Source organism: Apteryx mantelli, chromosome 2, assembly GCF_036417845.1.
Source record: "Apteryx mantelli isolate bAptMan1 chromosome 2, bAptMan1.hap1, whole genome shotgun sequence".
Taxonomy (NCBI): Eukaryota; Metazoa; Chordata; class Aves; order Apterygiformes; family Apterygidae; genus Apteryx; species Apteryx mantelli.
Window position 1 is genome coordinate 40,466,678 of NC_089979.1, and position 220,139 is coordinate 40,686,816.

Sequence of the window (220,139 nt, forward strand, 5' to 3'; positions counted from 1 at the left end):
TATCTGTACCTACTCTAGAATACACTGTTTGAACCTGCTTAGCACATACACATACTCAGCTATGTGTTCAGAAGAATATCAAAACATGTATTTGTAATGCGTGGATGCACATCAGTATATTTGTAATATCTTATGGGAGCATGTGGAAGTAGTAGTTGAAATATCTCTTTGGCTGATTATTAAAACAAAATAAAAACACTGCTGATTCCCAGGCTAGCCGGCATGCTGAAACATTTTTATAATTCTTGTGCTCTGTTGTTGGAGATCTCCAATTAGCCTCAAACTAGAGCTCACAGCTTGTGTGTGAAACAGGCAGCTGCTGGCACGCAATCTTCCCTGAAGTTGTTTCCTTTCCTTTTTCCTGAGATTTAGCGAAGGGGGGAAGGGGTTGGAGTCACATGGATACAAGGCTTTTGATTAATGTCCAAGTCTGTGCTGCTGCGGAGGCTTTCCAACCTCTCAGCTAACAGAGCGAGCTGGGAAACAGTGACCGCTCGTTTCCTCCAGGCTGTGTCCCCTTCCTGACAGGAAAGGAGCTCGCACTAGGGTGGCTCTTTGCCTCCAGACCTCAGGCTGCTGCTGGAGCAGGGTGAGAAGGGGCTGAGGCTGCTGTGTGGCTTGGGACCAGCCAGAGCCCAGCCCTGCTATGTAACTTAGTGGGGTCTTTTGTTGTCCTTTTCTGCAGCCAAGTGCCGGGGTGCTCAGACAGCGCTGCCTGCTGCCAGGAGAGGAGCCGGGCAAGGCACTGGGCTGGGAACACCGCTTCTGCTCGTTGCACCATGACAGAGGAAAGCAAAGGGGATGGCAAGGGGGAAAGCGGGAAGGACTTGGAAAAGCAGCTTCGCCTGCGTGTGTGTGTCCTCAATGAGCTGCTTAAGACCGAAAGGGACTATGTGGGCACGCTGGAGTTCCTGGTGTCGGTGAGTGGAATCGAGGTGCCCCTTGTCCTCTGGGGTGCAGCCACTCCTGGACAGCCACAGGGAGCTGTGCTTGCCCCTGTGCTGCTCTTTGGGGAAGGGAGCACCCACTGGAGGGGCTGGGGCAGCCCCATGTGAGACAGGCTGCTTCTTGGGAAGGGGGGGGTGAGGGGGATGGCCGGACACGGGGTGCCACTTAGCCAGGAAAGTGTATTCCACCACGGAGCTGTGCTGGGTGCTTGTTTTTGCTTAAAAGGGAGGGAGTCTAGCAGGCTTTGAAATGGCTGGGTAGGGGTGCCCCCCTGCTCCCCCCCCACCTTGCCCTCCTTGGAGAGCCTGCGCAGATGATCTCACTTCTGCACAGATGATTTCACTTCTCCAGGCATGGAGGCTGAAGGGGGAAAGTGTTTGGGTTCAGGTCTGTCTCGAATGCTGGGGCTTGTGCTCATTACAGGTTGCTGCAATTCCATTATTTACAATGGTCCTTGAAACACAGTAGTGCAGGGGGTAAGGGAGGGAACCAAGAGGGTGTTGGTTTGCAGCAGCTGCTTGGCATTAAAGCCACATGTGGCACTCAGTCCTGCCTTGTGATACAGGGCTCAGCTGGGAAGAAAGCCTGTTTTGGTGAGTGCTGTGTTGTAGCAGTTTTAGCTTCCTTCTGTGTCCTGCTGTCACTGTTGATAAGTTTATTTATGCCAGGTAATAGCTTAATCAGAAAGGCAGGATTTTTTGCTATCTGCTGAAAGAGTCAAAGCAGCATAATAATTTACATAAGATTTGTGCAATGTTTCTTTCCCATTTGTGCATGGTGTCAGTAGCATCGCTTTAGGGCCTTGTTGAGATAAGCATATCTGAATCGTCTGCTTAATTTTGCAGACGATTTTTCACAATAGCCCCCACGTTCTTTTCTCCCCTCCCCTGTCTCGTCAAAGAAGGAAATCCTTCAAACTGCAAACTTCCTGCTTTGCTGCTTTGAGATCTGTGAACTTTCTGCTTATTATCATGGAAGAGGAAATCCTCTACTTGGCTGTGACAGGGAGAATAAAAGGACAGACACTGGAGTGAAATAAGATCTACTGAGTGGCTTATTTTCTCCATATGTTTATCCTCAGAACCATGAAAAATGGTAAATGTTCCAATGTGTTTTCTGTTCTTTTACTTTTTAACAAGTATATTTGAGAAAGTGGCTGTAAGATTCCATTTTACTTTCATTTAACAATCAGATTTTATTTACTGTAAAAAATAGAAAATATCTTAAGGGAATGATCTACAATATTTGATCTTAAGCCCCAAATTTGACATGTGTCAGTTTTCAGTCACTTTAGTAAATTTAAAGAATTTGTGATGTCTTTAATTTTGGATCTGACAGTTTGAGACATAAGATAAATATTAGTATTCAGGTGGTAAGTGCTCAGTTCCTTCTAAAAAGCAGACTCTGTATACATTTCTAGTTGCATCCCAAATAATGAATTCATGTCTCAGAATCTGGATCAAGATGATCCAAATAAATCATATGAAGAAAAGGAGGAGGGCAGGAGTTAATTACCTGGTTCTGTGTCACCTTTTTCGTACTTGTTAATGTTAGTGAACAGGGTTCAAATGATAATTCGGAGGATTTAAAGCCTTCAGAGGGAAGTGTCATGCATTCTAACTGTACTTCAGTGTTGATTTGAGGAAACAGCTTCTGAGCTTTTCCTTGGCCTATCTGCTAAGACTGCTGTTGAGAGCAGCTGTCGTGGTTGATTTCGTGAGGGGGACAATCCTGGGCTAGAGCCAATATGGAAACTCTTGTGTTTATTTCATGTACGCCATCAGAACCATCACTGTGCTTTTTCCTATGGTTACTTCTTGATCTGGAGCCTAGATCCTTTCACTTAAGGTTTATGATTCCCTTTTCTTAAAACTATTGTGGGTTCTAGGATGAGCTTTTCTGAGGTATAAAGACTTGCAGTTTTCTCTGTTCTTTTGATAACTGAAGGCTTATTCCTATGTGTTCAACCTGGGCAGGTGTTGTGTAAAAACTATACAAGCACCTAGAAGACATTGGATGAATCTATATTAGCATTTTAGTTCAGACCAGGAGTGTGCTTTTGAAGCAGATCTTCCAGTCATCCCTTCTTTCTTTGTTTCACATCGTGAGGTGGTCTTGGGGCACACAGACTGGGTTCCTTTTGGATGGAACTAAAGTGGAAGACTTTCTCTAGAAACACATCTGGCTACTAATAAGTGTGCAAACTAGAGCTGGTCTGAAGTAACTCCCCCCTGCAACAGGTGTAATATGGGCCTGGGATCTCAGCACCAACTGTTTCTCTGTCCAAACCCCATCCTGTTTTGCAGCACTTCTTGTTAAAGTTTATGCAGCTGTAGAGACTGAAGTTCCAATAAAAGTTGGGAGTTAGGCTTCCAAGTCTCTTGGGCACTGCCAGTGGTAGAAATAGTTATTGTGAACTTGCTGTGGTGGAAATTGGGTTTCCTTTATGACTGAAAAGCTGAAGACCGTGTATAGTTTTTTCTAATAGGTTACATAAAGGACATGCAGTTTCCACTGAAGTTAGTAGGAGCAGAGTGTTTGCTTAGATAAATGAGAAATAAGCCCTAATCCTGAGACCATAGTTCTTTTTGTGGTGTTACAGAATGTAATGTTCTATGATGCGTATAGTTCATATGGAGAAGTACATCACCATTTGTGTGGTAATGGGGGACAGGAGAGGTAACTTTTCATCCATTTGCACTGAAAGTCACATTTTGTGTGCATCCTCTGTTAAGAACGCAGTTCTGCAGTTAAATTAAGGGACAGAACAATTCTCTACCAACTACTATAAGCCATATTTTCTTTAATAAATTGTTTGTGTAAGAAAGGGACATCAGGTAAGTGGGATTTGTGTGGAAATGTAATGCACATCATACCATACTTAACTCATTTTTCTGATTGCTTTGTGATACCTTGTGAAGTGAATTAATACCATATACTACTGCAGTTATTGCAGTCTTAGGCTCTGACAAAATTATGCTGTTGTCATGGGCAATATGTAATATAAACAGGTGTGGAAGTGAAGTCTAAGCCTGATTTGACCTAATGGTGGGAGGAAGAAACTCATACTGTTGATGTAATTATGTTGGTGAAACAGTGCTTTAACTGGTACCACTTGTAGTTGGCTGGAGGATGAAGAGATGGTAAGAAGGAAATAACTGCTAGAATGTGCCTATATGGGAAATGTTTTGCTGATTTCCCTATACTGGAAAAATTTCTGTTGGAATTATTTAGGTTCTTCAGTTTATATTGGAATTAAAAAGGGTCTCCTTTAGGACAAACTTCTGATTGGCTATTTAAAGTAGTTTTTGTGTCAGTACTCCTCTGTCATTCTTCATTTTCTATTTATCATCATCAGTGTAGTGAGAAGCAGCTTGGTTTATGTAATTTGTCAAAAGTTTACGAGGCTATTAAGTGCAAAGCAGAAAAGTTATTATGTTCATTATTGAGTTGCATAGATGTGGCCAATTAATGCCCATGTTCACCTCTTCTTTTTGGCTTTATGCTGTGTAAATGCAGTATTCTGTTTTTAATCTGTACTCATCACAGATCAAATCTGAGTGGGAAGGCCTGGGTGTATTCACTTTGGATCTCCAGAATCTTTTGTGTAATAAACTATAGTAGCATACTATGTTGAGACATCAGTAATACTGAGCAATGACAGTTTTGGGCACATTTGAGTGAGATATGTAAACATGTGGATAAATTTAAGTCCACACATAGTCACTGCAATGTCAGCAGGACCAGGCATGCACAGGAGATTATAAAAGTGTAAGGGATGAAATAGTCTTCAATATTCAATATTCTAATATTTCATTTTAACATTGGGAGTGTCATTTGGATACCAGAGTTTATTTGTTCTTGCTAGCATTTAGCATTTCCTACAAGAAATAAATCTAGTGATAGAAAAACTTACCTAAGGCACTAAAACATTTTCAAAGAGGGAAGTGTATCTAGAGATGGACTATGTTATGAGCTACAATATGAGATTTTGGTTGCACACTATTGATACTTCACCAGCTAATTAGCAATTGTTTTTTTTCTACTGCTCTCTGGTGATATATCTTCCAAGGAAGGAATCTTTGCTTTCTGATGACAGAAAAGCTGTACTTGCAAGGATCTAGGAGAATCATATTTCACCAACATGCTCATTCTGGAGAGGAGAGGAAGCAATAATTGGTGATTATTTACTCTGTGTAAGCTAATTACACATTTTTTCAATCAGTGGTGTCACTGAATAAATATAACCTTGAGTGTTCATGATAAAGATGCTCAAATTTTTTTACTTTCGTGTATTCATCAATATCACATACATTATTTATTTAAAAATTGAAATATATACCCTTTTCATTTGTTTTATTTAAGGTGCAATTTGTAAACATAATGAAAATTTACTTTTTTTGTCCATAAGTAGCACAATTAGCTCTCTAAAGTGAAACTGAATAAACCTTTTAAAGATTCTAGCTGGTCAAGTATCTTATGCTGTGAGAAGTTTACTTGACTTTTTAAGAAATATTTTACAAAATAAGTTTCTTTTTAATTATCTTAATGTTTTCATGCAAGATTTTATTTACTGTGTAAAGCAGAGCACTGGTCTGAACCCTCAGCTTAGCAGTAATACAAAGAACAGTAAAACTGGGGTAGAAGTTGCTGAGAAAGTAAAAAGTATTTAATAGTAAATAATTGTCAAATAGCGGCTGGCTTAATTGTAACTTTGTAACTTGGTATGAGGCTTAGTTGTTGTGTTTATGCTTTATGCTGAAGTTTGGTCAGTAAAATCAAATAAAGCCATGAAGAACTTTAGCATGTAGGTACACTGCAGGGAAATATGGTAGATACAAAAGTAGGTAAAAAAGATACACTTAAAGGAAGAAAATTTATTTTGAAGTAGAAATTGGAAATGCAATAGAGTTGCTATATTTGGTACTTTGGGGATAGCCATGGAAGTGGAGAGTTTATATGACAGGAGTCTCTTTTTCTGGTGTGTTTTCATGTTCTGACAGATTTGACACTGAGGGGAATAGAAGCAGATGTTAGTACTCTGTGTTAGGCTTCCAAAACCCCACAGCCTAAGCTGGGGTGACTGGACAGTTAGATCCTGAAGCAGCTGGAAAAAAAATAGCTAATTTATTATGCAGCGCATACTCTGATTTAGCATATCTCTTCTGTGCAGATATGCACATTTCTGCCAGTTAACTCACAATATTTTTCCTCATAGTTTAATTCTGTTAGGTCCTACTGTACCTTCTTCTCTCTTCTCTTCCACTTGCACTAGAGTGAACATAGGGTTATCTATAAATGTGTGCCCTGTTACGGGAAGCAGAATTTTTACTTTTCAAAGGACATAAAGAGATTTTGTTTGTAAGTTTTATTATCTAGTCTTCTGTGTGGCTGTGTGACTTCTCAGGACCTGCATTTCCCTGCCATGCTGAATCTTTCCTTTTTTCCTTGGCTCAATAGGTATTCCTCTGAATGATGAGCAGACTAATGAGTTAGACGGATTAAAATTTACATAGTGTCTCCGTTACTATTAGTTAACTTCAGCATTACTAGCCTTGGCCAGCAATAGAGGATTTGTGTGCTGGATTGAAACTCCCCAAACGGTTATGCTAGATGATGCCATTAGGTTGCTGGGCCTTTCACAAAAGAACCACTTCTAAATGATCTTTTACGGTTATAGTTTGATACAAGAATAACATTTATACCTATATCTATATAATATCTCAAAATCAATTACAGTAATAATTAGTGACTTCATAATGGTTTGCATAACTGCATTTATATTTTATAAAAGGGATTTAAATGAATGGAAGGGAAGGGTTTTAGCTGGCTGCATTTTTTGATAAGGTTATGGGATTTCCTTTTTCTTCAGGAAGAGAAAAACAACATTCTATGGCTACTTCATCATAAAAAGTCAAAAGGAAGTGCAAACACAATTACCATAGAAAGTCAATATCTTTTCCATTCACTTCCAGTTTCTGCTGTTTTTTAACTTGCTTAAGCATTAGAAAAAAAAAAAAGTGATGTTCTATTTGTATTTGACTTTGCTTGCCTATATCAATAGCACCATCTGTGGTCTCTATCAGAGTAAGGGTAACTGCTTAAAAGCTGTTTATTTCTGTGTAACACCCCTTCTCTAACATCTGATTCTTGCTTTATAGAGTTGATTAGCAAGAGAGATTATTCCTATCTCCACTAGCTGAACACAGAGTTCATTCAAGGCAAAAAGCAGAGGTTTTTAGGCAAGTATCTCATCTTGTTTGGAAGTGTAGTGAATTATACTGAACTCTAATCAAGACAGATGTTTCATACTTTTCACTGGATTTCCTCTAATTGCTCTCAAATGCCCTTAGACTATATTTTGCAAAGCTGCTCTTTAAGGAAAAAGGTGCTTTGTTTAGCTGCTCAAAGAAAAATCTAAAATATTGAAAGGAAATTTTTGTTTCATAGCATTTAAGAAAGTTTTATGTTAAGACTGTTTTAGACTAAGACTAAGAAGAGAACGATATGCTTAGTACTGTTGTACAACAACTTATCTTCTTAAATGATCTGTATTTATAAGTCTAGTTGTATTTGTAGTGTTCCAGTAACTCCTTTGCTCAGTTTTGGCCCCCAATCCTGCATGTATTTCATAAGTTTATACGGTGAACTGCTAATTTAGAAGAGACTATTTTTGAGGAGACCATCAATCAATCAATACGTCTAGGCTAAGTTACTCTATGAGGCCGAACACTGTTAAACAGTATGCTGTTTGCAGGGATTTCAAATATTTATGGAGACATTTTTCAAACCTCTTCAGCAGCAATTTTTGTCACCATTTTTAAACACCAAATGCTTGAAACTATGCATTCCAAAGATAGTATTTTTTGGTAAGCTTAGCATGAAGACTTGAGAACAATTTTGTCAAAGCAGAGGAATTCAAAGTTAGTTAACAGTATTACACTATAGGAGGCACTGAGAAGTTCTTCATATTGGAAACCAAAAGGAACTATATTTTGGCCAAAATAAATCCAAACTGGCTGTAGTAGACCTGAGATATTGCTGGGGGCAACTTGCCAGTCTGTAGAAGGATATAAGCATATGTCTATATGTTAAGTTTATGTGTCTGTTTGGAAAGGAATTGGACTAACTCTGAATGAAGTATAGAATGGAATAAGATGATAATTTAGATGATAATTTTAGAATAATTTAGGCTCTGTTTTTTAAATAGGTGTCTTCAATAATCTTGCACACATGTACTCATCTACACTCTTATGCAGGAATTTTGTTTAACCATTTTTCTGTTTTTGCTTTAAATTTACAGTACATGCATATTTGGTTTTCTGCTTCAGACTGAGCAGGGTTGACACTGTTTTTGGTGAATAGACTGAGTGCAGTGGTGTGGGGCTCAAGAAAGCTCTCTGGGACAGGCTACTCGGGAGGGGTATTGAGTCATGCAAGGTTTCCCCAAGCCTACTAGTAGAAGTGGAAGACAGTTACAAAGTACTTAAGGCAACTGGATATACACAAGTCTGAGACCCGATGGGATGCATGTGAGGGAGCTGGCTGGTGTCATTGTGAGACCTCTTTATCATCTGTGAAAGGTCATGGTGATCGGGAGAAGTTCCTGATGACTGGGAAAAGGCAAAGGTTGCACCCAGTTTCAGGAAGGGCCAAAAGGAGGATCCAGGAAACTGCAAGCTGGTCAGCCTCATCTCAGTCCCTGAGAAGGGTTATGCAGCAAATCTTCTTCAAAACCGTTTTCATGCACATGAAGGAAGAAAAGGTGGTTGGGAACAGCCCCCATGGATTTACGAAGGGTGAATCATGCCAGACTAACCTGATTACCTTCTGTAAGGAGATAACTGGTTCAGGGAACATGTGGAGAGCTGTGGATATTGTTTGCCTTGATTTAACCAGATTTAACAGGTTGCCCAGAGGCTATGGAATCTCTGTATTTTGGAGATGTTCAAAGCTCAAGTGGGCAAGGCTCTGAGCAACTGGCTCTAGTTGACCCCATTTTGAGCAAGAGGTTGGGCTATATGATCTCTGGAGGTCCATTCCAATTTACATGATTCATTGATTTTTGCAATTTATTGATATGATGAGGAAAAAGGCAAATTGGGTCATGAAGTTTCAACTCCTCAGCGGAGCAAATTTTTCAGGGTTGTATCTCTACTGTGTTTTCTCTGTCCTCTGAAGTTGCAGTGGAAATGGCTGGACTACACTGTTCAACAAACGAAAATATTCAAAATCCAAGAGGAAACTCAAATACATGGATAACCTTTTGCACTGTGATATATTTGCTCAGCAAACAAACAACCTTGCACTTCTGTAATATTTTCTATTCGAAGAGCTCTCAGTGCGTTACTGTCATTAATAAATCAAATCTAAGCAATCCTACCAATGGGAAACTTAGAGACATCTTGATTTCCAGTCTCACAGGAGTTTGTGGCAGAGCCAGAAATACAGTTTGATGTCTCGATTTCCAGTTCGGTGCTCTGACTGCAAAGAAGTCCTTTCTGTTTATATATAATTGATGCTGAAAGGATGGATGTCTACTTAAAACATTCGAGAAACTGCAAGAATAATTTTTCAAAGCCAGCTTCATTTTGTGCAAGCTCCATTACTCCTCTAATTCTCTCATAGGTTGTTCTCAGCTCAGTTTATCCTGTTCTAGGGACAGAGCTGAGATATTAGGGGTTTGTGCATACTTTGTCAATAAATAACTTTAGGTCCCATGAGACTTCCTTATTTTCCTTTGTGCTTTTGCAGCCTGACTTCCAAGTCATCTGGTATACCTCAAGGGCTTTCTGTGTTCTTACCATTTCTTTTGAGGGTGCTTCTATTTCTGGATATTTTTTTCAGATGTATGTGTAAAGCCTGTGATCTGTCTATAAATCATAAACAGTATAAGAATTCTAACTGTTCAAGGCTGAAGTACAAGGGTAAGAGAAGCAGTTAGAAATGAAGAGTAGTAGCGAGAACAGTTATAAGAGGTAGTAGGGTGGCTTTCAGTACTTCATTTTTAGTTTAGTGTGATGCAAGAAGCCCTGTGATAAATTGATAATATCTTTTGAACACAGTGGAGTAAATCATCCATTCCTTGGTGTGTTAAGGAAAGTTACATCTTTATTTTCTCTTCAAAATGAAATTCAGCTGTAGTTGGTAATACTTACATCTGAGGTTTACATTCATTATAGGTATTCATATGTTTGCTTTCTAAATACAACTTTGCCTATTATAACAGCTAAGGAAAATGACCAGTGTCAGTTGACAAGCAAATTTACATGAAATACAGATTTGTATTTTGTTCCTATGAAATATACTGGTAGTGTCCCAGGCTGTTTAAATGGAATCATTCCCAGAGAAAGGCATGGAAGTGTTCCTAGATAGTGAATCAACAATCCCAGCCTCCTCATGCCTTAATCAAATGTGGTATGACAGAGGAGTATCAGCGAAGACTGAGAGTACTCTTTTGGACAAGTCTTGGAAAACCAACTTGTTACTATACCAGGTATCATTTTATTCACAGGTTACAAGTGATGTCAAAAGGAATCTGATAATATATTGGAGGCCAGAGTTTCCTGAAGTCCACTTATAATGTCTTTTATAATACTTAAATAGGAGGTATTAAGAAATCCATCAGGGATATTAATCAGTTTGACTAGTGTGGATTAGGCAGGAGCAATCAGCTGGCAGGTTGAATAGAAAGGAAGAAGAAATAGACTGAAAAAATGGAGAACACATAGGTCAGGAAGAATTACCGATAAGATTTATGCAGTTGATGCTGACTGTAAGTGGTTAGGTATGAACTGAGCCATAGGAAATTCTGTAATGCACTTGGGACTTAAGGCTCTTGATAAAGATATTAAGGATATTTCTATTTGCATTGCAAAAAATCAAGAAAATGTAATTGGGTGATGGCTGCTCAGAGCTTAAAGGCTGGCCAAGTCTGGCAAGCTGAGGCACAACAACTAATGTTGTACACTCTGCAGTCTGAGTGTAACAAACCTGAAGGTGAGACTTGGAGTATATGTGTCTGCAACCTCTGAGTCCCCAGCTGGAATGGCTGGGATGTATTTTAGGAACTGTAAGTCAGAAAGGCTAAACTACAAGAGAGCTTTCTCACTTAGGCTAGGAGTTTATAGCTGTTGTACTTACTTGTAAACCTCCAGTTTACTGAAAAGCCTAGTTCTGTGGCTTATTAACCTAAAATGAGAGGAATTGGAAAGAACCTGTGAACTGCTGTGATGGATTTAATGGTAGGTCTATCACAGTAATTTTTTATAAGTAGTTAGTAGCAGATGTTAGGAAGGGTGTACCCCTCCCAACTTGGGGCAGCAGTGGTTTAGGGGCTCTCTGGGTTTACGGGTATTGGTGACTGTGGCTGGATGGATTTTGATTTGTGTGAAAAGTTGTTAGCAAGTTCCACTTACTCTTTTTCAAGGTGCAGTTAGCACCTTACTTAGGCCCTGCTCTCCTTTCTGCCTTTGAATATTAAAAGTTGAATATTGAAAATATTGTAAATTGAGATTGTGGAAGGTGATTGAAGTATGAAGTATAAATGTTATTGATCCTTCTCACCATTCTCTTTTGCAAATGTCAAACAGTGTATGGGGAGAAGGTACTGAAAGAGGGCTTAGTGAAGGACAAAAGTAGTCAGCAACAGTACTAAATATGAAGAATGAGGGGTGTGGGATTACCAGGAGAAACCATATACAGTGGAAATAGGAGGGAGAGAGTACTGGAAATGAAGGAAAAAAATACTGGAAATGAAAGAAGAATTCATTACATCAACAAGGTTGAAAGGAAAAAGGGAGTGGTTCCTGATTCTTCTAAAAATGAAAAAAAACACACGAAAAAACTTTGAAACCATCAGGTATGTGATGAGTTTTCCTGATCATGTAGTATTTGTGTTAATGTGACAGGCATAGCTGGCTCTTTCAGCAGTGAATTATGTGCCGTCGCTGATCCCATGAGTAACATGCTGCTGGAAGGCTGAAGTGAGTGTGGCTAATGTTAAGGTAGAAATGCAGTTTCTTAGATACCTTCAAATTCATTCAGCCTGAGGTGTAGAAATACAAATGAATCTTCACATTTGGTTCTTGTGTGCTTTTTTCATTTATTTTACATTAAAATGTGAAGTTTCCATAATTATCAAGAGATAATTGAGAATGGTGTCTTTAGAAAGCTGTTGCAAGTTTGCTCGTATAAGAAGCCCCCACATTTTCAAGAGGTTGTGTCTGACTTAACATTTTTAAAGTGAAAAGTCATGAATTCCTTTATAATGTTGCAAATACTTTTGTTAGAGTTGAGATCCCTTTACAGGTTATAATTACAGAGGAGATCTCTTAAATTGTCAGAAGAATTGCATGTTTGCTGTTTCCTCTAAGTAGAAAGATGCATTTTCTAGTAAGATTTTATTTTTTTTTTGGTTCAGTGACACAATATAACCTGTAACTAACATAAGTAATAATATTGGAATTCATGGAATTTTCACAGTTAATTGAATGTGGTTACCACATTTAATGTATTATAGTCTGTCTGGAAGCATTTTTTATGTGGGCAGGGGTAGGATAATGAAATACTGATAGCTTTTATTTTCTTCTACCTTAAGGTACCTCCTCATTCATTTATCTTTCTTTGACACTGCGTGAGATCCTGTTTATTAAGAATAATGCCTGGAAGTTGGCAGTTATATTCTGTATGAGTGCGTTAATTTCTTCCAATATGCTGTGAGATTGTCCTCACAGGAAATAAAGGGACTTTTTCCCATGTTTAGTATACTGAACTATTACAATAGTCAGACCGGACAGAAACAATGGGAAGGAAAGTTTCCTGTTTTGTGGTTGTGTGCAGATTTTGAAGAGTTCTTCGATCTCAAGGAAGGTAAAGTTTTCTTCAGTCAGTGCAGAGAATTGTTTTTCGTTAGTGTGTGATGTTGCTGTGATCTCTATTGAAAAGCATATCTCAGTGGTTCACTCTCTTAAATGTTTCCCAGGCGATTCACTATCCATTGTACTTGATTACATTTCAGTATTTGCATTTAAAAGTAGTGAAATTCAGGAGAGAAAGCTTAAACTTCTATCTTTATAAACACTCAAATATATTGTGCTATGGTTAGGAATGCTTTTGGTTAGGTGAAATAAAATTATATTAAGTAAACTTCATGTTTGCATCACAGTCAACAGTCTTCATGTTTGAGCATGATTCTAACCTCCTCAAAAGGGAATGGAGCAGAATATGAATATAGCAGATTCAGAAGCTTTTCAGAATAATAAAAAAAGAATTTGAACTGCAGAAAAGAATTGTTGCTCTAGTTTTGTGCTTTTGAGCTGCTATTCCAGGAGGAAATTGGAGAAAGACAGTGGATCAGTGACTCAACAAATACAGTGATGAAAGTTTCATACAAAGCTGAGGGTAAATTACATTGATACTGCGACAGTAGAAGCAGTGGGTTTCTGCAAATAGGGGAAGACATCTGACTCCTGAAGAAAAACACTGCAGAAGCCTATTAAGTCAAGATTTGGTCTGATGCATGTCTTTCGGTTCCATATATGTATATTCAAGACACTCCTATGAGTTGGTTGAGTTGATTTTTTTTTTTTAACCACTATTAAAGGTTATTCTAATTGGAATACTTGAAAACAAAAGTTTAACAGGAGCCATAATGATGGTACAAATAATTCATCATTTCATTTGATAGATCAAGTGAAGAAACATTCCTTATTTTTTGCTAAATGAAAAGCTTTTACTAAAAGTAAAATTCTGTTTTGTTGTTATAGTGGTTTAAACTTGTAATCTGCTACAATATCAATTTTTAAGTCAAAAATAAGTTCACTAGTTAGTGTTCAGTCTCTAAGTTCTTAACTCAGATTTTATAATGCAGTTGTCAAATTAGGATATTTGCAATCTAGTAAAACATACATTTTTCCAAATTCTTCTGCAGGGAAGTTCTTCACTGAAAAATGATTTTTTTAAATGGAATCCTTTCAGACATTTTCTGCGGTTGGATTCCTATTTTTCATGTAGATCAATAAAAAGGAATTGCCTTATTTTCTGAAGTTCCTGCTATTTTTCTGTCAGTCCTATTTTGCATACAAATGCCACTTTACAACAGTTATCAGTGGCAGTGTTACATAAAATATTTGATTCCCCTGCCCCTTACATTTAGACTAATATTATATAGGTTACTATATTGGGTATGTGTGTCCAAGTGTTGCTTTCTACTGGTAACTGCTGTGCCATGAAAAATGAAGTTAATTTGAGCATCATGAGAAAAATGTGTGCTGGTAAAACTGGATTAATTGGTTTTATTGTATTACAGCAGCTTTCAGCACAGAAAATACCAATGAGTTTTTGCACTTGTAACTTTTACTAGTAAAGAAATTCAATAGCTAGATTTCACAGAATCACAGAATCACAGAATCACAGAGGTTGGAAGGGACCTCTGGAGATCATCTAGTCCAACCCCCCTGCTCAAGCACGGTCACCTAGAGCACGTTGCACAGGATTGTGTCCAGGCAGGTTTTGAATATCTCCAGAGAAGGAGACTCCACAACCTCTCTGGGCAACCTGTTCCAGTGCTCTGTCACCCTCACAGTGAAAAAGTTTTTCCTCATGTTCAGATGGAACTGCGTGTTTCAGTTTGTGCCTGTTGCCTCTTGTCCTGTCACTGGGCACCTCTGAGAAGAGTCTGGCCCCATCCTCTCTGCACCCTCCCTTCAGATACTTGTACACATTGATAAGATCCCCCTCAGTCTTCTCTTCTCCAGGCTGAAGAGTTCCAGCTCTCTCAGCCTTTCCTCATATGGGAGATGCTCCAGTCTCTTAATCATCTTAGTAGCCCTCTGCTGGACTCACTCCAGTAGCTTCATGTCTCTCTTGTACTGGGGAGCCCAGAACTGGACACAGTGCTCCAGATGTGGCCTCACCAGGGCTGAGTAGAGGGGGAGCATCACCTCCCTCGGCCTGCTGGCAACACTCTTCCTGATGCACCCCAGGATACCATTGGCCTTCTTGGCCACAAGGGCACATTGCTGCCTCATGGTTAACTTGTTGTCCACCAGCACTCCCAGGTCTTTCTCCACAGAGCTGCTTTCCAGCAGGTCAACCCCCAACCTGTACTGGTGCATGGGGTTATTCCTCCCCAGGTGCAGGACCCTGCACTTGCCTTTGTTGAACTTCATGAGGTTCCTCTCCACCCACCTCTCCAGCCTGTCCAGGTCTCTCTGAATGGCAGCACAGCCCTCTGGTGTATCAGCCACTCCTCCCAGTTTTGTATCATCAGCAAACTTGCTGAGGGTGCACTCTGTCCCTTCATCCAGGTCATTGATGAAGAAGTTGAACAAGACTGGACCCACTACTGACCCCTGGGGGACACCGCTAGCTACAGGCTGCCAACTAGACTCTGCACCACTGATCACAACCCTCTGAGCTCTGCCATTCAGCCAGTTCTCAATCCACCTCACTGTCCACTCATCTAACCCACACTTCCTGAGCTTGCCTATGAGGATGTTATGGGAGACAGTGTCAAAAGCCTTGCTGAAGTCAAGGTAGACATCATCCACTGCTCTCGCCTCATCTACCCAGCCAGTCATTCCATCATAGAAGGCTATCAGATTGGTTAAGCATGATTTCCCCTTGGTGAAGCCATGCTGACTACTCCTGATCGCCTTCTTTTCCTCCACATGCTTGGAGATGGCCTCCAGGATGAGCTGCTCCATCACCTTTCCCGGGATGGAGGTGAGGCTGACTGGCCTGTAGTTCCCTGGGTCCTCCTTCTTGCCCTTTTTGAAGACTGGGGTGACATTGGCTTTCTTCCAGTCTTCAGGCACCTCTCCTGTCCTCCATGACCTTTCAAAGATGGTGGAGAGTGACCTAGCAATAACATCCGCCAGCTCCCTCAGTACTCGTGGGTGCATCCCATCAGGGTCCATGGATTTGTGGGTGTCAGGTTTGCCTAAATGATCTCTAACCCATACTCCTCCACCAAGGGAAAGTCTTCCTTCCTCCAGACTTTCTCTCTTGCCTCCAGGATCTGGGGTTCCTGAGGGCTGGCCTTAGCAGTAAAGACTGAAGCAAAGAAGGTATTCAGTAACTCTGCCTTCTCTGCATCCTTTGTCACCAGGGCACCCACCCCATTCAGCAAAGGGCCCACATTTTCCCTAGTCTTCCTCTTGCTGCTGATGTATTTGAAGAAGCGCTTCTTGTTGTCCTTGACATCTCTAGCCAGATTTAATTCCAAACGGGCCTTAGCCTTCCTCGTCGCATCCCTGCATACTCTGACAGCATTCCTATATTCATCCCAAGTGGCCTGTCCCCCTTTCCACTTTCTGTAGACTTCCTTCTTCTGGTTGAGTTTTGCCAGGAGCTCCTTGCTCATCCATGCAGGTCTCCTACCTCCTTTGCTTGACTTCCTACTCATAGGGATGCACCACTCTTGAGCCTGGAGGAAGTGATGTTTGAATATTAACCAGCTCTCTTGAACGCCCCTTCCTTCTAGGGCCTTAACCCATGGGATTCCTCCAAGTAGGTCCCTGAAGAGGCCAAAGTTTGCTCTCCTGAAGTCCAGGGTTGCAATCCTGCTTAGTGCCCTGCCTCCTCCTCACAGGATCCTGAACTCCACCATCTCATGGTCACTGCAGCCAAGGCTGCCCCCGACCTTCACATCTTCCACCAGCCCTTCTTTGTTTGTTAGTACGAGGTCCAGCAGCACACCTCTCCTCGTTGGCTCCTCCACCACCTGTGTCAAGAAGTTGTCACCAATGCTCTGCAGGAACCGCCAGGACTGTTTGTGCCTAGCTGTGTTGTCTTTCCAGCAGATATCGGGGTGGTTGAAGTCCCCCATGAGAACCAGGGCCTGGGATCATGAGGCTACTTCCAGCTGTCTGTAGAAGGCCTCATCGACTTCCTCATCCTGATCAGGTGGCCTGTAGTAAACACCCACAACAGTGTCACCCATGCTAGCCTGCCCTTTGATCCTTACCCATAAGCTCTCGACTCGCTCTTCATCCACCCCTAGGCACAGCTCAATACATTCCAGTTGCTCTCTCACATAAAGAGCAACTCCACCACCTCGCTTTCCTGGCCTGTCTTTCCTAAAAAGCACATAGCCATCCATGACAGCACTCCAGTCATGCGAGCTATCCCACCATGTCTCTGTAATGGCAATGAGATCATGGCCCTGCGACCGCACACATATCTCTAGTTCTTCCTGTTTGTTCCCCATGCTGCATGCATTGGTGTACAGGCATTTCAGGGAGGTGATCGAGCATGCAGGTTTCCCAGGAGGGGTGCAAGAGGATCCTCCATAGCCACATCCCATGCGTACTTCCCTGGCTGCATTCACCTGTTGGAGGCATCCTGACTTGAGCAGTCTTTTGCCAACTACCCTGGCACTAGAACTCTCCCCTTCCCCCGTCTTTCCTAGTTTAAAGCCCTCCTTACCAGGTTGGCCAACCTGTTGGCAAAGACCCACATGCCCCGCTTCGTGAGGTGGATCCCATCTCTCGCCATCAGTTGTCGATCTTCAAACAGGGTCCCATGGTCGTAGAAACCAAAACCCTGTTGCCAACACCAGCGGTGCAGCCAGTCGTTAACTTGGAAAGTCCGTCTCCTCCTCCTCTCATCCATCCCCCTCACTGGCAGGAGGGAGGAGAAGATGACCTGGGCTCCCAGACCCTTGACCACCATCCCCAAAGCTCTGAAATCCTGCTTGATGGTCTCCAGTTTGCCCTTGGTGTCATTAGCACCCACATGGAAGAGCAGCAGTGGGTAATAGTCTGAAGCGTGGACAAGCCTTGGCAGTCTTTGCATGACGTCTCGTACACGAGCCCTGGCAGGCCACAAACCTCTCTAGACATGAGGTCAGGTCAGCAGATAGATGCCTCCGTCCCCTGCAGCAGGGAGTCCCCCACAACAATCACCTGCCTCTTCTTCCGGGCGTTCCGGCAGGGCACAGGGTCTGTTGTCCCAGGTACTTCCCTTGCAGCCATGCCCATCTCCTCCTCATCCTGGAGGGCACTAAACCTGTTCTTCAGCTTCAGGTCTTCAGGAGGAGTAGGAGCCTTTCTCCTCCCACGAGCAGTGACCAGTTTCCAGCCTTCTTCTACGATGTTATGATGTACCGTTTCACACGGCACAGAGCCCTCTGGCAACTCCACTGCTGTGAGGGGTTGGGACTCCTGAAGCTGCACAGTCTCCAAGAATACCCTATCTCTTGCTCCGCTTCTCGGATGCTGCACAGCCTACTGACCTCCTCCTGTAACTCCCTTACCTGACGACACAACTCGCCAACAGCAGCACAGCTCCTGCAGGAGAGCTGACTGCCAGCCCAGGCCTCCCGGAGAGGCCCCAAGCACTCCCTGCAGCCTGAGACCTGTAGGGCTGCATCTGCTGTCAGAGGGTCGGTCTGGGTCGCAGCCTCTGACACAGCAACTCCAACAGCCACTGGGGAATGGGCTCTGTGGCGTGTCACAACCATACTTGAGGAAACCTACACCACAGGGAACAGAAACGAAGGTTCCTTTGTGCACCCTTCTGTACAAACTGCTGCATCTGTTCACTGCCTCTGGGAGCTGCACTCTGGGCCTGGCTCTTATATAGGCCTCTCCCTAGCACTGGCTAAGAGGGTGCTTGACCACCCTAATCAAGGGCCACTGGGATCAAAGGCCCCAACTCCCTCTGGTCAGGGGCAACCCAGAAAGCTCGTTAGCAGCAGCCACTCCTAGCTATAGCTTTTCCCACGAGCTTTTCCCAGGAGAAGTCAAGGCCTCCTGCAGTTGTCCTTGCCTAGCTTCCCCTTTCCTGTTCACAGCAATCACCTTCTAGTTCCTTGGGGGTCCTCAGGAAGCCCACAACTTCCAACAAGATCCTCAAGTTCTAGTCAGAGCCCAAACACTGCTGTGCAAACTGCTGCCTCTGTTCGCTGCCTCTGTTAGCTGTGCTCCAAATAACACCATTTGCACCAAATGGTATTACAATATGAAAAATTAAAATATGATAATCTTTTTAATATTATGCATTTGATCTTTTTACTGAAAAATCCCCAACTTTTAGTATATTTTTAGAATCTATATCTGGTGTTTCCTAATAAGGCATATTTATATAAATTTGAAAACTGTGTAGAAGAGTGAACTCGAATTGCCAGAGGGTTCCCTCTCCCCCCAAAACACGGTAAGCCTTTTAAAAATTAACATGACATCTCGAATTCAAATCATATGTTTTGGAAATTAGTGGTTTGGTTATGTGACTGCAAGGTTGGAAGAATTCTTTCATATAAAAAGATTAAAGAACCCTTTCAACAATAAAATAAGATTAAAATGTAAATGGAATAATACCATCTATTTTTCATCACTGTTCTTTTAGTTGTTGCCACTTTTTGTTAGTGCTCCTCTTTTACACAAAGTAGTTAAACTTTGCTTGCTGTCTCTTCCCAGACCCTCACCTAAAGTGTTCAAAGAATGCAGCTTTTCATTCAGTACTCTCTGACAGAGCAGACTGCTCTTTCAGTCCTCCCTTTTCTGTGTCTGGGGATAGAAGGGTGCTTATCTTACAGATTTCACGATAACAGTGGTAATGGGTGTTCGATAACTGTAGAGGGGTTGATGAACATCCAGCAGAGCATAATATGCTGCACTTCATGATGATTGACACTTTCACCATTTCATTAATATTATTTATAGTATCAACTGAAAGGTACCTCTGTGCTGCCTACCATCAAGATGCTTTCACTCAAGTAGGCATTTTGAATTAACTCATCAGAAGAACTTCCATACTGGGTTAGACCAAAGATTTATCTAGCTGGTTTTCAACAGTGATCATTGCAGAAATGCGAAGAAGAGTATAAAAACAGGTCAGGAACGTTTCATGCTTTTTAATGCTCTCCCAGAATCTAATCACTTGTGGTCCCTTGTGGATGCTTTTAATGGGAAATTAGAGGTATTCATCTGCAAGATTGCAGCGTGCTTTTTAGGTATAGCTTGGCTAGTGTTTGGCTATAGTACTTTGTTTATAAATATCGGCATGTGGCTGCAGACACACGTGATCTGTCTTTTTTCTATTGCTATTAGGTGGATTGATCTGCCTGTATCATGATTACTCTTGACTGACACACAAGAAAGTGCTGGGCTGTCACAACAGTAAAGTTTTTAGCTGCAGTGTAAGAAAACCCAAATGTTTATGAGGACTGTGGAACAAGCCTATAGGGATCTGCATGATAAAAAATAGTCCTTTCCAGTGAAAATGTGCAGCAGGACTTAGAGAGGTTTCAGAAAAGCACCGGTGAAGTTCAGTGTCTATGCAGAATTTCACAGGCCCAGCTGCCTTGAATTCCATTGAAAATTGGTGACTCCGCATTTTGTTCACTGTAATGCATCTGCATTTTTGATGTCAAATGTGCATCTTCCCCTCTTTTTTCTCCCTCCATAACCAGGCTGGTTTTGTCACTACAATCTGTTCTAAGCTAATAGTGAGGTCTGTAAGTTGATACAAAAGGGACATACAGGTGCAGACTTTGTTCTGTGAAGTGGATGAAGAAAAAGCTCCTACTCAATCTCTGCAAGTTTCATTTGTTCCATAGCAGTTGTCTTTTGTTAGTTAATTTGTTGCTCTTTTTTCTTCTAGAAGCTCTCAAGGTTTTGATTCTTTACCTGAAGTTGTTTGCTTATTTTCAGCATTTATTGTTCATCTTAGTTGCATTACAAGTTTGAGAGATCACCGGTCTCTGCTTTCTAGTCTTAGGTCATCTACGTAGTCTTGAGCAAGTTACTTTGTTTGTGTTAAACGAAGATGTCTGATAGCTGAATCAAACAACTTTTGCTTAGTGCTCATATTTGAGATTTTATTTCACTTCCACCCACGTAGCATTGCATAATGAGAAGATGCTGTCAGCCCTTTGTCTGCGAGAGAGAATACATTGCCAGTGAAATGGAAGTAGTTGGTGGCTCGTAAAACAAAGTTTTACCTATCTGCCAAGTATAATTTGGCTCATGACTGCAAGAACTGCTAGATATAAACAGGATTTTGGTAAAATGATATTTTGTATCTAAACTGTTTGTTCTTTGTATACAGTTGTCTTTGTTATGTACCATGGCAATAAAGGCTGTAATGGCTATTCCATTCCATTTCCTGTTCCTTAGCAGCCACCCAGCAGCTCTGGACTAAAACAGTGCATCAGTCTCTGACCATTTGCCTCTAAATGTTTTAATGTTACAGAGTAAACCTCTCTAGGTAGGTTGGCTAGTAGCAACAGAATTAAGCATTTGCTATAGTTACCCCAGGGACTTCCAAAAGGATGTTAACCCTTTATTCTCCAATATATTGAAATTTTATTTACTTATTTTTCCCTTGCGGGAGACACTATTGTTCTTGATTAAGAACTGGAGTTAAGAGCTAAGTGCGTCATTCAGTGACAGTAGGGCAGCTATAGCTTTACTCTGCACTATGGATGGGGAACAAATACTGAATATTGAGTATTACTGTTGCAGTATGAAGTCTTGTATAATGAAAGATTTGGGATTTTTTGGGGGCTGATGAAAAATGTAAATTGCAAATTTGCTACATGTAACTGAATCTTAAACTCAGTGAAGTGGGATCAATTCACTTCTAAGGCTTGGAGTGAAAATGAAACATTAGTGCAATCTTGAGGTAATATTTTTGGCCTCTAAAAAGCTTCTTTTAATACAATAAACGCTGAGATTTTTAGGGGACTACTATCTTGCCTGAATTTTCAGAGGAGTATCTGGAATGACATTGCCAAACTTCAAGTACAAGCTCCTAAGCATCGACTTTCTCAAATTTCTGTTTAGCTGAGATGTTTTCATGGAATTTTTAATTTAGACAAAGGCCTTCCCTAGTGTGGAAGACGTCTAGATTTTATCTACCTGGGAAAAAATGGAAGTTAGTAACAAATTGTTTTTATAAGGAGAAGCAATAGGCAAACATAAATGCAGATGATGGGACAGTGCCACAAATATATCTCTTCATGTAATGGAATCTTGTATTTTTAAGGGACCTGCGCGTTTGGCTCAGGAGCAGCTCTGGCCTTGTTAGCACCTCTGTTGCTGTGTCTGGAGGAGAGGTCAAAAGTCCCTGTCATTGTACTCAGCACATTTGAGTCTTCCTGTGCATCTTGTGCTGCTTCCCCAAAGATTAGAATATTTCAGTTTCTTTCCAAAACATGTTGATCCTATTTTCACAGAATCACAGAATGGTTGAGGTTGGAAGGGACCTCTGGAGACCATCTAGTCCAACCCCCCTGCTCAAGCAGGGTCACCTAGAGCACGTTGCACAGGATTGTGTCCAGGCAGGTTTTGAATATCTCCAGAGAAGGAGACTCCACAACCTCTCTGGGCAACCTGTTCCAGTGCTTTGTCACCCTCACAGTGAAGAAGTTTTTCCTCATGTTCAGATGGAACTGCCTGTGTTTCAGTTTGTGCCTGTTGCCTCTTGTGCTGTCGTTGGGCACCACTGAAAAGAGTCTGGCCCCCTTTTCCCCTTAGAGTATTGCAGATCTAAGTATAATAATAATAAATTATTAATTCTTTGCCTTCCAGGAAAGCCCATGCTCTCAGGATGAGACAGCAGTGTCTGGCGGCAGTACTTGCTGGCCTCTACTTGGTTGTCTCCTTCTTCCCATGATATTTTTGTTACTGACTCTATTCTCTAGTTAGGGAAAGTGGTTACCACTGGTACTATCACATCTAGGCCTTGGGTGTGAAGGCATTTCATACCATTTTACCAATAGGATTCTACTTCAATGGACAGTCATATGCAAATAAATGTTGCCCACTGTTTCTGGTATAATGTCTTTAATTCTAATTTATACATATCCCAAAATATTATGTGGATTGTAAAGCCATGATGACTCATGACCAAAACTCATGTATGAGTATAGTTGTTTATCACATTTTGTTACAGAAACATACCACTAAACCAAATTTTAAACCTTTAATTTTTCTCCTTTATTTGGAGTGTTGTATATTTTAAGTGAATTTTCTGCCCCCCTCCTTTTTTTTTGAAAGCTTGCACTCTAAAATTTGTTAATATCTTACTGATATTTGAATTTAGGTTCCATATTTTATATCAGTAGAAAAAGAGTATTTTGTAGATGCTACTTGTCTCTTTGTTTAAAAGTGAACAATAAACTTGCTCAGAAAGCACTATAGACCAATGGTAATTGATGTTTTTGAGCTTGAGAGCTAAAGATACTTCTTCAAAAGATTTAAGGGCTAAAGTCAGTCCTTGCAGAATATTCTGTGATAAATGGTGCAAATAGATTTGAAAATCATTGTGAAATCTGTAACTTTTAGTTCCCTGTAATTGGCAGAGTCCATAGTAGGCATAAACCTGTCATTCCTGATTCATATGTGACAATATGCCTCTGACTTTCTGTAACTGTCTCTTGTGCCTGTCAGTATTCGCACAGGCTGCCTCCAGGGTACAGGGAAGGAAAAGTTAGCGGTCCATGTGGGTCTGTTATTTCTAGCTGATAATTAATCTCCTGAAAAACAGGGATAATTTTCATAACTTAGGTCATTCCATAGCCTGATGCTGTGCCAGGGCGAGGACAAAGACCTGAGGAACCATACTGCTGGTTAATTCTGAGATTCTCTTCTTTTATTCCCATTCCCTTTGGATCACTGTGTATGAGTGAACTGAACCTTCCTTTGGTCTTGTAAAAAACTGTTTTGCTCTGCCTAAGTCTCCCCTCAGCCTATTATGAAAGCATGTTTTGCTATAACTAAGACAGTCTCACCTTCCTCCACTCTCATGCAGTAGGTAAGTGGAGGAACAGCAACATGAGGGGACACTGAATTTCCCAGGATATTCCTAGTTCACATTACTGCTGCTTCTGGTGTCAAATTAAAGCAGTTTAAGTGACAGCACTCTCATTTCTCCCAGACATTCACGGAGGGATAGGACTTAGGCAGACCATCTCATCTGAAACTGTGTGTACTTACACTTGTTAGACTGCTGTTTAGAATTTGGCCATCTGGCCTTGAGGATTTTAATATTGCTGATCTAGACCCACAGAGGCTCAGATTTTTTGATTAAAAAAAGAAGTCTATGTCCAGTTTCCCTTCAATGGGAAATAATAGCTTCAGTGATCAGTTCTTTGAGATTCTGCAAGAATGAAAATAAGAATTTAGACTGCCTCTAATTTTCTCAAAAACAAGCTTTTGTGCAATAAACTTCTAAATTTGTACACTCATATTTATGAAAATTCTGTTAATTGGAAATGACAGAAAAACTCAAACTTTATCTTAGATTTTGGATTGCGGTAGGGAACAGGCCATTGATCCTAACGTAGATCAGTTTTATTTCCAGTTTATTTTCTTTTTAGATAGAGGGAGACAAATCACTGTTAAATTAGTACAATAAAAGCAGAATTATGGTTGTGTATATGTGTATATACACATGTAGGTCTGTCCTAACTTGAGGCATCCACTATAGGTGCCTATTTTGGATAGTCAATGCAGGGAGAGAACTTTCCTCAAAGACGAATTCAGAGCATCTTGGTTAGGTCTTTCTGGAGTCTTTCTTTCTTTTGCTCAGTTATCATATACATTTAAAGTTAAATGGTGTAAATGCCATTTTTAATGCTGACAGTTTTTTCCTTTGTATGATCCATTTTTCTTTTGTGAGGCCACTTCTTCAGGAGCCAAGATTTCCCTCAAATTTGTCTATAATTTTTCATCCTTATATTTCTCTGTAAAATTGTTCTTATACTGAAGAAAAACCCCTTTATTCTATATATTCCATTTTTACTTCCAGTATTTTTTGTCTGTCCGTAGTATAGCTAAGATGACTATCTAATCATCTCTCTTTGGTAACAATGCAAAATTGAATTCATTAAGTGAAGATGAATAGAATATTTAACAGTTTGCAGAAGAAAAGAGTACTTAATGTCTGTTGTTCTAAAAGCTCACATGAGCTACTGTATGTACTTCTGGCTCAAGAAAAGCACTAAGAATTTAACATTATCCTGGAACTCTAGTGATGGAAGCACTTTGTCTTTGTTTAAATAAATATTTACTTTCAAAGTCCAAATTTACATTAGCTAAAAAGAATGTTAATGTGTATTGTAGATTATGTATTCTGATTTTGTATCTGCTGGATAACACATAAGGGATCAGTGTTCTCAAAATGCCACAGTTTTTCTGAGGTCTGCATGTTATTTATGGTACATTCAGGCTTCAATTATTTGGAACAGCTAGAATTCAAACCATGCTGTTCCTATCAATGGTGTCACTTTTTGGCTATGGGTAAGTATTCTGATGACTGTCATCAATAATAGAATTGTTGTTATATGAAATGCAAGGAGAACAGAAGCTGACTGATGAATACTATGGCAACTGCTACTGCTGCCAATAACAAATTACAGAATAGTCTTGGGTGTGTGGAATTTTCTCTTTTTAGCTCAAGCATTTAAATAATTACAGATAACTTTAAATTTGAAAGTGTGCCTACGGACTCTGGAAGGTATCTACAGTTTCCTGAATTTGGTTAGAGAAGTATCATGAAGGATGATTTAGCCGTTTCCTGCTGATGTGTCTGAAATGCTGAATCTCTAGCTACTTCTGTCTAAGATGGATTGGCCTGGCATAGTGGAAAAAAACACTATATGAAAGCTGAACTAGTATGAGAGAGTCTAGCTTTGGATACTGCTGGGGGAAAGAGAAGTAGGCTTGAGTTGCCTTGGTTGAGATACTATGTGGGAAATGGATAAAGTAGAGGCTCCTTGACTTGAAGGTACTTTAGGTAAAACATAGCAACAGGGTAAGAGAGAACACAGTGCTTAAGGCCTTAAAATAGTTTAATTGCAGACTCGTGCCATTGAGTAACATGGATAATATATGCTTTGAGTAACATGTATACTATATGTTCTATGTCAGCGAAAGGTAGTTAGATAGTGCTTTATTCATTTTAAACTAAAAATACTCATTTCACCTCATGACATAGTATTTAATTACAATGTCTGTGTGTTTTAATAATTTTTTTTATTGAGAAAGTATGATGGTGCTGACTCTTGTGTAGCACACTATGTTGTAACTTTGTTCTATATGTATTTAAGCAGTCAGCACAAATGAAGAGTTTATTGCTTTATGGTGAAGCCAATAAAGCACACTATGTTTTCTTGTAATAAATGGGTAAGATGCAAGGATAGAGTTCTGTATGTGTTTGGTTGGGAAACTGGCACCTTCATATTTTGTAGAAGTGAATTAAACGGGAGGTAGAAGAAAGCAAGGTGCAGGATGTGGTGGGGATATTGTCTTTTGCCTTTTCTGTTCTGTGCGAATCCAGTCAGTCTGACCAAATGAAAAGCTCGGAAACGCTCAGACTCGGTAGAGGCTAATTAGAAGCCTCCACCATTGCTGCCCATCGATTCTGTTTGCACTCCGTGTTCTTGGCACCCAGCACTCTGTGTACTGGTTTCACTGTTCATCTGCCATTTCTGCGTAGCAGCTGAGCATATCCCATTCCAGAGCCACTGGCCTGAGCTGGATTTTCCCAGCAGCTACATCTCTGACAGCCTGGACCTCTCTGATAACAAGCCTGAAAGTTGGGCTGGAAAAGACTTTGTCCTGTACTTTCAGTGCCTCTTCTCCTACTCACCAGAAAGTGGGATCGAGGAAAAAGACTTAAGCTGGATTCATCTGCTACTCAGATGAAGCAATGTAATAAGTAAGGAGAAGTAAACAGTATAATGCAGGTGATTTGAAACAGAGTGGTTGGAGTGTGTGTGGATAAATGCAGGATCAATAAGAAGGGGTATTAAGGCAGAAATCAACAGAATTGTGAACAAGGGATGAGTGACAGAGTGGAAAAGAAATAGCAAGGGCAGAAAGACAGATCGGAAAACCCAGTAAATTTAGGCAGAAATCAATACATAGGAACACTTGAGTGCACTCTGCTTAAAAACTTGGACTCAAAGTCTTGGTTCCTAGGTCATCTTGTTTGTTCCTTGGCACTGTGAAACAGTGAGAAAGTGTGCCTTCTTGATCTGGTGAACTCTGAAGATTAATCTGTTATTACTACCAGTTTGTCTATTGAAATAGAGATTTCTGCTCTGAATGTGAAGGCTAATGACTTATGCAGAGCTGAGTATCAATTTACATGGCAGAATGTATTATTTTTTCAGTTTAAAAAAGATATTAAAACAATTACTAGAGGTTAGCATACTTTGCTGGTGTCAAGTAAGCAGGGAGGGATAGGACAAGATCAGTCTTCATTGCAGTGTTGGTGGCTGGTTTCCACTGAGGTGCTGCTAACTTTGTCATTCCTCCTCTTAGTTGTTTTCACTTTCATCTTCAGAACAACTTTTCTTCCTTATAGGGTCTACTTGGTATTGTAGATGAAGACAAAACCTGTGCAACAGTGTTGTGAAATTGGGGTCACATAGGGCAGTCCCTGTTCTCTCCTTTCAGTTAGCTGAAATACTAATCCTGAGTCTGCTTCTTGCCATGGTCATATCTTTGCAAAATCTGGGCGTAGTCAAGCAACAAGCAGGGAATATCTATTACACTGAGGTTCTGTCATGCGACATGGTTTGACACGTCCCAGACACCACTCTATTGTCACGTCACACATGGAATGGGAGAGATTGCAGTTAAAGTCCATTGCTCTTACACCATAACTTCTGATATGACATGTTCCTCTAAAGACAGTTTTGAGTCTTGTATCTCAACTTTTGACAAAGCACCTTACATATCACATATGGTTTTGCTGCCTGATGCATCTCAAACAATGGAATAAAGAGATCCCACATGTTGGATGGACAGAGAGGAAATCGGGGAAGCTACCTCTGAAGTCATAGTGGTCCTGTGCTTGCGGAAGGTTTCTCCCATGTTGTGGAGATCAGTAACGTTCCTCACACTAGAAGCTAGAAAGTTCCTTGACATTTTGGAATTGATCTGTTGTGGTCTTCAAATGTTACTATTAAGTTAGTGCAGGTTATTTGAGATGTACTAGAGTAAACTTTCTTAGGAAATGGGGATGCTTTTTTTTCTGGATAGTTAAGCAAAGTAGAAGTGTTATTCTTTAATGAAAAAAGGCAATAATAAAAAGAAAGCCCAAGGGGCTAGTAGTATTTACTACTGAAATGAAAATACATCTGCATAGTTACTTTGGGTGGATCTATAAAAAGAACTTTCCTCCTGAAACAGGAAAACTTGCATATTATATTAAGTAGTTTCGGAGAACTAATGTGATAAACTGGAATTTTATGCTAAAAAGTTTATTAAATTCACATTTTAAATGAAAGAAGACCATTACTATAATACTCTGTTAAAAATGGTAATAATTTTCAGTTTTACTGTTTTAAGTATGTGTAGGCAACATTTAGAGAGGTGTATTATCGAAGCTGTTTTAAGTAGGAGTGTCTAAACATACTTAAAATACAGACTGTAGAACAGAGCTGAACAAATATGTATCTGAAACAGACATCATGTTCTGTGAAATTTTTAATGGTCTGTTCTCTATGTCTGACTCTGCTCTTAATTAAAAAAAATTTACTTGACAGCAGTGGGAGCTCGTTCTTTATCCAAATTCATCAATACCTTTATATTTAAAATTTAACTTTTGGGAACTTCTTTGATTACGTAGGACATCTATCACTAATTTTGAAACAAATATAAAATTCCATTAGCCTAAGTAGATTTTGTATTATTTTATATCTCCTGCAAGCTCATTGGCTAATATTACTTTAATCAGAAACATATGGTAGTTCTTACGAGTGAACAGAAAAGTAGTGACCTCGCTGTTAGAGTAATTGTGGGGTAATAAAGTTTTTTGGTTTGTTTGTTTTTTTCTTCTGGATCCAGTATGTCCTTATACAAAAACAAAGTAAAATCTGCATGCACAGCAGGGTACAGAAACCACCTCTCTCTTGAGAAATCCAAACATCTCCGGGCTCAGCAGTGCCTTACGGAAAGTATGCAGAGAGGTCAAAGATCAGTTTAGGGGCCTCCTTACCGAGCGAATTCCTCACACAGGCTGCCTCGCCATTGGCTCCCCAGTTGATTTAGAAAGCAGGAGGGAAAGCAGCAGGATGGAAAGCGCAGCTGAGATCTCTCAAGCGAGCGCATTGGGGGGACTGAATGCCTTTCTGGGTCATGTTCATTTCACAAGCAGGCAGTTGATTCCCCGGGCTCCCTAGCAAAGGAAATGGTGACGGCCCCAGCTGGGGGGAGGAGGAGGAGACAGCGAGGAGGAGGAGGGAATGTGGCTCACGCCATTTCATTCACAAGCACAAGGATGGCAGAGGGCCCAGACTCTTCATAGAAGCCCTGCACAGCAGCTTGCAGTCTAAATTCATGCCACTGATTAGATGCAAAAGTTTCTTTTCACTCACAGCAGCCAATTTGTTCCAGTGAACAGAGAAACATAACATAAAATATAGAAAACACATCGAGTGGTTGCCAGTTTCTGGGCAGATTAAAACCTTTTTTTTCTGTACTTGAAGTATGCTTCCCATGTAGATTTCCCTAATCATGATTTGTTTTCAAAGTTAAACACAATAGCATAGTGAACTCTAGTATGCGCTTGGTATGCTTTGAAACTTTGTTGCCTAGCTAATTAATGTGCTTTCAGTCTGGAGGAGGGGTGGTGGTGGTGCTGGTGGTGGTGGTGCTGTAAAGAGAAAAGCTCCATGGAGAATTTAGAATAAAGCTGTAATAATCAGTGTGATTGACTGTATTCAGCTTTTGTCATTTTTAACCTTGAAAACTGTGCACACATGTTTTTACACATAATGTTTTTGTGTATGTTTCTTAATTAGAATTGTATAATTTTTAATTTGTGTGTTTTCAAGTTATGTTAATGAATGAAAACTGTCTCAATGGAACACAAAACTGTTTCCTGTAAGGACAAAGAATTTTGTAGGCAGTTAAAAAAATTTACAGAAAAAAAAAAGAATTTATTGGCTAATAGTGCTCTAAAGATAAAACTAGTCTGTATGGCTTCCAGAATGAATTTGCTTACCAGCTCTTGAAATATGTAGAGTAAATCATCTTCCACTCTATTACAATAGCTTTGCTGAATTAGAATAGATCTGCAGAGATAGAAATGTAAGCAGAATTTGTCGTGTTATTACTCAAATGCCTGAGTCTTTCTCTAGTTTTGTGGCTGTTCTCCATGATGACTGTCATGTATACAGTCAGATTTGGGTTAGTTTAGGTCTCAGTCATTTTATGAAATGAAATAAAACCAGAATAGATTCTTTTTTTGTGCACTGGAAGGAGTCTGGACTACAGTTTCAAGAGTATTTCTGTCATATTGGGTGGTAGGTAAAGGGTCCTAAGAGTTCTTCCAAACAGCATAGCCAAAAAGATTCAAGTAGTGATACAGTTATGTCTTTGGTGTATGAAAAAAAGTAACTATTTTAAGAAATTAAAGATGATGGTGGATCAGAATAAAAGATCTTAGTGATCTAAATTCATAGGATGAGCTAAGTACTGTGGGGCCCATTCTTCACTAGGTCTGAACAGAATAAAAGGGTGTTTGTTTATTACTACCATCCAAGAACATTTTTCTTCCCCTCTATTGCACTAAGCCATCTGCAGTTTCTTAAAATGCTCAAAAAGGAAATAAATGTCTTCATAACTGAAGTATTTGTGTAGCTATGTTTTGGGTAATCCTTAAACATATGCCACTGTGTTAAAGTACAGTTGAGAGGCAGTATTTAGATTATTTGCACCCAACAGAAAAGATACTCAGGAAAAAGGTACCCCCTAAGTGTGTATGAAAACAAAACAATGCTTATGACAGTGTTCTGGTTGATGATGATTAGACTAATATTTCTGCCTTATTTTTCCAGTGGTAAGAAGTGCTGTAATTGTTAGTGGGGCCCCAATTAAAAATAATTAAGCTTCAGCGTTTTCCTTTCTGAGATATAATTTGGGCTGCAATGATTCTGCAATGAAGTGCAGGGTATTAATTGGATAGGAGTTTTTGCTTTTTAGATATGCTGCATTAAAGAGGTCTCCAACATGTTAATGCTTTTAAATGCAACGTATGATACCTCAGATTCCACAAATCATGAATTGCAGGTTGGAGATTCAACGATATGCATTGAATTGATGAAGCTTGGTGTGTTGATGAAACTATTTAAATTATTTATCCCTCTGAAATTCAACAGGCACGTGCAGAATTTCACCATCCTTTGTACCATCAAAAATACAGGGTCCATAAAACTAGTTGTTTGAGGACTTTTTCCACTGCTTCATTACACTTGGTGTATTACTTCCTTTGTTTTATTTACACATTATACATGTATAAATTTACAGTAAAGAAGACAGATTCTAATCCTACATTATTTTTTCTAGTGATGCTCTGAAAAGTTAAAACTCTCTCTTACAGCTCTGCACAGATTACCTGGCTTCTTATCTACAGAAAGAGAAACAAAAACATGTCTGTCTTCAACATTTGTAAATGTTTTCACCCTCTCAGACGTTTATTCAATGGAGCACCCAAAAATTTGAGCAGAGTATGTTGTTTATTCTTGATAGCGATGATGTATTTTTTACTTACTTTATGAAAGGAACACTGTAATTCACTAAATTTAGTTTCATTGCTTCTGAATGAAGCCTAGGGTTTTTCAAAGACAAAGAGACTTGGAAGACCATATCCTGTTGAAATTCAATATGAATTAGAGATGAGATCCAATTAGGTGTCAGATATTCCTAATAGTAAGACTTCCAAATATTTGCACACTATCTAAAGAAAATTGTTAACAAATGACTCCAGTGCAGAGTTCCCATGCTCTTGCAGTTGATGTAATCAGGAGTGAAGTCTGCTCCTGATCTCCATGCTCTTTGCCAGCACCAAATGTCAGTGGTCTGAGATACAGGGTTGATTGTAACGGTATTTCCAGACAAAAAAAAAAGTCCTGAAACCCCACCAGTTATTTTTCTATCATCCTTCTCCACAGCACTATAAACAACTATGAAAATGGAGGAAAACACTATAATATTTAAAAGCAAAATAAAATTTCAGGGGATTACAATGATTTTTAAACCAGGCATCACTTGGTATCATCATGTTATGTTTAGGTTATACTTACAAGTAGTTCAACTGTAGAAGACTGTGAAAAGATGTAGTTGTGACATCCAGACATTAAGTTTATTCTGTACTATTTCAGTGTAATGACAGTATGGCTATGATTAAAGTATTGTGCTTTTTTTTTTTTTTTTTGCTTTGAGTTGGTTTAAAGCAATAACGTTTGCTACTTGTCATAACGCTGGTACAAAGCAAAGTTTTGTAGTTGTTGGAGTGCCTTCTTTGGACTTAGGAAGTTTTTCTACATCGCTTTTTTTGTGTTAGGTGACACTTTAATCAGAGAGGTGAAAACTGGGAGAAATCTTGAATCTTCCAATTTTGAGGGTTTAAAACAATGCATATAGGTAAAATTATTTCCTTAAGGTAATATTCTAATTGATTCAGTTCCTTGAAAAGAAACTCAAAGAAAGAGATTTGTATTTTTATTTCAAAGATCAATTTATGCTATGGTAAGTGAAAGAAAATCTGAATTTATGGTTAAACTTAATCAGCTTTGGAATTTGGTCCGTAGGCAGAATATTAACATTCTTAAGTTTTTATTTCCTGTCCTAATCTTTCTGTAGCTTCCCTTACAGTGTTGGTTTTTTATTGTTTATTTTTAACTAATAATGCTTTTTAATATATGACCCAGTGGGCAATTTCTGCTGTACAGTGCCTTAAATTGAGCAATTTGTTTACTGTTGCAGCCTGTTCCAGGTTAGTGAAATGTGTCCATACTGGTAAAAATTTTTAACTCTGAAATTTCTGGGTTATATATATGCTTACAAATATAGTCTGATATTCCTAAACAGATAACTGTGTAGATACTGCAAATGTTGGTGATTTGAGGAAACTCTACAGAGTGGTCTGTCTGTAGGACTGTGATCTTCGGTAAAGTGTTCAGGAAGGGCCCACCATTCTGCTATGCACAGCTCCTGGCATCCAATGGAAGCAGTTAACCGTTAGTGTTAGTCTGAGATTCATTACTGTGTGACATGTTTTTTGTAAACTGTGGATTTTTCTTGTAGCTTCTTAGTAATTAAAAAAATGGAAGACAAAGCTCTCTCCAAGCTATGACATAAATTGTCATAGCTAAAAACCACACTTAAAAATCTCTTCATTTCAAAATCAAAAAACTTTACATAAAAATCCATTTAAAAAACAAAAAGTTTCTGGCCCTACGTAAATTCTTATATTTTGCACAATATGATGAATGTCTTCCATTTATGTACTAATTGCTGTGACTAATATTTGTCACATGGTCTTTGCCCTTTCATCTTTTCTGCAGGAAGAAATGAATGTGCAATTGAGTGTTTTGTTTTAGGAGGGTTGTTATGTCTTTTTGTTTAAATACTCTTGTTGCTATGTTCTTGTTAAGGGAATACAAAATCAAAGGAATGCGTTCCGCACTTCAAGCAGAAGGTGACTAAGACAGCGACGTTCCTTATTTCCTGAAGATGTCTCGTGCAAATGTTGACCAGTCTCCAAGATTCTTCTTTTCATATGAATTTACTAGACTCTTACTTGCAGAAAGCTGTATAGTGCCCAGAGAGTGGAAATGTCCATCATAACCATTAGACTAAAGTTTGGCAATCTAGTCAAGGCCCAATCCATGTGTTCTCTTGAAACCATATTAAAATATTATCGAAGGCTAATATAGACAAGGTGAATAGGTGTGATGTTTCTGGTTTATTTTGCTAAAGAGTTGTGTCTGTGTTCTGCACTAGTTGGTGGTATTAGGCACTGAAGACTTCCTATCTGGATATATTACAGTACCATAGATCTGTTGTGGGAATAAGACCTTAATACGCATTCCAGTTGAACATAAGTGGATTTAATAAATTATGCGGCTTTACTCCCCTCAATTTTAATTACTCTTTGTGGAAATAGATCCTTTATAATTACATCTTTTCAGAACTCACTTTTCTTTGCAAAGAATGCCAGCTGGTTTTATATATGTGTAAGTTGTGCTTTGTCACAAATTTGTGGTACTATCCCTATTTTCCCTTTCTCTAGTTTCTGCAACTATGGTGTAGGGAAGAAGCTACATAATGTTGCAAGAGTGTTGTGGAAGCTCAGTGTACAGTTTGTGAAGTATTTCCATACAACTGGATGAAAGTGCTACAGACACGCAATCACTGTTCTCCAAATACTGAGAAACCGATGTTTTCTGCATTTCTTGTCATTGCCAATAATGTAAAAAAAAAAAAAGAAAAAAAAAAAAGAAGAAGCATGCAGTAAACACTGAGTATAGTGTGTGGCTAGATATGTAGCACTGAACTTCCTGGGACCATTCAGAATGTAAACACAGAGCTTTTTTCTGTCTTTGATGGACACCTTAGAAGACCTCCTCAAGACAGTTGTGCCTCATTCACACTGCCTGGACAACAGTGCTTGAGAAGGTTGGTGTGACAGAACACCACAGAATACGAAAGGATCATACACCAAACAAGGCTCCCGTTCTGTTCTCTGGGGCTATCAGCATTCTTTTGAAAACACTGCCTGTAATCTTAAAGTGATTTAAGGACTGCTTTTTTACAGGAGCTGGTATTTTCCTTTAAGATTTCATTTGGATATTTTCTAAGATTTAGTCCAGAACTCCACATTTATGAGTTGGTCTGCTTACTGGAAGCATAACTGACAAATGTGTGAAAGGAGATACAATTGTGTGTTCCCTGATGTTGTGTCACTGGCACTGAGTATGCTCTAGTGTGGCATAGGTGAGAGCATCCTCGACTTCATCTCAGCCAGTAGTTTGTTACCAGCCTCTTACCTTTGAGTTCTCTGATGTAATGCCTCTTTGGAGAGAGGAGTTCCTTTAAAATGGAAGAGGAGTTTGAGTTCCTGCTTGCAACAGCATATTATTCTGGCTGCTTTCTCATGCTTTTCTCTGGGAATGAATCTGAGTGAGATACTCTTCAGGCTTTTGTTTTCACAGAGCTTAAAGTGTTGGACCTTGAAAGTTCCTACAACCTGACTATGTTGTGGGGAAAAAAAGACAGGAACATGCTGCCACTTTTTTCCACTGAGACTGGAAGAGCATATGAAGTACAGTAGTTGCAGGTTAAATTAATACATTTTATCAAGAAATACTCATCTCCAAAATCCTACATTAAATTCTGTGAAAAATAGTTCTTATTGCATCACAATTATCTAATCACACATTTACAAGCTTTTCAGATCCAAATCTGCTATGTTCAGCATGCAGGCCTATGAGATAGATGGTGAGATAAACTCACTAAATGTCAGAGCCATAAATCTGTCACAGTTCAAGATATGAAGCCTTAGAGACTTCAATGCAAAATTAAAAAGATACATCATTGGCTTAGGCCCAGATTTAGTTTTACTGTTGTTTTTCACTGATATGTCTTCCAGAGTTTCTTTTGGGGTATTCTTGATCTGCACCTACCCAACAGAAATGAGAAATTTACTGTTAAAATCTCATAACAGGTGATATAAAATGCATATGCATATATGCATATAATCATTAATATTAGTGGCTTATTTTGGCTGCTGGATGAACTGTCTGTTACTGATGATAGCTTAGATACAACCTTTTCCAACAGAGTAAATTTCAACATTTGACTTATCATACTTTGGCTTGTATAGGCTTAGACTGAGAGTTCATGTCCAAAGAATAAGACTTGCTAAGAGTGTCCGTCCAATTGAAAAATGAATGGCAGTATAGACAGTTTGAAAAATAGATCCTGCATTTCTAACGCAGTATAGCCAAGCCAAGTACTTGGAATGATGAAAAAAGACTTTAAAACAGGTTATAGTGAAATTACTGTAGCCATCTAAATCAAGTTCTAAAAAAGCATTACCATTCAGACTGCATGTGATGAAATGCTACAAGGAATAATAACCTGACAAAATTCAGTACTGACGTTTTATTTTATTTTTTGCTTAGAATAGCCTTATTTAACATCATATAGATAGCATACCTAAAATTGATAATGTGACATATTTAGGGAAAATACATGTCTGAATTCAGTTATTTTTCTGTGAAGCTCTCATGGCATGAGTCCTACAGGAGCAGGACTAGACCATTCAGGTAGAATATGTCATTCATTAGGAAAGCCAAACAAGGGAGCTAATCTGGTATCCGCAATGTCAACAACACCACAAAATCAGAAAATCAGAACTCAGAACAGAATTTTCCCTCAATTGCACTTTCATTTTAATCATATCCTGACTGGTTGCAACTGTAAGGCCTGCTCATTTGAGAGGGTGCATTTAATCTGTATAATGTGATAATCTAGCCTCCATGTAAGGTGGTTTGGCCAGCAAAAGGTTATTCAACTTTGTAACAAATTTGGGTATTTGAGAGTACATAGCAGAAGTTTTTACATTAAGATCCTAAGGTCCCATATATCAGCTTTGACTTCTTCTCTCCCCCCCCCCCCCCCCATTTACTTCTTTGGAAAGCTCATTCAGACTGATTAGGAAGTGTTTACATGTTACATAGAGTTAGGAGAATTCTAAAGAATTGCTGAATGGGAGCATGTTATGAGGTCTTTCCAAATCAGTGTCCCAATTTGGAAGAGCAAATAAAAGTACGGAGTATTATAGAGTAAAGTTGAGTGTTTACAGAATGAGTACTAGTCCTGTTTTCTTGAAAATAAGTAGTCACAAAGGTAAACACTTTTTTGTAAAGCAATACTAGTCACTGTCACCTGTCCACATACCCCCACTGTATGACAGCGTATGTGCCATCTCTGGGCTTCTCACTCAAAGCTAACTGCTAAAATTCTCCATTCCTCTTCCTACTTTAGTCCCTGAAAAAAGGCTTATGTCTTAGCCCCCTTTCTGGCTGAAAACATGCAGTGCAACCTGCTTGCTAATATCACATGGCCAGGAAAATGACATTGCTCATTAAATCCTCTGTGTATTTGCCTCACAGTGTGAGTTTCTGAAGGGAGCTCAGCCAAGAGCAGCTCTGTCTTTACTGTGGATTCAGATTCAGTTTCATCTCCCTCTTTCTGCACGTGGAGCCTTCTTTTTTTCACTTGTCCATTAAGGCTGTTTCTTTAATAGTGATCTGCTGTGCTCTAAGTCAGCAAATTATAAGTCTCGCCTATTTCTGAACGCTTACTCCAGGTCCAGGACGCCGCTGCGTTGGGGCCTCCACCCTCCTTTGTTCCTTAGGTGAACTCTGATTTTTCAGAGTATGCAGGAAATTCAGCTCTTTTCCTTTGGTCCATTTCTTTGGATGACAACGAAAAAGAAGTGTACTTGCCGACTAAAAGGATGGTTGAAAAACAATATCTGGATGTCACCCATCCCTTCAGAAAATGAGACAAGCCCTGTGACGCTTCCAGGAGGAATTCTCTGTCTGTGAACTCATTTCAACTCTCAGGAAGGCATTATAATAGATCTGGAAATTTCCACTGTCTCATATGACAGCTCTGTGTACTATAGCCCTGCAAGATTGGGAAGCATCTCTATAAGGGATTTCTGTTATAAGGGATGTTAAATTTCTCGTCACTTTTCTATTAAGTATGACCAATATGCCTATCTGCCCAGGATTCTGGGAGGAAAGTCTGCGGATATTTGCCATGTAATTGAGCTGGCTTGAAATCTTATTTCTGCTCAGTTGTCTTAGTCCTGGATGCCAGGCTTCTTTAGAGTGTAAAATGTGATGTGTGCTTATTGTGCTTTGCAGAAAATGACAGAGAATATGAGAGAGAAGGAAGTGGTCCCTAATATGAAATGACTTTGTGAGCTCTCTCATTATAGTGTGGGAACTCATGTTCAGCTGATTATCCTGTTATAAGGGAGTTCAGTCTTCTGTGATGACTGTTACATTTTAAAAGTTGTTGCTTTAGGGTTGATCATTGAGAGAAGGCTTACAGAATCTGTGATAGGGATTTAAATTTTTCCCTGCCCCTTGTGTGGTAGAGTTAATCACATTTTCCTAGACTTAGAACAGAATAGCAGAAAAACTTTTAAAAGATAGGAGAATATCTGTTAGTTAGTGAGCAGCATCCTATGTTGATCATCAAAGAGATGTCCTTGCTCTCGTGGCAGAATGAGTTAAAATGATAGTGGCAGTACTAGGGCTGAGTCCGTATTCTGGATTTGTGATTTTCTTCTGCACATGATTTGTTTATCTGTTGATGGTGTAATTTTGGAGAAGTACTGTATTAATGGAAAGGAAATTCCATAAAAAATGTTAAAAGTAGGATTAAAACATAATGTAATATCCATCAAATAGAGGCCTAATTCTAAACTTTGAATCTCTTTATTTGTTGAACCTGCGGTGGTTTTCTCTTTAAATATCAAAGGAACAGATGAACACTTTGTTACCTAGATATCTGCACTGTATGTGGTCAGTGAATGTCCAGTGTATTTAGGATATTTTCCATATAGGTGCTTTTTTCCCTTGCCCTTCTCTAGGCAAACGAATCACAGTTTTGCTTTTTAACTCAGACTTGAGAGAGGATGTGGACCTGTTTCTGCCCTAAAAAATGTCCTGTGCAACTTCTTTGGTATGAGAAAGTATACAGGCTGTATAAGTCTATTCAATGTACAGGAACTTGAATGCTTGCCCTGTTTGGAGGATATGAGCAGAAAGAACAGGAACATGAAATCAAAACACAACAAGTGAAATTATAGTCAGCAAACAGGATGATAACTTTCCAGAACCTTGTCGTATTCTGCTCAAGTTATGTGTTCATGTACGTTCATGCATTCTGGAGCTCTGCTTTTTAACAAGAACAATAAATTCAGCAGTAAATACTACTGAATTACCATTTAGTTAGCTGCTGGAATTTTTTTTTTTGACAGATATAATTGTTTGTGTTTTAGTTGTGTATTCTTCTAGCTAGTTTAAGTCCCTAGCAAACTTGACTAGCCCTTAATGCCATAATTCAGCTATAAATATTTTAAGGATGTGGGCTGTTGTTGCTAGGTAATTGGCCGTACTATTTTCAGATGAAAGGTGAAGGTCAAATCTCTTGGGAATGATGTTTTTGTTTGTCTATAGAGATAGCATCCATTCTATAAATCATTGCACTGCAGTCTTCACAGCAGAAGAGGCTAGAAAAATATTTTAAAGTGAAACTCCAGCTCTTTAAAAAAAAAAAAAAAGCCGGTGGAAAGTTTCTGAGTCTGTGGATTTGGTAACCTTACGTCAATACTTACCCCAGTTTCTGTCACATGCAACTGCAAAAATTAAAGTTTAGCAATTAGTTACTTTTTAACAGGCAGTTTTGGGAAAATAAGATTACACCTGAAAGATGAAGCAAACTGCTTTTCTTTTAGCTTCCTCCTGACAGGATTTCTGCCTTTGTAACATAGTGCCTGCTTCACTTGTGTGCGAGGTATTAATTCTTCCTCTGTTTCTGCTTAAAGTGAACCTGTCTCCCCAGAAGTTTTGTCTCTTTTTGCCCCTTCTCTTCTGGTAGAATTGCGAATACTGCACATCTCGAATGGCATCAGCAGCGAATACCTTGCCTCCCTGGTGCTGGTCCTTTCTGTGAACAGGTTCCAGGGGACAAAGAAAGGTGAAGAGGTTTCTAAGAGGATCATGCGCAGACCTGAAATCTGTCAGACTTGGTCTTGGTTTCAGCTCTCCTCTTAAAGCTATTCCCTAGCTATGATATTGCTACTAAAGCTATTCTGCCTGTATTCTGAAGATAACTCTACCAGTATGTTCATGCAGTGCCATGTCACATATAGATTGAGAGAACTGTATTCTGTTCCTTAAAAGGGGAAGATTGGGCTTTGTCATGTAGGAGCAGTACCTTGCACTAATCAAGAAATGACGAGTGATGCATCACAAATCTGTGTATGGTCACAGTGGCTTTTCTTGCTCAGTTGATAGGCTTGGACATGGCTGACTGGCTGTAAGGTCATGCCTTTAGACCCACGTAAAGCAATCCGCAGTGGTCTGTTATGGACATGAGGAAAACTTGCAGTGGCGTCATTTCCTCAGCTAGGGTAAGGAATGCGGTATTCCAAACTATTGAAAATGCTAGGAAACAATATTTATTTCTGGCTTCTTGATTTCCTGATCCCACTAACACCATTGTTGCCTTGTGTTGTTCCTAGAAGTCTGCTGTCTAGCTGTCTTGGGTTTGGAATGATTTAGACAAACATTTTTATTTCTTCAGAGAATAGGAACCAAAAGTACCTTCCATCTCAGTCATTGGTTCACAACCATTTCATGAAGCAAATAAATCCCCCCAAAGCGTCCCATATCCTTGTGTGACCTTACGTGGGAAGACTCTGTAAGGCTTCAGTTTATTTGTGTAATGAATGAAGTGTCTTGGTAAGCAACAGTATGTTGTGGTAAGTGCTTGGTATTCAGCACTGTCAAACTCCAGTCGAGTATTTACAGATGGCAGTTGCCACCAGTATGCTCTGCTTGTACTTGTCTGCAGTTATGGTAGAGGTTGTTTGGGGAGAGGGGTGATTTACTTGACATTGGGAAAGTTGAATATCTTTTCTTTTTCCCTTTTCCTTTTCTTTTTCCTTTCCTTTTTTCTTTTTCTTTTCTTTTCTTTTCTTTTCTTTTCTTTTCTTTTCTTTTCTTTTCTTTTCTTTTTTATTTTCTTTTCTTTTAAGTAGCACTTTTATGAGCTGTCCCTTTGGACTGTTTGGGGGTGGTAGCTGTTCAGGTACTATTTTTTACATATGTAAAATAAATTTAAGAAATCCCGCAATCCTTTCTGCTTCAAGTGGAGGATGTTTTAAAGCTTTCAATTATATCCTAAAGAATGATGCTACACTTTAGGAAAAGGGCCTTTTTCCCTAAAAGGGAATTATGACCTCCATGTGCATAACATCCTAACTTTCAAACAAAAAATCTCACCAAGGCAGCAACTAAAATTGAACTGTGATTAGATTTTTGTCTTCTGTTCCCTTATAAAAATTAATGAAAAGAACAAAACAAGTCATGCAATTTTCATGTGTTCCTGAAAAACACATGCTTCACAGAAGCTTCAGTGAAACTGTGCAATTATTCTGGGAACTCTTCAAAGCTCAAGACAGATCATAAATCTGTATAAGACCTACAAACAAGAGGGGCTGTGCCTGAATAGGGAAAGGAGAAAAGAAAGGACTAGTGAGAAAAGGAAGTCTGTGATTGGGAAGGACGTTACTCCAGAATGCAGAATGCATCTAGAAGGCAGGATCCAGAACCCAGAATGCATCTAGAATCCAGGCCCATATTTCTTGTAATTCTTAGTTTATTTGACAGTAAGGCAATTCAGCTAATGTAGACAGATTGAAACAGTGTGGCTTTATTCCTGCTGCTGTATTCTGGATGTAAATAGCCTCCTTTTATAGATCACGTCCTTCGTGATCATTGTACCCTTCAAGAAAGGAAATCTTTGTGATGGATGTAAACTGAGTTTAGCATGTAAATATCCTGTGATATAATTAATGTTCAGCAGATGTTTAGATGCCAGCATAAAGAAAAAAGTCAGGGAGCTAAAAAAAAAAGTTGTAATATTAGAAGTTATCATTTTGGATAGTTATCAAGTCAGTAAAGAAATAAAAGATGGAATATCCTCTGCATTTGCACAGTTGACTCATCTTATGAATCAAATATAAGCCAGAAGAAACCAACAATTAATGACACAATATCCATGGAAATTGGTTCATAACCATGTAAGCAGCTGAAAATTCACAAGGCCAGTTCATGACAGGCAGTAGGGACATGTAAAAACCTTTGTTTGTACAAAGCTGTGTGTCAATAAAAGTAACTTAAACCTTGGTATGGTTGTATTCTTTTTGGAATGGAGTTAAAACAACTAACATTGGCATCTAATCTTCAGAAGCCAATGCTTTTCTCATTTACTGATTTCCTCTATATTTTAGTCCTGGTACGAAGTCAAAAATTTGTTTTTCAAGCCAGTCTGCATGACTTGCATTGCTATAATTAATCATGCTTTGTTCCATGGATGATAAAAGGAACAGTTTTTTAAATATTTAAATATTTATTCAGAAATGGGAGTCTGAAGTCCCAAAACATATAAGTATACATGAATCAAAAGTGTACCACCACAGTGTTTCTCAAATACCTATTTTTTCAATAAATAAATGAATTTTAGAAAAATACTTCTAATTTTTAAGCTCAGTTTTAAGCCCATTTCTTGTCATTAGAATATCTTAGATGGGGAATCAAGACTGGTTGTAGTTTAATTCTTTAGTGCTGCAGTAAGATCCAGTTGAATGGATTCCTGTGCTTTCATTGAATGTCAGATTCCTGTGGGATCCTGAATTAGTAGTTTTGGGGATCTGCCCCTGCAACTCTGAGAGCTAATACTGTGACAGTATTAGCAATCTGAACCTCAGTTTACTGCTGCAGCCAGTGTACATCTAAAGCAGACTAACTGTTCAGTTTAGTTGGTTCAACCTATCTAGTTTTGATCATTTCCCAAGAAAAAGGTGAAATTTATGCAACATATGCCAAGAAGAGAAGCAGACTTTTAATAACAAATGTATGTGGTTCAACCTTGAAACTATTTTTTTCAAACCTTCCTGCCTTAAGTAATTACCTAAGGAAATACACTTTTAAGCAGCTTTGATTACCACATATGGGTGAATTCATTCTCTTGTGATGCCCTGGGAGGAGTTCATTTACTAGTTGACAAGAAGATTCCATTTTTGTTCAAATTCCTTTCATTTGGTTTCATTGCCATCCTCTGACAAAAATGGTGTAAGATGCAAGTGCTATATAGGGTGCTTTTCATACTGTTAATGTAGCTTGGGTTTTGTAGACTAGATATTTCCTGGGTGTTTTTTTTTTGGTGCTTGCATTTGTATCATAGTGTTACATTACATTTAACATTCTAAGTGTTTAAGAGTAGTAGTAGGAGTTTTAAGTTTAAACAAATATTAAAGATTTGAAGTTGTTTTTTACAGGTATGCAGCAGGACTGTACTTCTCTATCTGACCATGAGGTTTTCTATGGCCTGATTATACAGCAAGACTCAGTATTATTCTATCGATAAATTGTTTGTTTGCATAACAACATGTCTGTTTATATGATTTTTTTAATACCCACCACTGTCACAGGTATTACAACTAAATTTATTGGTGGTTAAAAAAATACATTATAGATGAAGTTCCTTACTGTCCTATTTATAAACAGATCCAACTGCCTGTGTTTGATTCTCTTGTCATGAAGATTCAGTTTTACACTGAAGTTTTAAAAACTTCACAATCTTACCAAAAGGAAGAAGAAAAAGTATTAAAAGTGCAAAACCCCATAATTTCAGCAGGGCGGGCATGTAGGATATCTGCTTTATTTTTCTGCCAGAATTCAGACATGCCCTCAGGAACACTTGTGTCAAAAACAACTGTTCTGCAAGTCTGTACAGAAGGAAAATTGGTCTTAAGAAAATTCTGCTGTCAGAATGTACCAAGTGTGGGGTATATAATTCCTGATTTTACAATAATTAAAGGTAGATAGGAGAGGGCTTTTCCGAGCTTCAGAAATTCTCAGCTTCTCAGTTTCGTATACTTAGAGGAGAGGTGAGAGTATATATACCTGAGACACCATTATCAGGAAGTTTTTCAAAAGTAGTCTTACTAAGACTTTGAAATATGGCACATAATTATTGCATGGAATGATGCATTGCTGCATATGATCCTGTTAACTTTGTACCATATGACCATGACAGCACATGTCTAAAGAACAAGTAATAGGAACTAGAGGTAGGTATTCCAAACATAGGTGGGTTTCTTTACGCAGTGGAAAGTGTGCCGATTTGGAGCTGATTAGAAAAGGCAATGGTTAGGCTGGTTAGAAAAGGGTAGAAGAGCTTAAATGGGATGTCCCTGCTTTTCATTTGTGGTCAGGAAGGCACTCTTTATACATACTAAACAGTTTCCTTGTAGGTTTTGTGGGGAATTGGAATTAGAATAGAAAACTGCTGTTTCATACTTCTCTCTGCCTCACATTTTTCTTGGCATAAGTGCATACACAAATGGCAGCCAGAATTGGCACTGAATATTGTTTGAGAAGTATACTTTATTTATACAACTTTTGCAATAAAAATTGTAAAATTCCCTCACACTCTAATTCCTAATTAGCATCTACCCACATTAAATGTAAAATAAACTAAAAATTAAAGCCTGTGCAATCTAATATTAGGAAAAAATGTGTTATGGTAGAGTTATGTTTTGAAAACTGAGCATATAAAAAGGGTACAGTGGCTTCCATTTTGATCGCCTGTCAGTGATTTCAGGCTTTCTCATTTTACAGGTAAAGAGTTGTTTGCTTTCTATTAGCTGTTTGCCTTAAGCACAAAGAACTTGCTGGTTCCTTTTCATTGGTGCTGAATCAGCTTTTCTTGCTGATTCAGATGATGTCAGGATTAAGCTTTAAAAATTCAGTTCTAAAAGGGAAGATGTGTTATTTCAGATTTCCTTCTGCTAAATGGTGATAGAGATTATGACTGTCTTAATTCTGATGGTTATTTTTGATTCAGAAAAGACTCAAACTTGTTTTCAGACATCCCTATGAACTTTGGAAAAGTAAAGAAGTGAGAAAATTACCAGAAAATGGCTTTTTTCTAGCATTTTCAAAATTTCTATTACATCTCAAATTGGATCAGAAAGCAAATGAAAATATTCTTGCAAAGGGGACATTTGAGACAAATGGATTTTTCTCATCTTGACCGTTTTACACTTTTTGAAACTCATGAGTTGCTTTAAGCTGAAAAAAATTTTATGCATAGAATTTAAAACATGTATCCAAGATGTTTCTGAAATGATGAATTCTTTCTAAAGAAATTTTTTAGAAGAGTCATTGTTTTGGGAGCAAAAATTAGGTAAAAATTCCAAATCTATAAAAACTAAGTTTGTGGTTTCTTTTTGAATTGTGGTTGCAATTTAATAGGAATATGTTGTTATTTTGAGACCTAAAATTTCTTTGAGGTGTCCAAGCTTTTTGTTTTGATTTGCTGGTAAGGAATACAGCTGAATTCACTGAGATAAATTTACCAGTAAGGACCTAGAGTTCTGTAAATTCAGGAAACTGCTAACTTTTATGAGAGGTAAACTTTATAGATATTTCTTTTCTATTCCCACTTGAGTAATACAAGATCAGTTGTATGATTAAAAGAATATTATTCTGTTGGTAAGATATACCAACAGGACCATAAGATATGTTATCAGAGGGAATTTCATATACATGTGAATATTTTTTTCAGTCCAAAATAACTTTTTCTTACTTGGGAAAACTTCAAAATACAATAAAGATTAATCTTATTCATACTTCTTCAGAAACATATGCTGAAAATGTGTTTTTTTTTTTAATCTATTTTTTAATAGAGATCAAACTCGGTATTACTGTGTCCTCTTAGTACTGCTTCATAAGGTTCCATTTGAATTACAGGACCAAATTGTGAAGTCTTTATTCATACAGTTGTTTGTTTGGTGTGTTTATCTGTTGCAATGTATTCCGAATTTCATGTGGCCCAGGTAAATCCATCTTTTCCCCTTACCCTTCCAAAAAATTTCCTTTGATGATGTTGAGACTGGAATTTAACTTGTTTGCATTTTTCATGGAATTAAAAAAGGCCTAACTACCATCATTCACCCATGTTGCATAAATACTGAAAATATTTGCTGAAAATGTTAAACAAACTGCCTGCTGCTCATCACAGAATCACAGAATGGTTGAAGTTGGAAGGGACCTCTGGAGATCATCTAGTCCAACCCACCTGCTCAAGCAGGGTCACCTAGAGCACGTTGCACAGGATTGCATCCAGGTGCATTTTGAATATCTCCAGAGAAGGAGACTCCACCACCTCTCTGGGCAACCTGTTCCAGTGCTCTGTCACCCTCACAGTGAAAAAGTTTTTCCTCATGTTTAGATGGAAGTGTCTGTGTTTCAGTTTGTGCCTGTTGCCTCTTGTCCTGTCGCTGGGCACCACTGGGAAGAGTCTGGCTCCATCCTCTTGACACCCTCCCTTCAGATACTTGTACACATTGATAAGATCCCCCTCAGTCTTCTCTTCTCCAGGCTAAACAGGCCCAGCTCTCTCAGCCTTTCCTTGTACGAGAGATGCTCCAGTCCCTGGCTGTTACAGATAAGTGTTCATCCCTTAGGCCAATATATGGTTTCTTCTCTAAAAGTTCTACTTAAGCTATATTTTAGTCAAGAAAAATTTTAGATTATCTTCTAGCAGCTTTTTGCACATGGCTTCAGCTTATTTCAGCATGTGTGAGTCAGCCTGACAGCCAGCCTCTGATTTGGCAGTTCACTTAGGCATTTTTTTAACTTTAAGCATGTAAATATTTCCATCATTATTTGCCAACAAAACTTGTATTTAACACTAAGAAAATACCTACACCTCAGAAAACCATTTTCCAAAAATTAAGATATTAGATATGAGTGAGACAGTATTTTCTGACATCTGAAAAGAAAAGGGAACAGATGTTTTCTGATTTGGGTGAGGAAAAGGTGGTACTAAATCTTTTATACAATGGTTTCAGTACAAGGAAGAAGGTGGAGACCATCTCTCTGACTTCCAGCATGGCTGAGGGGAACTTGACATGGACTCTCAGTCTCTTGCCTTCATCTACTGTAGAGCTGAAAGGAAGGAGAGGAATCAAAATTGAGAACACAGTCATAGCTTAGAGAGAAGGTTTTGAATGTGGGGGAGAATAATTTAGAGAACCTGGATTTCAAAGGAGACTGTGAATTAGGAATCTCGGTGGGCATGAAAAGATGAAAAAGATGTGCACTAGAAAGAAGTTGAAAAGTGCTGTCAGTGACCAGGGAAATGCAGAAGAGTTGAGTGAGATACAGGACAGGATGAGAAAAAGGTTTTATTATTCTTGGAAAAAAGTTTCTGAAATGACAGAGGACTTTAGCAGAAAATCAAAAATTATAAAGGAAAGAGAGATCATGATGATTGCCACAAAATCTGGCAGCATCTTCATCATGTGTGAACTGGTTTGAAAGTCCACGTTTCTTTAATGTGACCACCTTTCATGTGTGTGTTTCCCTCCACTTCTAAGAGTTCATGTTTACTTTAAGAAAACAAGTCAGGGCGACTCTTTCAGACACACAGATCCCCTGTTGGGATATTTGAATGGAGAAGGGAATCGTTTGGTCAGTTGTGGGTGGAAAGGAAACTAGCACTGGAATAAGGAGTATTTCAAATGTGGTACATCTATTCCCCTGTCTTTTATAGAGAGCAGTTTCTGAAGCCAGCTTTGAAAGTGGCTCTAGCTACACCAGGGAGGAACAATATATCTGACTGTGGCTGATATGCTGTGTGCTGCTTGCAATTCATCAGTACTGCAGGCAAGTTAGGAGAAACAGGTGGTGATTCAGCTGGTGAATTGCTGGAGAAAGAAGAAGAGTCTTTTTGTTTGGTGTCAGAAGCCAGCCTGATTAGCTACTGCTGCTGCTCCTGGCACAGGTTAATGGGAAGAGGAGGGGAAACACACACAGTGCCTTCCCGCAGCTGCTATTGCTGTTGGAGTCTTCTCTATTGTAATTGTTTTTTGTGGCAAAATCAAGTGAAAGTGCTTCAACAAAAACAGCACAGTGTTCTTCTGGGACCTGGAATCTGAGATGCATTAATTATGCTGTGCAGAAATTCAGATTTATGGGCAAAATACTAGCTTGATGTTTGTGAACTGAATTGGCCATAGTAAGAAAATGTGTTTGGCTAGTCTGCTATTATCTTGAGCAGTTCTTTTCCCAAGTGTTTCCCCATGCTGTCGCTAGTATCATTTTGAATATTGTGGAAAGTGCAAACTGTTTTCCACCACATGGCATGTCTATAGATGCATTAAAAGTGTAAATAGAAAACACAAAAACATAAGTATTTTAACTCTGTATTTCTTGTGATGAGAAGCCTGTTAGCATAGACATAATTATATAAATTGTAACTTACGAACATTTTTCTTGTGTTGTGGGTTTTTTGGGGGCTTCATCTTTGACAGTGTGGAAAATTAGATTTTGTTCAAGTTTTAACATTTGAAATATCTTTTTAGCTTTATTCAACAGGCTTCAGTGTAGTAGATTGGGTACTTCAGCTGAACTGGATTTTCACAAAGTGAAAATACACAGGAAATGACCCTACTAAAGATATATATATATTTTTGTAGTCTGTCTTGTTTTTTATGACATCATAAATGTTAGAGTTGTTACAATGTTAAAAGAGATTAAGAGAAAAATTAAGTGACTTTTTCTTTAATTCTTTATGAGGAAGTGTATATTTGTTTGTTGGTTCATGAAGGAAGATTGCTTTTAGCAAAATAGTTATCTATTTTATGATCCAGGTGCTCTGACATAATTTCAGAGCTTTATTTCTTATCTTTCAAAAAGGTGAAAACTCTTCATGACCTGAGAATCTTCTTAGGCAGACTTTCTTTGTCTTTCCTGATTTCATTCCGGATGTCAGAAAAGTCATTTGTGCTGTCGGCAGCTTCTTGTACTAACTGTAGTGGTGTTTTTCTTTTTTTCAACAATGCACAGAGCAACTATGACAAAAAAGATCTAATTTGATTTTGATAAGACCAGAACTAAAATCCCCATAACAGGAACTCAATGCATGTTCTCTGTGTAACACACACAGTCTCACAAAACAGCAGCAGGTCGACAGGCAGGCAAACACAGTAGTGTTTAGTCAGTATGATGAACAGACTTGAGTTTGGGTTGGGTTTTTTTTTTTTTGATTCTTTAAATTAGTATTTTCAATAACAAATCTGCTCCTCTTTCTCTTTCCTCTTGGTCTGATCTTTTATATTTAGAATTATCCTCCTGGTACTCAGCAAAGTTGTTCCTCTGGGATGTTTTGTGGAGATACCTTTTTCAACTCTGAATTCAGGAAATCAGAGAGATGGCAGAGAGAGCAATTGGGGTAGTAGATCTCCATTTGCAGTGCTGCAAGGATGAATCCGTATACTATAGCAATTTGACCAGAATGCTAATAGTACAAAATGAAAACTTAGAAAATGATTTTTATGTTTAAAATATTCTGCTCTACTGTTCCTTGAGAAAACTAGGGATTGAAGGCAATTCAAGAGAAACTCTGGAATCATCTTGAAAATTATTAGGGAGGCTAAGGGTCACTGTCTAGATGACTTTTTCAGAAATCCTGGAATACACAAAGATAGGCATTACTCTCCATGTGCTTGATGCTGTGCTAAGAGCTGTGCTAATGCTGATGAATTTTGAGAAGTAATCTCAGCAAGACTTGTATTCTCCAGGCAACAAAGATCAGTCATGATTTACTGACATGTGTGCATGATAAATGAAATTTCAGTAAGTTTGGGTTGATTTTTTTTTTAAAAATAAGCATGAGAATCATGTATGCAAACTGTTTGTTACAGTTGGTTGCTCAGTCCAGGAGCTATTTAGCTGTGTCATTGCAACTGGTAATGCTTTGCTCCTTCATGCAATCTGGTGCTCCATAATGAGTCTGAACTTTGAGTGGCAGGCTTTGATTTGTGGTAGAACCTGTAGAAACCACTTAGTGCAATTTCACAGAAGTTTCTGACTTCTTTTGTGTCCAGTTCTATAGTGATTCATAAATTCTCTGAGATCCATAGTTTTTTTTTTACAGTTTTTTTCTATAATTATTAATGCTCTACATAGTGTATCTTGAAAAGCTTCTATAAACTCTTTTTTTCCTGTTAGCTCTGCAGCTGTAAACTCCTTAATAATTTCTGGGCATCCTTGTTCCTTTTCATGTCTAGAGTGACATTCCTCCTTTAAGGTGTTTCTAAAAAAGGCCTGCATCGTCTTTGCTCACTGATTTTGAAGAACAGTTCATAGCTGTCTTCAGTTGATATTCTACAGTCTTTTGAATAGTTATCCATCCCTCAGACCTACAGTATGTTCATACAAGTTCAGAGACATTTATTTTCCATAGTCACAGTGCTGGATTAAGGTTATCTAACACTGTAACAAAAGCAATTACTGACTCAGCTGTCTCTTGTTTAGGAACTGAATTTGTTTCTGATCTAGAATTACATTTCAACACGGCATGAAATACTTGCTGAGTTCTTCATTAACTTCATTGAGCAGTTTCAACCCTGTGGTTGTAAGGCTTTCGGAAAGGCCAGTAAACTCTCTTGCATTGGACAGGGCAAGGTATTAACTTGTTCTCCTCTGATTGCTGATCTAAACCAGAAGCCTGACAACGCACCTGGCATCTGATCGGCCAGAATGGCTGTCTTTCAGGGGTTCTTCCTTCACAACAGCTATGCTTCAGAGCCCTGCAAATCATATTCTGGTGGAGACAGCACTAGGGAAAATGCTGTGTTAAACAAGGCCTCTTCTGGTGTTTCATCGGTAGCAAGGAGTCATATGTTAACACCATGCTGCCAGTACCAGATGATAGCAAAGCTATTAGTGATAGTCATGGTGTGCACCCCTGCTACACATGTACCCCTTCTCCACCCTCCTGTCTGATGACAGCCATGCATTCTTCCTCGCAAAGGCCCAGAGCAGAGCTGTCGCGTGAGGAGTCAGCGGTGTCTCTGGCTTCCAGGAAAGGAGTTGATAAGGGAGTTGTGCTGCAGTAGGGCTTTAGGCCTCTGTCATAAAAAATGGCTTCATGGCTGCCCCTGCGGTATGACCACAGCAACATAACGTATGAGCTGGCGCTAAGTTGCTGGAAGGGGCTAAAGTCATCTTAAGCCTCCCTACCTTAACTAGGGACCTGTGCCTGGGTTTTGTGGGAGGCTGGATTTTACTGGATTCAGTTTCCGATAACCTCTGCAGATGAGAGATCTGGGGTGGTGCTGCTTGGACAAATGGGAATCTGTTTATTGTGGTTGATACATACTTTTTGACCATATGACTCTTGGCTAGTAATCAGTCAAGAATAACTAATGCCCCAGCTCCCAGATAATTTTCTCAGTTTTGCATTCAGCCAGCTGAATACTCACCTTCCTTCAGCGTTACAGGAAATGATGATGTTCTGGGAAAACATAAACGCTGATGAGCAGTATGTTTGTTCTGCGGGGAAATAACATGAACAGAGAGAGATTATAGATAGGAGAAATAGACATGATTTTAGAGGTAATTCTCATGTGTTTTTTTTTTTCCAGCTTTCAGTTCTAAAGTATATTTAATGCTGTCAGGTGATTTAGTGAAAACAGTGTCTCAAAAAGAATTGAGAGCCATACAGTTAAATAGGCGCTCACTATACATGGGGTTGGCTGTGCAGTGTATAGCTGATCCACACACAATATACATTTGCTCAGTGTGGATCTTCATAGTGGGTAAGGGAATAAAGGGCCAAAGTCCACCTTCAATTAACTGTTATAAATGAATTAATGGATTTTTTTAACATCAATAAAACATTAGGAAGAAAGCATGAGTAGTCAGGAAAAAGGAGGTTTTTAAGGACTGTAGAAAATTATGCGAAACATTTAAACATGCTGGCAATATTCCAAACCTCATTCTGTTTATGTCTTGTGTAACTAGATTTGTCTCTTCAATCACACACACACACACATACACACACGCACGCACGCACACACAAAATGTTCCTAGTTACGTAGGCCTTTTCAGCAGTGAAAGGAATACTGCTTGGGAATGAAAATGTTTAAGTTCCAGCAGAGAGAAAAAAGGGATACTGTGAGTGCTATCCTTCCAAACAGGGGTTATTTATTGCCTCTTTTATGGAATTTGCACCACACCAGAATTTAGATGAGTTCGTATACTGTATACAATACACAGTGACTTGAAGCTGAATGATTATGAAAGAAATGACATTTGTGCAACTGTGGTGCCGGTTTTTGAAGACTAAAGAATATGCATGTCCATGTTAAGAATTAGCAATGTAAGATTTTAGTCTTCAGTATGTAGATATTTTCAGAATGTACCTTAGTCATTTGTAAAGGACTGAATCTGTAAATATTAATGATAACCTCATTATTTGAAATGTGATTATTTCATTTGGAAATGACTCTTACTGTACATGTCTTCTTGCTTTTGTTATTTCCAATTCTTGAAAGTGAAATATAATAAAATATACTGTTTTGGTATTTCATTAATGGTATTACTAACTTCTGATTTGATCCCCAAAGATGAGATTGTTGGGGATAGAGACTGAATGTTTTCATAAGCAAAACCAGGTGCAGCTGAACAGTTGTTTAAGCCAATTTACTTTACAATAGGTTTGATTATTAATACATCATAAATCTTGCTTGTGGTTACACTTCTTAATAGCATCTCAAGACTAGTTTTGATTTAGAAATTAGAGGCTCATTTCTGCTTTTCTTGTAGTAAATTTGAAACATGCTAGAGCTAGATTTTGAAAAAGACTCATTTTGCTCTTGCCTGATTGTAATATGAATGCAGGGTTGAAATTGTCCTTCAGAGAATGTTCAGTTTTTCAGTTTCATTAATATCGCACTGTTTAGCTCTTTTCACACACTGTGTAGATAGGATTTTATATCATGTTAGGATAACAGAGTTACTAGATGCTTTATAAATAAAATATTTGTTTGAGATTCAGAATAATATTCTAACACGCTTCTATAACCAACATGTAAGAAAGTTGGGAAGCAAATTACAAGCATAAAATGCCAAAAGTTCTTCTAATCTTCCGGAAATAATGGTTTCCTTGTTTTTCTTGTCTCGTGCAGGCTTTCCTTCACCGAATGATCCAGTATGCAGCAGCCAAAGTGGATAAAAATGTCACAGAGGAGACAGTTAAGGTTAGTTTTCTAATAGCATATTTCTTTTCTTTTATATCTATTGTTTTATTTATGTATACTTTATTCTTTTACAGATGTTGTTTTCAAATATCGAAGATATCCTTTCAGTTCACAAAAATTTCCTGTCTCTGGTGGAGGAGTGCTTGCAACCAGAACCTAATGCACAGCATGAAGTGGGAACTTGCTTTCTTCATTATGTATGCTCTCTTTTATTACAGCCTTATATTTCACTTGTTTTTCCTTTCTGATTGTTTTTATTAATTACTGACATGGTGGTGAGTGTACAAAGTCACGAGGACAAATTATGACTTGATTGCATAATTTGGAGTACTTTAAGGTCATTTCTTGTTTACTGTCATTGCCAAAAAAAAAAAAAAAAAAAAAAGCGGGGGCAGGTGGGGGAATGCTGAGTCCTATAGCAGTGTAACTCTGGCCTTGGGATGGGCAGAGGCTATGGCACCTGCTGGGGCCAAGGGTTGTGTCTTGCACCAGAGCTCATTTTGGTGTACGTCCCTGCTGGGTAACACGCTTTAGAAGTGGATGTCAGCCAAGGCTGACACACACAGTCCTGAAGAATGGGGGAGGCTTTCTGGTGCCAATATATGAGCTGGTGGAACTAGGAAAGGACGAATATGAGACAGGGACAATAGTAATACCCCTTGATTCTACACAAAAATGTGAATATTTAGCAATGAATTGTGTTGGTTGGGTAAAATGTCTCTGTGGTTCTTGACTGTAAAGATATTTTAATTCTTACACCTCCAGTATGTTTGTATGTCCTGTAGCAGTTATCTTCTAGCAGCATTATTTTTTCTGTTTGAGCACCAGGATATCATTGTTACAAACCTCTGCAAAATGAGGACCAGTTAGTTTGTTTTCCATCATGGGCCTAAGAAAAAGTCTAGGTTTCATTGTTCTCTGTGCTTAGAGTGGCATTTGTTTGCTAAGTCTATGTTTATTCATTGTGGAGGAGAAAATTGTTAATGGTTAGTGGAAAAGATTTACAGAAGTGGAGTGACCAGTTTTTGACTATACAGAAGCATGGATCACATTTGCAAACAAGTGTGCATGCATAACAGGTAACGATGTCTGCAAATATGGAATTAGTTGTGCATTTTCTTCATATTTTTTCATCCTGTGTTTTTGTGATAGCCCAGCCTCTGAAAATTTTCAGCAAATGCTCAAGTGATATTTCCAGACTGTTCAACTTTACAATTCTAATTAAAAGCAGAAATAAAAAGTACAGAAAAGGCTGGACTTAAAATAATAAACGTAGGAAGAGGAGCTGACCTTCCAAAGTGAAGACTCTATTAACTATTCAGCCTTCAAAAGTGTGCATTCCATGTGTTGTTTATTAAAAAAAAATCAAAATGACAAGAACAAGGTATTTCTTTGTTTCTGCAGAAAGAGAAATTCCGTATCTATGATGAATACTGCAGTAACCATGAGAAGGCACAGAAAGTTCTGCTTGACCTTAACAAAATAAGAACAGTGCGGACTTTTCTTTTGGTAAATATATTTTGAATTGGTATTCTAACTTAGTATTATTTGACTGGGCAGTGAAATGTTAGCATTGTTTACTCTACCATGTAACAACTACAAGCACCCCTGCAAGTGATTAGAGGGCAGTTTCACTTGGGTATAATATTGCTAGAGGAAGGGGCTGAGTACATTGCATTTTCACTGCTACATCTGGATCTGTGCATAAAATAGCATGAGGCAGTGTGCCTTGAGCTTTCCGGCCAAGAAACAAGGGTGTAAATCCAGCAGTGGCTGTAGAAAGAAAAAAAGAATAGGATTAGATACTTGAGGAGGGGTAGAGAAGGGGTGGGGGTGGGAAAGACTCCTTTTTTCTGGTCAGAACTTCTGAAAAGGCTGTCCACATTCTGATACTGTAACTATGGCTGTGCCAAATGGAAAAAATGTTTTGCTAGAGGCATCCTGAGCTTAGACACTGGCTTAATCTGAGGTCAAAGAAACAGCTACACAGTTGGTCTTTCATTTTACAAGCCCATTAAGGAGGTTTTAAAATGTTAAGTATGACAGTCCTCGTGATTTTCCCGCAACAAAACCAGTTTCTCAGTATGGAGTTTCTCAGTAGTTAACTTTATTTGTTAAAAGAAAAATTCAGTATAGACTGGTTTTTTATTTTCCTTTGTGGCATCCTGTGATAACAAAGTTAGTTTTGAAATGTATGGCATATTGTACTGGAACTTAAATGTCTGAGAAGGTGCCCTCCGATATGATATGAGAATGATCAAATCTGATTGAAGTATTTTGGAACTAAGAGTGGACTTAAGCAAAAGACACTATCAGCAAAGCACCAGCAGCATGGCCAGATTCAAGAAGAAGGGGTGAATGCTGTATAGGGAAACAAAAAGCCAAATATTCCTGAGAAAGACTGAAAAGAGCTTATTTTGTGAGAAAGGTGTGCAGTTACAGCAGTTCATGATGTATCAGTGTCGTGTACTCCTGGGGATGTGTGGAGTGGTTCCACATCTGACTTGGGTTCCTTACAGATTCAGGACATGTCTGTAGGATAAGCTGCAGCAGTCTAACCTAGAGAACAGGAGGTTAGACTGTGCAACTTGAAAGTAGAATTGAAGCTTTCTAGCCAGACAGAACAGTTTAGGTCATTACAGAGTTGTGATTATCTATAAATAATAGGGAGTTGAAACCAGGCCTTATAACCCCTAAGTATAATGACAAACATTATATAAACCTATAGTCTACATTGCTATTATCTTGTTGGTCAGTCCTTTTCAGTAAACCTTTTTGTGTTTGGCTGTTAAAGTGAGATCCTTTAGGATAAAGGACCTAATGCCAGGAGCTGATTAATCAGGAATATGAAGCACAGATTTAAGGGTGGGCATAGAGGTCCCTGTAGTAGCACTGGTTATTGGGTATGTGTATTGTGAGTTATGTGTTAAGGGGAACAGCCACCCAGTTGTGTTGCCCCTGTTCCATCAAAAATGTGTCTGTGTCCTGAATTGTGGCCTGTGTCAACATCCTGTCTGGCTGTGTTAATCTGCTTTTGTCCAGTGCTTTCAGTTTTGACTTCTTGCTCTTTGAAGCTTTAGGTCATCTCATACCATTGCATCACAATTCCTTCTGATCTCTCTGTAAAATAATTTCCATCTTTACTGTAGGTCTGTATGTACTTACACTTTAATTCCAGCATTTTCAAATATTTGCTGTGATGCCTCTTGCATACTTGATTATGTCAAGTAGCTCATACTTGTTTCTCTCTCTCTCAGCTGTTTTTTTTTGTGGATGCTTCCACCGGATATTGCATACATTCTCGGCTTCCATGGGTGGATGTATTGTCAAAACTCATATACTCTTTAGCCCATGACTAAAGATATTTTATTCAGTGCACGTCACTTTTTAATATGGAAGTATATGGACAAAAGACTTTTTGTGTGTTAGGATGGTCATGTTCAAACATGTCAAACCATCTTTGGTGCTACTTACTGTCTCTAGCGCACCTTTGGAACCAACAGCACCTGTGATGATCACCCTGAGTTCTTTTTATTTTTGTTTATTGAAGTGTGAAAGTATATTTTCAGCATTTTCTTTATTGTCTTTTATGGTCAGCATAAAAAGAAAAGGCTAGTCTCTTAATCAGCCTGGATGAATAGGGTAGCCTTGGGGAAAAAATGCCTGCATATCTGCATTGCAGCTTCCCTTTGTGTGTGATAGTATACTTGCCTGTGTGTGTGTGTTCAAGCCTATACTTGTGACAGTTTTGCAAACCTATCTCATGATATATTTAATAGATGCATATGTAATTTATGTATAGGTTAGTCAATATTTCTGTATGCATATGCCCTTGCCTTTATTTCTGATAATTTTTATTGGCAATTGCTTATATTTTAGAAATTTGCTGTCTACTAGAGATTAACGAAAAGTAATGCACTCCTCTCTTAACTCATACAGAACTCATGGTTTGAGAAAGTGTAATTTTCTCAGAATTTTTTAGTAATTTTTGAAATTTTTTGCACTCCAGAATTGCATGCTGCTTGGGGGACGTAAGAACACAGATGTGCCATTGGAGGGGTATCTAGTAACGCCAATACAGAGAATATGCAAGTATCCCCTTCTTTTGAAGGTACTATGAGTTTGTTATCTAAGACTTTATACTCGCTATATAAAACTGGTTGCTAAGCATATTTCAGAACTGCAGGAACAATCTCTTTATGCAGTGAATAATCTCTTTATTAGATATTGGACCCATTCTTGCTCTCATTAAAGCCAATGGCAAGTCTCCTGACCTCAATTTTAAAAAGACTGAGGAGTATGGCTGGATGAAAATTATCAGCTCCTTTCTAAATCTAATAGTAAGGTTTCCTCTTCATTGTTGAAAGGAAGCCAGCCGTTTAAGTGAGTTTAATGAGACTGATTTAAGTTGGATTTGGCTTAAATGCTTTGGATAGCAGAGTTGTTACCAACATGCTTTGCTTTGCTGATTCTAAGTTAACATTAGCAAACTGTAAGTGGAAAATATTTACAAAAATGATACGTAAGAAACATTCTGGAGTAACCCTAACACGCTGTAGGTGGTTCTATGCATGTTTGTATTTGTATGTTTATGCCTTTCTTGTCTTATTATGGCTTAAAACTTAGTACTGTTAAATATGCTGATAAACATTAGATATTCAAGCCTCTGAGTTATTAAAATTTTCTTAAGTTAGGAAATCATCGAATCATCAGAAAAGTATATATTTAAAACAAACTTATACTTAACAGATATGAATTTAATATTGTTTATTGTTTAAAGGGTTGAGGAAAAAGCAAGAAGAGATTCTGCTTTAAAAGTTACTTGAAACCTGATTATTGGACAGTTATTTTTTATAATACATATGTGAGTTCAGATGTGAAACATTGCCAGCTATGAGGCATCTGCATTTCATTGCACTGACATACAAAATTAAAATAAACATGTTAAAGTAAAGATTTTTTTAAAACAAGAATATAGTAATTGCAATGAGGTTTGAGTCATCCCACAACTCTGCTTTTACAGTTCCCTTGGCCTATTTAAAAATTATTTTTATATTCTATTTGTTGAATGAAAAATCTACAAACAAAACAGAGGAAACTGACTAATGAATTACAGTAGAGATACATTGAAATGAATTGTAGCTAAAATAAATTTAAATACAAGGTGGGGTGGCAGCAGAGTTAAGCCTTTTAGCTATGGCTCCAGAGAGAATGTATCCAAGCTGCAGTCAGGATATACACTGAAGGTTGTCCTTAATCTGTCCAGCTATAAATGGGGAGTTGGCAGTTTGAGATGGGAAACTGAAGGTGGCTTTATATGAATACTGGCAACTCCCACCCCCCGCCTTTTTTTTTATTGTGGCTGCCATTACCAGTGACGCTAAATCAATGAGTCACCTAAACTATTGTTCACTGTTCTGGTATACTATGCTAGATTGAACAGTAGTGTGGAATTAAAGAAATATGTTTTTTGTCCTAAGTTGCAGGAAAGGCAGGTGTTAATTTTGACATCAGTAAATAAATATTTTTAAGTGGAATGGTCTTTGTTGAACAGTTCCATCCCGTGGAATATAAAAACAGTCAGAGCTCAACATCAAGAAACATCTTTTTGGGGGGAGAAAACTAGCTGAAATACAAATTTTTTTCTAAGTAGTGTTTATTTTTATTATTACTTATTTCTTCAAGTTTTAATGTCTTACCAGGATGCAATGTTGTACTACTTTTCCACCTAATAGGAGAGAAGTCTGTTTACTCTTTGGTTTTGTACCCCAGTCAATTTAAGCCTCCTGTAAGGTACATTTAGAGATCAAAGACAGATTTCTTTCCTTTTTTTTTTTTAATGTCTAAACAGGAGTTACTGAAGCGGACTCCAAGGAAACACACTGACTATGCAGCGTTAATGGAAGCCCTCCAAGCCATGAAAGCTGTCTGCTCCAATATAAATGAGGCCAAGAGACAAATGGAAAAATTAGAGTTTTTGGAAGAATGGCAGTCTCATGTTGAAGGATGGGAGGTAATACAAGATGTGTTGCTTTGTATGTTGTGGAGGGAGTAATATAATTTTACAAGTATGAAATTTTCAGCAGGTGTCTATTACACTACTTTTGTGATTCTGAGGTGCTGGGACCTCCCTAATCCTTCTGTGAAATCACAGCTTTTATTTAAGATCTACTCTACAAACTGCTATATAAATGGTGTTGTCTATTACCGAGCACTGCTAGATAGAATAGTGGACTTCCAGGAAAGACAGCAAATATTTAGTGTTTGACTTGTGTGTTGATGCAAATAGTCAGTATTCTGTGTGCACACACATGCACAGAAACATGCATATAAATCACAATCTGACTGCTGCTCTCAGATTTTACTTCCTTAAGTACTTTCTTAAGAACATTTTTCAGTTTGCAAAAATATTTGATTATTCTGTAACAGATAGTAGACTTTCAGTTGATCACCTACGCTGGCTACCTACCAAGTATTAACAACTTGACTGTTAGCTACAAGATTTGTGATCAGCTTGTAGACTGACAAACTTGATAATAAGAGGATCGTGTGTTTCTCATTCTAAAGCAATGGCTAATACAATCTCCAAAGCTCTGCCCCCAAATCCCATCCTAATCTTGGATGTGGGGAGGTAGGGACAGCTGATGTGGATAGACAATGATTTTTTTGCTTTGTGGAAGGTGTGCTGGCTGGAAAAGGCACCAAGAAAAATGTATTGGTTGCACATAGTCTGCTAAGCTTGAGACCTAATCTTTCAGCTATTTAGAGGGAGATTGCCTTCATACAGTGGGAAGTGAAGAAAATGCTAGGGAGTTTGGTAGGACCTGGAATCAGACAGAGCTTTGAGATGGACCTGCCTGAACTTCATCTGACAGAGTTCCCCCAAAAGACTGAAGACCAAAAATTAGAATATTGACTAGAATAATCAACTAGATATGCATAATCAATTAGCTATGCATAGTAATAGGTTAAAATGACAGAAATCAAAAATAGTTTAATACACGGACCTTTTCTCTCCCCCCTGTTTCTGAGGTGGTGGGTCTCTGATGCTAGGCAGTGCTTTCTCAGTGGCAGCAAATTTTGTACAGTACCTTCTGGTCCCCCCGGAATTTTCCCCTTCTATTTCCCTGTACTCTATCCTTCTGCTGTAGATTCCCAATTTTATGTTGTGTTCCTCCTGCTTACCACACTTGCTGTTTCTTGAACCCGCTCTGCCTAAGCACAGCCTGTACCTTCCAGCAGAGGATTGTCTCCCCCTACCTTCCAGAGGGGCTCAGCTAGAAGAAGCCACTGTCTTGAAGGAGTGTAAAAATTATTCTGAACAAAGAACCCCCCAAAATATCATCCATGACACTGTGGAATTATTTCCTCTTTTGCTCCAGATGAAGTCTCCCCGTCTGTAGACCTCTGCAAACTTTTGGTTTATTGTTAATTGAGCAGTATTGGAAGATTTGATTCATTTTAAACATCGATAAAGCAACAAGTCTTACTTTAGTCAAAATGCCTCAGTTTTTGAGTACGCTGTGGGATTTGAAATGTATTATTTAGGGTATTTTTCCTTTGCAGTGCAGCGGCACTTTAAAAAACTAACTCTTCCATTTCTCTAATTGGGATAGGTATAATTTAGAGCAGGAGAAATCCTCTTATGCCAGAGTTCAGGGCACAGTTTTCAGATTCAGTAGTTTTCAGATTTCTTTGCTACAGTACTGATACAGCACACTCCACAAAAATTCACAGTGGCTCGAAAGAAGGAACCTTAGCACATACAGAAGTTTTATAGCTGCTGGTCTGTATTCAGACAAATCTTTCTGCATTTAGGTGTAATCTTCAGTCTTAAAAAAAAAAAAAAAAAAGGAAAAGCAGATAAAGACAAATGGTAAATGACGTAGAGTGTGTATTTGTGCTATGATATTGTTTGCAGGATTTTGGAAAAGGAAAGACTACTTAGATAAAGTAAAGCTCTACATGTTACAATTGAGAGGTCTAGTTGACCTTACACTTTCCAGAAGAAGAAAATATCTTAAGGCTGGCCTGTTTAGACTAGGTAAAAACACAATTTTTTTCTGTAATTAGCTTGAGCTTGCTGTCGTCAGCTATTACAGATTAGTACACATAAACAAAAAAATGCATTAGGCATGCTTGTGCAACAACTTCATGGTAGAAGCACTAGCAAGTTAAATGCTTATGTTACAAACATTTCATGGCAAGAGAAACTTACTAAATCCTTATTACCTATTGCTGACTTGATTCTTTCTATTATTTTTATCTTTTCAATGAACTCGTCTACTTCTATATTGATTGAAATTCTTATACGTGCTTTCAGCATCTTGAGTTTTAGTGATGTTTCCCAAATGCATCTTAATGAACACAGTCAAGTAAAAGTGTTTTGGCATCCCTTCTACTTCGTGCGTAATAGAAAGAATGCAGTAATTTGATATAAGTTTTTTGTAATTTTGTGAATACTGTACACTTGCAGCCCTTTGCATAGTTTGTTTATTGAAACATCACCATAAATAAAAAAAAATTAAGTTGGTTTATGATTGGACAGAGGCCAAAAGCTTAAATGAAAAATTTTGGAACTCTTACTGTAATCTTTTAATATTTATTTGCATATAGTAGCATAGCTGTTAATTTGAAAATTGAGCAACACAGAAACCTAATTTAAGAACAACTTGTTTAATGCAGTGTATCAATTACAATCAATGTTCTGTCTTGAACGCTAGTCTTGTGCTATAGTTAGTGTAGCGCCACCGCTAGTGTAGCAGAGTCACATCTAACGTTAATAAGGAAAAGTTGTGTAAGGATTGACTGTTCTCCAACCTCTGTTCCCGAAAAGGGAATCCATTTTCCTGTGTTAAGTTTCTTCTGACTCCTTAATAAGACATAGAGTAGTATATATTTCGCTGTTGAAAATATGTTAACAAGCAAAGATAGCAATGATGTGGACAGAAACATGTAAGTTATATAGACCTTTCTGTGCTCAGAAGGTATTCTGTGAACCTCAAAACACTAATTTCCTTCCAACATTGATTTTTTTTCCAGAAATAATTTTGGGATTCTACTGCGCTTGAACTCTGAAATTGTCTTTAAAAAAATGTTTTCAGTATGATTTCAGTAGGGTTATGTGGTGTTTATTGTAGTTTAGCCGATCAGATTTGATATCATCATATGGCAACTATAGGATGCCCAATCTGGCAAAATTGCCCTGATCTTAATATGATCATCCTTTTCAAACGTAAAATGGGTTTAGTCCTTGAAATGGTATGAATTCCAGAGCATTCATAAGAGCTAACAATATTTTAGAGGGTTCCCAACAACAACAACAAATCTTCTGAATGCAATGTATGAGAGTGGATTTAATTAAATAAACATCTGGTTTTCTGCATAGCCTAAAAATAAAGAGGCAAAATTGTTGGAGATTTCCTACCAGAAGGAAATGCTTAGCACATTGCTTGGCCCCAGCTAGAAGGAAATAAAAAAAAAAGGCTATTTTTAGAATCTGATCAAAGCATGACTTGAATTCCTATACATAAGTGTCATGAAATGAAGCTTGTGTTTATTATGATGAAAATACAGATTTATGGAAAAATAGAACATCTGTTTCAAGAAAGAAAATTTTGAGTATAATGACTTTCTCACTTAATTTCCTAAGTGGTTAAATTTATTGGACTGCGTTCAGAACTTGCGTAGGTGGCTGTCTCAGCTGGTAGAATGGTTCAGCAACTGAAAGAGTCTGTCAGTAGAATCTGCGTGGATGTTTCCGTGAAAGAAGAAAAATATGACTGTTGCATTTATTGTAAGCTGAAAACGGAACAACCCAGTTTGAGTCACAGGCCAGCTAAGTAACAATAGCATGGGGTATTCTGTTGCTTACAGGGTTTCCGTTCTACCATATCGTCAAGTAGTGTTTGAATAGAGATTTCTATTTTAAACTTCAGAATTTTTAGCCCTTTTCCCTGCTTTATTTCTACTTTCTATGCACATGTGCAAGGAATAAAGAATAACTTTATATCCTAATTGGCAATTTCTTTGCTTTATCACTGTTAAAGTGATATCCTCTGAATCAGTGGAGTCAAACCTCCATATATAAAGTCTGAAATTTGCCCAGAATATATCTGTAAGTAGCTTTTTTAACAGATAAAATATTAAATACAACAAATGCTGCTTTTGAACTCATGGTAATGAAGGAAATTTTTTAATACTGAAGATGAATATTTAATGAGTTCAGAATGAGAGAGAGTGTTTTAAATTTCAAAGAGTTTCTCTCCTCCCAGTACATTTTAAAAGTATTTATTTTGTGATATGGTAGCCCACACTTCAAGCTTTTGGCTGAGCTATGGCTTTAGTGGACTGACACACAACTGACAGCCAAGGGCTGTTAGGAGCCAGTTTTACCTAGTATGTCACACAAAAGCCCGGAAGCTCTGAGAGTCCTATGGGCTTTTAATTTCCATACCATGTATCCTGAAAAATCTTAGAGTCCTCAGCCCCAGTTTGACCCACTGGACAGGACTGCTCTACAATTAGACGTTTAGAGTCTTTGATGGCTTAATAGGAGAGATGGAGGAAAACTAGTCTAGATTCACAGTATAAGCCTGCTTTTCAGGTCATTTTTTTCTGACTGAATCCTTCATATATTTTGCTGGAAGATAATTAAAACAGGTTTGCTTCTATAATACATACCATTTTCAAATTTGCATTTCACTGATAATTCCCCACCAGCTGTAATTGTAGGTACTTTTAATATATAGAAACATGAATTGTAGCATAGTAGTAGTAATTTTATATTTAGGATGAACAACTATGATCTTCTCCTGCAAGCCCTGACTAAAAATATACATTTTCATGAAAAATTGCATTGAAAATACCTTTTCAGATTCAAATTGCTCATATATGAAATTTCACTGATAGTTTCAATTCAAACATGTAATGAGAATGTGTTTGTGTTAGAATGTTTTAGTAATATTTTTTATACTTACCTGAAGGGTTTTTCATATGTGATTTTTTTTGTGCCAATCATATTTTCACCTTAAAACTTCAAATTCCTCTTATCTTTTGTCTTAATAGAGATTATTATTTTAGCTTTGTAGGGAAATTCTTAATTTGAAAATTATGAATATTCATACACAATGTTTTGAACTTGCATGTTGCCTGTGGGCTTTTTAATATCATTTCAGGAACAAACATAAATCTGTTCAGAGTGTGTGGCACTGGAATTTGAAAAATTGCATTTCAGTGTAATTATTTCAATTAATTTGCTGACTTGGTTGATTATATCTGATTCATTTCTATAATTAATATTATTTTATTATTTTTCCTGATAAATATTAATTAACTAAGGATCACTAAGGTTTCACAAAAGGTATTTTTTTGATTGATTAGTTCTCTTTCCAATATGGGGTTTCCCAGTATGGGATAAACTTTTCTGCAGTAAGAAACCATAACTGCTTTTTATGTGGTAAAAATGTTTTGACTGTCTTTTAATTAGGAAACAAGCACAAAAAACCCTAGAAATACTTGTGATATCATAGTTTCTGAGATCAAAATATTGTAGCTTACCAGTGGCCACATTTTAAGACTGTACTGGGGGATCATATTTTTCTGAAAATAATACATTGAATCTATTTGAAATTTCTACACTGAATCTCTATTTGAAAACTGTGTGGAGCATTGAGAATGTTTTATTTTGCTTAGATTTTCATTCGTATCTAGAAGGGTTAGAGGCCTAAGTCCCACTGGTTACTTGAAAGAACCCCACCCATACAAATCTATGAGACCAGGTGAACTGCATCTGAGGGCATGGCAAGAGCTGGCCCATGTCATGAACAAGCTATCTACTATCATCTTAGAAAGGTACTGGACATCAGGGAAGGTCCCTGATGGCCAGGGAGAGGCAAATGTTTCACCTATCTTCAAAGAAGGCTGAAAGGACAATCAGGGAAAATACAGACCTGTCAGCTGCATTTGGTCCCTGGGAAAACTGTGAGTGAGTTCTTGGAACACATTTCTGGACAGATGAAATAGAAGGTGATTGGGAACTGTCAGCATGGATTTACCAAGGGCAAATCATGCCTAACCAACCTGATTGCCTTCTGTGATGAAATGACTGGATTTGTGGACAAGGGGAGTCTTTAGCAAGGCTTTCAACACAGTCTCATGAAATATTCTTGCATCCAAGTTGGGATATTGCAGTCTAGGTGGATGATCAGACTCAGAGGGTAGTGGTAAATGGGTCATGATGAATGGGCAACTATATCTAGTTGCCTCTGGCAAGTATAGTACCTTGGGGGTCTCTTCTGGGACTTGTACTGTTTAGCATCTTAATCAATGATCTGGAGGAGGCAATGGAGTTACCTTGAGTCACTGTTGTCAAGTTTACAGATGGCAGATTTGTTGGGGAGGGAGAGGAGAAGTGTAGGCTGGGGTTGGACTGGCTTGGGAGCAGCTTTGCTGAGAGGGACCTGGGGGTCTTCATGCCTCTACAGTGTGCCCTAGCAGCTAAGAGGACTGTAAAGCCAGCATAGCCAGTGGATTGAGGGAAATGATTATTCCCCTTTGCTCAGCACTCGTTAGACAGCATCTAGAATACCGCGTCCAATTTTGGGGCCCCAATACACAAAAGATGATCAAGTGGAATAAGTTCTGCAGCTACCGCCAAGATGGTTGGGGGCTGGAGCACATGCCCTGTGAGGAGGGGCTGAGGGACCTGGGCTTGTTCAGCCTGGAGAAGAGAGAGCTTTGGGAGTGACCTAACAGCAGCCTGCTAGAACAGACAAGGAGGCCATCAAGAAGATGGAGCTGGGCTCTTCACAGTGGTGCGTGGTAGGAGGACAAGAGACAACAGCAATAAATTGAAATGAGAAATTCCAACTGGATATGAGGAAAATCTTTTTCACCATGAGAATAGTCAAGCAGTGGAACAGGTAGTTGTAGTTGTGCAGTTCTCTGTCCTTGAGGGTTTTTGAGCCCCAGCTGGATAAAACCCTGAGCAGCATGGTCTGATCTCATAGCTGACTTTATCTGAGCAAGGAGGTTGACCTCGAGACCACTTGAGGTCCCTTCCAGTTGGAATGCTTCCATGATCTGGAGTCTCTAGAGTCCCTCTAAGTTTCTCACTCTTTGCTCTGGCGCATCACTTGGCATGATATCCTTCAGCTGTGCACGAACAGCTAATCTGATTTGTTCCAAAAACCTTGCCTGTATGCATGTGTAGTTCAGTTTTACCTGTGCAGTATGTGCACTCATGCTTCTGGAATAAGGGTGATCTCTTATTTGTTATCAAAGCCTGGAACTTTCCTCCCTCAGAGGGACAGCTCAGAGCTAGACAAATGAATTACTTTAGTAGGTTGGATATATAAACTGTAGCTTGGGCATGCCTGCTGTAAACCCATGTGCAGGCTCAAGGTGTAGATACCTCCTTCATGAAGAAGTTATTACAATTGTTGTTCCTCCTTTGAATTCTACGGTGAGTATGTGTATGCTCTCTTTGCTTTATCCTTCTTTGGGCTGTTTTTTGTCTTTAAGGCATGTGGTGGAGAGGACAGCTAACCCCAGGTGTAGAGACAGCAGTACTTTCACATCATTTGTTCTTTCTCTCTTATCCTTTCCAATTCCATGCCCACACAAATTCTAGAAACAGGCTGGCCCTATAACAGTGTTAAAGAATTTAAAAAAAACAAAAAAACCTTCACTGGCTGGGTTATGTAGGACAGGCAGTGCTGACTTCTGGTCCTGTTGTGTTATTCCCTTGGGCATATATGCAGCAGCCATAACAAAAATCACTGACCTGCAGCCAAACCACCGTAGATTGTGATCTTGTCAAAGGGTATATGACAAGTGCAGTTAACACTGTTCAGTATTTGGTTGGGAGAACTCCATGGGAAAAAAAGTATCTGTAGAACATTTTTATCTAGCAGCTTATGTTAGAAAAGAAGGAAAATAAAAAGAAAAGTAATAGCAAAGGGTAATGTGATACAGGCAATACTCACTGTCATATTACAGCATTGGACTTCAATCATGAATGAGTCAAATCTTGAGAATTCAGGTAACCTATCCATTTAACATATTTATAAAATGTGGTATTTATTTTATGATATGATTCTCACACAGTGCCAAACCTTGCTAGAACTGTTGGAAGAAAGGTTATATTTCTCTTCATTGTAAATGAAGCTTTTCAATAAAAATGAAAAAAATGTTTTCATGAAACCCTTTTGATGAAAAAATACATCCTTTTGTAGAAAACTGAAACTTTCATACATAGTTTTGAAGCTTTAAGCTGAAATTTTTTGCTTCCTTACAAAAGTTCTAATTTTCCAGCAAAGATAAAGTTGTCTGGGGGAAAAAAAAAAACATTTAAAAAATCTAACCTTTTAAAATGCAAATAATTAGTCAGTACCTTTCCAACAACTTTCAAAAGCAGCCTAGCGAATTGGTTACTCTTATTAATACACAGATGCAATGAAATAGAATGGAAGGAAATGACTTGCTGTTCTGTAATTATGCTCAGCCAGTATTAAATAGAATCGTAACTGTATGTGTAATTTATATTACTGGCTGTGCTTTTAAGCTGTTTCCATGCTTGTCTTCAAATAAAACTGTAAAATTAGTATGCCAACTTCTGGCACTTATTCTTTCTTAGGAAGGGAGGGTATGGTCAAGTGGCTATAGATGACATTCATTTTTGGCTCATTTGATCCTACATGGAAAGAGAGTGATTAGTTGACAGTAATACCTAAGTGGCTTTATTTAGAAGCCTGAATTTTGTTCCACTGTTATAGCTGTGCAACCTCGGTTATCATATCTGTAAACAAAATGCTTCCTCCTTAAAAGAGACTGTGAGTTATTGCTCAGTAATCAGGGCTGTGACTTACAAAGGACAAACAGCAAAAGGAAGAGCTGAAAGCAGAACCCATGATTACTTCCTGGCTCTTAACTGAGTGCATTTTTCTTTGGGCCACTGTGGTTAGGTCAAGAAGAAGAGGTAACTACAGCTATTGCAAGCATAAGTCATTCAGAACATATGTGGATGAAAGGAAAGTCATGCCCAGGCTTTTTCAGGTTTTCCACCAACTTGAATGTTCCTGATGTTATGAAACTCTTTGAACCATGGATGTATGTTCAATACAGCTAGCGTGCATAAGTATGGATAAGTATGATCACATGTCTTGATGCATATAGCAAGTGGGCAGGAGCTCTGTCCCATGGGAGCATGTGGAGATTTCCATGAAATTCAAGGCAAAGGGGCATGGATTTTCAGAACAGTAAAATACACCTCTGAATTCAAGGCAGGCTTCCTTGAGAGGTTAATTTCTCTTTATAAGGCTGGGACTTTGTCACAAATATTTGGAGAAAAATGTTATCCTTTGTTAATGTTGATTCTTTTTCATGGACTCTTTTGAAAATGCCTGCCTTGTTTTCACATAAAAGAGTGATCTACCTGAAGCAAAATGGAAGCATGGGAAATTTCACCCCAAACAGCTAAAGCTTGGCAAAATTCTGATGGTTTCAGAATATATTAAGAGGAAATGTGCTCGGAAGTCTTAGCTGTATGCATCAGCATTAACTTTGCCTGAATTTTAAATCTTGCTGTTTTTTGTTTTGATTTTGTGTTTAGTTTTATTTAGTGTAGAAGTGTATCCTTAACGATTTTGAAGTTCCAGGTTACTTCAGCTTCCAAGTTCTTCTTGGCATAAATACTTTTAAAACCCCCTTTTCATACATTTCTGACTAAATAGTAATGCTACTGAGGATAAGAGTTATATTTTATAAAGCTGGCCTGGTCCGTTAGGAGAAGTCTTGTACACAGGTGTGTATGTTGTATTTGGAAACTTCCATGATTAAACCCAATTCACTCAAAAAGCCCTCCTCCCAACTCATGATAATGCTAGATGAATACAAAGCTGGTGTTAAGCATTGTTAAGTAAACATTACAAATTATTATTTAATCACAGTGTAAATTACCATGGTTTTCCTTCTTGATGTTTTCAGAGAATTGTTACAGTTCTAAGTTTATATAAGAAACTGTATCCGTAATAACTGCGGAATCCTTCAGTTCACACGGAATAAAAAGATCATCTCTTTCCAATTGATTTTAGGGGTCCAACATCACAGATACATGCACAGAAATGCTGAGAAGTGGACTTCTTCTGAAAATTTCAGCAGGAAATATCCAAGAGCGGATATTTTTTCTTTTTGATAACCTTTTGGTGTACTGCAAAAAAAAGCACAGGTAAATGATTAATTTATACTTTGAAAAAAGATTTACGTTTTTCTCACAGTAGAGCTAGTGTTTTGTATGCTTTTTATAAGAATATTGAAATACCACCAATGTGTTTATTGTGGTTAAATGCAATACAAACCTCAGTATTTTTTTAGACTTCTGCACAGAGAGAGGTGTATTTAATTCAAACTTTGTAAAATTTTGGTAGGAACACAGAAATCGAATGATGAATTAGAGGGAGAGGGAGTCTGTTTCATCAGTTTTCCACAGCAGGTTACATGTGATGGCCCTACTCCCTTCTAGGAAGTATAAATGGACTGAGTTTTTAGTTCAGTCAAATTAGTTTTATAGCTTATACTATAAAATTGGCCTCTACAGAGTCAAGAGTTTCAAGCCTTTTTATTTCTAATCAAGAGAAACAGCCAGAATGTTTCTTCTTTCTGTATTGCAATGAAGGAATGATTCCTCTGTTTGGCAGCAAGCTTCTGCAGTTAATGTTCATTCATCATTCTTAGGTTTCTGAGAAACAAGGGTTCTCCTACATACAGAGACCCTTCTTGAAACTGCTTGAATTTGTCTCTTTGATCCTTAAACTGCTTTTGAGCAGCATCTGAACACACATTACTAGATAGATCCTTGATAGATTCCTAGATACATGACAGATCTTGGATATGTGCTCTTAATACTACTGCCAAATAAAATGATCTTTGCATCTGCCTCTGCACAGTTAAGGATGGTGTCAGACGAAACTCCACCATCCACCTCAGTGTCTTCAGCTGCTGAAAGTTTTGCTTCAGAAATCCAGGTTCTACTCACCACAGCCATGTGTCTCTGTTTGGTGAGGGTGATATAAAGTTTTCAAGGGTCGTTCTAGATTGATAGCCAACTTTCAGCCCGTTTTTCCAAATGTCTTTTATAAATGTCCTAGATTGGCTGTAGCCTCCAGGTGAGAGGTGTGTTTGTTTGCATGTGCAACAGCCATTTGTTTCCATCAGTGCTCTGGCTTGGCAACTGTCATGACCCTTAAAGGATGAATCCTGGCCCAGCTGCTTTTGAAGGCCTTGCATGACAGGGTGCCCAAGCATAAAGAAGGGCAATGTTAAGAACAAACACTTACTACATCTGGGTGAAGGTAGTTGTAGAAAGTTGCAGAAAGACAGGCTGATGTGACAGCCCAATGCCATATTGATTTTTATCCCTCCCATTGCTTTGGTTGTGTCCAGGAAAAAGTGAGTGCTTATTGTCCTCTCCTTGCTTCCTGTTCGGGGTGAGGGGAAGGAGGTGTGTGGGTTGGATAACAAAGAGATATGAACTCCTATGCATGTGTACCACAGTACATGTGTTGTGTAGTCTAGTTGTGACCTCATATTGCTTCAAAAATCAATAAGATGTGTATATCTAAATATAACCAGTTAAGTCAACAGAAATCTGTGCATAAAATGTATTAATCTAAGAGACTAATTTGTAATTGATGTTTTAAAGTTTTATTAACAAGTCTTATCATCTGTTGTGGAGTATAGTTTAAATATGGAATTTTTCACATGAGTTTTGCATAGGACTATTTTCAAAATATTTTTAAAATATTTTTTACAAATAAGTTTAGACTCATATTCATGATGCCATACATAAGAGCAGGTTGTTAGGGAATGATAGAAAAAATTATACTGAGCCTTTGTTTGCTGTTATTTTTAAAAAATATATTATATTATTTAGTGTTCTAAATAAGAAGCTTGTACCATAGTAGAGAGTTACTCTTTATACAGTAAGGAGTGAGAGGTAGGTCATTTTCTGAAGATTAATATCTCTCTGGAGTGAGTGAAGGCCTGAATTCAAATGATCATTAATTATCAGGAATAGATCTTTGTTTCAAATTCATTGAAATACAGTGTTAGTTATTATTATAGGGTGAAATAGAAAGAAAATAAACCCTGGCTTATTTTATGTGGGAAAAACTGCGTAGGACTGGGAATCTCAAAAGGTCTTGACTTCACAGGGAACAGAGTTATACCAATGCAAGGTGCTTTTGAAAATGTCACTCTAAGTTGAATAAAACATATGTTTTACTTTCACAAAATTTCAGCAATTCTTAATTATTGTTCTTTTGATAGCATTTAGTTAGCCATTAGGTGTTATAGGGGGAAGAAAAAATGCCTTTGTTCTTCCATGTGTTCAAGACGTAAACCCATGTATGAAGCTTACATGTGCATAGGACAAGATTTATGTCTAAAGGTTTTTTTATTTCATTTTTTTAGTCATACTGCCCTTGTCTTGAATTTTTTGACTAGCATAAGGAGGTTAAACCAGTTAAGAGGAAAGATCCTCCTAGTGCAGTATTCTGTCTTTGATGGCAACCAGTGGCCTGTGGATACAAAAGAGCATTGGAACAAGGCATTTGCAAAGTGAGACTTTCCTGATTAAACTTTGCTATCAGCCAGCAAATTGCAGCTTAGTCTTGCCACAGGTAGCATTTTTGCTTTAGCGTAAGCAGTGTCCAGCAGCAATGGTTTCCACAATTCAATTGCACATATATTGTGAGAGTTTGGCTTTATTTTTTCCCCTCCCTTCATTCCTTTATTGGAAGAGCTAACAAGGGCCCCTGATTCACCTTCTATATTCTGCTGTGGCTTTAACTGACTAGTTGATATGCTTATTTCATGTATAAGCTTTGATTCAGGAAGATGCACTGTATTTAAGATGGTTTAATATTAAAATATGTGCTTTAACCCACAGATGACGCCTATGAAATGTACTCTTTGTAGTTAATGAAGCAAGTGTTGAGTCTATTACTGTGTCTGGATGATGGGGCAGATTTGAAGTGTATCTTGCAGTTCTCTGGTTTTGCAGTTGCCTGGAACTCTCAGGAGCCCGATTGTGGGGAAAAGAGTGTAGGAAAGGATGGTGCCTGTCCCAGCCACATTTTAAAAAGTATCTGGGACATGACAAGTGTGCAAACTGGCACCTAGGAAGTGTTGTGGGCCCCACATAATGGACATAGCTTGAGATTAAATGACTTGTTTAAATGTAGTTGACCAAAATCAAAGAATTATTGTTGAAGTCAGTGGAAGTCTTGCCTGGAACTTGCGTAAGGTCAGCATTTCAAGAAACAGCATTGAATTAGCCTGGCTGAGGGAGATAACTGAGCTGTTCGAAGAAAGAAGGGTGAATTTTTTCTTCCTTGAGAGACAATGTCTGTATGTATTTGTGTAGTGAGTGACATATTGGCTTAGCCCATTTTATCAGGCTGGCTTCTATCTTTTTTCTAGTCCCATTGCTTCCTGAAAGGTATTACAAGTCTGTGTTAGCAAAATTATAGTTAATTTGTGATAAATATTGTGACCTAGTTTTACCACGGTTTGTATGGCAGCAATGTAAGTGGCTTGTGGTTCTTATAGTGGTCTTTGAATGCTATGTAAACAGGTAGCATTGAAGAAACATAGCACAAGGTGGTGACATACTCATCCGCTCTTTCTTTTCTCAGGCGATTGAAGAACAGCAAAGCATCTACAGATGGCCATCGTTACCTTTTTCGGGGCAGAATAAACACAGAAGTGATGGAAGTAGAGAATGTGGATGATGGAACAGGTAAGTATATTTGTGCTGCTCATTTACAGAGCATTCTTCCAAGGTGCTGAAACCAAATGCAAACATGAACTTGCACATGCAAGTTCAAACATGAACATGAACATGCAAACTTTTCTCATGGGTCATGTTTTCTAAATCTTTTACTACTTTTGTATCCTCTGGCCCTTTTTTCAGTTTGTTTGCATCTTTTGTCCAAAGCTGAGACCTGGCTAGTGCCAAGTAGAACAGAATAATTACCATCGTTGTGCTACATGTGAGATGTCTATTACTAATCCGAGAATTATTTGACTTTTTCAAGAGAGTTATTTTTCAATTTCTATTTAGTTTGTGATCCAGAGTACCACACCAGATCCTTTTGTGCAGTACCAGTTATATCCTATACTATTTTAATTCCCTGTGGGTGTTTTTTTATTTTTTCTTACTAGTAATTACTTTTTTTCTGTACTGAATTTCATTTTACTGAAGACCAATCATTTCCAGAATTTATTAAGAATTCAGAATTCTTATCTTGTCCCCCAAAGCCCTTGCAACCCATCTCATAAACTATGCACTTACTGCATCATTTAAGTTCTTGATAAAACTTTTGGAAAGTGCTAACTCTGAGACCCCCTTGATACATTCTTTATTTAACAGACTTTTTTTGTAACAGCTTTTTGATGTCTTTTCAGAGCTGTTTGTCCTTCACCAGGCCCATTGATTTAGGTAGTGATTTAGAGATTTCTGTAGGTACTCTACAGTGAATTTCATCAGGCCTCATTAACTTGAATATAATTTATCCAACTGTTCTATATCCTATTACTTCCCTTTTCTGGCTTGTATTCCTACCTACTTGTTAGTTTTATGTGTGCCAAATACGAAGGCTCAGTTAGCATTTTGTGTATGAGCAAAGAAAACAGTTGAGTATTTCAGTCTTCTGTGCCATCTGTTATTTGACCACTGTCCCCCTTTTATTTTTGTACATCTTCCTTATACATGTCTTAGAAATAAAAGATATTTTTCCTGTTACCATTTATATCACTGACTCGATGGAATATATTTTGTGCCTTAGCTTTTCTGATTTTGTCCCTACAGGTGTATTGTCTTCTCTTAGACTTGGCAGTATGTTTATGCTTCCACTTTTTGTATGATTCATATTTGATTTCCGGTTATCTTTTCCAGTCTGTTTTGCACTATTCTGTGACTTTGAAAATTCTCTTTCAGGGGACACCAAGCAGCCTTCATAATATGGCATTTCTTTATTCAGAATTCTTGACATTACTGTGGTCACAGAGGCTTGTAAGCCACCATCTTCTTCCTGATGAATATTCCAAGACTTTTGTAACTTTTTCTTTAACTGGCTCCAATTCCATGTATTGCCACCCTTTAAGTGTTGGCTTTAGTGAATATTCCTTCCTTCCTCCTTCCATCTCTCTCCTGTATTTCTCAAATCTGTCATACCTTTCTTCATTTGTTATCTAACTCCCAGGAGACATCATGAGCTCTCATTCTGCCTAGATGATGATTTCTTTTTCTAACTGTCCAGTCCTTATCCCTTTCACACTGTCCGTTTTCCTTCCTGCCCTTTAATTTTCTTCTTTAATGATTCTTCAAGTGTAATTTGGCTAAGCATAAACCATTCTCCTCTCCACTCCAGACATCAGTAGTCTCATTTCCTCCAGCCTCAGGGAATTTTGTTACCTTCCCCATTTTCTTTAGACTTGCACACAATACTGGAGGTTATCTTCCTTCCTTCCCGTTTCCTCTCTTGAGTCATATCAAATCTTGTGACTTTTATATATGCAACATTTCTAAAATACATTCTCCTTTCCACACATCTGAGACAATAACCAATGCTTTGGTTACTTTGTTTTATAGATTATTCTTACCTTCTGTTCTCATGTATTGCCAGATTTCCTGCCTTCTCCCTTTCAGTTTGTCCAATATCCTAAAATAACGTTTTCTTGTGATTATTGCTATTTTATGCCTCCTTTCTCTGGTTCTCTTTCAGATACAGAAATATTTGTGTCATTTCCCTAGCCTGTGGTACCTTTCTTTCTGCTGTTTCTTTTTCTTTTGCTTTCTTGCTTTTTCTTGCTCACTTTCACTTGCTCAGTTTCTCACTCACCTTCTCTCTCTTTCACTCGCCTTTTCTCCCCTCACTTGCTCACTTTTTCTTGCTTTTCCTACCAGTTTCCTTTCTTGTGGTCACACAGCATTGATAGATGTAGAAATGTTGTGCTACAGTCTTTGTTAGTGAGTAGTAGCATAGACTTATGAAAACAGAGATTGCTGGTGCGGTTTATGATTATGCTCATGACATACCTACAGAAATTAACAAAGCTTTTTCTAAAAAAGCAATTTTTCTGTGATGAAATTAGACATTGGCTGAGCAGTACAATTGGTGGAAGCTTTCTTTTTTGTTTCAACCTCCTGAAGTACTCTGGCTTTTTTGATTGTACTGATTAAAGTAGAATGCATATTACTTACCAGGGCAGACTATTTGTGTTCTTAAACCAGAGTGGCTACACCACCACTTAAAAGTCTTTGAAAGGTGTCTATATAGCAGTGCTCTTGTCCTGTTGTTTTTTCAAATTTTAAAATTCAATTTTGAGAGAAATGTATCTTTCTAATGGCATTCACCAGCCATTAAATGAATATTATTTAGTCTGTGAAGACAAGTACTTGAGACTTAGGAAATACCAAACATATAGTTGCTTATACAGTCTTAATCCTCTGTCCCCTTGTTGTCTTGAAATGAGGCAAGCATGAAACAGAAAAAACACTGTGTGATAATAGTAACTGGAGACTGCATCAAAAAGTGTATGGAAGAGGAAGGGAATTGAGATTATGCAGCAACTATTTATTTGCTGTTTCTGAACACTGGTGCACCTAAGAACCTGTGGTCTAAGAAACTTAGAAATACTCTCATATAGAATTTCTTTTCTTTTTTTTTAAAGGGTAGAAACAAATTTTACTATATACGGCTGCAACGGATTGCTTGTCATGCATCTCTCAAAAGCGTTTGAATCCTGAATTTTGAACAATATATCACACTTCAAATTGCAGGCTTTAATGTATTAGCAAGTATCATTAGAAGATGATGTCATCTTTCTTCACTTTTCTTGGGAAGCTGGAGGCTTAATGATTTGTTAAGCTTATTGCATGGAGCAACTTGAGCTCTCTCTCAGTTCTTTCTATTCTGACCATTATGTCAGGCTTGCAAATCATCCATTTAGCCTGACTAGCAGCTGTGACTGCCTAGCCACGAAGAGTGGTCTTGCTTCCTGTGCAGCTGGCCAGTCCAAACATGCATGCCTCCTGGTTGGCTACACAGCCAGACAGCATGCACGTAGTTCTTGATCAGATTTTGTCCTGTTGACAATCCAAAAATGGTATATGGTATATGGGATGCTAGTGGACTGCAGAAAATGCTGCTCAGAGGAAGATGGGGATGGATGTATTTTGGAGGACATATAGCTCATGAGAACCTCGGAGGATTGTAGTTATGGGGAACATGAGGAGCAAAAGAGAAATCAGGAGTGTTGCTGTGCAAGACAGGGGTTTAAGCTAAGCTGGGTGCCAGTGTAGTGGGTTATTACTGCAAAATGTAGAGATAGTTACCAGTTGTCTTCCTCCTGAACTCACAGCTATGTGTATACCTTAGGTAGTCTGAGCACCCAACTAGTTGGTTCAGCTCTCCATAGAATTCAGTTCAGTGAGTTCGTAATGGCATGAGATAAATGCAGTCAAACTGCCAGCACTTTTGACTGTGCAGTTACATAACTTTAGATGCCAAGGCAGTTAGATTTTCAAACTGTCACCTCTGCATTGAGATACCCAAGAGGCTGGATGAGCCAGTTTTTATTAATTGAACTATCAAGTTGAAATCAAAATTCTGCTTAAAGTGAAATGTAGATATCTAAATCTCTTTGTTTATCTGAGCCATAATTTTTGAATACTTTTCCACAATTTCAACCACTGCAGTTCTCTGTATTGGAGATCATAGTATTTCCCTACGAAACAGGTGTGTTGTGATGTTAGATGTAATTATTTCTGAGAAGTGTTCCATGGCTATGGTAAAAAAGACCACAGCAAAAATATCACCCCATAGTTTTATGCATATAACCTGTAACTTAAAATGAAAAGGCACTACTAGTGCCATATTGCAAGGTTTGTAAGTATCTGCTTAAATAACACAAAGGGAACTTAGCCCTCCTTCCTCCAGCAGCCCTCCTGCCTCTGATCTCCAAAAGGCTGTAAGCTGATAGCTTCTACTTGTGACTTTTTCTTTTGCTTGACTTTTGACTTTGATTTTCTGAAGGTGCATGTTACATGATGAGGAGTTCTTAAGAAACAGTGGTTTTAAAGGGGTGAATGATGTCATGCATAGGTTGAAGGATGTTATGCATAGTTTATATGCATAAAAATATGTTAAGTAGATAAGTGGTATAAACGTGAAGTTGCAAAAATAAATTACTCTGAATTTTTCCATTATGTACTTGTTTGTGCTTTCTTAAACATTTTTGAGTACTAGTATGTTGTGCTTGTTCAGACATTAGGCGTCAATCTTATGATTTTCTAGAGTGCCTGACATTTTCCAGACTGTGTATACAAAAATTGGCTGCTTTCCATCTAATTAAAATGCAGAGTTATTGAAAAGATACTAGTGTTTCTGCTGAGATTTATGATAAATCTTAGCAAGCATTTCAGCAAAGGTTTCGGTTTTGGAAAATCCCATCTCATTATACAAAACTGGGCTGAATTATGAAAAAGGATTTGCAAAGTGTAAAGTTCTGCAGTTACTAGAGTAGTTCAGGGCTGGCCCTGCGTTTTTCTTGCCTCTTAATGAAAGTTAGTAATGAGAGAATGTTAACCTCTGATTTTCTTAGTGTTTTGTACAATAGTAGCTAGTTTTAGTTTTAATCTATATTTTATACAAAAATCATATTTGTTATCATGGGGTATTTGGAGCCTTGCAAATTTTCCCCAAGGAAATGCATGTAATCGTACTGAAGAATATTCATGATTTACAAGGGTGTTAGTTTCAGAATGAAAGCCTGTTTAGCTGATTTCCAGCAAGATTCACGGGCTAGTATGTTAAAATCAAAATTTTCAAGAAATGTAAGTTAAGAGAAAGCAGTAAGTTATAAAATGACTACTCTTTATAGCATAGAAGTTTATATATTAAGAGTCAGAAGTTCACTATATCTAAGAACATCAGCAATTATTAACTCTCTTCCATAATATGTATGCTGAACATAGGGTTGTTAGGAATGTATTTCAAAAACTATGCATTTGGTTAATGTATTTTTTTAAACATAGTAAATTTTTAATTATATTTCAGTTAGTTTAAACAAATAATTGTATATCTATTTCTTTATTCAGATAACAAGTAAGATACATCAAACGCATCTGATATGCTTACTCTTCAAAATGAAATTTTATTTTTCCTACTGGGTATTTATTCCTTTTTTAAACTTGATAGTAAATTGCTCAGATCAGGAAAGCAGATTGCAGTAATTTAAGGGGCAAAACCACAGTGCTGATTTTTAAGGAATTATTTAATAAACTGTAATGCAAACAAAAGTACTCTCATAAATACTGTAATCTTTTTTTTTTTTTTTTTTTAAGTAGGATATTGCCTGTTTTAGCAGCAAGTTCATACTTACTTCCATATGCTAGGAAATTCCTGGTCTGTTACATTTTAAAAAATGCACTAAATTCACTAAAAGTAAAAAGAATACTGCTCATTAAGTTACTACATAGTTCATAAGTGGCCTGTGTAGTAACTGCACAGATAACGGTTCAGTACTTTAAGTTCCTTTTTATTTTTCTTGTTGTTATAGGTAATGCTCAGGAAATATGCAGTTTATAATTATAACAGCTTTATTTTTATTTTTAGAGTTTTTGTTCTTCAAGCCATTTTATTTTGATTTTATCTTTTCCCAGCTGACTATCATAGCAGTGGCCATACTGTTGTTAATGGCTGGAAGATCCACAACACAGCAAAGAACAAATGGTTTGTATGTATGGCAAAAACCCCTGAAGAGAAGCAAGAATGGCTGGAAGCTATTCTGAATGAACGAGAAAGAAGAAAAGGTATGTTAATAAACTTTTTTGTCTTGCTGTGCCAGAAGTCCATATTCTATTTTTATGTTGAGATGTAAAGTGGAACCAGCTGCCATGCAAATGTATGGTGTCAGGGTCAACTGAAAGTTTATGAATACCAGCTTGGACGAAATAAGCCAAACTTGTACTGGGAAAGACATAAGGACTTGAATCATGTATGCTAGTAGTCAATGTTATTTTGGAAACTGGGAGATGATGTGGTCTATATTTTTTACAGCTTGTCCTCAGCCGTATAAACAGTCATAACTTTACTGAAGCATGTGAACTATTACAGTTTGTGGTATCTGAGGATCTACTCTAAATCTCTGTTGGGATCTGTATGTAATGATGTCATTTTGTGACTAGACACTTCCATCACTGAAATGAGCAGGTTTTCTATGTTGGATCTTCATGTAGATGATCTACCACAAGGTAGTACAGAATAAACCCGCAACCCCATCTTTGATCCATTCTCCTTCATCTAAGAAAGTAAAAAATCACCACTGGAAAGAAAACCTATCCATCTAAACAACTGAATTTAGTGAGAGAATACTAGGATGAAATATAATCCTGATCTCCAGTGTGACCACAAATAACCTCATGTTTTCAAGGTGAACCCAGCACAAAATAGAGCCAGGGGAAGGTGACACATCATCATCTTCTGAAGCTAATTTCACAATATCCTAATCAATAATGATGTATGGAGCCTTGGTATGGAAGGAAAATATGACCTTGTGGTTAGATCTGGGATTCTGTTCCTGGCCTGTATAGGTTTCCTGTGGCCTGTTACATTAGCCATCACCTTGTGCCTCAGCTGTAAACTAAAAGCTACAATACTTCCTTTCTTTCATCTTTGAAGTTTGAGTAATGGATGTTTGTATAACATCTGTCCTAGGGCCAGAGTTTCAAGTAGGATATCTGAGCACTACCTAATCAACAGATGCATAGAGAATAAATAGTAGAAGAAAAGTTAAAAAGATGCCCTAGACCTCTAAGAACTCAAAATTTTGAAATAACAAATGAAAAACAGCTTGGCAGAGATGGTGTCATACACAACAAAAAACAAGTTTTTCTGCTTCTGTTCAGGGACTTGTATGAAGCTGGTTATAAAGATTTTTATCAAATCCCATTTCACCATTGTTAAGTTTCATGGTTTCCTTAGCCTCTTGACACCTTTAGGTAAGAAGTAAAAACACTAAGTATTTCATGTTGATGTAATATTATTTCATACTGTACTGTTGAGAAGCTGGTAGTGAGGTGAGTTTGGCCTAAACCTTACAAAGTTCGTGGCTCTGAGGTAGCCTTTTCAAGGTCGAGCCATGTCCTAGGATTTTACCATCCAATAATTTGGGGAATTTTTCAACTCTTGGTGGTAGCAGTGGGTTTGCCACTGAGGAGACAACCAAGAGAGAAATAGGAAGAGAATAGAGTATGAGAGGATTTGTCATTCACTCAAACTGAGTTCCAACACAGAATCTTTAAAAATATTTCTTGAATATCTCTGTTACTCTAGCAATATATAAATTTGTCTTTCTCCTCCAGCAGTGATTTTTCAAAACATCTGTATATACACCTCCTATGAAGCAGGATGCATCAACTTAATTGCAGGCAGGTTGCCAAATGACTCAGGAACCAAACTGCTAACTTCTTAGAATTCAAATACTGTGTCTAACTATAAACACTTTCCCATTGACTGTGAGCATAAAGATGCTTTAACTGTATGATTACTTAGTAAGATGTGAAGTTCATGTATATGTATGCAATTACACCGAAGTCTAAGTGACTGCACATGTGAGAGCTGTATCTTTTCTCCCTTTGTAAGTCTGAGACTAACTAAATCCAATGTACAGGCCTGTCAAATCCCTTGGGCAGGGAGGGAGGCTCAGGTAGGGCATTCCCGCCACACAGTGCTCTGTGGCAGGGCCTGTCTATGGATTTGTTCATAGCAATGCTGCAGACGCCGCATTTCACAGAGGGGCAGGTTGCAATAATCCCCAGACTAGATAAATACAGCATGTGCAGGTGGAGTGAGGCACAGAAATAGAATTCGAGTGTGCCATGTAACTGGGGCTTGATGACCTGAGCATGCTGGGAAACTCGGAGATTCAATGCACTTAGGGAAACTCAACTTACGTTGTTATCTGGAACCCATACAGCAATAGCTGAGCAAAAGGGAGAGAATGCCCCAAGTAAAACACTTTACCACAGATTTCAGTAGTTGTATTTGAACTGTCAACTACGACCACTATATAGATCATATTTTCTTGCAAGGGGACTGAAGCTGAATTGGAAACTTTCTGCTGGAAAGTATTTCTGTTAGGTTCAGGGCTTTCATGTAGCCACCTGAGGCATTCAGTGAGTTGTAAGTTTATTTAAAAGGAGATGATCTTCAAGTCTGATGATGCAGTGCATTTATACTTGGTTCAAAGAGTCAATACAAATAAAAACATGTCAATACAAATAAAAACGTGTTTCCTAGAAGCTCCAAAAGCACTATATCGATTTTCTTTTCCTGGGAACAAATGATGTTTGATCTGTTTGTGTGGCATCAGCACTATCAGCTTCATGCATCATGAGAAGCACTTCCGTATCTGTGTCAGATACCGTTGCTTATCATTTTTTGGGGCCATGACACTTACTTGGCTATTTTTGCAGAATTAAAAAAAATGACGGACTATTACTCATATTAAAGGTGTGCAGTTATAGTTTTACAAATGTGCAAGTCTGAAGAAAGAGAGAAACTGTGAACATATAAGGCATGCATAAGATTTCAGAAATGTATGTTTTTGTCCAGAATTAATAACTGTTTTTATAGAGAAAGCATGTGGGCTGCAAAGGTCTTGGGTACTCCTTGGGAGCACAAGCTTCTGTGAGTGGCCAATATGACATGTAATTCAAGAAAAACTGTTTTGATCATCAAGACTGTTCTTTGTTACTGAGTTGTAATGAGTTTCTCAAAAAGAGTAACTGGAAAAAAAATAGTAACAAATATCAAACTAAAAACCTTGATAGTTTTTTGTTGAGAAAATTCTGAAGCAAATAGAAATCAAGATGTGTATATGCATTTGTAGAAAAGGGGTAAAGTAATCTTATGTAAAACATAAAAAGTGCATAACAGATAACTAGTTACTGTTCATTGGAATGAGGAAAATATTTCATGACTGTCTGAATATTTTTATTGTCACATGGTAAAAGTAAAAACAAGGCCTTTTTCTTTTAAACTTGAGAAGGGACGACTCCTCCCTTGTAAGTGTTCACATAATGAAGTCAGTGAAAATCACAGAATTAGTATTTTTACTATGAAGTCAATGGTGATGTCGGTATAGTTGCACATTTTCAGGAACAATTTAACATCACTATAAGGGATTTTTTTATTATGTTTGTATGAAGATCAATTGTTTAGCTGAATCTTGATGCTGAGCAAAATAATGGAAAGTAATTCCTTTTATGTTTGCTTTTTTATGTATAAGAGCATTGGGTTTACTTCTTAGTTTTGTGGAATATTTTGAAATATAATGGCAATTCACTTCATAAAATCTGAATGTATCTTGGCAGGTTTAAAACTGGGCATGGAACAAGACACTTGGGTGATGATATCTGAACAAGGAGAAAGACTGTACAAAATGATGTGCAAACAAGGGAATCTCATCAAAGACAGGAAGAGGAAACTAACCACTTTCCCCAAATGCTTTTTTGGAAGGTAGAATATGCATTTGATAGTGTAAATTTCAACCAGCTGAAAACACACTTTAAATCTTCTTTGGCATTTTAAGGAAACCATTGTTTATTTTCAATGTCTGTTAGGGCTATTTGTCTCCCATTCCAGAGTTTTGCCAAAATGTAAATTAGGAACATGTAAATGTTTCCCGTTATGGACAGAGTATTGGCCCTGCCTGTAATAAATAAAACTGGAAAGTGAGCTTATGGCAGAAATAATTCTGTTACACAAAATATTTTGTAGACTACTTACAGACTTAGGTACTTATGTATCAAACATAAAGAGGTACTGGAAGGAAAAGGTAGTAGATGTGGTGGTATGACATTTAAAGTTTGTTTTTTTTGTATCTGTTTTTAATTCAGTGAATTTGTGTCCTGGTTATTGGAAATTGGAGAGATACACAAATCTGAAGAAGGTGTTCATCTTGGCCAAGCTTTATTAGAAAATGGCATTATCCATCACGGTAAATATAATTAGTTTTAACTTATTTATTTTCAAGGTAATTGTTATAATTAAAATGAACTTTATTTTTGATGAAAAGATGATCTTGTTAATGCAAGATAGTTTGCTGAATCTGCAGTATCCTTGCAGGGACCTTGTGGGGCAATCGCCAATGCCTAGTAGATTTACTGAGAGTGGTTCTGTTGGTTTAATTGGGTTAGACCTATGCTGCCGGGATCACAACACTGCAGACAAGGACCTAGAGTTGCTATCCTGTTATAAGCAGAAAACGCTTCTGTGAGAACATAAAGAAGGGTAGATGGCTTTTAAGGATATAAGCCTTCTTTTAGGCAAGGCTTTTTAGGGGTCCATGATCAACTAAGAATTGTAGAAGGGAGTGAGCAACGAATGTCGCAGTTCCCTGTTGGTAAATGTGCCTGATTATCTTTTAGGAATAACAAGTGAAGCTGACAGAATCCAGCCTACATCTCAACAGTTTAATATTTTGAATTTTAAGCCCCTATTTTCAGTAGATTAAAATGTTATTAAAATTCAAATTTTCATGCTGAAATTCTCCCTTTTAACTATCTGTCTTGAACTCATTCTGGAGAGAAGTATCACTGAAATGATAGAGTTTTTGAGCCAATAAGAAGTATTGATTTCTTGAGGTAATTTGCACTGGCAACATTTTTCTTATCAAACTCTCAAGATCAGCTCCCCCTCTCCTTCCCTTTTACAACGTATGGTTCAGCAGGACCATACAAGTGAACTGGAGAAACTTCTGTTTTTGAAGATGTGTGGATTGCAATAGGTACAGTCACTTAAAAACAATTAGTGAAACAACTGTGAAGTTAGCTACTGTTCCAGCATGGATCCAGGGTGTAATTTGCGGTAGAATCATTGATAATTTACATTGCAATGTTTATATACTTAGTCCAGTAATAAATTCAATACTTGCTTTGTAAAACTGATATAAAAATCTTTTAATGCTTCAGAAGCTGCTCAGATTCCTGCACTGATTTGGGCTTGGTTTTGGAATACAAAAAAAAGTTTTGAGGCTATTTTACAAAACTCAAAGAAATATAATCAGTTTGAGAAGCAGATGGTGCTTCTTTGCTACCATGTTTTCGGTGTCCTTGGCTGGAAAGAAAGTGGGAGGAACAGAGTGCTGCTTAGCTTTATGCATTTTAAACATACATAGAGTAGGAGTAAACATATTAAGGGTATTCATCAGTAGTCATGTAGTCTTTAATATTTTAATGCCAGTCTGTGTGATTTTCCTCCACCATCATTCAAATGTCAGATGCTATTAGGTTTGCTACGCACATAGAGTTGTTGTCAGTGGAATGATTCTGTTGCCAAAGATTCTTCTTCTGATCTCATTAATTATATCCCAAATACACTAATAGACTTTCTCAATACAGAGTTAAATGAATATTGTGTAATTTCATGAGATAAAAGGGTAATTATATTGGAGCGTAGAAATATGAGCCAGACATGCTACTTTGAATAGTAGATCCAGCTGTGGTTTGGTGAAAATAGAATTCTTAAAATAAGTTGAATGAACCATCTGTTTTCACAGAGGGAGCAAGGGAGAAAAAGTTTGGCTGATATTCACATTGCAAATGTTGTAGAGGGCTTTGTTAGACTTTGCCTATTCACTGTGCCTGCCATTATTTTCACTGTGTTGGGCTTCATTCTAGCAAGGCCTGGACCCATATTGTGGTGGGCATTGTTTTACTTGCTGGTGTGTGAACTCTTGCAAGTGGAAAAGTTATGTTTTTTACCTTGTTTCTTTTTCCAGTTTTGCAAAAGGAAAAATCTGTTTGTATGGTGCTCATCTAAATCCACCTGCTGACATTTTCTCTGATATCTGAAAAGACTTGCATCAGTCAATGGGCTGAACTGCTTTGTCAAGTCACTTGCTCTTGCTAATTAGAGTTAGAAGTGTAAGAAGCTTTGTAGTTACTAAAATAATCTGTATATCAGATAGTTTTATAAATGCATATTTGGTTGTAGTTTTATGAATGTATAAGCTGGTACAGCTGCTAAAGTAAACAGTCCTGGTCCATTTTATGCTAGCACAAGTGTTTGTGCGGCTGTGCCATTTCATGGACTGGAGTACTGATGGGAGTTAAAATTACCCTGGCAGAAAAGTAAAAGTAAAGACTAGCTTAAACCTGAGTCAGTTCCCTTTTCTTGTTGTGTGCCGTATAAATACCTATCCCAACACAAGGAAGTACTGGCACATGGGTGGGAGTGACACAGAAAATTACATAGGGTTGCTTATTTTAGTGGTGATAATGGGTTATACCAGCTTTAAGTGTTTGCGAAACTATGGCCTTAGGAATGTACAGCTGATTCTAGTTAAAATAAAACCAGGACTTACAGTGGCTAAATGTTTTTTTTAAATCTTCTTCAGTAGCTGATGATCATCCATTCATCCTCTTGAGCAAAACAAGCCATAGAAAGCAAGAAAGCAAACAAAACACTACAGGTGGTTTTACAGCTTCACTCAGAGCATTGCCTGAATATTTTGCGCAGCATACTTGAGTAGGAAGCTTCCTTGTCTGGTTTTCTTGTTTTCCAGAGCTCAGGATGTGCCAACTCTGTGAACCTATTCCTTTAGTTTTTGGTGGACTATATGTGAGTAGGGGGCTGCAAAGAAAGAACAGTGCTTGCGTTCTTCAGGGTTGTATTCTGTTTTTTACAGGCATGCAAGGGTGGAAAGGTGCTTTGTAGTCATGATTCCCTCCCTGTACGTCTCTATAACAGTCAGTAACAATTTGGCCTTAAGCAATAGAATTATGATGGTGATTTTTCTATTTCTGGTAGTTGCTGGTTTTAAAAAATCTTAAAGTTTATTGATCTAGTGGAATATATTTTGTTCTCCAACAGTAGGAAAGTATTTTTAATTACAAAACTAAAACTAATCTTTATTGCTCAGTTAAATGGTCACAATCCATTAAAATGCATTTGGATACTTATAGTAGGCAATATATGTGGAAATTTTGTAGGCTGTACCTGATGTGTTAGAAGGAAATGACGTGTAAAAGAGCTTCGTGGTTATTGTGGATTATCACCTCAGCGTGTACTGCCAGTTCAAGGCAGTGGCAAAAAGTCAGAATAACATCTTTGACTTTACTATTAGTAGTAGATATATCAAATGCAAATACGGAAGTTATTTTGTTCTTGCACATGACACTGATGTAACCACTCTCTATATAATGTCAGTTTATATGTCCACGCATTAGGAGCTGTGTGGAGATACTGAAGAGCTTGAAGGAGTGTGAAAAATGATGCAGTGGTTACAGAAGGCACCTTACTGTGCAAAGCATATGGTGTTCAACTTTGTTGAAGAGAATAATGGGTGATGGTTTAATCACTTGGTATAGGAAGGCACACTGGAAGAATTATGTGACACTATGGGCCTTGTTACTCTGTTCAGCAAAGACATAATGATAGCCTATTATGGGAAGTAGATGCCACATAAATGTAGTTTTGAATTAAAATTGGTGTTTTCAAGCAAAAGAATAATTAACACAAGACAGGTATCTTAGGACAGTGCTAATGCTTAGTGCTGTCCTCAGTCTTCAGATGAAATCAGCTGGCTTTCAGAAGGACTTGCTTGAGTCCCATTTCCGGGAGTTTTCCATCATATGATGTGTCTGTTTTGACCAAACAGTTGTGTGAGGTTCCATTCTTGAAATCTGTGAGCCTCTCTAAACTGGAAATTCACATGTTAAGATACTTTCTTCATGGATCTTTGGGGAAGTGGATTATCAGCATTGGCTTCAACATCTGCATAATGACTTCAAGTCCCTCATACTTAAGACCCTCAGCTGGCAATGTATGGAGGAAGAAGTTCCCTCTCCCTTTTGTCCTCCAGTGCATAACTGATCAGATGTGTTGTGGAGTGTTTGCATTTTTATTGAATCATCTGAGATGGGCCTCAGTAAGAGTTGGAACACAGAATAATGTGGAACAATAGTGTGAATAGCGGCAAAAACCACTAGCTAGTGGTTTTAGCTAGTTTGTTGACATGCTTTGCAAAAGTGCTCAAGGTTAGACCAGATTTGGAATGGGAGTGAGTGAACCCAATGTCATATTTATTTGATACATTTTCTTGTTCCTTTGTGAAGGCTAGGATCATTGGATATGTCTTGCCTAATTTTCCAGGCTGTTCCTTGCCTGGTTATCTGTCCTGTTCTGTGCCTGTGACTTAAAATTGTTTGCTTTCCTGTAGACTACTTAAATATTGCAAGAAATAAAGTCACCTGTGACATAAAGGAACTTAGGCCAAATGATCTACCAGTGTTTCCTGCCCTCACTGTCTGAAATCTATTACTGTGTATTGGGTTGTTTTTACAAGGAATTACTTGGGCCTTCTTCTTTCTTTTTGATTTCCTCGGAAAGTCACCTAACAATACACAATTATTTTTTCTTTAGTCACAGATAAGCACCAATTCAAACCTGAACACATGCTGTACAGATTCCGATATGATGATGGAACATATTATCCGAGAAATGAAATGCAGGATGTGATTTCTAAGGTACAGAGCAGTTGCTATTATTATTATTAAGAATGTATAAAAAAATCTGCTTGAAAAATAATGTAAAATATTATGCTAGGATAAATAGCATCTCCTCACACTTGCCTAGCTCTGTTTTGGCAGATTTTGGGCAGATTTTGGCTTGTTGCTACATATTTTAAATACAAAATTAAGAAGTGTATTTTAATTATTTAATGGTTTCATATGCAGGATGTGTTGTCCATGTTTCTTGACAATTATGAAGCCAACAATTCATTTATTCTTCAATCCATTTTAATAGATACAAAGCTATACATAGAAGGTTTTTTCCCTTTTCCTGTAAATTAGAGTGGCTTTTATTAGTGCCTTAATAAAGCAGTAAATCAGGAATTGAATAGATATTTTAATGTAGATATTTAGGTAGTACGGTCCATCTCTACACTATGAGCATAACAAAATGATTGAACAGAATTGCCTTTAAACTCATTGATAGTCAAACTTTTCATGATTTTGAGACAGGAAAATATGGCAGCACTTGGATATTACACTACAATGTCACTGATTTATCTCTTGGCATGTGTTAATGTATATCTATATATAATGTTAAGGTATATCTAAGAGAACATTCAATACTGAACTAGCAGGCAAAGCAATGTATGATGGAATCTATTTTGACACAATTTTCTATTGTTATCCATGTTTTGTCATGCATGTTATAATTCTTTTTTAGCAATCTATTAGGAAATACTAATTTTTAAAATACCATTTTTGATGGTGGTATCTTGAACTCCTCCAAATTTTTTTTTCATTTTTGCTTGTTTTTAATTAAAAAGCTCCACATCTTTAAATCATTTTGCTTTTTTTTTTCTTTTTTTAGTTTACTGGCTGGTTGTAATTTATATTTGTAAATAAGGTGCCTATGGATATAACTGAATGTCTCTGGATTTTTTTTTAACTTTAGTTATTCATTTTGTTTGTAGAATAACAAGCAGTGATTGGGAAAACCTTAATGCATAGAAACATTGCTTAATCTTTCAGATTTTGTGTACATTTCTTTTAGATTACTATGCCTTTAAAATAATCTTTTAATGCTACCTTAGAGCTAATGTTTTTTTTTGCATGTGTCTTAGTTAAGCTTGGTTAGAAATGTTTTGTCTCATCACTTATTCATGAATATTTTTGTTATCTCAAAATTTTAAGTTTTGGCACATGAAAAGATACAGACATAGCAGATTATTTTAATAGCTAAATGAAATGCATTTAGAACAGTAAGGCTTCCTTACTGTGTCCATCCCTTTCATGTTCTCTTTGGTGTAAATGTGTGATTAACTTCATCTTTCTCTTTAACAGGGTGTACGGCTGTACTGTCGCCTTCACAGTCTTTTTACCCCAGTAATTAGGTGAGTCCGACTGGGAAATCCTCAGTGACTCATTCAAAAGAGATACGTATTCTATAGATACTGTGTTTGAACATAGGAACCTAACCTATGCTTTCAAGATTAGTCTCTTGGGAAGAATCAAACAAGATTGAAGGGCTGTCAAGAGAAAAAGCATAACTGCATCATAAAATGAATGCAAACTCAGTTCAATATGACCTTCTTTTCAAACTTTTAGAACCTTCTAGGTTCTCATGGATGTGCTTGGATGCCTGCTGTATGTATTAACATACTCACTTCTATACTAACACTCCATTATCTCCTTTGGAGAGTCTCAGCTGTAACAAGACAACTACCTTTATGCTCCAGTGGCATTATTGCCCAAGTAAGATATGGGCACCCTCCTCTTTCCTATCTATACCGTAAGGTTTGATTTACAAAAAGCTTAATTCGTGCTTGTACCAACTTGTATATAAAATACAAGTTTTTCTTTTGTACTCTTTTGAGGGTTTTTTTTTGGTTTTGTTTTGAACAGGGATAAGGATTATCATCTGAGAACCTACAAATCTGTAGTCATGGCTAACAAACTCACAGACTGGTTGATTGCACAGGCAAGTGTACACCTTTGGATTTATGTATTTATGTACTTTTTGAATATTATGTTTAAATTCTAGTATGGAAGATAGTGTTGTATTAAGTGGAGTAACATGCAAATATTTTGTCTAGGAGTTCTAATTATTAGAACTGTGTTTGTGTGTAAATGAATTCCTCTTAAAAGAGGAAGTAACAGAAATCAGCCATCAGCAGCCATTCTGTTCATCCCTTTTATGCTTATCTTCCTTATTTGCTGTTGAACTTCAAATGTTTTAATGAGACTTAGCTTTGTGATTCAGCATGTAACACTGTTCACAGTTTTAGTTCAAATGGATAGGATCTGAGAACTCAAAATTACTGACTACTTGGATAAAAGTAGTATCAATTTGCTGTCATCAGTTCTGTTTTATTTTAGGCAAGCTAGGAATGAGGATGGGTATAGTCTGGTCACTAAGTCAAGATATACCAATTTTAACTTTGATACCTTTTTAGATTCTATTATGTTCAGTTTTTATAGAGAATACAATGTTACTAAAATGTTTCCATATTCTATTTGTAACTATAAAGAGGTATACTGCTATATATACAAATATATGTACACTGTATTATATATACACTATAAATGTGTATATAAAGGTGGCAATGGTAAGTATAATCTACCAGCGTTGCCTGCCCTGTGAGGTTACACCAGTGTGTATAGAATACATTTTACTCATCTGTTAAAATATAAAAAGACCATGCTGTGGTTTAACAGGGGGATTGCCGGACCAGGGAGGAAGCTATGATCTTTGGCGTAGCTCTTTGTGACAATGGATTTATGCACCATGGTAAGTAAGTACATTCTGTACAAGCTAATGCTTGCCTTTTGTTTAATACCATCTGCTTAGCAGGAAGGAAATGCAGGGGCTGTTAAAGATATTACAGAAGGGATAGGAAGTAAGTAGTTTTATTGCATTTCTGAAGAGACCTATGCTTTTCTGAAGAACCTATGCTATTTCAAGAAAACAAAACTTTGTATATTTGAAAATTATTTTAAGTCAATTTTATAGTATGTACTGAGGGTTTCATTCTGTGAATGATTTAGGGGGGAGTTTTTATTAGCCACTTTATGAAAGAAAATTCTTAAGCAGGTATACCTGTTCACACAGATGACAGTGAAGACAAAAATTGAGGGAGTATGTAGGAACAAATGATAATGGCAGAAAAATAGGAGGAGATGTTAAAAGTGATTTCTTAAGAGGAAAAAAAAGAGGCATTTTTGGAAGAATGAATGAAAGTATGGAGGAACATGACTTGAAAATGTGAAGCTGTGATAGTAGGAGAAAGTGGACTGTAGAAAAGTGAGAAAATCATGAGGTCAGCAGAGAACAAAGAAAAATGGGAGAGAGCAGAGATATGTGCAGAACTGAAAATGAGGAGAACAAGGCTGAATTTAATGCCATCAGAAGCAAGATTTCAATGAAAGGATTGAAGTGGCAGGTCATTTACTGAAATAAAAGGAGGAAGAAATGATTTCCTCATCAGCTTGTTTAGAGAAGGAGGGAGAATAACTTCCCCTCAGACACTGTTCATTCTTTTTCCTTTGGATTTTTAAACATATAAACTACATCCATCTGCTGTTCTAGTTGCTTCCACATCCCCAGTAAACCCATTTCAAATAATGAAGCTAGCATGCTTCACCACCTGAAGAGTGCCAGAGCTTGGTGGTGAGCACTGATCTCCAACAGCTGTCCAGCAGAACTTTCCAAAATCATGTTTGTAAATCCCTTTTAGGAGAAAACCTCTGTGCCTGACATTTTCAGTAAAACCTTTTCAGGCTAATGTGTCCTCCTCACTATGGTGAAACCACATGTTGTACTTGAAAATGAACTTAGTGATAGCTATCTATAATGGATCCAAACAAAAACTGTTATTTATGTTAGAAATTAAAATTTGCCTAGATTCACGCACAAAATAGCTTGCTAGCATTTAATAACTGTGCACATGTCCATGTTTTGTCCAAACACCATGTTTTATGGTTCATGAAAGATATGATATTCAAGAATTCCAAAAAAAAAGAAATGATGTCTGTGTTTCTGTATCATACAGTGTTAGAAAAAAGCGAATTTAAAGATGAACCACTGCTGTTCCGTTTTTTTGCGGATGAAGAAATGGAAGGGTCAAATATGAAACACAGGCTCATGAAACATGATTTAAAAGTAGTGGAAAATGTAATAGCCAAGTCATTGTTGGTGAGTTAATAAAATGAATGATCATATGTTTTGATGATTAATAAATTGGATATAGTGACAAAAATGGAGTTATAGTTTAACTCTTTTTAACCATTTTTGAACCATATTTTAAACAATTTTATTTTTCAGATTAAATCTAATGAAGGTACCTATGGTTTTGGTTTAGAAGATAAAAATAAAGTGCCTATTATCAAAGTGGTGGAGAAAGGATCAAATGCTGAGGTATCAAATATTATATTTTCCATATTTTATTGAATTGTTCACAGCTGTACATTTTGTGCATCATTTAGGAAAAATTATAATCATACATGATAGCACAATAATTTGACAACTTTCCAAGAAAACTGTAGTTATGAACTTCTAAAATTATTTTGTTTAAAACAAAACTGTGACCATTATTAATACTCATTTTATTTTCAGGTAATTTGTTGTATTGAGAGTAGTAATATAAGTTAAATTTTATTTATTTTTATGCATTTCATAATATTCCAGTGACATCATTATTAATGAGTAGCATGCACGCTTATTGGTAAAATATGAAATGAATATAAAACAAGTATGTTACTCTTTAAATGTGTACTTGATTTATTTCACAGTAAAGGGTGTGCTAAAGTTTAATGATTTTTATTTGCACTTGTATAAAGTCTAGAATTTCAGAATCTGAATGAAGAAAGTACAGACTTTCTGTTTGTTAGTATTGCTTTAGATGTTCTGTGAAGTAAATTCATACTGCTGCCACAGAAATGTATGAGTGTCTATACATATAAAGATAAAAAAAGGATGATAATCTCTTGTAAAAGAGAAAGATATTAGACCTGGATTTAAAGTCCTTGCACATCTCCTGATGGGACAGGAATTATGATAAAAATAGACACAACGAAGCCATAATGTAATACAGCTACAGAGCTGTATCTGAGATGAGTTGGCTCCGTGAGCTTTGTGTAATTCCCTATTATCTTTTCTACAGTGAGATCTGTCATGGTCCCAAATGCACTAAGCTCATGCACGTACTTAGTGTGTGCCTTGAGCAGCACTGTGTACTCCTGGCATCCTAGCTGGATATGGTTTCTTTCTTGTTAAACCAGAGTTTAAAGATTGTCTGTGATCTGACATGCTGTACTTTTGGCTCACAGGCATAGCCACAAAACTTTTAAGAATCTTGTTCAGTTTTGGAACTTAATAAATATTCATTTAGTAAAATATTCATCAAGTCCATCTGTTTGAAATAAGTCTTTAGTTCCTTTGGAGAATGAAAGGTGGGCAAATTTGGTAACACCATAAAAAAACAAAACCAAAAAACCTAGCTCAGTGAAAGCTGTTGTGTTAATTATTACAAGTATTAACTGATACTGTAGTAGTCATAAAACCTTGATTAAGATTAGGACTCATTTAGGTGTTTTCATAATTAGAGTTTACAGTATGCTCTATGTCAATATAACTAGATCTAGAACTATTTTGTGTTGTTAGTCTTCTCTGCGCACTATGTGAAGAAGGCATAAAGAATGTAAAGAAAATATATGTATCGTTATTCCTATTGGGGCTGCATTCAAGCAGAAGAAAATATAATCTTGGTGGTTATAAAAGGCAAACATATAAACAACTGTTATTTATTTTCTAGATGGCAGGCTTGGAAGCTGGGAAAAAAATCTTCGCCATTAATGGTGACCTGGTTTTTCTGCGACCCTTTAGTGAAGTGGATTGCTTCCTGAAAGCATGTTTAAACAGCAGAAAGCCCCTCCGGGTTCTTGTGAGCACTAAACCGCGGGAGTAAGTTGTCATACCATTGGGGGAATTTTAAAAACTACAACTGAAGTGAATTTTAAAAGACAAGTGAAATTTTAAACAGCACTACTGTAAGGTTATTTTAAATGCTGGGGATGAAATGCCTATTGCTGGATGTTATTTAGTTCTTTTAAAAGTCTCTTACAAAGCTATCTGATTAAGTAAAATAATAACATGAAGAAATAAAATGATGGATATAATATCAAAGCACCAAGTCTTGTATCTAATCTTACTTTGTTAAAGCCAAGCAAATTGATCTGCTTGGGTTTTATTTTATTGCATTTGTCAGTCAGGAAAAGTGAAACAGCACTGCTTTAGATCTTCAGTTCTGCCACTTTAAGTAGAAACTGCAGAAGTATAAATGAATATGTGGGCAGTTTTGATCACTTATCTGATACTCTGTTTATAACACAAGTTCCTCTGTCTGAGGTTTAGTTCCTGGTTTGGCAGAAGTTAGACTCTGTGATCTAATGGGCCTCTTCTGTAACTGCACTGGTCATATAAACAAGAGTAACAAGTAAACAACTCCAGATCTTTACATAAGAGAGGCATTTCTTACAAAGGTTTGACCCTTGCTACCTCAATGAAATTCTTGTTATGGAAAAGAAATAAGAAGTGAGGCCTAATGTCTGAATTCAGTAGATGTGTAAATGAGCGCAAGTCTATTAAAGTTAATGCAGTTGTTACTGGTTTACATACGCACCAAAGAAAGAGGAGAATAAGCAACAGCAGTCAGGAGAAATTTTGGTCAAATTTCACAGAGTAAGGAGGATCCCATCCCCTGTTACTAGGTAGCACACGCAGACTGCCTTTAGGATGGCTTTGGTTAAGCAGTAGAATAGAGACGTATTTCTCCTTTTAATAAGCAAAGGCATTTTAGGAAAGATGTATCTTGAGAAATACAGCCACACCCAGAATAAGGAAAAGAGCGAAGAAGGAAATATGGCCTAAAGTTGATCATCTGGATTGAAACTACCAAAAAAAAAAGTGCATGCACACATGCATGCATGCGCAAACAGAAGGTGATAGTGCTGGAGCAAGCATACAAAGCATAACTTGGCTTTTCTTTTATGTAGATTTTGGTTTCATTTCTGACACAACTCACCACTGAAAATGTGGATGAATCTCAAGGTTGAGAGAGAAGATCTAGTGAATGTTGCCAGAGAAATTTAAGAATTTATTCCTCCATACCATCTGCTTTTCTACTAGAAGCTGCTACTAGCACAACTGTGTGGGCAGAAGAGACAATGTTCTCATTGTGAATTCTTAGCTTAAACTGCCAGTGATGGTCTTGCATGGTTAACTCATTAGCATGTTCATAAAGAATTTTCAGAATGAAACTATATAGATTGTATTAACTTTAGTTAATATACAATACATATATTTAAATATACCGTATTTGTGAAAAATATATCAAATGGGAATTTATTAATTTAAAGAACATTGAAATATTTTTTAAAGATTTATAGGCTCCAATGGGATTTGGGTCCCATCTTGTCTTATAATTGCCTCCAAATGCTAAACATTGTGTATACCAGGAAAAACTGGAAGTACAAGAAATAATGCAGTGATATTACTTAAAACTGTAAATCAAACCTACTACAGAATTCTTCAGATGTATTTTTAAATCACTTTTCTGCATCAATTTGAATTTGTCTGCTTTTGCAGTGGCAAATGGAGCCCAGTGCAAAGATTCCATAAATAAGAACCCCAGAGCTGGTGCTGGCAGTAAAGCCTGCACAGTTAAATCAGTGCAGTGCATGCATGACCTGACTAGCTCTGATAAGGACTAATGCAACTGTGCTGCTTTCTTTGGAGCCTGGGCTGGTATGATGTCAATATGCTTACTGTACTTTGGGCTAGCTCAGAGCTTCAGTATGAAGAATAGATGTGAATTCTGATTCTCATAACTGTGTTTTTGTTAATGTTATGTTTGTCAATGGGTTTATTACTATCGCACTTAAACAAAGCGAGAGTGTAATATAATGTGTCTACATGCTATATAAACAGTATTAGGTAATCCTTTCTTTGCAAAACTCAGGGCTTTGTATAGCTGCTCAGAAAAACTCCAACAAAATATGTTTTCAGTAAAGGCTGCCAAGCAGAAATTTAGATGTTAACAAAATTCTAATAGAAATCTAGTCTCCATAACCTTCAGCAGCTCATGTGACAAGGCTTTCCATGATCTCTGTTTCCAAGGCTCTGTGCCCTTGGCTGATTGACTGCCTGTCTTCTCTGAGCTTTCAGTGTCGTTATTCTGTGGCGTCTTAACCACAGTTGCAGTCCCTTTGGGAGAACTTTTATAACTGTGGTGCTCTCGCCTTAATAAGCATATTGAAATTCTACGTTAACTCGTATTGCCTTTCTCTGATTGCTTTCAACATCATACCTTGCTCATGTTTCTGATTAAAGTGGTGCAAAATATCTGCAACGTGAATGGTGCTGAATCCAAGATTGTGAATTGACTGAAAGCATAAGAGGTTTATACCCCTGTAATGTACTCATTACAGTCCATTTTTATGATAAATAACAAAATACCACCTTTTGCTGCATTCGCACATTCTTTGCTTTTTTCAGGACAGTGAAGATTCCTGACTCTGCTGATGGACTTGGATTCCAAATCCGGGGCTTTGGCCCATCAGTTGTCCATGCTGTTGGGAGAGGTAAGGCATAAGAGCTGACAAAACTAATGGTAAACATGTGTTTAATATCTTAATGGCCTGGCCATTAGGTAAATCAAACTTAGAACCAGTGTTTCAGCTTAGATGGTCTTTTCCAGTTTCACAAACAACATGAGATAAAACCAAATAAGATTATTTCATGTTATTATATTTTTTAATCTTTGGATAGTTTCTTCAGAAATTCTTTGGATGTTTATTTCAGTATGTATTTATATGAATGTAGGTAAGTTAAGTTAAGGTCACGCAGTTACAGATTGAGAAACAGCTGATAGATGCAAAATTAACTTCTCCAGTGAATGGGTGTTGGGATCCGCTTCCTGACAGTTAATTTGTTGTCACCAGGTGGTTCTGCAATCCTCTGAAAATGTTTTACAGAAAACATACTTTTGGCAAATCTTTTCAAGGATGCTGGTGACTTACCCTGTCTTAGTAATTGCAGATGTTTGCTCTAAACACTGTGTGGTCCGTTTTGTGTTGCTACTGTCAAACACTTGCCTTCTCTAACGCAGTATGTTCTGGACTACTGTATCAGCAATAAAAGAATTTGAAGCATCCTTTGCTGCTGTTGTATGTTGTTGATGGTAGCATCACCTAAAGCTGTATTCTCAGCTACTGTGGGGCAGTTCTTCCCCCACCCCCTTTGTAATTGAGGAACTTAAACTGAGTTGATCTGCAGAGTAGCCAGATTTGGACAGAGCTAGGTGATTTTCTTCCAGGCTGTGGTGCTAGAATTTAAATTTTCAAGAGGAGAAAGTCTAATAAGCTACAGACTATTGAGCCAATGCGATAATTATTTCCACACCTGGGTCTCAATTTAGCTGCCTGTCCTTATTCATTAAGCACATATTTTATTCCCATTAATCTCAATAGCATATAAGTGCCTGCTTGTGTGGTTTGCTAAACCTGAAAGGTTTAAGCATATGCTTAAAACGCGTATACTTGTACGTGTATGCTTACAAACCATATACTTAACTGAATTGGGACCTTGGTTTTTTGAATTCTAAATATTTCTGCTGTCTTGAGAGATATTTAACAAGGCCTATTTTAATATATATTTTTAAGTCAACTTTTTATGGGGGGAGGGAGAGGGGGATTTATAATAACTGGTAATGGTGTCATTTCCAAAGACTTTCTTTGATATTTGATTAAAAAGGTAGCTATCGTCTGTTGTTGCTCCAGGTTTTATTTTTTTCAAACAAAAGCAAAACCTGATAATAACTAAAATGAGGGAGCCCAGATTTATTCTTTCATTTTTTTCCTTGTCAAATTTGGTAACCTAACAAATCGTAACATGACTTTTCTATTTGTCAGCCCTGCAAATTCAGTTTAGCCTTTTCTTTTGTAGTAGCAAGCTTCTGCACCTTGCCTTGCAGGAAGGAAGACTAAATATTTTCTAACACTGGCTGGAGTTAGATTTAGATGTCACTGGCACCTTTGTGGCAATACTAACAAAGACATAAGGATCTGAGTGTTCAGAAAGATGGAAGTAAGGTCATACTCTAACAGGCTGTCTTTCCAGAGGACTCTTGAATCATGTTGGAAAGACGTGGAAACAGCTGCTTATAGTACTCTTTCTGTGGATAGAGGATTTTCCCAAAGTGGTTATTTGATTGTGAAAATAAATTACTGAACCATATATTTTATGTTGTTCAAAGAGTATTTTTATTTCTTTGTTCAAAATGATTAAAGTTAATGAAATCTCCTACTCAATTATCTGTGATTGTTTTATTTAAATTAGGCAGATTCTGTTATAAGTGGATTGGTAAAGAGATTAAAATAAGGACCGACTACATGGAAATATCCTTGGATTTGGGTTTTTCACTTATTGTTTAACAAGAATTTCTAGTATGCTCTGATACTTCTTTGAATTATAGGCCAATCACCAGAAAGCTTCTGTTTTATATGCCTGAAGCAGCCAAAGAGCCCATAGACTTAGGGTATATAACAGAATTTAGAAAAAAAAGTGATCTAGGTTATGATTATTTGGTTTCAAGCTAGAGCATTTTAATTTCTCTTAATCCTTTTCTTTTAGACAAATTTTCCACATTTTCATATTGGCCATCAACTTTTGCTTCATAAAATAGTCTTTAGAATAATTATCCCATCTCTTTGCATGGAATCATTTGCTACAGAACTTGGTATCTTTGCAGAGTCCAGCTGACTTCAGAAGCTCTATCTAGGAGCCACAGGCAGTGGAACAACATGAATCACAACAACACAACAACAATCAGTGAGAGCAGATGCTGATACAAAACGAGGCTCTTGGACTATAAGCTTTAAGGGAGATGTTTAGAAAAAGAAATCTGTCAGCTTTTACTTTTTTTTATAGGAACAGTGGCAGCTGCAGCAGGTCTCCACCCTGGCCAATGCATAATCAAAGTCAATGGAATTAATGTCAGCAAAGAGACTCATGCAAGTGTTATTGCTCACGTCACAGCGTGCAGGAAATACAGGCGCCCAATGCAGGTACATTTCACTTGGTTTACTTGCAGTTTTTCTGACTTAATATTTTTTCTCAAGTGTTCTCTACAACTAAAGTAAACAGTGTGGTGTACATCTCTTATCTGTGTATCTCTTGTGTTTGAGGGTCACAAGGGAAGAGGAATGGTGAATGAAAGTGGAGGGAAGCCAGTTGAACTGCAAAGGCTGAGAATTACTCAATATATTGCTGATGTTCAAGGTTGTTTAACTTCAACATTAAAAAATCTAAGCTTATAACTAAATATTTTTTTCATATTGTATTTTTAAAAGGTTATTTCAAGTGTTTCTACAGTTCTGTGCAGAAAGCACTATGAGGTATCTTCTTATCTTGATGGAGGGGATTTACACAGCTCACTGCCTCTCATCATCATGAGAATGTAATGCAAAAATCTGATCATCTTCTAGAATTTTGTAACACTTCAGCACATTGAGAGTAGAGTGCATATACTGCATCTATAAAAGTCTCTTTGTGTTCCTGTTACATTCCAGTCTTAGGAAATAAACAGTTCAAGGACTCAGAATTTTCCTTTTTTAATATAAGTATGCAAGTTTTGTTTTGATTTTTTCACTTTCAGTTTACAATAAAATCCCGTGGCTTCCAAGACACAGAAACTATAAGAAAGAAAACCAAAATCAGCAGGATTCCATAATGTAATTTTTCCAAGTTCCTGCAAATTTTTCATAAACTGTGAACCAGTATCATTAATTAACTTCACAAAGTCTTCCAGTGCATGTTATTTGAGAAGAAAAATCCAATTAAAATCAAGTGTGAAATCCTTCTCCCATACCTACTGCACTGATATGAGATAAGCATTGTAAATAAGAGTTAGTTTGAACTGTATCTTGCAAAAGGGATTCATGAAAATGTCTGTCTGGATTTTTTTTTTTTTTAACTCTAACACAGAACTGAAGTTGTTATTTAACAGATCAAGACAGAGCTCACCTATTCTTTAAAGAAAGGTGTGCTGTGGTAAAGAGGGTGCTTTGTCTAGGGATATGAAAACTGGCTAGAACACCAGATGTGTTTTAACTGTTGTGCAAGTGTGGAGTAGCTACAGACGTTAGTGACATCCAAAAAGCAGTGGTTGGCTAGCATGCATGCCTTGACATGTGAAACTGCCCTGTATGATTTTTCTTCCATTTGTGTAATATGTTGGAATATTTACACTATTTTTTCTATGCTGAGTATTTCTTTCAATATAAAAAAGGAGCTGATTAGGTTCAGCTAACTACAAATAACTAAAATCCTCAAATTGAGAAGAATTTATAAGAAAACTTTCATTTAAAATGTAATGCTATCAAATGCTATGGGAGAATTCCTGTCTAGACTGAAATAAATAAATGGCAGTATTCCCACTGGAGTCAAGATATCTAGAATTTCATTTCCTATTCAGAAATCTTGGATTTTAATTATTTGGAAGATGACTATGGATTTCTCTTATTTTGTAAGCATGATGCATTAGTCCATCATTTCATTAATAGGAATATTGCAGTCTCTCCTGTGGTCTGCTGTTGCATAGTTGAAAGGGAATCCTGTTCTGTTTTCTGTGTGGTTCACTTTACAGTGTGTGGAATTTCCCTGCGTGCCTGGAGTATGAAGCTTCATTTCAGATTCATGTTGTTAGTGTGTGAATATACTATATTGTTACTGTGTAACTTCTCTTGGAAAGTGTTTATATTCTTTCTGTCTTGTCTGGAGGAAGAAAGTTTAAAGCAGGTTTTGCTCCATGAAATTACGCACAGTTTCTTTGCAGTGGTACTAATCATGCTGTAACAGATTTATGCTTAGTTTATGTTTTGTATAATGCTTTTGGAGAACATTGCTGCAGATTATATTGCATTATATCTTGTAATAACTTTTGAAACAGTGACTTCCAGTTTAACTTGAAGCTAGTCCTTGTTTTAGGCCATGTTAAATATGAATCAAGAAGCAAAGGAAACCCTTCTATGTTTGTTGATCCAAGTAAGGGGTCCTTTGACACAATCCAGATCTGTTAGGTAGTAATGCTTAATGCTGCCCACATATATAACAAACCTGTATAAGACTCCATAAATAAGCAGCAGCTTTCAGATGTATTTACAAAGAGGGGTGGGATTCAAAATCATTTCTGTTGACTGGCTCGTGCACAGGTACGTTCCAACAATCAACAGAAAGCTCTGAAAGTTCAGCTCCCTTTTTAAAACATTTCAATGCCTTTGAGTGAAAAAATAAGGCACAGCTGAATCGAGGAAACCTAGAGAGAATTTGCATCTCAAATCAAGCAAAAATTTACAGTTATCTGTGATTCATGGGTTAAAGATAATGGGTTAATATTGTACATTAGCAAAGCATAATATGATGTACTTGGCATTTTGCGTGAAAATCATAACATTCAGCTTATACTTTTGTCATTCTTGCTTAACTTTGAATTCTGTTTCACAAACTTATTTCTAAAGGCTGTGGTTCCAGAATAGTCAAAAGTGTCATTTATTCTGCTGTAGTTATTGGAGAGGGATTGATTAGCTGACTATCAGACATTTTGTGAGGTATAAGAGGAAGAGTATTCTGTAGATGACATATTTGATAGGCCCTATACAGTGCTAGGATATATATATATACACACACATATGCATCTACATGTAAGTATATATAATATATGTAATATATAAGCATCTGATTGTCCCCCTTCCATAATGATAAAGATGAAATTTTGTGAAAAAAGCAGATCTCTATCTTAGATGGTCTCATCTGGAGCCAGACACTTCTGTCAAACAGCTCTACAACCCTTGCTATACTGCTTGTGTTCGAGCAGCAGTGGCTCATGTGCAGTTGGTGAACTAGATGTAGGCAGGCAGAACACTTCATGCAGCCCGCTTCCCTGAGGGCTGCTCAGACATGAGCATATGCCTCCAGTAAGCTGGGAGAGTGTCTTGATGTGGACCTTGTGATGGTGAGAGTGTATCTGCTCCTGTGGTGAAAGCAAATGAATGTGTCAGGTTACCTTAAGGGGATTAAATGCCCATCTGGTTATTTGATGGGGATGCTAGGGATGCCTCTTGGATGGTGTATGTGTGATGGGCATATGTGTGAATAAGGGCGGGGGGAGAGAGAATATGATGTAAGGTTGCCACATGATGTCTTTGTAGGCCGTGTGACCAAGCCACCATTCCTGTGCTCATGACTGACTCAGTTGCATAAGATGCTGGGCTTTGCGGCCTGAGAAAAGCATTCTGTCCTTTTTTGTTTTTCGCTAAGCTGGGGGAAAAAATAAAGCAGATATAATAAAATAACTGTTATAAAGGCAAATACAAGTAGTGAGGGTTGCAGTGTATATTCTTGTTGCTAGGGACAAGTGGGTGATAGCCAAAAGTATATTAGGTCTACTTAACCTGGTTATTCCATAATCTATGCTAGTCCTGTGGATGCGTGGCAAATTTAGTGAAGTAAAAATTTTCTTTCTTATTTTTTCATTATTTTCTGTCTTTTTTTTCAATATATAATTTGGTTTAGAAATGTCTTAAGTTATTTTTGGCTGGGACATAAAACTGATGAAAGCAATGCTGTCAGGGATTTCATACTGTTTCAGGACAGTGTATGCTGAAATAAAAAAGTAAATTGATTAAATGCTTCAGATGGCTTTAGATAAAGCCAAACTTTTCTGTTATTTTCAAAATATTATTATTTTTAACTTGGAGCTCTGAAAGCAGTAAAGCTGATAATGCTTAGGGAATTACAGTAACTATTTCATGTTTAAAAGCAGCAAAAAAATTGCTCTAGGTTGCACTTGCAAAGTTTTTCCTATGTCTTTCTTTTTTTCTGTTCTTTAGCAAGATTCTATACAGTGGGTTTACAACAGCATTGAAAGTGCACAGGAAGATCTTCAGAAAACAAATACTAAGCCCTCTGGAGATGATGGAGGAGATGCCTTTGACTGCAAAGTGGAAGGTATGTGATGCTTTATTTTATTTTGTCACTGGTCAGAATGTTGGTGTAGTAGCAAGCAAAATACAGGCAGTGTTTTTGTTTTCAGGGAGGAAACTACAAGCAGACTATAAGATTTGTTTCACATAGGGATTTGCAATTCTTTTATGTATTCTGAAGATGTAAATTTAACCTTCTGTCCTCTGAAAATTGTTGGACTCCCAATTTCAAGAAAAAGCTTCTATGATACTTTAGGAAAAATCTGGTTATTTTTCATTCGTAGAGTGCACAATCCTAGGAATTATCTGATTTATTTTCACTGGTAGTAATTATTTAATGCTAAATTAGATGAGTTAGTGACTGTACTGAATGAAAAATAACAAATCAGATTATTTGCAAGCAATTCACATTTAGAAAAAGCTGGATTCATCTGCATCTATAAAGATGATAATTAAAGAGATGGTTACGGGTAGCTTGTATTTTTGTTCTCTGGGTAAATGCTGACATTGTTGTTGCATTTCTGAAGGTAAATTCGTTCATGGTCATTTTCTTCTGGTTTATTTACAGCTTCTCAGCTTTCCAGTTCTTTTGTTGCTTTTTTACTTCTCTACATTATAAGTAAAATTGAATTATTTTCCTTCAACAGTAACTGTTTATAAAGGGAGACTTTTGTAACTTGTTTGTTCTTGCTTCTTAAACTTCATGAAATTGTCTGTTCATGCTTATGCTCATCAGTCTCGTATTTTAGCAGCCATAAACCTCCTGGCTTTCTGATTGTAAATCATTCAGCTGGTAGTTGGTGTCCGTTTTTAAATAGAACAGTGAGCGCATCCCCATTTCTAGAAATGTTGCCTGTGTCCTTTTTCTTTTGTTTAATGGCCAACACTCCTCTCAATTGATTGTGTTATTTTCTTTATTTTAGAGGTAATTGACAAGTTTAACACTATGGCAATAATTGATGGGAAGAAAGATCATGTGAGTCTGACTGTTGACAATGTTCATCTGGAGTATGGAGTGGTTTATGAGTATGACAGCACAGCTGGAATAAAATGCCATGTGTTAGAGAAAATGGTTGAACCAAAGGGTTTTTTCAGCTTGACTGCAAAGGTATGAAGCAATTTTTGTATGTATTAATTTTTATTCTGCTTAATAACAATGAAGTAACATCTGATTCTTTGGATTATATGTATTTCACTTAATATCATAATTGTGGGTCACCTTTGTCCCTCTGACATTTTGAAGAATGATTGTGTACTCAGGAAGCAAAATAAGTTATGGTGTGGTTATAAATTGAGCTTCTAAACTGAACAAATAAGAAAGAACTGAAAAGTGTTCCCTCCTTCCTCTCCCTCCCCCCTTTTTTTTAATTATCAAATAAAACTTCAAAGAAGGTCAAAAACTCATTGTAATGTCAGATCTTTTTGAAGGTAGGCTGTAGTTTCCAAATATTCCTTAATCTCATCAGAATTGCGTGTGCCACTTTAATTTGTTTCAGGGAGAGTAACAGAAGTACCAGGACATCTGTCTTTTTTGTGTCTTAAAGTAAAAGCAAGCTCTGTATACGCAGGAACACACATTTGCAAAATCACAGATGCAGAAAGACAGCTCAACTTTTATAACTTTTCATAACCATCCATGATGAACTGTGTGTTTTTTCTGACCTGATTCAAATGAGGAACAGACAGCAACTAAGTAAAACTGGTGGGCCTGCCCTAGAAAGTACAGACCAGTTGCGCGGTGCGTGGCAGGGAGTCAGCATCAGGGTCCAGACCAGATCAAGGCCAAAATCATAAGTTTGGGTTTTAAGCACTCAGAAATCTTTAATGCAGTGCTTTCTTAATGTAAGTAGTGTCTTGTACTCTCTTTGTACTCTGTAAGCTGGCATGTGGAGTAGATTGTGCTCTGATTCTTAACTATTTGGAGTATACTACAGATGAGGATATTAAATCCTAATATATTTCTGGTATATATATACACCGGGCATACAAAAAGATAGCACTCAATATTCTTGTATGCTTTTTTCAATGGGTTAGTATTTCATATATTGCCAGATCAGTTTTGCTACAAGTATTGCAGTTGTTTCATCACCTTTTCATAATATATAATATTCAGGTAAGTACAGCAGAAGATGTATTTCAGGTGAGCCATTCGGTTACATCAGTAGGCAGTTATTAGTAAATCCATTCTCAGATAAGGTCGCAAGAAGCCAAGTGAAAATACTTGTTATTGATGTAACTTTTCCCAGAGATAAATTTAAATAAATCTTTGCTTCCCAAGTTTCATTCATTTTTGTTATGCAGCATTATCTGTAATTTTAAAAGGCCACTGATTGTCAGCCTTTCCAGCTTTAATTATAAGGGATGATAAGTAAGGAGTTATCTTAGTAATCTTATTTCACAATTTACTGCTTTTGTTTTTATTATTGTAGATTCTCGAAGCACTGGCAAAAAGCGATGAGCATTTTGTGCAGAATTGCAACAGCCTGAATTCCTTAAATGAAGTAATCCCCACTGAGCTTCAGAGTAAATTCAGTGTCATTTGCAGTGAGAAAATTGAGCATATCTACCGAAGGATCTCTAGTTATAAAAAGGTATGACCACCACATCTGTAGTTTGCTGATATTTGTCTTTTAGGGGAAAAACAGGCAAAAGTAGTACAGTTTGAAATACTCTTCAAAATGTCTACTGCAGTGATAGAAATGTGGCTGAAAGTTTAGCTATTATGAGGCATGAATGACTAAACTGTATAACTGCATAAATTATGTTTTTAAACTGTGCTCTATTATCCCTTTTTAGACACCGGCTAGATCATAACCTTTCTTGTTTGTGGTGTTTAGTTGTGGATACAGTCAACTGCATATTTCCCACAAAAGGCCTAACATTCTTGTAAATGCTTTAAACCAATACTCAGTGAATTTGCAGATGTTACCCAAAAATGAAACAATAGCAGCGGAATTAATTTTTTCTTCTAATGAATCTTAATTTTAAATATCAAATTATTAGCCTTTTATTCATCTTTTATTCATGCCCTTCAAATTGGTATGATTTTTTTCTAGCATGATTATTAAAAGTAATGGCTCTGTACATTGTTAGATTAACTTGGCTTAATAAAGCATTATAATACAGAAATAAGTGGAAGGTGCTGACTTTCATACATCCAAGATCTAGATTAGTGAGATATGAGTGAATAAATACCTGGAGTATGACCTTTAGCTACTGTCAGTATATCTCTCTATGATTGTCTAGCTAAGCAGGGCATAAATTAATTGGCTGTTTGTCAATTTGTTAATGCAGACTTAGTCTCTCATCCTAGCCGCTGCTTCCTCTGCCATACAACCTAATTATTAGGAATTTGGAGCTAGTTTGAACTAGTCCTGAAACTGCCACTTAGGACTGGCTCTGCCCTGTGTCATCTCAGTTCATGATTTGAGTTGCGGCATCTACAAATTGATCTGTTCTGAGAACCACTATGCAAAAATTAAAAAGAAAAAAAGAAAAAGAAAAAAAAGAAAAGAAGAGGTTTACTGTAGAAACTTCACACAGTTCTAAAAGGTGGGGGGAAAGGAACACAGAATGTTTCCTTGTTTTCCAAGGGAAAAGGAGAGAAGCCTGTAGGGATACTTCAGTAAGGGACCAAGGCCAAGGAGCTGCTTTCCAAAGACTTTTCAGAGTGCTCTTGTGCTCCCTAACAAGAACTGGAATAAACAAAGGAATTTGGTGGCAGAGGGAGACATCAAAAGGATTCTGATATGGCAGATAAACATTGCTAAACATCCAGGCTCTCAGATGTTTGCCTAAGTTATAAACCTCTGTGGTTTGTCAAAATCAGGTCAAAATCAAAATACTTTTTTTTAAAAGCATATTCATTAGTTTTAACATTCAGAAAAGTATATTTAGAGTAACATGTAGGTGTGTTTATACCTTTCCTAACACCAAAAATTTTGAGCTTGATGTACAGTCTCTTTACAAGAGTCCAAGACAATACATGAAATTTTATTGTGCTACGCTGGATGTGAAATGAACAGCCGTGAGGAAGTTTCCATAGTGCTAACACTGTCTAGCAACAGATACTACTGATATAAACTGCGCTTTTAAAAGTCTCAAGCTCATTTTCTCAAAAATTAATAGTTTTACAGTTAGTATCTTAATGACCATTAATAATGCAATAAATTTCAGGAATATATATGTCCCTTTCTTGGCAAGGTAAAGGTAACCATAGTAACAGAAGTCTTTCCGAATGCCTGAGCGTAGCTTGGCTGTTGGTTTCACTGTGAAAGTCAGAATTCTATAAATAGAAACCCAGTAGCTTTCTGCAGTTCCTGTTCTTATTATCAGAACATTTTGCTCATGGTTGAGTCCAGTGCCAGGAGTCCCAGATGTTTCTCAACACGTAAATGAGAAGAATTTGGGGCCTGACTTATGACCTGATTAAATCGTAGCCAGGCATTTGGTCTCTGTGGAACAGGGTGTGTGGGAGATTCAAATGTGAAATATGTACTGCTTGCAAGAACATTTTCATCGTTAAGTGTCCTTAGTGCCCTTTTTAACTACTTGTACATTCTTCAGCCTTGAAACAATTCCATAATTGGATTTCCTGTAATCTTCCAGATCTTGTTCTAATATAAATGTTTAAATGCAATTTATCAGTCAGTTGTACAGAAGTGTTCATCGGGGTAAAGTTATGTGTCATTAAAATGAACGCAAATTTAAAACCCAGCCCCAAAGCCTGTTATTACTTAGAGGCAATACACCTTTATTCAACTGAAGTGTTAGCTGAAACCTGATTGAATTTATACTGACATTTAGTAGAGAAGAAACTTTCTCAAGTTAACTTTGAAAATGTTCTTATGCGTGAGCTATGCTCCACAACTGAGGTAGTAACATAGGTCTGTGCAGGATTTTGACTGGAGAGATACTGTGATTAAAATACCATTGACTTGTAGCTGATTATGGCTTTTTCCAAGAAATTCTTCCCTAATATCAAATTGCATTGGAAGGAACACACATTTTTGCAGAAATTCTCCCTGTGACTGACAAAACTCTGTCATTTATTCTATTCACGGTAGATTCATGATCAGAGTTGCCAAAGATACAGTTCTGTGAAGTAACACTTCTTAGGACAGGGAGAAAATGATGCTTCTGGGAGTGGACAAAGGACAGAACTTCAGTTGATTAGGAGGAAAGTTGTAGAAGCAAAATAACTGTTCTTTGTCCATTCAGAAACTTCTGGTGCACAGGGTGACAAACTCATTTTCCAGTAAGAAAGCCTTATCTAATGAGTTTCATGATTCTAAAGTTGGCATATTTTCTTACTGCCCTAATCTATCACAGGTCAGTCTTTGCCATTTTGGATTGACATCATCTCATTAAAAACTAAATAATTCTAAGTCTGTTCAGGAGTGTGCACAAAAATTCAGGTGCTATAAGGAAGACCATAAAAGTGAAAAGAAATAAAAATGCCTTCATCATTGCTGAGAAGATATATGGGTGAGAGAAGAGGTGGCGGACTGTTGCAGTCTGCAAAATATGGTGTTTGCAATTTTTATGCTGTAATCTCTTATCTTTGTCCTCTCAGTGTATGAAATTCAAAATTCATAGCTTCCAATTCTGTCTTTATTATAGCCTCAGGCAAAGGTTTCAGAAATTTTTGTTAGACATTCACTTGAAAATATCTATGTACAGCACTGGATCGTAGAGAATTTCTAGACTTCCTCCTCAGGAAAAGTGTAATATTTTATTAGGTTCAAAGGAAAATTAATTCACTCCCCTTATTAGAGGGCTATTTACATTTGCAAAATGGATCATTCATTTCAAAAACCCAAATCCAAAAAATCTAAAATGGGAAATATTTTTTCTTTACTTTATAGAGAAAGATGGAAATTATGAAGTCTAATCTAGCCTGGGGCTCCTCTAGGTCTAGGATGCCTGAAGTATTTCAAATGTTTGTTTTCTAGTCAGGTGCCCAAGTTTTGTCAAGTAAGTGTGGACATGTCAAAAACTGTTAATCAAAAATTTGTTTTCCTTCTCGCTTCTAGTTTTCAAGAGTATTAAAAAACAGAGCTTGGCCTACCTTCAAACAAGCTAAGTCAAAGATTTCACCACTTCACAGCAGTGATTTCTGTCCAACCAATTGCCATATCAATGTGATGGAGGTCTCTTACCCTAAAACCTCAACTTCGCTTGGTAGTGCCTTTGGTGTTCAGTTAGACAGCAGAAAACATTCTTCACATGAAAAAGAAAATAAAAACACTGATCAAGGTAAGTGAGGTGAGCTTGAGAAACACTTCCACTGCTTCTGATATGCAGTCTTAAAATGTAACTGGCTGAGGTGGATGTCCCAAATACTAAAACTAAGAATGATGCATTTTCAATATTTAAGTTTACATTAAAACTTAATAAAAAATAGTCGTAACTTCACATTCTTTCCTAGAATAACTTGGCTTTGATAAGCAAAATAATATGCAAAATTACATAATTACGTAATGTTTTAAGCAGGAAAGTATTTCAACTTCTATTAGTTATTTTACTCACTTCAAAATTTATGTTGAAAAAAGATACTGATGTAACCTTGTTTGGGTTATTCCCAGGTAAACTGAATCCCATGATTTATGTTCAGCATACTATTACCACCATGGCTGCCCCCTCAGGACAGTCTCTTGGCCAGCAAGAGGGCCATGGTCTGAGGTACCTTTTAAAAGAAGAAGATTTAGAAACACAGGATGTCTATCAGAAATTGTTACTCAAATTGCAAGCGGCACTGAAAGAGGTGGAAACATGTGTCTGTCAGATAGATGAGTAAGTAAATGTTACCATTTGCACTTTTTAGTTTTTCCACTGAAGATACTGATAAATGTGGATATCCTTTCTGTGCAGGTAGTGTGGGATCAATGTTGACTTCAGACAGAACTGCAATAAGGCAAAAAATTTAAGTGTAGATAATATTAAACTTTTTTCTTTTCTTTTTCCAGTGCCCCTGATTTTTTTCCACTTAAGTTTTGTAGCATTTCTCTAGAATGTGGAAATTCTAATAATTTTGAGGTGAGAGGAGTATGAGACCCACATGTCATCTAAGATTTCACTAGGAAAGGAAACAAAGGGCAGAGGTACAAAAAATAGCTTTTATTTAACTTATCTAGTATTGCTGACTAGTCCTGGAGGTGAATCTGTAGGTAGTCCTGGAGGTGAATCTGCAGGCAAGGCCTTTTTTCCTTAGGAAGATTATTAATTTATTAGACATTTTTTTGAAAACAGATTGACTTTAATGAAGGACACTAGGCCTAGGGAGAGATACTCTTGAGTGATCAGGCCTGAATGCGGGAGATCCAGAGTCACATCACAGTTCCACTTAATTTAGGACAGGGGTTTAAAAGTTAATTTTCCAGTTGTGAGGTAAGTGTGCTGATCGCTAGGCTATTAGCTCTCTTGGAACGAAGATGAAGAAGGATGATAGGTCTTTCAGTTTTGAAGAATCCCATATGTCATGCAAATGTCAGAAGTGATTCTTTTTAAAAATATCAATAACAGAAATGTTAAAGTTTAAAAGTCAATCTTTCATGAACTCCAGTTTTGGAAAGTGAGGTGTATCACTGCTTCTCCATTTGTTCTGAAGTCTGTACAATGATTTGGCCATTTATAATTATTTCTGAATAGTGAATTTTTTTCTGGTATTGTAATAGCAATATAAGTAATGTATTGCAAAACTGTAATAGTATTACTATAATACTTTAAGGCCTGAAATTTTTAAAAGAAAGCATTGCTTTCTGTGCCTTTTTTTTAAGTACTTCTGCTAATTAATCATGCTAAAGATGAAGACAATTGATCAAATTTAATATATTTTCAGTGCTTGGTTATGCTAAAGAAATGATTTTCTATGAAGTCTATATTGTCAATTCTCTTGAAGCCAGTAAGTTATATGGAAATTCAGGCAATATTTCAGGAATTTTCAGTTATCAGTCTGTCACTCCTTTTGGTTTTACTCCCTTGAGTTAGCGATGTAAAAGCACAGGAACTTCTGAGCCTTTCTTTCATACACATGCAAATATGCTATCCCTACAAATATGTTCATTTTGTGAGTCACACAGTTGTGAAAGTAAACAGAAGGGAGGCTGGGTTAACTTTTTATTCCTTCATAAAGTTCTTAGACACTGACCTGGTAGCAGAGCTTGCACAAAGTGCACAGATTTATTTAGCAAAATTCACCTTTTACAATTCTAAGACTCAGACTTTTCCTGCTTCATTCCTCACAGACTTTGAGTGGAGTACCTGTGTATAATGATTGTGGAGGGAAGCAGTTCTATACAGGAACAGCGTACCCAAGGGACCTACTTAAAAGAGTTGAACAGGAAAGAGGGAAGCTGGGACTATCTGGGTGTGAGCAGTTAAGCAGTACATGGTGTACTATATTAGGACACAGTTACAGCTATTAATTAAATCTTGAGAGAAGTGTTAGGACTACAAAGGGAAAAAAAGACAATACAAGAATAATCAAATAACTGTGCTTTATTCAGAAATATTTATATGAAGTCAGTGCTGGTCTGTCTCTCAACCCCCAAAATCTAGCGGCAGTGCTATCTACCCAACCTCTCCTATCTATTATTGGGGGAAAGAGAACTGAAGAACAAGTGTGTTTTACCGAAAAAACAGATCTGTAGGGGCTTGTGGATTGTGGGATGGAAATGAGTAAGAGAGGGTTGTGTAATCTTAGCATTATCTTCATAAGAAGTTTCATCATGACTCCTTGGTGAGATTGGTTTGAAAAAGAAGTACTGATGAAGAGAGATAGATGCAAAAATCCCCTTCCTACAGCCTCTCAAAGCGCCACTGACTCCTTGTTCGTGAATTTTTAACAGCATCACAGTACTTCCTTAGTATCATTATTGAGAAAGATGTCAACCACTGATGCTAGGTGTTACACAGAAATAAGTGCTTCTTCAAGTTGTTTTCTATATGGTGACTTTTTGTTGTATCCTTGGTTGACGTGCAGCCAAAATGTGTTCTCAGGATCCTAGGTGCTTTTTGGAAAGATGCCTGCTGGGGGCATACAAGAGGCTTGAACATCTTCTGAGTTTGCATGGAGTAAGCAAAAGGCAGGGCAGCTCACTTATTGCATGTTTTTTTGTTACTGCCTGCGGCTATCCATTATTAATGTCTTGAAGGACTATAGTGGGTTTTGTTTGCTTCTGATACATTTTTAAAACTGTGTTGATTAGGATTACATACGTATTAGTTCTACATGGGAATTTTTTTTTTTTTTTGCTTAAGCTTTAAATTTGTCATTTTAATGGAAAGAGAGATGGACATAAAATAAAATTTGCTTTGGGGTGGACCCATCTCTAAGAAAATATGATGTGCAAATGCTTTGTTAAAAAACAATTTTTTAAAAATTAAAGTAAGCATGATTACTGTGGTATTTTGAGACCACCTTTGTGTTCATGTGCTTTAGAGTCCCTGAATCAGGTTTCTAAGGCACTTTACTGACCTCAGGAATAAGCAGCTCCAGAACTGTTATCCAAAGTTCCAGCTTTGGTTCATAATAGTTCAGAAAAAAAGATCTTCCTTGGAAAAAGAGCCTGCCTGCAGGGAGAAAGTGAAAAGCTCCTTTATGAAAGGATCCAGCTACCTTCATCAGTCTTCCACTGAGATCTTGGCAGCACTGACTAAACAGTCACTTAAAAGAACAGGATATAATAGTCTGTTTGTATCTTGATGAATAATTAGTCAGGGGAAGGTGATTTCAGCAGCTGAAATTGAAATTCATTACTTTGTTATCTGTTTCTTACACTTGATTATTGCTTACAACAACAAAATGCATGAGAAATACCAGAATGGATCAGACCAAAGTCCACTTTTCTTTCACAAAACAGGATGATAACAGGAATACAAGAAAAAGGAAAAGTATAGATTAATCCTTGTCCTTATCTCCTCTTATCTTCCAGCAAGCAGCACTGTAAGGATATCCTGAAGTGGACAGTTGTTTTTAAGAGCATTGTTAGAATGATCTGCTGTGAATTTTTACTGATCTCCTTGAGAGCCCCATTCTGTATATTAATGATCAAAAAATTCTATTGGCAATCAGTTTAACAAGTCTAAGATCTACATTTCATAGCACATTTGTTTTAGGATGTGTTCAAGAACATGTCTGATTGAGCAGGTGGATCAAACCTGAACACTGCAGTAAACTGTGTGACCCATCTTCCTTTCCATACTTATCCTACTAACAGGCATCTTATGTGATGGAGAAGAACCGAGTTGTGATTTCACACTGGTATGAAACTTAAAAACCTTTAAGGCATAATGTGGCCCAAAAGGTGGCTGTCTGTCTAGCGATGGGTGGGTTGAAAGTCCAGAAAAATTATACTTTTTTATAGATAATATCTTATTATCTGTCTTAAGATATCTATCATAAGATTATCTATTTTAAGATATCGGATAAGTACCTTTTCCTATATGCAGTATAAAAATTTGCATCTGTCTTTTTCCTATTAGCTCTTATCTGGAAAGCTATGCAGAACTGATCAAATGGTTTGTTAAAAAGCTTTGATTATTATCCTTATTTCCCTAAAGTTAATGTCAGAGCCTATGTTAACATCTATCAGGACATGATTTCAATGAGAGAGAGCCTGATATACTGTCTGAATTATGTGTTCATTGCTATATAATATGAAATCCAACCCTATTGTGTTTCCAAAGTGTATGATTTCTTAATTTTTTACTTAAATCTCTGTCCGTTACTGAGATTCAGGAAATTGTTTATACTCAAAAATGTTATAGTTGAACATTGTAGAAAACACCTTTGTTTTGTAGACAAAATGCCACTGTTCTGAGTCCGGAAACTGCAACTTTCAAGAACAGGTTAGAATCATGTTGCTTTCCTGTAAAATATCTATGTCAGAGTAGTAGAGAAAGTCATAGCTTGGTACTGAGGTAACTGTGGCTGAACAAAATTATTAAGTAAATTGTCACTTTGTTAGGATTAGGAACTAGTTAGTTCAACAGGCAGAGCCCCACAAAATTAGGATAGAACTCTAAAACGCTTAAAATCAGAAGTCCCCGCCATGGATAATATAACATCACTAGTATGTATGGTGAGAAAAAAGAGTAAAGGAAGGAATTCTGAATGCTATCGTTTCATAAAATTAAGGGCAGCATTTCTATTTACAAAAATTACGCATCTCCAGAAATTCCTCTTCACGATTTAACATCTATTTGAGCTCTGCTATGTATTTGGTCTGAAGTAAAGTATTTGCAAACCCTGACCATTCTGACAGCTCCTATGTTAGAAAAACCCTATTACTGTGTCTAGGTACTTAAAGAGTTAAATTCAGTGTCTCCTGATTTCAGTGAAAAATGACAATTTAGAAAGCACTTTTTGAATGAAAAATCTACCTTTCAAATTCAAATACTAGTTTGAAAACCTCATTGTACTGGAGAGTTTGAGTAATAGGGATTAAAGTAAAATTGTCCATATTAGCTATTCTGATCTTAAAAGCAAATTAGAATATCTCATTCTCAGTATGAGTTAATTGCTCTAGAATATGGTTCTTTTGCATCAGAAAGCTTCACAGAAGCTTGTAGATTAATTATCGGTTTTACTAGTGAGAGCGGCTAGACCTTTTGAATATTTGGAAATACACAGGTGCAGTTATAATGTTTCTTAAAATGCCTTAGTAAGCTTGTGGTGCAGGCAGGTATATTTCACACAGTAGCAATTAAGAAAATGCAAGTTTTTCACAGAAAAATAGTTTCTTTGGTTTATTTTCTTGATTTGTACAGAAAGGTACAAGGTTCATGCTTAACCATATTTACGTTGATGTAAAAATGTGACCCCAAGTGTTCAAACGTGCTACATTTCTCCGCTAAGAAGAATCGTTGCATTAATACCAGATTGAGTATTTAGTAATGCTAATGAGTTTCACTGATTAAAGCATGATTCAATAATTTGTTATGCTTTTTAATAGCAGAACGTGTCCTTTTTCCCTTTGTTTCCAATAGATATGGACTGAATTAAGATGTTCTCTTCACATATTGCAGAATAATAATAACAAAGAAACATTACATTATTTTGTTGGAGGATGTTGATTAAAAATGTTATCCTGTTGGCAGTTCACTTTTGAAAAATATGTATTTTTTTACTCCCCCCCCCCTTTTTTATCTCACAGCCTTCTTTCTTCAATAACATATTCTCCCAAATCAGAACGTAAAACACCTGAGCCTTTAATACCGGCAGACAGTGATAATGAAAAGGGAGAAAGGAATGGAAAGAAGGTCTGTTTCAGCGTGACAGGTGATGAACAGGAAGATTCTGGTCATGACACCATCAGCAACAGGGATTCTTACAGGTAACTGTACTAATAATATTTGCATTTGTCTGTCAAATGAATCAAACCTGTGGAGTTTTAGACCTTCAAGTGGTCATGAGGCATATCAAAATATGATGATTCTAACGTCTCTAGCAGAGGAATAACTAGCATCAAGATGTGTTACAAGATGTATAAAATAAACTTTCTCTTTTACTTATGATTACAGACTACTTATTAGATCTCAGTTTCCTTAACTTTTACAGGCTATCGCAGCCAGAGCTGTAAAGCTTTCTGTTAGGTTATCCTTGAGTCTTATATAAAACAGAGAAATGGTTTATTTTAGGATATTCCCCCAAAAGAACCCAAATATCTGCCATGAAAAGCCAGATGCCAAAGCTACCACTCTTGCTGGTTTAAGAAAAAAATAATCTGATCTTCAATATATATTCCCTGTCTTCTTCCAACTGTAGCATCATTGCATCTATAGAATTTATAATGCATTACATTTACTTTGAATTAAAATACAAACAATTTTTAAAAGAAAGAAGTAATTAAACATAAAGATCATTTTTCTGTTGCTTAGAAAGAAGAATTGATTAAGTACACTTGAAATAAAATCTAAATTAAAATTTTAGCTGCAAGTAAAATAAGGGTTCATTATTTGTTCATTATTATGGTGCATTATTATGCTCAGGAAGTAAATCCCAATAGGGTCGAAGCTTTTCTACAGAACCCTATGTTGCTGAGATTTCTTTCATGAGATAATATTTGAGTACGGCAGCAAGACAAATATGAACTCTTTGTCAGAGGTGGGAACAGAAATATGTGTATAAATTTGAACAGAAATAAATCTAGGGATGATTTCCACACATTAATTCCATCTCATTCCAAGCAAGGTGAACACAAGCAAAGTGCAGTTCCAGCTGAAGTGCATTTAGGAGTTTCTGCATGTCCAGGATGTGTCAAACCAACTGTGCAGGAACTGGCCTGGGCTTGCAAAATTTGGGAATTTGTGAAATTCCCAGTTGGTACAAGATTTGTATCTGGAGAAAGAAGATGCAATTCTAGCATGTGATTGACCTTTTGTTTAAAACATCCCTTTGTTTTGATTCCACTTTGTAGTCCGTGTCCTTTGTAGTCCACTCTGCCTGTTTAGGAATAATAAAATTTAGGATTTGTGTGCAGAAAATTGATAAAATCTGTGAGTTTAGAATGCCTGCTAGAGTGAGATTGAATTTTGTTTTCTTAATTTTGTTTAAATAATTACTTCAGGCAATACTTAAAATCGACAGATCCCAATATGCTGTTAGGGATATTATCGGAACTAGTAGGTTAATTTTAATTGTTAGAATGCTTTCATCTGGTGTTGTAGTCTCATTCTAAACCTTACAATACAACACCATAAAACCAGAGAATGATATAGCTAAGTAGTTATGTCTGATCTGTTTCTTATTTTCCTGTGTTTTATTTTCTCATGCTTTGCACAATCCAGTTTTGAGTGACCTTCATCTTCCCTTTAGAGACTTTCCTAAGCAAATAGATTTAGAAAACATTTCTTAATGTTTCTTAATATCCAGCCAGAAATTCTTAATACTCCTTGGGACTGTTCACCCTTTGTTAGGAACATGCAGTTACTGATGTCTTTTCACCCATTTAATAGATATGATCATAATTATATCATCTTGCTACTGTTAAAACGTTTTCCCCATTCACTTATATAGTTGGCTGCAGGTCCAAAATGTATACCTTATCCACAAAGTGTAACTCAGTATGCCAAAAAAATCACTTCTATTTTTACAGAAAGAGACAACTAGGAGACCTCTTGGGTACATATATACCTGCAGCACTATATGTTAAATATAAAGATGTGTACCTTGGTGTATAGATATATATGCTATGTTACGTATGGTTCATAAAAACAGAACCAGACCACTTCATATAGTTGTGCTTTAGGTATATTTTTAGACATTATCTTGGGTTTTTAAGACTCCCTCTGCTGGTTAATTGCCTTAATGTGCAAAGTTCCTTGTGCTGAAACCAAACGATCTTCATGAAGTGGCTAAATCACTCACTGTTGAAGACTTTGAATTTAAATTTATCTTGATAGGATTTTTAGTACAAAAGGATATGTTTTACTCTGTTTATGCTGTAGAAGTAGTTATGTTGTCCATCTATTTTCTGTACAGAATAATCTATTTTTGAGAGAAAAGATGAGGTGAATGAGTGTAATATCTACAGCAGCAAAAATAGAAATATTCATACCCTAAGATTAGCTCCTCCTCACCTGTTCTTTTCTCCATACGCATTTTAACCCTCAAATCTCCTTACTAAACCAATGTGGGCGAAATTTTGTATGTGTGAAAATTTGCAGTGAAGTCACAGATGTGAATATCTATACATCTCTTACACAGCGAACAGTCGGAAGAGATGGGACCATAAGCTATATTTTGGCTGCCAGGGCAAAATAGTTTGGGGGGCTGTTTTTTTGCTACTGAAGTGGATCAAGTCTCTTCTAAAGTTGTTATGAACTCTAGTTAGCAAGTCATAAACCAGAAGACTGTGATTTGTATTAGGAGTATGTGTATTAGGAAGACTAGGACTGCAGAATTTAAATGTGGTGTTATTAAAACATTTGAGGCCATAACTTCAAAAACTGTTATGTGTGTAAGAAAAGTTGGTTGTTTTGCACTGAAAATGTATATTTTCAGTCTGCGAGTACCTGTTCACATACAAAGTGAAGGGAAACAATTGAATCATCTATTTTGGGAGTCTGATCCTCTGAGTCAAACCAGGACTGCAAATTATATGATAGCCTAAATTTAATTGCTGATAAAGAATTATAAGGACCATCTCATCATTAAAATAAAAAGGCAGAATAGAAAAGAATTTCCAAAGCTTTGATACAGAACCTGTGTTAAAGAACATGACTTTATGTCTCTCTCTTTTTTTTTTTTTTTTTTCCCAAGTGACTGCAATAGCAACAGGAACTCCATTGCCTCATTCACCAGCATTTGTAGCAGTCAGTGCAGTTCATACTTTCACAGTGATGAAATGGATTCAGGTATGTTTAGAAAAGTCAGCTATAATCTGTCATCAGTTCCTTTTATTCTGTTTTATTCTTTTCAGTTGCCCAGCAGTTTCACTGTTTTTGTTTTAAAAGTGCCTTGTCCCTGGTAATAGAAGTGTATCATTTTGTTTCTGCTTAGCTAGTGCTGCATTTAAGAGTCCCTCTATGAAAGAGAGCCAACATTCCAGAACGTCTGTAAATAGGCTGAATTAGTTAGAGCTCTTGGAGAAGGTCTGGTTTTAACCACTTTCATGCCTTGACCTTGAGAATGCATTATATGGCACAGAGTAAGGAGCTTTTTAGGTAAGTATGGAATGCTCTCCCAGACAGCACCAGGATGCAGGATACATTTGTGTATATTTGTAGGAAGGAATGTGAGACCGTATGGAAGCACATTCTTGTTTATGCCATGACAAATTGAATTTAAATAAATGCAGCTGCTAATAGAAATGAGATGGGATTTAACTGTGTGCAGTACAAGGTCATGTACTTGGGGACTATTAATAATAAAAATATTTGTTCTAAGCTGAGAGTTTATCATTTGGGAATGACTTACGAAAAGAAAGAACTGGGCATATTTGTTGAATATGAGCCACCACTGAGACAGCCTTAGAGAAGGAAAATTTTACCCCTGGTTGTATCAGGAGAGGTATTTCGACTGAGATAGTAAAATATTAATGACACTATATAAGACAGCTGAGAAACCATGTGAATTATGCAGTTCTAGTCAGTCTAGTCTCGAAAATTCTATTTTCAAGAAATGATGCATGTAGAATGGAGCAGATACACAGGAAAATGGTGAAGATGAAGAACCATTAATAGATGAGGAGATTTAAAGCCTTTATCTTCAACATGGGATACAAATGAGATGGTATGTCCTTGTGCAGCATCATGCTGAGGTACCAGCTGAGGTGTCTAGAACAATATATCTGTGCTAGCCGAGCCCAGCTACAGTGTTTAAGTTAATAAATACTGCCACTCAGTTAAACTCCCACTCTCTTAATGACTTAATTTTCTTCTAGTTCCAAAGCTGACCTGATTAACTCCAGATCAGGACTCTTCTGCACTGTGCTCCCCATCTGTTAAAATAAAAAGCCTGAGAAGGGTTATAACTACTGGCTGTAAGGACATCTGAGGGAGCTAAAAAAACACGGAGAGAAAAGCGCTATTTAAGTGTCTCACTGACATAAGAAAAATGAGTCCAGACTGACCCCAAATACATTTGGATTAAAAATTATCAAGTGGCTGCTTGTTACCTATCACTGCAACAGCAAAGTGGAAGAAAAGTTTTAAGCTCAAATTTGGTCAGCTTGTAAAAGAGTTCAGGTGATGTGGTTGTCTGAGAGAGCAAGTGAATGAAGTCAGTGACATAAGAGAGCTCCTCTCCTTTGTGCTGTCTTATGAAATGGTTCTCTATATGCTACTTACAGCTTCATATCAGATACAGCATTTGGATGCTGTATTTTTGTTAAAGTACTGAAACGTCAGTCCCTGTTAAAAAGTTATGGTGAATGTTTACAGATTTAGACTACTTAGCTATTTAGTCTGGTGGTTAGGTTGCTATCCAGCACAAAAGAATCCTGTACTGTTTCTCTACAAATTGTTTCTGTATTTTATCCAGTGACTCTTCAATGCAAAATACATAGGGAGAACAGTTGCATGCCATAGGATTCTGGATAATATTTTACCAGGCCTTTGTTTCTGTGCCTACAGCCGTAGTGGATATATTCCATGAAAGCCTATGTGTCAGTGTTTGTGCACAGCAGATTATCCAAGCTGTAAAGATTCTGGAAAATACACTGAAACTTCTAAACAATTTTTAATTTTAAAATATTTTTCAGGTGATGAGCTTCCCATAAGTGTTCGAATCTCTCACGATAAACAGGACAAGCTCCATAGCTGTTTGGAGCATCTTTTTGGTCAAGTATGAGATTATTTTTCTTAGATTTAATACTAATGTCCATGTATGAGCTAATATATCTATAGCAAATACTTCTTTTTCTTTTTACTTTTGCTGTCCACTGTTTCCTTGGATGGTATGTACTTATTCCTTGTCCTTCTGTTCTCTGTAAATGGTTCAAAACTACTGAATTAAACAAGATTTAGATTTAGTCTAACATTCTCTAGTCTTGAGTTTTAACTACAGCCACTAGGTAAGAAGGAATCCAAAGCTGCTTTTTCACTAGTCCCTATTTCTTAAAGAAAGAATTTCTAATCATTGCTGTAAAGAGAACATTGTGCTCACAGAGCTTTGATCCCCACAGGTAGATTCAATTGTCAATCTTCTGAAAGGACCAGCTGTGGTGAGGGCCTTTGAACAGACAAAATACTTTACACCAGGTCGAGGCCTGCAAGGTAACATTTAAACCTATCTATCACAGGCAAAAGGTGGCTCACAGGGAGAAAGGGCATATGGATATGGCTGTATACTCTTTAAGCTGGGTGTTAAAGAACTGATTTTGATTATTGTCACATTCTGCCATAATTGCTCTTTGAAATTTTTGTTAAGTAGATCTTAGTAGTTTTAGCTGAAAACTTTTTTCTTACACATTCATTGCACGATGTATATAAATATTTCAGGTTTCTTGGAAAGTCAGCTTTAAATCATAGACTGAACTGACCATAGAATTGCTGAGGTTTTGAAGCAAGAAGCAGGTTTTATGTATTGCAGGAGTTTTTACTTCATTTTTGTCTCAACTATTGAAGTAATTTCTAATTTATTTAATTACTGCCATATTTGTAGTATTTTTGCAGATATTTTATTTGTGAAGCTGTTTCATAAATCATTTGCAAATGTAAGTTTATATTCATAGTAATATTGATACCAATTAAAAACTTATAAGTATTATTGACTGTTATAAAAAAAAATCCTACATGTAATTTCAGATATTCTGCTAACAGTTATCTAGTTGCTTAAGTAAGAATATCTATCACCAGGGACTTATTTATACATAAGATTATGATGAAAAGTGACAGGGACTTCTTTTAGTGAACTGAGTTAAAAAAATAAAAATTCAGTGGGAGAATAAATGTTGTATGGTTAATATGTATAATTGTACAGTGGGTTTAGTGGACCCTGCATATGCCTTTTGGCAAAGAAAACTAATGAAGGTCTGCCTTCTGGCCATCTATAAGCTTTTGTAAATAGGCAAAATACTATTGAAGCAAATAGTGCATAATTATTGTACACCAATTATCTTGCCTTACAAAATCTCATGTACTTCCCCCTCAAGGAGTTTGCGTGGAAGCCAGCATAGCCTCCTCTTCCCCCCCCCCCCCCCTTTTCCTGTTTTGGGACCAAGATAATGGGAATGAATATAGAGCATGAGTGTTTCTCATTGTTTCAGATTGAATACCTGGCAGTCTCCTACAACAAAATGTATCCTTGTAGTGAATGTTCAGTTAGGCACAAGATATGGACAAGCCTTTATTCACAGTCTTAACTGTCTTCATGTACAAGGAACACTTTCAATGATTTGAGGGATAGACTAAGTTGAAAAGCAGTAAGCAATTTTGTATTAAGATTATTTTTCTGAGTTTTTTGTTGAAGCTTATTCTCTACTGCAAGTTGGACTTGCACATTAATTGAACTGTCCCTGTCTAAACTGTTTTTTCTTTAAATAATTCTATAGTGAATTAAATTATATAAAAAGCTTATAGGTAGCAACGATCAAGATACAATTTCAAAAGATCATCAATACCTTTAGGATTGGATTAATTTTTCCTACATTTGCCTCTAACAGGTCTAGCTTCCCTCTCACTAACTGGAGACAGGCACCTTCTATCTTATGTTCTAATTCAGAGAGAATCGTGTTTGGGAACGCTACTGTCTCTCTCCTTTGACTAAGTAGGGAGCTTAGATGACTACATTAGACCTGTCACCCTCATTTTAAGACAAATAGAGTCAGAAAAGATGACACCTCCTTGATGTGTGAAAACATTTAGGAAGAAATAATATCTTACTTTGGCTTTCTCACAGGGCTTAAACAGAGAGTTTTTTTTTTTTTTTTGTCTTTGCTTAGAGTTTCAGCAGGAAATGGAACCAAAGCTTAGCTGTCCAAAGAGGCTACGACTGCACATTAAGCAAGACCCTTGGAACCTTCCCAGCAGTGTCCGAAGTCTTGCCCAGAATATCAGAAAATTTGTGGAAGGTTAGTAGGGAGAACATGACCATAAGTAAACACTTAGTTTATGATAGAGAGCTGGGGGAAGCGAAAGTGAAGGATACAACAGCTTTGTGTTGCTGCTAGGCAAGGTTTGCAAAACACCATGCAGTCTATGGGAAACACCTGAATTTGAGGACATCTTTGTGGTCTTAGTAACAAGTTTACTGGAGCATATCTCAGTTGTCTGGTGTTCACCTTATTGACTTCAAATGCAGAAGAGAAAATTGTCTCTTCTGACAAGTGAAAACAGATGAGTAGCTAGAACCATACACTCTGCTGGATTATTTCAGTTGCTGCTGAAGTCCAGGGAGCTTGACTGATCTGTCACAAAACTTCATGAGATTGGTGCATCAAAATGGGGCTTTCTTTGAAATTAGACTCCCTTTCTTCCTACCATCTTATATTGAAAGAGGAAGACTGCAGCACTTTTTGCTTTCATCTGTCATTGATTTGGGATAATTCCCTGTCTCCGTCTTCTGCAATGAAGCCAACCCACTTCCATTGTTTTTCACTCGCTTACTCCATCACAGCTGATCTCATGATTCCTTCATCTACTCTGCCTCCTTCCCACCACCACCTAAGAGTGACCCAGTACTCTCTTCCTCTTCACTGCTGGGTGACAATGTGAGCTGATGTTTTCTACCCTGTTCCCTGGCTTTATAAGAAAGTAAACAGGATTTCCTCTCCAGAAAATCTTACCTGTAGCTTCCGCCTTGTTTCTTATGCTGTTTGACAGAGAAACAGAAATAATGAGCAAAATGATTTTTATAAAACTGCTCAGTACTGCAGTATGAGTCTTTGCGTGGGAACAAAAAGTTGTGTCAATTGTAGTTTTAAGTGATTTGTGTGTATGTTTACCTTCTTTCATTTTGTTGGCTAATTTCCATGATGCTCCATAAAGAAACTGCTAAATTTCAGATCAGTGGAAAAGAACTTTGTGATAAGTTTTATTAAGATAAAACTCCAAGAACTCACCAGCCAAAACAAACAAACTCCTCCCTCTGTGACTTTCGGTATTTCTTGTTTCAGATACAATCATATTTTCAGACCCTGGGTTAGAAAATTATAATAACAAACACAAAAATCTCTCTTATTTTTGGAGTTGATCACAGTGGGTAGACTCTCCAGATCTAAGAATACCTATTTTAGTTTAGTGATGGTTGTCACTGAGTGAAAACCAAAAATTTTTGAATCCTTTTTTCTAAAAGTCCAACTCTGACCTAAACCTATATATTATAGGTTTCAAGTATATTCAAGTATTAATCATTTCTTTCACAGTTAGGAAAGAATGAAAATGTGTCTCTTTAGTGGTCCTTTATACCCCTTTAATAGCCCTCTGAAGCTTAACAGGCCATTTTTGCATACCTTGTGTGCCATAAATAGCATTAATAGACTTACCCCATTTGAACATTGGTTTTATACTCTCATATTGAGCTCAAGTCATTCAAATAAATTTTGTTTTAAATCCACCACAAAATATCATAGGAGAGTTCAGCAAGTTCCAAATGATCTGCTGCCTCTCTGTAATACAAAACTTCTCTTGTTACAGTACTGCTATAATGTAGTGGTGATATTTATTGGAAGGGATCCTGACGTTTACTGAACAATAAAACTGCTGACATTTTCTAATGTTTTGGAAATTAAGATAATGAAAAGTTTTTCTCTTGTTAATAAATTATATTAACTGAGTCTATTGCAACTGTCATGCTTGCAAAAGATGTCACGGTTTAGAGATCTGAATATTAAAATGTGTTAATCTTGTGCTGTTCAAGAACAGCAACACAATCTCCTTTGCCCTCCTTCATCACTGGGTCTCCAGCTTTATCTGGAGCAACAGTTCTGCCAAATTTAAATATTCTTGGCACTCTCTATCCATCCATGGCGTCTGACCATTTGTCAGAGATTTCCAACCACTGCTTTCTGTGCTATCTACTTAATCAAATATGCAGCTTTAGATGTAAAATTCTCATCTGAGGCTACTTCTTCCCCATTGTCAGTCTTTATAGCTTTTTTTTCTATTGTAGTTTTTACTTCAATTTGATTTCCCTTCCAGTACTCTGGAGGATCATGATCCAAATCATCATTGCAATTTTGATCTGTCTGTGTGATGAAGGAGTTGGCGTGATGTAAAGGATACTTGAAAGCCAAGGTTTTTGTGGATTCCCAGGCCCAAATAATGTGAAACAGAACCAGGAGAAGGGAATTGAAGAACTGCTTCTCAAGCCTTAGTTTACAAGGCATGTCTGGAACAGGTATATCTAATTCAGTACTGAAAAGATTCAAGGCAGAAATGGCCCCCTCAGGCAACTTTGGGAGATGGCTGTGACAGGCTTAGGCCTAAATTAAACTTGAGACACAACCAGCAGCTGGATCTAACTGAAATCAGATGAGCACAAAGCAAGCGGGGCTAAAAATGCTTTAGTGCTTGAACTTTCCCTTCAGAGCTGCATTTCTTGTGTTCTCCTTTCTACTTTTGCCCTATATATTGTCTCCACAAATGGTCAGGGTACCTAGAAGAAGACCTAGTACTGTTCTGAGCTCTTTCTGGCTGACAGCCTGACACAAGGTACAGCAGTTGACATCCCTCTTTTCCCTGTCTAATTTACCAGATTCAGAAGAAACAGTCAAATTAGTGGCCATTTTCTGCTTATTTGGGCTGATGACTCTTAGAGCATGTTGTACAAAGTCTTGGGATTTTCAAAGCCTTTTGAAGTAAACATGAAGATTCTTCTAAGTAAAAAGTCAGTATTTTCATATTTGAGGAAAGGAGTTATTTTTGTCTCTTATATTAGGAAGAAGAAGCAGGCAAAGGAGACCACAGATACAACTTTGGTCACCACGTAAAAAAGTTTTTTGTTGTAAATAAAACCTCCAGTAGTTCTAAACATGCTTAACCATTATTGATGAATGCTTAAGTCAATTCAGTAAATGTATCTCCTTAGTGAAAACTGACTCATTTTTATTTTCATAGAAATCTCACCGGCTATTGTAATTTCTTATTGTTCTGTTGCCTAGTAGTATATATGGTAAAAAATTAGACTGATTACTGATTTAAAGCAGACGGAGACCTGGGAGCCCCACAGAAATAACACATTTAATTCCTAGATCTTAAGTGTTTTTAAATGTACTTTGTTTAATAAGTATGAAGAAATGGGAAAGCTCAAAATGCCTTGTGAATGATCATTTTGGTTTGACAGGGTTTTTTTTAATTATTATTGGAATTGGGAGAACAATAAAACATGTCATGAAGGTTCAAACAGAATTTTAAAAAAAGGAACCCTCTTTAGACAGTAAACTAAAACATATGTGGAGGTTGCTTTGTCTCATTTACATTTACCGTTCCATGTCATTAGAGAAGGAAAAGTCCACTATGATTACAGTAAAAGTCAGCCCTAAAAGGCTAATCAAGTTGATAGAGGTGTCTCTGATGAAATAATATACAAATCCTGGGAAGATTTATCTGGAGCTAAATAGTTAAACAAAAGATGAAAGTTATTTTTTGGAGTGACGGGGCCTACTAAATTGTTAAATCAAGAGAGAAAAAAACAAGTTGTTGGCAGAGACAGATCTTTGAAGATGGACTGCTTGATTTTGTTGCAGGAGAGAGCAGGAATTCAGAAGTCACCAAATAGAAAAAGAATAATGTAGCTACCAGATTTTGGATGTACATGAGAATATGTAACATGAAAATTGGAAAGCATGGGGAGAAAAGTTGAGGGATGACTAGAGTAGGAACCAGAATAATCAGCAATAAGGATGGAAAAAAGGGACCCTTCAGAAGAAAAACAAAAACATGATGATGGCCATCATACTGACAAGTTGTATGCAACTGGGAGTGGAGGATGAAGTAGACTATAATGCTACATCCGAGTTCTGAAATGACAGTGGTATGTTCTAGAGGTAAAAAGGAGAGAGGTGTGAGGAGAGCAAAGAAGAAAACAAATTTCTATAGTTTTTTTCCAAAGGGGGAAAAAAATGGTAAGATGTTTGGTCAAAAAAAGAGGAGTTTTAGAGCAAGTCAAATTTCTGGACAGCTTTTGGATATTGATGACTTTATGTGACTGCATGAGGAAGTACAGTTGTTTTGCTAGCACAATTATGTTAAGTTTAAAGAGGTAATATTATATAATTGATAAAATCAACATGTGTTTTAATTTAGGTTAGTGGTAAAGAGTGAAGGAGCCTTTCAGTCAGTAAGGCCATAAAAATATATTTCAACATAATAAAAATGCACCTCAAGTCTTATTATTATTAAAAAAAAAAAAAGAAAAGAAAAAAGGAGTAAATGAGAAAAATGTTTAAGATGAAAAAAACTTGAAGTCATTTTGCATTATAGATCATATCTGATCTAAAGAGAAATTGCTAGTGGGTTATTCTATTCTGTACAACATGTAGCAAGAAGGGGTGAAAATTTCCATAGCATTTGGAATTTGTTGAAAAATGAATGACTGACAGAAACCATGTAAGGTTCTTTTCTAACCCCAGATAAATCACTACTGATACAAATAACTTAAAATACTCTCTTGCCTAGGGATGTGTTTTGAAATGGAGAAGACTGTTGTAGCAAGGATAAAGGAGAGCTGCGTTCTCCTGTAATTTTCCAATAACCAGGAGATCATTATTTATAGATACTTCAAATACTTTTGAAATTAGAAATCCAACAAATTTCATTTAAAATGAGCTGCAAGTAATAGCCTCAATGTTTCTGAATTCTTCAGGTAAAAGAACCCCAAAATTCCCATATTGTATCTTCAGTTACTAAGCCAAATGTTCAGACTCCAAGAACCCAAGGTACTAATTTCTAGGTATCTATTAATCTAAGTTTTCTTTTAAATGACAGAAAGCTAAGGCAAAGACTTATCATCAGACAATTTTCATGAGTAATCTCTAATTTTGTGTGTTTTGTTCTTCACAGTATTTGAGATACTGTGGATCTGAGTTTCAGAGTATAGAGCACTGCCAGTTCCTTTTGCAGTGTGTATATGGCATGGTTGAAGATCAGGACTGAAGGTTTTATTCTTTTTTAAGCTTAGTCACCAAATGTTAGTGACCACCTTGGGGGAAGATTCTGGCTTTTTATAAGTATGTTCAAGTATATGCAAAATCCAAACTGTACTGTTGATACAGTCAACTCTAATGTCACTTCCATCATCTGAGATGTAGATATTGTTTCATAGTTCAAACCTATTATATTAGGTTTAGCAGAAGGCAACATATTACCAAATTGTCCTATTGTCCATATAACCCAAACTGGTTCTGCTGGTCTGTTGAATGGGGCTTGGAACAGGAGAGCAGAGAATATTGGGTGTATGAAGGAAAGAGCGGAAAGATGTGAAATTATGTGAAGTAGTGGTGTCTTCTTATAGCTGTTACTGTAGAATAAGTGATGTGCTGGAAGTTTGCCACTCTTTAAGATTATAGTGGCTTTTTAATCTGCCTGTCCTTAGAGTTTAGGTTTTAAAGTACCTGGTTAGTGACTAGCTGCCACCAAAATGAACAGCTGTGTCTCCTTCTAACCTGACCCCAGATGCGTGTGTTCCTTTCCTTTCTTTTGTGCTGGCACTAACCTTGTCTAAATCTATGGTAAGCCAGTTCAGAGAACTGAGCTGGTTAAAAGTGCAAAACATGTCACTTCTTGTGGAGTTAGTTTACTTTGCAGTAGTCAGTCTTGACCTATAGACAAGCTTATTGAGAGCTGCATAGGACTCTGAAGAAGGAGCATCCTGAAAGCTCCCCAAAATTTAAACATAGACTTATTTAAACAAGAGGTGCCAAGATAGGAACAAAGAGACAAGGCAAAGGACACCATTGCTAATGGGTATGATTATTCAGACATCTAAATTAGCTGGTGGTGGACGGTGTGCTCAACAGGCTTACTGTTTCATTTGTGTAAGGGTTTTTGCTGAGTAGACCATAACCATAGAGGGATGGAGAGTCAAAGGAATATATCTTACTATTCTAGCTGTAAGATAGTCTAGTCTTGAATTTGACTTGACAATTCTAAGGACTTCTGTATTTCGGTAAGCTAATAAATATATTTGTAATTTTTGGAACAGCTGCCTGGTTCTTGTGATTATTTTAGGCTGCATTATATATTCATTAAGATAAGTCTTGTTCTAAAGTCAGCGTGGCTTTGCTGATAGTCACAGAATCAGTGAGTCCTGTGTAGGTTGGAAGGAGCCTCCAGAAGTCATCTAGTCCAACCTCTTGCTCAAAGCAGGTATGGTTAGAATAGGTTGCTCAGGCCTTGCCCAGTTGAGTTTTGAGTAACTCCAAAATACAGCAGTTCCACAGCCTTTCTGGGCAATTTGTTCCAGTGTTTTACCACCCATGTTAAAAATTATTTTCCTTATATCTGGTTGAAATTTTCTGTGTTCCAGCCTGTCTGTTGCAGCACCTTCTTCTACTGTACATCTCTAAGAAGAGTCTGGCTCTGTTTTTCCACCATCCTTCCATGAGGGAGTCGTGGACAGCAGTAAGATCTTCCCTGAGCCTTCTCTTTTTAAGGCTGAACAAGCACAACTCTCTTGGTCTTCCCTCATAGGGCATGTGCTTCAGTCCCCTGGCCATCTTCAAAGGGCTCTACTGGTCTCATTCCAGTATGTCACTCTTTCTTACACTGGGGAGTCCAAAGCTGGGCACAGTACTCCAGAGTACTCTGATACCAAACAGAGGGGAAGAATTACTTCCCTCAACCTGCTGGCTAATGCAGCCAGGATGCAGACACCTTCAAGTTGCAAGGGTGCACTGCTGGCTCCAACTTGACCACCAGGAGCCCCAAGACTTTTCTACAAGGCTGCTTTCTATCCAGCCAGTGCCCACCCTCTACTGTTGCAAGGAGTTATTTCATCCAAGATAGAAGACTTTGCACTTGCCTGTGTTGAACTTCTTCAGGTTCCTGTCCTGTCTTATCAAAATCCCTGTTAATAGTAGGTCCTCTCCAGCCTATTGACTACTTCCCCTACCCCCAGTTTGGTGTTGTTCCTGGTAAAAGAGACAAACAGAAAGGTACAGTAAAACAAAGAACCAATCTTTGAGTCAAAGAAAGCTTGAGGTATTTTTAAAAGCTACCCTGAATTACATGGAAAAGTTATTCACAGGAACTGTATAAAGGCTTGGTGTCCTGATTTAAAAAAAAAAAAAAAAAAAGTGTCATTCTGTCCATACAAGCAGTGTAGTAGTAAGCAAGGGTTTTGTTTTGCATGCTGCTTTGGAAATTGTTTTTACTACTCGGGTGAATGAAATAACTATTACATGAAAAGGTCCTTTCCTGTAAACTTCAAGAAGAAAAAAACAAAGAGAAAATATGGGGGTTATTTTGCATGTGTCATACTGCTTTTATTAAAGCACTTTAAAGAGCTACAAAACCAAGCTTTTGTCAGTCTAAATTAAGATGTTTGCTAACTCTGTACTACTTTAGTTCATCAATTGTTAAGTGAAACCAAATGTTTGTTCAAGAAAATAAAATTCCGAAGACCGAGAATAAAGTGAAAATGCAGTTGTATTTTTCCTAGATGTTGTGATATACGTTAACATGAGGATAATTTGGTTTAAGTATGAAGCAGAAAAAAAAAGAATTGGAGTGGTCGTGGGGAAATCAGTGAAAATAGGCCTTGTTTTTCAAAGTTTTAAGACTAGGATTCTTCATATGTGAGTTAGCACTGGCCACCTGGTACAGAGGTGCTCTGAGATAGCAGCTGCTTCTTCGTAGTTCTTTTCTCAGGGTTGGTGCTTTTGATTATTACCAATTTTATCCAGTTACATGTAAAATTATGTGAAATGGAGACTCATTACTGTTTTGTAAGTATAAATCAGGAGAGACTACCCAAGAAGTTGGAGTTAAGCTGATGCAAAATGAGAAACTGAAAATGAGTTATGATGACACTGAAATGTGTTATGTTGGTGATATCCTTTTTACTATGTTCTCAATATGTCTTCTCTTTTCTTTAAGAGGTGAAGGCACGGATACTCTTGGCACTTCTTGAGTATACAGGTAATTTTGATTACAGGCAGCCTTCAACTTGTTTATTTTGGGAGAGGGGAAGTGAACTTTTGGGGGGGTTTAGCTATGTTTAGCTGACGAATAACTGAACTTGTGCATAACATTTCTGCTGTCTTTTTGGTTTTGAGCCCTTCCCTATTTATTATCTTTTTTTTCTCTTTATTCCCATATATTTCCAGACTTGCATTATTCTTCTAACCAATATCTTTCCTTCAATCCTTTTCATTTTATCTAAGACAATATAATGTAATCCAGAATATTTTTTAAAAGTCACTGCTTTCTGGAAGGGGCCCGGGTATCCTGTGTATTACTCCATCACCTCATGCAGCATATGGCTTTAACTATACAAAATGTGCTGTGCATTTGCAAAGTAAGTAGCAGTAAATATTCAGTATTTAGAAAATAATGCTTATGGCAGAAGATTCTCTACAGCTTTTGCAGATGCATAAGTGCCCAAGTAAGCGGTCACGTTTGACTCTAAAAGCTGATTAATGTAACCATTGACCACCATATGAATGTACATGACTTTGTTAGGACACATCACAACATTGTATAAAGGAAAGCATAACGTTTCTTTCTTGTCAGGTTTATTCTAGTTATTCTAAGAGTTATTAGTAATTCTTCGGAGGTTTTAAAATAAGAGATGACCCAACAAAATACCCCAGGCATGGTTGTTTTTTTTTTTTTTTTTTTAAGGCTGACTTTCCTATTTATATGGCTAGCCTAGGTTCATAAATTCTGTAATTTATTTTGTATAAAATCTTTTTGTAAAAAGATCACAAATTGCTCTTGTATTCAGGATCTCATGTTCAAGTAGTATTAGATGAGATCTGGAAATGAGGTGTTAGGGATGCTAGAGAGCTGCTTCAGAAGCAGGCAAGACAGAGGAGCGTACCATGAGCCAGATGCTGTTAGAAAAATAGAGGTAAAATTGAGCAAAGCGAGGTGAGAGAATGTGTCAGGCTCAAATCCCTGAGCACTGCTATGATGTTGGAAAGATTTTTTTGACCATGGAGAACCCAGTGCGATTTTTGAAGATGGCAGCATTTTTAAAGGTAAAAAATCTGTAAATACTGGATTCTACAGAATTTGAGATTGGAGAAAGAAGTTAATTTCAATGATCAAAATAAAAAACAATGAGTCGCAGTGTAGAAGTAGTGGTGATTACACCATCTGTGGAAAATATTCTCAAGATCCTGAAGAGTATGCTTAGAGAGGTTGGCAGATGGGATCAAAGTGATGACAAAAATGTGGTCAGAATTACTAATAGTTGAAGAAAAACTGAAAGTAGAGTTCAGAAGGAAAAAAGACGGAGTGGAGTTGCTTTAAAAAGTACTTGCAGTCCAAGAGAAGGATATATTTTAAAGTCAGTATTAATTTTGTGAGTACAGAATTATTTCTATTGACTTATCCAGTTATCTAAAGTCTTGTCAGCTCCATACAAAAGATAGAAAGGGAGCTAAGCCTCTTGCAGGCAAAGGAATCTAAAAGAAAAGACAAAAATTTTAGGTTTTGGAAAGATCTTGATATCCTCTAATCTTCCCCTCTGCTCTGAAAAAGATTAAATCTACCTCTACCATCTGTGATTTACATTTGCCTAACAGCTCATAATGACGAAAATACTTGAAGACCTTCAGCAATGGGGAGAAGGAGGAAGTGTTGAATATTAAACATCATAGTTCTGTGCTTTACTGAGAATAGAAAAGGACCTTTGTTTCATCCTAATGAAACCAGTTTTCCTTTGCCCTTTGCTCTCACTGGTACTAGTGAGAAATACCTGCAACTTCAATGTATCAGAAAAAAATCTGTTAACAGCCTTTTTGACATATATATTTCTACCTAAGAGAGCACAAAATGGTAAAAATTCATGCTTTTTATTTTTTGAGAATTAAAAGGGTCAGAGCAATAAAATTAGGAGCTGGATTTTGAACTCATTTTAATGCGAGGACATTAGTGTTGTGGTGGTTTACTTTTGGTTGTTTCAAGTGCGCATCCTCTTATTCTGTGGGAAACAAATGCCTGCAGATGTACCCAGTTCCTTTATCAGCCTTCAGAGCCCTCATGTTATGAAAAGACATGCTTGTAGCTAATTAACTAATTACTCATTAAGCATTGATGCACTAGATTCTGTGTGCTAATGAAAGAGCAAACAATCAAGGAGTCTTGGTGACACCCCCTTAAGGATGAGTTTTGAAGGAAGATCTACTACTAGCCAGATTCTGGTTCTCAGCCTGCTTAGCAGGCTGTTTCTCCAAGGAACTGAATGTCCCAGGACCTTCAGTTACCTGTTCGCTGTTTTCTTCTGTTTCCCTTTTCTAACTCTGTTGACTTTTAGCTAATCATATGCCTGTGCCCTTCAGAATAAATGGATAGGTTACCTAGTCCTTGGTCAATCTATTTTCAATCAGCTGCTAATGGTTCCATTGTCTTCTACCTCTGGACCCGTCTTGGACTTTCCTGACTCCATAAACCTCTGCTGCTCCCTGTATATGTGGTGCTGCTCTGTGCTTATTTTATATATTTCATATTATATTTATATTTAGATAGATTGTGTTTGGTTAGCAACACTCCCATGTTCCTTGTCTGCAGTTTACACCAAGCAGTCCTCACCAGCTCTGCCCACCTGGCAGGGTGGTATAGAGCTGACCAGGTGACCTAGTCATATTAAAAGCTTCTGACTATTCTTGCTTTCCTGTGGAAGGTAAATGTTTTTGTGCCTAGCTGGTTCTTGCAGTACAGCAAAGAGATCTAACTCACATCCATCACCTTTTAACATCAAAAGTACACAGAATTGATGGCAAGTATATTAAAATTAACAGTATAAACATGCATGTTTATGAAGAAGTACTTTAAATTTCAGATTTTAAATGCATTTCTATATATTTTTAAAATTTATATGATAGCATTTTAATGTGGAAAATTCCACAGTTTTGTTTGTGGAGTGCTACTTACTGGGAATAACATTAGGCTGTAAATGTGTAATTTACTTTGTCTAGAAAACAAGTCATTTAAATGTAAAGAAAAAAAGAATCCATTCCAGTTACTTGGCTGTTAATTAATCTTCTGCTCCATCTCTGCTTTGCTTTTCATCTTTTGTTTTACCCATTGCAGATAGCGAGATACAACTGAGGCGAGACATGGTCTTCTGTCAGAGTCTCGTGGCCACAGTCTGTGCTTTTTCAGAGCAGCTAATGGTGGCCTTAAGTCAGATGTTTGACAACAACAAAGAATATGAAATGGAGACTCTGGAGGCCAGCAGAAGGTGGTTGGAACAGATTGCTAATGCAGGTGTTCTCCTTCATTTCCAGTCACTGCTGTCACCCAACCTGGTAAGAATCCTAATGTGGCAATTACATAGCCCATATTTGTTCCCTAAATAGGGGTAGTGTTAAACAGTTTGTTATGAATAGATATGAACTTTCTGTATCCTTTGTGTTTACCCTGTTACTTAATTAGCTGCTATTTGGGAAGTTTGTAATTCAGATAATTACAGATATGGGAAACGGATACATTATCAACAAACACAGTATTATATTCATTTTGAGTTAGCAGATACTGAGTTTAGTCTAGATTTGCCACAGCTGTCATAATTGTTCCCTAAGAATGAGTGTCATATTACATGATCGCTAGAGTTTGTTTGCAATAAGCAGCACTATAAGATAAATAAAATACCTGTTTTTTATTCTTTTATCAAAAAAATCTATGTGTCTCTAGTAACTAGATATGCTAGTCTGTTTTGCTTCTTTCAGAGCAAATCCTTGTAGTCTGACAGGGTAATTGGAGATCTGCTGTTTCCTCACAAGATTTGACAAAGTCTTGGCTTAAAAAAACAATAAAAAAAGGGATATGATTTTATACTCCTCTAATCCCCCGCTATCCAAAGAGCTTCTTCAGCTATTTAAGCTGCTTCTTGTACCAAATTGGTTCCTGCTAACCTGAAAAACTGCAAAGCAGTCTGCACAGTCTGCTCTGTGGCAGTCTTCTCTACCTCTTGAGTTATTCGGTGAAAATAACTGATTTTGTGCATTTGGCACATGGTTTTCTCATACTAGTGTTTCTTCCTACCATTAAGCTTTTAAGTCATTTAATACCGTGGCTGTCTACATATTGTTTAATTGACTAAGCTTTGACATGGGAAACATCACAAACTAATGACTGAATCATACATCTTATTGTATGAATGTTCAAACAAAAGACAGACAATATTCCTAGTATCAGCAGCCTTCTTTCCCTGCCTCTTCTGTCTCAGCAGCCAATTGCTGACAAGTCTTCCTGATAAACTTTTAAGGCAGAAGAGATCAATAAAACTAAAAATATTTCTAAATTAAGTATCATATAAAATATTATTCTGTGGTATTATTGCAGAGCATTGACTGAGCTCATGTGAGCAGCTGACTCACAGGCTGCTGAGGTAGCTACCTAGGCTTGTGTGGGACAGGATGTTACAGGACAAGATGGTGTGCAGCTTAAAAACAGCTGAAGTCAGTGCCTGTGAGAAACAGGAGGGCTGTTCATCTGCATGAGAAGTATGTGAAAAAGACACAGTCAGGGAAGCTACTGCTCATGTCTTGAGATTTGGATGCTTTTTATAATCATGAACATGAGCATGTCCTGGTGTTGGTGCTCTTGGAGTTCAAGAGTAGATTTGACTGGTGCCTCTCTTTGTTTTGCCATGTATTAGTTGTAATGTTATCACAAAGTAACTGTTGTCTGGAGAATATTGCATACTTCTGCTTTTTTCTTTCAAGTTTTTAGAGACTTCCTTTGTAATGAAAATCCATGTCACTTAGCTATTTTCATTTAATATGAGACCATCAGTATGCATTGTTGAATTTAAAGTACAATTAACTTTGAGTTCTGTAGATATATTTGCACAGGAGTTCTGAATTACTTCAGTGATAACCCTTCTCAACTAAGGGAAAAGTATTTAAAGGCAACTTTTTCAATACCTCCTCAGCACCATTTTGGTTACAAATGATCCATGTTATTTTAAACAAGGGCATTTGAAGGAAATTGAACTCATTATGGCCAGAGTTTAATAAAGAATGAGCAGTTCTGCAAAGATTTCCCATGTTACTGAATAGTTTTCAGACTATTCTGCTGATAAAACACTGCCCTATCCCTAGAGACTTGATAAATTGAACCAGGAGACAAAATATTTCAAGCAGAGTTGCTTTTTCAGAAATACGAGGGAGAATACTATTTCACTGTACAGATTGGGGAAAATCACATTTTTTTCCCCTTCTGTAATTCAGCAAGCTGTAGTTTATTCTCATTTTATAGGCAGCTAGTTTATTATTCTTTGCCTTCCTACTGTTTCAGTTCTTAAATGGGGAAAAATACATGCTTCAGACTTGCATTTGGCTCTTCCTAGCTTAATGTATTAGGGGAGGGTTGTATGGAATACAGTTACTTTAAGTGATTATTGATTTCTGCTACAATTGTTCTGCATATTTAACTCAAGATAACTATATTTGTAGATGAGTATTCCTTTTTTTTTTTTTTTTTTTTTTTAAGATTCAGTAAAGTGTCCTGAGAAGTTAATAGTTTACTTCCTGAAGTTTTTATGATAAATTAGGCTGGATTGCCCATCTCTTTGGTTTTACACAAAGGGAACCATATGGGCAAATCAGAACATTGGCATTTCTGCTGCTTGGTTTGTGTCTACAGTTTTGTAGATGTAGATGCAAATCACTCTGATCTGCACTACTTTTGAGCTACTGGTTCAATTATTGATGCTTGGAATGGACATGATGAACTCCAGTCTGTTTATGAATGAAATGCTGAAGCACTGGCATTTCTAAAAAATTTGCTAAAAGGATGAATTTTTGTTTTTCAAATTTCCCCTGTGTTAGTTCACAAGCTAGACTTGGTATCAAAGACAAGCTGCTTAAGTCTAGTATCTTACATTAAGAAAAATTACACTATTATTTGATTAAAAGCCCCAAGAAGTCATGGTAACTATAAATTACTTATTAAATTACTATGTGAAATGATAACATTCACTTTAATAATCTTGGACTAGTAGTAAAAGGACAAGTGGAAAACCAATAGAAACAAAAGTATTTTGGTTATGTAGGAGTTAAGTTATACACTGCATCAGTGAAATATTGTGCAACATTCCGTAGTTTTTTTTTATATCCTGCTCTCTCGTGATTTGTTGCCTTTTTTTAGGCTGATGAGCAAGCCATGCTAGAAGATACATTGGTTGCACTGTTTGACTTGGAAAAAGTTACTTTTTACTTCAGACAATCAGAGCCAGAACCACTAGTTGCAAGTGAGTAATTAAAATTAATATCTTAATTTTACTCCTCAGAAACATGCTATAGATTTTTAATGTTTTCTTCTCATAACATTACCTCCCACAGGTTATATCCTAGTCTGGAAATGATACATAATTTGGGGTTATGGAATATTAGTAGATCTTTAGCTCTCCTAATATCCCTAGATTTCCTAATATACAGCTAACGCAGAATCATTATCTGGCAACTTTGTAGCCTCAGAGGGAAAAAGTGTTTTAATGAAGTTTCAACTGGGAGTATGTGACTGCATCAGGGAAGTCCCTGGAATATCTAGCTGTTATTGAAGAGTCATGTGTAAAACAACTTGAAGGCCTTATTAGAGAAATGGTGCTGAGATGAGATGGAGAAGCATTAAAACTATATGCATTTTAATGTCACTCTTCCTTTCTGAAACATAAAGAAGTTCTTGGAATAGTTTAGAAAGAGGCAAATGCTATTAGGATAGCTTTAAATTGTGCAAGCTGCTTCCTCTGAGACCTGGTAGTGGAGACAATCAGAGACATGTTAAACCTTTCATCCCAGTGCTTAGCCTAATCTCAGAAAGGGACTGTCTTCACAGTCTGGTGTTCATACCCTTTATTCATTTTCAGCCACTGCTTTTTTATGAGTTTTTGGCCAGTGGAGATTTTCCTGCAGTGAGTTTTGTATAGTGAGCAAGAATCCCCACGTTTTTTCCTAAGTCTCATAGCTCCCCTGGGAATGGAGCAAAGTATGTCTGATTAACATCAAACTTTTTTAGAACAATTCCCTTGCTGGACTGAGACCACACATGAGAGAACTTCTGCAATAAGTAAAACTGGAAGAAAAAAAGCTCCTCCAACTACCAGTGAGAGGTTGCCTATGCTCCTAAGAATTCAGCAGCATGCCCTACCCTTAAGGTGCCGGCAGGGTTGTCACTGCAGGGCTGGTAGTGAGGTAGGAACTGGCCTATATAAGGCCATTTTTACTTGTGTATAGGTCAAGTAAGGCCTCTCTTCATTTTAAATGTTTTTGTTTTAGAAAGAAGCCCTGCCAAACCAGGTAACAATACAGAACTGGAGTTTCAGGAAGATTTCCTAATGGGGAGCTAATTATATGCCTAATTATATACCTCCCATCTGATGTGTCTGTGTTAAAATAGAGATAAATGGAAATCCCATGTGCTCTAGAATTGCAATAAACTCTGCTTTTCCTTTAGTTTAAGAGCTGCCACCACAATCATCCAGATTGCGTGGTTCCAGAAGACAAGCAGCTTTCACTGGCAAATTTGTTTTTTCCATTTATGGTTCTGTATGATCAATATAAGCAAAAATATGTGAAAAGTACTCCTTTGACATCTTTTCTTTTTATATACAAAATAATTCATGCACACATTGTAAAAACTATATCATAATATTATTAATACAAATCACTGGATTTTATTGTTACTACTTTTGACTCTGAGACTCATTTATGTAAAAGATGCTTAAACAGGAAATACACACAAAGCTTAAATTGAATTAGACTGGCTTCTCTTCCTCTGAGAGATTTAGCTAAACAGAACATTTTCATCAACTTTTGCTAATTGTCATTACATGTTAATCACCTTGCATAATACACAAAATGTATGCTGGAAAATCATTGTAATTGCAAAATGATACTGCTAGTTGCACTGGACTCTAAGCCAACTGATGTATTATGGTATTCAGCCTGTCAAGTGTGATGAACTGTGCTCTTATAATTTTATATATATTCTATAACAATACATTTGTTTCCTGAGCTGAGTCCCAATTTTAATAATAAATGCTGCCAGCTACTGTATATTTATTTTTGCCCTATGCCAGACAAATGTGGGGAGATATTTACTCTGTGGAGAGGACAGTAGTATATATCACACTGGCCTTATACATCATGCACATGACAAGGGCATATGAAGCTACCCTCCCAGTGGTTTGAAACCATGCACTATACATAGATGTTTCTTCAGTTTTATTGGGAAATAAAATTAGGACATTGCCAGAATACACTACCTGTTTAGTATTTTTGCAGCAGTTGGTGCTTTATGCTGTTTTTCTACTCCCTGAAAATGAGTAAGCCAGAAGTGATCACAGCAACACTGAGTGTAACGTAAAATAGTCCATATATTAGTTTTATGCCTGCAGTGTTTGCATGGTATCTGTGTTAATCTGACTATGTGAATTTTAGGTGTAACAGTTTCTGGAAAAGGAAATAGCATTGCTTTTAATGAAATTTTAACATCTACTGTATTCTTAGATGTTCCAATCACATACCAAGCAGAAGGAAGCCGGCAAACCCTGAAGGTTTACTTCTACCTTGATACTTACCATTTTGAACAGCTTCCTCAAAGGTTAAAGAATGGAGGAGGATTTAAAATTCACCCAGTACTTTTTTCACAAGGTAATCTGATTTGTTTCCCATTCTTTCAAATAACACTTAAATCTCAGTAGAAACCTTATTACTCACTCTGTTTAATTTCTTCTTAACTTTAAGGGCATAGTGCTCATATTTAAATATGCTGTTTAACTTGGATTTCTAATGCCAATTTTGAATTAACATGGGAATTTAAGAAATACAGAATTTTTTAAATGAAATATAGAGGTATGGGTATATATTTCTAAGTTTATACCTGTTATATGATCCTGACACCAAAGAATAAATGCTCTTCATTATTGTTTTGTTCTGTGTGCATGTTAGTGGACAGATGTCAGTCCTTGAAACTCACTTTTAAAGGTATTTTGCGTTCCAAATAATGTAGTATTAACTCCTTCTCTACCCCTTTTCTAGTTACTTCAAATATAAGGACTGGGAATTCTGTCTCTTTAAAATGTTATGAAGATTTAAATAACTTTTTCAGGCTCTTGTAGTTATGAAACTGCAAACATTACCAAAGTGATGACTGGCACTGATGCTCAGACTGTTCATAAATTGCAGGCAGCCTGCATTAGCTGCAGTGTCATTATAGTCATCAGGAACATGGAGTTTGATTCACTGAAATGGTGAATGCCTCCTGCAAGGTGCAGATTGCCTTGAGCCGCCTTTGATTTCGGAGGGAGCTGACAGTACTCAGTATCTTGCAGTGAGTTTCCAGTGTCTGCATGGAATAGGCAGAAGTCAGACATACAAATGAAGATTTTGAGGAGGATTTGATCTATGCTGCGTAAGTAGGATGTAAAAGGAAATAGTGAAAAATAAGAAGAAGAAATAGCATAACTTGAAGCACATGATTTTTTAAAATAAAATGGCCAAAGTCTGAATTTAAATATACTATTAAAGACAGACTTCAATGGATTTTTCTTTTGAAAAGATTGAGTTCAGCCATAGGGGAAAATGAGAGCACTGAGCAGCAGACATATTTCAGTAGAGAAGACAACAATAAAAGCACATGAAAGAGAACAGAAAATACCTTGGTTCAAATGAAATCTTGAAACACTCGTTGTTTAGATCCTCTTGGGGAGGAGTGGAGCATTCAGTGTGCTGCAGAATTTATTCTGCAGAATTTGTTTTTTCTTTCTGTTTCCAGAGGCCCCAAATATTTGACTCTTGGGATGAGCATCTCTGTAGTGAGCTAAAGGAAAGGGCAAAGATTAAAGTTGCTTCTTTTTAATAATTTTCAACAATTTAAAAGTTCTTTATCTTCTTGCTTTATCATATCAAATTTCTTTACTTTCAAGGATCCCTCTTAAAAATAATCCATTAGACCCCAAGAATAAGAAGTCCTGGATAAGAAGTTAAAATCCTAGTATTTAATTTCCTTCTTTTCTTTTTTTCCTCATTAATGAGTGAATATTATACTTATACTTCATTCCTCCAAGATTATACTTCATTCCTCCAAGATTTGGATGAGCTGCCATCAAACTAACTCAGTAGATCCCCTTCTTTAACTGAAGTTTATTAGTTCCGAAGAGAGAAAACTTCTGTAAGTGCTGCCATTCCTCTCTGAGCTGACTCCTTGCTTTCCAATTTAACAGAGCTAAGCTGTTTCCTGCCTAAAAATACAATGGTTTATGATGTTTTTAAATAGAAGACTTAGAAGTTCATGTTTTTGGAGTAGTTTGTCAAAGTCACAAGTCAGTGCAGGTCTACTGCTACTACTTATATTTCTGTGTTACTCTATTCTGTGTAGTGTGTTGTCCTTTACAGGTGTTCCTACAGTATACTCATGCTGTCATGTTCTGAATAGCTCCATGCTTAAAATTAAACACGTCTATATATTTGCAGGATTGGAATTGTACACATTTTTTACAGTTTTGAAATCTTTACCTAGTCTATCTTATGTATCCTTCCACTTGTAAAAACAGATTTGTACAACCATTTGCTTAAAGGTATGTGTTCAAAAGGACACTCATTTGCAGGATCAGGGCCTTAGAATGACAGGATGTTGCTATTGGCATTCAGACTTCTGCTTTTCTTACATTAGAATTGAGATCTCGGCAATAAATAAATTTAATTAAAAAGTCCTTTATTTAAAATTCAGTGTATTTAATATTACTATTTAGCTTCTTAATGAATCCATACATGTTTTTTATTTTTTTCATAGAATCATAGAATAATTTGGATTGGAAGGGACCTCAGGAGGTCTGTAGTCCAACCTCCTGCTCAAAGCAGGGTCATCTGTGAGATCAGACCATGTTACTCAGGGCTTTATCCAGTAGGGTCTTGAAACCCCCCAAGGGTGGAGACTGCATAACCTCTGGGGCTTCATGGTGAAAAAGCTTTTTCCTTATATCTGGTTGGAGACCCTCTTGATCCAATTTATGTCCATTGTCTCTTGCCCTGTTACCGTTTACCATTACCAGCCCGGCTCTGTCGTCTTCTTGATCTCCTGGTAGTTACTGGCAAGTGTCTATTAGGTTCCTCCAAAGCCATCTCTTCTGCAGGCTGAACAAGCCCAAGTTCCTCAGCCTTTCCTCATAGGGCATGTGATCCAGTCCCTGACCATCTTCACGGCTCTCTAATAAACTTGCTTCAGACGATCAATGTCTTTCTTCTACTGTGGGGCCCCAAACTGGACACAGTATTCTAGATGCTGTTTAACATGTGCTGAGCAAAGGGGAATAATCACTTCCCTCAATCTACTGGCTATGCTGCTGCTGATCCAGCCCAGGATGCTGTTGGCCTTCTTGGCTGTCAGGGCACACTGCAGGCTCATGTTCAGCTCAGTGTATAACATGACCCCCAGGTCCTTCTCAGCAAAGCTGCTCCGCAGCCATTCCATCCCCAGCCTGTACTGGTGCCAGGGGTTCTTCCTTCCCAGGTAACGGACTTGGCATTTGTCCTTCTTGAGTTTCATAATGCTCCTGTCAATCCATTCCTCCAGCTTGTCTAGGTCCCTCTGAATGGTAGCCCTGCTCTTGTGTGTATCCGCTGCTTCCCCAAATTTGGTGTGAGCTGCAAACTAGACAAGAGTGCACTCTGTTACCTCCTCCAGGTCATTGATAAAGATATTGAACAGTACAGGACCCGGTATAGTTCCCTGTGGTGTTTTACTTGTAACAAGTCTCTAGGTAGAGCATGTCTCATGAACTAGCATTGTCTGAGCCTGCCCATCCTTCCAGTTTTTTCCCATCCAGTTGTCCACATGTCTAGACTATAACATCCTAACTTGGATTCAAAAATAATGTGGAAGACATGTTTCAGTTTGAATGGAAGTTTTCCTTATGAAAGAATTTTTCAATATATAGGGCAGAAATACATTATGCCCTTCAAAAAAGGGGAGAGCCAAATCACGTTCTGGGATTCTGTGCTAGGGCCGACAAGCAAGAGCCCTGTGGCCCCATAGTGCCTGTGGAGGCAGAATGGCATGCTCCAGTCTGTCCCCACAGATGACTGAGTTGGGCGTGATCTCATTGGATAACCCTGGATTTAAGCCAGCAAAATAAGCAGTACAGATAATCAACTGTGTGTTTGTGCTAACCTGGTATTATAAATGGAGTCCAGTGGATTTCTTTGTGGGCTCTCTGGTGTGACCTAGCACCAAGGAAGTTAGGAAGCAAGTCTGATCATTGAAACTTCATGTTTTTTATACAGAAGCAGAATTACAAACTTTGAAAGCACAGAAGGGAAGTGCAATTTGCATGTTCTTTCACAACCAATGAATTATTTATTAACTGGTCATATTAAGCAGTACAAGCAGAATTAATATTCTATGTGCAGCTGAAGGTTTAAGACTGCAGCATGTTTCCATCAGAACTCTGCTTATTGCTTGTATTTTCTGATACAGTGATAAATTCTTAGACTGTGCATGTATTATAAAAAATGGCTATATTCCTAATTTTAAAATCTTTTTGCTCCTTTTTGAAAAAACTATTTCACCAACATCCTGTTTCCAACTTATAATAAGGTTAATCTCGTAACAACCTCTGATTATGTGAAGATCTTGATTTTTAAGGTCCAAATTTTCATGAGATCTTTCAAAGACTAGGTGTGGCTTGGGTAAAGAAAAGGTTTAGCATCCTTCAGTATTTAAATTAAATTTAAGTTTAATTATTTTAATTATTAATAATTTTTTTTTTTTGAAATCTGTTGCAGGGAAGAGCATGCTAAAATGGAAGGGTTGTGTATTCATTTTCTCCTTCTTTTAATTTCTGTGAAGGTGATTTTATGAGAAGAACAATGATCTTTAATGGGAGTCTTTGTTTAGTTCCTGACTTCCTGTAGTAATATTTATCCTTCCTTTGGTAAAATAAATGCAACAAAGGCAGACAAGGTTGAGTATTTGACTCTAGCAACGTGTCTGATCCCTGGAAAGGAACTTATAGGGCATTTAAAAGTATTATGCTAGTTTTTCATTTTGCTTTACTTGTTCCAGAGAAGTATTAAGCCATTCAGATTATCAGTGGAAATAAATAGAGGTTCAAGTACTCCACATCTCCCCAAATCAGGCTTCATTAGAAGTTGTCACGTCTCTGTCTGTGAAAATAGCTGGTATATTAATCCTTTCTTTTCTCTACCCTAGTTCATTTACTGAATTTTTCCAGGGTTATATCAAAACCAAAAACCACATTTACATTCACAGGGCAGAAGTACTTTAATTAGAGCAACAGAACTGACACTAGCTCTTGCCTTTATATTTTCCACAGGGCAAGAAATACGATTTTTATTATAAATGCAATCTTAAAGAAAGATCTGTATGAATTTGATGACATACAGAAACAGCTCAGCAATCCACAGTGAGGTCGCAGCCTGAAGGTTAAAAAGTAATTCACTAGGCTGTGAACAAAGCTAAAAAGAAAGTGAATACTAAATATTTAATACTGATTTTTCTCTTCTCTTTCTTTTCATAGCACTGGAGAGCATGGAAGGATATTATTACAGAGACAATGTCTCCGTAGAGGAATTTCAAGCTCAGATTAATGCAGCCTCACTAGAAAAAGTCAAGCAGTATAACCAGAAACTGAGGTGGGTAATAAACCAACATTCCTGGGTTTACCTTACTGAGTTCTGCTTTTCGACCCAGTTTCTATGACATGTATCTTTAAATGGAAGTGCATTGGACAGTGGTTGTTCTTTAGTGCGTGGCTGAATAAGATCCAAGACTCATGGTTCTGACTTTTCTCATTTCTGGACTGTTAAATTATATTGTAAAGAAAGTAAAATAATATTCTTTTTTAAATTGTTTTCCCATGAAAACTATAGCTTAACTGCCTCAGGGTTGTTTTACTAATGCATACAGAAAAGGAAATGTCTACTTGATCACAAGCAGAATGTCAGAATTGCTAAACATCTGATCTGATTGTGCAGGTCATATTTATTTAATTTCTATAGAATAGGATATTAAAAATGTTGCCCTTTTCTTAGAGGCTGAGCATCTTTTTTCAATAATAATAATAGCAGTAAAAAATATCTGGGTACTTGCATCAGTTTCAGATATGGATTACACAGTGTATACTTCTCAGTATATGTGAAGATTATGCAGCTGTGTATTTTAGTAAATGTGTCATTAAGGAGTTGCGCATAAAGACAGAATTTCTGGTATACAAAATAATCTACTAGATACAAAGTAAAATAATGAAGATGTGATCATACACTGAGATGCAAGAGTGATCTATCTGTGGAAAGCACCTTTTTGAGTACATTTCTTGCACACAAGTTGAAGAAATGCGCAAAGGACTGCGATAAAATTATTACATCTGTTCACTTTTTTTAACCTTGAATCTGATGAAAACATCCATGACAGATTTCACTAGAAGTTTTGGGCAGATTTTAAAAACAGAACAGAGAACAGATGAAAAAAAGAGATGAAAAACAGTGGAGACGGGGAAAGAGGAGAAAGAAGGATATTCAGTCATCTCATCCAAGCACATCTTAGTGGGTTCAAGTGGATAAGTGGAAAGTTTCAGTATCCTTTTCCCAGTTCCTTCACTTGTTTGCCAGTCACGGCCCACTTCTGTCTTCACGAGTTTTCTTCATAGGTCTTGTGAAAGTATATTTCCCTAGTGTTTTATCAAAACAGCGGACTACTTAAATTCTGTTTTATTCTAAGCAGTATTATAACAAAAGCAATTTTAAAGCCAGTTATATTCAGTGAATACTGTATATTTTGTTTCTTTCTGTTACATTTGTGTCAGTGCACTTCTATCCTAATCACAAATGTAATATTTATTTACTCCGTCTGCCTACACTTTTTTTATTATTACTTTCTATTTGGAAAAAACTTCCCTGTGAGTATTTATTTGAGAAGACTTGTGTGATGAATCAGTTGCACAGAAAGCTTTGGTCATGGCAGTATTGGGCCTAGATGAGCTCAGCTACTTTTGGAAAGAGATTTCTATCAGTTGGACAAGACAAGACTTTGTTGTACTGTTTTTTCAGTGAGTAGGCCTGATTTTAAAATCCCAAAACTTTTCTTAACTTTATGTTCTAATGTTCACTGACCTTGCTTAGCATGTGTGCAGTCTGGTTACGGTCTTCATTCATGCTGTGGCTGTAATGAGATACAGCACTTTTACAGCATTGTGACTTAGAGCTCTGATCAGTTAATAATCTCCAAGACCTAGTTTTGCAAGAAGTCATTAAGAAAAAGTTTACATTCACCAAAATTTACCATGTGTAGATACTGGTCATTGTAGCTCTGTCCAGTCGCAACAGTAGGAAAATTAGGGATTCCTCCAGCCTTCTAAGGTCTGATGAGAACATGTAGTAATTGATTTTTGTCCTTGTTTTCTGGCAAACTCTACCAATTTCATAAAGGAAGCACAAACAGCTTCAGGAGTCACTACTTATCTGACATAATGTGAAGAGGAAAAACAGAAAAGCAGATGCTTCATTGTTGTTCTGCCAGTTGCTAGACTGCGTAGGTGCTTGGCCTGGAGAATCTAATAAAGTAACTACTGCAGCAAAAGCTATTAACATTTGGATAACATTTCCAAAGAAAAATGTAAAAGTGAAATCAATTATTCCCTGGAAACATACTCAGATCAGCTCAAGTGCAGTAATCCTATCTTTGACTCTTCACATGGAAGAAATTCTGTATGTTGAACCGTCTAATTAGTAACAAAAGAAGTCAGTCAACATACAGTCCATAAACCATCCTTTCTGTGTAGACAAAGAATACATTGCATGCTCTTGATACGACCGTCTGATGACCATCTTACAACTGCTCCATCGCTACAGTAGTAGAAGAAAGCATTGAAGGGAGCAAATGTAGAGAAGAAGTAGGCCCAGTGGGAGAAGAGGATAGGGACAAGTGGGAATAAAACCACTGGTTGGCTGTGACGCTGCAGCTGAGTCATCCATTGATGAGAACTCTTGATGCAAGTCCAGCTTCTCTTATATTACGGACACATTTAAATAATAAAACTCTAATATGTAAAACAAATAAGACCATTTTGGTTCTGTCCCACTTAAAAAACAGAGGTGTTGGCCTGACTTGTGATGTGGACAGTCAGGACAATAAAATTAAAAAATCACTAGTGTCTTTGCTTAGCTACCCCTTAATTTCTTGTGGTAAAGTCTTGCTAGAAACTGTTGAGCATATAGAAAATTTTTGAGGAGTGTGATTTCTTTTGGGTGATGACAAAGTCTGATTCTGATGTATGCCTTTAAGAATTCATTTACAGATTATTTATTTGGGTGAATTATGAGATATATTTGTAAATTTTTAGTGGATTTCAGGACAGAATCTTTATCCATCAGCTTGTAAATTCAAGAAGCTGAATTCTTGCTTTTATTGCAAAATTCAGTCATAATAACTATGGAACTCCGACCAGCTTTTCCATAATATCAGAAGTGATATAATAATACTTCCAGGTGCAAAATTATTCTCCTTGACACTGATTTCGGCAGTCATAAAACTTGTATTTTTTATGGTTCTTGTTTTGGGGCTTTTGCAAATAGTACCTTAACAATGAAATATAAATGATAAGATTATCATTTTTATGAGGAAGCCTGAAAAGCAGTCTGAAAGCAGTTACAGAATGTGATGCTATGTGGAATGTAGAGAACCTCTCTTCATCTTCTGTATTTGACTTAACACTAGCTATTTGAATCTAGTCAATGGCATGAGGAACCTCTCATTCTCAGGCTAGCTAAGGATTTGAGTTTTTTACAATTTCTGAGGAACATTTCCCGTCCCCCCACCAGGAACATACAGGAAATCCTTTATCTGGATAAAGATGTTACTTTAAAAATAAACTAGATTATGAAGTTCGTAAAACTACTAAAAAATCTTCAGCATCTGGCCCACAGTTATTCTTAATGGTACTGGATTTCTTTTTCACAATCAGGCAGATTGCACTTTTTACTTTTTAACTTTTTATAGTTAATCAGGCTTCACCACTTCTGTCTCTCTGACACTCACAAGGAAAAAAGATTTTACACTCAAATTCTGTTTGCAAGTTGGTGGTAGTAGTGGTGGTTGTTGTTGCCAGCAATGTAAATTTAGCCTGATCAAATTATTTGCTAGTGAGAAACATGCAGCACAACCAAGGGAAAGTAATTAAGTCAGCAAAGATTTTAAACATCTTTATTACTGTGTGTTTGATAGCTCAGCAGTTGTCTTCTAATTTAGAAGAGAAACACAGAGAACCTGTGTGTCTGACTAGCACAGAGGTTAATGTTAAATGACTCCATTCCTGCCTCTCACTTTTCTTCATCTTTCTCCTTTCTCACAATTCAAACAAGCTTCTTTCACCTTGAATAAGACCTCTTGCTTTTCCAGATATCATCCTGACTCTCCTTTCTCTTTCATCTCTGAAATCCTGAACTCCACTCTTTATACTTATTTTATGGGGTTCCTTGTAGTGGCATCCATTCTGACAAGTCTTCTGCCTGCATTCTGTGCAAGACAAAATGTTAACCAATTTCCTCTGGCGAAAGAGCTCTGTCCTTCTCTTCCTTGGCCTGTCTGGAGTCTGTGGTAAAAGTGACCACGCTTTTGGTTTGTTTTGGTTTTCAATCTTGTTTCCCCATGATTTCTGTGACAATGTCTTGTCTTACTCACTTTTTCTTCTGTTTTCCTCACTCCTTAACATGTCCTTTGGAGGAGCTTATATAGCCTCCAGGTCCTGTGGAAGTCTCCTTTCTTGCTGTGTCTTTTGCTAATGTCATCTGAAAACACATCAGCACAGATGAATGGAAAAGCAATTTATGTATCATTCATATACTGGCATTTCATGGATCTGTCTCTTTATTCCTGATCTTTCTTTTTCTGTCCAGTCTCTAAGTGTTCTCTCTCTCTCCCGCCACCCCCACCCCCCGCAAGTCCTAATCCATAAGTAGCCATCAGTGTAAAGCTCAACATGTATGAAAAAGAGCTCTCCAGTTTCCTGCCTGTAACTATTTCCCTTATTCTCAAGACAAAGCCAGGCCTATAATCTGCTGCTTTGGCCACTCTTTTGTGTTTTTTTGATCACAATTCTTCTTAAAATCTTTCAGTTGATTTCTGTATAATATTTCTGTATGGTGGTCTAGCAGCTGAACCTGATGTCATTGTACAAGTTTCTTCTGGGCATGACAACTGTAGTCTTATCCCTTGTGTACCCATTCGCAATGCTGTTGCGGAGATTCTAGCCCATCGCTTTGACCATGTCACCCCTCTCTTTCCATAGTGCCCCCCCCATTCTTGACTACATCAAACTTCAGCTACTTGTCTTCAGACTCTTAGTATTCTACTTACTATTTCTCATTTATTATTAAGGTGTATATGCTGATCTTCCTTGCTGAGACAAATCTCCATTGTTCAATGGTTAGATTATCAAACAAGCAGTCTCAAGCCAGAAAAACACTCTTGTGCATATCTACAAAGCTATGTCATTGTCTTCCTTCAAGCCTCCATTACTTCATGGGGTTACCTTCAAAAATCTGGACAACAGTTTTGGCTGTAATTGCACCAAGACTGTTGCCTATTGCAATAATCCAGATTCCCATTTCTCATCTAGCTGCCTGTATTGACATTTTGCCTTATTTATGTAGTTATGTTATCTTTTGGAGACAAAGACTGTTTTTCTTCAACAGTACAGAGCACAGTGGTGTTTGAATCCTTAACAACTACAAATTCTGATAGGAGTAATGATGATAACTCATGAATGCAGTATAATTACTTGACTGCTTGATAACTGCTTGATTATGTTAAATCTTCTCTTGCAAATCTGCATTGTAAAATCACATGGGTAAACTTTAATTATTTATCATTTTTGAAGTATTACTGCTTTTAAGAATTATTTAGTTAAAAATATATTCTGTCCTTTGAATATGATTTTTACATTTGGTAAAGATCTCTTTTCTCTTGTTCTCCTGTGGGGTGTGATTCAGTATGGTTAACTAAGTTGCATGGAAATAAATATTATGGTTGCTACTGAGACCAAAAGATGTTAGTTACAGTGCAGATCTATTACAAGCTGGGACAGACCTTGACAGACAGGTTAGCTGAATGACCGTAACTCAGGCAATCCAAGGACTAAATGGTGACTTTAAGATAAAAGTTTAAGTTGGATACAAGAAGACACTTTTTACCATCAGAAGAATCGAGTTCTGAATTAGATTCCCAGAAAGAGTAAACTAGTTTTTAAAATGGACTTTGAGCATAGGAATGAAAATTTATGTATATTTGTCCAAGATATCAGAGGTTTGGACTTGATGGCTTAGGATAGGCCTTCCAATTTACAGCAGTAAGGACATTTACTCTTCCAGTCTTCCCTTCTCCATGAATATCTGACACTTGATATCAGGCAGATCATCTTAGTCTTTTTTTGTCTGTAAATTCTCTTTCTGAGGAAAAAGTTGGGTCTCTCCTATGATATTCTAAAACTATTAAAATGCGCTTTTCCACAAGTGGTCTTGGTTGGCTTCTTAACAAAGGATGTTTGGGGCAGAAGGGATGTTTGGGGCATGGGTCGTTCAGTGGGGTGCAGTGCTGCGGTTATACCAAGTATGCTTTGGGGTTTCTGCAATGTGCTCCACTGCACACTGACACCAAGAGCAAACTTGCTTGTGCCTAAAACTGCACGTTGTACTATTTGGATTCCGAAGTTTTTGGCCAATGAGAAATTAGTGAAATCACTGGCCTTTAGATGACTAGACATTTTAAATGCCTCTTAAGCACCTACAATTGTGTTTAGATATCTAAGCATCTTTAAAACTTGGTTCCCAAGTGATAGGATGATTTGGATTGGGAAGATTCAGGGGGAAGTAAGCAAAGTAATAGATGAAGGTAAGCTTAGGAGAGCTCTACTTCCCTGTAATATTTTTTCTCCCCAGCAGAGCACTTTCTTGTGACGTCCCTGACTATACTATGACCCAGTTTTTCACTCAAATGATAGGATCATGCTGTGTGAAAGGCATCTGAAGATTGCTACCCATCCCCTTCACTGGTGTGGGTGATAATTAACACTGTATAGTAATTAACTTGTCTGTGCATCAATAAACAAGGTTTGTAAAGAAGTGTTTCTCCCTTCTAGCCTACTATTTTCTGTGATTTAGAACTGTTCTTTGAAGTCAGCTGTGTCCAGGATTATTGGCAGGTACTTTTGTGGCCTGCCGTATAGCAGTTACAAAAGAAAAATTAGAGCAAGTAGTAAAGGGAAAAGGCCAGAGGTTTTTCTTTCTGTTCCTGTTGTTGCTTTCTTTGATATCTTTTTAGGAGGTAAATGAAAGTCTGTTACTCTAAGGAAGCAATTATAATCAGTGAATTTAATGACAAATGATTTAGCTAACTACCCTCATTACATTAAACATCTGATTACACTGAATGTAATACTTGTCATTTAAAAGTGTTTCATTTACAATGTAACTTCAAACAATTCTTATATCTAAAGATTCCAATGTCTATTTTGTGGCATAAGTAGCCTTTCACAGAACCATGGCAAACTTGATTTAATCGTTTAGTTGGGGTATCGTGTTATAACTCCATGAGGTTTTAATATTGTTATTCTTTGATTTCTTTTAATTTTTCTAAACATGAGAAAAGGAAAATATTTCTGCCGCTGGAGTTTATGCAAGCAAGTAACAAAATCCATCTGATGAATATAACCTGCTTTTATTTATTCACGCTCTTGTTACACACACAGCAGCTTCTCAAGCTGTAGGCTTCTTGGCAAGCTAATGTTTTCCCTATCCTGTATAATTTAGTCAAGGCAGAAAATAGATGTGATGGCACTCTTGGCTTCAGTCTGAACTAGAATTCTCTAATAGTTACTTTCATGTAAATGACATATGATGACATAAAAGACATATCCAACTACAGCTAATTAATTACTATGAAAGAAAGATGTTGTCTGTCTCCGGAACAAACTTAGACATGTTCAAGTCCATGTCTTCATTATCACAAGGGCCAGATCGTATATCAATGCCTGTAATAAATGATTAAAACCCACCTTAAATCTGACAGATGTCTTCCCTCAGAGTTTGTAGTGGAAAGCTTTTCCAAACCGAATAACTCATGTGGTTAAGAAGCTTATGCCATTTGTTCATGTGCCACTATGGTCCTGTGATTTCAGTCTTACTCTCCCCTCCCTCCCTCCCTTCCTCATGTCTATCCACTTCAGTTTGCTTATTAACATTTTTTGCCATTGCCATCAAATTGAGAAAACAGTAATCTGTGGAATGTTGTAGTTTTCAGAGAGTGAGTTTTTGTCTGTGAATTATTTTCTTTTCAGCACAGTGGAATATTTATAAAGTAGGTGCAAAACTATTGCCTTTTTTAAGACCACATATTTGATACATTGCTTTGTGTTAAAAAATGCAACAGTTACACTGGACTGCAATGCTACAAACACAAATTTACTATATACTTTATATGACTATATAAATAGGAGGAAATCTAATGCTTTTTAGATTTTTATGCTGTGGTTCCAGATGAAGTAGATACTTACAGCTGAGCTCTCTCTAAATGCAAGATCTTGATGAAGGAAAGAGATTCAAAATTAAGCATTCACTCTGAGGGACATAACAGGGAAATAACAGCTAAATTTGCCTCCTGAAAAACATAATGAGAAGCATTTTAGGCAGAAAAGAAATTGAGATTCATTGCATCTAAGTGAAGCAAGACCAGAGAGAAAACAGAGAGATGCTGGACAAAATAAATTAAATTTGTCTAGCTGGTGTAAAAGATAACTCCAGCTGGCTTGAATTTAGCTTTGGACTTTTTTCTTCCAGTGGTATACTCTTTCTGTGACTGTAAATTCATTGTTCTTCAGATTTTTGAGAAAATATGATCAGTGTTTGTTATAGACAATGTTCTGAAACTAAAAATTTTGCAGCTTGACAGGATATACCAAAAAATTCAGAATGACCTATATTCTAAGTCTTTGCTCACTGAGATGAACATCTAGTTCATTCTGCTTTCTTTTACCTTTCCAAATGCAGAGAACATGTATCCAAAACGATGAGAGCTGAAGGCCTTCATTTTTGGTCACTGATATGAATCCAGTCCAAGCCTGTAGCAACTAGAAATGCTGACCACCCAATGACTATTTGGCATGTTGTCTTTTTAACAATGTATTCTGTATCTGGAATAACAGGAGCCAAAAAGGGGAAATCTACTCCTTGGAAGGCAAATGTGGAAGTAATTATTTATTACTAGTGGTTTCAGGGTGGGTATTGCTGCTCTGATTAACGATGGGAGAAGCAGGAAGGCAGCTGTACGTGGCCTAGGACCCAAGTACTTCCCTTTCACTTATTACAATAGGAGGGTTTCAGGTGATCTTGGAAGTAGATAGAGATGCTGGAGACTTGGCTTACTGGGAGCAGAGCTTCCTTCTAGATTCCTGGAAAAATAGGGATTAAAATGGAGCACATGAAAAGTGGGTATTGTTGTACAGAGCTAAAGGAATCATTTTTCCATTTTTTAATCATCTTTGACTTTCTGTTCTGTTCTCACATTTCTGTGACCCCCTGCTTGTGTAAACAGTATATAGGATACAGTATAAAAGTATATAGTATAAAGGTGAGACTCCGCATAAGTTTGGCAGTAAGGTCGTGATGTGTGGGCTGAGGACTAAAGAACTGAGTTACTTTGCAGGTATCATCCTTAGTTTGTACTCAGATACCTGCAGTCACCCCAGCACCGATTTATTCGTGTGCTGTCTTCAGAGACTGAAGAGAGTTTGAACTGATGGGAAACCAGCAGTTTAGTCAGGTGCTGCAGGCTTCCAAGAGAATGAGGAGCAGCATGAGGAACCAGCCCCTCTGGTAGAAATAAATTCCTTAGGAATTCAGGTTTTCGGAGTCACAAGTCCGTGTCCCAGCTAGGCTCCCAGTGCATTCCACTAAAGGGGGCAGTTGCCAAGAAAGTCCTTGCATTTCATTTTCTGAAATTTTCTTACCTTTTCCCTCTTCTTGTGGGTTTTTCTAGACACAACTAAATCTAATTATTTTCCTTTTTTCTGTGTGTGTGTGTGTGTTTTGCTTGTGACTTTTTCCATATGGTCTCACCTTACAGTCACATCCTTCTCCTCATAGATTGTACTGTCTTCCACAGTTCTGTTTGCTATACTTAAAATATAGACTGCCAAAAGATGGCTTGCCACCTTATGTGCCTGGAGTAAGCCAGAAAGGGCTTACTGCATTGCTTACACATGAAATACGAATTATGCATGGTAGATTCAGAGCCATATGGTGTTAAAATCTCCTGTTCAGCATGTCAGATTGCACAAGTAAGAATAGTTGTGAAAGGTCAGAATATTGCTGTGTATGCTGTTTGAGAGGTTAAAATTGTGATACTGTTATGAAGGTTTTTTATTGTTAGAATTAAACCTTTCTCTAACTGCTAATAATATTGTACGTAGGATTGTATCACTGACATAAAGATGTTAGGGCTAGAATCCCCTTGACTTTCATAACCTTATTTTATGATGAGGCCACAGCCTCCTTACATGGCCCTTTTTGCTGAAGTACATATTTTCCCTGGCACATATAACATGAAAGGTGGGAAGTGCTTGTGTGCTATGTCATCCGATTGTTCATATGTGTAAACTTCTGTGGAGTACATAATATCCTGAGAGTAGGATATTACTGACGGAATTATCTTAATTTATTATGTCAATAGGAAGACTATTCCTGTCTTGTGCATGTAAATAGGGAAGTAATATTTAAGTTCTTTTTCTTCTGGACTTGTGTCATGAATAGAGAAATAGAAATACTGCAAATAGTTGTGGAAGCACCAGTAAAATAAACGGGAATAATGCTGTGTTGCAGTAAATATCGATTTAAAGAGTGTCTGCTGTTAGAAAGTGTCAACTGTTGTAGGTTTTAAACATACGATTTCAAGTAATTGACTTAAAATCCCTTAACATGGTCTTAGAAGGTAATTATACATGGCAATTTATCATTTATTTAGACTTACTGTTTACTGGAAAGAACATGTAACTCAGACTTTTCCATTTGTTTGCTCTGACAGCAAGTAGTTTTCTGCAATGGATACTTTGCACTAGAGAAATAATTGAATTTGGAAGCTTTTATACATATATCTATATTCTATATGTATGTATATAGATATGCTGCACACGCATACACACACACACATACACACGCACACACACACACAGAGTTAATGACCAGATGGCAGAACATAGAATTCTTATTAAAGATTTAGAAAATTATGTGTGTGTGTGTGTATATATATATATGTATACACACAGAGATACTAATTACATCATAAATATATGCTTTATAGTTAGAGTTGAAGAATTAGAGAGGTCCTGCCAGCTCTTCCTGAGTCTGAGCCTCGGTACTGACGGATCCTTTGTCATGCTGACCATGCTGATCTACGTGATCTTGAATAACGTGACCAAGTGATTGAAAATCAAGTAGCATTCAAATATATTCTCATCCTTTTCTTGAAGATAGTACGAATTTCTTCAGTATGCCACAGTGATAAAGAAAAGAAGACTTAATTCTTCTCTGCTATAAAAGCAGCAAAGCAAAAACCTTTCTAGAGCAGAAACCATTTTATAAGTCCCAACTTGCCCTTATTTTATTCCATAATCCAATTATCTGCCCTTCTCTGCCTCCCCTCCTTCTTTTACTGACCTCATGTTTCCAAGAAAGGATCATCAACATCTAGGATAAACCTGTGGGCTTCCTGGAACAGCAGAGAGTAAGCCTAGAAACTTGGCTTTGTTTGGATTACATGTGTGTATAAAGTTACAAATATGTCTCTGCAGGTTTGGAGCCTTGATAGTTCCTACTGTTTCTATTTTGCAGGCTTTTACATGTCCAAATCAATTTTGTAGGGTACCCTGTAACATGCTTCACTAAGATCAAAATATCACCACTTTTGCATCTCCTTTGCACAAAAGTTGTGGGAAAACTTCTTCAAAAAGCATTCATTTTGTGATAGATTTTTCTTTTTGAACCCTAAGGTGTTTGTTACCTTATTCCCCTGTAAGTTTTCTCTCACATATTTGTTCCATTGTTGGACACTATCACATAGGGAACGTATTACAAAAGTGGCATGTAACAATCCCTTTTACTTTTGATGCCTATTATTTTTTCCACTTAAAAAAAAAAAAAAAAAGCTGTTCTGCCACAATTGAGAGAAACTGTACGGCTTTTAGCAGCAAAAACAGCATCACATTTTCAGACAAAGAACTATGATTTCATTCTTTTTCATTTCAAATGGATTAGAAAATGTTGTCCAAATTGGGCACCATGCCAGGATTGCCATTAACTTTTCCTATAAAATTTGATTAAGGACCTTAACAGGCATTTAGTAATTAAGTGAAGTGCTTTGGAAATTTATATGCTGTCCATAGTTTGTCATGTTCTGTGAAATACTGAAGACAGTTTTTTATGAAAAGCAATAAAAATAAAGCACTTGAGAAACATCTGAGAGTGTTATCTGATCATGTGGAGGAATAGTTTCATTTGTAACAGGATATTTTGATATTTAAAATTAATGTTGTGTATAGTTGATTTTTGTTTGTTCTTTAAGTTAATGAATAATTGACTTAGTTAATGTAATAATTTCCATAATTGTGTATTCCCTTCTAGTGTCCATGTTGCTTCATTTTGTACCCTGGGTAGATTGTTTTCCATGTATTCCATTAGTTGTGTACTGTTCTATATTTGGGTTCTGGTTTCATTTAATGCAGCTGAATTTGCTGAAATAATAGTCCAAAGAGTGCTGAACAGACTCTGAATGAAGCAGATTTCCCTGTGGCATAGCAGGAGAAAGCTGTATAGGCTTTTAGTCTGATAATGTTCGGTGGATGGGAGGATTACGCTTTAGATTCTAGCTTTGCTAACAAAGGAAAAGGTTGGTGTGTTGCTGCTGAGGTAGCTTTTATGTGCTGTGGCCATTCATAGTGATTTACAAGTAATTTTCTCTGTGAATCTCTCTTCCTTCCAATAGTTTCCAGCTTTCTTTGACACAGAGTGCATTTTGGATGGTACAACAGGCCTAATAGAATAATGGAACTAGATTAGCTTTGCTGTGCTTTTAAATGGAATTAATTCAAACCTTAAATTTGGGGGAAGATGCCTTTCAAAACTGCAAAAATACAGGCAACAAAATCTGCTAGAATTGGAGGCTTTTTTTTTTACTAGTACAGTTATTCTAGGTTCTTAAAGAATGACAGGCTATTCAAATTTGCCATCTGTGCCCCTGCCCCACAAGTATGTAACCATGTGAGTAACTTTACTCGTGTAGATAAAGCCATGATAAAAAGATAGACCTTCTTATCCTTGTATGTGTGTTACATGAATCAGTGTTTTTGTGACCGAGGTTCCAGATAATCCTGTCATTTCTGAGTTAGGATGCAAGGGTGCATTCTTTCCTTTTTTTCATATTTCAGTGCAGCTGAAATTTGGTTACCACACTCCATAGGACAGCTGGGATCCTGCTCCAGGCTGGATCCAGTCTGAGAGCTGTGACCTTTAGTCAGATCCTACTCCTTGTGCACAGGCATTAGGGCTGGATCGAGGTGATACCTAGAAGTCTCCGCTGGAGAACCCAGTTTCTTCCTGCAGACTCCATACATAGTTTTCTTACCTTGGCCAGAATTGCCAGAGTGGTAGCTGTTGCCTGGTTCTCACTGGATGCCTCATCCAGGCAGGGCACCTTACAAGTTTTTGTTATTTCCAGCTGCCCCAGCAGGTTTTAGGAACTTTTCAACCACCAGAATGAATCTTGTGATCTTATCACACAAGTATGTGAGGTATTTCCTCTGCCTATCAAATGTTTAATAATAACACATCTGTGGTGAGCAATTATTTTGCTTATAAGGTAAAAAGAAAAAAAAATCCTCTAGAATTTATGAGTTGAAGGAAACAGGAGAAGAGCTCCATGCTTCCTACATGCCCTTTGCTAGCATTTCAACGCTGGTGGTCAGAGAAGCTCTTTCTTTCTGGTGTTAGGAGAACTTTTCCTGCTTTAGGAGAGAAGGGTACCACGAAAGTCCTCTGTACCAAATCTCGGCCCCCTTTGTGCCATGTAGAAACCAGCCAACTTTTGTCTTTTAACAGGGTGCACGCCACATTTTTCTGTTCCGTAGAAACTCTTTATGGTAGTATTCATTGCTAAGTGAAATGTTAGAGAAGGAGGTGTGTGAATATGGGCTGATGAGTTTTAGCACACAATAGATAGGTAAGCCTGATACAATACCTGTGCTTTCTCTCTCACATTTGCATTCTGTAGATAAACCACATTTTTCTTCAGCTTCTCCTTTGATGCACTAAATCATTTTCAAAAAAGTGGGTGGTAATTGTACAGAAAGACAGTTTGCTTTTATTTATGCATGCATACATGAGTGCACACATTACCAATGCCATTTTGACTGTATGATGTATATCTGCCACCTGTAGGGTATGATGTATATCTGCCACCTGTAGGGTTTTTGCTCTTTTGTTTCTTTTTATACTGTGGGCTTTTTCCTATATGGTGGTACTGTCTTCCATATTTGGGATGCTGTTCTGATATTATTACAGTTATGCTAATATAAAAAGCTTGTAGCGCATGAGGTTCAGACACTGTTTACCTGCCAACTTTCCCAAAGTCACTGTTAAAATCAAGACAGCTGCCACAGCCCTTTCATGGATAGTTTTGGTGAGTCACTTTCTGATCCATTTTTTCTACTAACTAGAGAGTAAAATATTGCACTCTACTGTGAAATGGCAAAGGGACAATTTGTCTTCAGAATGAGAAAAAATGTTCCACATTTCTTTAAAAGAAAGAGTGTTAGTGCCTATTCATCCTTGTATTATTCTTTGATAGTCTCTTGTCATGAAATTAAAAAAAAAAAAAAAGAGTCCAATTTTAGGATGATGTCTAAGAATAATCACCTATATAAATTTTGCACAAGAGTTTAAAAAATTAATTTTTTTTGCCTTATTTTGTTTTTTCTGTCAGGGCATTCTACTTGGACAAGTCAAACCTGCCTCCAAATTCAACATCTAAAGCAGCTTATATAGATAAGGTAAATAAAAATGTTAAGTGATTAATTAAGCTTTGCATTTTGCACACTGTGTTATTGTAATCCTTTCTTGTGACTTTCTTTATTCCACTGAAAATTGGAATTATTCAAAGCTGTGGGGGAAAAGGGAAAGGGGGAGCTCTCTTATGGCATTTTGTCTCATCTCTGTTTTAGGGGTATGTGGTGCCATGTGCTTCTGTATCAGCATGTGAGGCTAGAGGGCATCACTGTATCTGAGAAGCTTTCCCTTTTCACTGTGCTGTCAGAGCAATGCAATTGCACCAGCAGCATGCAGGTGCAGGCAGAAATTTTTTGTTCTGAAAACTGGAAACACTATTCAAAAAGAAATACTCTAGCATCCTGTTCAGAGGATTGCCTTCTGAACCTTCTCATTTAGGCTTCCTCTGTCTTTAAACCTCTGTGACTGAGAGATCACAAAGACTATGAATCTTCATTTAGCTCTACATCCTCCTGTTGGAGAGTTCATGTCCATGTTGCGGCCCAATGAGAAGAAAAGATGTTCCTAGGGCCTTGCCTATACTGACTCATGAGCAAAAGTGATTGAACTACTGTGGCTTGACAAATACAGTGATCAGCAGCTGAGCTCTGTGGCAGACTAAAATTTTACATTGGTGTAATCCAACATAAGCGTTAACAGACTGATAGTTCCTGTTTCTTGGATCGGTGCTGGACTGCATGGTCCAGCCGTAGTGAGTCAGCAACTTAATTTTCTCAGCGTTCGCAAGTGTAGCAGGAGAAATTTAGCTATATGTGGAGTGCTCATTTTCCCCAAACCTGATCCCTATGTATTTTAGTGAAAAGGTCAGGGACAAGATAAAAGCATCTGATAAAATGGATCTGACCAGGGAATGCTAATGACCAATGCCAGTTTAATCTAATGCATTTTCTTTGTAACTGGAGTAAGCTAAGAGTGAGTGCATGATCACAGTTTGTGCCTTGGACTTTTGCTCTTTTCCCCAGACCTCTGCAGGAGTAAATGGCACCAGTTTAAATCAATTTAAATGTATGCAAGCTAAATCAATAGGAGCTAAACCAACTTAAATCTATTTGTGCCCAAGTTTAAATGATTGTTATAATTGATTTACTTGACCTGCACACTTTCTGATGAAGGCAAACATAAGAGCAAGTGAGGCTGCTATTTCTCTAATTAGTTAAAACTGTCTTTAGGGAATGCTTCTCTGTCTTTCAAACGATTCATTCTTTGAGTAATGGGGGGGTTGTTGCAATCTTTAAGTGTCTCTAGAATAAAGAGAAAGGGATTTTGGAATTACGAGGTCTGCTAAACTTTGTTGTGAACCTTTCTTTTGCACAAACCACTATGAGATGCTGCTTTTCATTGCTAAATTGTTCTTGAAGGTTGCTCTTCTGAGAGCAGCCTTCCACCTGAAGCTGCTTTCTTACTGAAACTAGGTGGGTCATTTCATTCTCTGTACAGTTATGCGAAGGTTGTTTTAAGTTCTCCTACAGAAATAACTGTTCTTGTTTTGTAGTATGTTTTTGTCACTCCTGCTTGTTTTTCTTTTTTCATGTAGTTAGTCAGGATTAGAAACTGGCCATCTGCATAAAGAGAGACACTATTGTCCTATTTATAAATTGATTTTCTCAGGGAGCCATTTAACCAGTCCTGGCATCCCTCCTGCATATACATACAGTTGCGGGTTGTCTCTTTGTGGCTTCCTTTCTTTGGAAATAGCCTTAATGGAAACTTACTGATGGGCCTGTTCTGTTTACTGAAGTGAAAAGCGCCTCTGTAGAGAATGAAACAGTCAATGATGGTAACAATTTAAAAGTTAGGAGAAGTTTTCTTAGGTCACGTCACAGAAGACTGTATGCTTTGTCTTTACATTATGGAATCTGGCTTGGGCTTTCTCAGCCGGTCTCACTGTTCTAATGTGCATCTGTAATGACCACAGATCACGACACTCCTAGCATTTACTTGTCGCTACCCTAAAAGAGCATTTCACATGCTCTTGGTAGGAAATATTTAAATCTCTCTCTCTTTTCTCTCTTGCAGTTTATGAGACCTCTCAATTGCTTGGATGAACTTTACCGACTCATAGGGTCCTTTATCCGATCCAAACGCACTGCTGCCTGTGCATACACTGCTTGCAGTGCTTCTGGAGTTGGGTTGCTGTCAGTGTCCTCAGAACTCTGTAACAGGCTTGGAGCGTGTCACATCGTTATGTGCAACAGCGGAGTTCACCGGTATGACAGTTTATTTCCTTCCTTTTGTTTCAGTCAGTCATTCAGTCATTGCAATCCAGTTTGGAGACAGTTTTTTACTTACAGAAAAGCACACACTGTATTTCTGTGTATGTGAGTAAATGTCTAATACGCTTAAAAGATTTGTGGTGAAATTCTAGAATCGTATGTGCTTTGATAGACAAAAATGAGCAGCATGGTTTTGTTTTGTATGGTTGTAATGGGTAGTTTCTCATTCAAGTCGGTAGAAGGCAGAAATTTTAATTGCTAAAGCGGAAAAAGGAAGGTTTCCTAGGTGAATAGCACATGCTATATTAAGCTCGTGATATAGATAAAAAATGTTGAAATTTGTATTTGCTATATGCTAGGGGGAATCTTAATAGAGCTTATTTCAAGGAAAAAGCAAAACAGAAGAGCTTTGCATTTTTGCAGGGGTAGTATACAATAACTGGAAGTTCTGTCTGTAGAACAGTCTTGATGTGATTAATATAATAGCAGAAAATGAACTGAGCTATAATCAACTGAGCTTTATTGTTGTAAACACTAAGTGGTTTTAATAGAGAGAGAGAGACACACACATACACAAACATATATATGAGTGACATTAGCATAGTTAGAGAGCTCTCTAGTATTTAATGACTTTCATCAAAAATAGCAATATATTTATGTTCCAGTTGGGCAGGATACAATTTTGTGTACATTTTACCAAACAGGCAAAGAGTACCATTGGAAAAAAAAACCATAACCAAGAATCTGATGCTAAAACACTGCTATTTCTGTAAGAATTCCAAACTGTAGATTACAGGTAGCAGTGTGTTAAAACTTTGCTCCTTAGTTTCTGACCTTATGCAAATTTGTATTTTAGCAGACTTGGTTACTGGTATGTTATGCTAAAATGAACCTTGCCTTCTCTTAAGTTTAAGTAATATCCTTTCTTTAAAAGAGCTTTGCACCGTAGATTCAGTGCAGATTATAGGGCATGAAAAATGGGGAGAGCTCTGTATATAGTCAACACAATTACATTATATAATAATGGTGCTTGTCATTTCTGTTAGTGAAGATAGCAGCAGACTACTTGTATTACTCTCCATCATTGATACAAGTGTATATAACATGCTGTATATGGTATTCTGTTTTAGGCAATAATACAAAGAGAGTGTATTTTTAACACTAGTCACTGTGTTAGATGAAGATGGAAATACTATATAGCATGGATCAGCATGAAGTTGTCATTTTCAGAAAGTCATGAACTATACAGCTTTTCTCTGGCTCTTTATTTAGGTTTAGAACAGTTTCATAAGAAGTTTTTATGATATAGATAACCTTCCTCCCAAGTTGGAACTCTTGCTAAACTCCTGGTCAACAAAAACAATTATAGGCAGTATTTTTTCCTCTGCTGCTCACATGAGAAACAGTAGCTTTGGTTTCCCAAGCTCTGATTTCTGTTTACAAAAGTTGTTTTGAAAAGGAGTGAACAAGATTTAGGGGGAAAAAAATCAGCATTATGTGATTCCAACAAAACAAGGAATTCTTAAGAATTGAAAAGATCATTAATACTCACTACTCAGTGACCTACTGTCAGGAATATTAATTACCATTTCCTCAAAGACCTGTGCTTTAAGAAGGAATTCCTTATTCATGAGTACCCTTCTGAAGACTTTACTGTGTTGAAGTTAGTGAAGTTTGTATTTCTTATGTGATGAGAAAAGACTTTGGGCTTGATTCTTTAGAAAGCTGAAAAGGACTCCTTTTGTGTTTCCTAATGATTTCAAAGAGTAAATTCTGAATTTACCAATATATTTGTGCCAGAAATCCTTATTTTTTAAGAAAAGAGTCAGAGCAACTTTAATATTCCCAATAAACTATCACCCACAATGCAGAGGTCACAAATTATTCAGAATCATCTGGTGACCGAAGAAGAGGCAGCATGCTTCATAAAAACATGAGCTGTTCTTAGAATAGAATAAATTATTCTTGAGATTTTTTTGCTCATTTATAGGGCTAATTCAAAGGTATAAACTATTAAATGTCTAAATAAGCATATTTAAACACCACAAAATGTTAGAAAGCCAGCACACATTGGATTTCAAGATTATTTTATGAGTGATGGGAAATGGATGGGTCACATATGGGTTTCTATCTGGATGTTAAAGGATTCAAGACTGCCTACTTATATAAAGTGAATGCGCAAAGCATTTTTCTGTAAAAGCATGATTGTAGTCCTGCAGTCTTTGAATGGAGTCCATTTGAGCTTTTGCATAAGATACCATTATTTCACTCGTCCATTAATACTGCCTTTGTGGCTATCGTCTGTTCAAAGAAACATCAACTCTTAGCACTATCAGAGACATTTTAACATAGTTCCTCCAGGAAAGAGAAATGCATTACATGAAATTTTATGTGTACCCAAGAAGTTTTTGCCCTGAATTTCTGAAAGTTAAGAAAAAAACTCGCAGTATTTAGAGGTCAACAGGGATTCTTGTGCTATTATTTGAAGTGATTTTCAAGAAACAGTGAACAGTTCCCTGAAGTTACTGTAGTACATACAAACTTGATGGATGAAAAAATCTTTTCTTGGACTTCTATGTCATATAATCTTGCTTCACATGTTGTTTTCTCTTTCTGGCCTCTCCCAGGCCACATCTCTACACTCCAACACTAAACAGGCTCTGCTTTTTGGCATTCTGAAATTGCCTTTGCCAAGATAGAAAGCTTATTTTGTCTCCAAATAATAGGCTCACTGGGCAGATTTTGTTACTGACTGAGCTCCTAGACTAAATTCTGCTGTGTTTTTTGTGAACCTATTCCCCTTGCTACTCCATAGTGAGAAACTGTCTTGCAGCATCATGATCCTGTGAGGAAGATGGAAAGAAGAAGGAAGAGAAAGATGTTGGATATGAAAAAATCCTGTAGACAAAAATGATTTTCCCTGTTGCCTGCAATCCTGAAGACCTAATTCTTCTGCTTGTCTGATGGACTATTATTTAATCAGAGCAGAGAATGATGCAGAAGAATGGTCTTAAAGCTGATAAGTTAGTTCTTCAGAGTTCAAGCTACTGATTTGCAGTGAGGGGGGATATTTAGCTGTGGTTGTATTCAACAATGCTTCCTCTGTGCCTTCTGTGTTCTTGGAAACTAAACGCTCCTAGAGCTGTCACGTACTTGACTGAGATCAGTTGTGGAAATCCAGGTTTTGTAAGCCCAGACCAAGGACTTGTGGCTGACTGTTTTTAACACCAGGCTACAGAAATTGAATGAGTTGAAAACTTTTATTCTCTCCTGGTGCTACCAGAAAAGCACATGGGGGAAAGAGATGTGAAATGTGCTTGCAGGTTAACTTTGAAAGTATGTTCTTCATTTATGAATCTTCCTGCCAGCTTAAAAATTAAAAATAATGGACTTAGAGCAAGGTTTGTGCATACTTTAACTAATATTAGCCTAATTTCTACAACTGATCTCTAATGGAAGAGAATTTCTGAGAGTCTGTGGAAGAGTTCAGGGTGCTTTGCTGATCAGTATCTTTGTTTTTGGGGAGTGGGAACTGAGCAAACCATTAATCTGTCAGAATTTAAATATATATTTTTTATTTCATTTAAAGTATATTAACTCTAAAACTTCCCTCACTTGATTAACTTATCTGTCTGTCATTGAACTGAATGTACAGCCCTTTTTGTGTTTTCCCAACTTGGGTATCATGGATTGAGAATGGGAGTTTCTGCCACCCTTCCTCTCTTTCTAACTGGAAGCAAATCACAGATAGCTTGGGAGAGAGATTCTGGGTGGCAGTCCCAATGCAAAAGAGGCAGAGAATTATGAAACAGCAGCTTTGTCTGCTTTGACAGGGGTTGCTGATCTCAGGATCAGCAATGTTTTGATTTCTGACTTCTCTGTGATCCATATTAAATTGCTTTTTACACTGCACTAGGCTAAAACAGCTTGACAGAGTTCATATTTTTGTCCTTATATACAAGATAATACTGTGGATTTTGAATTGCTGGTGATTATTTTGCTTTGATTTTTATGAGGACAGTATGTTTACCAATTTGCATTAGAGCCTGAAATCCTGTGTCTATTTCAGACAGTAGTTCTTTTCAAATATATTTGAATCACCAGAAGAACAAGCATGGAGAAAAATAAGTTCCTTTAACCTTCACTGTCCTAAGTGACATGTGAATATTACAAACTCCCCTTGGATTACCATAAGTGAACATGGTTTGTTGATCAACATCAGGAATAGAACTCAGAATTAGTCTGAAATCAATAGTTTGCATTTCTGTGTTGCCTTTTTTATCATCTGTAATTATATTTCTACCTGCCAATCAACTGTCACCTATAAACAATACTGTTTTTTCTGCTGCCTGTTTCCTTGCCTAATTTTATTCTGTTTGAAGGTGTAATCAGTCTGTACAAATCTAGGTGATGAAAGGCACTTTTAAATTTTATTGAATCATGATGCTAGCTTCTGCTTGAGAGAAAAGAGAGAGACTGCATTGCACAAACAGGCCTTAGCCTATTTCCATGCCAAAATGAAATTAGGTGCAGCAGCTGCAGAAGTCTGTTCAGGGACCATAAGCCTTACAGGCTCAAAGGAATCATACAAAGCATCCAAATAAAACAAATCCCAAATTTATTTAAAATTTTGCATTTCCTGGAGGACTGAGAAAAGAGAGGTCCTTTGTAATCTTAATGAACCCCAGAAAAATCACTGTCTTATTTTCTTTTCTGAATTTTAATTTCACCTCCTGAAAGTCTCTCCTGCCTGTTACCATCCTTCAAGCAGTGGGGTTCTGGCTGGCAGACACGCAGCTGAATGATGAGGCAGATTTTGCAAAGGGTTGATTATGCTGTCTCCTGCAGCTGGCACAGCTCCTGAAACCCGATTAAACCTGTTGCCATTTTCCAAATAGCAATGCAGAGTAATGCTATAAGCTGTCAGTCATGCCCAGCTCCCTTTATGTGACTCAAATTAAACAAGGTATTTATGAAAAATTGGAACTCCAATGACCTTATATTTTAGACATTCTAATGTAAGAACTCTTCTTTCTTTTGAACTGTTTTAGAAATTTTTCTGTAGAAATTTCATTTTGAGCTCAGTGAAACTGCTACAAGAAAATCTACCTGAAGTTTTGCAACTGTGGTTCATGCTGGATACTCAGTAATTAGTCTTTGTGGGATTAATGGGACCACTTACAGGTCAGCATGTGCTGAAGAATTAATCCTGGATCCTCTCTGGCCTTCTGATCTAACCTTTGCTTTTTGGTTCTGCTACTGTCCCATTTAGTCAAGATTCCCCCTTTTTTTTTTTAATTAAGTCTTGTTACGTCCGTCTCCGATTAGTGTATTTTCATAATACCTTACCTGCTGAGGCATAAAAACCCCTTCCATTTTCATAAAATAATGTAAGATAGTAGATTATTTCATTTGTGTTGGTTACTATTTGAAAACAGTCATACAATTGTTAAATATGTGAGAATTTGTATTCTTAAGACAATATAACCAACACATTTGCCACAAATAGGTTGCCTCTATAGTGATGATAGTTTTATTTTGATTTAGATTTTCCTTTCTTAGGTAACCTGGTACATTTTGGTTTTGTTCATCTCTAACATGCATGTGAAAGCTTATAATCTTTGACCTCTCTTGCACGTTCTAAATTCTGAGACATTCTTTTGTTTAGAATACAATCTAAACATGCAGAGAAGCACATAAAATGCACTGATTCAGATCTAATGGGACTAACTTATTACTAATAGGGGTTTCAAGGTGTTTTTTCTACTTGGCCCACTTCAAAATTATGGACCAGTGTAGACTTTTAATGGTAGGGTTGATACACAGCTTGATCACCTTGCTCTGTTGAATCATCCTCTCACTCTTCAATTCCTGCAATATTGTCTTATCTGCACTCCAGATCTTTGGGAGAATCTGACTCTTCCTTACAGAAAATGCTGGATTATTTAAAAAAAAAATTATTGAGGAAAAAAAATTCTTTAAATTCTGAGGTGCAAGAGTGTTAACTGAATAACCTGAAATCTTGTGAGACAGGAAATAAACTGCAAACTTCCAGCAGATGGATTTGCTTGCCTGTTTGCATGGGACATAGAATAGAACCCTTTCATGTGAAGGATACTCTGTATAGAAAGAGAGATAATGGTCAACTTTGAGTTTTCATTTGATGTAAGATATTGTTGTTTGTGTTTGCAAGTATGACTAAGAATGAGCAAACAAAAGGCATGGTATACTTTGAGTTTTTTGGAAATGCTGTTCTTTCAACAAAGAAAGAATACTTAATGTTATGAGTGCTCCTTGCAACATTTCCAACCAATTAAAGGTGTCAAGATCTTACAGGAAGAATGTTTCTGAAAAGATGTTCTGTGCAGTTTTTTAAAACTGACAGATGATTTATGGTCAAAAGAAGTAATTTTTTTCATTGCTCTTCAAAAAGCTCTCTATCGTAATAAAGGTAGAACACTCACATTTTTTATTTTTTGAAATAATTTAGATTGGTTGATGATAATATTCCAATAAAATACAGAAAAAGTCGGTATGACTTTCTGCATGTTTCATTCTTCAGGATTAAAAATGACTAATGTTGAATTTAATAGACCTGAGCGAAACTACATTTGTGGAGGTAACTTCCAAACTATGAACGAAGACATCAACCAAATTTAGATCTGAAATATGGCTATCTATACTTATCTTCCAAGATTGATTCCCTAGCTTGATAAATAACTGCCAATTTCTTCAGCAAATTGGTAGCTTGTGGTTGAGAATACCTGGTAGAATCAATTTTCATTATCCTGTGATGTGATGGTGCAGGCATGCCCAACAAAAATGTATGTGTGGGAAGGGGGTTGGGATGTATTTGGTCTGTGGTTTGTACAACTGCATAATCACAGTGGTGCCTGTCACGAAGGAACCTTGTACAGGCTGATATTTAATGGATGAGAGGTAGAAGTTTCCTTAGCCTTGGACTGTCCATGCCTCTGTGGTTTAGTAATATTTTCCATGGACAGTCACTTTCTGAAGCATTGTTTATGATTACTGAACCATCATGATGGAATCAAATATATTTCATGTGCAGAATAATGGCTTGCTATACATTAGCAAAATAACTGAACAACTGAAGTTATGGACTAAACTTCAATGGATCTGTTCAAATCCAAGGTTGATTTTGAGGTAGTGATTTTCCACACTGGAAACATCTCAGCTTGATTACAAGGTTCATAAAGGGACTGAGCATAAATCCTGAACTCCAGCAGAGTTGTACTGTAATTGTAAATTGTAAATTACAATACTCTAAGTAACTGTAAAGAACTTCGTGCTCATTTCATCCCTAATATCTCCAGGCTGGTCCAAATTCATCCTCCCCATGAGAAAAATAAAAATTCTGTTCAGCAAATTTTCAGCATATGGGCATAGAAGATGAAGGGTATGGTTATGTTCTAGGAAAATGTGCTTTTTAGCTCTATGAATGCAAATTTCAATTTTATTTGCATGGAGCTGTATTCTCACAATGAGAACAGCTTAGGAATTGTGGCAAACAGCCTTCGGTTAGGCCTGTCTACACTTTTTATGCTTATTACCTTTAGTTCTGAAGAATATTTTCCCTCCTTTTTAGGTCTATCATGGCTTATTTTCTTTTTCAGGTTACTCTTCAGAATTGATATGTGTTACCCAGCCATTATTAGTAATTATAAAGAATTACCTAAAAAAATCTTTATCTTAGAGTCATGTACCTTTGTGTTGTGTACACTGATGTAAGTAATAGCTGCTCCATAAGCATTAATTTAAATGATAGCAGGGACAAGTGAATACTTAAGTGTCAGCGGTTTAAAAAGCGATCACATGTAGGTATGATTAGCTTATGATCTATGGAAAGAAAATGATTTAAAATAACAATGACACTAAATTACATGTTGAGCAGAAGCTTTAGATTTTAATTAGATTAACCAAATGTGCATCTTTTTCAAAACTTCATCTAGTCACACAGCCAGAACACAGGTCATTTCAACATTTCTGACAGCAGTAACTGATATGGTAACTACTAATTTGTTTCACCTCGTCTTTTCTATTCAGGGTATTTTTCTGAGAAATGTTTTAACACATCTTTGGACATAAGATGGTTAGAATTCTAACCGCAACCAGGGAATGAATTTAATGATTTAGGTTCTTTTAGCTCTGTTAACACAGATACACAGCTCACTGAGTGGCAGCTTAGCAGGTACTGTATATGAACTCAAATTATTTTTCCTCTCAGGTGACAAATGACATTAAATAAGCTGTCATGAAATAATCCATTTCTCAGCAATCTTCAATCTGTTTTCCTCTTTTACAACTCAGTTGACTATATATCTCAGTGTATGTCTATCCAGCAGATTTGCTGCCCTTTAGTAAAAATCACATCTGGCCAAAAATAAATGAATTCTTCAGCTGGGGACTGCTTGTGATTAGAAAATATAATTCAACCTCTTCTGTTCAGGATGGTCTGATCTGGAAGATACTTGAAAGTTTGTATCTCATCTTCACATAGATACTGTCATGACTGATGGGAGACGGAGTACAGGAGGCAGGGGCTGGGAGCAGCTGCAGCCCCTTCTGTTTCTTGGAAACCAAACAGAGAGAAGGAGATATTCTCAGCCCAGTTGTGGTTGGAAAGCCAAACGTCTGTGCTGTTTGCTGTTGTAATCTGTCAAGGCAGGGAATTTGTGATTCTAACTGACATAAATTCTAAGATGATGAATCTGAGTCTTTTGTTTTTCTGACATAAAAGAAGGGATGGGAGGAAATGAGAAGGAGTGAAAACAGATTTTGATTTGCTTCTACTGCACAATATATGGGTTTAGGACTTTTGCTTCCCATAAGAGAATATTTTGTGAGATCATTTCAAGGAGTTTTTTTCCCCTAATATTTTCCTTGTTTGGTTTGTCTGGACTGTTTGCATCCAAATGACCAGGTACTTTCAGTGGTCAGAACTGCTTCCAGATTGCTTTGTAACCTTTACTAGCATTTGCTTATTAGCTTTCAAAAAGGAGGAGGGGGTCAATTATTGCATCTTGCATGTACTTGCTGTCAATCCATGGTATTAAACTTTGCCCAGACCACCAGGATATGGTCCTCATATGAGGAATTCCCTGCTTTTATATTTTTTCATAAAATTCTACAAGTTGTATTGGTTTAAATTTGCTTTTGGTTAATCTCTGTGTTTGGCAGCCCTATTACTGAGGTACTTCCAGTTATGACTTTTCCATGTTATTCTCTAATTTTTGTGTGTGTGGATTTGTTTCTTTTACAGCTGGTTTCAAGGGCAGTTTGATTTGTGATAAAGAATATGTAGGAATTCAAAAACTGTATTTAAAAAGCTGGAAGAAAGCACCGGCATAAAATACAGCCCTATCAGTCGGTCAGTTCAGCATGGCACCATGGAAAGTTTACATGATTAGTTTTATAGATGTAGGCCATCTCACTGACTAGGTATTCAACAAAAATGAAACCATTTCAGTGTTGTTTGTTATAGTCAGAAAGTAGTAACCTTATTTCAGAATTATGTGACAAAAGCTATAGGCAATCATTTCTATTTTAATTCTGTTTTTAGGATTGCTGTTCATCAGACCTTTTACATGCCTCAAGGGAAACACAAGATCTAGCACTATTAAACTGTCTCTCTAATGAAATGTATTTAAATGAAATCATGCCAATGATCCTATTTTAATGTTTTTAAGATACTTCAACAAATAAGAATGTTTTTAAATGAAACAGTGTATGTATCTAACTAGCAATACTGTAGAACTTAACCTTGAATATATAATATTGCATTTAAAGAGGTGTGTTAATAGTTAACATCGTCATTGACATCATTTTGAGTATCTTCTCTACTAATTCCCTAGGATGTGATAAGAATATAACCCTTAGAATTATTTTTTGGTCTTCTTTTTTTGCCTTGAGATCAGTTGTTCAGTTTGAGTATGTTTGCATGTTTCAGGTTTGTGCTCTAGTTGTTGCCTATCTCTGTAAAAGGCTGTTAAAGTAATCTTCATTATGCTATTTTACTTTGTCCCTGTTTTTCCCACTTTGGTTACATCTTTAACTACACACTTAGCAACCTTATTTCTGAATCATGGCTTGTACTGTCAAAAAGTAGATGGCTCATAATGTCAGTGATAACCATCCATTTTATCAGTTTTTGGATAGGGAGCAGTTTTGCAGTCTTTTCCGATCACATTCTTCAACCTGACTTTCATTTAGGAGGTTCTTTTGTTAATTTGGTTTAGATTCACTATGCAGAATATGCTTTTTCTGTCCTTTCATTCTTTTGAGTTCCACGAAGATAGGACTTATGGAGAAGTTGTTTCAGTAACTGGTTGGTTGGAAGCCAGACTTTGAGCCCAATAACTTCCATCATGTCTGCAGGGAGATTTTTTACCCTTTTTCTCTGGCTTATATTACATTTGTCAAATTACATCTCGGGTACTTTCATTTTTTCCAGTTGTGAATGGGGCAAAGCTTCCTTTGCGGTCTCTTCTTCAAGGTTAGATGTTTAGATTTTGGTGCTGGTAAATATTCTGAGCACATACCTTTTTATTTTTGCAATACTTCATCTTTCAAAGACAAGATAACACAGTGTTTAGAAGTTCTAGTCTAATATTTAACTATTATGCACTTTAATCAAACATATAACACAAAAGATCAGTACACTTTTGTTCCAAGTTAACTCTGAGGTCAGTATATACAAGATACTGGGGAATAAAACTGATTTAATTGCCAAGAAAGATCACTTAACTTTATAAATTTTTAACAATAGGCCATTAATAAAGATACAGATTGAATTCAATGTCTTCCGCACTTACTACCATGAAACTTTTTACAGTCCATAAATTTACTTAGAGGTATTTAAACATGCCAAGTTTTTTTTCAGTAAGAAAAAAAGTGAAGTGCAGACACATTTTTCCTCCTACAGATCTTCTGCTCAGCAAGATGAGTGTCTGATTGAAACATATTGTCTGTTCTGTGTGCATAATATAAGCTATACAGAATCTTTTGGTCAGTGTTTTGCCAAAAGGTGACTCAAAAGTCTGCTTCAACCATGGGTCTTAATTTTATTATTTTAACTCGAAAAATGTAGCTTTTGTCAAGTTCCACTGATGTAGGCTTATTTTATATACACCTCCTATTTCTGGCTGAAGATATTTGATTATTGCAGTGCTTTGTCTGGCTCTGAACAGCAAAATCATCAAGCAGCTTACCGATGCAGAGTACAACCATTCACCTTTTGGATGATAGCAGCCCTCAGACATGTTGTGCTTCTTAAAAAGCACCTGACTGTTTCTACTCAGTTTTGATGCCTTTCATCTGTAAAGCCTTCTATGGCTTTGGTCTTGACTGTATGAGAAACCATCTATCCATCCTTGTCCTCACCATGACAACTGGAGTCAGTTGGCATGTCCAAAATGACTTTCCTTAGCACTTACTGTCTGGTGTGATGACGGGGTGATCTAGGGCAAGATCTTCAGCTCTGAAACTTCCCCAGTTGCTCTGACAAAGCCATTATAGCCTTTACTTTAGGATGTAGTACCAGCGTCAGTTTTTCTTCTCGAATGTTTGCCTGAAAAAGATAGGTGAAGTAGGAGAAAACAGTTTTTCTGAAGGTATGGCCCAGTTATTTATTTTTGCTTTTGAAAGGGGCAAATGCCTCTCTGTTTGGACTGCATTGCACATACGTGCCAACCTAAGTTCACTGCAGGAGATCAGAATCCTGGTACCAAAGCTGGGGTCTCCATTAGTAGTTGAGTGTGAGATGAAATTTGTTCAGAACCCACCTGGAAAGGGATTTATACAATTATGAAATATTCCCCTTTTTGGGTTGTCACTCTTTGCACTTGCTAAGTAAGCCACAGTTAGTGTTGTGTTTAAAAAAAAAAAAAAAAAAAAGGCATTTAGTTGTAATTCAGCGACAACATTTGTTATATTCATGATCTTCTTTATGGCAAGAGAGGAAGCACACCTTCTTTAAAACCGAGAATTTTTTAGTGTCATTGAAGTCTTAACAGTCCAATTCAAGAATCATTGTTAGCCTAGTTCTAATTATTGTAGAAAAAGAATGTATAATAATGCAGTAAAAACTGTTATACATTCTTAGTTTCTACCCCTTTTTCTGAGTGTTATGATCACCCTGCCACTGCTCCTCTGGGTCCTAAGGTCAGTGATTTCATTCTGGTTGGGGGGGAGGCAGTGTTAACAGCGAGTTGTCAACATCTGGAGTCTGTCGCCAGGAGGAATACCGTGTTCATCTTCATGTTGGTGCTTTTTTCTTCCTCATTCTAGGATCTGCTTGGGCTCATTTTATATGTTTCCTAACATGCTTTTGCACCTTTGCTCCCTCTTTATTAGTCTGCAGCTCCATGTTACATCTGGATGTACTATATTTGGTGCCTTTTATGTATGTTAGATACTATGCCTTTGTTCTCTTCGTTACCCCTACAACCAGTTTTTCTCCAGCTGCATATCTTTAATTGACCATGGGTGAGTTGTTTATAGCCATGGGGTCTCCAGTGACAAGCCTGTGCCTCATCTCTTATCACCCCATGCCTGTACTCCTCTACTTCGCTTCCTACCTAACTTTGTTTTTCAAGGCCTCTGCTATTGCACCAGACCTGTATTTCTCTGCACTACATCATGTTGGAGTGGGAAATATCTCAGTCTACATAGAATAAGTGCTTGTTGCTGCTATCTACCTAAAACTAGGGTTGTACCACACAAAGATAAACAAAAGTAAAACAAATTAGCCATAGACCCCTGGTCAATTAGAGAAATTGCTGTCACAGCCAAACCAAGTAAAACGAAACTGCAGGCAGGTCAAGAAAAGTACAGACAAGAGCAAGCCTGGCAAACCTCAGTCCTGAGGCCTTGCAAATTCTGTGCAAAGCTTATTGCCTGTTATTGAGAATGGCAATACTATATTACGGGCTACATCATTGCACATTGACGCTTCCATAAAAAAAGATCGTCATGAAATCTCTATCACCAAAAAAGTCAGAGCCTTGGTTTTCTGTCTGGAGTGAAAGATTTCTCACATTGCAGTAGAGTACTCTACGTAGTGATATATGATTGGGGGAAAACCAGACTGCTAGTAATTACAGAGTTTTCCTCCTTTGTTCTTCCAGCAGTTCTTTTACATTTATTTTTATATTTGTTACTTTTTTTAAGACATCAAGAATTTGCTATGCAATAAAAGGGTAGGTGAAGAGAATTACAATTTTCCAACTTCAGGGAGCAGTTGACAGTCAAGTAACTCTTTGTGCAAATCTGTTGCTATGTAAATAGCAATAGATACCTTGGGTATCATGTAAGTGATGGGAATGGGAAGAGAGTGGTGGTAGTTTCCAGCACAACTAGCTGTCTGAAGAAAATTAAAAGAAGAGCTACACCACTGAGCCATGCTGTGTGATTAAAGATGGCCCACTCAGTACAACCTGATGTAGAAAAGCAAAAATGAAATTAACAGTAACGAGGAGCAAACAACCAGCTCTATCCACTGTGTGGCTGCATAAAAAATGTAATAAATGAAGGGATCTTGCTAAATAAGGTAGCAAAAGGTTTCTGCTTGTCATGGATTGTTGTTGGGGGATTTTTTTGTCATTGTCATGAGCCTTTTGCCAGAAAAATACCAGGTAATGTGAATCTAACGAAATGAACATTAATCAGGAACTAAAGATTATAGAAGTTATATGCTCCCAGTAAGATATTCCCTGGTCTCAATTCCCCATTTATTCTAGTTTTTCACCTTTGCGACTGCTGATCAGAGTCAATAAGCAAGTGTTAATTTTAAATTATGATACTGCATGGTATCCTTCAGTATTTTTAGGGATATTTTCTAGGTAGCCAGCAATAATGAAGAAGTTTATCTTCTAAAGTTGACATCACTGCCACAATGAATTTAAAATTTGGATTAAGTCTCTGGAACGTGTCTCCTTCAGTTGCCAGTTTAGATTGAAGACCTAGTCTTCTAAATTGCATCGAAAAAAGAACAGTGGAGTTATACAGGTTAACATCAAAGCATTTCATAAATATAGTTGGGGACAAGTATGTTAATAGCTATTAATAGAAGTTGTAAACTAGTCAGTGTTTGCTCTTGTTCATCTCTGAAAATGTACCCTACTTCTTGATTGACAGTTTGTGTGCCTAGATTAGTGGTGTTACTTGCCTCACAATTCTCTTTCAGTATCGTTGTTGCACATCTACCTTGCTTTCCATTTAAGTAACATTTCCGGGCTAATACCTACCTGATTTTGGGAGGGGAGGGAAGCTAGGTCCACTATGTAATTTTTTTTTTTGTAGCTTTTAAAAAAAGAAAATTAATCTAAGGGCATTTTTACTATATAGCAGTCATTTTAAGAAACCTTTGCTAGCAGATGCCTGAGCTCAGTTTTCCATTGCAGCTGCACTCTGAGTGTTACCCTGGAGCAAGCGATCATTCTGGCTCGGAGCCATGGGCTACCTCCTCGCTATATCAGGCAAGCTACAGATGTCATGCGCAAACAGGTAAGATGCTCTTTATGGCAAGGATGTTGCTGTTTCCTAGCAGGACTTGATGTCATCAAACAAGAATGACTTGGCCAAACATTTTGGAATCCCCATCTTAATTTTGTGTAATGCCAGTGTGAGAGTTGTCTTAGTTGGGCCGGGAGGGGAGTTAGCACTGGCTGAAAGGTTTTCTTCTCTTTTTTTCTTTTCTCTTTTTTTCTTTTCTCTTTTTTTCTTTTCTCTTTTTTTCTTTTCTCTTTTTTTCTTTTCTCTTTTTTTCTTTTCTCTTTTTTTCTTTTCTCTTTTTTTCTTTTCTCTTTTAATAATGGAATGGGCTGTTTTTTACCAGATGCTTGCTTTCTGCATATGTGTAAATGGATCCTAACTTTTGCAGGGTTATGATTTTACTTGATGAGTTTTATATAACTGCTGTGGTATATTCTTTGTGATTGCAGTAAATCAGAATAGTCTGTTGAGTAAGAGCATCTTTATCTTAATAATAATTAGCCTTAAAAATAGCTTACTAGGATTATTAATTACAGTTAATAAAAAGTGATTCATGTACTGAATGAAGGGGAAGTACAGGAGGGAAGGGGAAATAAATACTGAGGTTCTTAACTCTCCAGGCAAGATTCCTGAGGGCATTATACTTGCTTTGAATAATATTTTTCACTATTGTGATCTAATAGAATATTAGTATTTAGAGGCTGTTGTGAATGGTTGATCACCTCAGCATTACTTCTTAGCACAAAGGTCTGACAAAAAATGCTGGTTATGTTAAAAAAAGGGAATATCAACTAAAAATGGGGACTAGACCGTACCCTGTATTGGCACAACTTCTCCTAGAATATCTTGTTATCAGATGAGTGCTTTGAGAATAAGTTTGGAATCTTGGAAGGAGTTCAAAGGAGGGGCGTGAATGACCCAGAGGTTGTTAGACAAGCCTCATGAAGGGAAGGTTAAACAGCTCAACCTATTCGCTTGATCAAAGAGAGGTTGAGTGGTGGGGGGGCTTAAGCACTCTGTATGCATATGGAACATATATCCCAGCCTGTGGTGACTTTCAACCTTATGGTAAAAGCATAAACAAGAAACAGGATACAGAAGTCAAATACAGACAAATTCAGCCTTAAAGTAAGTGCTATTTACTAGCAAAAAAGGTTATTAAATATTGGAACAATTAATCACAGATAAGACAAGACTCACTTTTTCTGGATTCTAATTTGCATCTAATTTTATTATTTTTCATAAGGTCTAGTACATATGCTGTGCAGAAATCACAGTTTAATTATGAAAATGATTAAACAACTGTGCTTTACTTCTAACTTGCCCTAGATAAAGTGCATATACACTAGATCAAACCTTTAGTCTCTTAAAGCGATAGTATAGATATTCTCACATCATAGATTTTGATCAATTATATTTAAGTGTTACTGCCTAATGTGGTTACTTCTGAGTAATGAGTCTCATTCTTTTTCACATCTGACTTCCAGTTCCTCCAGTGCATGAATTAAGTTTCTGTAGTGAATAAATACCCTCAGGGTTCTTGAGTCAGATCATGTAGGTATGCTCAGAAATTGCAGTTTTAACTTGACATTAAAAGAAAGCTACTGCAGTATAATAACAAACTTGCATTTATATGTTGATGTTTCTACTCAAGTTCTAGCAACATGCAGATCTGGGTATTTCACAAAGAAATTGGGCATAAAGTTGTACGTGTCTGCTTTCAGAGATGTATTCTATGAAACTGCACATTTTCAATGTACAGTTCTGGACAGTTTTCAGAAAATGGTGCATTTCTGGATCTTTTAGTAGTTTATTAAATTAAAATGAAAGACAAAATTAGAAGAAAAGTTACTTGCTAATGGCCTTGAGCAGCTGAAATTGTACTGAAGCTTGCTCAAAAAGAGATATATAAAGAAGCCTGCAGTGGGTCTACATTCTCTGAAGTAAAACAGCAGGTGATCAATAGCTGTTAAAGATACCGATATTTCAATACCACCCACAGACACTGCAAAAAAGTCTGCTAGTATATATCACGCCAGACTTTGTTCGCACATTCTTCCTCTTGTAGAAAACCACGATGGATTTGATAGAGTCTTTTAGAATCTTTTGTTGTAATTTTAAATCAGTCTTGGAGTTCTGCAGTATATAATCCTCCACACCTGATTGTGTGGATGACCTCAGGAAGTGCTTTTCTCCATTAAATTGAATGAGGTGGTGATCATGCTTAACAAGACTCCTAATAGCCCTGGCCATTTTTTTGGAACAATTGTCTGAATAATTGCCCTATCGGTTATAACTGGGCGCCCACAAGCGCTTATCTTGCAATAACTGCAAAAAAGAGAGCAATTTATGAGAGCTGGTATGAACTGGGGTCCATGGGACAATTTTAGATATGTGGTTTCTCTTCTTCAGCTAATCCAGTCTAATCCAGATTGATTTTAAAGTAAAAAATTTGACAAGATATTCCAACCATTTTTAACCTTATTTACTCATGTATATTTATTCATTTAAACATCTTTACCCACAAGTTGGTAGTTAGAGCATCCTGACAGAACTGTCTTCAGGAGGCACCAAAGTGTAGATAGAGGCCTAGAAAAGGAGCTACAAGAGGCCACAGGTTTGTGAGGGAGAGAGGTAACTAAAAAGCTGATAAAGAGGAAAGGTTAAGAGAGAATCTGTGTTGTCCTTTAAGTGAATAATAATTTTTTCATGCCTTTTCATGAATGTAATAAGAGCATTGCATTTGGAATAATTCTCATAAGAATGGTGCTGATTTTGTGCTCTTTGAGTTGGCCATAAATAGAATTTCTTTATGTTGACTGGTTTTGCCATCCTTAAATTAGTGTGTAACTTGAAAATAAACCTATCACTTATTTCTTATGGCACTGAAAAAAATAGTTCATATATCAGATTCCAGATTGCTGATGGTACTTCCCTAGAGCTAATGGCATCTTTCATGAGTGCTCTGGCAGTACTGGTATACAGAGAAAAAAATTCTTGAGTCACTTAACAAAAATATCTGTTATGCCTATGTGAGACAAACAGTGCCAATATTCTCATTCTTATAGATTCAGGAATAATATCAGAGAAGTATAAATTAACAGTGTATTGAAATAGAAATGATACTATGGTGCTAAATGGAGACTAAGAGATATCATATAGCAAGTTGTTAGTAATTCTTAGTAATTTCTTTTCTCCAAAAGAAATAAGAATCTGGTGGTTGTAATTTGTGGGTTTAATTTGTTCTCCTGCTAAACAATAAATTACATGGCTGTATAAAGCTAGACTCCTTTTTAAATCAGCGCATTTGATTTATTATGGGAGCAAGATGTTAAAATAAATTTGTCTAGTGAGTGATGTAAGTAAAAATAGGCTGGTTTTTGTTTTCAGAAGTAGTCACATCATTAAAGTTCATATCTACGTATGATTAATTTTGATAGTTTTCCCATATACACTCTATATATACTGGCTCTCAGTCATGCTAATCATATGTCAGTCTGAGCTACTGCCAGTCTATTATGGTATTTTTTTATTTTCATAAAATTTTAGAAAATGGCACTGAGGAAAGGACGCTGAAGGTAATGAGGGTCTAGACTCAACATGTCCAGCGTTTTGACCAAGACTGGATCAGCTGTACATTATTCATGACGGACACTTGTCTTATCTGTTCTTAATGCTCCAGTAATGGAGATTCCTATGCAGTGCTCCCCAAGCAGTCTCTTCCAGAGTTTTATTATCCTTTTCATTAGAATGTTTTACTTGGTGCCTAATTTGAATTGTTAGTGGTAGTTTTTTGTTTTGTGGTTTGTTTTTTGTTTTTTTTTTCTCCAATTTAAGCCTGTGTTCTGTACTATACACTGTGGACTTAGAGACTAGATTTTGCTCCATTTTTAGCAGTAGACTTTTATGTATTTGATGATTATCATTTCTCTGATAACCCATCACTGATCTAGATTGAACAACATCAGTTTATCTGACCTTTTTTTGTTAACTGTATATTCTTATGATCTGATCACTCTCCCTACTCTCCTCTGAACTCTTTCCAAGTCTTTATTAAAGATGAGGACTAACTATGAAGACTTACAGAAGGACCTTACAAGACTTTCATGACTGAGCAGTAAAAAGATGAAAATCAGTCTAGATAAATGCACGTGAGGGGAAAAATAACCCTAAATCCACATTCAAAATGACTGGCTGAGCTGACTGTTACATCTCCTGAACAAGACCTCAGGATATGAGGTCTTATTGCCAGCAAGTTGAGGGAAGTGATCCTTCTCCTCTACTCAGCACTGGTCAGGCCATGTCTGGAGTGCTGGGTCCAGTGCTGGGCTCTCCAATATGAGAGAGACATGGACATATTGGAGTGAGTCCTGTGAAGGGTCACTAAGATGGCCCTTCCAACCTCAACCATTTTGTGATTCTGAGAAACAATGATCAAAGTTTGGGCACAGTTTATGTTCAGGGACATCTAGGACTGCTCAGCTTGATGAGTGAAGGAGGACATGACAGAAGTCTTAAAAAAAACTGATATGTAGCATGGATATGGTGGATAGGGACTGACAGTTGTCTTTTCCTGTGCAGAACTACAGGTATCAGATGTACATCAGATGTAACTAGCAAAACAAGCAAAAAATTCGTACACAAACAAGCTAAGATTGTACCTAAGCTGTGGATCTCCTTCCACAAGGATGTTATACATATTAAAGTATTCATAGGTTCAAGATGAGACAGGACAAGATCATAGAAGAGAATCACTAAAGATGATTAAATAGGTACTTAGTGCTGAAGTAAGGAGGTCTTGAGTCACTAACGACTGAATTTTGGGAGAGTTCTTGGGGAAATGCTTGCCCTGCTCTGTAGTCACGTGCCTTTGGCCACTGTCAGAGACAGACTAATGAGCTAGATGTAAAGCTAGTAAAGTCACTTTTATATTCCTTCTTCGGTTTTGTAGGTATTCTAGTTATTTTCTCCATCAATGTCACTATTTTTTTTTCCTATAGGTAATTTAATGAAATAATACTTTTTGTAGCACATCTCTTACATTAACTATGAATACTTGTCTGTGTGTCACCAAACAGCCTTTTTCATATTTTGTTTGAGCCCATTAGAGTGAACTAGTACTCTGTCAACTACCTGGGTACCAGATCTGAGCCAAATGCAAGTTCTAGTCTTACTCTACTAATACTCTGAATCAGTGGTTGTACCATATTTTTACATCATGTGCTGCTGCCACTGCAGCTCTGTTTCAGATGTAGGGTATGTTTCACGCAAAGCTAATATCTCACTCAGCCAATGTGCATATTTATATAATGACAAATGAAAGGATCATGTTTCTTTTCTGCATATTGCTTTAAGTTGAAAATCAATATGCTACTTTAACTTAGACATTGCCTTAAAAGAGGAGAGTTGTTCAGGGACATGAAGCATACGAACTGATTAATTGTATGCCATAATTACATTGATCTAGAAGGTCAGGAAGAAAACTTGTGTTGGAAAAAGTGAAGCAAAGTTGTTATTTGTCTTTTACAGGGAGCAAGAGTACAAAATACAGCCAAGAATTTAGGAGTGAGGGATCGAACGCCACAGTCCGTCCCAAGGTAACTGTTTGTACTCTAGACCATGATTTGTCTAGTTAGTGCCAAATTGTATCCTAGAGGCTCACAAGCTAGCAGCTAACATTGATGGCATTGTATTTTGGTAATGGTAAGATTTGGCTTTTAATATACATAGGATCAATTAGGTTCTTAGCCATACAATTTTAATTAAAGTAATTAGTTGTAAAAGTTACAGCTGTGCAGCACTTTAAAACTTACCCCAGTGTTTTCATAATTAACATGAATCAGGTTTCACTATTCAAAAATTGGTAAGTCCTTCATCACTCGTGATCTTCAGTGTTTTGAGGGACATATTCATACATTAAGTCCAAAACCCTATTTTAATTAAATACTGCACTGCAATGTCTTAGTGAAATCACGCTCTAGTTGCTTTTAGAGATGACATAGTCTTTCTTTGTCATGTCCTGAAGCATCCATTAGATTAAAAAGCTGCATAAGTATAGAACACTTACATTTTTCAATGCTGTGATGGATTACAGGCACCTGAAATGTGTTTTAACAAGCATAATACTTAAAAATGAAAATAACAACTCCAGTGTTCTTATTTTCATCCTAAGGCAGTTGTATTAATCCAGCTATCATTTAAACTTTTTCTACCAATTTAAAGCATAATGTTTCTTGATGACTAATAATAACACGTTGAAGGTACTAACAGATATGTGGGCATACATAACAAACCCATTGTGGTGTTTAAATTTCAGCAAGGAAACACTGTATTAGTAACATCTGATTGAGGGGTCTGTGTGTATGGATGTATATACAGTCCATAGCCTCACAAGAAAGACTGCTTTCTGGATTCTGACCAGTAATTCTGTAGGAATCTTTTCTCATGCAGTTTGGTCCCCTTTTCTCAAATGTGCCGGTTTCTTCACTTAGGGAGTCATTGGTCATAGTCTGTTCATAGCAAATCACTGCGCATTGTACCTTGCTCGTGCTGGATCTAATTCTAGAAAAGGAGTACACCTTAAGTACTTAAGGACTACACCTTAAGTGTATAAGGTATGAGTAAATTTGCATAGCAGCATTTCTTGGGACATATGTGCATCTTGTGCCCCCATAAAGGGCAAGGCAGATGGACTCCTTCAATTCCTTCTACCAATTATGGCAGTGAGAAAGAATCTGGCAAGTGACTGACTCAGTAGCCTTCTGGAAATACTTATTTGCATTTAAACTGCCTTCTAAAAAGTATTTTCAGCCTCACATTTCCTTTTTTTTTACAGGACTTTTAACAAACACAAGTCTTCCTCTATTGAAAGATTTGTGTTTCATACCTATTACTGTGTCTAATGTCTAATCGAACCATCAGAATTTAAGCCCTACATATGTGTTTACAGAATTATTCCACATAGGTAGATATAGTTGAATTTTTTTAACCCTCAAAGAGGATAGATGATCCATGTTGATGATCCATGCTGGGAAAAGGAAAACTATAGCAGCAGTGCAGGTGGTGTCAGGCTTGGGCTACTGTGATTAGCTAAGCCTAGGAAAAAAACAGTAATACGATGGTTTACTCCAACAAGAGCAATACCCTACTCTCAGGCAAACTGAAGAAGACAGACCAAGACATCAGCTGCACTGGCACCCAAAAACGTTGGCAGTGATTATTAGTATCAATAAGTAAAAAGAACACTGCGAATGTTCTGCTGAGCTAACGATCCTGGCAGGAATATCAATACTTGCTGCCTGTTTATGCCATTAAACAAAGCTCAGAAATAGTTTCAAGGAGCAAGGCCAATCCTGAAAAAGAGCATTTGCAAAAGTGCTTCTCCCAAAGACAGAACTCTAGGTCATCAAAAATCTACGGTGTAGATGAAATACAATCCAACAAAAGTACTGATTCTGAGTTTGGGAAAAGGATTGGGAAGGTTTCTGTATCGTACACATTTAGGGGATTCTGTATCTTACACTGTTTTCAGTGTGGAAGATATGATTGGTACTTGAGGAGACATTGATATGATGACCATAAAATGTCATTGTTGAAAACTCATCTCTGTTATAAAAGCCCATCTCCATTACTCTTCTTTGATATTGAATAGGTATGTTCTATTGGAGCAAGAAACATTTGTCTGGGTAACCTCAAACAGGTCAATATCCTTCTGGTTTTCCATCAAAGAAACTTATGCCTTAATGGGAATCCCCACAGAGTACATGCATGGAGCAGTTCTCTTTCACAGCTCCAGTAAGAGAAGGAGACCCTGTTTTAAACTATTATCAGAAGCTAGCCAGCTACAACAAAGAATATCAGCAAACCCACCACCAATAAAGTCCTTATCACACTAATGATTAGTTTAAAGGCAACCCAGCACCAACTGTCTTGCATTGTGGGAACCAAAGCCCTAAAGTAGCATTTTATACAGGAAAAGCTGCATGAGCTTTCATAGTATGAACAGTATGATTCTGGCCTTAATTAGACTCCACTGTGACATAATTCTGGAGATGGCCAAAGGTTTGTGGCAAACCAGGTCTAATTCTTTTCCCACCTCTAAATGAGATAGTAGGTATCTGGATTCAAAGCTTTTGTCATAAAGGAAAAGTCCAAGTTCTTAAAAGGAAAAAGTTACAAGTAATTGGCCCAGGGACATGTATTAGCTTTCTTGAGCTGGCTGAAATATATTGCATCAATTAGGAGAAGGTCACTTCTCTCCAGTTGAAACTCCCATAACTTAGCAATGAAAAGCTAAAGGAAAATTATCAGATGACTTTAGAACATAGAGAGAATGAGACAGAGATGCTTCCAACATGCTTGCAAGTCAGTAGCAATAACAATGTCCCAGGAATATCTCATCGGCCTCAGGGTTTGGGGTATTTGGTGTACCATTAGAGATAATAAGCCATGTAAATCAGAATACTCATCAACATGAGTGATACTTTCAGTATATAGGTAACTGATACTGTGGGTTATCAATTCTTTGATGCCCTTTGATGCCATTAAAGACAACTCTGTTTAAGTGTACTTTGCAGCCATTCTCTGTTCTCTGCAGTTGCCACTGTTCACTGTCTTTTCTAAGCTGATTTGTATCATCTCAAACACCTGTCACATACCTGTTGCGCCAGAAGAGGCCGTTTCTGTCCTATACTGTCTTCAGTATATAACTCCTTGGGGATTTATGCAGCCTCCCTGTAAATTTGTTTTAGAGTGCCCCTACCTCGCTTGCTCTCTAGACTATAACCTTAAAGGTTACCATTTTAACCTGAAAATTTCCCAAACCTTGGTACTTCAGGCTGAACTTTCCTATATATCATGCCTTGAAGTAAGATTTTGCTAAAACCTCACCAATAATTAACCCCACTGTGATTACTGACTTAAATGAAATTCTGACAGTCAGTCTATCTGTCTTCTGCCTGCTGCGAGTATTATTGATTTATTACACCGACAGAGTTAAATAATTCAGAGTAAGCCCTGGTTTATTTTTCTCTACATACTCAGCTGTATAAAGGTCAGGCCATCTCATTCTCTCACTGGTAGACAGATATGAGAACTATGTCTGTTGGCTTGTGTGTGTGTCCTGACAAATACACTGGCTTCTGCACCAATGCTTACTTGACCTTAAACGGCCAAGCAACCAGATGACAGTGTGGAAGTGATCCTCAGGACACATTATGGTGAAGATTTGAAAGCAGCATTGCGATTGCTGTTCCACTGGCAGAACTGATGCTCCTCATTCTTACCCTCCAGAAACAGTACTGCCTACAGTGAGACTCAGAGAAGTTATTTAGCCCCCTGCAATTGTGTGTTGTCAGTGTCCCATGGGTTTTGACTCTTAAGAGAACTGAAAGAGAACAGCAGATATCCTGCCCTGCTCTTGCATAGTCACAGAGTACTTTTTCTGTCATGAAACATCATGGTGTGAAGAGGTTTCAGTATTCACAAGGTGGGAATACTTGACGTGGTGTGAAGAGGCTTTCAGTGTGCACAAGGGCTACCATACAGACAGCGCCTAAGGTAACTTCAGTGGCAGAGCAACTTGCCAATAAAGCAGCAGCTGACTGATCTTCAATTGCTTGTGGAGTTCTGTCACATGTCCAGATTTTTGTTTTCCATGTCGACTTGTAGTATGATTTTGAAATGCCTGATTAGTTAAAGTGCAGTGATATAAATTAACGTGATGTTTAGCCAGCAAGTTTGCAAAATATACATGGAAAACTCATATATCCGGAGCATCTCAAACAACCCTAGCCTCCAAAACAGTGGAAGAGTCACCACCCTACCTGTAGCCAGACCTACCAAACCTGTTGTTATTTCTTTTTGCTTCCGTATTTCAGTATCATAGACTCTTGATATTCAGTAGTAATGCATTTGCAGTATTATTATCTTTTCCCTTTGGATTTTAATGCTTTTTCTCCTTGCCACACCCAACTCCTTAGTCTCTTTATTATTGCTTCAGTGATACACTTTACCTGAGGAAAATACATAATCTCCAAATGAGATCATGTCTATTGCTGTTTCAAACTGTTGTGGTTCTAGGGGAGATGCTGGATATTCTTGGAGAGCAGAGAGAGCTCTTTTACTAAGCCTGAGGTCAGAATGATTGCCCTTTATTTTCTGCATTTCTGACATTAGGGTAACTTTCCAAACACTTTTTAATAACCAAGTCCATGCCAAAGGATTTAGTAGAAATTTGAAAGGCTTCATAAATGGAGGTGTGGCTAACTATTTCAGTCTTTACTGTGGTAGTCCTTTGAACCAAACCTTATTGATCTTGACTTCATGGGGAGCGTGAGGGCGGGGGAAGGGTGTTCAAAATCTTCAGGCTGACATGCCGTGTGTCTGACATCTGTCTTGGGTTCTTGGAGATCAAGACCACGCAGCATCAGTTTTACAGAAAAGTGTGTGAAAGCGAGGGCTGACTGCCAACACAAAAACAAAACTGAGGCAGTAGCACTCACCAAGCAACTTTTCCAATACAGAAGTTCAGAGCAACAGTTGGTTATTGAGTTAGTGGAGACCTCGCTGCCTTCAGAAAGGATTCTTCAGTGCAGAAGTATAAAAGCTTGACTAAACAGGAATGTTGTTTTACTGTCTTTTTAATATTACTTACAGGTGGGTATTTTAATAATACCACTGTCAATGTAAACAAACAGTCATGTTTATAAACAAGATTTTCCTGGTTTTATATCAATGTTATTAAACTGAATTCAATGCAATTACTGTTCTTTTGCAATGGAAGAAGACTCAGATTTAGTTTGTCTTGCCTAAATTTACCTATTTGAATAGAGACCAAGCTCTCAGAATAATGATTGCTCTATTTTTTGTTTCTGTCAGATTATACAAACTATGCCAGCCACCACCACCTGTTGGAGAAGAATGAGGAGAACTACTCCAGAAAATAATCAAATATTGGCTTTTAGGACACCAGGACTATAAAATCTACCTGCATTGTAGCAGTGTGTGCCTGGGGCTTTGATAAATAAAAGCCCTTTACTCAGGATAAAGAAAGAAATATCCTAAATAGTCTCTACTGACATTGGAATATGACTTCCAAAAAAAGCATTTCTGGAATCTGTGCGCTCCAGCCTTATGTTAGCAAAACAGGAATTTTCCTTGGGAATTTTACACTGGAATAGGGTTCATTAGATGCTCAGTCTTGTTCAGCCACACGAAATAGGCACAAATCTCTTGTGTCCAAGTGAAGTGATTCTCTCTGAGCTAGCACGGTGTGTTCTTGTGGAAGGAATAAAAGCCTAGATAAGGGGTATGCACTTCATATGGGGCCTTTTGCACTGATAATCCCTTTTTTTTTTTTCCTGTCAGCATCATAACTTCTCACCTTTTCATAACAATGAAATTAAAGTTTCAAGGATATAATGTAAGTGAGGTTTAAGGATAAAAACTAATTTCAGAATTGTGCCTAATAACTACAGACTGACTGCTTCTATAAACGTATGTTCATATAAACACAGCCATGCCTAAAGTGTCCTGTTGTCATAGTCATTTTGAAGGAATGTGAATATGGCATCTGAGGTGCAGTTTTACCCTTCTTCAGTTGTCATTATATTGAAAGAGAGAAGGAACTTAAGTCTGATTTTCTTCAGTAATTAGACTGAATTTGAGACTCTGACGTCTAGTGGATGTTTTAAATTATAGTGCCTCTGTATTTCAGAGTTGTTCAAAGTTGTGCATATTCTTGTACAGTATTATACTAGCAAAACTATACAAGATGAGGATGAGGCAATGTTGTTACATTTAACTGGAAATGTTTGTGTAAGTTTTGGTGTTTCAATGTTTTATGCCACCATTTACATTATTTTGTCAATTTTTTTTATAGCTTTTCAGTTCTTTCTTGTGAAGTTGTAACTTCATAACTGTTACAGATTTATATTGAAGATTCTACTATTTAGAGGGCACAGGAAAATACGTATGCGTTTAGCTGCTTTTTTGGCCAAAGTATTTTCAGAGAAAATGCCCCCAAATGACATTTCATGTCAGAACACAATAAAGCAAAATTCTGAAATAGCTCTAGTTGTTGTAGTAGCAGCTACACATTCTGTTAGAGAGGGACTTGTACTGTCTGAACAAAATTTATTTTCTATGCAGTAGCAGCCTATAGTTATGCTGTAGCAATCAAACCTCACAACATAATTTTTTGCATATTATCTAATTATTTATAAAATTTTCAACAAATGTATTAATCCACAAAGAAATAGATGGGAATTCAGAACAAGCTGTTGTCTTGCAAAGAGTGTTTTTTGCATAGGCTATATAGGGGACTTCTTACATTCCTCCAAAGGAGGAATTAGGACTCCTACAGTTTTCAGTATTTTTAAGTTTTTACACAGACTTTAACTTTGCTAAGAAAGTAAATATTTTTATATATCTACAGATATATATGTCTGCACATATGCTATCTTCAATGTGTATATATTTATGTAGTCATATCAATTTATTAGTGATCCGACCTTGAATATAGAATGTTTTCCTTAAACTGTGACAAAAACATGCAATAATGAAAACAAGTCACAATTTCTCCTGTGTGCTTTGAAGTTTACACTCTTTAATAGTTATGGAAAACTAGGAGGCTTAAATCTTTCTGATTTTAAAAAAACAAAGTTTTACTCTGTAGAAACTTACTCTTTTTGTCTAGGATGACCTAATGCTTGTACATAAGAATGAGTCACAATTTATTTAGTTGCTATTCTAGTCAGAGTATTTCCTCTTTTTGGATGTGTTTTATTCAGAGAGGCAGTATTGGTTAGGATAATTCCCGCTTCAGGCAGAAGTGCCAAAAGTGTTTCCGTTATTGCTTGTTCAGAAATCGCAAATACATAGAAGGTGTAACCTTCTCCTGCCAAGGACGGCGCTGCAAACCCTGTGGAATGGTGGTGTGCTCTGAATGGTGGGGTCAGCCTCTGCCGGGAGCTCAGATCTTGCTGGGAGATGTTGCCTGTTGTTACTACAAAGGAAGTCAGCTGAACAGAACTGCTAATTCTGTATAATATAACCTAGAGGACAAAATCTGTTGCATGCACACATGTTATTGTAACTAATCTGTTGATCACTTTTTCATCATGTTGAAAAACAGCAGGAATGTAAGTATGCCAAAATAGTCTCTTCTGTAATATGGTAATTGTACTGCTTTGTTCTGCATTTGAAAACACAGGGTAATAGACACTTTTAAATACTGAGGGGCAAATAGTTGTGAGCCACAGTCACTGGACCAGATTTTTCAGCTGTTGTTTCACGCAAGCGTGCATCAGAAATCTTGACCCTTTGTTTTTTGTATCTAATTTTTGTTGTTTTATAATAGGAAGGACAGAATGGACTGGATCCTCAAGCTCTTCTTAACCTTGAGGTAGTCAAAGTTATTCAGCACTGTGAGCTTCATTATCTAAAGCACTGGCTTGAACCTGTGCTGCAAAATAATTTACCTAATTAGGCTGGTATATTCAGAGGGGTCTGATAAACTTAAGCCTTAGTTTCCTGGGATTTTAAGTGGGATGTAGAGGAAGGATTTCCAAAGTACTCAAAGGAAATTAGACATAAATCTCCTATTGACTCTCTGTGGAAAGTGGGTGCCTGATTTTTCAAAATTTCTGCAAAATCCAGTGCTCACTTGAAACCGTGCAATTTTTCAAACTGATTTTCTTAGCTCTCTCTTTTCAGAACACATTGCACATTCTAACACATCTGGGTTCTAGTAAAATTAGATGGACATTGAAGAAGCCTATTCTTAAATTATCAATTTATGTATGTTTGTGACTAAAGCTATTTATCTTGCTTGGTAAATGTATAGGATGTATTTATTTCTTATGTAATGCACACATGCAGGATAAAAAAATCAGTTCTCATCACAGTATGTTTATCCTCTCCTAGATTTTTAGGCTTGCAGACAATGAGTAGAGATGACCAAGAGTGCTGGTTTGCAAGAACTGTAATGCCCATAGCTTGTGAAACCTTTACTTCTACTGCAACAGATTATGCAATCTGTTTTTTATGACAATGTGTTATACCAGTTTAGGGAAAGCATTCTGTATGTAATTTCTAGGTCTTTATTCAAGTCAAGTTTAATATTCTTGGGAATAAAATTCAAGCTTCTATAGATATACATTACCAAATACTGACTACCATAATTCAGTGGTAGAGAGTGTTATAGGAGATTGAACAGCTGGGAGGGTTAAGTCATGTAGCAGTGTTCATGTTTGAAGAGAACTTGCTTGTTGTTTTTAAGGTGGAGCTGATGATGTTGGGACTATCTTTGTAACCATCATCTATAAGTAGTAGGATGTTAAACAGTCTTTATGCTACGAAATGAGCGTTGGTTCAGTGTAGCTCCCCAAATTAAGTATTTTATAACACTTATTGTCCTTGCAGATTGTAAATGTAAATGAATACAAAAAAGGTGTATGTGCTGGTTTCTAATTGTTGAGCACATTTGTGTTTAGAAATCCATTTTCAAGTACATATTTCTGCTTTCACCTGAACCAACATCAATTCTATGTCCACTGAGAAAGTTACAATCTTCCGGTGTTTTTTTAGATAGCTAAAACGCAGTGGTTTTAGCAAATGCATCTGCTTTTTTTTTTTTTTTTTTATGCAGACATTAGTGGTCAGAACTGCTCTCTACTGTTTTACAGCCAAAACAATCAAATTAGGATTTATAGTAATCATATTTCATTTCATTTATTAGAATCCCCTTATTCTGAGTGTGGAAAAAAATGAACCAGTTTTGTTGCTCTGCTTTTACTTGGAGAAATACACATCATGACAAGCAGCATTGATTTATTTCACTAATTCATTGTCAGATGTAGCATATGTATTTAAGACAATTGCTTGAATGTGAGTATACACATTGTGATTAAGCATGATGTTCAAAACAGGAATGTATCTTTCATTTGTTTTCATTTACATTTGTAAAATTAGTAACTGTAGTGTGTATACAATATTGTTCCTTACTCTTTACTTTGCAGCTACTACATGGATTTGTCTTTCAGCGTTTTATGCATATTTTGCACCGTTATTGTTTAACATGATGGAAACAGGAGTTTCTTAAGCTAATGCATTGCCTTAGGTATTTTTATGCTTGTTTAGGAACGCAGGTAATGCTTTTCTAATTGTACTCCAGCAGTACACTGGCATTGGTAAATTAGATGCACAGTGCATATCTGTCTCAGGATATCTGGATTTTTGATGATTAGGTTTTGATATATAAAAAGATACTGAACTCACTTATATTTTTGTATGCTGACAATTGATTTTTTATATACTGTATATATCCATTGAGAAGTTTTCCTAAAGAAAATGCATTATTAGGAATATTGCCTTTTTCCTGCTAAAACAGGTGACTTTATTTTCTTGTATGTGTATAAATGAATATCCTGCATGCATAGTCATGCAGATATTAGTACCAATGAGAAATTTCAGATTGTCTGGAGGCAATCAAGTAGTCATTTCTTATGTTTTTTCTCCAGAAATAACTTCTCCATGCTAGAAATTCTGTATTGCTAGAATAGAACTACTTTAGAAATAACTTCTGCTTCATTTTGAAAGTCCAATGGAGTGTACTTCCATAGTAGCGGGGACATTTCTGCAAGTATTTAGATTTGGACTTTTATGGGAATATCCACAACATTTCTAGTGTGTGTGTGTGTCCTGTATGTACAATATGCATATGTGTCAGATTTAAAAGATTAAGCAGCCTTATTCACTTTTTAATGCCCTGTATATAGTGTATGTAGTTGTTTATGCTTGTTCATTAAGAAAAATGAATACTTTTTGCATTGAAGTATTGCACACATTTTTCAAATGAAGAATATATTGTTTGTAACTCCTCAGTAAGCACAAGAGAGCATTACTGTTTTGAAATATATATATAAATACATCAATACACACAATCTGTCAGTGAGCTTTTGTTTGAAAACAGTTGAACTAGCAGCTTCGTGGGTAGTTGAGTTTGTTAGAGGTAACATTTCGAATTTAATGTTAAATCTCCTTGAAACATGGATTTAAATTACTTTTTCTTATTTGTAAAGTGCCTATGTAGCATACTTTGAGTCTGTTACTATACTGATTATGGGTTAAACTAATACTGTGTACTTTAGATCTATGGTTTATTTTTGTAGTCTACATATTAAAGACTGGAATGGTAACAATGTATTACAAAATGTCAGATAGCAATAAAACCAATGTTAATATGGCCACTGCAAATCTCTTTATTTGTAAGTAAGAAATAAGATTTCGGGGTTTGGGGTCTTTAACCTCTTCAGTACGGCGGCTCTTGGAATTTTGCTGCAGGAGAACCGAAATTAAACTTCTAAGACTGTATGTTTATAATAGGAGTCTTTTCTGAGAATCCAGGCTCAGAATCCGGGAGAATCATTGCTGGCAATTAAAATATATCTTTATAACCAAGAGGAAACTGAAGCCCACAAAAGTAGGAGTCCATGGCTTTGGGCTGCTACATTTTGTGAAGGCTGGGGGAAGGGAGACAGGAATGAAAAATCCCTTTCTGCCCCTGGCTTCCATTACTGTCCCATTAAGATCCAAAACACCCACCACGATTTCTGGGATTCACTTCTCTGAAGACTAACCGTGAGATGGTCATCCAGTTTATTGCTGTCCACAAGGACAACTGAGGAGCATAATGCAGGAGTGCTGTGCTCTCTGTGCTACCAAAACACACGCTTGTTTAGATGGATTGTCAGCTAGCTCCTAGCCACTACTGAGGTTCCAGGGGTATGAGAAGTTATGTGGAATTTTTCTTTCATAGGACTAAAAGCTCATGAAATTGGACAACTGCTTAGCAAGGTCTAATATCTCATACACTGAACTGTTTGTTTTAGTTTTTACTGCTACGTGGTTGTGATCAAGACCAAGAAGAGCAGTGGAAGCAGGACCAAAAGTAGCTACACTGGTTTTGTAAAGCCCCTTTTATTTTCCATCTTCTGCTAGCAGGAAGAGGGTGAGGATGAAAGTTTCTTCTCCCCTCCCCACCCCCATCCTGAGTATTCCTTTCCCCATAATTCTGTGAAGGAAGGCAGCAGGAGATTTAGAGATGCACAGCTGAATATTTTTCACTCTGGCTGCTGAAATATTAAGAAGCAGAAGTGACCAAATCATTCCAAATATGGCCTACTTTTCCACCATCCTAAGTGGGTTTTTTTTTTCAGTACTTCTCATTTCTGTGGTCTTGACCTGCAACCATGTATACATGTATAAAGTCCAAAGAATCATGAATAGTTTCCTTGATCAGTGCATTCAGAATGGGAAAAAATAGTGCTTTGAAACATTTTCTGAGAAAGATCTCAATCACAGCATGTTATCACTTGGTATATAATTAATACAGGTGTCCAATAATTTCTTAAGTTCCATGAGAAATTATTACTATAATCATGATTTGAAAGTCTTCCAAAATGTCTGCAAAGGGACTTGCTACACTTACATGTCAGAGGTCAGATTAAGCACAGTGTGAGCCCACAATTCAAACAAAGTTAATGTATCTTTGCCTTGCAGCAACATACGTGCCAGTCTTTAAAAGTTATGCTTCCCTTTGAATGCTACTCATAAAATTACTTTCACTGTGTATTTGATGGCTATTTTTCTTTTTATTTGTCATGTTGTGCACAAATAGGGTAGGTTATGCTTGTAGTTTATTTATGCTGATTAAGTGGAATTGATAACAATTATTTCATTCTTTCATGTAGAAATTTTAATTCTCTAATAGCTGCTAATTGTTCCTAACTCTCCTAACAGAGTTAGTATTTGATTTCTTTCGTTCATTTCTGAATACATTTTCCCCTGTGGAGCTGTCAGCCCCCTTAAGGCAATAATAGGCCTCAGTTACCCTGACCGGCCTCACCAGGGCCCCCACCCACATCCTCTGCCCAGAGGCAGGACTTGATGCCCAGGTCTTGTTTGAGCTACGTTGCAGGCAGTCCTGTCTCCCCAGCCCTGTCTCCTCGACGGACCTTGAAACCTGTGGTATGGGCAGCCTTATGTCTAGTCCTGTCTCCTGCTGCTTCTGACTGGACTTTCTGGATGGACGCCATACCTGGTTCAACATTTTGCCTTGTCTGATGATCCCTGGACTGTCAGCAGAGCCTGTCACCACCATAGTGCTGCTTGGGGAGGCCCCTGCCCTGCCTGGGCCATACTTGCCCACAGCTCCTGGCCCATCCTCCCACGGGGAGCAGCCCCACTCTTGCTGCTCCCTGAGAGGAATGTCAAGTGCTGGTGCGGATTCTGCCACATCTAACGTCCTACTGCCTTGTACCATATTGAAGGAGATTTATGGATTACAATGCTGTGAGGGAAAAATATGCCCATTTCCAGTCACAAGATTTTTCCATTTCCAGTCACCATTGATTTTAAGCTCAGGACTAAGGGTAGCACCCAGAAATGCTCTATAGATCTAATTTGGTGAAAAGACTGGAAAATGCATCTTAACAATCTGACAAGACAGAAGAGAGAGATACTGGTTACAGGGAAGGAATGCAAGATAAGGCAAGTGCTGAGCGTGTCAAGCACAGGAACAAAATGTCCTGAATATCTGGCTTCAGTTTTTTCAAGAAAACTTGAACAGAACAGATGTTTTATCACTAGACACCAAGTATTTAGCACAGTTGACATGTTATTCAATAAATTCATGTTTTACAGAAGATTCAGCGTAAATTCTTGTTAAGTTACATGCAGAACTTTTTTAAAGAATTAAGTTAGCTAGTCATGTTTTGTTCTTGTTATTTAGATTTCTTTATTAGGGGAGGAGGGAATTTGTTTATGCAATTGGCTTTTTAACATCTGGAATAAATAATTTGTGTCTTTCCTTGTGAAGCTTAACAGCCTCTAAAAGTAGGAGGAAATTGTATTGTATATATTCTTGGGAACATAATCAAATATAAGAAACACCAATAGTTTTTGATTCTGCTTTCATTTAAATGAATAACCAAATTTTCATTGACTACAGGTAATGAATCCAGAACACTTGGACTATTATGCCTGAACCTGACTAGCTTGAATGCTTGTCAGCATGTTTAGTTCACTTAATTAATGGAACTATTCATGTCTTGAGATAGAATGCTTGACTGGAAATGAGAAGCAGACCACACATAATCAATGTTTTTTTCTTTTATCATCAACCAGCCATTACAGTAGGTCTAATCAAACCAACACAGGGCATGACTGCAAGCAAAGGAACATGAGTACTCCATTAACTAAAGTCAGTGCATCATCACAAAAGTTAGTGACAAAGTATCACCAGGAGTAAGAGAGAAATGACATCTAATCTTGATCAGTGCTACTTCCTTGTAATATAATGTATTTCAAAATAGACTGAATGACAGTTGTATTTAAATTCAATACAAGGTGAAGCTTGATTGGATATTTAGCATTATATTCAATTCTGTTCTGAAATAAGAAAATACATAAAGCTTTCATATAATTTTTATTAAGAAATTGGGTAACTGTTGGAATTTTGACAGCACAGCCTGGAAAATTAGTAGCTTGAGAAATATAGGGAAATAAGTATAATCATATGCCAATTTTAAAGGACATTTGTGGGACTGTAATGGAGAGAAAAGACAGTAGACAGTATTTCTGGACTATTTCCCATGACTTTGAGAGAAAGCATTAATATTTGAAACCTTAGTACAGGACTAAACAACATTATCTGGATGCTAATTACACAGCAGTCATGAGAGAGAGAATTTCTTTTAGTGTCAATCCTCATATTTAAAGCAAATTCAGTACCTAATCATACCTGTCATTTTCATTTCTCACAAGAGATATAATCAGCACCTTTCTACTGTCCTTTTGAACAAACCAACATGTTAAACAGGACTATAACACTTTTCCTTTTTTCTTTCCGTTACTAAACTCATTTGTCCATGGGCCTTTCAGAGGAACAGTAGGAGTTAAGAAAGCAGCTAACATAGAGGTATGGGCCTGTTGTGCCTTCAAAATCTCGCTTGGAGACCACAATCCAGTTAGTTTTCTGCATGTGCACTTGCACCAGTGCTGAGCAAAGAGAGGATTCAGCAGATGGAGGAATGATCAAAGTGCTTTTTGTCAAGATACTGGTAAAAATGCACATTGTTCCCTTTGGAATTTATATTGGTTAAACCATGATCTAAATGAGCTTAGTATAATGAAAAATACCATGCAGTATAGTGCAACTAGAATATGAACTTGGAACAGCTGCTTGTATTGTATATTACAATGGTAATAAGGTACTTGACTGTCGTCTTTGAATGAAAAGGGCAGAAAAACTAGTAGGGATACCTAGTTTGCCCCTAAGTATCTTAATGTTTAAGTTTGCTAAGAATCTTTGCTTTGAGATCAAACGAATAAGGATGTGTCCTTGATTATAATCAGGGTTTCAATAAAGTTCAAAATAGTAGTTCCAGTGATTAGATCTAGAACTGTGATCTACTTTCCTTAAAGGGAGATATACTTCAACCTGAGCCTGTTAGATCTTTTGAGATGAAGATGATGATAGCCATATGCTGCTAGTTGAGGTGATAGCTCAGGAACTGGATTGCTTGAGGGGGGCGCAGTGCAGAATACAAAGTGTTGTAGGATATGTAATTCAGATGAGGGTAACATACAAAGTGAATAAAAGCCTTTGGCTGATAATGGCTGCTTTGTAGAAAATTTGATATAAAGTGGGGAACTTGTTCAAAAGCCCTGTTCTTCCCAATCCTATTTCCTACTTCCCAAATCCAATTTCCTTTTTTTTTTCCCCGCAAATACCATTAATCCATGTGAATGTTCCTTATGACTCAATGGGGAGTGAAAAGAATAAAACAGCATGAAAAATGGACTCAGGCTCAAAGGAAGGAAAAATCACATCTGCCAAGGGCTTTTCAAATGTGCTGAGCCACAACAATTTTCTGTTTCATTCAGCATAGGTATGATGTACTTCACTGAGCTGGGCTGTTGGTTCAGTGCAGAAATATAAGCTCTGCCAGATTATTTCAAGCTGTTTATATGGAAGCAGCACTGCTTTGAATGGGATGGGGTGGAATGGAAGAAATGCGATTTCCCTTTTTGTGAAATTTGTTGTTTGGGTCATGTACAGGGCTATTCAAATATGCTGTCAACAGCCATATCCTTTGAAGACAATCTGCCCTGGGAAATAAGATCTGGATCTCAACAGTTAGTCTACTGAAAAATATTCTGCTACCAGCATCCTGAAGCTAGAGATACATAGTGTTTCAGTTACAGGATAGTAGCAAAAGATGTGGGAGGATGAACCAGAGACCATGCCAAGGTTCCTCTGGCTTGGGTGCTTGTTAGCCCAGTGCATCTTGTGTAGCTTCAGCAGAAGGAACAGAGTATTGCTCCTCTTCTAGAGCACAGCCTGGTCCCTGGGGTGTACTCCTGGGATATGTGTATTCAACTGTTGTCTGGTAAAGGACAGTATGGTGTTTAATTCTCAGATTTTGGAGAAAATTTTGGACTGCCATGCCCAAAACTCTGGGAAGAGATTATCCCCTTCAGCATGTGGCTCAGTCTTATCTGTGTGTATCAAGTGCTATAAATGTATGAACATCGGATCAGGCCTGCTTTGTTTTCAGAGTCTGGGGGGACTTAGGTGAGGGTTAGGCTCCAAGCTATTGGCAAATCTGCTCTAGGCATACCCAGAGCAGAAGTGCAGTTGCTTAGGGGATTTTTCAGCCAGAAGGGAGGCATCTAGAGAGTTTAGGCAGTTTAGGCAGTTTAGGCAGACCCATGAGCCATATTGGGTAGCAACTTTGGGTTGTGTGTGTGTGTGAGTGAAAATGGAAACTAAGTCATATTTTTCAAAAGTTACTCAGGGATAGTTGTTTAGAATGTAAATATTTAACTGGAGTTAAGATCTGGATCAACAGAATTAATTCAGCTTTGGAGTCAGATTTTGAAGTATAACCTGGCTCCTACTCATTTAGTCACTGCTATCAACCAGTATTAAGTGTCTAGATATGTCAGTCACTTCCTAGAATAGAACTAACGCTCCTATTCAATTAGCCAGCTCTGATAATTTTACAATGAAAGACCCAAGTCCTGACTTACAAAAGGAATTTTTCTTCTTTTCTTCTTTAGACTGTCATGAGACACTTGTGAAAACAGATCTTATTAATCAGTGTCACATAAGGCTGAGAGGTATTTGAAGACCTAACTATGAAGACAGCCACTTGCTAAACTTCCTAAAGCCTAATCCAAATCACTTCCATGGCAGTTAGTCATCTATACCCTTTTGAAAATCCCCCTAGGCATCTATCTGCACCATTTGTGATGAGGTAGCTTTAAAACTCCGATCTAAATGCATATAAAAAATCAGATGAAAGAGATAAAGTTCATGGTGTGATAAATTTTCTTTAGAACAAAAGAAGTGAAATACAAATTCTTAGAGACAAACCTGATGTTTGCATTTAGGATTTTCTGGTCACAAGAGCAGTGCAAATTTTTTCGTGCTCACATGAAATATTAAAACTGTCAAAGCAATTGCCTATATTTCATATGCAGTTCAATTCCCAATGTATTTCTCTAATTTGGCTTGAGTCATTGCTGTATAGATCTTTCCCTGTAACTGCCAATTCCAGTCAGTGCATGGCAAGTTATATTTAAATCTTTACTGGCAAAATGATCAGTTATTCAGAGATCCTGGCTTATATTCAGAGCTTCCTCTTCTCTAACCTTCTTCCCAAATGTCCTTGAATATATAAATGTCTGAATTAGACATTTATAGGTTGAATGGCTGTCTTCCATCCACTGCTAACCTTATGACTCATATTGTATCTGTCCCACCACAGCTTCCCAGGTATCTCAACTATCCTCAGATTTTAAAAAATCTGCATCATCTGGAAGATCAGGACTTGACTGGATCAGCATTTCTGTTGAAACAGTTTGGATAGAACTAATCCCCAACAAGGACACCCTAAGGATAACCCAACGCACCATAACAATCTTACAAAATTGTTATACAGTTATCGTATTTGTGTTGTTGTTCAGTCCTCTAAATATGACTTCATTGTAGATCTATGTGGAAATGTTATTTTCCACTATCCTATTGTAAGATTGTAAGTAAGGTAGGAAACAAAGATGGCAAGGAATTAAGAAGTCTGGGATCAGTTTCCAATTGCTAACGTACATGTAAGGATTCACTAAGGCAATACAAATATGAATAAGACCATTTTCTCACCCTTCAAGGTTTTTCTTTTTTTGTTGTCTCTTTCTCTATAAAAGGATGCAAATGCTACTTACAGGCATCTATATCCAAGATTTTGATCCTCTTAATTCCTATTTAGCTGCCACCTAACCTTGAAAGTCATGGTATTTGCACCAGAAAAATTCCATAGTCAACTGTCTGCCTGCTTTGGGTCATCTTCAAACTGCGTAACCCTTGATCATTATCTAGCAAATGATTTAACCTCTTGGTAAATGCAAAGTCGATACTGACCTGCATATCTCACTAGCAAGAGTTTTCTTACATGTCAGATCAGAGCTCACAGACAATCTGGAGAGTGAGGTAGTAATGCCAGGTCATCCTCCAATGGAAGGACTCCAATAGGGAGTCCAGCCCGTCTGCACTCACTGATTTTGCTAGCAGTAAGCCACTACATACAGTTAGCCAGAAGTGGAAGTGGAAGGTCTATATCCTCTGGAATTTCTTGAGAACTGATTCCTTTTTAGAAGACCACGTGAAAAAGCGGAGAGCACAGCTGAATCATTCAGTTCTTCTGTCAGAGACTTCCAGGAACAATTGAACCCTAATTATTTTCCTGCGTTGCTATAGATTATTCCTATAATAAGGGCCTAGATGGGCTAGACATGCCAATTTGGGCTCTTCAGGCTAACTATTAGGATGGTATTTTTTCTGAAGCTATCAAAAGAGAAGCTATGCAATTTGTCGAGTCTATTATTCTGCTTGTGATAATTAGCTCTGCTTTGCTTTATACACCCTAAATGTTCTAACGAATGGGACATTTGCAAGAAAATATGTTCAGCAATATTTCTGCATTCTGTGTTCACAGTGAGCAAGCCAAGTAAAGTTTTACATCAGTGTATTCATTATTCTGTCTGCTCTCTAAGCAGACAGAACCTTCTTTTCCCAAGTGCCTCCAAATTGCTTAAGTCAGTGAGGAGGTAGTGATCAGCAGACGAGAAGGGGAGATGATAGTCTCTTAGAATAAACTCATTAGATAGAGGGCTTGCTCAAACCCCAGTAACATCAACCAGCAAAACCTTTTGTTGGTCTAAGGTAGCTTTGAAGCAGCCTTTATCTGATGCAGAGGATGCTCTCTCATGCTCTTACAGGTGAACCCAACAGAATGATCAGAATGGCAGTGTAAAACTGTTAAGAAACAGCCAAAGTTCTGAAAAGCTGCCTTCTTACATTATATAGGGGTTGGAAGCTGGAAAAGTGCATTGAAGATTGCATATCTGTGAAAAATAGAGATTCTCATCCATTCAGGTTACATGGAGGAAAAATCATTACAGAAGAATTAAAGCAGTTGATTCACCTTTCACACATCTGTGGATTTAAATGGGTTTTGGATTACATGCAGGGTGATTTTTTTCTTCGTGATATTTGCTCAGATAATGACATAACTCCATAGTCTTATTATGACTTGAGCTGAGTTAGTTATATAAACTGTAATTTTTAATTCCACAAATAGGTAGCTTTAGCCATTGACGTTGCTCAGAAGCTATATTAAATATACACAGTTGATGATTGCTGTAATGTTTTTAATGATGTGAAGAGATTTCTGGGACCAAGATCACACTTCCAATCATAAGTAAGTGAAGAAAATGTGCTTCTGAATTTCTACTTTTTTGTTGGTGGAGAGTGTTTTGAAGAGCCCTTGAAGATATTCAATGGGTGAAAGCATCTTCTAGGCTCAGGTGGCCAAGCTAATGGTGGATTACATTTAGATTTGATTGAGCCTTGAAGTGGATGATTGCTTTAATTTGTTTGGAAGAAAAAGCTCTAGAACATTTACCTGGCACAGAACATTCCTTCTACTTCTAGCTGTTTAGAGAGGTTTTGATGCCACTGTGTGTGCGTGTGTGTGTATAAAAGTTGTGAAACATGAAAAAAAATGTTTCATGTTGCATTCCAAAGAAAGATTATTCAGGACAGGAATGAACACAAGGACTATATTGCCAATATGCATTTGCTTCTGTGCCATTGTAGAATGCTTACTGGGAAAGCTAGCACAAAACTCATTAATACATCAATTAACTCTTAATGGCTGTGTCCAGAATTTTCAATATGTACTAAAAAGAAAAAATCCAGCGACTGTAGACGTGAAGTTCTTAGGACTGTATTATTTCATTCTTCCTGTATTTTCCATGACATGGCTGTTTCGTATCCAAAGAAAGCACAATTTGACCATTAATTTTCTATGATTCTTCCGAATTTGCAATGAGAAATGTGTGGTAGAAGAACATGTGTTCTAGGAGGACAATATATTTGTAAAACTTAAGAACAAAATACCCACTTAAGTAGAAAACGCTGTATGGCTGGACTACAGTAAGCACAAGCAAACTAAGCACCACAGAAATGTGAAGAAGAGGGAGCCACCATTTTTGGCTGCTTTGTACAGACCTGGACTTTAATTCCAGGAGAAGAGGGGTCTGCTTTATTGAAACTTTTTCTTTTCTTTTCTTTTTCCTTGCTGGAATATATGCAACACCAGCTAGTTTTATCTCCTGTGGAAAAATGAAACAACTTTTTTTTCCTGTGAGAAAGAAGACATGAAGAATCTTCTTAGCAGAGAAGGACTATCAACTACTGAAAGACTTGAATTACTAAGCACCCAGGGCTGAAATCACAAAGATTGTATGCAGGATTGGGGTTGATCATTTGGAGTGAATTTCTGTATTTTTAGTGAAGTATTTTAAATAGGGGTCATCCATTAAAAACTAGGGAAAAAAATAGCACGCTTTTTCCCTATTGTACTGTATTTTCAAAATTCTCAGATGTGTTCACTCCTAGAGATTCTACTCTCTGAAGGGTGACTGTGTTTCAGAGCTCACACTTGAAGCTTAAATTAAAGCAAATACAGGGGTAAAATCCACTTCTTACCATTTTTTATTCCAATGATTGCAAAAAAAAAAAAAAAAAAAAGGTTAGTCCAATAAAAGCAGCTGAGCTGTTGCTTCTCATTATCCCACGAGGATTTTGGAGGGAACCAAATCCAAGTAAGTGGCATTAGCTTAAATTTTTTGTTACCTATCTCTGAAACAACTCAGGGCTGGCATTTTATAACCTGTAAAGAGGTTGAAAAATCATCATGGCTCGTCAGTTGGGAAGACCTGAGAAGCAGCAACATAAAGCCGTAAGTTGGAAGCTGCATCAGCTGTTCCAGATGAATTTTTCAGACTCCACGGGGGAGTGTCTTCGAGAGCTGAACATCCGTGGAGACAAACTAGAGCTTTACCCTTCACACTTGAGATAATCATATGCATCTGAATTAAATTAGTCTTATTGTCTTGGAAAAGGAAAAAGAAAAGGGTGCCTCTGACATCTCAACAGACAAGAAATTTGGTGGCCCAGCAGTTCCGGAGGTGTAAATGTGGCTTTTTCTCTTGTGCTGTTTGTAGCATAAATATTAGCAAAGATGTTTCTACTTGGCTGCAGTGAAACAGTGGAGAAGGGATAGTGAGAGTTTCAGTTAGGACTAAATGTGTTTGGCTCTGATAACTCTGACTCACTAAAACCTCAAGTAACTTCAATTTTATTCCACCTTTTTGAAATACTGGTGATCATATTTATCCAGAAAGGGTGTCAAGATATTTCTTTTAGACAGAAGTGCTGAAAGAGATGCTACAGAACCGAATCTACATTTCAGTACGTTCCAGGGCCTGTTACTGGCTGCATAAGTGCTAAACATGGATTTGCATGTCTAAATCGAGTACTGGATCAAAAGTGACTTAAGTATTGACTGAAGTGTCATAAGAATTATGCTCCTTAAGGCTTAAGGTGTTTTTGAAATGTTTTGAAAACATAACTGCTGAGTCAGGGAGGCTCTGCAGTGCTTTAAGGAGTCTAGGCATTTCACTGTAAACCTTCATGTCTAGGTCTGTAACAACACAGCTTCTGAGGAGCAGCTTTATATAGTGTGATGGCTATGAATATAAAACAAAATGACACTTCTTGCTACATGATTTTTCTGGTAAAATGAGGCATTATCAATATTGCATCTTGCATCTGTGTTCTGCTATGTATAATGTTAACCCCCCCCCCAAGCCCTTATTGTAAAGGCTTTTTACCAAACACAGGGTAGAATTTCCTTTGATATTCTTGTATTTTGTTAAATTTGTGACACTTATATTTTTTCTTAAGTGAAAACTGCTGTCATTCAGAAGCTTTTTTTTTCTAAAAGATGTGCATAGTACTGCTACATAGATAACGCCTACACAGTTATATTATGGATCATACTCTTTTCTGGAGCAACTCCATTGACTTCAGAGGACTTGCATCAAAGCTGAACATGGTCATTATGACCAGATTTTCAGTAGTGTTGAACACCAGAATTGTCAATGATTTCACTAAGATTCATGTGTGTTCACTGAAGCTGACAGTCCATTCATTGCAGTGAAACACTTAACACAAAAAATAAGGTTCATCTGCTAATTGAAACTTTAAAATTCAATTGGTACAGGAAGAAATTTCCTAAAAGTAATGTAATTAAACAATTATTATTTAAAAAATAAAGTGCAATAGAAAAATAAATCCAAGTAATGAAACCTGCTATGAAGCAATTACAGAAACTCATCCTCTCTTCCCAATTAAGATTATTCTAGAACAAGCCTCAGTAAACTGTTATGGCATTAATTTCTGTATAGAGCAGCTCAGTGTGTGCAGATTAGTACAATCATCAGCCCTGTTACTTAACTTTTTTTAAATATATTGCCAAACTTGGTTCCAAGTCTTTAACAAACCCTTTGTGAAGCAGAATGCCTTCTTAGAGGTTTGGAACCGGCAATGAGCCTGAATCAAATTGGGCTGAAAGAAGACTCTGTCAAACTTAAAAACAATGAAACCCCTTCTGTAAGGTGTTTTAAATTTTGTTTGTTTGTTTTTAAATACCTTGACATTTTCAAACTTTGCCTGACTTCACATGAAAGCCAGGTGATGGGAATTTTCAAAAGCAGCTTTGGAAACCCCAGTCTGTACCTTAAGGCTCCGAGTCATATTTCCCTAGGAATGAGCCAATCCCAGTGATGCTCATAACAACTGCAAAGCTTGGCATTGGACTACTGGTTTCTTAGGCAGTTGGTATGTACAGCAGTGCAGAATACTGTCCATTCCCAGACACGACCAAAGATGTGCATGCTTCATACCTTTACCTTTCCAGGAAAAAGTGCAGAAAAGGAGAAGACTTCAGCTCCAATCACACCAGACATTAGGCCCAGGACACTGCGGTATTCAGGGTGTCTAAGCAGTGGGTACTGGAGATCATCCTAGAGCAAATCCACAGCCTGAATCACTGCGAGTCCTGCGAAAGTATGGGGCTGCTCTAGCGCCCAACTGGCCACAAAGGCAGTGACTTCCAGAGGAGTGCTGTAAAGAGCATTGGAGCATGAGGGCAGGAGGTGAGGGACATAGGAACTAGTCTAACTCCTTTGGGAGCTTATTTGGGTTTTCTCTCATACCTGACCATCATGCTCTAGAAGCCCTCATGGTGGCCTTCATTTATGAGGAGTCACCATTTTAGAGAAGCAAGAGGGGCAACAGGAAGCAGCAAGTACTGCTAACCAGAAGTTGTTGGTCTGGATACCTCTGGCTGTCTGTACTGCATGAGGCTTCACAAAGTGTCACACAAGAGAGGCCTCTGTGTAGGTGCCAGGAGATGCAAGTTAAGAGGTACGCCAAGCTGCACTCTAGCAACTCTGCAGCATGGATGAAGCCAGTCTGCTCAAGAAAGCACTAGTCTTGAACCTGACCTTGCCATAACTAATTGACCTCTTCTCCCTTGTATGAACCCCAGAGATAATGGAGACACCTACTTAGAGTATTTTACGTGCCAAGAGCATGATTACATACCACTAACTCGATTATTACTCTTCACTTCAAATGTGTGCTGGCTGCTTCAGCAATTTCACTAGACTGTCAAATAAAAGGCAAAGAAATACAAAGATCGAATGCTTCATCACTTCTGGATAAAAATACTCAAAGAAGAAATACAGAAGAAATTTGAATGCTATTTTGAAATTAATAACACATTTTCAGTCCTACTCAAATAACCCTGGACACCTGCATAGGAATTAGGAGTAGAGATTTCATTTCCTGTAGTACGGGGACCTATAAATGGGATAACAAAAAGTGAAAGAAGTGGGAGGAATTAAAAAACCCAGACTGCTAACTACAGTCAAGTGCCATCAAGTAGTTATCTACAGGACTTACTTAAAGTAAACTATGAATAAAACATGATTTTTAGACTAAAACTAGAAATATTTTTACTATAATCAGAAGTTTCAATCCAGGAATACATCAACAATAGGGTTGTGGCTCATCTTCTAAGCTTTAGGGCCCAGATGTGAGAAGGAGAACAGAATCCTAAAATATAGCATTAAAAAATTATATAGCATGTATATAAATAAACATTAAAAGAAAAAATATTTGAATACTTGGTTTTATTTGCTGCCAATAAAGACAGTGAATGGAGTTCCTCAAAGGAATTACAATGCAGAGATGGAAATCTGGCTAAAATGTAGCCTCCCTATGAAGACTGGAAGCCTCTGCTTCCTTTTTGGAAGATACAGAATGATTTTGGTTACCTATTGAAAAAATAATAGCAAAATACAGAGACTGTGATGATGAAGAATACATGCTTTCATCCCTACAGTGAAGCAGCTGCTGACAGCACAATGATTCAATGAGATTGAGAAAAATAAAAGAAAACCCCAGTTTATTCCTTAAGGTTTCTTTCTCATTAGAGAAACAAAAAGCAAAGAGTAAACTTGTGTTTTCCAAGAAAAAAATAGCAGTTTTGCTGTTGGCTGTCTGGATTTTGTATAGAAAACTTTTACTTTTCTGGAAATGTTGGTTTAGTCTAACTTTTTTGTTGAACCTTTTTAACAGCCTTTTTCTTCATTGACCCGAAAAACAAGCTCTTGTTTTAGATAGAACTGAGTTTCACATATGTCAAGGGCTGCTGCAGAGAGGAAGGGGATGTTTTTTTCCCCCAGCATCTTTGCTGGGAGAGATCTCAAAGGGCAGAGAAAATAAAAGTGAAAATTAGGAAATGTATAAGGACAGTGAAGAGCTGGAATAGGAGAGGTATGCAGTCTCTCACACTGGAGGTCTTTAGGAATATATTTGACAAATGTATGTTGCAAATGACCTAGATGTAGCTGATTTTTGCCTTTGGACCGAAGAATGGCATAAATGACTTCTTGAAATCCTTTCTAGCCCTATTTTTCAATGTTTCTATGACATTCTAGTAGGGAGTTGAGCTTGTTCTGATCCACAGGTGTATAATGAAACACAGTCAATGTTTGTTTATATCAGTTGTGGTTTTGCACATCTGTTGGCATCAACAGAAAATAGCTCTTTCTCTACTTTGAATATTCAAAGTAGCTTTTTAGAACTGACAGTATCTGGTCATTTAGTACAAACATAAAACTACTTCAAAAACAACCGTTGCCACAAAATTTCTATTTTAGACTTGAGCTAAGTTATTCCCCGTCATTAAAAAGTGAAGTTATGCAAAATAGAAGTTAAATATGAATATGCCCACTTTCAGTTAGAATAAATCAAAATGGCACTCCAGAGATGAATGAAACTACTTCAGCCTACTCTGAAAGGTTATCTGGTCATCAGCAGTTTGCTACACAAGTGCGTGTATATTAGAGAAGTAAAAGCTACTGGCCACCACTGCTTTGGGAAGATTCTTGCTCTCTTACCTATTAGGATTTTGTATAGCATGACCTAGGTATTATATCAGATCTCGATCTAGTGAAATGTAGATTGGAACAAAAGTATGCGAGGTCTACCTGTAAAACAACTGGAATCAGGACCCACATGAATTGGAAAGGGCATGCTACACTCCATTGCAAATATTAACCATATTTAGCCCAGCAGGTGGAATATGGACAATTTTCAAACCAACTGTACTTTGGTGTTATTTTTTCAAGGCACATATAAACAGATACGGAATCTTGTAAATTGTTGTCATTTGCGTTGGCCCTGGCTTCCCAGATTGGCTGCCTGTTAACTGATCTCATGTTTCCTGAGCTGCAGAATGCTCAGCTCCTGTTGACTTTGGGCTCATGAAACTCTTAAGATCTGTAAAGTTAGGTGTATTACAAATACTTTCAGGAACAAGGTCTCAGCTGTCTCCAGACACCTAAATTTAAACATTTGGCTATTGCTTCTATTTGATCTTATAGTTTCTATGACTCCTATTAAAACCAGGCTAACCTAATTGCTTTTGTGCTCCTGCTGCTCCTGGTTCCCTTATTAGATATCAGGAATGATTACACAGTACATTTTTCAGTCTTTGTGGATTTTCACCAAATTGTGGTAAGCAATTTCTATCTGTGCACCTGTCTGTTTTGAGACGATTGTTGACTCATCCTTTTGTGTAAGAGTTTCTAACCATGCTGAATTCTGCAATGAATCTCCTTCTGAGTGAGAAACTGTCATCATAAGTATTAATTACTGATAGGATAATTTATTAGCCAGTTTTCCCTGTAACCTGCATATATTTTTAGGATTCCACTATGTTCTGTTATTTTTTTGTTTTTAATTTATTTTTCTAAGTATTTCTTGCTCTTAGGATGTAGGCATTTGTTTGACGTGGCTATATAACAAACCCACCAACCCAAAACCTAACTGCCATTAAAATCATTAGTTCTGGTCAAATATGTCATATATGTGCATTTACATTTCTTTTAATAGTATGTTTTCCATGCATAGAGAGTACTTATCTCAAAAGGTTTTAAAGTTCTTTTTAATTAACCTATATATACATATAAAGAAATGCATAAATGCTTTATGAATTTAAAGAGTTTGTTATTGAAAGTAGTTACAATTTTGTCCATATTACCTGCTGAAATAATCTCACAAATGAGACACTGAAACTAGCAGGTATTGTGCTAGTACTTTTGATCCCAATTGATTTAAAATGATGATTTTTTTTTCCTTATGATTCACCCTCCAAATTTTGAGAATTTCTAAATAAACTTCCACAAAATTTGATCTACTAGTCCTTGTTTTGCTGAGAAGTTTATATTGTAATCTCTGGCATACTCCTCAAATCCCCACCCTTGTAGTAATTGCATTTTTTTAACTGACCCTCAACAATGTTTACACATTCTATAGAGCTGAAAGTCTTACAGAGGGACTGGAATTTCATTATAAATGTGTTTGATTCTTGCTGTTATCTTATGTTCATTCAATGTATCAATTACAATTTTGCAGTACTCCTGCAGTCAGGTAGCAGATATCACATTTGTGGATCCTAAAGAAATAATCTTCTATTCAGAAAACACCTCCCCCCGTCCCCAAAAGAAAACCTCCACCCCAAAATCCATCTTTTTTTTTAAGACCAGTTTTGAATAGTTGGTGAGAAAATTGCAAAGCAACACAAAGGCAGGAAAATAGCAAATGTAAAATGTCCAGAGATTAATGGAGTCTAGAACTTTCAGAAGCGGAATGGAGACTTTGGGTCATTACAAGAATAGATGGAGGAATTGAAGATTTGGGGAAAAAGTGGGTTTCCTTCTTCCTTTTCCTCCCTTGCTTTTTAGCTTCTGGAATTGATTTTCATATACACAAAGCAGACTGGAGGGATTTGTGCTCAGCAAGAATTCTATGTATAAGTGGAAAGTTTTATTATATGTCTTAATGATAATGATTTTACTTGCATAAAACCCTTCTATGGAAGGGAGTAGAATTTGGTCAGGAGCTGGAATCTCCTCTTTATCTCACAAATACTCCCTGCAGCAATCCAGTGCCTTCTAGGTCATTTGGCTTCAGTTCACAACAGATTAATTGACAAGTAGCAAATCACTAATTCAACCTACTAAAGCCCCTTCTTGTATTTTGGTAGCAAACCTGGTCCAGCCTGACCTTAATTAGATGTATGAGCTGATGAGATCACAGAGCGGTGAATGCTACTGTTCATTTCTGCCATCATTAAGAAAAAAGTAGTGAATATGATGACCATATTATACAAAGGGGAGCTATAAAGACTTGTTAATTACATTAAATAAGTATTAACATTTGCATAATGATAGTATCCAAATAGTTAAAAGGGAAAAGCCTGTAAAATCAAGTGTTCACTTGGAATAGAAAACTATGACAAATTATTGGTATAGCTGTTAACTATACTGCAAGGCTGAAAGTTCATGCTGACTGCCAGCTGGAGGGGAGAGACGAGGAGATGTAGGACAGAGTTTTTTATCCAGTGGTAATCACAGTTGTGAAAGCTGAGCACTTTCCTGCCTACTGGCTAGTTTCTTCCACACTCTATGGAATGACCATATAAATGTCTTCATGCATAAAACAAAAGGGTTTTTGTTAAAGGTATTGCCTGAAAACTTTGTGTGCCCAAGCTGGAGTTAAACTCTTTTGGATTCTCAAGGTTTCTCTAGTTGAAACTATTTCTATTGCCAGTCCTATGGTATGTCTCCATTGCAGAGCTGGATAGGACAAGGCTAATCAAAGAAAACTGAGCTTCTGTATCTCTACCAAGTCTAAATAGCTGTATCCTGGTTGATTTTGTATTGAAAGGCTAAAACTTTGGGGCATATGGAAGGAGAGCGTACCTCCTTGTAATATGTTAAGCTGTACCATTCCGTATGTCTTGTATGAGGAGAAATAAGGAGTACAACACAGTTCCTGACTACCAGCTAGGGCATTATTAGTCTTATTGGAAGATTATTAACATGCCCACTTGCTAGAAAATCTGAGCTGGGAAAGGGAATGCCTTTTACAGATGTTAGTAGAAAGTAACACATTTATATCGAGAAGCTCTTCATTCACCCGATAACTTAACTTGATGCCTGGCAGTCTTCTGGCCTAGTCAAATGAAGAATAGGAAACCTGTTCTTTCTATAACCTTGACCTAATATTTGAAATTTCTTCAGACTGAAAAGCTTCCCTGTGTTATCCAGGAGTAGAGTTGAGTTCAAATAAACATAAGAAAAGTGCTGATAGAAAATACAGCACCACAGAAACGTCTCTGTAACAACTGCTTTTTTCATTTTGATTGTGCTTTCTAAAGGTTTTGCAAATGTTTTAAATGTGATTCTGCTGTGCGCTGCCACCTTGCTGAAGTGTTGGGAGGCATTTTAAGAAACTTTTGAGTGGTCTATTAATATCAGACTGCAAATTATAATCAGAATCCAGTTGCTTTAGGAAAACTTAATTGAACAGAATTAATATGAAACCTATTTGATTCCTAGTCTGTCACTAGAATACCTTGTATCTATATGGCCTGATTTCTGATCCTTATTTTGCCCAATGTGAAATGATCCTTGTCATTAGACCAGATCAACCACTGCAATTTACATCTTCCCAAAACCTGGTTCCAATCCACTTCTTAAAAGCACAATAACTCTTGCAGCATGCATTTTGTATACATCTTTATAGCAATCTTTTATCTGATTTTGTTATAATCACTAATTTCCTAATGTTCCATCAGTTCATGTGGTTTGTTTTTTTTTGTTCTGCTTGATATGGTCGTTGGACTATACCCAAAACGGCCTCCAATCCTAGTGTTCAGCAGGCCATATAAGAAAATGTATCTGATCTTACTCCATGGCTCATCACCACCATTGCATTCCCACATAAATTTTCTTAGTCATGCTAGATTTTTCTTCACTTACCATAAAAATCTAATTGAAATTCTGTAGGATTTATGAACTAATCCTTTTACAGGTCATTTTAAAGTCCAATCAAATCTCCAAGCATTGCTTCTCTTGCTCTCTGAGATCAGTATCAGTTTTCTGTTAACACATGGAGGCAAATCTTACTCTGTGTGATATTGCACTTAAGCACTAAGGAGACAGCCTCATTTTTGTCTCCTGGCACCAGATCAGGCTCGAGGTCATCACATGCACCTTGGTAACTTTGTCTGCCATACTCAGGCTGGACACTGCTGGCTATGTGTATCCTCATTCACTTTACTCGTGTTCTGGGTGAGTCCTGGGGTGGGCTGATCTGAAGCTTGGTGGGAGGACGAGTGTGTGTGGGGTCCCAAGCAGTTCTTGCTCTTGTGTTGCTTCATTTCAAAATGATACTCCGAGGCCTTTCTTGCACTCTCATCTCAATCCTGTTGGCAGTATGGCTTTCTTTAGTGCACTGTGGGGCTCTTAATTCCATTACCACGCTCTCGTCCACTTTATCCTTTACCTCATGTTCCAAAGGAAGGATTTTATATAAAGAACATTATGTCCTACTCCAGTAATTTTGATGCATATAACCTTCTCTTTCAACAGCCTTGTAATTACATTATATTCTCATAAAGTAAACTACAATTACAGTCAATTTCCTGATTTAGCTACTACCCAGACCAATTGCATTATATTTGTCTTTAAACATATTGTATACATTTGCATTTCTGATATGTTGTTTTTCAAGCTTGTTGTATGTGAACAGAAACCAAATTACATTCTGTTCTGTACTTTTAAGGAAAATGTCTTCCTGTTGTATTTCCATTTGCTTCCTTTCTCCATGCAACGCTTTCTGTGAACATTTAAAACAACTACTTTACAGCACTTTTAAGATACATTAGACATGCTTCAAAAATAATTCTCAAGTGGCAGTTTCTCTCCACACCTAGATAATCTCCTCATGGGAGGTAAGAGTGTTTTTGACCTCTTTCAGAAACCAGAGCCATATAATTTTGAAATATTATGTATTTTTTAATTTATTGAATGAAAATTTGAATAGGATGCCCATATGCTGTCCAGCTTTTGACTGGAATATACTGGTTTCAGGTGCTGGTTACAGTGGAATAGGGTTCGTATTTGAAATACCAGTTTATTCAACTGACTATAAACACTAACAAACTAGAAGGTTAATATTTCTTATTGCTTACTTACCTTTAAGCTAAGAAGATTTTGTTTCAGTGAGACTTAATTTTGCTGTGAAAAGACATATAACTTGTTAGCTTGTACCAGTATATATCCCTAACTGAATTTCTGTTGAAATGGGATGCAGTAGAAAACAGCTCATCAATTTGGACCAGCCAGTCATAATGCTATCAATGAAACGTCTTTGTACACAGCATCATTGCTGCAGTGTATAATGACACAGATGGGTAGCCATTTGTAAACTAAACAGAAGCAAAAGTTTTGTGGTGATGCTAGCAAACAAATGATTTGGAGGAATGGTGATAGATTTTTTTTTAATATTAATATTCTATTTATAATAAATGAAGGAGAATATAAATTTTTTGTGATTGCAGATTGTGGGTCAGGTAAGAGGTGACACTAGCACTACGTGAGTGCAGTGGCTGAGATGGACAATTTCTTGTCAAGACTGTTTTGTGTGTGTGTGTGTGTGGGGGGGGATTGTAGAATTTTCTAAATCAGTGCAACTGCTTCAAACTCAAGTCAGCGGTGAATGGAGTTCATTGATGATGAAGGAGGACATAACCTTATGAAGTTCAACAAAGGCAAGTGCAGGGTCCTGCACCTGGGGAGGAATAACCCCATGCACCAGTACAGGCTGGGGGTTGACCTGCTGGAAAGCAGCTCTGCGGAGAAGGACCTGGGAGTGCTGGTGGACACCGAGTTAAGCATGAGGCAGCAATGTGCCCTTGCGGCCAAGAAGGCCAATGGTATCCTGGGGTGCATCAGGAAGAGTGTTGCCAGCAGGTCGAGGGAGGTGATGCTCCCCCTCTACTCAGCCCTGGGGAGGCCACATCTGGAGTACTGCGTCCAGTTCTGGGCTGCCCAGTACAAGAGGGATGTGGCACTACTGGAGCAAGTCCAGCGAAGGGCTACAAAGATGATTAGGGGACTGGAGCATCTCTCTTATGAGGAAAGACTGAGAGAGCTGGGCCTGTTTAGCCTGGAGAAGAGAAGGCTGAGAGGAGATATTATTAATGCGTACAAGTATCTGAAGGGAGGGTGTCGAGAAGAAGGAGCCAGACTCTTTTCACTGATGCCCAGCGACAGGACGAGAGGCAACGGGCACAAACTGAAACACAGACGCTTCCATCTGAACATGAGAAAAAGCTTCTTCACTGTGAGGGTGACAGAGCACTGGAACAGGTTGCCCAGAGAGGTTGTGGAGTCTCCTTCTCTGAAGATATTCAAAAGCCACCTGAACGTGATCATGTGCAACGTGCTCTAGGTGACCCTTCCTGAGCAGGGGGGTTGGACTAGATGATCTCCAGAGGTCCCTTCCAACCTCAACCACTCTGTGATTCTGTGATTCTGTGACTGCAATGAAGCCATTTGGTCTGCAGAGCTGGTGTTGAATAACTACAATTTTTTTTCTCTGTCCTGGGAAACTTGAGTAGTTATGACCAGAAAGACCAAAACAAGGATTTGATGAAGCAAGACTTTACCTTTGGTGTAGACAGAGGACTAAATCCTGAGGTACTAGTTCTTAACCTCATTGAAACAAGCTAGTACTGAAGCTGGTTACCTTCTTTCTTTAGAATTGAGCTGAGACATCAGATTTGCAACCTGAAGCAAAAGTATCCTTACTGCAAAGACAGAATGAGAGGGGCAAAACAAAGCCTATCGCAACAAATACTGAGATCTCTGTCCTTGAAATCCATGTTAGCACCTGAGATGAGAGTAGTTAGGGTGGATCCTGGGATAAAGAGTTTTTTTCAGTGGGAGGAATGCTTCATCTGTGCTGAAAAGGGGTAGAAAGAAAAGTGTGGTGCGTAAGAGACCCTTTCAGACTAGGTGGGTAATGAGAAAACTTGGTGGAAAGTAGGAAGAGAGATGCTGCTTTTACAGTAGGGAAACTCATTGCCAGTGAACATATGGATTGTTCTGTGTGACATGTGTAGGGACTAGAGACCAAAATCCAGCCATCTTTGCCTTTTCTTTTTTTTTAACCCTTTTCTCTTTTTAACTCACATTGAATCTGCAGAACATCCTTACTAAGAAACAACAAAGAACTAGATAATGTACTCATCCATTTTGAATACCTCTTCACAGCAATCATAAATGATAAATAGGAAGTAAGTAGGGGGGAAAGGAATGGGAAAAACCTTTGAAGAGGGAACTGTGTTCCTGAATGGGCTTGTGGACTAATTGACTAGGAGAATGTTCACTCTTTAGCAATGTGATTTCCAATAATTATTCAAACTGAGTCTCCAAACTTTTGAAATGTTCCAAATACCAGTGTACTAGAGCTAAAGCTCAGTAATAGCAACCTGTGTATGTGCTCACATTCTGTTGGAAATGCAGACAATGCTGTTATCTTTCTTACTTGCTTTCTCTGTTTTGAACAGACTGTTCATGCCTTTGTTTTTTTTCCTCAAGTGCAGCATGTTGCTACTTAAGACTGCTGCACCAACTAGTCTGACTATCAAATTATTTCTGTTTTCTGAAACGTAAATTCTTGAAACTCCTTTCAAAGCTTCAGGATTTCCTTTCCATTTACCCTTTACACATACTGTGGATCTCATACAGAGCCCACTAAATTTAGAGGCATAGGTTCAATCTCACAAGTGTAATTCCAGACCTACTGGATTTTTTTTTTCCTCTGTTTTTAAGCACGAGTAGACAAATGTGTTGTTTATTTTGCCATTTTGACAAAATGGCGAGTGTAGCATAGTATAGTGAGCTTGATAGTCAAAATTTTCTAATGAACCATCATAGCTGGTCCACAATCCTTTCCACATCCTCCAGTGAATGAATGTTGTACACTGTGTGATTCTGGCACTTTGCTCACTCCTACTGTTCTCTCAACAGTTCTGTAGATACTTGCAGAGTTTCCTCCCCTAAGAATTTTCCAACCACTTATTTCCTTGTGCCCCTCTCCATAGTGTTTCAGCTTCTGTGTCATCATTTGGACATGTCATCAAAAAGTCATTATGTTAATTCACCTTTGTGAGTATTCCCATTTCTTTTTTAAAATCTCTCTCCCCTGCAGCATTTGCCAAACAAGTTTTAAAGCCAGACAGATGTAAAATTCTTCCTATGCTTATCTTTGATAATGTAGTAAAGTCCATAAACTACAACCTTTTAAGTCATGTAATAACACTTATCTATCAATTAAAAAATAGTTCTTGCTGTAAAGAAGAAAGCCCTACGCTGAATTACTATAGTGTGTTATGACAAATACACTGTAATTCAACACTTGTCATTTGGCATGAACATCTACCACAGAACAAACCATTCAAGACTCTGTCTGCAAATCCAACTGGAATAGAAGAACTGCAGTCCAATTCGTATAAACACACTAGTTGAAAATGTAATGGAGGTCAGACAACAACTACCAAAACATTAAAATCTTGACCTTTAAAACACTTAAAAATATGATTAATTGTTAATTAAAGTGTTGTTTATAACCACTGAATTAGTAGCTGTATAATATATGTGGCTTACATTTACTTGCTTTATGCTTTTGAGGGGGAAGGGGTGCCAACCAGTATATTATTTTTTATATTAAGAGTTTTAAATTTAAATTTCTTGATAAGAGCACAACTGAACCCAAAATATTTTTGTAAAACAGATAATACATTTCTCTATTTGCATGAAAGACGTATCCAACAAAATAACTGTCTACATCTTTTCACAAAAAAGCTCAGACAAATAGGTAACCTAGTCTCCATATAAGCCTTTCAATTTTGATGCAAAAGCAAATCCTTTATTTCAAAATTGTTTAGGACAATGAAGCTTATGAAATGTAAATTGCTTTATTGAGTGCTTGAAAATTAATTCTAGATTAAAAATACATTTTAAAATGTTATTAAAGATGTCATATTACTAATCACAAGCCAAGCTTTTCCTTCTATTTTGGGGCATGAGACAAATTCAATTACCTTTTTCATAATTGTCTGATGTATGTTCTTATTGTAACGCCTATTCTATTAAATGTGCCAAGTTCATAAATGCTAGTAGGAGACAGCTGTATGGCTAAGATTTGGTGCATCAGGTGGAAAATACAAGTTGTTATCAAGGCAGTTGCATACGAAGAAGCAGCATGCACCCATACTGCTTTAATATTAGGAAACTCAGCTGAAACTCAGCTGAAACTTTATAAAATTAGATAGTTGCAGAAATGTTAATGTCCAGTTACTTTCATGTCAGAAATATCAGTCTCTCTTTCCAATTAAGCAAATCAGCCATGATGAAGTCACCTTGAATCCAGCACTTTTCATGAGAAGACAGCCCAAGGGGATGGATCCTCAGCCAAGAATTTTCCCCTTTTAGAAAGAATCAGATGTGCATGTGAGCTGCAACACTGCCAAGGGCAAGCATTCAATGGTACATTCAGGCCAAGGTCCTTGCCCTCCTCTTCAAGGACTGTGATGGGCATTGGCATGAATATTTCAAGGACTTCCTCTAATTTCATATCACTCCAAGTATATGCAGTAATCACCTAAGGATGAGACATTATTACTGAACAGTTGCTAAGCTTCCTACTACAGGAAATTAAGATGGGATTATTGTTAGCCTTACGCTCAGGAAAAAAAGCAACACATATCTCTTTGCCTGTGTTTTTGCATGGAGATAGCAATCTTTAGGTTAATAAAGTCTCAATTTTCAAGCTCTTGTCCCTGGGTATTGTCTTCAAATTCAGCTCTAGTAAAGCTGGAAAAGAAGACACAGCAGTGTTGCCAACTGTATATTTTTTACCATTCCTCCTGTTACGTTTAGTGTTTTTTCCCACCTCTAGTTCCAGCAATCAAATGGCTATGCATGAATCTTTGCTTTCACTACAAAAAAAAGTTACTAGAGATCGTGGCTTTGTGTCAGTGAGAGGGGGCAGGGCAGAAGGGGACTAGAAACCTTGACAAGGTGAAATCTAAAGGTTTAAAATTCAGGGTTTATTTTTAAAATCTATTTTAAAATTTCTCTTGATAATTTTGGCTTAGACCCATCTTTTTTTCCCCTTCTTTAAATTTTGGATGCTGGTATGCCTATTGATACGCTCATTGAACAATCTTGTTCATTCTTAGGTATGTTCTGGTAATAAAAAGCAACCAGAAAAGCAATCTGTTTTGCTTTTTGAGAATTCCCAATGAGTAAGGAGAATCCTTGAGTAGTGTTAACGTGTGTTGTTAAGAGTGGAGGAGTTCAAGCTGTATAAATAAAAGCTAACTTTAGCCTCTGAAAACTAGTTAGCCTAAATTTCCTCTACCATCAATGGATTAAATTGGCTTCTGCTCTGATTCACTCTTACCTGCTTCCAATTGCTTCCTGGAGGAGTATATCTCTTAGAGAAAGCCAAGGCTGAACAGCTCTCTAGGCTAAAGTTAGCTGCCCCTGACCTCCCCTGTTGCCCCCACGACCTAATAGAGAAAAGAACCTGATCTAGCAAAGCACTTCGAATATGTTTATCTTTAAGCACCTGACAACTTGACTTACATGAATGCTTCAAGCTAAAAAACATGCTGAAATGCTTATTGGCTCAGGGCCTACATGACTTTACCTCTGCAAGTAATTAGGATATACAGTTAAAAGTACAAGCATTTATAATAATTATGCAGTGAGTATACAAACATATTCCAGGTTTATAGACCCTTAAGTAAACCTTGAAAGCTGAGTGCAATATGCACGCACAAAAGTGAGCTGACTAGAATATGAACCGCAGTTGCTAGCTGACCCAAGTACCGCACTTGTTAATGCAAATGTCTGAGATCTGTCCTTGCAAAGCAGTTTACACGTGTAACCCACACTAGTAGAGTGTGACTCTTTATTCCCCTCTAGTGGTTGGTCTGCATAATATTAGAGCTACTAGCCACTGGCCAGAAGAATTACACCTGACTCAAGGGACAGAAGTATATGCCAGAAGTTCAGTCCCCACTGTCATCCTATCAGAATGACAACACTGCACAGACAAATGCTCCTGTAGTGTGATAGTGGTATGGAGGGTAGGGGAAAGGAACATCTTTTTTGGGAATTATATTTTATGTTCTTAGCCACTACTGAGTAGTTAATATTTGTATACCTCTGAAAGGAAGAAGAATGCTCCTGTCAGTTGGTATTACAAATCTCTTATTTAATTATTTGTGGCCTTGGGTGTTAGCATTGCTTGAATATGAATCTGGCCTATTCATCTTTATGATAGTACTGAGAGCTCTGCTTATCAGGCTAACTTGTAGTCTTAGTTTGCTTCTTCATATCACCTATCTGTAGTCTCCTGCACTGCACTTAAATTGCAAAATTTTACAGCAGATCTGTCCTTGGAATGCATTTTATACATACAGTCAGGTCCTGCTCTATGATCAGCACGCTCATAGTAGTGCTACTAGTACTTTTACGGATGTATTATGTTTAAACTTATGTGTAGCCAAACAGAAGTAAAGCAATTATAAAAGCACTAAAATTGGATATAAGTGAGAATGAAGTCTTGAAAGAGTAGGAATTTCTACTAATGGTTACATTGGTAATACGGCATGAACTTAATTTTTTGAAGTTTATGATTAGATGGATTTTTCTCTAAATAGGATGAGAGAAGAGGGTTCCTAAAAAAGCTATTGGAAGGAGGAAGGTGAACATTATGATTGGAAACAAATCACACAGTACATCTGAGAATAAAAGGAGTCAAAGAGATAGCCATCCATCCTCTGTAAGATGCACTGGGTTTATGAATCTAGGATTTGCTAGCGATTCTTTCTTGTCCGTATCGAGAGCTTGAGGATAATGCAAGCTTTTAAGTTCCTGTCCTGCAGGGAACAGACAATGTTTTACCACAGAGACTGTTTGTGGCCAAGATCACAATATATAAAGGACAAAATATCCAAATACTTAGACAGGTTGAATGCACCAGGAGAGTGATGATACAAAGCAATTCTTCCTATTATTTACTACAAGACTGAAGACCATGGAAAGGTGATGGAGCAGCTCATCCTGGAGGCTATCTCCAAGCACGTGGAGGAAAAGAAGGTGATCAGGAGTAGTCAGCATGGCTTCACCAAGGGGAAATCATGCCTAACCAACCTGATAGCCTTCTCTGATGGAATGACTGGCTGGGTAGATGAGGGGGAGAGCAGTGGATGTTGTCTACCTAGACTTCAGCAAGGCTTTCGACACTGTCTCCCATAACATCCTCATAGACAAGCTCAGGAAGTGTGGGTTAGATGAGTGGACAGTGAGGTGGATTGAGAACTGGCTGAATGGCAGAGCTCAGAGGGTTGTGATCAGTGGCACAGAGTCTAGTTAGAGGCCTGTAGCTAGCGGTGTCCCCCAGGGGTCAGTACTGGGTCCAGTCTTGTTCAACTTCTTCATCAATGACCTGGATGAAGGGACAGAGTGCACCCTCAGCAAGTTTGCTGACGATACAAAACTGGAGGAGTGGCAGATACGCCAGAGGGCTGTGCTGCCATTCAGAGAGACCTGGACAGGCTGGAGAGGTGGGCGGAGAGAAACCTCATGAAGTTCAACAAAGGCAAGTGCAGGGTCCTGCACCTGGGGAGGAATAACCCCATGCACCAGTACAGGTTGGGGGCTGACCTGCTGGAAAGCAGCTCTGCGGAGAAGGACCTGGGAGTGCTGGTGGACACCGAGTTAAGCATGAGGCAGCAATGTGCCCTTGCGGCCAAGAAGGCCAATGGTATCCTGGGGTGCATCAGGAAGAGTGTTGCCAGCAGGTCGAGGGAGGTGATGCTCCCCCTCTACTCAGCCCTGGGGAGGCCACATCTGGAGTACTGCGTCCAGTTCTGGGCTGCCCAGTACAAGAGGGATGTGGCACTACTGGAGCAAGTCCAGCGAAGGGCTACAAAGATGATTAGGGGACTGGAGCATCTCTCGTACAAGGAAAGACTGAGAGAGCTGGGCCTGTTTAGCCTGGAGAAGAGAAGGCTGAGAGGAGATCTTACCAATGTGTACAAGTATCTGAAGGGAGGGTGTCGAGAGGATGGGACCAGACTCTTTTCAGTGGTGCCGAGCGACAGGACGAGAGGCAACGGGCACAAACTGAAACACAGACAGTTCCCTCTGAACATGAGGAAAAACTTTTTCACTGTGAGGGTGACAGAGCACTGGAACAGGTTGCCCAGAGAGGTTGTGGAGTCTCCTTCTCTGGAGATATTCAAAAGCCACCTGAACGTGATCATGTGCAATGTGCTCTAGGTGACCCTGCTTGAGCAGGGGGGTTGGACTAGATGATCTCCAGAGGTCCCTTCCAACCTCAGAGATTCTGTGATTCTGTGATTCTGAGTTTAGCCTAGATTTTAAAGTTGTATGGCTCTTATCTTGGTGTGAATGTAAAAACATAGGAAGGATATTCAAAGTAGTCTAAACTCAAGCTGATACTTGCTGGGGATATTTTCATTTACTGAGGAGGTTTAAAAAACTCACCAAACAAAACAAAAAAAAACCCTACACCAAAGCATGAGCATGACCCTTTCAGTGATGTTATTCCCAGTTCTGTTTGCTAGCTTGATATGGGATAAAAGGTAAATTGGATATTTCAGAACAACAAATTAAGAGGCTTCAATTGGTTTTGACAATATAGTATCTGAGCAAATCCATTTTTAGGGGAATACTAAAGTAAGAAGCTAGATGGCAGCTTTCTAGGTCAGGAACTGCTAGACGTCCATTATTTTAAACAGCTTGAAGCACTGTAATATTCAGACAGTGTGTAAGTGCTGTTCCAGAAATTTTTACAAAAGGGGTTGTAAAGGGCATGCTTTAGGAACAAAAAATATTATCTCATGTATAAGACACAGGAACTTAGGGATTTAATTTTCTTGAAGGTAACTTGGAATGAAAGAGACAAAATTTACCTAAAACAAAAGATGGGAGTTCTGGTGCATTTTTTAAGGAAACGTAAGTTGCATTTTTTAAAGAACAAACGTTCTGTAAGAACCTCTTTCAGTTAGCTGTTGATGAATGGCTCTCTTGCCTCTTCATGAAGTAGATAATGACTTTGCATGGAATATCAAACTCAACAGACACAGACTATGGTAATGGAAGACAATCCTTTTTTAATAAAGTTATTACATACAAAAGAAAACACTGACAAACTGAAAACTTAATCAAGAAAAAATCACCAGGTTTGGGGAATATTGTCTTTTTTAATGTGCCTGCTAGTTTTTTTTTTCCCTAATTGCTTTCTGAAAGGTTTATTAAGGAATTTCTAGTGAAGACTTTTGGTAGCTGAAGCATAAAGCACTTAATGAGAGCTACAAGCCGTGTACAGATCTGCAATAAATTCATATATTGCTATTATAGATTTCTCTTAGACATTAATAAATCTGTTTTGCACTCCAAATGCCATCTGGAAAAAAGAAAAAAAAAAACTTCCCACAGAGCATATGGATCAAATTTTAGCCAGCAGAGGGAAGATCG

At 37.3% G+C, this 220,139-nt stretch overlaps 1 protein-coding gene across 1 annotated transcript; it reads left to right on the plus strand.

The window, feature by feature from the left end:
• The first annotated feature begins 690 nt into the window (after positions 1-690).
• PREX2 (phosphatidylinositol-3,4,5-trisphosphate dependent Rac exchange factor 2) lies at positions 691-185,971 on the plus strand. The gene is made up of 40 exons (XM_013942875.2): positions 691-920; positions 52,555-52,626; positions 52,701-52,823; positions 54,031-54,135; positions 56,636-56,737; positions 58,478-58,639; positions 68,721-68,854; positions 72,324-72,427; positions 78,356-78,505; positions 82,070-82,214; positions 82,595-82,695; positions 87,123-87,226; positions 88,556-88,605; positions 89,117-89,192; positions 89,930-90,002; positions 91,264-91,406; positions 91,536-91,628; positions 93,025-93,173; positions 95,766-95,851; positions 98,199-98,335; positions 102,158-102,275; positions 103,174-103,358; positions 104,680-104,841; positions 108,286-108,508; positions 108,838-109,045; positions 114,409-114,588; positions 117,516-117,610; positions 119,458-119,540; positions 119,881-119,971; positions 121,639-121,767; positions 129,734-129,775; positions 132,896-133,113; positions 135,959-136,061; positions 138,319-138,462; positions 143,349-143,463; positions 157,850-157,916; positions 159,949-160,139; positions 174,569-174,671; positions 180,189-180,256; positions 185,538-185,971. Exons 1-40 carry the CDS (start codon positions 780-782, stop codon positions 185,581-185,583), a joined length of 4,821 nt encoding a protein of 1,606 aa, XP_013798329.1. The 5' UTR covers positions 691-779; the 3' UTR covers positions 185,584-185,971.
• The last annotated feature ends 34,168 nt before the right edge of the window (positions 185,972-220,139 follow it).

Excerpts from the sequence above, each read along its gene's own strand:
- PREX2 (XM_013942875.2), top strand. The coding sequence starts at position 780 with ATGACAGAGGAAAGCAAAGGGGATGGCAAGGGGGAAAGCGGGAAGGAC. Across the intron at positions 91,407-91,535 it reads TAATAGCCAAGTCATTGTTG|ATTAAATCTAATGAAGGTAC; the intron begins GTGAGTTAATAA and ends TTTATTTTTCAG. Across the intron at positions 114,589-117,515 it reads AGCAACAGGGATTCTTACAG|TGACTGCAATAGCAACAGGA; the intron begins GTAACTGTACTA and ends TTTTTTCCCAAG.